The 268,212-nt window shown below is 43.3% G+C and overlaps 3 protein-coding genes across 10 annotated transcripts; 1 reads left to right on the top strand and 2 right to left on the bottom strand.

The window, feature by feature from the left end:
- Nucleotides 1-44,364: 44,364 nt before the first annotated feature.
- Gfi1 (growth factor independent 1 transcriptional repressor) lies at nt 44,365-53,533 on the bottom strand. Its single transcript, XM_038345457.1, has 7 exons — nt 53,479-53,533; nt 51,101-51,270; nt 50,628-50,807; nt 48,774-49,261; nt 48,514-48,651; nt 47,567-47,732; nt 44,365-45,377 (listed from the first exon to the last, which is right to left on the bottom strand). The coding sequence occupies exons 2-7, from the start codon at nt 51,213-51,215 to the stop codon at nt 45,199-45,201; spliced, it is 1,266 nt and encodes a 421-aa protein (XP_038201385.1). The 5' UTR covers nt 51,216-51,270; nt 53,479-53,533; the 3' UTR covers nt 44,365-45,198.
- Nucleotides 53,534-75,194: 21,661 nt separating this feature from the next.
- Evi5 (ecotropic viral integration site 5) lies at nt 75,195-239,330 on the bottom strand. Of its 8 annotated transcripts, none has more exons than XM_038339184.1 (21): nt 239,136-239,330; nt 184,295-184,524; nt 163,532-163,721; nt 162,761-162,985; nt 161,971-162,045; nt 156,565-156,690; nt 154,688-154,831; nt 153,727-153,816; nt 153,542-153,639; nt 151,375-151,435; nt 147,823-147,876; nt 145,256-145,288; nt 144,543-144,689; nt 138,045-138,116; nt 136,647-136,781; nt 135,479-135,619; nt 133,713-133,871; nt 127,005-127,151; nt 124,847-124,942; nt 101,780-101,875; nt 75,195-78,661 (listed from the first exon to the last, which is right to left on the bottom strand). In XM_038339184.1, exons 2-21 carry the CDS (start codon nt 184,441-184,443, stop codon nt 78,344-78,346), a joined length of 2,556 nt encoding a protein of 851 aa, XP_038195112.1. In that variant the 5' UTR covers nt 184,444-184,524; nt 239,136-239,330; the 3' UTR covers nt 75,195-78,343. The 8 variants fall into 8 exon arrangements, with proteins under 8 accessions (XP_038195112.1, XP_038195099.1, XP_038195096.1 ...); XM_038339171.1 differs by lacking the exon at nt 239,136-239,330 and adding an exon at nt 214,786-214,803; XM_038339168.1 differs by lacking the exon at nt 239,136-239,330 and adding an exon at nt 190,783-190,799.
- On the top strand, nt 171,921-172,364 carry LOC119820685 (ubiquitin-conjugating enzyme E2 D2B). The gene has a single exon (XM_038339220.1). The coding sequence runs from the start codon at nt 171,921-171,923 to the stop codon at nt 172,362-172,364; it is 444 nt and encodes a 147-aa protein (XP_038195148.1).
- Nucleotides 239,331-268,212: the final 28,882 nt, after the last annotated feature.

Genomic DNA, 268,212 nt, shown 5'->3' with positions numbered 1-268,212 from the left:
ATAGCCACACTGATGAATATCTCGCATATCACCATAGAACCTTCACCTGGCGATGGATGGAGATAGAGACAGAGACCCACATTGGACTGAGCTCCCAAGGTCCAAATGAGGAGCAGAAGGAGAGAGAACATGAGCAAGGAAGTCAGGGCCATGAGGGGTGCGCCCACCCACTGTGACGGTGGGGCTGATCTAATGGGAACTCACCAAGGCCAGCTGGACTGGGACTGATGGAGCATGTGATCAAACCGGACTCTCTGAACGTGGCTGACAAGGAGGGCTGACTGAGAAGCCAAGGACAATGGCACTGGGTTTTGATTCTACTGCATGTACTGGCTTTGTGGGAACCTAGTCTGTTTGGATGCGCACCTTCCTAGACCTTGATGGAGGGGGGAGGTCCTTGGACTTCCTACAGGGCAGGGAACCCTGACTGCTCTTTGGAGAGGGAGGGAGAAGGGGAATGGGGGGAGGGGGAGGGAAATTGGGAGGAGGTGAGGAGGTGAAAATTTGTAATAATAATAATAATAATAAAATAATAATAATAAAATAAATCTTCCTTTAAACAGAAAAAAAAGAAATGTCCTTGTGAAACATTTCCAATAAAGCTCTTTTTCCAAACAAAGCTAGCAAAACAGGAACTTACGAAAACCCTCCGCGCCTGTCATTCCCACAGGAAAAATGCTTGCTTTGGGAAACTGATTACCAGTTGAACTATGGGTGAAAGCAGAGGCAGGAGACTTCCCATCAATGAGCCAGCCTCATCCTGGGGCCCACTGAGAGAATCCCAATTCAAGGAGGTAACTAGGGTTTAGTTCGCCTCCTGGTACCTTTGCAGTCATAACCAAAGCAGAGAGTACTGCTTGATTTCAGAAGTCAGCCAGCCACCTTACAACACATTCAGGAAATTCTGCTCTCCCTCAGGGCTTGCGAAACCCCCCATATCTTGCAGAGCAAAAGCAAGTTCTCAGTCACCCACCTCTAGTTTGCATAAGGAAAGAAAGTGGAAGCCAGTTATTTTCTGCCTGACCTGAGTCAGCCAACCTCACAAGGCTTTTGCGGGAATAAGATAACAACAAAACGCACTCAACCGCAGTGAGAGGTCTTACTACTTAGATCACCAGGCTGAGCCAGTCTAAGTAACAAAAATGTCTTAAAATCAGCACCCAAACAACCACACAATTTCATGTCTATAAGCTCTTCAGAGCCAACACCTGCTAATCTTGTCTGTAATACCCTTAATCTTCATTTTTTTTAATATGGAAAAATGGTGGCACCCCACACACACACACACACCCTTAGTTGTCCTTTTGTTGCCCTATGAACACAGTGTCTCATTCAGACAGGGTGAAATGACGTGCAGTGTTTTATACAAAGCCTTTATCGCTATGGTCACACGGCCATGGTTATGCAGAATTCTAACCTCCCTTTCCATGGTCAACGTCTACAGAACATCTACTTTGTCCAGCGTCTTGCAGCTAATGACAGAGTGAAAATCACTGAGCCAGTTACATCTTTCCCTGGGAAACAGTGGAAAGCTAAGAGCCAGAGAGGTTTACCTGACACAAGGTCGGCCAGTTCCATGAAGGCAGTTAGTAAAAATCAGTTCTTACACTCCCTGTCTGTGGCTTACCCTAAGTGACATGAATAAAAAATAGCAAAGAGACAGCTACAGAACAGGAGGAATTGTCTACAACTACATCCCTGACAAACCCAGCAAGTTCACACCCAGCACACCAGAGGAACTCTAAGAGCTTGACGACGATTTCTCTTCTCACTCATTAGAAAGGGGGGGGGCAATAGTCACACACACAAATGGCCAACAAGCGCATGAAAGGCCACAATGAAGTACTACCCCACTCTGAAGACAACAGATATTATAAATAAGAAGGGGTAAGGTACAAGGACAACATCACTTTGGAAATATAGTACAGCCAGTATGGACAACAACGTGGACATTCCTCAAGAAAAAAAAAAAAGGAAATAAAAATCGAATGGTCATTTGATCTAAGTCCTTCTACAAGACCTATGTCAAAATGAAAAATACAATGGCTGTCAAGGAGACACCGCACTCCCACCACTGCTAACTCTCACAATAAACCGAGAAGTGGAGAAAACCAAAGTGCCCATAACTGAGGAGTGGACAAAGAAAATGTAGAATTCGTCATTTAAAGTGGAAGAAAATGATGGTATTCAGTCATTTAAAGAATGAACTCCTAGCTGGGGACGTAGCTCCACTGGGAGAACTGCCTGCCTAGCATGCAAGAACCCCCGGGTATGATTCTTAAGACCACATAAACCAAGTGTGACGGCATCACCCGTGATCTCAGCACCTCGGAGGTAGGCACAGCAGGTCAGAAGTTCAAGGTCATTGTGGACTAAGTAGCAAGTTCCAGGAAAGCCTACGCTATCTAGCACACTATCTGAGAAGGGGGGGGAGGGGGGAGGGGGGGGAGAGGGGAGAGGGCAGGGGAGGGGAGGGGAGGGAGGGAAGGAAAACCAATCATGTGATTTGTGAGGGGAATTGAGTACAGAAAGACAAGGGTTGCGTAATCTCATACCCATATATGGCATATTCAAAAATTGATCTCAGATGTTGAGAATAGAATAGTGAGTACCAGAGTCTAGAGAGCCTGGGTAGGGGAAGGTGGGTCAGGAAGTGTAACAATAAGATAGGAATAAGTGTGGCAACTACGAATAAGTTGGCTTCTGTATACCTCAAAAGGCTACACGACAGCCTGTTTTCACTTATAGCAAGAACACTATTTGAAAAGATAGCTATATTAAACCTAATTTAAATATTATGCATCAAACATCACATGGTTCTCCATCAGTATGTACAAATGTTAGGTTCTCATGTATAAGTTTAAAAATAAAAACCCAATGAGACTTGAAAACGAAGAAGCTCAAAACAGGACTCTCTCAATCACAGCCCCGGGGGACCAGGGCAGCCATCCTGTCTGGGTGAGTTAAACTGAGAATACCTCCCTACCTTGGCTCCCCTGCACCAGGAGTGTGGCCACAGGGAAGGCTGAGCTTTTGAGAGAGGTCAGGGTTTGAGTCAGAATGCACAGAGGGTTGCTGAAGCCCAGAGACTCTTGATTTTTGTTTGAAAGCTTTCAGAGTTTGGAAAAATAACTCAATAACTAGAACTTCTCAGAGGAAAGCCTTTCACTATAAAACATGATGCCAGCAGTAAGTTTCAAGTAACTATCTTTTATCCTGCTAAGTGTGGTGTCGCACACCTTTAATCCCAGAATTTAGGAGGCAAAGGGGTTCTCTGTGAGTTCCAGGCAAGTCAGGGCAGCAGAATGAGATTGTCTCAAAAGAAAGCAAGATGGAAGGGAGGGAGAGGAGAAGGGGAAACTTTAAAAACTTGAAGAGCTCCCGGTTTTTATAGTTTGCTGAAGAGATTTTATCTTTAAATCATAGATGGCTATTTATACATGTGCAGCCCTTTTCCTCATGTCCATGTTGAAAACTATTCTCACAGATGCTTTGTGCAATCCTGCATCCTGGAATAACCCGACTGGACACAAGGTGCTTCCCCTCTTTGTGTATGGCTGTGTTCATTCACCATTTGTTTACTAAGAGTTTTTATCGTGTTCATTCGAGGTATCACTGTGTGAATTTTCTCACAAATCTGATCTGGCCTCAAAACTGAGTTGGAAAATGTAGCGTTCAATTCTGTCTTCTAAAGTTTCTGCATGGACAAAGGATTGATACCACCTTTTTAATAGCTGGTAGGATGAGAGAAATTCTCTGTGTCCATTTCTGTGAAAAATATTCTACGCAGGAATTCAGTGCTGACATGGTCAGCCATAAATTCAGAAATATTTATTTTCAATTAGTTTGGAAATCTGTATCATAGATTGATCACCCACCCGAAAACTGTGACTGCAGCTCTAACAGCTGACCCTCCTCTTCTTCATTCTTCCCTTTCTCCTACTGCACTGCCACCTCCCCCCTGTCCCCACCCTGTCCCTCCACTTCCCAATGCCCAAGAATGCTCCACCACATACAAGAGTGCCTGTTAGGTATTAAACAGAAATATGGATTCCTAAATGCCAGACTCTTTGACAGATCCCACTGAAGTGGCCAGGCTTGTATTTTAAGGCCATTCTAAGACATACAAGTACTTTCTCTGCTATGTGATTCCACTTCTGCGGATGGATACAGAATAAACACACTGTCTCATAGTGCTATGCCCAGCAGCAGGTACAGTGAATATTTATAATACATTTATGCAAAAAAATAAATAAATGATTGAACATGATGGGAATCTGGGAGATGAAGCTCAAAAACTACCTAATATTAAAATAGCTTCCCTGATATCAACATGTAAAAGAATGAAAATAGATCCATATCTATTACCATGCATAAAACTCAAGTCCAAATGTATCAAAGACCTCAACATAAAGCCAGTCACACTGAACCTCATAGAAGAGAAAGTGGGAAGTACACTTGAACAATGGCACAGGAGACCACTTCCTAAATATAACCACAGTAGCACGGGCACTGAGAGAAACAATTAATAAATGGGACCTCCTGAAACTGAAAAGCTTCTATAAAGCAAAGGACACAGTCAACAAGACAAAAAAAACGACAGCCTACAGAATGAAAAAGATCTTCACTAACCCCACATCAGGCAGAGGTCTGATCTCCAAAATATACAAAGAACTCAAGAAATTGGTCATCAAAAGAACAAATAATCCAATTAAAAAAATGGAGTACTGACCTAAACAGAGAACTTTCAACAGAGGAATCTAAAATGGCTGAAAGACACTTAAGGAAATGTTCAACATTCTTAGTCATCAGAGAAATGCAAATCAAAACAACTCTGAGATTCCATCTTACACCTGTAAGAATGGCCAAAATCAAAAACGCTGATGACAACTTATGCTGGAGAGGTTGTGAGGAAAAGGGAACACTCCTGCATTGCTACAGGAACAATCCCTTTGAATGTCAGTGTGGCGATTTCTCAGAAAATTAGGAAACAACCTTCCTCAAGACCCAGCAATATCCAAAGGATGTTCAACCGTGCCACAAGGACATATGCTTGACTATGTTCATAGCAACATTCTTTGTCATCGCCAGAACCTGGAAACAACCTAAATGCCTCTCGATCAAAGAATGAAATAAGAAAAATGTGGTACATTTACACAATGGAGTACTACACAGCAGAAAAAAATAATGACATCTTGAAATTTGCAGGCAAATGGATGGAGATAAAAAACATCATTTTGAGTGAGGTAACCCAGACCCAGGAAGACAATTGTCAAATGTTCTCACTCATAAGTGGTTTTTAAACATAAAGCAAGGAAAACCAGCCTACAAATCACAATCCCAGAGAACCTAGACAACAATGAGAGGCATACATGGATCTAATCTACATGGGGTATAGAAAAAGATAAGATCTCCTGAGTAAATTGGGAGCACAGGGACCTTGGGAGAGAGTTGAAGGGGAGGGGAGAGGCAGGAAGGAGAGCAGAGAAAAATGTAGCTCTCAATAAAAATCAATTTAAAGTATATAAAAAATAACTTTTCTGGACATACGCCCACAACACTACAGAAACATTGCCTTTAACTTGGTTCTGTATAATTTCCCACAGTATCTCATCTAATATTCAAAACAACTTATACTTCAGAGTAAATGTTCTTATCCACATTTTAAGTGAAGAAGCTGCTAAACTTCAGATAATTTAAGGTCCCATTGCTAACGAGAAGCAGAGCCAGAACTGCCACCCAGGGCTGACTGACCTCATCCTAGAACACTTTTTGTGTGCAAAGTCACTGAGTCTCCCACTTGCCCCTTGCCAGGGCAACACAACAACACATTTACCGCCCACCACACACATACATTAGCAGGAAGCCGTTTATCAGATTAACAACCTGCTTGCTCCCCTTGCAGAGCGATAGAAGTAAGCTTAGCTGAGCCTTCTGTAGAAGCTAAGGCACAGGAATGTCGCTGAGCTTGGAGTAGTGAAGCCCTCTTGTGTATCAAGGGGAAACCACGTGCCTATTCTTTGATAACAATGTCCTCACCAAATAACAGGAGAATCAGGATTGGGAGCCTGGCAGATATGGGCTGAATCCTAACAGGTTTGTGCCCTAAACACTCAATCTCTCAGGTCTGTAAGGTGGAGTCTGGTTTAAAGTAATCTTCCCATTTATAGAGCTCACCCTAGAGCCAGCACTCAACAGTTCTCTGAAACAAGAGTTCTCCATTCTGTCAACTTGATATGGCAGCCAATACTGACCTACTGATCAGAGGAGTGGTCCAAGCTGAGGTATCCCTGTGTCATTGGCCCCACAGATGTAAAGGTACCAAGGTTTTACAATCCCCTTTTCCCTCTTGTTCCTCAAAAGTAAAGTGAATCTGTGGTCTTCAGAACTGATAGTTTTGCTCTGGTTTAGAAATAGTGGGTCTCACTCCTCTTTTCCTTGCTCCCCTTCCCAAAATTCTTACTTGCCTGTCTCTTTGTACACAAATCACACTGACTGTCGTAAAGAAAGAGGGCGCTTGTAGCCAAACTAGGAGGCAAATCAAACGGGTGGATTCACCTCTCTCCATAAGCAAGACAATCTGGTCAGAACCGTGACGCACCCACCCGTTTATAAGGGCCAGATGCGGAGCATGTCTGAATTGCTTTAAATTGTTACTTCTTCAAGGTATGCCAGTGGCAGGGACGAGAACAGCCAACATCCATATACATTTATACACTTACCAGGAAATAGCTTTATATTGTATTCCAATCAGGATTTACCACACGCCAGAGGCACCACACCTAAGGAGTGGGCCAAACCCAGCCCATTGTCAACAGAGAAAAGTCTATCTCAAACATGAAAGATTTTAAATCAAAATGAATGTTAGAAGAGCAGAATTCTTGGCACTGCTGTGAGACTAGCGTTATCTCCGGTAATGGCGAGGGGGTGGTGGTTGTTCAGGGGTCGGAGCTCCTGGGTGCCTAGGAGAAGGGCAGTGAGGGCTTGTGAGGTGTGAGGAGGAGACTTTTATGGCCTACGACTGCTCCATGTGTAGTTCTCTGGAAATTACTGTAGCCTCTGATCACGGCGCCCATCCCTAAGTTGACACACAATGCAACAGTCTTACCTCACGGTGTGAGTTGTTCCTAGGGCCAAAGCAAAGGTCTTCTCTTAATAAATCTGACCCCAGAGGCCTGAGTGGATCCTCGTACCCAGGGGACACGTCTGTTCCTAGTGCTTAGAGTCCGTGTGGATCCTCATACCCAGGTGACACGTTTGTTCCTAGTGTTTAGAGTCCGTGTGGATCCTCGTACCCAGGTGACACGTTTGTTCCTAGTGTTTAGAGTCCGTGTGGATCCTCGTACCCAGGTGACACGTTTGTTCCTAGTGTTTAGAGTCCGTGTGGATCCTCGTACCCAGGTGACACGTTTGTTCCTAGTGTTTAGAGTCCGTGTGGATCCTCGTACCCAGGTGACACGTTTGTTCCTAGTGTTTAGAGTCCGTGTGGATCCTCGTACCCAGGTGACATGTTTGTTCCTAGTGTTTAGAGTCCGTGTGGATCCTCGTACCCAGGTGACATGTTCCTAGTGTTTAGAGACAGTACCCCTTCAGGGTCCACACTGTTTGAAGATTTAGGTGTCAGTCTGTCACTTACCGTCTTCATGTCAAAAGGCTGAAGGTCATTACGTGACTCTGTTCAGAAATTGCTGGACACAGGCCCTTTCTAGGTGTCCCTGAAGGCTCTACGAGACTCTGGGCAGTGTCCAGATGAGATCTGTCTAACCACCAATGTGTAAGGGACACAAGAGCTTCTAGTGTGTGAACTTATATGGTGCCATATTTGAACGCCCGCTGTAGCGCTCACTACGTGACTGAGCAAGGCAACAAACATCCTAATCCTCAACCTTCTCACCTGCAAAATGGGCAAGGAAATGCGCAAAGTGATAAATGTGTACTCTTCATAAATGTTAGCTCCTTCCCTTCGTGCTATGCCACCAGCCCCGTTTCTTCTGCCGGGTCCTTTATTTTGCCCAGCATACATCTTGTCTTCTGTTGCTGAACTATAAGGAAGCTGCAGAGTCCTGTCTTGCAGAAAGAGCTTGCACTTCAGAGAGGGAGAATCAGGCAGTAATTAGAGCCCTGATCACTCAACCATGCAGTGATTACTCTGTCAGGTCTCCTGCTACATGCAAAGAAAGGAGATGAAGGTGTCTCCTCCGTGGCCAGCATTCTAATGAGAGACACAGTACAAAGGGCTCACAATAGAGTTTAGAGATGGTTCAGGTCATCTCCAAAATCCACATTCACGAGTCGCTGTACTGGTGCACACCTGTTATCCAGCGCTCAGAAGGTAGAGACAAGTGGACCCTGGAGCTCACTGCTCAGTCAGCCAAGCCCTAACCAGTGAACCCCAAGTCTTAGCAAGGCTATTTCAAAAAATAAGATAGAAGACCCCTAAGAAATGACACCTGAAATTGTCCCCTGGCCTTCATACACGGGGAAAATAAAGTCTATGTAGTACTCCATGCCTGTGACCATCTTACGGTTTATAGAAAGCCATGCTGCTACTGATACTGGTGGCTAATTCTAGAAGTATAATTCTGTCTCTAAAACATGTCTATACTTTCTGATGTGTGTATATGTGTGTGTATTCATAATATGTACATGGGTAATCACCTGTGAGGACATTGGTATGTCTTCCTCTGCCTGGTCTGGTTTGTTTTAGACAGGGTCTCACTAAACGTGACACTTACTATTTCAGCTGGGAGGGCCAGACACCAAGGCCCCTGGGATCTGTCTCTGTCCCCAGTACTGTATGTAGTTCCAGGCCTGTGACACCACACCTCGTTTTTTTATGTGGGTGCTGGGGATCTGAACTCGGGTCTCCACCTTACACAGCAAGGTCTTTACTAACTGAGCCATCTCCCTGGGCTCCCTTGAGTTTCCTACTACAAATATGCATTACCTTTATAATGAAAAAAACCTTAAGAGCTTGACAATGAGGAAAGGAAAAATCAGCTTCGAGGAAAACATGGTTGGAGTTTCTACAGGGTGAGGAAGATCTGAGCTTGTTGACAGGGGAAGGGAAGAGAAACACCTGATGGTAAGAATGTGGGGGAATCTGGAGATGAAGGCCCAGGGAAATGAGGTGAGGATGGCAGAGACCCTGAAGGATGGTGGGAATGGGACCTGCTCACCAACACAAACCACCTGCCACTAGTTCTGCCAATAGCAGGGAGAGGGCCAAAGGCTTCCAGTAGCTGCTTTGGGGAATCAGGAAGTCAATTAGCAATAAGACACAGGACAGCAGGAAGGATCCAAGGAGGGGCCCAGCAGCCACTGAGGAGCAGGACCTGAGGCTGTTGCCAGTAAATGTGTTAGCTGCAGTACGTGGCCTAGCTAGGTCCACCCACTCAGTGTTGGTTAAAGGCAGAGCCTGGAGTCTGGATGCCTGGGTTTCAATCTGATTTCTAATTCCAGAAGAATTTGTACAGGTTTTATTGATTTACTTTTGCTAACACGTTTTGAGAATACCCTTCCCTAGCTGGGTGTATAGGTACGTCGTTAAATGTTTTACAGGCTCCACGGTGAACAAAATACGAAATTTACAACAAGGATAGCTAGCGTCTGACTCTACACGTGTACAACCCCACTCACTCATCTCACTTGAGTGCCGCCCTCCAATCCAGTGGAGGTGGAGAAAATTAAAGCAACAGACCGCAAGCCCATCATCGCGGAGCTGACTGTTTAAAATACTGTAACATTTAAATATTCACTTAAAGTATACGCTCAAAGAATGATAGGTCTTGGGCATGCCACACCTAGGCCAGCAGGTTTCCTCACATGAACCTACCCACCTACACAGCAGGAGTATCCGCATGGGCTCCTCCCGTTACTCCTGAAAGACTGGCTACCCTACCACAGAATAAATAAATTTATCTAATATATTTTCAGTCTACTCTGCCTTCTCCTAGGTCCCAAGCTCCTTTTCTTATTCTTCTTAAAAATGTGCCTAAATCTATAGGCAAAGCCTGGCATAAATCTATAAATCTAAATCTATACGAAGTCCTGCCCAGAGCAGCCTGCTCATTGGTGATGCAGCAAACACTCAGGTCTCGGGAGCATCTCAGGCCAGTCTCTCTGGAAGCTTCCTCACCACGCCTACCTGGACGGTCTGTACTAAAAACACAACTGAAAACAAAGGTTCAAACACGAGCTTTCCGAAGAAGGAGCAACCGGGCCACCCACCCGCCTGACCTGGCCACGCGCTGCAGGCAGAAGAGAGGGGGCGGGGCCTGAGGGACGGGGGCGGAGAGGGGGCGGGGCCTCGCGGCAGCTGCGCCTGCCGGCCTTTTGATTGAAAGCTGGTGACCGGCCCCCTCGCTTCGAGCTCGCCTACGTTGCTGCCATCGACCTGGCAAATATTTACCTTGGGATCCGAGCGACTGAAAATATTTAGCCGAAGCCAGATGCGTCGCGTGTCTGTCCCTGAAATATTAGCCAAAGGAGTGATTTAGCAAAATCAAATGGCGGGCGGGGCGCCTTCCTGGCGGAGCTGTTGACTTTGCGCCAGCGCCGGTGGAGCAGCCGGTGCAGCGAACGATCCCGGAGAATGCCGACAGCTGGGAAGCAGGCCAGAGCCGCGGCGGGAAAGGGTTTTACATAAATCAGAGATGTGGAAATATACATCTTCCTTAAAGGCTCTTAGAGACGCTCTCAGAACCCTTAGCCGTGGGGCAGGCACCGCGGGGTGGTTTTGTCTTTCTCCACTGGAGGAAGAATTCTCGCAAACTGACGAGTCCGGGGAAGCCGGGTGGGAGCGACGGCCGAGCTGCAGGCCTGCCGCTGTGCGGTCCTGCCCCGCACTGGCTAGCTGGGCTCACAGCTCTGTTTACGGTGGAGAACCTGCAGGTGAGGGCGGCGGGACTCTGCTACCGCCCATTCTGTTTTGTTTGTCTGCAAAGGTGAGCTTTTCATTGATCGACTGTCATGGGCAGTGCTGAGACAAGCTGCTTGTCAGGGAAGAAGACTAAGAACAAGCACAACTCCATAAACCTTTAACCGAAGAACCCAAAAGGGAAATACACCGTTTGATGACTTTTTTTCGAACATAAAACACAAGGCATGAGCAAAAACAAATAATTCCTCCCTGTAAAAAAGTAAATAAATAAAAGACATATCAGGGGTGTGGTCTCAAGGGAGGGTGCCACTCTGACTAGGACAGAAAGAGACTCACGGGAGGCAAACTGGGCAGCTGATCTCCGCTAGAGAGAATTCCTCAGTCCCAGTTAAAGTTCTTTATAAAACTGTAATCTGTGCCTACTCCAACTGTGAAAACCCCTGACATTTTTATTCTATAGTGTTAGGGATGAAACCCAGGTTCCCGTGCATATCAAATATATATATATATATATATATATATATATATATATATATATATATATATATATATAAACACACACACACACACACCTCAGCTCCTGATTGGTTTATTGGGTTTTGTTGTTGTTTGTTTTGTTTTACTTTTTAAAAACCATTTATATAGTGAGTTATTGTGTACGTGTGTATTATCAGGTGACAACTTTGTTTGCTTGCTTGCTTGCTTGCTTGCTTGTTTGTTTGTTTGTTTTGAGACAGGGTTTCTCTGTGTTACCACCCTGCCTGTCCTGGAACTCACTCTGTAGACCTGGCTGGCCCCGAACTTACAGAGATCCACCAGCCTCTGCTTCCTGAGTGCTGGGATTAAAGGTGTGCGCCACCACCAGAAGACAGCTTTTGGGAGTCAGTTTCTCCTTCCATATTGTGGTTTCTGAGAATAGAACTCAGGAACTTAGGGTGAGGAGCAAGCCTCTTACATCCTGAACCATCTGGCTGACCCCTGTTTTTCTCTTCCCAACACTTGGTTCCTAGCAGTAACAAGCCCTGTAACACAAAATTAGAGTTACCAAAACACACATCCTGTGCAAGACGACCTTTCACTGAGAAGGCTGCCTCACTATTACTGGCTTTCTAGGCTCCAGATCTGTGTCAGTCTTCCTGGAACTCGAGCAAGAGGTAGAGGAGCCCAGGTCTAGGCATCTCCACCCACTGGGGAGCTGAGAAGGCCTCTTCCCTTTGTCTGTAGAATAAGGTTGATGGCCTTTATAGATGGTTATGTTGGTATCCGCAGCTGTAGCTTTCCCTTGTAACACTGCTACAGTCCTAATGGCTGCCACCTGCTGGGGCACCACACATTCCTACCTCTGCCTTCTGCTTTATTCAGAATTCCTCTAAAGACTCAGCTATAGTGCCAACTCCCAGAGGAAGCTTTCCTGGTTTCCTTGGTACTGGCATTTATTCAGCTAAGGAACTGCGTGGCCAACTGGTCTGATCCCCTTTGATCAGTAGGCCATATTTAGATGATACACCTTGAGGTAGTGTGTGTGTGTGTGTGTGTGTGTGTGTGTAAGGGGTGTTTAAGCTCTGTTTTGTTTTGCCATATCACCCAGGCTAGTCTTTTAATCCTCCTGCCTCACCATCCTAAGTCCTGGGGTTACAGGCATGTACCATATGCAACTAGGTATGTCATACGTTAAAAATGAGGTAGGATCAGCAGCTTTGAATGGCTGTCTACACCAGGTTTCTGTCTCCTCACTTGAAATTCTTTGTTCTACCTGCCACAATAAATATCCTCACAACTGAATTCTTTTTAAAAAAGTGATGAAACCCTAAATAGCAAAAAGATGGATTCATTTATCAATTTAAAGTGATGTGTAAATAAATTTAATGTCAGTGATCAAGTATTACCTTGAGCTATCTCGAGCATTTTAATATGTAAATGCCTACAAGATCAACATGCCCTTAGGAACAGAACCATTGAAAATGGCCAACGGGCATTTTGGAGTCAGATCTACAGTCCTGGGAAAGCACTGTCTCTGAAAAAAAATAATTGGCTGTGAATGCAGATTGTATCAAATGCTTACCCTGGCTAGAGAAAAGGCAGCAGCATCAGAAGAGCAGACCCAGAAGGGTTCCTTAAAGGTATGTTTATTTTATATGTATAGGTGTGTGCCTGGCTGTATATCTGCACACCACTTTGTACAGGTGCCCTCAAGGGCCAAAAGAGGGCATCAGATCCCCTGCACCTAAAGTTATAGATGGTTCGGAGCTGCCCATTGTGGGTGCTGGAAGCAGAGCCTGGATCCTCTGCAAGGGCAGCAGTGCCTTTAGCCCCTAAGCCACCTTCCTCCTAGAATGAATGTTTTGAAGCTGCCCTTCTTCCTTCCCTCCTGTTTGATCCAAAAGTAGTGCAGAATCATACAGAATTCAGACATTGTAAAATTCATAATTCATACAGCAAAAATTCCCCCCAGTTCCATTGTGCTTTACCGTATCCTCAGATCAAACGTTTCGGTACACACCATGCATGGTTCTCTGTATGTACCTGTATGTACTAGCATTATTGTTATAATCATTGATTTTTATCAGAATGAGGCCATACTGTCTATGCCACTATTCAGCTTGCTGGATGTCAAATTCCTAGCTTTATACAACTAGAATATTCGTCCAAAAGTCCTGCCTTCAGCAGCCCCAACAGCTAGGTTCTGCCACCCACCCCAGTGCATCAGTTAAATCAAAGAAAGGTAAAACACAGAAGGGGGGAAATTTAATCACCATCCACTGGGAAGAGGGACAGATAAAGGGGCCCAGAACACTCTAGTCTGTCTTTAGGGTATCAATAGGAACGTTCGGTTTAAACAGAAAAACTAGCAGTGGGAAGAAAAGGGATACATGATTAATCAGTCCTGGTGAAGGCATGATTCTGCTCGTCATTGTCCAGACTCTAGTCACGCAAAGCTGCCAGGAAGAAATTGCTAGTGAGCTAGTTGAGGTATATCTATCTCTCCCACAAATAACCGTTCTCATCTTGGGGGCAACCTACCCTGTCTGTGAGGCTTTACTAGTCTGTGCTCCGGGGTGACTATAGGTTGAACTTAATGACTCTTGGGGCATTCAGTCTTAAAGAATGAAGATCTAGATCCGGGATCTCTGGGTTTTTAGACACTCCGCTTTATCACGCTTATGCAGAGTCAGTCAGGAGTCTGACCCACAGTCATGGAAACAGGCACTAAATGAAGCCTTGGGTGTCAGACTTCCTTCTAGCTTCTCCTTGTCTCCGAAGCCCCAGTACAGAGTGCTTTCTTTTGTTTTTTTAATTAGCAAACGCGGCTTCTAAGTGTCTACGTGCTACAGTAGCTTATGTCTGCTGACTCTCCTGAGCTCTTACCTGGACTCCACTGCTCTCTACAACGCTCTTGGGCTGGGGGAAATGGCTCAGCAGTTAAGAACTTGCCATGACTGCATGAGGACCAGAGTATGAATCCTCAGGAACCCACTTAAACTCCAGGTAGCAGACTGGTCTGCCTGCAATTCTAGCCCCAGAAGGCAGAGCTAGAAGACCCCCCAAGCACGCTGGCGAGCGGGCTCGCCCCAGCAGGGTCCCTTGAATTTGGCTGTGATTCCTTCTATTCACTATCTAATCTGGCTCTAAAAGAGTCTCTTCTCACTGACTGTTTTATAGCTGCTGTCTGCTGCGCCTCCTCCGCAGCTTCTGAGGATGAGAGCTAAGCAGCCTCTAGGTTTGCACCAGAGCAGTATTGCCCAGTTTGTTTTTGCATGGGAGGTGTAGTGTGCATGCATGCCTCTGTGTTTTTGCATGTGTATGGGCACACATGTATGGGTGTATGTGCCCTTCTGTGTATGGGCACACATATATGGGTTATGAGCCCTTCTGTGTGTATGTGTGTAGAGGCCTGGGGTTGGTGTTGGAATTTTGTGGATCACTCGTCCACCTTATTCATCAAGGCAGATCTCTCAATCAAACTCAGAACTCACTCAGCAAATTTTCCAAGCGCTTCCCCTTATCCATCCTTAGCCAGAGGCAGATTTCCTCTTCCTTTTGGTTAACAAGCCATAGAAACCATTGAATTTGAACTTTGGCTCTCTCGTTCTCTAGATGAGCTCAGAGCATGATATGTCAAGTTTCAGGTAAAACGTCTTGTAGAAGCAAAGCTTTGCTTGTTTGCATTATTAGGGATTAAGCCCAGGGCCTTACCCACATTTGGTTAGGCCTCTGCCGCTAAGAAATACCCCTGGGTTTGTTTGTTGTGATTTTAATGTACATGAGGGCTTGGCTTGCATGCATGTATATCACAGGAGAGCATGTCAGAACCCTGTAACTGGAGTTACGGAAGGTGGCCAGCCTGCATGTATGTATATCACAGGAGACAGTGTCAGAGCCCTGGAACAGGAGTTACGGAAGGTGGCCAGCCTGCATGTATGTATATCACAGGAGACAGTGTCAGAGCCCTGGAACAGGAGTTACGGAAGGTGGCCAGCCTGCATGTATGTATATCACAGGAGACAGTGTCAGAGCCCTGGAACAGGAGTTACGGAAGGTGGCCAGCCTGCATGTATGTATATCACAGGAGACAGTGTCAGAGCCCTGGAACAGGAGTTACGGAAAGTGGCCAGCCTGCATGTATGTATATGACAGGAGAGAGTGTCAGAGCCCTGGAACTGGAGTTACGGAAGGTGGAGAGCCTGCATGTGGGTTCTGGGAACTGAAGCCCAGTGGTCCACAAGAACTAGTGCTCCTAACCAGTGAGCTGACTCTCCTGTCCTATCGAAATGCCAGATCCTTGGCATTGGTTATCATCAAGCAATATAAGCAGGATAGGTGCTTCTGTCATTTTATTTACCTGAAGATGGTCTCCGTGTGACCTTGTACTTGATATGGTTTCACTGTAGCTGAATGCCAGCTTGACAGTTATTTTCTCTTCTTGCATTAGAAAGTGCGAAACCACCTCTTCTGTTGTTTTTAAGAGGTGGACTAGCCAGGTCTGGTGGCTCCCAACAACTGGGAAGTCAATGCAAGAGGTCTGCCTGTAGACTGAGGTCAGCCTGGACTATAAAGTGAGGTGGCATTGTCCCAGACAGCTTTTTAAAAGTGTGATCGATCAGGTTTTTAAAAATATTCATTTGGTGTTTGTGTGTGTGTGTGTGTGCATGTGTGCGTGAGTGCGCATGTGCATGTGTGTGCATGCGTGTGTGTGTGTGCACGTGTGCATGAGCGCGCGTGTGCTGCATGTTCATGCGTGTGTGTGAGAGCGTGTGCGTGTGCACGTGTGTGTTCAGGTGCACACATGCCACAGCACATGCATGGAGGCCACAGGACAGTGTTTCAAGAATCAGTCCTTTTGTCCACCTTGGCTTTCAGTCATGGTCTCTCCTGTTATTTCTGCTGCTATGCTGCATACGAGACTTCCCACCGGCTTCTCCTGCCTCTGCCTCAGTCCTCACCATAGGGTGCTGGGCATTGCTTACAAATGTGAGTCACTGAACTCCGCGTGCTTTACCTGGACTCCAGCGACCAAACTCAAGTCGTTGGGACGTGCAGCGGTTACCCACTGAGCGATTCTGTCGCCCTATTAGTTTCTGATTTTTAAGTTGGTATTTTCTCTGGTGGTTTTGAAGGTTCTCTTTCATGTAAGTGTGAGTATTCTGCAGTTTCAGTATGATGTGTCTAGGTGAGAATTATATACACACACATATATATCCTGCTTGAGATTCACTGGCTTCCCGCACTTGAGAAATATTGTTCTTTCCCATTCTCAGTTTGCCATCTAGAACTTGCTTTGATGGCCCTTCCTGCAGCTTCAATATGTGTGAAATAAAAATTCATAAGACTGCAAAGAGTAATACAGAAGTCTCACAAATTCAATATTACTTTCTCAATACATGATAGAGCAAACAGACGTAAGGCTACCAACAGTCTTTCTCCAATTAATAAATATAAAACATTCCATCCAACAGTAGCCAAACACATATTGTTGTTAAGTATATACAGAAGGCCAGTGTTGTAACTCAGGGGTTGAGCGTGCGTATGAAGCCCTGAAACTGATCCTACACACACACACACACACACACACAGAGGAGACATGGAGAAGGAGAGATGGTGTCACGGAGGATGAATATGCATTCTTTTCAACGGTGAAGAGAACTATTCCTTAGATAGGTAATATTTTGAATATTAGAAAATTATTACTCTATTTGAAGTGATCTATGAAAAGATGCTCAAATCACCAGTCATGAGGGAAATGCAGATCAAAACCACAGCACTAGCAGCTCACCACAGAGAATGAGGTGGTTATCAATAAACAAAAGATAAGTGTTGCAAGGATGTGGAGGAAAGGGCCTGCTGTGTGCTGCTGGTTGTCTTTCAGCCAAAGTGGGAAGCAGCATGGAGGGTCCTCACAGAGCAAGAAATAGAACTAACATGTGCCCAGAAACCCCACTTCTGGAACTATTTCCAAAGGGATTGAAATTGGGATCTCAAAAAGATTTCTGTAGCCCAATTCATTACAATAATATTCCCAAGAGCTGGAACTGAAACCACTGAGAGATGACCATGTGAAAAAATGTGATACACACACCCAACAGCATTTGCAACAAAGTGAACGAATCAGGAGGACGTAATACTAAGCAAGATATAAATAAGGGCATATGCTATTGTATGTGACTTCCTTCACTGTGACAATAATCAGCTTAAAAGAAGAAAACTCAGGCAGGCATGGTGCTACATGCCGGTAATCCCGGCACCTGAGCGACTCAGAGGCTAAGACAGCAGGAGGATCCTGAGTTTGAGGCAAGACCAGATTGGACTATAAAGTGAGACCAATTCCTAACAAACCCAGAAACAACAAAAGGGACTTGTTTTGGTTCAAAGTTTCAAACGTTTTCATACAAAGTTATTCATCAGTGTTGCTTTGGGCTTATGGTGGGGATGTAGGGCAGAAGAGACCTTCTTGGTTCACAGATGCCAGAAAGCAGAGAGACGGGCAGAGGTCAGGGTTCCAAAAATTTCCTTCAGTGGCACAGTCATGATGACCTCACTTCCCTTCCACTACGCCCCATCTCTCCCATTCCTACCATACAGCCTGGGGAACAAGCCTTCAATATGTGAGCCAGACTATAGCAACACAAAGCCTGAAAGCTGAGTTCCCAAAGCAGAGAGGATGGAGAAGTGGGGAAGCCTTGGTCACGGGATGCAAAGTTTTGTTTATGCCGCATGAGAATGTCCTAGAGATCTAGCCTATTCTATCACGCCACCATTACCAGTGCCATACTGCATTAAAAACACACCAAGGGCTCAGTCAGCTATGTCGAGAGTCTTTTCCCATAGGGACTAAAAGAGAAGGAAGGGAAGGAAAGAGGGAGGGACTTGAAGGTGATGAGAATGTGAATGTCAGATTGTTTTGATGTTTTCAAGGGTGAACACATCTCTAAACTCATTGTGTACATTAAGTATGTATAGCTTTTTCATGATAACCATACTTCAACAAATTGATTAAAACATACTGGGAATTATGAGATTTTTCTTGAGGAATTGTCCTCTATCTCTTTTTTTGTAGATTTATTTTTATCTTTAGTTGTGGTGTGTGTCTGTGCACACATGCATATGCATACATGTGACGTGTGTGCGGTACATGAAAAGGCCAGAAGTAGTGGTTCACCTGGAATTGAAGTTACAGGCTGTTGTGAGCTTCTTAACATGAGTGCTGGGAATTGAGCTCAGGTCCTTCTGAAAGAAAAATACATGCTCTTAACCACTGGGCCCTCTCTCTAGTGCCATATCCCCAGTTATTGTCATAAATGACCCTCTTTATTGCTGGCAAAACTCGACTGTGCAATCTATCTTGTCAGGTATTGATTAAAACAGAGGTTTCTGTCCCATCTGGTCCTACAGTCATTCAGTCCTAAAGAAACACACAGAGGCTTATATTAACTATAAACTGTTGGTCTATTAGCTCAGGCTTATTATTAACTAGCTCCTGCAACCTTAAATTAATCTGTAATTCTAATCTATGTTTAGCCATGTGTCTTGGCACCTTTTCTCAGTGCAGCATTCTCATCCTGCTTCCTCTGTATCTGGGTGGCAACTGCAGACTGAGCCTTTCCTCTTCCCAGAATTCTTAGTCTGGTTGCCCTGCCTATACTTTCTGACTGGCTACTGGCCAATCAGCTTTGGAGCTTGTCCTGGAACTCGCTATGTAGACCAGACTGGCCTCAAATTCACAGAGATCCACCTGCCTCTGCCCCCCCGAGTGTTGGGATTAAAGGCATGTGCCACCACTGCACGGCCTGAGTGACAAATCTTTACATAGTACAAGAGCATTATCCCCTAGCATATTGATACACTCCAACTTGGTTGTAGATGGTGTGAGCACTGAATTATTCTTGTGTGTATGGGGGTGGTGAGAACAACCTGGAGAATTGTAGAAGGAGCTGCGGACCACTTCCTGCCACCCGGCTCCCGGCCGCCTGGCTAGCTTATGCCCCAAAATAACAACACACAAATTGTATTCTTTTAAACACTGCTTGGCCCATTAGCTCTAGCCTCTTACTGGCTAACTCTCACATCTTGATTAACCCATTTCTATTAATGTGTGTAGCACCACTAGGTGGTGGCTCATGGGGGGGGGGAGCGGGGAGATCTTAACCTGCGTCCATCTCGGAGAGGAGAGCTATGACGTTTGCCTCACTGCCTTCTTCCTTCCAACATTCTGTTCTGTCTTCCCCGCCTACCTAGGTTCTGACCTATCAGGCCAAGCAGTTTTCTTTATTAATTAACCAATGAAACAACAGATAGAAGACCCTCCTACAGAGAATCTGTGCTCACCAATCTGTGAAAAGTTTTTTTTTTTCTCTCTCCCCTCCCATATGTGTGGGGGTGTGGCATACATAGATGTGCGTGATTCATTTTTTTACTTTTTATTTTTATAAATTTTATTTAATTACTATTTTATTTGTATGGGTGTTTGCTTGTATGCATGGTGCCCACAGAGGCCAGAAGAGGGCATCAGATCAGAAACTGGAGTTATAGAAGGTTGTGAGATGCCATGTAGGTGCTGGGAACTGTACTGAGGTCTCTGCCAGAGCAAGTGTTCTTAACAGCTGAGCCATCTCTGCAGACCTGACAAGTGGTCTCTTCACGACCAGCTGCTGTGTGTGTCAGTGAGCTGGCCTGCGAGTCCCTAAGGCTGCTCCAGTCTCTGCCTGTCGTCTTGCTGTAAGAGAACTGGGGATAACAGCTCTATGGGGATTCAAACAAGGTTCCTCACATTTGCACAACAAGCAATTTATGCGATGAGCTAGTCTTCTCTCGTCCTTTTACTTTTAACCCTACTCATGCGTTTAAAATGGATTTTTTTTTTTTTGTGGGATCCAGAAAGATGACTCAGTGGGTAAGGTGATTGCAGTCAAATCTGATGAGCTGAGTTCAATCCTCAAGCTCCACATGAGAAAGAAAGAACCGACTCTCATAAATTTCCCTCTAACCTCTACCTGTGCACATGCATGAGCCTGCATGTGTGTGTGCAAACACACACAGACACACATACACACATAAAATGCAATTTTTAAAATATTAACAAAGCCCGCCAGACTACATAGTAGGCAGCCTGGTGTGTGTGTGTGTGTGTGTGTGTGTGTGTGTGTGTGTGTGTGATAGTTTCCTCCAAGATTGAAACTTTCCATCCTGCAGGGAAGCTCCTTAAGGAAAGCAAACAACTCAAGTAGGGTGTCCCTGAAACCGACCAAAGCTAGAATCCCTCGCAGACCAATCAAACACAAAGAGGACACTGAGAACAGAGCAGCTGCTAGAAGAAGCAGAAGCCAGCCCAGCTGCTTCTAGAGGAGGTTTAGACCAACTGAGGCACCTAGAAAGGACGCTCTCCAACCTGTTGATCTGCTGCAGGCTGTGCAGTGAGCTCCCGGTTCCCAGCTTTGAGAGCTGTCACCCATGGAGAGGTGGGCTTCGGTGATGCAGCTGCCCTTGAGTCATTTCTGTTCCTGTGAGTAACCCTTCATTCATATTCCTGCCAGTAACCCCAGTAAAACTCATTGGTTCACCAAGCTGGACGTTGATGGGATCCTTCGTTTGGCCTGCCATGGGTTCCTTAGCTGGAGTGAGCAGACACATCGGTTACATCTCCCCAGGAAAGTCTGATCATACATCTGGCCAGCTAGGATTCACAAGCAAGACCTTTTCTCAAAAATAAATAACTTTAAATTTTTAAAATGATATTTATTTGAAATTTTTAAAGCAGTTCCTTCTTCACCTTGTCATGTTTCAAATGTTCAGTACCCATGTGTATGCAAGATGTGTGTAGCACATATGTTGTGTGTATGAAGAAGGCAGCAGCACCAGGCAGCCCAGGGCTGATTCACTCTGACCCAAGATCAGGACCAGCTGCTGAGCTGCCAAAGCTAAATCTGCAATTTTTTGGGCTGTGTCTCAGGGTTTTTGATAAATCCTAATCACAGACACTGAGGAGAGAAACAAGGTTCTTTCTCTCCAGTTTTATCAAACTCTAAATAAATCCATTTTTAAGGTTCTTTTTCATAATTTCTCTCAGAAAACGGGGGGAAAGAAGTGGCAAACGGTAGACTGGACTCCCTGGAAACCTGACAATTGTATGACATCAGCAGTCAAGGCATTCCCAAAGCTCCCCGTGGTCTCTGCGAGAGACACAAAGCCAATTCCTTCTCCGAGGTCTTCTTGCACCTGTGGCCTAAAGATGTCATTTTCTACATTTTGGCGGGTTGGCAGCTTTCATCCTGAGCTGCTACAGCCTTGCACTTTTATTATCTGCATTTGCAATCAGGAAGCTATGGTACTTCCTGAGACGGTGCCGGGTACAATTTACACAACACGAGATGGCTTTCTTCACCCTGGAGTTGGTCCGACCTCCATCCAGTTTTCTGCAGGTCGAGTCCAACAGTTCCCTGTGGTTTCTAGCTGCTTGCGCTTCCTGAACAAATGCGGCTGGAGAGTTTGGAAAGAAGGCGACGATAGGGATTGGAATCTAGAAAACCGTTGTAGGGGAGGACGTTGCAGGGGAGGGCATTTACCGACTTAGTGGAAGTTGAGTCTCCAAACTGCCCTCCCACCACTAACAGGTGCACACAGGCTTTCTCCTTTCTCGTTGGCAGGACCAATCACCAGGCTGCAAGGGAACTGAGCCCAGAGGAGAAGGAAAGAGAGGGTACGGGAGGCTCATCGTCGTTGGAGATTTGCATCCTTTGACTGATGAAGCAGGCAGGAACGCAGCACGGAGCGGCATGTATGATACAGGACTTTCTTACTGTTACCCACTCCCCAGCCTGGAGCCTGGCCATTAGTTTAAAAGTTATTTCTTTGTGCTAGATGTTGATTCATGCCTACAGCCTCAGCATTCAGAAGGCTGAGGCAGGAGGATTGCTGTGGCTACCAGGTCAGCCTAAGCTACACAGTGAAGCTCTGGGTTTATTTATCTAAATAAAAAAAAACAACATCTAGGCCACGCAAGATGGTGCAGTGTGTAAAGGTACTTGCTGCCAAGTCTGAGGGCCTATGATCTTCAGGACCCACACAGTGCAAAGAAGAAACTGATTTCTACAGATTGTCCTCTGACCTCCGCATCTGTGCCGTGGTGCCTGTGCGTGGTGCCCACCACCCACACCCACAGAAAGAGGGATAGATTGTATAGGTACACACACACGCATACACACACACACACAAAGAGAGGGAGAGAGAATGTATGGGTGCACCCACCCACACATACATACACAGAAAGAGGGATAGAATATATGGGTATACACCCACACCCAGAGAGAGAGAGAGAGAGAGAGAGAGAGAGAGAGAGAGGGAATATATTGGTATACACCCACACACATACACACACACACACAGAGGGGGAGAGAGAGAAATAGATAATTAATTAATTAAAAACAAGTACTTTCTTGCCAGTTATAGCTTACAACTGTCTGATAACTTGTAGTTATTGATATAATGTTCTATCTCCCTTTAAGATATTTTTATGTCATGACATTGTTATTGAGTTTATGTACTGGGAATCTTGTTTCCAGAGTCATGTCTTTTTGTTGTTATTTTGTTTTGTTTTACATTTGAAGGGGTAGGAGAGGGGCAAATATCCAATTCAGAGTGTGTGAGCAGATTTGGAAAATGAAAATACTTGGGAACAAGGCCAGCCTGAGGGTTGGGGTCATGCATGAATTAAGGTTGATGAGCTTTGCTGGTCTTCATAACAAGGGTACAGAGGACCAAGTGTCCACTCACCTCATGGCAACAACATAAATGCGGCTGGAGAGGTGACTCCGTGGATGAGGGGCCTTGCAAGCATGAGGACGGAGTTCAACCTTCAGAACCTAAGTGAGAACGTGAGGCATCATGATGGAGTTCTTTAGTCCCAGTCCTCAGAGGCAAAGACATGGCGTCCCTGGCGCTCACTAGGTCAGCGAGAGACCCTGCCTTGAAGGAGGTGGGCAGCATCTCCGAAGATGACACCGGACATTGTCCTCTGGCTTCCACATGCACACACATGCACCTGCACACACACTAACATATACATGTGCGTGCATTCTGAAATAGGGAATAATACAAATAACACATCAGGTGACTACAGTTGAAGGCTGTCTCCCTAAATCCTACGATTACCATTACCGTGAGTGAATTACCCTTTCTCACCGACTCAGGGTAGGGAGGCAGGGTAGAGAAGGTGGGGGCATCTAGAAGCCTGACAAGGGGAAGGGTTCCACCACTTAGCACCTCTCTGAGTGTCAGTGTCCCATCTACAGTGCACACAGAATGGCAAGTTACTGAACAGGAATACTGGATTGGGAAAAGCACTAGCACCTCACGTGACACACAGCAGGTGTTTGAGAGGTGTGTGTCCTCTTTCTTCAATCAGCCTAAATCATTGCTGTCTATATGTGGAGTAAAAGAGAATTGTCAGAATACCCTGAGGCCAACAGGTGGAGTAAAAGAGAATTGTCAGAATACCCTGAGGCCAACAGGTATCAGCCGTCAAACCATTCTCCTCTGCTAATGAGGGTACTTAAGAAAGTGACTATGTGTGGGGGGGATAATAAAAGAAGCATTTTTAAGGCAACCAAAACAGAAAAATCCAAAAGGAGACACAACGAAAACAGAAACCACAATAATCTCTAAAGAGAGAAGTAACGATGGACTGATATTTCGGTTGTACGAAAGCAAGAGCTCGGGAAGGAGCTGCCTTCCGTGGAAACGGTGCTTTTTATTTCCAAGTTTGGGGTGAGAAACAAAACTGAGTATTTTGTTGTCATTACAAAATATGTCAGGTCTTTCCAGACTTAGCAAAATAAGTAATAATTAATATATATATAATATATATATATTATATATATTTTTTTCTTAAAGAAAGAGCCATGCAACTCAGGCCAGGCATCATAGGCAGAAACCAGGGCATGGATAAAATTCTAGTCATCTTGTTTTCAGATTTTATTTTTAATTATGTGTCTGTGTGTGGGTTTGTGCGCATGACTGCCAGCCCAGGTGCTGGACCCCCTGATGCTGGAGTCGCAGGCAACAATGAGCCGACTGCCAGGTGCCGGGCACAGAACTCGGATGCTCTGGGAGAGCAAGCAGCTCTCTTAACTGTTGAGCCAGCTCTTCAGCCCCAATAAAAGTCTAGTTTTTAAGCTACAGCTGGCAGGGTTGCTCAGTGTTATAAGCATTCTCGTAGACTATGATTTTGTGACACATATTCCTTCAGGCATGGCAAGTGGTGTGGAATAAAATTATCTGCCAGGCATGGTGACACACACCTGTAATCCCAGGACTCCAGAGATGACGGAAACAGGGAGAGCAATAATTCAAAGTCACTCAGCAACACTGGCGAATTCAAGGCCAGACTGAACTACACGAGACTGTGTCTCAAAAAAGAAAAATCTAAGTAAATCTAGAAACCAATATTAAGGGAGTAACACAGTAACACATACACACACAAAAAAATAGAGGAATCGCTATCAAAAGAGCACATTCTGCCGTCTGTGAGGTGCAGAACCACACTCCCCAGAGTCAGTAGGAAACATATTTGCTTTTCTGATTTAAGATTCAGAGCGTCGAGGCTGAGGAGATGTGTCAGTAGGCATGAAGAGCCACGTGGAGTCTAGGCAGGCGCAGTGATTCCTTTGTCATTCTAGATCTCAGGAGGGAGGGACAGGGATCCCAGGGACAAGGTGGCTCTTGAGACATGCTGGCTCTGTGGGCCTTGGGTTGGAGCAAGACACTCTGTTTCAATACATAAGGTGGACATGATTGAGAACAACACACAAAATCCACCTCTAGCCTTTGCATGTATGCACACACAGGTCATGTCAACTACACACCTGCAAACACATGCATACATACATGCATGTCATACAAACCAGCGCAGAGAAGGGATAAGGTCTCGATGAAAAAAGAGAGCTTCCTCTCTGGACAGCAATGCATTGCTGGACCAGGTGTCCCAGGCGGTTGACCTTCTCCAAGGACACAGAGAATCCTACTCCTTGTCTGGCCTCCGCCACACAGGTGGATCACCTTGGGTGATCAAACAGGATGGCTCTGGGCTTCAGCAATGAGCAGCTGGTCTGTAAAATACCCGTGTGAACTGTGTGACAGGAAGAATCAATACACTAGGGCACACTTATTGGAATGTGTGCGATTTATTGCTAAGTTGATCAGTGTAGTGTTTTATTCTTTAGGCTTTCTGGGGGGGGTGACACTCAGCTCCCAAATAAATCACACATGGAGGCTTATTCTTTGTTATGAATGCCAGACCTAAGCTCGGCTTGTTTCTTGCGAGTTTTTCTTAAATTATTCTGACTACCTTTGCCTCTGGGCTTCTGTCTTTCTCTGTTTCCATATATCTTTCTTTCCTTCTTACTCCGTGACTGGGTGGCTGGATGGCTGCCCCTGATGTCCTCCTCTCCTTGTTCTCTCGTTGTTCCTCATTCTCCCTCCTCCCAGATTTCTCCTTCTATTTATTCTGCCTGCCAGCCCCACCTATCCACGCTCCTGCCTTGCTATTGGCCGTTCATCTCTTTATTAGACCATCAGGTGTTTTAGACAGGCAAAGACTCACAGCTTCAGTTAATCAAATGCAATGTAAACAAAGTCACACACCTGAAAATAATTTTCACCAACAGATCAGCTTTAAAATGTATCACAATCTAATTAAGAAATAATATCAACTAATGACATGTGCTAACCTTAAAGGATGAATCCAATAATTTGAGTGAGAGACAAACCCCCAGGGGTCAACGTCTGCCGAGTCACTAGCTGATGTGAGTTTAATAAGTGGAGTAGTTACTGATGTTAGGAGATTTAAACTGAACATTGACACATACCTGTAAACCCGGGTCTCAGGAGGCAGAGAGTCCAGAGGCTCATGAGTCCAAGGTCATTCTCTGTCACATAGGAATTTGATGCCAGCCTGAGACACATGAAAACCTGTCTCAAGTTTTAGAAAGATATCAAAACAAAATTAATAATAGTGGGCCATTCATTGAATGCTACTCTATATCAGAACTCCCCATCTCTCCCTATCTTCCTGCCTTTCTTTCCTCTTCTTTTCTTTTTGTTTTATAATGATCTTACTCTGTAGCCCAAGGCCTCCTAAAATTCACATCTACCCTGCTCAGCCTCCCAAGTGCTGGGTTACAGTGGGAGCCCAGACATGGCTCGCATCAATCAGAGTCTTGACGTGTGTGATGTGGTAATCTTTTTCTTTCTTTCTTTCTTTTTTGCTGCAGATTCAGCTTCTGTATTGTGTTTAATTTTTAAAGTGGGATGGTGGGTAAAGGAAACCAGATGTTTCAAAGAGGCAACAGTCACAGTGAAACTGAAAACACCAGCAAGAGGAGGCCCAGCGCACCATTTGTTTCAGGGACAATAAGCGTCAGGACGTTCAGATCTTTCTTATTTGATAGCGTGAGGTTAATGGCGGGCATGGTAACATATCGGTGCAACCCCAGCACTTGGGGTGAAGGCAGGAGGACCGACTGAGATGCATGAGACCCGAAGGGCGGCAACAAGCAGAGTAGAGTTAATTCCTGCACGAGGTGACAGCCACACTCGCCCGCCTGGCTCTGAAACTACCGTGTGTGCGAGGACAGTCTGGCCCATTTCTGCCGTGGCCATGTGGTGCACACACAGGTCACTCACCACAGAGGTGTTCTGAGTGAGAACCTTTCTGAGATCCTAAGCCGAGGCTAGACCATGAAGTAAGCTTGTTCCTGACCTTTGTTCATCCTTATTCCTACTGTCCACAGGGTAGGCTTAGATTATATCAAAAACGTCAGTGGGGCAGGGAGACACCTCTAACGTGTTTGTTGTGTTTGGAACACCAGCACCCTTTGAAAGCTGGTGTGCAGTGGGCGTGTGTAACACCTGCCAGTGTAGGAACAGAGACGGGGGTCCAGGGAGCTCAGGAGCCAGCCAGTCTAGCAATGATGAGCTCCAGATTTGCTAAGAGACCTTGTCTCAAAAAAGGAGTGGGGACCAAAAAAAAACAAAAGCCGGGCGCACATCTTTAATCCCAGCACTCGGGAGGCAGAGACAGGCAGATCTCTGTAAGTTCAAGGCCAGACTGGTCTACATGAGCTAGTTCCAGGACAGACACCAAAAGCTACAGAAAAACCCTGTCTCGAGGTGGAGAGTGATCAAAGAAGATGCCCAGCACCGTCTCTGACTTTGCACAGGGACCTGCACACACGTTTGTGCATATGTGTAGTATAAACGCATACACCGCTGCAGGTTGGGTTTTCCTGTCCCAACCACCCGCTTCCAAATAATCACTCAGAGACTTAATATAGATTATAAATGCTCAGTCAATAGCTTAGGCTTATTACCAACTAACTGTTACAACTTAAATTAACCCATTTTTATTAATCTACCCTCTGACACATGGCTCGTGGCTTTACCTGTCCTCCAGCATGTCCGGCTCCCTCTGTGACTGGCTGGTGCCTCTCTAACTCTGCCCTCCTTCTTCCCAGCATTCTCAGTTTGGCTTTTTCGCCTAACTTCCTGTCAAGCTATCACCTAGTCAGCTTTTTATTAACCGATGAGAGTAATATATATTCACAGTGTACAGAATGATTATTCCACAACACACCACACACACACACACACAAAATTAATACATACATTATATATATATATATAATATATATATATATATTTCTAACTACCCCAGAAAGCCAGTTACCCCGAACTTTAAATTTTAAAGATAATTTTTGGAGGTGTTGGGAATTGAATCCAGGATCTTACACACAGGAAGCATAAGTTGTACCACTAAGATACACCCCAGCCAGTAATATTTAGTCATGCAAAGTATTTACTTTGGGTCCTGTAGTGATAAAGACCCTGGGATGTAGTAATAAATAGACACCCATGGTCTTGAGTTATAAGTGATCACAGTCAGTCTGGCACAAGTCAACCTACCACAATGCTCTCTCCTGCTCGGTCTGGGGTCAGGATGTACACTACACCCACCCCTCTCTAAAAAGCTTCCTAGGAAGGACCCCAAAGGCTCATCACCTTTCACAACATGAAAAGGGGAAAAAAGGAAATAGAGGAAGTGTCATGGCTATGCTATTATCCACTCACACATGACCAGAAAGGCGAGGACCCTGTGACCTCAGGTAAGGCTACACCCAGGGTCAAGCTGTCAGCATAATCCTGGGAACTTCAGGAGGGCAGAATCAGCCCAGAACCTTCAGGTGTGGCCTGAATAGAATCCTTGGGGTTGAGACAGCCTCTGTTCAATGTTCCTTCCTCTGAGGCAGGGAAAAGTCAATCTCTGTACTGGGTGTTTCCAGGGCCAGTCAGGGTTTTGATAGAATCACAGAACTAGATGGTCAGAGCTGGAAAGTCCCCTTGAGAGCAACTGGTCCATCTTCCTTAGTTTACAAAAAAAGGGAAACTTACCAGAAGGGATGAGCCTGCACTTAGAAGCTGGTTAGGACTCTAGAAAAGTCTAGTTACGTGTTCACCGGTCCGATTTTCTCTTTCTTGGCACAGGAGCGGGTACACTTTATTGCATCCTTTTCAGCGGGGTCAGAATGTTAGTCTGCAGCCCAATCAAGGAATGTGAGCATATGTGAGCCAGGCATCTCCCAGTCTTGACAAGGCCCCACGATACCCTCCACGTGCTCCACAGCCTCATGTACCATCTAGCCAAATGCAGGAAATCCAGCGAAGGACTCCCAGAATTCCCTAGGAGCCCCACAAGAAGGAAGAGGTCAAGATTTCTCAATGGCATGTGAAGGCAGCTGTGTGCACACAACCCAGAGGCACCATGATGTTTGAGAAATAAACTTTTATTGTGTAAGCCTCTGAGATTTGAAGGCATGTCCCACAGCAACTGGAGAGCTGTTTGCTCTGACAGGCTCATTGGCAGTTTGAAGACCAGGATGATGAAACTCTGCGTGCCAGCTTCAGAGCTGGTCAAACATTATTCTGGGTGTGTCTGCGAGGGCCTCTCTGGATGAGAGTAACACTCAAGTCATTACACTGAGTAAATGTCCTCTCTAATGTGGGTAGGTGTCGTGCAGTCAACTAAGGATCAGGATAGAGTGAAACAGAGGAGTCTTGGTCCCACCAATGTACTGAGCTGAGACATCAGCCCTCAGACTGGACTAGCACGACTGGGTACCCTGGGCCTCCAACTACCTCACCACGGATGTTGGCCTAGCCTTCACAATCGTACAAGCCAATTCGATACACAGTTGTTTAAAAGGTGACTATGGAATTCAATGCTGTCTTTATCTTTATATTTTGGTACTAGGAACTGAACCAGGGCCCTCTGGGTGCTAGGCAAGAACTCTGACGCTGACTGACATCCCCAGACATTTTTGATTTTTATTTGAATAAGGATCTTGCCTAAATTACCTACGCCAGCCTTGCACTCACTCTTTAGCCCTGGCATGCCCTGAAATAAGGACCCTCTAACCTTAGACCCTTGGTGGCCAGGATGACAGGCCTATACCACCATACCCAATGGGGATGACAGGCCTATACCACCATACCCAGCACAAGTCAGACAGTTACAGTTCTCCAAGCTAATGGAAAATTTCCTAGAAAATTTCAGATTTACTTCCCAGACCTGAAACTGGCAGAACAGAGCCCTCTAAACACACACACGCATGCACGCACACACACACACACACACACACACACACACACACAAGGGAATTATTCGTGAACACACAGAAAGTGTTTGTGAGTTTCCTGGGCCAGTTAACTGTTTGGGCCTAGTTTGGGGGTTCCTAAGTATTTCACGGTCACTGCTGACTTACCTTCTATGTACCCAATATGAAAATAAGGGCCTAGGTGTCTGCCAGCCAGAACTTGCCCCGACCAGTGCCCAACTTACCTGATGATGAACAGAGACTTGAAACAGACTGTAGCTAATTCCTCCTACTGAAACATCCCCCAGCGCAGGGAAGGGAAAGACTAATAAGACCGGTCTATGAACTCGCGATAAAGCAGCAAGACCCACAGCCTCCTCCCAGTGACCATATAAACAACAAACAATCCGAGGGGGTGGGGGGAAAAAGGACTCTTCCGTGAAGCTGCCCACAAATTGTGCAGGAAATTCCAGGGATCCATCTTTAAAGGGCAGTTGTCTCCCTACGGGGCTTTTCAGGGATGCAGCTGCCCAAGTCACCCACGCACATGTAAGCAGCCAAGACAAGCTCAGGCTCACTAAGCTAGAATTAGTGGGATCCCGCCTTTGGTCTGTTGTTGGTGTCATATTTGGGGTGAACGGATGCTTTCTTCTCTGGAGAAATCACACCATGGACTGAACTATGAATCATCAAATAAATGTTAAGAAAATGTTTAGTGCTGTATGATTTTGCTAACAGCTTATCCTTTAAAAAAATTCAATAAGAAATGTGTGATGCATACACAGAAAATGACAAAGGTCTACCGACTGCAGCTGCTCATTCCTCTTTGAACCACAGGTGGAGAGACAGAGAACAAACAGAATAATCTAAGACTCTTTTCCCACAGATTCTGGAAGGAAAGGATCGACTGGATACATCTTACGCATGCCTTGACAGTTGTCATGTTTAGACAGCACAAAAGGGTAGTTCAGAAAAAAAGGAGGATTTATAGGTAGGAGATCATCTAGTTCTACTTTCATTTTAATTGTATGTATTATTTTATATACTGTATTGTATAACCAAAAAGCAGGCAAAAGTAAGTCATAGACATGCTGTACAAAACCACTATGCTGTGGTGGCTCTCCCTCAGCCAGGTTGAGATTATTATCATCCTATGAATTGTGGTTTCAGTGCAGGGAAAGAGGAAGTCGAGTTTCTGTGAAATCTCAGGGAGGTAAATTCAAGAGGTGAAATATACACAAATCCACTAGCTGTTAAAGAGAGGCTCTCCCTAGAACTCAGAACTGGCTGACCCCAAAGACAACTGAAGAATTGTCTCTGCAGATCTTAGAGAGGCATGCCCGTGGGATCTACTTCTCAGAAAGGGCCACCTAGGAAATGTCTGGTTCAAGTGAAAAAAAAAAAAAAAACAGAATTGAAACTAGGATTCTTAATTTAACCATATAAGAAATTTCTCAATGAAGTTTGTAAAGCTTTAAGAAGTAAATCTGGCTTCCTGTTTTTACTTCTTCTCCACAGTTACAACAAAATCAGGCACTAAAAAGTCTTGTAAATTAGGATCCTTCCAAAAATACCAGAAAACGAACTGTCTAAAAAAACATTGTCTAGTTTGGGATTAGGCAGAATAATTCAGAGTATCAACCTCTCTCTTCCTCTCCTCTCCATTTCTGTCTCTCTCTTTCTCTTTCACATGCATATAAATTTTATTGGTAAATGTTTATTGAAAATTAGAGAACAGCAAACATGTATATAGACAATCTGCCAGAGTTAAAAACAAAAACAAACCAAACCTCTAACATCTCAGTGGGCATTTTAGCACACCCCTAAATCCCAGGCAGCATTTGGATGGCCAAAATGAAGTAAGAATAATTTAATATTTTTTTAATCTGTAAATATCTGTCACACAAATAAATGAAAGGAAAAGAACCATAAAACTTTTCAAGAAAATTAAAAACAATAAAAAACATACAATAAGATAAAATACTCATTAACTATTAGAAGAACTCACATATCTGGCAATTATACACCTGAACCATTTAGGAGACTAAAGCAAATGCATTGAGAGTTCAAGGCCAAACTGAGCTACATTTAAGTAGAGTCCTATCTCATAAGAAAATAATCAGGTAAAGGAAAGGTACACTCCGGGCCTAGTTGTAGCTCAGCAGTGTGGTGCTGCCAACCTAAGGCTGTGGGTGGGGTTCTTATCAGGACAGCCAGCTCCCCAATAAACGTACAGAGACCTAATATTAATTATAAATGCTTAGCTTATAGCTTAGGCTTGTCTCCAGCCAGCTCTCACAACTTAAATTAACCTATCTCTAGTAATCCATGTGCTGCCCCAGGCTTGTTTACCTCATCTATGAACTGCCATGTTGCTTCATCTGCGTCTGGCTTGTGACTCCTCTGACTCCGCCCTTCTTCCCTGCATTCTCTCTGCTTCTAACTATCGACCAATCAGCTTTTTATTAACAATGAGAGCTAAACATTTTCTTTTTTTTTTTTTTTTTTTGGTTTTTCAAGACAGGGTTTCTCTGTGGCTTTGGAGCATGTCCTGGAACTAGCTCTTGTAGACCAGGCTGGTCTCGAACTCACAGAGATCCGCCTGCCTCTGCCTCCCGAGTGCTGGGATTAAAGGCGTGCGCCACCACCGCCCGGCTAGAGCTAAACATTTTCACAGTGTGCAGAAGGATTACTCCACAGCATGAAACCTCATTTTCCAATCCCAGCTCTGACAAAGAAAGGAAATAAAGTTTTTACCCTAACATAAAGAAAACATTTTTGGGGGGACAGGCTTTCACCACGTGACTCTGGCTAGACTAGAACTGGCAAGAGCTCTGATGTGGGAGTCCCCTCCCCTCTGTGTGCTGTGATTGCCATTAATGAATAAAGAAACTGCTTTGGACCTATAGCAGGGAAGAATTTAGGTATTTGGGGAAAACTAAGCTGAATGCTGGGAGAAAGAAGGGTAAAGTCAGAGAGAAGTCATGGAGCCTCCGGAGACAGACGCTGGGATCTTTAGCTGGTAAGCCACAGCCTTGTGGCGATACACAGATTATTAGAAATGGGTTAAGCTAAGATGTAAGAGTTAACCAATAAGAAGTTAGAGCTAATAGGCCAAGTGGTGTTCTAATTAATATGGTTTCTATGTGACTATTTTGGGGCTAAGTGGCCAGGAACCAACAAGCAGCCTCCTTCAACAGAGTTCCACCAGCCTCTGCCTTCCCAGTGCTGAGATTAAGGTGTCTGCTATCATGACTTTCATAAATACAATTTTTTAAACATTTGTTTCTGTTCTGCTTTGATGTTTGTTGCTGTGATATACACCATGACCAAAAGCAACATGGGAAGGAAAGGGCTTATTTTATTGCACAGACTATAATCCACTACTAAGGGAAATCCAGGCTGGAATTTAAGTAGCTAACAAATTGGAGTGCCAATATGGGGCAGCTAAATCCACATAAAACCTGAGAAAACTTAAAAAGAAATTCTAGACACACAAAAAACCCAACTTTTAGCACCGTTTCTTTGTAGCTGCATTTTTTTTTCAGATGGGCTGTGTTTGCTGGCAGCAAGCAAGGGCACTGCAACTCCTTTAAGAAAAGGCTTATTGACCCATCATAAGAAAAGGAAGCTTCCTGGTTTGGGCAGCACAAACTCTGTCTCTTTCAGGAGGCCAAGTGCTTGAATGGGGTTTGTGGGCAGTGTGCTGCAAGTTACTTAGTGGCAGCATGGGCCAACTGGTTGTCAGAGTTGAGGTGGTGAGGACGACTCCCACCCAGCAGTCTCAGAGGCAGTGAACAGACCACCACCATGTTGGACTGGGCAGAGCCAAAAGGCAAAGCAGCCTTAGTCCTAGCCATGCTGCTTAACATTTTAAGAAGTGGTCCTGGTCAGAAAATAATTACAGATACACAATAAAGACATATTCAGATGAAAAAGATCTCAAAATGAGCCATAGTTGGATAAATGTATGTGAGCTGGAGAGAGGGAAGGAGAAGAATATAGAAAAATAAAACCAAGTCTTTAGAGACAGAGTACAGACAGTCAAAGATTAAAGGAGTAAAGAAAATAAGCCACATAAAGAAGGAAAATACACAAAGAGTCTGGATTATGTATATTACTGTGTTTTCTTTGAAATTTTTGACTATAAATGAGCTAAGTACAAAGAGACATTTCATTGTATGGGCTGCTAAGTTAAACCAACATATATATTTAAAGGTGTCTTGACTTCACAATTTGAGTCTAAGGATATGTTGCTTTGAAAAAGAGGTTCTGCTTTTGTTTTCACAGAGGATGAGAACCTGTGGATTCCTTCTAGAATAAGGTGGTTCGATGGAATGAGACCCCCCTGAAAGGTCTCTATAAGCCCCTAAAATTATTTCACCTGACAAAAAACAAGAAGCAGTTTGGAGAGAACTATGCCCAAATTCCCAAAAATGGTTTATAAATGTTTGCTTAAATTTAAAGGGGGATATGAAATAGAGATGAATTCTTTGGGTTCATATGGATCTTGGTCTATTGAAACAAATTTAAGGCCAATTTTGTTATATGTATATTTCTGCTTTTGATTAAGGTATTGTGTTTGTGCAACTCACTTAAAAGCATAATGTATAATTAATAAATACAGGTTAATAGATAATCATCTGTAATAGTCAAACTTGTAGTCATTAGTTAGATTTTCTAGATATATAGAGATATATTTCAGTAAGATAGGTATTCTTTTTTTTTTTTTTTGGTTTTTTGAGACAGGGTTTCCCTGTAGTTTCTAGAGCCTGTCCTGGAACTAGCTCTTGTAGACCAGGCTGGCCTCGAACTCAGAGATCCTCCTGCCTCTGCCTCCCGAGTGCTGGGATTAAAGGTGTGCGCCACCACCGCCCAGCAAGATAGGTATTCTTTAAACCTTTCAAAGACCAACAGAATATGGCATTTAAAATGTTTTAAGAACTTAGGACTTGGGGCTGGAGAGATGGCTCAGAGGTTAAGAGCATTGCCTGCTCTTCCAAAGGTCCTGAGTTCAAATCCCAGCAACCACATGGTGGCTCACAACCATCTGTAATGGGGTCTGGTGCCCTCTTCTGGCATGCAGGCATACACACAGACAGAATATTGTATACTAAATAAATAAATAAATAAATACATAAATATTTTTTAAAAAAAAGAACTTAGGACTTTTCATGACAATGAGACACATCTGTTCCTGGCAGCACCAATTACTTGAAGAGGATGATGGGCATCAAAGAGGCTGCTTATGGAGTTAGTTAACCGTTTGTGCAAGAAACTGCTCTTGCCTGGACTGCTTGATGGTATGCTGTGTGAAGTGGATATGCAGGACCCACAGAGAATGACTGCTGAACTTGCCAAAAGGTGAGATGGTTCTTTGGGATTCCTGCTTCATGAAAGAACTGCCAGGCATTCTACACAGAAGAAGAAAGCAACTGATGAACTTTGCCAGTACAAGGCATAAGAGATCTTCAAATTTCCTGCTTTGTGGAAAAGTCTGCCAGAAACTATGAGCCTGTAGGCTAAATATGGAGGCCAAAACGTTACAAAAGAACTTTGGGTGACTGTCCAGGCAGTGAGATGTCTCTGTCAATTCTAGAGTTTTGGAATGCATTTCCTATTAACTTAGGTAATATTATATCCTTTTGGAGTCTTTGATTGAGTTGAAAAATAGATAGTTATAATTATAGCTTTCCTTAGTTATGATAAAAGATAAAGTAGATATAAATATTTTAACTGTAATTCTTGGCTGATAACTGTTTTATTGTATACAATCTTGCTATGTTAAAGTCAAAACTTTCCTTTTAATTAGACAGGTGATGTGGGAAGTCATTCTGTATATGTGTTTCTTCTATCGGTTAATGAATAAAGAAACTGCTTGGGCCTAGGCAGAGCAGAATAGAGCTAGGTGGGAAAACTAAACTGAATGCTGGGAGAAAGTAAACAGAGTTGAGGAGAAGCCATGTAGCTACCACAGGAAACAGACAACAGATGGAATCTTACCAGTAGGCCACAACCACATGATGGCAGATTAATAGAAATGGGTTAATTTAAGATATAAGAGTTAGCCAATAGGAAGCATGAGCTAATAGGCCAAGCAGTGTTGTAATTATTTTTTTCAAGACAGGGTTTCTTTGTACCTTTGGAGCCTGTCCTGGAACTAGCTCTTGTAAACCAGGCTGGCCTCAAACTCACAGAGATTCACCTGCTTTGCCTCCCAAGTGCTGGGATTAAAGGCGTGCGCCACCACTGCTGGGCAAGCAGTGTTGTAATAATACAGTTTTGGTGTGATTATATTGGGTCTGGGCATCCGTAAATGAGCAAGCAGCCTCTGCCAACAAGAGACCATGGAGGAACACTGCTCATTGGCTGGCTACCTAGTTTGTGTCCAGTTACCTTTCATGTACAACCAGGCCTACCTGCCTAATGATAGTACTGCCTAAGGGGGCTGGGATCTTCTACATCATTACCAACTAAGATATTGCTCCCAAGAAGTGGCCATAGGTTAATCTGATAGAGGTAATTCCTCAGTGAAGATTCTCTCTGGCCAGTTGTGTCAAGTCCACAACCAAGATTAGTCATCACAATTTATTTATTTTGTGTGTGTGTGCATGTGTTATATATGTATGTATGTGCACACACGCATGCCTGAGTATAGAAGCTAGAGGCAATGGCACGTGTCTTCTTCTATTACTCTACATTATTATTATTTTTTTATTAAGAATTTCAAACAGGGTTTGTCAATGATCCTGGAGCTCACCAATTTGACAAGACAAGCTGGCCAGAAAGCCCTAGGGAATCTTCCTGTCTCCGACCCCCAGTATTGTCATTACAGGTTCTCGCCTGGCTTTTCCCATAGACTCTGATGATCTGAATTTAAGTAAGTCCTTAGGCTTGCATAGCAAGTAATTCACCAACTGAGCCATCTTACTACCCCTTAGCTTGATTTCTTAAAAAGCTATTTGCCAAAATCATCACATTAAATGCAAAAGATTAAAAGCATTCCCTATTCCCACTCAACACAGTATTGGCCATTGCTACCACTAAGACAGGAAGAATAGCTTAAAAGGTGGGGAACAGAAGCTATAATCATTTTCATATCTTAGCATTAAACAGAAGACTTAAAATTATATAGAGCAAACTTAAAAAGTTTTAAAAAGTTGTGAGAGCCTTTAATCCCAGCACTCGGGAGGCAGAGGCAGGCGGATCTCTGTGAGTTCGAGACCAGCCTGGTCTACAAGAGCTAGTTCCAGGACAGGCTCCAAAGCCACAGAGAAACCCTGTCTCGAAAAACCAAAAAAAAAAAAAAAAAAAAAAAAAAAGTTGTGAGATCAGCATATCTACATATATGTTTATAAATATATATAAGTATATAAATATATAATATATATTCCCATATATTTGTAGCAGATAGTTAGAAAATACATTTTTTCCTTTGAGACAAGGTTTTTTATGTAACCCTGGCTAGCCTAGAACTCACTAGACCAAGCTGGCCTCAAATTCATAGAGATCTACCTTCCTTTACCTCCCAAGTCCTGGGCTTAATGACCACAACTTCTGATGCAGAAAAATACAATTTTAAAAAGGATTATGAGTGCTAGCAAGACAGCTCAGCCAGTAAAGGCACTTACCTCCAAGCCTGACGTCCTCAATCCCAGGTTCCACATGGTGGAAAACAGTTGTTCTGTCCCCCATGTATGTGACATGGTATACTTGGCCACACACAGTAAATAAGGCATAATAAAAAGTACCATGAGAACCGTGAACAATAAATAAATACAGAATATGATAGAGAAATTTTAAAGAATATTTTTTAAAAACCTGAATAAATGATTGCTATGTCACATTTAGTATCAATGATTTCTATTTTCAAAGTAAACAATTACTTTATATGCTGTTAAATTCCTTCCCAAGGGGAACCATAAACAGCATTTACTGTTCTTCCCAAGGTCCCAACAACAAGCTAACAAATTAAGCACAGTTCTGCCAATGTTCACTCTGGGAAATCTATGAGTTTACTGAACTTCCTTATAGAGCATAGGTGAGGTGGAGTGCTCCTCCCTCAAGACCTCCAAACTGGAAAGTCTGTACCCAGTAGGGTGATGGTTTCCCACAGTCACATAGATGGAGCCCGTGTCCCCTAGCCTCCCCCACCTACATATGCCAGCTCCTCCTATATACTATGGTGCCACAAGCAATTAAAGCAATGTTGCAAATCATAAAAGGCAGCATTGCAAACCATAATAATAGGATTCTCGGTTATGACCCACACACTTCCATGCGGGGATGTAAACTGTCAACAAACCCCGGCGGGATCATCCTTTTGCCAAGGGACACACTGAACCTCCACAGATAGCAGTTGCTTGTCTCAGAGTCATAACAGTGACAGACACCAAAATTCCAGGCAAGGTTTTCATGCACAAGAACAAGTGGCCATGAGTAATCGAGATATTCCTGAAGAGAATAAAGCAGTTGGAGGGAGGCATCTTCTTCTAGTTAGTTATCATCTCATTTATGGTACTGTGGCTTAAACACAGAGGGAGACAGTAGGACCAGGGGCACAGACTGGCAAAACCAGAGATATACCCACCCAGAAACAGAAACTTGGTTTGGTATGTGGCTTAGGTAAGGTGTGATTCAGGAAGGAAGGAAGGAAGGAAATAGAAGCTCATATATCATAAAGGTACCACAACCTGGAGGAAAGGTAACTGAACCCAGGTCCTCTGCAGCACTCAACCATCTCTCAAGCCCCAGAAATTCTTAATTAAGTTACAAAAAGCAGCAGCAACAAGAACAACCACAGAGGAGCTGTCCTATTTTGCTTTGTATTGCTGTATAAACATCATGACCAAAAGCAACTTAGGAAAGCAAGGCTTCCTTTGGCCCACACGTCAGGATCACAGCCATCATAACGAAACCCAAGACCTCCTCAAGCACGTTGGGAGCTCCAGGCAGAGACCTTGAAAGAAATCTGCTCACTGGCTTCCTCCTGTGATTTGAGCAGCTTGCTGCTTTCTTGTACAGTCCAGAGCCACCTGTCCAGAGTGACACCACCCACAGTGGGCTGGGTCCTCCCACGTCAATCATCTGCCCCCAGACTCCTACAGGCCAATCTGATACAGGTGTTTCTTCAGTTGAGGTTCCCTCATCCCAGAGGACCCCAGCTTGTGTCGAGTTGACACTAACCAGCACAGGAACACACCAGTACACACCTATCCAAACACAAAACAAAACCAAACTGACCCTCTCTTCCAGGGAAAAGGCAAAAGGCACTGGGGTCCAGACACAGCACTGTTGACTGGCAGACTCTTTCCAGCTTACGGACTGAGTTCTAACAAGTGAGAGTTTAGTACACACAGAAGGAACAAACTGATAAAAAGCTGGCAACTCGGTAGAGAAGCAGAGTACATGAGCAAACATTTCACAGGAAGGGAGACCGGTTAAGCCAACAAACTAGCGCAGAGATAACCAGGATATACAGATTACAACGGCATTTTACAACTGGGTTTCAAACATTTTTAAATTTTAGAAGACGTGGGCAGGAATTCTCCCATGCTATCTTGGGGAAAGAAGCCAGTTTAATCACCTAAGAAACCCAATATTCCTGTTCCTAGGCATATGACCTAAAGAATCTCTCTCATGGGGGATGTGAAAGGTCACCTGACCACCGACCATGCTGCAGGAAGGCTGTACAATCATGGAGGGAGGACCGACTGATGAAGGGACACGATCCGTGTGTACGGAAAGGTCACCATGAACCTGTCCGAATATATGCCAGCACAGACCAAGAAAAAGAAAAAGTAGGTGTTGCAAAGTTGCAAATTTGAAAAATCAGTATTGATCTAAACTATCCTTCCATAAAACAGTTAAAACACCAAACATTCAAAGGATGGAATTCTACATGAAGCAGCTAAAAATAACAAACAAATTCACAGGCAGCAACACAAAATCTCAAAAACAAAGTATCGAGCTAAAATAAAAACTTAGAAAGATTTGTGTAAACCAAGACGCCATTTCTATGGGGTTAAAATATGCAAATAATAAAGGCTATGGAAACATAAAGAAATTAAAAGCATCACATTATCCCAACAGCTATTATCTCAATCTAGGAATGGTGGATGCCTCTGAGAAGGAAGCAGAGTGATGGGAAGACAGGAGCAGAGTCAGCTGGCATTTGGTCCTCTCTATTCTATGTGGGTGTGTGTGTGTAGATTTATATGTACATATACTTATATGTATATATACATATATAGATCCATCTATACATTCTATTTAAAAAACAAAGTCAGTCACAGTGCTTGTCACCAAGCCTGACGTTGGAATCTACAGAGTTTAAAGATGAACTGATACTACAAGGGTTTCTCTGACCCTAACCTTCCCCCATGTATAAATAAAAATCTAATGAAAGTTTTAAGTAAGTAAAATAAAGCGTGAAGTAAATACAGCAGAACTGTGGGTACCACTGAAATTATTTCTTCTTTGTAGCTTCCAGTGTGCTTTAAATATTTTTGCTTAAAGAATGAATAACTCTACAATTGTAAAACTTCATTTTTCCTAGTAAGTCTTCAAAATGATAGAATTTCTAATGCTAAGATATCTTTAAAATGTAATCACAAGAATTGTTCAAGTGAGGAGTGGTGGTAAGCACCTGTGAATCCAAACCTCAGAAGGCAGGAAGATTGCTAGCTCAGAGCTAATCTTTCTCAGAACAAGCAAAAACAAGGTCCAACTTCTCATTGTGAAATATAATTCAGTTTTAAGTATATGTCCATATGGTAAGAAAATGAATGAAGCACTTAGACATAAATTATAAGTACCCTAACCATATATAAATCTGTGGGGAAAGGATTGAAAAACAATTTAAAAACAAACCCCTGAACTTTAAAGTTACAAAAGGCTTTGGGTGAAGTGTCTCTAAAATTTTTATGTTTTAGATTTGGCTTAATGGATAAAGGAGCTGTTTAAATAAATAAGTGATGAACTTCATAGAAAGATTTGACTTTGGTACTAATTCAGAAGTACAAATTTAACCAAACAGAACTTTTCAGAGGCAGAGGAGGATAGAGTGAAGGGTGTCCCTTCTGTTCACTCTCTTCTGCTCAATGATCAGGCTAAACAAACAGGCAGACAACAAAATGACTTGGGTCAAATCACTATACACTCCCAACTTTCAAGGGCAGCAGCAGCCACAGGTCCTGGAATGGGGGTTGGAGGGAGGCGCCATCCTCTGCTGGTCCTTTAATTAAGGCGGTGCTTAGAGAACTCGGTTGTTCCGTTTGTGTCTCAAATCAATCAGATGAAATTCACCTTTACTGCGCTTGAATCCTGATAGCTCGGCACACTTGATAGGTAATTCAATCGTGTCTGGCGTAGACGCACACAAACTCAAATTAGCTACCGAAAGAACTCAGCTTCTCAGACTTAGCTGTGGTTTTCCACTTTTGTGCAAGAGCTGAGCTTCACCAACTGGCTAGCTGGAGGCATTATTAAAAATTTAGCGACAGAAACAAAGGTGTGCTGGGTGTCTCTCGTTACCCTTTCTACGGTTACCCCGGCAGACAAAAGGCATGGAGCCCACCTCATGAATAATGCGACACGGAATATTCACAATCCATTTTTAATGGAGCCAAGTAATAACATTAAGAGAGATATTTGCAATCTTCAAATTTCACAGGGCAACAGGCACAGTAATTTGTTTTGATTCTAAATTGAGGGATATTGAGATAAATATTTTTCCCAGTTTAAAAAGAAAGCCAAAATTATAGTGTCCAGGTTAAATTGAGGAGCTAAAGCAACGGAATTGCCAGTTCAAGCCCAGCCTGTGCTACTCAGCAAGACCCTATCTCAAAGCAAACGAGAGAGAGAGAGAGAGAGAGAGAGAGAGAGAGAGAGAGAGAGAGAGAGAGAGAGAGAGAGAGAGAGAGAGAGAGAGAGAGAGAGAGAGAGAGAGAGAGAGAGAGAACACAACTCCTAATAACATAAACATGAAAAAATGGAAGTTGAGCAAATATTCCAGATGTCACCAGGCAAGATGGGGAGGAGACAGAACCGGCAGGTTTCAATCAGTTCCACTCCCGTGTTATGCTTTTACTTTCCAATCAGGTTGAACCAACAGACCAGTGTACACACTGACTCGTGAGTAAGGTGTCTTCAGCAAGGGCTTTGTCCCCCACCCTTGGATTCTTCATTACCCACAGTTTCTGAGAAGCCACCTTCTCCAACCTCAACCAGTAGACTCTGACCGAGAGTAAACTGACTTGGAAAGACCTGGTCTTAGAAAGCAAGCAAGGATGACCAAAGGCTGAACGAAGCAGACAGAAGACCTCTGACCCTCCCACTTAGAAAGTCTCGCGTGATTTCTGGCTGCGGGAGGAAGTGGGTGGCTCTCTATCACCTACTGCTGAATGAAGCTCCAGGGGACTTGTCCTCTTTGCTGTGTCTCCAAATGCATGCTGGGTACTGGGATGGCGTGTGGGAAATTGACTTGAATGGAAATGGGCAGTGTTGGTGGTTCCCCTGGGCCACGTGGACTGAAGCTCAGCTCTGACTGGAAGATTCCAGAGCAGAGGAAGTAGGAAAAGCCAGGACCTTATTCTGCTTCCGGTCTTTTAAAGAACCTACTGATGGGAGAGAGACAGAATAACCTTTGCTGGGTAGTTTTATGTCAACTTGACACTGTTGGAGTTACCTCAGAGGAGGGAACCTCAATTGAGAAAATGCTTTCATAGATTGGGCTGTAGGCAAGCCTGTGATGTATTTTCTTAACTGGTGATTGATGGAGAAGGGCCCAGCCCTAGGCTTGTGGTCCTAGGTTCTATAAGAAGGCAGGCTGAACAAGCCATGATGGTCAGGCCAGTAAGCAGCTCTACTCTAAGGCCTCGGCATCAGCTCCTGCCTCTATTTGAGTTCCTGCCTTGACTTCCCTCAATGGAGTACAGCTTGGGATATGTAAGCCAAATAAACAAATAAGCCCTTCCCTCCACAAGCTGCTTTATTCATGGTGTTTTATCGCAGCAATAGTGACCTAAGACAAGCCCAGGTCCCCACTTCATCCTTCCTCACAGTTTAGGCTTGTAATTTGCCTTCAACACAGCAGTCAGCCAATCCATCTCTGTCCGTCCCTCCCTCCTTTCCTCCCCCTCCCTCTCCGTTGCAGTCTCTATGGAATCTGAGTAGTCAGAATTAGATTGGGTGGTCAGACCACAGCCATGTTTCCAAGAAAACTAGGAAGTGAAAACATTTGCCAAGTTACAGGATGCATCAGTGACAGAGCCTACAATGGGCTCAAATCTGGGCTGAAAAGATGGCTCAGAAATGAGACGACCCTTGCAGAGCACCTGAGCTGGGTCCACCACCCATGTCAGACAGTTCATAATGGCCTATAACCAACCTCAAGATCTCCAACACCCTTTTCTGGCCACCTCAGGCACTGCACACTCACGTACATGCATGAATAACACACGCAGAGACACACATACAAATAAAAAACATTTTTAAAACACTCAGATCTCTAAATCAAAGGCCTATGATTTTTCATCTAGGAGCCTATGTCCTATTTTTTAAGTGAAATTCTCAGAGGGAAGAACTGAGGTCCCTATGGGACCATCCAGGACTCTTTAAGGCTAGGAGCTGAGTTTTACACACCTCCTAAGGTTTTATTTAAAACATAATAGCCAGGTATCATGGCACACACCTTTAATTCCAGCACTTAGGAGGCAGACAGATCTCTGCGTTGACTATATAGATATGAGACCTTGTTTTAAAAACAGAAAAGTTGATTGATTGATTGATTGATTGATTGATTGACTGGGGACTAGAGAGCTAGCTCAGCAGGTTTGAATGCTTTCTGCTCTTCTGGATGAACTGAGTTTGGTTCTGAGCACACATGCCTGGCAACTGGCAGCTACTCAATCACTCCAGTACTAGGAGATCCAATGCCCTCTCTAGTCTTAGTGTGTAGGTACGCTCATGTGTGCATATCCATGTGCAAACAATGACACACAGACACATAACCAAAAATAATAAAAATAAATCTTCTTTTTAAAAAGAAATAAGTATCTCTGAGGCATAAAAAAGGGAAAAATATGGATACTTGAGCAATTGGTATCCACTCTGGTATTCCTTGGCGGCCCTCCAGTTCCAGCTTCCCCCACAGGAAAAAAAAAATAAAAACACCAGTGGCCTTCCCCTGAATTTCTGATCTAATGAAAGGCAATTTGTAATAGTCTTAATACTTTATTAATTTAAAACAACATTCTAATAAATATAATCTAACATACATAATGCACTCAAGAAGATTTAGAAACATTTACAAAACCTCACAGTAGAAAGACTTCTCTCCTAGATGGTACACAAGGGGCAGGAGTTGAGAGTCAATGCCTTTGCCCCACATCTACCAGCCCAGGCTGGTAAAGGATCCACTTAACAATAAAAACTGGATTTGCCCATGAATTTTTAAAATGACCCTCCAGTTGCTTTTTGTTTACACTTGCGAAGCCCCAAAAGTGTCAAGTAGGAAGTCTGAATATTTGTGTGGTCTTTCAGAACTCCCTTGGAGGAGGAGAACACGGGCTCTAGCTACTTTGAGATTCAACCGCTAGCATTTGAGGGGCAGGGGCAGCTGACTTCAATCTCTGGCTCCCCAGTTCCTTACTCTGATAAGCTGCGGTCAATAACACTTGCTGAGTAGATGAAGGACATCTTCCCACAGTGCCACCTCCTCGGATGACACCACAGAGGACCTCTGAGTCCCTCTCATCACCAAGTCCACTTTTTTTCCCCTGCTTCTTTCTGACAAGCTTGACGGTGGTGCGTCTGGTGATTTCAAAGGAATGAAGCCCCTTCCCTAAACCAGTGTCTTCAGAAGAGTAATGCTCGTCCTTTCTAAATAATGCATCAGCCAGTGACCAAAGTGAGTTCTTTCCTGCCTGTGAGACAAGAGCAGAAAAGCGAAAGCCTGGGAGGTGCGAGATTTCATCGGATCCGCATCTTCAGACAATTGCTGTGGTTGTGGCTCCCACTCTGAGCTGACCTTTGCAAAGGGAGTTCAGTCCCCAGCAGCTTTGGGAAGGAGGGTGAAGGGGAAAGCCATAGTGAGCTTTGCCAGGGTCTGAGCAGGGCTGGGAGGCAGGCAGTCCTCTACAGTAGTGTTCGCAGCTGCTGTGCAGACGGCCACCGTGCTCATTTGAGTCCATGCTGCGTCTCCCGGTGCCGCCTGAGATCCACCTTCCTCTGGAAGCCCTTCCCACACAGGTCACAGCCGAAGGGCTTGAAACCCGTGTGCTTTCTGCTGTGGGTAATGAGGTTGGAGCTCTGACTGAATGCTTTGCCACACACCTGGCATTTGTGGGGCTTCTCACCTGCAAGGATGGAAGACCAAGGGCAGGAAGTATGAGCCTATGATAAAACTGGCAGGGACCCGTTGCTACCCGCACGCCCTTTCTAGCAGCTGGTTAAGACCTTCAAGACGTTGGAGGGTGATGGGCTGCGACATGAACCAGCTCATGACCTGCAGCTTGGTACCAGTAAAACACGGGTGCACCAGGTGGAAGGAGACTTTTTGAGTGGAGGCTCCCAGCCAAAGGTCTCAAACGGTTTCCTGCTAAACGGAAACTGAGCAAAGGCCACGTGCCCTCCCCAGCTGAATCCACCCCGGAGGACTCGCCTGCCTGACTTTTAGAAGCACAGGGCCCCCAGCAGATGTTCGGCAGGAGGTGGGAGGGGCCGTCCTACAGACCCTATGACTGCTTTCGTCAGAGGAAGTTTTCAAATCTGAGTTTCCAAGTGGGTGTTGTTTTGTGTGGCCAGTGAAGCTGTCTTCTTTTCTCGCTCTTGAAACACACAGGTTTGTCCAATGTCTTAATTTTTTAAAATCCACACGAGGGATTTTAAATCACTTCTTAAGGTTGTCTGTTCTATCTTTTACTTTCTTTCTTCCTCTCTTTGAGGTTTTAAATCACAGGATTCTTAATATGCCAACAACTCTTCACTACAGATTAGCAGATAACAGGCACACACAAGAGGGGAAAATTTTAAAAACAGGTAAAAGGAAGAAAGCCAACAGCTTTTGTCTTTCCCTGTCTTGTGAAAAGGTTAAAATTGGGGCAAACAAACACATTCCCAAATAGTCCCTTCATGACTCTATGGTTGAGAATTGGTCTTGGGGAAATAAAACAAGCAAACAAAAACTGTGTGTGTGTGTGTGTGTGTGTGTGTGTGTCTGCCTGTCTGTCTGCTTGTTCTTAAGGAACCTCCTGTGTGTTCTTTTCTCTCTTCATGCTTAAGATTTCCTGACAAGGACTCACCCAGAGAAACTTGCTCTATTCCTCAGAGTCAAACATATCTGTGGAATGAATTCTAGCCAGAATATAAATGTTTAATAAAGACTTGGATGTGTCATTCAGTCAAGATTCTAGTTGCATTTTGATAAGTGTCTTGAATAACCTATAAAGGAAAATTTTGGGACAAAGGGGCATGACCAAAGTGTTTTTTTTTTTTTTCCTGAGTTTTCTGATACAAATATCTACACTGTTCACAAATGTTTAAAACATGGATTGTGGGCTCCTGGAAGGCACTGTGATTTTTTTTTTTACATATTTACTTACTAATTTTTTTTTTAAATACAGGCTATTACTATACAGCCCTAGCTGGCCTACAATCCACTATGTAGCCAAGGCTAGTCTCCATGCGCAGGGATCTGCCTCCTGTGCGCCACCACATCCAGCTGTGGTTTGATTTAAAGTGATGTTCATGAGCTCCAGTAAGGTCAGAGATTTTGGTCTCATGTAACCGTCATGTTGGCTATTACAGGAAACGCTCTTAGGGGCAGAGAATCACTTAGTTCACACGCTTCCACACTAAGCCCACTCATCTGTGGCTGAAGTGTTGAGGAAGGAGTCCCAGGCTGGAAGCCAGAGCACTAGGATTTACTCAAACTGACTCTGATAAATCGCTCGATGTCTGGACAGTAAAAGAACCTCACTTTACCGTACAGAGCAGCAGGAAAACAGAAGGGAACGGACAATCTGAAATACTTGGGTATTTTTAAAACATTGTAAGAGGTTAGGAATAGTCACGGTCAGGGAACAAAATTGTTAATGTTTTGAAAAGAACAACAAATAAGAGAAGTTTCCAACACTAACCAACTCCACAACTGAAAGTCTAATATAACAAACAGGTGGAGGCCACATACATGTGAGACCTCCGACCAGCACACCTGAAGCTGAGCCCTGTGTGCCTCTATTGCCCATCTCTAGAATGGAGATGGGAACACAGGCTTAGCAGAACACTTGGTAGCATTTGCCTTCCTTTTTCTACTCAGACAAGATAAACTCTTATAAAAACGAAGTGCAGGAGCCACACATGAATTCTGATGGCCGTAGTAAAACCTGGGAGGTCTCTGATGTTAACATAGAGGAAGATACTCCTTCATACCCAATGACAAGGTCTCTCTGGGGGAGAACTCCTGCACCACCCTGGAGCCAGATTATCAGAGGGGAGTCACCTTGGCTCCCAAGCGCCTCCTACAAGCCCGGCCCCTTCCAGTCACCTGTGTGGATGAAGGTGTGTTTCTTCATGTCGGACTTCTGGTGGAATCTCTTGCCACAGTACTGACAGGGGTAGGGCCGGGTGTCCGAGTGAATGAGCAGGTGTGTGGACAGCGTGGACGACCGCTTGAAGCTCTTGCCACAGATCTTACAGTCAAAGCTTCGTTCCTGCAGAGGGGACAGAAAGGGAGAAGGAGAAATGCATCGCTCCTCCATAGGGTGCCGCCCTCAACGCCGTGGACAAACCTCTGGGAACCAGAGTCCTCCTCTTTTCTCCCTTCCTCCGTTAGTTTCAATCCCCACCCATCCTTCAACACCTCCTTATTAACATGCTTTCTGCCAAAACACTTTTCAGCCACAACCCTCCACACCCCAGGGCAAAAGCATAGCTCCACCCTGCATTTTTGACACCCATTGGCAGATTTCTTCACCCTCCTCGAGATGACCCCCCACCCTAGTTACTGTGGGTTTGGAGGAGATGAGCTGTTGTCCTGGCCACTTGTGTAGCATTTCGCTTATAATCACTGTACAGGCGTCCGCCAAGGACCTGCTGTGCTGCGTGAGTCTCAGGTGTCGGAAGCCTTGGACTTAGGCAACAATTATAAACGAATAGCGCAGCGCGTACACTGGATGCTGTAGCTGAGCTGAGTCCCTTTCATGCCAGGCAGGAAGGATGAAGGGAACACAGAAAAGAAAAGGCGGCAGCAGCAAACCTTCCTCCTGTCCAACAGAACTCCACCGCTGGAAGCTGACAGCGGGGCAGGACCACAGTCTAAGATTGCCGCAAACCCCGGCCCTCTCTCACCCACGTTTCTCTACACACCTAAATCAGAGCAAGCAGAAGGGGCACCAGAAGGAGCCCGGAGACAACGGAAACGTGGCCGGCGCTGCATGGACACGCGACTGAAAGGACCCCAGGACAGCGTCAGGCCTCCAGAGCCCAGCTTACCTGCGAGTGCACGGCTTTGTGCTGCTCCAGGCTCACCGCGTGCCCGAAGGTCTTGCCGCACATCTCGCACGCGAATGGTCTCGTGCCGCTGTGGGACCGGCGCACGTGCACCTCCAGCCCGTGCGGTGTGGAGAACACCTGGGGGCAAGTGGGGCCAGGGAGAAGGCCGCTGAGGCGGGTCTCGGTTTGTGGACGCTGGAGGGTCACGGGCTGGGGGCGCAGGCGCAGGGCTGAGAAGGCCAGGTGCGCGGGAACCTCACCTTGCTGCATTTGATGCATTTGTAGGAGCCACCGCCCAGCAGCAGGCGGGTGCACAGCAGTTCTGACTCCACCTTGACGCCCACGCTCTTGTCTGCGTGGATCTCGTGGCCGCGATCTTGGTACAGCCGGCCCGCTGCTGCGTTCGGCCGTTCGTAGAGCCCGGCCGCCGAAGGCCCGAAATCTCCGTAGAGCCCCAGGCCAGAGCCGCCGGTGGCTCCGCCCGCAGCACCGCAGGTCCCTGGTGGCCCCGCACCGGCTCCGCCCGCAGCCGGCTCAGGGCCGTACAACGGGGCCGATTGGCCCGGCTCCCCGCCGCGCTCGCAGAAGAGGCTCAGGCCGGCGCTGCGCTCCAGGGCGGTGCACTGCCGGTAGCTCTGCACCAGGTGCCGCAGGTCGGACCCCGCGAGGCCGCTCCAAGCGTAGGGCTTGAAAGGCAGGGTGTAGGGTTGAACTTCGTCCAGAGACCTGCACAGCGACTTCTCAGAGGCTGTGGAGGCACAGAAGGCCGTCGGGTCAGGTTCGAGGCTGCTGGGCAGAGCAGCGACCAAGGTTTCTAGCTGGTTAGAACGCTCAGAATCCAGGACACCCTGGGGAAAACTCAGTCAGGCCCGCGGGACTTCCCGGGCCTAAGGCAGGGCAGCAAAGTGAGGCTTAAAATGGCATAGAACGAGGAGATCGGAAAATTCGATTGGTTGGTTCTCTGGCTGGACCCCCATTCCCCAACACCTGCCAGTCCTGTTGGGAAAGACGTCTAGAGCTTAGGCCTAGGGTCCTGCTACAAGATCCTGGCCTCTCCTACTCCCTTCAAATTCCCCAATTAATTATTTTCTTTTGTGATAAATTATGAAGAAGGGTCAAACAAACAAACTTTGGATAGAAACTAGCTAGAAACACTAGACCGAACAGACTGAAATGCCTTCAGAGCTCTCGAAACTGTGAAGGTGTTTAATGTGTTCAGCACGGGGCAGCAGGGACGGACTCGAAGCACGCCCATACCTGATACATTTCTGATAAAAATTATTTTTACAGTTAAGAGTTAGCCACCACCTTCGGGAGAACTCCCCTTCCCCCACACACGTCAATTGTGCTGAAACTGGATACTGGATGGGTATTGAGTGAATGTACCGCACACTTCATGGGGGGGGGGGCTGCTCTGTGAGAGGTTGCGGGAGTCACACACACAGCCAGAAAGAACCCTTTGCTTGCAGGAGTAGATGAGCTATCTTTTAAAACCAGTACTATGACCTGGAAATAACCGACCATTGGCAGGATTTGTATTGATCTGCTCCTTCCTTACTTTTGTCAGGACCCGAGATACTCCCGCTCAACCCTAGTCACCTGGTTTGCAGGAAGCTCAGTTGCTCCCTGGAAATGAACCCCTGCATGCTGGCCCCCCCGAGACTGGGTTTTCCTAGCAGAGGAGGGAAATGAAACTTTCAAAGACAGAGTCAAGGAGCTGAGATTTTCCTCGGCAACCTCGCTCTCCAGTGTGGCATCCGGGTCTGTCCGGCGCAGACTGCCAGGTCTCTTGTTTGTGGTATTCGTGTCTGCGTCCTGAATTCTGGGCTCTGACACTTTCTAAACAATGAATTTTGGTCAGAAAAAGAAATGTCAGCCAGATGAAAGGACCGACTCATTTATGGCAACTGCCAGTTCCAGGCAACGAATTAAGGGCCAGCCTGGAGCTAACCGCCTTGGAATGAGGCAAAGGGCACTTAGGGCAAGTCGTCCAGTACGATGAGGCTTGATGCCTCCCCCTGGACCCCGTCCCCTTAGGAACCTGCTTCCCAAACAGGCTCTCTGCTTCCCTCTGTGCTGCGGGGTCCCCGACCTCTGCCAAAACGGGTCCTTACCTGGAGACACCGAGGGAGAAGGGGGCCTCCAGAAGTCCTCGAACTCGGAGCTCTGGTCACAAAAGCTGCTTTCGCAGCTGTCGGGGGTCGCGGAGGCTTTGTCATGAGCCTCGGTTAGCTGAGAGTCGGGGGACAAACGGTCTCGGGGTGCCGTCTTCACGTCGCCTGCATCCACAGGGTCTATGGAGAGGAGTCAGAAGGGAAGTCAACGTAAGCCTGGCTGGAGTGGTTCCACTGTGTCGCCTGCGTCCTCCTCTCTCCACTCAGACCCAGCCGGGAGCCCTCCCAGATTCAAGGGTCTACTACGGGCCGGTAGGGGCATCTCTAGCAAGCTCGGCAGAACCGGAGCACCAGGAAACAAACAAACAAAGCACCCTAGGGGCGTTGGGGTAGTCTCCCCTGGTTCTAGGAAGCGAGGTGGCTTGGAGCAGAGTCGGCGTCCCTGCCCCGCCCTGTCCCTGCGCGCCTCGCACCTGCTCTGCCCGGTGCGGGCACAGTCTCCAGACGGAGAGAGTAGTCTGGCCCCGGGGAACGCGGTTGGTGGTAGCTGTGCGCCTTCTTGCTCTTGACCAGGAAGGAGCGCGGCATGATGGCCAGCCTCTGGATGAATGTTTGGATCCTCAGCTTGAGGTTACTCCAAGTTCTGAGAGGAGTCAAGAACCGGGTGGAAATGCGGGTCAGCACCGATGGCGGCTGTAGACCGCACCCAGGCTAAGGGAGAGTACGGGCTAGGGAGGAGAGAGGGAGGTCCGCGGGAGGAGGGGCTTGGCCCCCAGGCGCCGCGCTCACCAGGTGGCACTCGGACAGGTGGCGCGAGTCCGGGCCTCCGCTGCCACTGCCACGGCTCAGTGGTAAAACCTGTCCCTGAGATCTGGCTCAGGTCCCTTTCCTCGGCCCTGCCCACGCCCTAGCCCCTCCCCTTCCCTAGCAAAGCTCTCCCATCAACTCTCCAGTCCATAACTGGCCCGTTATCCCAACTCAACCTTGCAATGCCCGCCTGGAACCTTCTGGACTGAGGAGAACGAATGGGCCGCGTTGGATTAGATTAGTTTAGGTGGTCAGGGTGCATCAGTTGTTGGGACCCGGAAGGGGCACGGATGGAGTCAAGACCGCCAAGAGTCCCGGGACAAACAGAAGCGAAAGAGGAGCATACTAGGCAGGACTGGTTTGCTCAGGGATTGTGTGCAGCTGAGGCTGGAGCAGAGAGAGGCAGGAAGCCAGAGGGACAGGAAAGTGAGGGGTGGGGGAGGTGGCAAAGGACCAACACTTGCCCCAGGAGAAACGCCCTCTGGAAAAAGTTAGCCTGGAAGCCAGTGGTGGTGCCGGCACTAGCCAGGAGAGTGACCGCTGTGAAATAGCCCAGACCCGACAGGCCTAGCCTCGGCAACTATGTCCCAGGAAGAAGTATTTTTCGATCTGCTCACCAATGATCTTGTCCTAAGGAACTTGAGGCTGAACTGCGTGTGCACAGACTGCCAAACACGCGGCGCCCAAATCCGTGGAGCAGCAACGGTTTAGGGGGCCAGACAGACGAAACCTGAGCGCGTGCGAGCGATCAGTGGCCAGAGGCCGGGGGTCCCCGGAGCCAGCATGGCTGAAAGCTGGCGTCGCTCTCATTAACCCCCAATCAGTTCACCTAATCTCGGGTCGAAACCTGAACCCGGCGGGGAGGCGGGGCTGCTACTGCGTCCCAGCTCCAGGTCGGCGGGGGGGGGGGGGGGGTGTGAAGGGGAGTACGCCGACCCTGAGGAGGCCTATGTTAAACGAATGTGCGCCTGCCTCCGAGGTCCTAGGCGATGGGGTCGGTTCCCAAGCCGGCGGGAACGGCTGCGGCGAGCTCAGGGACCAGGGCTCAGGGAAGTCCAGGCGGACAAACACTTCTGGTCCTTGCTCTTCGGCGGTTTGTTTAGACTGCGGAACCCGAGCTGCTTCCCTCCCAGGGCACAGAGCACACCTGACGTCCCCACTTTAAAGGAGACTAGGGATTCCCAACCCTAGTGTGTGGTCTTTCCCCGGAGGGATGGGAGAAAACTATGCTGGGAATTGCTGCAGGAGAACTAGGCTCCAGAAGGCCTGGGGGCGAGCGTGTCACACTCCTTGGTCAGGGTCGGCTCCCAGGACCCGGGCTCCGCCGCCTTAAAGCCCCTGACTGACTGTACGGCCAGAGGCTCCAACCAAGAAACAGTTCTTAAAGCAAGCATGAAGAGAAGGAAAACAGAGCAAGGGTCCTGGGGACCTTGGTGAGGCTCAGGCCGGCGTTGGCCAGGAGCAAGACCCGTGGGAAGCAGAAGGGCTGCATGATTCCGCGGTGGGTCGGCGCGTCAGCAACCACGCGGGACACGGTAGACACGTCCTCGCTCCAGCCACAAACCTACGCCCCTCTAGCACCCTGGAGGGCTTTGCTGGTTCCGGGTAGGAGGGGGGGGGGATGGCAAGGCCCAAGGCCCGGCGCGTGGGAAGGCAACCTCGTGCTGCAGCTGGCGTCCAGGGGGCGGGGCGGCACGCTCCTGGCACTGCGACCCGCCAGGCTTCCCCTGGTCATCTGAGGCCGGGAATTAGGGACCTGAAGGCAAAGGCGCTCAGGAGCAGTATTCCAGAGCCCAGCTGCCGCCACATGCCCACCAGATGGTTCCTTCCCACGTGGATCCCACTCCCTAGCTAACCTCCAAACCTTGTGCCCCCAACTCCAGATCTATCGCTGCACCAGTTTGGTGCCTTCAGAACCCTGCCCCTGGAGCTCTGCAGCAGGTGGGGACCCGCCAGCGCCCTCGGGACGTCCCCTAAGTGGCAGTGTCCTCCTACCAGTCCACCCCCGCCTGGGCGGGAGGCACAGCAGTTTCAGCAAACCTACCTGCGGGGTCAGGGCGCGGGCACCGAGCTCTGAGAGTGTGCAAACTGAATCTTGCTTTCGGGAGAGACTGATCTGTCTTTCTGACTTTTTTTTTTTTTAATCTCCTTCTGAGCTCAGCCCCCAAAACCGCAAACTTCACTTCCTGAGCGTTAGAGGCGCTTGCTAGCCCTCTCAGACCAATCCCCATCCCCCAGTGGGGCGATGGGCCACGAGCCTCCTTTGCGCAAGGGGTCAGGAGGCGACGGAGGGGGGGCATTCTTGCGGCGAGCTTCATGGGCACCCCTCAGCAGCCCTCCCCAATTTGTTTGTCTGTGAGACCAGGGGCTATCTATGGAGGACCCGGGAGGTCTGAGTACCCAGCACTAGAAATAACTAGAAAGAAAATCGAAGTATTCTTGGCTCCTGGAGACTTCCGCAGCGAGAAGTCACAGATTCAGGACACAGATTGACGGGAGAGGTGGGTGCGGGAGGGGGGGGGGCACTCGGCTCGCACGAGGTCTCTCTGGCCCTCTGGCCGTGGGCACCCCAACCCTGTCGTCTGTTTAGGCAGCGTCGCCCCCGGATCGCGGCCATGAATCACCGGACCCCGGTGCCGCCGGCCTGGAGCCCGGCTGGTGACCACCGCGTCCGCAGAGCGAAACCTGCGCCGCGGCCCCGAAATAGCTTGTTATGGAAACACTTGAGGATAAATACGCCCAACGAAGCTGAAAATACCTTGACACCCAATCCCAGAGGTTTGCTCATTTCCCTTCGGATTTAGGTAACGGTTAAATTTGGAAGAGGTGGGCGAGCGCCGACCCAGCGAAGAAGGGCCGGACTGGCGCGTCCCGCGGGCGCCGGTGGCATCGGTGGGCGCGTCCTTCCCGCCCCGGCCCCCGCCTCGCGCTAGCTTCCGGTGGTCGGAGCTGCGAAATTAAAGGCGCGGGGGCCGAGGTTCGCCTGAACCCGCCCTGCGGGGCCCAGGCCGGGGGCGGGGGGGCTGATTTGGCGCCTGGGGCTGCTGCCAGGTACTGGGCCTGGGGGACACTGTTCTGAAAGGACAACCCCCGAAAGTAATTGCAAAGTGAGGGCTTCGGGAATAATGTCCACCGAGGGCTCGTCCTCAGTGGAGGTGTGGAATTAGCACTTGATAGCAGGGGGGAAATACTCAAACTTCACTCTTCTGCAAGAAAAAAAAAAAAAGAAAGAAAAATGCAGTCACTTGAGACTGTATATTATGCTGTGTGGCAGTGCGTGCACTGTGTACACTCGGTGCCTTCACCCTCTCCTCCCTTGCAGGGGTGAAGCCGCTATCGGCCCTGTGCTCTTCCAAGTGAGCTGGGCTGGGTTTTGAGCGCTATTTCGTGCACTATAATTCTGCAATGAAACACTGGGGGACCAGCGATGACCTGCAGAGCTTGGCGCAGCGGGGGGGGGGGAGGGGGGGGGGAGACACCAAAATATGTTCGAGCGTTTGTCTTGTTAGCTCTTTGAGAATGAAGTCCTGGGATTTGTACTTGCTAAGCACATGGCAATGAACTAAACCTGTATCTATCATATTTTAGATTAATCCAAAATCGTTATAAGGAAAAAGGGCTTTTCCATAGGAAAAATGGCTATTTTTTCACTGTAAAATGTGGGGAATATTTGGTTAACATTGCTTCGCGTGTTTTAACAAACTTAGCATCTTATCTACCCCCTACAGCATAGATCAGTGCTGCCTGCTAGGACACACATCCTGTCTGCTAAGCTGCCCTCAGGTACAGGATGCTCAGCACACCCTTTCTTTATAGATCATGCAGAGGTGTGCAATCTTAAAGGGTCACACATACGGAATTAGCTAAAAGGAAATCAGGCATTTTCTATTAATAATTTATTTATTGTGTGCTTTGTCCTGTCCTCTTATAAATATCTCAGAGTAGTTCCAAAGTAAATGTTTCCCTTGTTATCTTGTATTATTTTTGACGAGGGGAAAAAATCAAAATTTTAGAAGAAAATGACAAATGTGACAAAATTGAATTTGTTATTAACCAAATTACAAAAAAAAAAACGTAATGATGAAACTGTTTTTTCATAGAAGCCAGCTCAGAGTCAAAATTTCCCATCCAGGCTCTCTGACTAGTCAGCAGTTTAGTTAAGTACTGCTGGAGGATCCATGGATCCTCAAGCAACAATAAAACCCTTCCTTAGGCCAGCCTAAATCACCCTGTTTTCATTTTGCTGTCAGCAGCCTCTTGGGATTTCTGACTTGGCAAATAAAACTGGGAGCTGGGGCAGGGGTCCTCTGAAGCAGGTAAGAATCAGATGGCATCAGAAAGGACTTCTGGAGGTGTATGTGTTGTGTGTGTTGAGACAGGATTCCCATCCTTGGGGAGCATAAGAGGAAGGCAGGGAGAAGGGATCCAGAGAGATAAAGAGGCTAACAAGAGAAGGAGGGTGGCAGGAAGCCATACCTGACTAGGACAGTCCAAGGACCTGTCTCTGGCTTAGCACTTCAAATCAGTTCTTTTTATACTGAACTGAAGGTAAAGAGAGTATCAGCCAGCATGCTGCGAGCTTTGCAACACACACACACACACACACACACAGAGAGAGAGAGAGAGAGAGAGAGAGAGAGAGAGAGAGAGAGAGAGAGAAAATCCTCTTCATCTTCCTTTGACAATGGAAATCTGATGAAGACAAAGGTACTTGAAAAAATACATTTACTTTTTTTCCAAGCAATTTACTGATTTTTTAAAAAGTAATATTAACAATATGCCTGTAGATGCTTAATGCCAAATGATTTTGTCTTCCAAACATTTCAGGTATCTGGCCAGTCAGCTGTCTGTTTGAAGGACCATCTCATATATCTATTGAGAAGGACAGTAAGGATCTGGCATGCAAACTCATCTCGGAGCTCAGAAGGCCGTGGCAGGAGAGCCACACGTCAAAATTTAGACTTACTTTCAAACAAAATGCTTAAGACATGAAGCAATGAGATATTACTCCTGGCTTCTTTACCGCTAAAATGCTGTCCTGGAGGGCTTGGGAAGAGTGGAGACCAAGAAACCCCAGAGAGGGCGCTGCTTGTACTCCCAGCATGCATTCTGGTAGCTCAGAAATGTTACAAGAAGGGGAAAAGACTTCATGCCTTTTGAAGGCAGATGAGATTATCGGTCTTTATTTTGCCAAATCAACCCGATACCGTGGGCAAGCTAGCGCAACTTTGCCAGCTGTTTCTCACCAGGAAGGCAGACCATCAGCCTCCACTGTAGAATAGGGGCGGAAAAGTCCTTTGATGTTAGCTCTTCACAGGTTCACGTGGGGAGTGAGAATGAGGGATTGCTATAAGAGCACCTGAGCCTTAAGAAGATGTTTAAAGGCATTATAAAGTGTATTAATTTGATTAGGAAGAGAATAAAATTCAGTCAGAGAACTTCCCAGGTGTTTTTTCTCCATTCTTGGAAAAAGATAGCAATCTCATAGCTATAATTGTGTGGTTTTTTTCCTAGCATATTTATTTTATAGAACACTAAGATTTTATAGTAAAATTTACTTAAGTAAAAATCATGGCATTAAAACATTATATAGTATATTATTAATATGTATAATTGTTTCGTTTTATGTACTGGCAAAAATACATTTTAGACCTTAATAATCTTTTATCATTTTAAATGCTGTAAATGATCTGTTAACTGTAATTTTCCTAACCACTCACCTAAGCATTTAGCTTTCTCTCTCTCTCTCTCTCTCTCTCTCTCTCTCTCTCTCTCTCTCTCTCTCTCTCTCACATAAACATTCAACCTGCATTCCCATCCTATTCCTCATAGGCCCTCAATATTCCTCTCTCTCTATCTCTCTCTCCCCCCTCTCTCTCTTCCCTCCCCCTCTCTTCTTATTTTTAATTAATATGATGTGAGTTTTCTTAACACTGTTCCCCACTTTCTTTGTACGTGGGTACATGGTGCTGGGGATGAACCCAGACTTTGTGTATGCCCTCACTCCAAACTCTTTCTTTAAGATCTATTTTTAAGAGTGGAGTTTCTAAGTTCAACAGTGAATATCTGAGTGGCCCTTGATACATACTAGAAATGTTTTCAGTAAGTCTTGGGTGATACATAAGTCAAAGAATTCATATCAATAAATAGCTAAAACCCTGTGAAAGACCACCATAGAACACTGTAGAATTGGTCTTTACTTTAGCACAAGCGTTTGTTGTAACAGTGGCCACACCCTTCATATATATTGCTGTGGTTGTTCTCCGGTATTAAAAAAGAAGCCCATTTGAGTTTTGTCCTTGGATAAACCGTCTTAGTGCAGTCAGAAAGAAGGTGAAGTGCATACTTTTTCTAAAATATTTAAATTCAAAGAAATTAAATACAAAGTGACAGGTTTATCAGATAAATAATTGCCCCTCAGCAGGTGAGATGGGCAGTGGAGGAGGGGCTGCTGGCTGCTGGCTGCCAAGCCAACACCTGAGTTGAGAGAGAACCGAGTCTCACAAACTATCCTCTTCCACATGCCCCCCAAAATAAACAAATTCGTAATTAAAATAAAAACCCTCCTTTTATGAGAAGCAACATATCAAAATAACATTCAAGATTGACATTAGTCAGAGTATGGTTTGATGGTCACCACTCATGGTCAGTAGGCATGCGAAAGCCGGAAAGTAAGTTTAGCCGAAATCCAGCTGTAAGCAAATGAATATAGCATGTCCACCAAGAGTAAGACCTGCCCCTCTTAAAATGCTTTTCGTGACTATCGCCCCATCCTGAGTGTGTGAGAGACAGACTCACTCACTATCTCAACATGCCCTCCCTTGACCCCGTTGGTCTTTGTAACACAGAATCAACTTTTATTTGCTGATAAGTCTTGGTATTTTTCCATTTAGAAACCTTAAAATTTGTTTTTTTTTTAACAGACATCTTCATGACCCCATTTTTTCTGAGACAAGTTTTTACGATGTGGTCCTGGTGGGGCTGGAACTTGCTCTGCAGACCAGGCTGTCTTCAGAACTGTGACCCCCTCTAGCACCACGCCAACGCTGCTGTTATAGGATGAGCCATGTCTGGGAAAGACCCCTTCATCTATCAACACTACGAATCTTATAAACATGAAGAAAAATGTTACCTTCCTTTAGTAAATATTTCCTGACTGGTATGTTTAAATCTCATTACTTTATAAAACATGATATCACTAAAACGTAAATTCTTACATGACAGATTTCACACATCTAAGGAGGGAGGGGCTGTTAGCTTTGGCGTTCAGGGTTCACACGTGAGGATGGTTCCTGAGAAGAGACTGAGTAAATAACATATCACAGCATGTGTGGGCTGAACAGTGTGACTCTGACAGAGACAGACTCAGTGTGAACTCTGACGGAAAAAATGTCGATTTTATGTAGTGGATGGAAAAAGCAATGAGAAAGAAAAAACCTTTTGTTTTTCTTTTTAGTTTTCATCATTTCCTCCAGGGATGTTTAGCGAAACATTTTATTCTAAATGGAAGAGTCTACGCATCATAATTTTCAAAAAAAAAAAATTACTCACAAAACCTAGTTCCTCTGGAAGGAATGTCTGACCTGGTATCTAGATATGAGGTAGAAGCTGGGTGTTCTGAGGATTTCAAGCCACTGCTGGAGGCTGGGGATCAGCCCTATTGAGCTCTCCTGGCACCAGGCTCACCTTCAGAAGGGAGGACAGGAGTAGAGGACCCAGAGGCCCATGGGTGCAGCCTACTCCCGGCTCCCGCTGTCCTTTGTCTCATGAAGAGAATGCTTAGCTGTCCCCCGAAGCAAGGAATCTAGTGGTTTCTGGTTCATGGATCCTTATCCAAGAAGTGGTCTAATGGTCTAACAAGCCCTGGTTTGTGTATTGACACAGGCGTGTGCATGCACACGCAAACACACACACACCACAGCCCTGTAAACACGTGCACTTTTATGCTTTTTCTAGTTCAGTTAAAAAAATTAAAGTGGCCGGGCGGTGGTGGCGCACGCCTTTAATCCCAGCACTCGGGAGGCAGAGTCAGGCGGATCTCTGTGAGTTCGAGGCCAGCCTGGTCTACAAGAGCTAGTTCCAGGACAGGCACCAAAAGCCACAGAGAAACCCTGTCTCGAAAAACCAAAAAAAAAAAAAAAAAAATTAAAGTGACTTTTTAAAGTCCTGTTGATTCAAAATCTCATCTCTTTGCATCGGAGTGAGAAAGCTGTGCACTCAGAGTCACTCGATCATCGTGGGCTTGAAAGGGGATGAGACGGACATGGGGAGGAGAGAAATGCTTTCCTCCCCTCTCCCAAAGACCCCACCCACCACCCCAGCCACGAAGGCTTTCTGTCTACTCTCAACAGGTCAGAAAATAACCGCATTAAAGTTTCTGGAGCAGCACAGCGGTGTGATAGAACATTCCCCTTGAGTGTCTTGTGAAGCCCAGGCTGGCCCTGGGTGAGCTGTGTGCCTGGGATGACCAAGACTTCTGATCCTCCTGCCTCCACTTCCCTAGTGCTGGGATTGAAGGCACGCACCACCACGCTTGGTTAATTCGATATTGGAGACTAAACCCAGGACTTCATGGGTACTAGGCAAGCATGTTACCAAGAGATCTAATCCTGAACACCAGTAAAACATTCATTTTCAAAGTAGAGAGAAGAGAAACTTTAAAACATACACCCATTTTTCACTATCTTCCTACGAACACCAGGCCCATTTTGGAGTGTTGTCTTTACAAAAGCATCTAGCTGCGTATCTCGTACACTGTGACCGTGTTAAATAGCTGTCCATCTAGATATGCACTTTTATTATTATTGGGGAGTTGTAGTCTCTCTCTCTATTTCCACTATAACTTATACTGTGACTTAAAAAAAAGTGTACTTGGGTTTTTCTGGAAGTAAAATTTTAAAATATTGTGTTTTCATCTTAATGAGTCTCATGATAATTTCGTACATGTATGTAATATATTTAGATCATATTCCTGCTTGTTGCTCTTTCTTAGCCCCCATTGGCCCCCTTCCTCTTTACAAATAATTCCCCTCCACTTCCATGTCCTAATTCCACATATGAAAGATAACACAGAATGTCTTCGGAGTCTAGCTCACTTCGCTTAATGTAATCATCTCCCATTCCCATCTTTCTGCACATGACATGATTTTATTCTTCTTTATGACTGAGTCCATGGTAAAATTATAACACATCTTTAAACTCATTGACGGAAACCTAGGCTGATTCCATATCTTGGTTACTGTAGGTGTTGGATCAGCAACACGCATGTGCTGGCTTCTCTGCTGTGTGACGGCTTCTATTACTTCTGACATGTATGCAGAGGCATGGTGTCACTGGTACTTCCATTTTTAGTGTTTCTTTAGGCACCTCCAGACTGAGTTCCATAATGGTGAGACTAATTCATATTCTGACCAATAGTCTGTAAGTGTCCCAAGCCTCTTGTATTCTTGCCAGCATGTCTGTTTTGTTTTGTGTTTTTGATGAGGGCCATGTGAGTAGATTCCAAGAGACTACGACGTAGTTTTGATGTGCATTGCTCTTGTTATTAAAGGGGTTGGACATTTTCCTGTGTAGTTATTGATCATTCATACTACCAATTCATTTGTCATTTATTGATTGTTGTTCTTTTGCTATTTAATTGTTAGTACTTTATGTGTTCTGGTATTAATCCTGGTCAGATAAAAGGCTGGCAGGATTCCTCTGAGAAATTATATAGGCAGTTTCCTTTCTGTCCAGAGGCTTTTAATTTGATATGGCCCCACCTGTCAGTTCTTCCAATTACTTCCTGAGACAATGGAGTCTTATTCAGCAAGTTGTTGCCAATACCTGCATCTTAAGTTCTTCCCACTATGTCTTGTTGTTTCCAAGTTTGTTAAGGTCTTTAGCCCATTCGGAAATGACTTTTGTTCATAGAGGAAGACAGGGATCTAATATCAGTCATCTACATGTTTGGATAGAGAATTCCTGGCACAATGTGTTAAAGAGACCATCTTTTCCTCCTCCCTTCCTCTCCCTCCCTCCTGTCCTCCTGCCTTCCTTTTTTTTTTTTTGTAGATCTTATGCATATAGTGTTTTGCCTGCATGTGTATATGCACTTCATATGTCCTTAGATGGTTGTGAGTCACCATGTGGGTGCTGGGAACTGAACCTGGGTCTTTGTGAGAACAGCAAATGCTTTTAACCTCTAAGCTTGTTCTCTAGCCGTAGCTGTCTTTCTTACGCATGGTCATCCCTGCTGAAGGTCAGATGCAGTAGAGTGAGAGTCGACGTCCCAACCTCATTTCCAGCCCATCACCTCGTTTCTGTCTATGGCAGTGCCATGCTGGCTTCCGTCATTATGAACTCTGCAGCATTATCCAAAATCGCGTCCTGTGATCGCTCCAGCATCACCTTCTTTGTGCATAATGAATTTCTCGGACGTTTAAGACTGATCACCAGGAAGCAATGTCTTCTATATACGACTAGCCTTGTGCAGGGCAGCTGTGGCTGCCTGCAGGCATCAAGTCAGTCCTAATTCCAGACTGGCTGGGGGAAGGGTGTGTGTGTGTGTGTGTGTGTGTATGAGAGAGAGAGAGAGACAGAGATAGAGAGACAGAGACAGAGAGAGAGAGAGAGAGAGAGAGAGAGAGAGAGAGAGAGAGAGAAGAGAGGAAGTCAGGAGGAGAAGTCAGTAAGGCAGGGATCTGGGAGGAGTTGGCTGGGGAGGGAAGAATAAGGAGTGGATCAGAATATACATGTATCTGCCTTTGATCCCAGCACTTGGGAGACAGAGGCAGGTGCATCTTTGATTCCAGCCTGGTCTACAAAGCAAGTTTCAGGACAGCCAGGGCTACATAGAAAAACTTTGTCTAAATATATATTCATACATATACACACACATATACACATACGTTTGTAAATATACACATACACACACACACACACTCAAAGAATACATTTTAAAATATGTTTTAAGAGCTGCGTCACCAGAGGTGAGTGACTGTTGGATCAAGCCTGAGCCCCCTCCCCCCAGGCCTATGAGCATCACCGCTGAGTCATTTTCCTGAAGGCATGCTCTTCTTGCACTCGTCCGTGGAAGATTATTAATCTCAGGGTAACTGAGAGGCAGCAGCGTATGGCAAAGGATGGGCACTGAGCCAGACTGGTAGATGCTGAAAAGTACGGCTTCGCCTTCTGTGCCTTGGTTTCCTCATATATGAGCAGGGCAACAGCGTAGCACCTACCCCAGGAGTGAACTTGTGTCTTCATAAGGGCCACATTCAAGCCTCTAGATCATCCCTGTCTCACTGACTGGATGGGGCTCCATGATACCGTGGAGGGGTGGAGTACCGTGAATTAGAACGCTAGTGTATGGGACTATATGGTGCCCTTTAACAGCCATTTGCTGTTGGTCTCTGTGTCTAACCTCGCATGTTTGTGTGGCTACTAAACAAAACTCCAAAGTATAGGTCACACTTCAGAGTCTAATCTCTTTTAAAATTTCCCTTTCCACAGGGTTTATTAGGCCCACTGTCACGGTGGGGAAAGCCTACATTTGGTCATGATGTTTTATCACAGCTGCAGAAAGCAAACCAAGACAGCAGCTCTGCTGCCCATTCTGCCTGGCCTTCTTGGTTGTTTTCCTGGGGCCTTGGCACAACCTCCATGGCTCTAGAACTCATGCATTTGGCATGCCTACCAAATCAGCGCCATTTGGATGATGCCAGCTTTTGCGGCCAGTTTGAGATATTCTTAGGCAACAGAGGACCATAGCAGCCTCCCTGTGGGTAAACCAGGCAAGACATGTCCCTATGTATCCCTGTTTCTCCAGGGTGCTCCTTTTGTAAATGAAAGTCTGCCAACGAAAGTTTTCCTTATCAAACTATACATTTTCTACATCTTTCTATTCTGTTTATTGATTTCAAATTTCACCACAAATCTGACTAAAGGCAGTGAGTAACAGCCATGGCACATTCTAGATGCAATGCTATCATGAAATTCTCTTTGGACAAAAAAACATTTTGTCAAAAAATAAGTTGAATTCAGCATTTTGAGCTGAACTCAAAATTGAAGGACATAGGCAGAACACAGCTGGATTCTCCAGAATGTAACCAGAATACATGGCTTGAAGGCCAGTTCTCTGTCAGCATCGTGGTCTTCTGAACTGCCACCAGATCCATGCATTAATCTCTGCCTACTGGGCTCTTACATGTTTGTCCCATAAATGAGTTCTGAAGTCCTATGAATTCACAGTAGCTGTCAAAGTTCTGATGATCAGTTTTCTGTATTAGTTAACAGAGAAACAAACAATTCATTAAATAACTAATCCATTTTCTGGGCCAAAACATCTGAGAGGAAAGAAAGGTCTCACTGTGTAGCCCTGGCTGTCCTGGAACTCACTCTGTAGACCAGGCTGGCTTTGAACTCAACAGAGATCCGCCTGCCTCTGCCTCCCGAGTGTTGGGATTAAAGGCACGCGTCACCATGCCTGGTCCGAGAAAGGGTGTGTTTTGGTTCTGTATTAGCTACTTTTCTGTTGCTGTGATAAAATATCCTGAGAAAATTAGCACTGTAATTCAGAAGTCTTGAAATTCCATTAAGAAAACTAAAGGGAGAAGAGGGAGAAGGGGAGGGGAGGGAGAAGAGAAAGAAGGAGGGGGGAAGCGGAAGGGGGAGGAGAGGAAGAGAGAAAATGGTGTCTGTACTGGCTGGTTTAATGTCAGCTTGACACAAGCTGAAGTCATCTGAGAGGAGGGAACCTCAATTAAGAAAATTGTCTTCATAGGATGGGGCTGTAGGCAGCTCTGTAGGGCATTTTCTTAATTAGTGATGGATGAGGAAGGGCCCAGCCCATGGTGGGTGGGGCCACTCCTGGGCCTGTGTCCTGTGTTTATAAGAAAGGAGGCTGAGTAAGCAAGACACAGGGAGCAAACCAGTAAGCAGCACCCAACCACGGCATTCGCGTCAGCTCCTGCTTCCAGGTCCCTGCCCTGTTTGAGTTCCTGTTCTGACTTCCTTTCCTGATGGACTACAATGTAGAAGTGTAAGCCAAATAAACCCTCTCTTCCCCAAGCTGCTTTTGTTGCCGCACGGGATGAAGCACACACCTGTAGCACTTGGGAGGCAGATGGGAAGGTTCAAGTTGGAGGCTAGCCTGGGCTTCATGGTGAGCACCTGTCTCAAAAAGCCAAAGGGGCTGGGTGGGGGAAAACCACCTATCTAAATACAATGTGTTATTCTAGATTAGAGTCTGAGATAGAAAAAATAAAGTCTGGATCTCTGTTAACACTGGCACACCTAATAGTGGGCTGTGGCTGTGTTAGAGGACAGGGCTCTAGTGAAGGTGGCAAGGGGACTCTGCACTGTGGCTCCAAAGTCCCTGCAAACCTAAAATGATACCAACATAAGTTAGTTCAGTGGGTAAGTGTTTGCCAACAAGACTGACGGCCTAAGTCTGATCCCCATGGTAGAGAGAGAACCAATGCCTGAAAGGTGTCCTCTGCTCTCCACAGATATTTAAAAATATTAATTAAAAACAAATATATGGGGGCTGGAGAGATGGCTCAGAGGTTAAGAGCACTGACTGCTCTTCCAGAGGTCCTGAGTTCAATTCCCAGCAACCACATGGTGGCTCACAACCATCTGTAATGAGAGCTGGTGCCCTCTTTTTGCATGCAAACATATATGGAAGGAATGTTGTATACATAATAAATAAATAAATATTAAAAAAACAAATATATGGATCAGCATGAATTTCATCAGAGTAAAAATTCTGTGGTTCAAAGAACAAATTAGGAAAGTGGGAGAAACTATTAATTAGACTGGAAAGGATATTTGCTAAATTTGAATAAATATATATCTGACAAAGATATCTGTATGCAGAATATATAAATTATCCTTACAATTCAACAATAAGTAAGTGGCACACATATGTAACCCCGGCACATGGGAGGTGGAAGCAGGAGAATTAGGAACTCAGTGTCACCCTCTGCATCATGAAGGCCAGCGTGAGCTACAGGAGATGCTGCATCAAAAAGACAGAAGTCAAAAACGAGACAGACACAAAACCAAACTAACAAAAGCAACCGATTCCAAAGTGGGCAAAAGGCATAAGTACACGTTTTCCAAAGAAGATACACAAAGGGCAATAACACATAGAAGAGGGTTCAACACTTGTTCAACCACAGCCAGAGGGCAAAGCAAAGTCGCCATGAGATGCCACCACAGGACAACAAGACAGACGGTAGCCAACACTGATGGGAAGCTAGAAGCCCTCACGGTAGCTGTGGGATTGTGGAGCATTGTGGACATTTAGATTAGTTTTGAAATTTTCTGAAAATATTACGGAGTTATATACGACCCATTAATTCTACTACTTTTACACACTGGCCTGAAAATATATGTCCTAATAGGAAGTGTGCATGGAAAATTGCATTAACATCACTTACAGCAACAAAGAAACCACGTGTTGATGAACTTATGAGTTGGTAACAGAATGCCCACACAATGGGACAAGGAGAAAAAGCAGTGGAGATGAACATGGACGAGCCTCAAAGACACGGTGCAGTAGCTTGTGGGGTGGCTCAGGGCTTAAGAACTCTGGATGTTCTTGCAAAGGACCTGGGTTAATTCCCAGCACCCACACTGGGCAGTTCCTCACAGCCGGGGTGTGTAACTCCAGGTCCAAGGGATACAACAATCTCTGGTTCCTGGGGGCACCTGAATGCATGTGGTTTGCTCAAGCAGGTGCACACACATACACGTAACAGCTGAGACACACAAGCTGAGTATGCATACACATACACGTAACAGCCGAGACACACAAGCTGAGTATGCACACACATACACGTAACAGCCGAGACACACAAGCTGAGTATGCACACACATACACGTAACAGCCGAGACACACAAGCTGAGTATGCACACACATACACGTAACAGCCGAGACACACAAGCTGAGTATGCACACACATACACGTAACAGCCGAGACACACAAGCTGAGTATGCACACACATACACGTAACAGCCGAGACACACAAGCTGAATACTGCATCACTCATATTACACGGAGCATCCAGCAGGGCCAGATCCATGGAGAAAGCATTACGGGTTGGCGATACGCATGGCAGGTAAGAGCACCCTTTGCTCACCCAGAGGACTCTGGTTTGATTCCCAGCACCCACGTGATGAATCACAGCTGCCTTTAACCACAGTCCCAGTAGATGTGACCCTGTCTTCTGGCCTCTGAGGGCACCAGGTGCAAGTTGCATGCAGACACACATGCAGGCAAACACCCATCTGCATAAAATAAAAATTAAAAAATAATCCTAAAAAAGAAAACAGGTTAGTGGTTGCCAGAGAGAGAGGAAGGAGGAGGGAAGAAGTATGTGTTTTTCCCCCCAGGGTGATGAAATATTTGGAAACTACATAAAGATAGTTATGAAATTCTGTATATAAATTGAAAACTAAGTGCTTGCATGCCTTAAAAACAAATTTAATGATGTGTAAAAATGATCACAATAAAACTATAATTTTTAAACATGCCCACAGTAGTATACAATGGAATACTAGTCAGCAAAGAAAACGGCAACACACTAGGCCCTGGGTTGGATATCCAGGAAAAGCAAACAAACAAAATAATTTAACAGAACAATATTGTAGAAAGTCAAGCCAGATGGGATGTTCAAGTCGGTAACTATTTATTGAGTAGCACATCTCCCTTGGAATTCTTCCCCAGGATTTCCTTCCTGTGGAGCCCTTTGGGGCTACGGTGTATGGTCTATGCGCCTTCTCTCCATTCTAACAGAGAACATTTGGAGAGGAACGGGAAGCTTCTCCAGTTTTGACCCACGAATGAGCAACTCTTATCCTAGAGACATTACTGAAGCAAATAGAAGGTTGTAGGACCCAGTTAAGAGAGCATTAGGGGCTGAGAACCAGACAAGTGGTTCACCTTCACAGACATCCGATTCCTCAAGTTCCTGTAGCGGTGCCACCCCCAGGACATACCTAAAGAAAATAAAACAAACCAAACCCACCCCGACACAAAAGGGAAGGCAGCTTGCCAGAGAAGGGGAGAAAGCAGGACCTGGCTGGAGCCTTGGAATTGACAAAATGAGGACTGGGGCCTGATAAACTTTTCTGTTATAAATTTTATGTTTAATATCACATATGGGAACTGAGTCTAGTTCCCATAACTTCACCTGAAATTCTCAGTTCTGACAACAGCCTGGCCATGCTGGGGTGGGTGGTGATGTAGGAGTAGAGACTGTCACTCAGAGAGTCTAGGGAACACAGCTGGCATAGACAGCGGGGAGAGACTGTGGCTCAGAGGGTCTCGGGGACGCAGCTGGCATAGACAGCGGGGAGAGACTGTGGCTCAGAGGGTCTCGGGACGCAGCTGGCATAGACAGAGGGGAGAGACTGTGGCTCAGAGGGTCTCAGGGATGCAGCTAGCATAGACAGTGGTAAAGGGGCTGCAAGATGAACTCTGTTCATTCATCAAAGATTTCTAAAAACTTCCTTTTTGCTGTTTTTGAGAAAGGGTCTCATGTAGCCCAGGCTGGCCTCAAACTCAGTATGTAGCCACAGATGACCTTAAACTTCTGATCTTTCTGCCTCTACTTCCTAGGTGCTGGAATCACAGGTATGTGCATTCCACTGTGCCTACTTTACTTGTGCTGGGATTAAACTCAGGGTTTGGGGCAAGTATTAGTATCATTGGGCAAGTTTTTAGGCAAATATTCTACCAGCTGAGCTCTGTCTGCAGGTCAAAACTCTTAGCACAGTGCAGTTGGTCCAACCCCACGCTCTACTAACTGCCTCAAAGGGTGGATTCCAGGATGTCAGTGCTGACGGAGATGCTGTCCTTTCTACCCACAAGGAAGACTCAGGCTTGTGTACCTGGAGGTTGACCATTCAGGAAGCACTGGGAAGCAACACCTGGCCCAGATGCACAGTGGAAGGGGAGAGATTACCCAGAGCCCAGCAGACAAGAGGTTCCAGGCACAGTGGTTGACCAGCTGCCTGCTCCAGCCTGACATGCAGGGCTGTGTACATGGTTGACATGCAGGGCTGTGTACATAATTGACATGCAGGGCTGTGTGCAGTGGCTGACATGCAGGGCTGTGTAGTGGTAGAGGAGGAGGCAGTTAAAGCTTCCAGGTACATTTCAACTGCCACTGTTCTTCTCACCCCAGAGCCTCTCACGTGTATGGAATGCACTTCCTGTAAAATAAATCAGAGAAACATCCTTCAAAGCAACCAGCATCTTTCCATTCTCCCCTTGGTGAGGATGGTCTGAAAAATGTGGCTATTCTTGGCAATGTGAAGGTAAGGGCAGTTGTAGCCACAGCAGCTGCTTCTCTGAGGGACATTGAGAAAGGCTTTCTGAACCTAACCCCTCCCTCAGCACAGACTGGACTTAGATACATTTCCAACACAATGGAAATAGAGCTACAGACCCATTTAGGTGATATTAGCATTACATACAAAGTGGATAAGACGCGGTGCGTAGGTACACCTGGGACACACTTCAGAAGAGGGTCCCCCAGAGAGTTGCTGGGTTCTGTTGCTTTTTGAAGTAGTCTCATGTAGCCTAGACTGTTCTCTTGCTATGTAGTGAAAGGTGACTTTGAACCTGTGACCCTCTTTCTCCCAAGTGCTCAGAGTTCAGATTTATACACCACATTTGGTTTATGAGGTGCTGGGAATGTGGCCTAGTTACTTTTCTATTGCCTTAACAAAACATCAAGACCAAGGCAACTTATCAAAGAAAGCATTTAATTTGGGGGCTCACAGTTCCAGAGGGTAAGTCCATGACCTCCACAGTGAGAAACATGGCAGCAGGCAGGCATTGTGCTGGAGTATCACCTAAGAGCTTACATCTGATCCACAGGGTACAAAGCAGATAGAGGAAGAGAACCAACTGGGAGTGCTGTGGGCTTTTGAAACGTCAGAGCCCACCCCCAGTGACACAGCTCCTCCAACAAGGCCACACCTCCTAGTCCTTCCCAAACAGTTCCACCAACTTCAAACCAAGCATTCAAACATATGAGTCATTCAGACCAGCACAGGATGGGACCCAGGACTTCACACACACTTGGCAAGAACTACTGAGTTATACTCTCAGCTGCTGGCAAACCAGATTCAACCTCTGTTGACAGAGGTTTCTGTCCCACCAGGTCCCACAGCCGTTTAGTCCCAAACAAACACACAGAGGTCTACAGTAATCATAAACAGGTTGGCCTAGTAGCTCAGGCTTCTTCTTAACTCTTATATTAGCCCATAATTCTTGTCTCTGTTAGCCACATGGCTTGGTACCTTTTTTAGCAAGGCAGTCACATCTTGCTTGCTCTGTGTCTGGGTGATGACTGCAGACTGACTCTTTCCTCTTCCCAGAATTCTGTTCTCATCATCCTGCCTCTACTTCCTGCCTGCTACTCACCAATCAGCATTCTATTAAACAAGTACAAGAAACAAATCTTCACAGGGTAAAGTCATTGTCCCACAGCAAACCTCTGAAATCCTGTGAAGTTAATCTTACAACCACACCTCCGTTATCTACCACGCCACCTGAGAGACAGGAGACGCTGCCTTCATCATCCCAGCAGCAGTTTGGGCAGCATCCAGAAATCACACAGCCCAGAGGTAGGCCGGGGGCACTGGAATTCCAGGTTCTCCATTTTATTTATGTTATTTCATTTTCCTGGAACCCGAGGTAAAATTGGCTATTCAGGTATTTCTTAATTCACAAAGTACTGATTGGAAGGCTCTGCACCTGTGAGTCTTAAGGGCAGATGGGACAGTCTTTGCATTCGAGTATATGAAGAGTCGATATAAACCAAGAGTAAAAGGCACGGGTCAGGCGGCATTGCAGAGAAAGATAAGGTTGAGGCCCAGTGAGGTTGCTCAGTGGGTTCTGAAGACCTGAGTTCAATTCCCAGGACCCATAAAATGGAAGGTGAGACCCAATTCCTGCAGGCTGCCCTCTGAATGTCACAGGGTACTAAGGCATGTGGGCACCATCCCTCCAAAAAGTAAAGGCTGAGGAAAGTTTCAGAAAGGGTTTCCTGGAGGTGATACTCAAGCAGGGTCCCGAAGGAAATAGGAGCCAGGCCAGCCTTGTGGGATCTGGCAGGAGACATGTCGGGACAGATGGTCTTGGAGGGGCCACAAAATTCTCTTCTGGGATCTGGAGTCATTGGGGGTGAGCTCCAGGTTCAGTGAGAGACTGTGCTTTAAGTAAGGCAGAGAATGGCAGTACAGAAGACACTGTGAACTCCACAGGCATATCAGACGCAAGCATGCAAGCATGCACGCACGCACGCACGCACGCACATACGTATGCATCCTCTGAGATCTGTCCAGGTTCAGTGAGAGACTGTGCTTTAAGTAAGGCAGAGAATGACAGTACAGAAGACGCTGTGAACTCCACAGGCATATCAGACACACGCATGCATGCATGCACGCACATAAGCACACACACACATGCATGCATGCACGCACATAAGCACACACACACATGCATCCTTCTGAGATTTGTCCAAGTTCAACCGACATAAAACCTAAGCACCAGTTTAGTGCCTGAATTCTATGTCAAATTATTACCGTTGTTGCTGAGGCAAGGGCTCGTGGCTGCATTAAACTTGCCAAGTCGCTGAGTATACCCTTGAACTCTTGGTCTGTCTTCACTTCGAGAACGTGAGGATTACTGACGGGTTGCTATACCTGACTTGTTAATCACTTTTAAACTTTTGTGAATGCTGTAAATTTTGTAACTTCAGTGTAAAGGGAGACTGCTCGTTCATTTCCCAGCTGTCCAGATGTAAATAATCACACAGAAACTATATTAATTACAACACTGTTTGGCTAATAGCTTATGCATATTTCTAGCTAACTCTTACATCTTAAATTAACCCATTTCTATTTATCTGTGAATCACCATGAGGCTGTGGCCTGTGGCTGGCGTCTTTCTCCTTCAGCAGCTACATGGCATCTCCTTGACTCAGCCTATTTTCTCTCTATATCTCTGTTCAGATTTCCTGCCTGGCTTTACTCTACTAAGTTATTGTCCAAAACAGCTTCTTTAATAACCAATGGTAATAAAAGATATTCACAGCATACAGAGGGGAATCCCACATCACTTCAGGTTTTATTTTTCCTTCTAAATGTCTTTCGTTTATAAGCTGATTTTACATTCAAAACACACATAGCAGTTGAGTCTTTTTGGCTCAGAGTGTGAGAAGGCACAGCCCATGGTGGGGAAGGCCAGGGCTTAAGGTCAACACCACCAGCTGGGGACCAAGTGTTCAAACATGAGAGCCCATGGGCACATTTTTATACCCAAGCTGTAGTGTTCTGCCTCTGGCCTCCAAAGATTCACGGTCACCTTTTAAAGAAAACACTGAACTCAACTTTTAAGATCCCTACAGTAGTTTTTGTTTCTCTCTCCACCCTGTTCCCCACAGCCTTGGCTGACCTGAGACTTACAACATACACCAGGCTGGTCGTGAACTTTCAGTGGTCCTCCTGCCACTACTGAAATTACAGGTATGTGCCACTACTCATTGGTAAAAGTCCCTGAAGTACTAACTCCAACACTGTTCAAAATCCAAAGTCCGTTCTGAGAGCCCCGCACTCTCCATCCTATGGCCTGAAACACACGTGCTTCTGTCTCTTGAGATAGCTCCATTTGGTGCGTATAGCTTCGCCTGGCATCTCCGCTGTCCTGGCATCTCTGCTGAAGCTTACCCTTCACCCGCACAGCTTCATGAATTGGCACTGCAGAGCCATCCCTGCTACACACCACCCAGCTGCTTCTGTGGAACCAACACACACTCTCCCTTAGCCCATCACTCTAGCAACCTGCATACCTGCAGAACCAGCACCACGCGGATGACAAGCTCTCCTGAGTTTGACAAGGCCTGGCAGTCTTGGGCCACAATTGCAGTGGCCTTTAAGAACCTGTGCAACTGAAGTAGGCAACAGATTTCTCAGTGGCCAGGCTGGAGCAAGGGTATTTTGGAGGCTGTTTTCTCAGGTATTCTTTCTAAATAGAAAATTTAAAAATGGGTTTATATTCTCATACTCTCATACCTTCCATTGGTGAAGCCTCACCCTCAAGACACCATTTCCACAATAACTATTGTTTCTCTAGTAATTACAGCTTTGCCCACAGCTGCCTTGTCTGCTACTGGGTTTGTGCCCCGTTTGAACAAAACTGCATGTTTTCCACATTGTTCTGCTTCTTTCTCCCTTTGTCAATCTGACTAGAACAAGTGAGCAGAGACCACACCACAGCCTAAATGCTATGCTGCCTTGGATGGAAGTTCCCCAGACAACAATTAGCCATTAACTTTAACTCACTGATTCAGGACACGGCAACATGTGGCCATGCTCTTCTCCAGCATGTCACACGAATGGCCTCTGGCTCAGCCCTGGCTAAGAGTCCTTGCTCCCCTGCGAAGCCTGGAGCCTGGCTGACCTTTCCTGTTCATCTTTCCATTTGCATTCCCATCTTGTGTTTTCACGACAGCCAGTGTGGCTCTGCTTACAGTATTCTACCCTGCAGCTCCAACCTGTTCACATTCCCCCCCTGCAAACAGTTCCACGGTCCTAAAAGTCACTAGGTCATGTTCAGCTCAGCAACAACCTCACCTCTTGGTGCCAACTTTCTGTACTTATTACTCGCACACTGTCATGACCAAAATACCCCTCAAGAAGCAACTCAAGGGAAGAAGTGCATATTGGGCTCACGGTAGGAGCAAATTACTCCATGGCGGCAGTTCAAGTGGTGCTGGTGACTCCTTCACATTCTGGTGGATCAGGGAGCAGAGATCTCTGACTCCATAGGACACCATCACACCCTCCAGCCCTGCCTCTCAGTTTCCTCCAGCAAGGCCCCATTACACACAGGTTATACTACTTTCTAAAACACTACCATTACCTGGGGACCATTCATTCAAACACATAAGCCTGGGGAGGGGAAATTCACATCCAAATGCAATCAGGCACAGTTCAAGACTGTACAAACATCAGCAATTTTTCACCATTCCAAATAGCAGCTTTGTAACCAACAGGTAACAACCTCCCCGGCCATCCCACATCCTGGTCAAATGTCTACTCCAAAAGGACCGGGTCTGTCTGGCTACTTCACTACAGTGTTTTCAAGGACCATCTTTTATTGTATAATGTATCAGAACTTCAGTTGTTGGTGTTCCTATGAATACAGCTCCCTTGTAGGCACACATCATGCACACCCAACCTCCATTCAGCTGACGACAGGCAGTTGCTGCCACCTTTTAGCCAATGCTCCTGCTGTGGGCACTGCAGACATAAGTGTGAGTCCCTGCTCCAAGTATTTATTTAGACCTGCTGGGTTACATAGCAACACTGTTTAACTCTTCCCAAAAGTACAGTTCTCCACAGTAGTTACAGGAGTGACTCACAGGTTCGTTTTTTTTTTTTCCCTACACCACTGCCAATCTTTTACTTTCCCTTTCTTTCAAGGTGGGGTTTGCCTAAGTTACCCAGGTTTGTCTCAAATCTCCAATTTCTGGGTTGGAACAATCTTCCTGCCTCAGAACCCTGAGAGCTAGGGCTGGTACATGCCTCCACACCTCCTAACAGATGGGAGGTGGCACCTATTGTGGTAGACACTTTCCACTGACTACTAGAAATAGATGCCAATTTCCCGTGTCTTCAAGGGGTACGTATGTTTTTATACTGGAGTCTACTGACTTTCTTCATATGCTTCTAAATTTCTAAGCATTTCTCGACCACAGAGTGACTTTTATTCTCTGTCCTCTTTGTGACAATGTCTGAAAGCCACATCCTTTGCATGGCTCCAGGACAGACCTGACTGGATGGTGAGGAAATGAAGGGCAAACAGAAGAGCTGGGGTCCAGAGGACTGGTCTCTGGTGGAGAAACCTCAGCACCCTACAAGCTCAGCATGTTTATTATAGACAGCTGAGCAGAGAGGCGGGGTTGTCACATACAGATGAAGGAAGCATGGGCTATGACACACAGATGGATCGGGAACAGTCTCGGTAGGGAAGCCACCTGAGGTCATGAACGACCGGAGGGAGAAGGTCATGGTGGATGTTTTCTGTACACACTATCAGTATCCACATTTGAGTCTGGAGGAGGAGTTTGACACTTCAGTAAGACGCGCACCACAGAGGAAGGAGCTTTGCCTTGTTCTCGTGGGTCTGAAGGTTTGGGGTCCTTGACCCGTTCACGGGGACCTCACTCACTCTGGTCCTCCTGAGCTTCCCATACCTCGAGATATTTTGTCTCCATTGAAGGCATGGGTACTACTGGCATCCAGTGGGTAGAGGCTATGATAGTGCAAACATCTTACAGTATGCAGGATGTCCTGCAACAAAGTCAGAATCCAAATGCTAATAGTTCCGGTAGAGAAGTCCGGATTATAGCTCTTGTAAACTTCATGTATCTTCACGAAGTGCCGGACAGTGCATGGCTGCTTCTGATGCCTTCAATAACCTAATCTACAGTTGTGATGGAAATGCTACCACTGATAATTAAAACAAATACCATGTTCAGGAAGGAAACAAGTCTAGACATCTGGCTGTTTGTGAAACTGAAAACATCTAGTGGATGTCAAACTCATCCAGACTGCGTGGGACTCTGTGCAGAGCAGGTGCTTGTGACCCCCGGAGGAAACACAGCCCTCGGCACCGCCGGTCTTCTCTGTGCCCAGATGCTCTTCATAGTACTTTGACACCCCTTCCCTCTTAATAATTTAAGGAAATAAAGTCTTGAAAAATGAGAAATTTTAATTATTTAAAGCAAAGGCACAAGTAAACATTTAGGTTATCATACAGTGTTACAATAAAACCAACGGTACAGTGAGTACATTATAACTGTGCACGTCAATGTGTTACTGTGTAGTCTCTTCTCTGAAGCGAAGAGCTATGCAGAGCTATGGGTGTGCTGTAAAAATCTGGATTTTAAATAGCATCTACCTTACCTTCAACCACAAATTTTAATTGATTTTAGAATTAAAAAGAAATTAATTTTAAATTATAATTGTTAATCTAGAGCAGCAAAACCTCTCAGGCTAAAACTCATTGTTGAGTAAGGAAATTGATTCTACAAATGTTGGCCATGGATGTCTTGGTGCTATGTAATAGCCACACTTGCCATGAAAAGCTTAACAAAACATAATTGATATCCTTAATTTTTAAAAATTTGAATATTATAGTGCATTATGCAAACAATGAATGAGGAACCAAATGACCTCTTACGATGCCAGGAATAATATTCTTCAAAAGCAGCAGACATTATTTTCAGTCAAAGGCACTGCCTGGAAATTAACAAGCTGCATTGTGCTAGGGCCGGGAAAGGCTGTTTCTTCAACATAAAGAGCCAGTTAGAATATGATGTTTCAATCAGCAAGTGCTGAGTAGCTGCCAACTGGACAAGCAAAATAAAGACGAACCAAAACAAACAATCCAAACAACAAGAACCAGGGCAGAAGTTGTGTCAAACAAAATCTTTGGTCTCATTTTCCATAAAGAAAATGTATATGCTGATTTTGAAGACGTCAGACCTGGCTGTGGTTCAGGGGTGGAGAGCTTGCCCACCGTGTGTAAGGCCTGGGATTCGATCCCCAGCAGTGGGGAAAGTCCTTTCAGTGTGTCACCTGAAGTGGTTAGGGCACCAGGAAGGTCACTGCCCCAAGAGAGCAAGGTTTCCCATCATCTGTCATCCCATTTGTTCCCACAACATGTCTTTCAATTCTTCAAGACATAAAGTTCATCAGTATGGACACAGTCTAATGCTTCAAAGTCTTGAACAATATACTTACATTAATTTGGACGAAATGGAGCCAGTTCAGGGCACAGTATCCTACTGGACACTAAAACCCAGAAGGATTTATATCTAAGGTATATGTGAATTAAAAGATAACATCTTACTGTGTTCCCCAGGCCGGTCCCGAGTAGCGAGGACTACAGATACGCACCACTGTACCTGTCTTGACTCAAAACTCTGGAGAGGATGTTGCTTCTAATTTTCCACTGTACAAATCACAAGAGCATCAATAAATTAAGGTTTAATGACCAGGGTTCTTTTACACCGAGTTCCAAACCAGAGAGTACTAGGAAATTCTCTGAGCTTGTCCATCTTTTGGTGGGGCTTGGAATTGAACACAGGGTCTTGGGCATTTTAGGTAAACACTCTAACTTCCAGCCTACACTTCTAGTCCCACTGAGGTTTCTTGATGAGGGGATCTAGATAAAAAAGCAGGGCTATAACTCCTCTTACATCACTGGGCTATCGACGGCCTCTTGGGGTAACAGTAGTCAAGTCTCTGACAGGTACTCTCACCCAGAGACTTGACTACTGGTGCTGATGAACACCCAACAGGAGATACTAAGGAAACAGGTTGAAATGAAAATTATTGATGTAACATTGCCAGAGAGAAGGGAACTGAAAAACTTGTTAGCTAGACCTCTAGAAGTCCAGAGAGAGATCTTAATTAATATCTTACCTCTGTTAAATAACTAGCTTGTAATTACAGGTAAATTAAATACTAAAATTTAGTGGGTGTTCTGGAAACAGATGGCATGTTTCCACTCCTGTCTGCTGGGGAAGCCTAGCCCACAATGCAGCATAAGGCATTATATAGTTTTAGAAAGTAAACTATTTGTTTCTTCTACTCCGTTTTATAAAATATTTTTCTTTGCATATGCAACACTCTGTGCAAAAATGTACTTCCAAACACACTACATTCTATCTTCCCCTATGGCTCAAGCTACTAAAAACTGAAGGTAGAAAACATCCAGTCAACACAGGCCAGCAGCCTCTCCACAGGTAAGTATCGTTTCTCAATTTACAAATAACAAGCGTTCAGTTTTCTAGAGAAAAAGTCTAAATAATACAAAGAAACGACTAGGAAGAAAGGGTTCTTATGGCTTTACCTGTCAATCAGAAACTAGAGAATTTAAATACTCATAGGTATCCCCCGCCCCCAGATATATCTGTTGTGCATCTTGGAACTTATTCTAGTGCTAAATTACATTAAATAGATTAGCATGAACTAGCATGTGCTATAACCTCTTTGATTGCGAAGTTTATTAGTTACAGATGGAGTCAAGGACTTCACCAGTAGTGTTTGAACAGCGGTCAGTCAGGACCCGCTGAGTTCAGGCTACCACAGCTGCTCCAAGAGTAGTGTCTGGTCCATGTTTAGTTTCTTTACCCTGCTATTTACAGAAGTCCTGTTAGAATGCTGGCAACGGTCACTGTCAACGCTTGCTCCTCGTGAAAGAGGACATCCAATGCTGGGCGATACAGATTTATAAATATGTACAAATAATATATCTGCAGCTAGCCTGCTACTATTCTGACACACAGAAGTATGATACACATAAAATGTAGAAACTGAAACAAAAAACTTTCAGAACAGACGACGATTACTTTGTGTTTAGAAATTATACAGAAAAAAAGTTATGTTTGACAATCTTCAATGACCTACTAACAGAGCTGCAATTTTAGTGAAGAAAAAATATCCTCAAAACACAAGTTAAACCACCTCTATGTTTTGGCTGGATGTCTAGAGGAGCTACCTTGGAAACAGAATGAGGAACACCAATGCGCAGTGTGATCAGTGAGGATAGAATATTGCACAAGAGCAGTTTTGTTTAAAGAAAATCCAATTTCCCACAGTTCTGAATTTTAAAATAGTTCTTACATTTAGACATAGCAGTACTTTCTAAATATGAAAAATTAATATTCTGTAATACTGTTAGAACTCCATTTACCAATTAGCATACTCCAGTCTACTGTGGCAATGGAAATTCAGTGACATTTGGCAGTCATGTGAGGCTGTAAAAGCAGACATATATACACACACAGGACAGAGGGTGGCCCCGATCTCGTCTCAGGCTGTCACAGTGATGTCAGACAGTGGTGGAGTAGGACTCTCTCTGTGGGGGCTGCCCCTCTGGAACCCCGTGGTCACTCGGCCGCGTTCCCAGCGCATGGTCCTCTGCTTCTGCTTCACTCTCGCTGCCGTCTGCCAAAGCCGGATCCGGAGACATGGAGCCAGACTTTCCATGCAGAGGAAACGCAAGGCCACTCTCGTGTAAGGGGCCATCCATGAACTCTTCGTCTGAGGAGGGGAAGGACTCATCCTCTCCTATCAAATGGCTGACGATGTGGATTCCATCAAAAGGTGGTTGGCTGGAGAAGTTCCTCTGGCCTTTTAGGCACCTGAGCTGTTGAAAACAAAATCCAGATTACTGGATATATTCAAACCAAGGCAAACACAACTTTCCCATGAAAAAGCATATAATTGTGTTCAAGAAAGACAATACTTTGATCTATTTACCTAAAGACACAATGATTTTGAATGCTTTCTAACATTCTGACTCTGACAGTCTTATGTACTAGATTTTTTTATTCTTGTTCTACCGATTAGGAAATGGAACCCTGGGAGGAACCTGCTGAGGTTTCACAGTTAATAGCAGAGTTTCAATTCCAACTAAACGTTTACTGCACTGAAGGTACTAGGAACTCCATGTATACATCACCTGATTTCTACACACAGGTAAAGCAGACAGCCTGTCGGTGCACCTGCACACCAGCTGTATGACAGGAGCTACGGACCTCAAGACCACAGTCTTCACTATACACACCCCAGCTTGAAAGCATGTTACCATAATTCTGTAAATGATAAAAGTGAGTCAGAAATCATTAGATTTTCGAGTCTTGGAGCTGGGGCTAACTCAGTTGGCTGAGTGGTTCTCCAGCATACACAAAGCTGTGTGTTCTATCCCCACACCTCATAAACCAGGCTTGGTGGTACCACCTTGTGATCGTAGCGTTGGGAGGTGGGGCAGGAGCAGTAGGGTTTAATGTTATTCTCAGCTACAAGCTTGAGACCAGTCTGGAATGTGAGGTGGTCTCCAATTCCGAAAGCCCAGCCTATGTATCAGCTCTGCTCTCTCCTGCTTCTCTTTAGGAAGGAATGACTGCTTCTCAAGGGGTTAGCTCTTTTCCCTTCCCTTCTTCTTTGGAAGAAGCCAGACCTATGTTCTCTCCCTAGAGATTTTCAGGGCTAAGAAGGTAAAAAGCTGTCTGTAGTTTCTATGGATTGGGTCTAAGTCCTGAGTTTAGTGTCAGGAAATTGTTAGCTCTTCTGACCCTAAACTATACTCTCCAAAAGCACCTGCCTTTATCAGGTCAGAAGCTGAACTGCTTAAATCCCATCAAAGCCCCAAACCCAGCTCCACCCCAGCACAAACACCCTACTGCGCAGACGCCCGTCCTGTCCTTGAGAATTTATGCTGCAGATATAATGCTAATTTTGACATTCTTTCACTTGTCCTGTATACTGTATTTTTTCCCCTATTTAAAAAAAAGCAGAATTAAGAACAGAAAACAACAATTAATTAGCCATCAAATATCTCAAGGGCACGCAACGATACACTCATGCTCCTACTCTCAACACTCCTGCCAGCCTTTATCCTCATTCTCCGTGACAAACTCCTAGTCACTATCTTTCAAATCTTGAGATAAAGGCAACACGAAATGGGCAGGAAATGTTACAAACACTTTCAAAACTAACGGTTCTGAGAGAAAAGCCATGGCAGCCTCGCCACCCTGCCTCCCAGCTTTTCTGACAAGACTTCCAGGAAGAAGTGAAGACACATTAACAGAAACCAGGGATCCCAGGTTTGATGCAGCGATTATCTGGTCCAGGCATTCTTGCAGCTATAAAGAAACGTCCCTGCCCTCAGCAAGAGAAGAAAGTATACAGACGGACAATGAAACTCAAGTAACATGTGGCCCCTTGGCGTAACAGAGGGAACCTAACTAAACTCAGTCCTGAATCTTCAGCAGAAAGGTACAGAATATCACAACTCCTCCGGGTGTGCGACCCAGAGGCTGTATCACAACCCCATGCTCTGATGCAACACCCATCGCCATTTTGCAACACATGATTTATAGCTGAGTGCTGAGTTCAGTCAGTTAATCTCTTCCTTTCCTTCTCCTTCCCCAGATCCTCTGAGGAAATACTACAGAGCACGTGTCTTCCTTCTTCCTGGCTGTTACAGACAAGGGACATGGCAGAACCACAACTTCTCAGTTGTCTGGAAAGCTGTGGTTTCCCTTTGCTCTACAAAAAATTAACTATGGGCTGAGGACTCAGTTTCTCAAAATGAAAGGTGATGCCTGCTGCCTTTTTGGGTGCTGCTGATGTGACAAAGCAGAGCGATGTCTTGGTTGCACAAAGAAACAAAGAACAGTAAGGGACGGCGTCCTAGGACTGAAGCTGCCCTCACCTATCTCTGGACTAAGAAATGGGCACACTGGGTTATTATGAAGAAGGCCCCAGTGGGGAGTGTAAGTGGGCCCCGGAGCAGGGAATTCTGGGGTATTTCAAAAGGGCTGCATATGCACAAATCTACTTGAAGGCTTCCTGTCCAGGGGGAAGGCCAACACTAGGCCTTCTACAGTTCAGAGGCCCTGGTCTTCTGTTGTAAACACAGTACCTGTGACCATCTTCGTCAGACTCTTAGTAGCTAACTATATTTCATAGACCATCAGCCTTCCCAAGAAAATGTCTTTAGTGTTTGATAGAAAGGGAGACCCCTCCCATCTAAGGAATTAAAATCCTGGAATCTTGTGTTTTCCGTGTAAATGTCCCAGGAGAGCCTGACATATTCAAGGTGTGAGAATGGCTGCTGAGTTCTGGAGGTGGGGTTCACTCTTCTTGTCGACTCTAGAGGAGTCCTGGGTGCCTTGCCTTGGCTGACACCTCAGTGGGCGCCACCTTGCAGAGCACAGGCAGGCTGTGGCGAGCTAACCATCCCCTGGAGGTGGGTCCCACAACATTCTGTTTAAAGCAGCTATAGCTGTCTCCTTTGTGGACACAGGCAGGGCTTGGGGATGAATGTCCAAGTGGATAACTGCTGATGTCCACCTTCAGTAAACACTGATGCTTTGGGCAGTAGGTCAACCAGGGAATAGCCACAGTTGATGACAACCACTATGTTCTTCAGGTGGTCCTGAACTTGTGACCTTCCTACCTTTGCAACCAAGTGCTGAGACTCACAGACCGAATCACGGCATCTGGCTCTCTATATCATGAAAAGTACACATAGTTTAAGCAAACTACTTGGAGGCTTGCTGTCTTTATCAATTCTTTAATAAATATAACACAAATAGTCTTATAATATCAAGCAACAAAAAAATGCCTTAATAGTGAGATTCCTGGGTGAAATTAAACACGAGTTCTACAGTTCCTGACCTGCTTTAAGGTACTCTGAAAATCACTAAGAAGTGGAGGAGAAAGAGGGAGTGTGGGAAGTGATGACAGGTTCCTGTCCCACCCAGTCCTACAGCCAGTCAGTCCCAAAGAAACACACAGAGGTCTACATTAATTATAAACTGGTTGGTCTATTAGCTCAGGCTTTCTTAAGTAATTCTTACATCTTAAAATGGCCCATAATTCTCGTCTGTGTTGAACGATAAGACATGGACTATGGTGTGAACTGAGAATGCCTGCCAAGTGTGCGGGCTGGTCTGTGCTGGTCGGAAGCAGCAAGTGGAGAAAGGCGACAATGTTGCAATGACCTGCTCTGTTCACACGCTGTCTGCATGTGAACATTTTCACGGACAGATGGGAGCTCTGTTCCTCTGCCCAGGGAAACCCTACTGAGAGCCTGTGCCAGGCAGCTGCTGAAAGCATTTGGACTATGAAGCACATGCTCTACAAGAAGAATCTCAGAAAGCATGAGTTAACCAGAAATGACTTCTCAGTCCTCGTGGGTGCGAAGGTTCTTCAGAAGGACACAGAGTATGAAATGCTATGCGTTCGCTCACCTCCATGTTCAGGAATTTTTTTTTTTTTTTTTTTTTTGGTTTTTTTCGAGACAGGGTTTCTCTGTAGCTTTGAAGCCTATCCTGGAACTAGCTCTTGTAGACCAGGCTGGCCTCGAACTCACAGAGATCCGCCTGCCTCTGCCTCCCGAGTGCTGGGATTAAAGGCGTGCGCCACCACCGCCCGGCCTCAGGAATTTTTTTTGGAGCTTTGTTCTACTTATTAAGAAAGAATCCAGGAAAAGAAAAAGATTATCCCCTCAAACCTTTCAAAAACTTGTATCTGTTACTTGAAAGCAACCATTCTGAGGACCCTCCTTTGGAACAGATGGAATGCCTTCTGTTCGGTCTACTGAATAAAGAGCAAGCAAGCCAGCTGGAGGAGACGTCCACCTTTACAATACCCACGGACATAAAAGGGGAGTTACTTATGCATCTGGAAGCATTAGAAAAGGACGGCTCCTATCCCTCCCAACTGAGACTTCTGATTGGTTTCACTGTCTGTACGAGACTCAAGATAAAGACTTCATAACTCAGGCACTGAGCTCTTTCCCAGAGAATGCTGTGCAGGCTGAAGAAGAAAGCCAGCTGCTTATATATTCATTCTGCCTGAAGTACCGCTACTCTCTACAAACTGACTGTAACGGCAGAGTTAAGGATAAACTGGACTTAGACCCCACAGATGAAGCCTGCCTCGAGAATGCTGTTGCTGGAATCATTCACTACTGGCAAGATTTGTTCTCTGTGCTTCATACAAATGAATCCTGGGAGAAATGGATCTGTATGAAAGCAGCTTTGATGCATTGATGAATCACTGATGAAGATTATAAACAAAGAATTAAGTCACCCAAAGTGCAAGCTACAAACCTGCTGTTTGGAGCTGCCTGCTTCCTGGATAGCTGTCAGATTTTAGTTTCTGGCTACCTGCCATTCCCTGACACATCTCAACTTGAAACATACTGACTTAGAAGACAATGGGAATAAGGATTTGTTGCTTTGGAAAAGAGGTTCTTCTTTTGTTTCCACAGAAGGATGAGAACCTGTGGATTCCTTCCAGACTAATGTGGTTTGATGGACCAAGATCCCCTGAAAGGTTACCATGAACACCCCTCAAAAAATTAAACCGCCAAACAAAAAGCAAAAAGCAGTTTGGAGAGAACTACACCAAAATTCCTAAATGATTGTTTATAAATGTTTGTTTACATTTAAAGGGGGATATGCTATAGAGATGGATACTTTGCATTGGTATGAATCTTGGCTTACTGATACAAATTTAAGGTCAATTTTGTTATATATATATACTTCTGCTCTTTATTAAGGTATTGTGTTTGTACAGCTCATTTAAAAATGTAACGTATAATTAAGAAATATAGATTAATAGATAGTCATTTATAATAGTCAGGCTTGTAGGTATGTAATTAGGTTTTCTAGATGGACAGAGATGTGTTTCAGATGGGTAGACATTCTTCAGATTTTTCAAAGACTACAGAATCTGGCATTTAAAATGTTTTAAGAACTTAGGACTTTTTCATGACAATGAGACACATCTGCTCTTGGCAACACTAATTACTTCAAGAGGGTGATGGACATTGAAGAGTCTCCTCATGGAGTTTGTTAGCCATTAGGGCAAGAAACTGCTCTTGCCTGGACTGCTTGATGCTATGCTGTATGAACTGGACATGCAGGACCCAAAGAACAATGACTGCTGAAGTTGCCTAAAGAAGGTGAGATAGTCCTTCAGGGTTCCTACTTCATCAAAGAGTCTGCCAGACATTCTGCAGGACACAAAAGAAAGTGACTGACAAACTGCCAATATAGGTGGAACTGTCTTTGAAATTTCCTGCTTCATGGAAAAGTCTCCTGGATACTATGGTCCTCTAGGCTGAATATGGCTGCCCCAGCATTACAGAAGAATGTTGGGTGACTGTCCAGGTAGCGAGATGTCTGTCAATTCTAGAGTTTGGAGTTGCTTACAATGAAACTCCTGTTTACTTAGGTGACATCATATCCTTCTGGAGTCATTGGTGGAGTTGAAGAATAGACAGTTATAGTTTTCCTCAGTTATGATAAAAAGTAGATATAAATATTGCAACTGTAATTCTCACTTGATACCTGTTTTATGTAATTTTACTATGCTAAAGTTAAAACCTTCCTTTTTATTTAAACAGAAAAGGGGAAATGGTGTGGGAAGTCCTTCTGTTATATGTGTTGCTTCTATTGGTTAATAAAGAAGCTGCTTTTGGCCAATGGTTTAACAGAATATAGCCATTCTGGAAAGATTATATATATATATATATATATATATATATATATATATATATAGAGAGAGAGAGAGAGAGAGAGAGAGAGAGAGAGAGAGAGCAGGTGGAGTCAAGGAGATGCCATGTAGCTGCCAGAGGGTAAAGACTCAAGCTGTCAGTTGGAACCTTGCTGGTAGGCCATGAACCTCATAGTGAAATATAAAATAATAGATATGGGGTTAATTCTAGATGTAAGAGCTAGCTAGCAATATGCTTAAGCTAATAGGCCAAGCAGTGATTTAATTAATAAAGTTTCTGTGTCGTTATTTCGGGTCTGAGCTGCAGGAACAAACAAGTGGCTTCCTACTACAGGAGAGTCCAGTGAGATTTGCTATGAAAAGAGGCACCATGACTCAAATTCTAAATGAAGGAACCCTTTCCTGAAGAGTCTTGAGACCCCAGAAGATGAGTCTCGGAAAGATCACCCTACCAAGGTCAGGGTCGACAGGGATGGCTCCACTTCCTCTTGGTTTTTTCACTCCTCTTTTTTTATTAATTGAAAATAATTTTTTTCAAACAGTATTTTCTTTTTTTATTTTGTTTTGATTTTACACAGGGTTCTCTGTGTAACAGTTGTTGCTGTCCTAGAACTCACTCTGTAGACCAGACTGGCCTAGAACTCACAGAGATCCACCTGCCTCTGCCTCAAGACGTGCATAACCACTGCCTGGCTCTCACACAATGCTTTCTGATCATGGTTTCCCTCCCCCAACTTCTCCCAGATGCCCCCCCCAGTTCCAGTCCTTCTTTCTTTCTCTAGAAAACAAACAAGCAGACAAAAAGCAAGCAAACCAGAGTTTTTTTAAAAAATAGAAAGCTTAAGAAACACATACAAACACAAAATCAGAAACCATAATAAACAAGCAAAAGACCACTAGACAAAAAAAAGTCCAAACAAATCAAATGAGACAAGAAGTCTACAAAAATTCCACTGAGTTTATTTTGTGCTGGCCACCGACTGCTGGGCAAGTACCCTTAAGTGTGGTTAATCTACCCAGTGAGAATCCTCTGGAGGTATCGACATCAGGCTGCCTCTTGGGTGGGGTGGGAGCTTATGTCCACGTCCCTCCTCCAAGAGATCCTGTCTGGTTGAACCTGTGTGTATTCCTCAGTCTTAAAAGTGGAACAGTCAAACATTACCAGAGATGTAAAGTCAACATCTAAGAGAAGCAGGACAAAAAAGCAACATGGGGAAGCCCCTATCTGGTGAAAAGACAGCCACACACCTATAGCACACGGAATAGTCACTTCACTCTCGTGAGGACACGATCTACTTATAAAGAAGCTGCCAGGTAACTGCCAAAATGGTCTGTATACACTTTTGGTTTTATTATAAAATTATAAACTTACTATATAAATAAATAAAAGACAAGTTAGAAAAGAAAGCAATTCATGTCCCACAATCCGGAGACAAATGGTACCACTGTACCTTATCTTTCGAACTAAGTCACGGCGTGCAGGACCTGACAGCCTGCTCCCCGCTTGCTAGCAAGCCTTCACACTTGGTGGTTGAGTGGTACCTCATTTAGGAAAGCATCATGATCCCCCTAACCAATCCTCCTACTGGGGAATTTCAAACCTCTCTCCCAACTCTAAGGAGCCACAAGGACTTCTGAGCGCACACCTCTCGGAGCTGCCTGGTTTGTTCTTTAGAACTTATATCGAGAGGTGAGAAATCCAGCACAATGGTTCTATCATTCTTAAGAAGAGTCCACACCCTCAGCACCACCTGAGATTTCCTTCTGGTTGGCCAGGCTGGCAGTCCATGTCTTTCACCTAACTACTGACTGTGGCTGAAGATGATTGTAAACTCCCCTTCTTCCTCCCTCCTTTTCCCAGACCACATCGGGGGCACATCTTAGGCCTTTAAAGGAGATGGTTCAGCAGGTAACGTGCGTGCTGGCCAACAGTGAGGCTCTGATATCACCCCCAGTGCCCACATGGAAGCCGGATGGGGTGGAGCCCATCTACAGTCCAAGTGTAAGTGGGCGGGGGGCAGGATACAGACAGGAGGGTCTTGGAACTCGCTGTCCGGTTAGTCTAACAGAACCACTGAGCTCCAGGCTCCATGAGAGACCCTATCTCAGGAAATAAAGCACAGGAGCCTAGAGAGACGATTTGGTGGTTAAGAACACTTGGTTCCCAGCACCCACACAGTGGCTGACTACCATATGTAACTTCTGTTTCATGGGACCCAACACCCTCTTAGGGGCTCCGTGGGCATGAGGCATGCACATAATGTACATATATGTAGGATAAACACTCATACATTTAAGATAAAAATATACAAAAAATCCTAAATATTTAAATATGCTTCAAAACTGACTTGCATCTTGATCTTCGACAGCACTAAGACAGACTAGCCAGGGAAGCTACTGCTCACAGGAAACCCAACTGAAAAAACAACAAATAAAACCCACTCACTAGCCAAGGACAGTGGCACAATAAAGAGAACCTGTCTCAAACAAAAATTAAAAAGCTTCATTTATCCATCAGCTCCTGGGGACTGAGCCGAGGACCTTGTGCACAGCTGAGAACACATCTATAGGTAAGTCTGATTCTGGGACTCTAGAAAGACAAGCAGTGACAGCTGCTGAACATACATTTCATCTCTATCTTCACTCCTTAGACTGCAGGGATGATTTTAAAAATCAGTTGAGTAACTCAGCTTTCTGATTCAGTACGAGACAGTATACAATGCCCACAAGCCACACTGAAAAGCTGGTCCCCTGACCACATTCATTCATTCATTCACCCTTTTACATGTCAGATGTCAGTCCCAGCACGCACTCATGTGAGCACTGACCGGGGTCACGGGCACTGGTTCTTACCTGCTGTGGACTGCGTCACCATGTTGTGCATTAAGAAACAGAGTAGAACAAAGTAAGACCATGTAGAACGTATGTAAATAGCACTTACGACACTGAATATACTTACCACTTTAAAAATTACCAACACGTTAGCCTTGGATTAACAATAAAGAGATCAGAATTCATGATTTCTCTGTCAGCAGGAAACCCCAACTATTTGGCAATTAGCAAAGGAGAGGGGTAAGATATACAGCCAGCAAATATTATGGCACAAAACACTTATAGTTAATAAGAAAACAGGAAACTGTTATGCTCACAGTCTGATGAATGAAGGCTGTGACAGGAAACAGCGAGTTCCCAGCTGCGTGATGGTGAATTCAAGCACAGACACTATGGGACCTCACTGAAATCACCACCAGGACTTCAGAGTGGGGGGGGGGGGGCTTTAGAGATGGGCGTTTGAAGTCCACAGGACTGTACAGTCATCACGTGTGTAACATGCGAACAGGACTGTACAGTCATCACACATGTGTAACATGCGAAAGGCACCATCCGTTGACTCTAGAAACTAAACCTCTGTATGTCAAGATAAAGTGTCCTAATTTCAGGGTCTTTTTTTTTTCTTTCTTCCATTTTTTCAGACAGGGTTTCTTTGAAGTTTTGGAGTAGACCAGGCTGGCCCCGAACTCACAGAGATCCGCCTGCCCCTGCCTCCCGAGTGCTGGGATTAAAGGCATGCACCACCACTGCCCAGCCTAATTTAGAGTCCTGAAGCCTCTAAATATAGATCACTATTAAACAGCAGAAAAATCTGTGCTGAGAAAATGATCAGCTGGGCAAGTGTCCACAGGTCAGAGGAGACAGCGTGTTCTCCACGTGTTTGTTTTCTTCTAGGCACATTGTAGGATGTCGTTAACTTGTCAAAGGTCGGGTTCATTTTTACACTCGATTTTAAAGAAGCACGAGTGGTAATTTCCCAATTTTGACATCTGAACAAAGGGATTCATACAATTAGAAAGACATTAATAAAAATATATTTACATAGCACATTATAGATAATGATGCATATTACTTCAAGTTAAACTATCTTTTTTCCTGTGTGTGAACAGAGATTGCATGATGCAGACAAGTACCACATTCTAAGATTCAAAAAAGAGGAAAAAGCACCGGGTATTTTGAAAGACAATCCACAACAAAGTGGAAAAAGCCATCCACACACCAAAAAAAAAAAACCCTAACCAAATGAACTTTGATCACTACTAGAGCAGGGCTGCACTGCCGAGGTGAGTCATGTGGCAGAGAGAGCTGCAGCACAGTCCCAGCAAGTTCCCGAGACTGAGTCACATCAGGTCGTGAAGCCGCACCTGACACTTGCGTTTGTGTGTCCATGTCTGTAAAGCACAGGGCTCTATAAGAGGGACACATTGCTGCAGGCAGAACCACCACCAAGAACTAACTGTACGTTATACTTCTTGTTAGAAAAGTGGGTGAGGCCAACAGTCACACGGATTGCTAAATTATAAACATCACCCCCCCCCCCAGTTTGGTCAATAATTTGTTTTGTTTTTCAAGACAGGGTTTCTCTGTGTAACAGCTCTGGCTGTCCTGAATTCACTGTGTAGATCAGGCTGGCCTTGAACTCAGAAACTGGCTTGTCTCTGCCTCCTAAGCAATGCTCAAAGGCCTGCGCCACCACCATCTGGCCTAAATTCTTTATGCTTTTAATAGTTTATCCAGATTTCAGAATTTAAAACAGATGAAAATGGAAAATGACATGCTATATTTTTTTCCTTTCTTTCTTTCTTTTCTTTTCTTTTCTTTTCTTTTTTCTTTTTTTCCAGCAATGCCAAGCTGAGGATGACCCTAACCCTTATCTTCCCACCTCTCCCCAGCTGGCACAGGAATTACAAATGTATGTACCACCAGGCTCGAAATTTTTCTTAATTATTAGTTTCTTTAAAAAGTTGTATTATAGCCAGGTGTTGTGACACACGCCTTTAATCCCAGCACTCAGAAGGCAGAGGCAGGCAGATCTCTGTGAGTTCAAAACCAGCCTGGTCTACAGAATGAGTTCCAAGACAGATAAGACTATACAAAGAAACCCTCTCTCAAGAAAACCAAAGGAAAAAGAAGCTGTATTATAACGAGCAACAAACACCCAAACCAAAAGATTTCCAGAGAACTCAAACAGGAAACCAACAAAAGTGATCATCTTGAGGTCATGACTTCTTAATCATTGAGAACCAAGATCCTAACATGCAGGATTCAGTAGTAAAGTTAGAACACTAAGACATTCAGAAGCAGTGAAGAGTTGTGCACCAACATGTGTAAAGAGAAGAAAATTTGAAATTGGAGAACCCGATCCTGCCTATATGCTTCCAGAACAGGAGGAAGGGGAGCCATCTACAGAGACTCTGACGGCCACACATGGGAAGGTGTACGCAGTCCTGTGGGCAGGAAAGGGAGACTACCTCCGAGCGAAGTCTTCCTGGCAGCTGACGGATCTTGACAAAATTGAAACTATTAGCAATACTGAGACAGCACTCTAAAGCCTGGAATATATGAGGGTCTATGTAAATTATGACCAATCACAGGAAGTAAATCACTTCACACTTGTCTCACTCTGAACTTTAAGGCTAGATCAAAGTACCACGAACATTTCATCTGATTTAACCTTTAGCTGAGGCATTAAAAAACACCCCAACTGTTAGAAGATGCCCTCATGAAGCTTCTCTATTCTATTTGGATCAAACTATGTTAACAGAAATTGCTAAAGCTATATGATGGGTTTTATCAATCAGTCCACCAAATCAAGCCAACGTGCTCCAACAAACACTATAGATGTTTAAGAAGAGAACTAACAAAGCTCCTGCAGCCAGAAATCTCATTTCTGGAGGACGAGCTGCACACCCGACGTCAGGTGTCACATCAGCGTACAACAACCCACAGGAGAAGCCATGCACTGCCTCCAAGAGAGAAAGAAGCTCAAGGAGGAAGCAGGATGATGATGCCTGAGCTGGGTCCTTATGGATGAGCAGGTTAAAGGGGAATCCAGGTACAGGTGGCATGGGAGAGACCAGGAGGCCTGAGAAAGTATTACATACTAAGAAACTAAAAACAGTTTTATGGGGCTGGGTCTAGGTCTTGAGAGATAAAACAAGAGGAGCAGAGACTAAACTAGGAAGAATCTCAATTTAGGATGAAGAATGACCTGATCAAAGTGATGAGGAGCCACGGAAGCAGGCAAAGTTAGGAGCATGGGGGTAGGAATGGGGTGGGGGGAGGGGAGATGGAGAGAGAGAAGAGAGAAGGGGAGGGTTGGGGAGAGCTTGGGGGAGTGGGATGGTTGAGATGGAGGAAGGACGGATATGGGAGCAGTGAAGGAGATATCTTAATTAAGGGAGCCATTTTGGGGCTGGCAAGAGACTTGGCTCTAGAGGGGATCCCAGGTGTCCATGGGGATGTCCCCAGCTAGGGCCCTGGACAGTGGAGGAGAGGGTGCCTGAACTGGCCTTGTCCTGTAGTCAGACTGATGACTATCTTGAATATCACCATAGAACCTTCGTCTGGTGACAGATGGAGATAGAGACACAGACCCACATTGGAGCAGTGGACTGAGCTCCCAAGGTCCAGTTGAAGAGCAGAAGGAGGGAGAAGATGAGCAAGAAAGTCAGGACCACGAGGGGTTGATCTACCCACTGAGACAATGTGCCTGAGCTAATGGGAGCTCACCAAATCCAGCTGGACTGGGACTGAGCGAGTATGGGATCAAACTGGACCCTCTGAATGTGGCTGACAATTGGGGCAGACTGAGGAGCCAATGATAATGGCACTGGGATTTGTCTCTACTGCATGGACTGGCTTTTTGTCATCCTAGTCTATTTGGATGCACACCTTTCTAAGCCTGGATGGAGGGGGGGAGGACCTTGGACTTCCCACAGGGCAGGGTACCCAACCCTCTCTCAGGACTGGAGAAGGAGGGGAGAGGGTGTATGGGGGAGAGGGAGGGAAGTAGGAGAAGGGGAGGAAGTGGAAATTTTGATCGGTATTATTTATAAAGTAATAAAAAATTTAAAAAATAATCTAGAAAGTCAGGTACTGGACAAATTCAACAGAAGACAGCCTAAAAACCATTCTAGAGATAAAGTTGCTCTACTTTAACAAATATGCTTAAAAACACATTTAAAAACCAGAAATCATATATCTGATAATAGTAGTCTATTTAAAACATATAAAACACTGAAAACCCAATTTTGAAAAAAAAAAAACCAAAGAAACAAAAACAACCATCCCCCCCCCCCAACAAACAAAAAATAACAAACCAAAAACAAAAAAGGGGTTCATTTAGGGAAACAGACATTTCCCTAAAGATATAAATGGTCAACTGAGCTTTTTAAAGATGGTCCACTTCTGTAAGTTATGCAAGGAATGTCAACAAGAACCACCATGAATCTCACCACCTGAGAGACCAAGGGAGATTGTGAGTTAAGGCCTGTAGTCTTCATAGTTGGCAGGATGGCCTCACCACAAAGACAGACCAGGTGTTAGCCAGAGATCAGAAGCCTCACAGGCATCCTGCCGGGCGGCAACTGCCACAGCAGCTTTGGAAGACAGCATGGCATTGCCTCAGCTGGGGAATGTGGAACTGACTTATGTATGACCCAACAAATCTATTAAGTATATACTCAAATGTAAAGGCTCATAAGAAGTCTGCATGTGAATATTTACAGTAGCACTATTCATGAAAGTCAGAATGGGAATAAGCCAATGTTTATCAACTAGTTAATGAATAAGTGTGGCATATTCATAGTTTTGGATATTAGAGAATACAAAAGAAGGAAACAGAGACACCTAGTATGATATGAATAACTCCTGGAAACATTACGCTAAGTGGAAGAAGCTAGTTACATAAGGCCAAATATTACATGTTTCTATTTATATTACATGTCCAGGATCAAGGAACCTCTTAGAGACAGAGAGGGGATCAGTGACTGCCCGAGGGGAGGGAAAGCGTTCTGGAGGTACAGCAATGACTGATGATGATGGCAGGGCTTCTTTCTAGCGTGCCAAAAGAATCCCGAACTCACTATAAACCTTACATGGGTAAACCTGAGCACACACGACCACCTTGATAAAATGATTACTTATACAAAACCGGGTAGTCATTCTGTATGTATGATCCAAACAGTTACTGACAGGTTGAAAATAAGTCACTCTACTTGGAAAGTAACTTACAGCTGATAAAAATCACCAACAATGTAAACCTTCTCCATGCAGTTCTGCCCTCCATAAAAAAAACAAAACAATGGCTAGCTAGCTCCTTCAGCTTCACCTTAAAAAGAAAGGAAATGCCACAATAAAAGCTTCATTATTTATTCCTAATACCTCAGCCTAAACCATTAAGTATAAAGTATTTTATTATTATAAAATAACCTCACGAATGACTTGTAGTGCTCACTTCCTCGGGAGCTGTAAGACATCACCATCCTCCCCCTCCTCCCAGCTAGGTCAGCTTGGGCTCCTCTCCACCGAGACTCCGGCTGCTCAGTGAAGATTGGGCACTTACAAACCACATGACCTCATGAGCGCTATCTTATCACAGCACAGGTTCCTCACACTGACCACAACTTAAATCAGACAGGCAGCAGGGCAACATCAAGTCTGTGATGCGGACACTGGTAGACATTTCCAGCTGTTCTGCTCGTGGGGAGAGAAAATCTGATTATCTCACGTCCAACTGCATCTGTGAGATACTGTCCATGAAAAGCACATGATTTACTGCCTTAGAGACCTCAGCCACAGCTGAAAACTCTGTGCTTAGTAAATCTGAGAGCTAGCAGTTCTGCTTTTATCAAAGCTCCTTTAACCGATACTTACTAAATATTTCTAATTTGAAAAAAAAAGCTAGCACTGTGTACTTATTTTTTAAAAGTAATAAATAAAAATTAAGTTACTTGTTGAGCATGGAAGTATATACCTTTAATCTTAGTACTAGAAGGACAAAGGCAGGCAGATCCCCATAAACTCAAAATCTAAAAGAAAACAAAATTTTAAAATGACTAACCATAATCCAAAATCAAAGTTCAAGAAACCAGCCCTCTTAATCTAAGAATATGCAGCACGAAAAGTAAGTGTCAAAATAAAAATACATAAACACTGAAAAAAATTAAGATGGGGGCTGGAGAGAAGGCTCAGTGGTTAAGAGCACTGGCTGCTCTTCCAGAGGACCTGGGTTTAATCCCCAGCACCCACATGGCAGCTCACAACTGTTTGCAACTCCAGTTCCAGGGAATCCAACAAACAGAAATATATGAAGGCAAGATATTAATGAACATAAATAAAAATAAACACTGAATTTTTTTTGAAAAAGAAAAGTGTCAAGTGCTAGGTTATTGGATAATAGCAACAGAACAGCATCTCAATCAAATTTAGAACAAACTGACTCTGAGACTCTGAAACTCACACTATAGACCAAGATCTCAAAAGGAATAAAATTCAAAACTCTTTCAAATCATAACCAAGGAAGTAGGCTGCATCTGCGGATCTCCTTTTGTTTACGGAGGCTTTGCTTGGGCTGGGGATGGAGCTCAGGGCTGGACAGGGCCTAGAACATGCAAGGCCCTGGTGGCCAATTCCAGCTCAGGGGGCGGGGAGATGAAACAGAGAGAAAGAAATGTCTGTCTTTACCCAATCACTTTCTACAAAAGTTCTTTTCATTCCATGTTAAAACCACATGAGCAGTGAGGTCCCTCTCCTGGCTTCAGGAGCTTCACTCTTTGATTTCCCCCACCTTCGTGCTCCTTCCTGGTCTCTTTTGGGAGCTTCTGCCTTAAATTATTTTCACATATATGCCCCTCTATTTGAAATATCCTCTGCTCCCCTTTCTCTGGCTATATTCTACTTTTCTTTAATATATAGCATAGGCAGCCCCAGATTGGAGGGGTATGTGTGTACGTGTGTGTGTGTGTGTGTGAGAGAGAGAGAGAGACAGAAAGAGAGACAAAGAGAGAGACAGAGAGAGAGAGGCAGGCAGGCAGACAGAGCACACACTATGTATGCAAAAAGGCCAGTGTGTGTATGTGTGTGTGTGTGTGAGAAAGAGAGAGAGAGAGAGATGAGAAAGGCACGGAGAGAGAGACAGAGCACAGACCATGTGTGCAGAGGCCAGAGAAGGATGCCGGCTGTCTTACTTTACCTTCCTCTACCTTATTCCTTTAAGAGAGGATTTCTTACTGAACCCGGAGGTTAGCTAGAGGTCACCAAGCAACAGCAATACACCTGTCTTCACCCCCTCACAATCATAACCACAGCTGTTTTCTCACTTGGGTGCTGGGATCTAAACTCAGGTCCTCCGGCTTCTGGAGTGGGGTGCCCCCAAACTCCAAGAGGCTACACTTCCATGGGATTCTACAACACTGCCACACTGCCTTCCTTTCCTACCAGTTCCAAGTGCCTATACCACGACTTTCATATACTTACTTAGTCCAGTCTCATGCTGAGACAATATCTAAGTCGTGCTTGGGAACTAAAGTTGTTCAAATGTTCACTTACAGGGTGGACATAGAGGATGAGCTGGCATTTTAAGGTCGCAGGATCGGTTTCAACGATGGGCCTAGAGTCCAGGCCTCCACATGTCTAAAGATGAGTTTTCCAATCATCTCTAGCACGATGGAGAACAAAGCCATGCAAAATCTGCAACCAAAACTACACTAAAATACCCCCGACGTCGACAACAACAAAATAGATATCTAATATATATTGAGCACAAAACAAAACTGATGTTAAGAATCAAATATGCTGCACGGGAACCAAGTTAACGTCATTCTCTCTGACTCAGGGATCTCCTGGAAGCACTGGTACAACAGTGAAAGGAAAAAGGCAGAAGTTAAACAAAGAGTAGGAATAATCAGCTTTTAAATGGAAGACATCACTTAAAAATGAGCATGAAGCACAGAACTGGAGCCCCTCAAAGAGGCAGGAGATGGCTACCCTGTGGGTTATTTTTACTACTCCTTACCAAGCTGAATGAAGCCCTAAGTGCATCCTGTGAGTGTCACTCAATGCTGGTGCCATAATCATGGAAATGCACATGGAAATGAGACGCTTCCAGACGTCTGGGTTTCACTGTCCTAATCAAGGCAGCCTGTGTAGAATTAATAGTATTCCCTGAATGTGGCAAACTATGCTATTTTTTGAGGTACAGAATGAACAGAAAGATAATACAGCCCTGTACATGGGGAAAAAAATAAAACTACGTAGCAGAAGCTTGGGCTCTTCAGAGAACACAGTCAGCAGGTACGTGTGAGCTGTGGAGACTGCTCCCATCCACTCCTGCTTCTGAAAACAGCAGCGGCCTTGGTCTAGAAGACACTTATCTCTAAGATTTTAGGGTACGCCACCAAAACCTGAGGAGCAGGCAAGGTCAAGGGAATAATTTCCTGGTTTCGGATGAGATGAAAATCCAAACTTCGCAGAAGAAGGGAAGGAATACAAGGTGAAACTACATTTCTACTCTCGGGACATAATGTGCCCCGAGAGAAGTGGCTCATTTTCATTGAAACAGGAACTTTCTGTATGCTAATAACGTTTACAGTCACACGTACCATCAGGGCTGTGGGAGTGGGGTGCTATAGATGAAGCCTTTTGCAGGGACATGAATTTGGTTTCATATCAACAACTGTGTAATTATAAGTAAGTTCCTTAAGTCTTTGACCCTAATTTCTTTACATATCTAGTGAAACTCTACATAAATTTTAAAAACATTTCAGACCTAAAAATACACGACTCTTAAATCTTGGCTGTAAAAGCTGCCATAGTGTGGGTCCGGTGCTAGACTGAGGGTGGAGGTGCCATGGTGCTTACTGAGCACCCATGATGACACACACACACACACACACACCTCTCTCTCTCTCTCTCTCTCTCTCTCTCTCTCTCTCTCTCTCTCTCAGAGGAGGAGGGAGAGGAGAACCAGAAGAGTGAGAGATGGAGAAAGCATATTCAAGCAACTAAGAAGGTCATTGTGGCAGTGTCCCTAATGGCATCCTAAATGTGATACCCTGGCATCCCTGGGCCACAAGATGAGGGATTCTGTCCCACCACACAGTTGCCATGACGTGCTGCCTCAAAAAGGTCCCCAAGAACAGAACCGACCAATTACTGACTGGTACCTACATTAACTGATGAGTTAAAATAATACACTGTTCTGTCTTTATAAGTTCATTACTCTTCGGCATTTCATTAGGGATGGAACGCTAACTAACCTAAGTATTTTAGCATGTAGTACAGTGGCAGAATGTTTACTGCTAGACACGAGATCTGGGTTTGATTCCCAGGTTCAAATAAGTAAGAATGCAAAAACAAGCATTTTATGTACCGATGTTGTTCTAAATAAAATTATACATGATAATTAAACTTAGTTTTAAAAACATAAATAGAAGTTCTAAGATTTATAAACCACACAAAACATTTAAGAATCTTAAGACAATTTTCAGAGGTAGAAATATGATTGATTATTTGCTCTGTTCCTGGAACCCGTCCTTGCCCCAAGGCTGGTATGAGCTTCTATGCTGAGCCAATGAAAGCAAGGCTAATTTTAAGGGTATACTTCTTTGTAGTTAGAAGCTGCTGCTCTGGAAAACTAATCTTTTCCAATGGTTAAAAACAAATGACAACTTATAACTTACATATTAACTTAAATTCAATCATCACCAGCCATCAGAACAAACAGGAAGACTGTTTATTAGAGAGTCCGTATTTTTGTCTCTAGAGCTACACTGATGTGGTCCGTGCAGTTTGCGGGTGAGGACGTCAGTTCTATTCTTGGCTACTTCTTCATAAACAAGGAAACATTCTTGGAGCCCTGCTGTATCTAAAAGGAAATGAAGACGCTCAGAAACAAGCGTGGAGAACAGGCATGCAGCTAAAAGTGTGGCGGCCAGTAAGAAGACTCAGTGGTGAAGGAACTTGCCACACGAGCCAGATCACCTGATTTGATTCCCCAGGACCTGTGTAAAGGTAGATGCAGAGAATCAAGCGGTACAGTCTACTCAAGTATTTATGGGGCTGGTTTATGTGTTGCTTTTCTGCTTTCTGAGGCACAGCCTTATTTAGCTCAGACTGGCCTCAAACTACCTGTCTGCTGATGATTTTGAACTCATAATCCTCTTGTCTCCATATCTAAGTGCTGGGATTAAAGGTGTGCACAGTCATATCAGGCTAAATATTTTGGTTCTAAAGATTACTGTCCAAATCAGTCTTTTGTGGCAGGATCTTTCTGTAGTTCTGAATGGTCCTAAACTCACTCTGTAGCCTAGAGATCCTCATATTGTTGGGATTACAGGCATATGTCATCATGCTCAGCTACCAGTCTTTAAAATGTTTTTATATTGAAAATATTCAAATTCAAATGGCTTTAATATTCACTTAAAATATACATTTTAAAAATTTATTTATTCACACATCCTTGTATTTGTTCATGTGCATACAATACAAATGCCCTTGAAGCCAGGGAGGATGTCAAGACTCCTGGAGCTGGCACAGAAGGTGGTGAGCCATCCAGGTGGGTGCTGGGAATCCCTGCTCACTAAAGAGCAGCAAGTGCTCTCAACAATTAAGTCACTTCTCCAGCCTCTTACTAGTAATTTTTTTAGAAAACGAATACAAGAAAATGGAACTATCGGAAAATGAAAAAAAAATGTAAAAGAACAAAGAGGTACATTGTCATCTGATTATTAGTTTTTAGTTTTAAAAATTCTACTTTAATAACAAAGTGAACATACCAATTAAAATTATATTAAGCATTTTTAGGGCATTAAGAATACTTTTTGGTCATATTTAACCACATCTTTGGCTCAGGTGTACATAAACGTAAGAATTTAAAAATGAGTATTTACCACATATTTTCTAGGTAGATGTCAGCAAAGCTTTGTTCATGGGTTTCCTTTTGTCACTCAAACCTCTCACCGCCTACTTAGTTTGTAGAGACAATAACAGATTCCTGTGACATGTGATGCTCCACCTTAAAGAAAAAAGCTGCCTCTCTGGACATCTACAAAGATGTTCTAGGGAGGATATCAGTGCTCACGTGCTAATGGCCACTCCTAAGGATTCAGATAATAGAGCTAATGTCTGTCTGTATAAATACATTGCATAGAGAAAGCAAGCTGATCTAGATTTGATTGTGGTTCAACCATCTGCTTCTTGTATACTGCTTGGGAAAATACTCAACCATTGTTCAGTCTCAGTGTGCAATCCATGCAGCTGAGAACGATACCACAGGATAACACATTGGGAAGCGATCGTCCAAGGTCAGCGACAGAAAAATGAATCTTCTGACACGGTGAGTGCTCACCAGATATAAACCACCACTGTTTTATAGACCACCGATGTATCCAGACACTTATTAAGAGCAATCTGCTTCACTGAGCTGACTAAGGAAGGGGTCACAGCTATGACATGTACGTGCCATATCTGCAGAAGAAGACAGGTGTTGCCAAGTCTCAGTAAGAGCCAGCATCAGGGCCGGGCGGTGGTGGCGCACGCCTTTAATCCCAGCACTCGGGAGGCAGAGGCAGGCGGATCTCTGAGTTCGAGGCCAGCCTGGTCTACGAGAGCTAGTTCCAGGAAAGGCTCTAGAAACTACAGGGAAACCCTGTCTCGAAAAACCAAAAAAAAAAAAAAAAAAAAAGAGCCAGCATCAGCTAACAAAGTGACTGCTAACAGTCACACGATCAACTATAACACTAATATTTAAGTGGAAATTTTCATATTGAAAGTCAGATTTAGCAAGTTCTAGGATACAAATGAACCACAGTCAGACTGACTTTGGCTACCTTCTTTAAACTATGAAGGGGCACAGTATTTAATCCCCTTAGAGAGAAACCAGAACTGGACAATGGTAATTACACTAGCAATTTTTTTAAAAGGTTTATCTACATATCGTTTGTGTGTAAATATGTGAGCCTATGGTGAATTTATGTACAACATGTATGTGTGAGTGCCCAAGGAGGCCACAGGGCATGGGATGTCTGCTGCAGCCGTGTGAGGCATGTGCTGGGAACGGAACCCCGACCACTACGCACTGTTAACCACCGAGTCTTTGCAGTAGCTATTTTGGTGGTAAGTGTGCACATGTGTCCGTCCGTGTGGGAATGTGCACGCGCAGGTGCTCAGGACGCCAGGAGAGGACACGGACCCATTGGAGAATTACAAGCGGTTGTGCTCTGAAACTCGGGTTCTCTGCAAAGACTCTTAGTCACCAAGCCATCTCAGCCCGTCAGGCAGTCAGTCAATTTCAACCAGTATCTTGGTTTAAATTTCCACTTGTTGTTTAGCCTCTTTTGATAAACTAAAACAGGCAAACAAACTAAAGTCTACTTGGGAAACACAAAGGAAAAGCATCTCCAAGTGATGACCTGAAGGTCCATATCCCTTCCTCCCTTCTACTTGGTCTACTCTGATGACTCAGCCACTGTAACCCTCAGTCAGATTCTGACTCCACTGAGCCCCCACCACGTTCTCAGCCTGCGTCTGTCGTCCTAGGTCCACTGCAGACCTTCCATGGCCATAACCTTCTAGCAGAGGCCTCCCTGTCGTCCCCCATAACCAAGACAGGGTCTCACAGAGATCAGCCTGCCTCTGAAAAGAAGTGTACATCACTGTGCCAGGCTTACCACGACCTTCTTAAAACCAGGATTTTGGCTCTTCTGAACTGAATCTCATCACAAATTTATAATCCTTAATTTGAATCTAGCTTTTTAACAGACCACTATGCTCTGAAAATTAGTTTTCTCTTCAAGTTTATACAAGAAACTGCTTTCAAAGTCATTAATACACAAACACACACACACACACTCTTCTCTCTCACACACGCACACACTCACATGTGCACACTCACACACACACTCACATGCTCTCTCTCTCTCTCTCTCTCTCTCTCTCTCTCACACACACACACACACACACACACACCCACCCCTCTACCTTGCACATGCATACATAGTTACTGGAGCACACCAATAATTCCAATGCTAGAGGCTGAAGCAAGAGATTGGAAGTTTGAAATCAATCTAGATAACAATACAAGCTCCTGCTCTGCAGATTGATCAACGCATTAAAGCTAAACCTCAGGTGAGTACTTTTCTTTCTTGATGAGAAAACTTTTTTTTTTTATTTTTAGTCCAATGTGACAGGCAAAATTAATTCCTGTTGATTGATTTTTAGGCTAGTTTTAGAAATAGAATCAATTTATATATAATTTTCTTAATCCAACAATATTAGTTTTCTTACACTTTATGGGAAATTGCTTTATTTCAGTCAGAATTTCTTAAAAACAAACTCTGGGCACAAGGAGAAGTTCCCAGAGGGAGGATTTGCAGAACACCCATAGTGACAGAGATAAAACAAGTTGTTTGTTAAAAGTTTACTAGTAGTTCAAGGCATATATAAGATCCTGATCACCCTCCAATGCTACCAGTGATAAAATCCTAACGCTGACAGGATTTATCCCTGATGTGCCCAGTTCTTAGCTGTCTCCTCTTCGCTGGGATGGATATTCACTCTAAGACCTGCAGGAAGTTATTTCCAAACACTCAGCCTCAACCGAAGGGTGCAAGGCCAGGAGAGGATGATGTCCACACTTGTTCCTTTGAGGTTTAGATTCATCTCGTGGTCAAGGAGTTTTCTTTTTTCATTTTTAAAAGCAAATCAAGTTTATGCTATCCTTTCAAATCTCATTATGGTGAATAAATATTATTTTACAAATATTCAAAACAAGAAACACAGTTTTATCTGTATTGCCGAATACATAGCATGAGAAAATAGTAAAGACCAGGAAATCGACCTAAGCTGCACTAACAAAAAGATCTTCTCCAGTCACAACAGATTAGGTTAAATAATAAATTAGTTTAAGAGCTAGTCAAATTTTGAGAAATTTCATTGGCTGGATGTTAGAGATTCTAGGTGCCAGTTTAAAAGACTAAGAAATCTGTTGAACTGATATGAGGCAAGTATCCTTTTTTGTAATCTCAGTAAGAGCACCATGAAGGGGGAGAAGACCTTCCTCCACCCAACGGCAACACCACAAATCCAGTCAATTAGGGGTACGGAAATTTTAATATAACTGCAAAATGTTGAAGACATGGGTAACTACCAAGTATTTTCAGATCACAATTAAGAAAATAAGATACATGCCAGGAATTGATCATTTTAAGTTATTAAAGTTTAAGGCAAGTCCTTAATATTTGAACATAAAAATCTTTGCTTAAAGAGGCACTCTTCTAAGCTGCTCATAACTATGTCATATATTCAGACAGCGTCCAGGCTGAAAAGGTCAGGGCTAAGTGTTACATCAAGAGAGGAAGGAAGAAGAAATATGTGAAGACCGACACTTATCACTCACCTCATGAGTCAGCTCTGCTATCTGACCCTTCAGTTCCCGAATGCACTGGCTGGAGTCGGCCCTGCTAAGCTGCCCTTGGAGCTTGCCCTCTTCTTTCTGTTTTGCGACAACAGAAACAAAGCAAAGTCAGAATCAGCAACAATTTTCACATCACGAACTGAAATATTTTAAGCAGAACATGTCCTGGATTGTTCACAGGTCTCCGTCTTTACCTACATTTTTACTGTAATTTCTGCTAACTCTACTGGGGCCTGTGACAGAAAGGAGCTCAAGAAATGTGCTCCAGCCCTTTGTACTACATCCAAGTTAGTGATTTTATTCCTTAATTTTTTTTATTCTTTACTGATTTTTATTGAGCTTTACATTTTCTCTGCTCCCCTCCCTTAAATTCTTATTATAATTTTTAGCTGCATCTGATTTTTGATCATCCCACATTTTATACACAATAAAACTGATTGTTTACAATTTATATTTATCTGTGCATGTCTGTGTGTGAGTCTCTCTCTCTCTCTCTCTCTATATATATATATATATATATATATATATATGTATGTATGTATGTATGTATGTACAAGTGTCCGTCGCGTCCAGAAGAGGGTGTTGGATTCACTGAGCTGGAGTTACAGGTGGTTGTGATCCGCCACGTGGGTGCTGGGAACAGAACTCAGGCCCTCTGCAAGGCTGTATATGAACCAACTCTCTTTGCTCCTAAAGTCTGTTTTTAAACCTGTTTTGGTTTTATATATTTCTCATTGCACAAAATTAAAACAAATTGAAATGAACAATTTATACATAATTCAAAATTCCAAGAACAATATAGTTAAATCATTTTGCTTGCAGCCTTCAAAATGTATCCTTGTGTGCACAGACACATATAAACATTTTCATACTACAGCTACAGATTCATGTATCCTGGTGTGCAGACACATATAAACATTTTCATATATACAGCTAGAGATTCATGTATCCTTGTGTCCAGACACATAAGAACATTTTCATACATACAGCTAGAGATTCATGTATCCTGGTGTGCACAAACACATAAGAACATTTTCATACATACAGCTAGAGATTCGTGTATCCTGGTGTGCACAGACACATAAGAACATTTTCATACATACAGCTAGAGATTCATGTGTCCTGGTGTGCAGACACATATGAACATTTCATACATACAGCTAGAGATTCATGTGTCCTGGTGTGCACAGACACATATGAACATTTTCATACATACAGCTGGAGATTCATGTGTCCTGGTGTGCAGACACATATGAACATTTCATACATACAGCTACAGATTCATGCTTAAAATAGAAATTTAAGACATAGCTCATACTCTACGTTTACTAAACTTATTTAATATTTCAAATAGATTGTGTTATTAAGTATTTTTAAAACATAGTATTTGATTATTTATAAATGTTTAAATTAATCACTTTTTTATTCATTCCACTTTTTAAACATTTTAAAGGCACAGAAGAGGCCAGGCGGTGCTGGCACACGCCTTTAATCCCAGCACTCGGGAGGCAGAGGCAGGCGGATCTCTGTGAGTTCAACACCAGCCTGGTCTACAAGAGCTAGTGAATGCTGCACCGGACTTCAGGGTGCTCAATGGCTGTCCTTCCTCCTTGGATCCATACTAACTCTTCCTCTTCAAAGTAGGAGAGTGGAGCACAGGGGAGCATGCAGGAAGGAAGAGTGCACTGGGGAAGAGGTTGTGGGGCCAGCGCGCACTGAGATGAAGCTGATGACAGACACTGCAGAGGAGGCAATCCCAGCAGCACGGGGGATGACCTTGTAACCACTCAGTAGGTGTCTTAGCAATCCTTTGGTGTGTGGCTAATTTCCTATCCTATCATATCTACAATCTTGATTAAATGAGAAGTGAACTCCCTTGATTAAATAGGAAGATGGGGGCTGTTATAAACTTCAACACAAACAGGATGATTAGCCCAGGATAAGCTCTTACAGTATGAGGAAGACGGCAGAGCAGAGACCTCAGGTTTGGAGGCTGGAGAACGAGCAGAACAGCAGTTTATGCCCCACTCTCGTCTACGGGGTGGGGGGGGGCCTGCAATGCAGACACTACTCTGGTAAGACAGGGACCAGCCTGTTTAAAACAACGGAGTCCAAAGGTGGTTACTAGGGTTTAGCTAAGAATAAATTTCCTAGAGCAGTGGATTTTTCTGGAGGAAAGATGGTCCTGATGAAAAAGGGACATCTGAGAAGCTTTACAATAAAAAGGCAGAGGAATGGAGGCATGCCTCAGTGCAAGAGTACTTCTTCTTGCGGAGGACTGTGGTTCGATTCTCAGTACCCACATGGTGGCTTACAATCACCTGTAACTTCAGTTCCAAGGAATCTGACACCCTTTCTGATCTATGCAGGCACCATGCAAACATGTGATCTACACACATACATAAATAGACGCAAAACATACATACATACATACATACATACGATGCAAAACACTCATAAAATAAAAATAAATCTAAAACAAAATTTAAATAAAAAAAGATTTTTGTGAAAAAAGAGCCATCCAAAATACATTATGAACTCAACTCACAAACAAACCACAAAGCCTGAAGATAAACCTCAGTGGTGGTGTTGCTCGCCTGGCACAAGTGAGGTCCTAGGTTCGGTCCTCAGTACCACAAAACCAAGCACACACGTCCCTTGCACGTGTACTTACTAGACGGGAAAACAAACCTCTATTCAGTTAAGTCTAATGACAGAATGGACTGGGGCTAACATTAGCTTAAATGTGAGTTGTAACGCGAGTGACAGCTGTCAGGAAAACTGGAGTGGGGAAGAAGGCTGAGCAGCTCCAACAGGAGCCCAGAACACTTGTCGCGAGTCAGCAGCACGCCAGTCCTGCACACACACCTGTCAAAGAGCCCTGCCTGAGTATCGGGATCCAATATTCCACTTAAGGAGCTGTCACTGATCTTTTAAAAGTGGAAACAAAGAGTCAGTCAGAAATGCCCCAAATGCTATTTAATGACACATGTGTAAATTTGTCATTAAATAAACAAATCTATAAATTATTGATTTTTTAATGTCCTACAAACAGGCTTTCAGTTAAATATTACTCTAAAGCATCTTTAGTAAAGACCCTCTTTCAGTGTAAGAGCATAATATATATTCACAATATATACTGAAGAACTATAATATATTCTGAGAATTACGTATTAATTAACAACACTGTGAAAACAATTCATTCAATTACCCAATGTTTAAGTTTTTCCCAGTATGCTACGGCTTCCTACGTTCGAGCAGTGTTATATGTTTGTCTCTGATAAGCAGGTGGAAGTGTCAGCTGCACTGATAAATCTGCCAGAGACTTGCATTCTTCAGGTTTTCTTTTGGTCCAGCTGATAACAACAGATTGCCAGTTCACTGGTTTACTAAAGAAAGAGCTCAACACTCCATGAACGCGCTAAGGAGACCTTGCACACACACCTTTTGTCAGATCGCAAGGGTATAAAGTAGTATTTGTTAACAGGCACAGATGCACATCCCGTTAGCTTTGCCATGAGAACGTCTACATCAGGATTTGAGCTAAGCCTTAAATCAAAGAGTCTGTGTATGAAGCTTTAACAAAAGAGTCAACAAGTCACATTGCTAATAATATGAGTGCTTAGGTGTCCAGGAGCAAAAAATAATAAAGCTTACTTTGAAATGCATCAAAAAAAATAAGAAGGCTAGAATGATGGATAAATGAAGATCTGGTAAAGCAACAGAGAAATTAAGTAAACAAAATATTAACAGGATGGAGACAGTGACTTACGTGTGCTAATTACACAATGCCTTCACTGTCCGTCCATGTTAATAACACTTGGAGGACAGAAATCACTCTAGCGCAGAACAATTCACTCCCCTTTTCTCCACACCACTTGCTAAAAAAGCACACATGGTTCACACTATATCTCATTTACATTGGTGAAAAAAATACCTATCCTCCAAAGGTTTGCTGACTTTGCATTAAAATCCACCTTTTGTGCTAAGTACGGTGGCCCACAGCTATAATCCCAGCACTTGGCGGCTGGAAGCAAGGGCATCCTTAGAGTAAGAGCAGCCGGGGTTGAACAGACCCTGCCACAGGGGTGGGGGCTTAATACAGCTTGGTGACACGGTGCGTGGTGAATGTGCACGGGGGGGAGGATGAGATAGATTCCCCAGCACATACACGCAAAATAAATACAAATCTGCATCTTGTTGCAGTAATGAATGGACTTTTATTATATTTCCCTGGGAATTTAAAATGAAAATCAGTAAGATTAAGTTATCCCTTTTCTAAACTGTTTGTTTAGAGAAGTGTTTTATAGTTCAGTTTTTGAAATTTTTGCATATGTATAATGAGAAGTCTTTGAAACAAACCCCAATCCACAACATAAAATGTATTTTTACAACCCTTATACTTTGGTTTATTTCTGTAGAACAGGCGACCGAGCTTGTGCCTCACATGTCAGAGAGGTGGCCTAGCATTAACCTCCTCCTCAGTCACTCATTTTCATTTTGAGACAGGATTTGCTAAGTGATGTGGACTAGACCTGGCTTACTCTGTGGCTCAGGCCTGCAGCTGGTCATCTCCGGCCTCAGTCTCCTCCGAGCTGTGGCTACAGAGTGCACCACCACACCACACTCATGTACACGCTATAACCTCATTGGTCACATATGCAGGAGTACACAGCACATCTCACTCATGTACACGCTAACCTCATTGGTCACATATGCAGGAGTACACAGCACACCTCACTCGTGTACACACTATAAACTTATTATTCACATATGCAGAAAATACTTTTCAATCAAATTACATTTGATTGAGACCTGTCAAGAGGTCTTATGTGGAATTTTCCATTTGCTGCACTGTGTCATCTTCCAAAAAGTTTTAGATTTTCAGATTAGAGACATCCAACCTGTATCACATGCCCAGAACAAGACACAGTATAAAACCTCACCAAAAGTTTTAAAAGTCACACTATTTGAGCAACCACTGAACCAATCTCTGCCAACCAGTGTGAAGGTGTCTGCTAGACTCATCAGCCTAGCTACAAGGCCAGGATGTGATGAGGCCAATCACGCTCACTGCACTCCAAGCTATCACAGAGATGAAGGTGACAGCCTGCTCTGAAACTAGCTTCTGGGGGCTGGGTGTGCAGCACTAGCTCAAGCTTCAGAACTGTGTTTTAAGAAAAAGCAACAAACTCTACACAGTAAGTTTTATTTTCTTAATTTATATAGTTTAGTCATCATCCAGGTTGGGTATTCCTAATTTAAAACCCCAAATGCTCCAAAATTGGCCCCTTTGAACGCTGCCATGATGCTACAGGTGGGAATGCCCCGTGTCGATGCAGTAACTGTGGATGACGGACACTCATTTGTCCATGGACCCAAAGCTCATCTAGAAAAACAAAGAAGGCAGAGCCTACAGAACCATGGTAAACAGCAACTGGGATCCATAATCAAAGATCCCTGAAGTGATGTGGGATTTTCCTCTGTATGCTGGGAATACCATTGGTTAATAAAGAAACTGCCTTGGACCTACAGCAGGGTAGAACAAAGCTACACGAGGAAAACTACTGAATGCTGGGAGAAGGCGGAGCTTAGAGACGCCATGGAGCTGCCGGAGGGGAAAGAAGCCAGCTGCCAGCTAGAACCTTGCCAGATCCACAGCCACGTGGCGATACACAGATTAATAGAGATGGCTTAAATTAGGATGTAAGAGTTAGCCAATAAGAAACTAGAGCTACTAGGCCAAGCAGTGATGTAATTAATACAGTTTCCGAGTGACTATTTCGGGAGTCTGGGTGGCCGAGGATGAACGGGCGGCCTCCCACAACACCTGAAGTAGACTCTACTTCTAGACCAGGAGTAGTAAGGGGAATAAATCTCTATTACTTAAGCCAATTTAGGTTGGATTTTCCTTTAGCTACAATAAAAAATATACACTCTAAATAAATATTCTCAAATTACTGTGAGTAACTGAATGCTCTCTTCCAATTCTGCTGCCAGCTTCATGTCACATTGTTCCATATTGGTCTTAGCTGGTCGATTCCTCTCTCCAAGAGGTTAGATCACTTGTGAACTCAAATCTCTTTCATACTTAACTCAGCTTTTGACAGGGTTTCTCTGTGTAGTACTGACTGGTCTAGAAATTGCTCTGTAGACCAGGCTGGCCTCAAATTCACACAGACCCACCTGTCTCTGCCTCCTGAGTTCTGGGATTAAACGTGTGATCCACCCCGCCCAGTTTAGAAAATATTATTTAAGTTTGATGATATATGAAGAACTAAAAAAATTGTTTATGATCTAAGAAAACTCCACACATATGAATCCTGTGACTAAAAATTAAGAAATACTCTAAAAAATGAAGAAAAATCAAATATTAGATAAAGTAATTCTCTGGACATACAAAAGCGTGTTTGTGTGTACGACAGGAAATAAAGGAGACTGTCGGACAGTACAGCACACCGACATGTCCCAGGTGGTTACTGCTCTCAGGGGTGATACAGCTCATTCAGAGGAAGCACCGGGAAGACACAGACTACGCCAATGATCTATCATTCTCTGGCGGCTTATTAGAAAAAAATCAGCAGATGCTGGTTCCCTAGAGGTGAGAAAACACACATGCAGTTATGTGTCAGGTCAGGCAGAGAGGGAACCTTTACTCAGAAACAGCTTCACCTGTGCCTGTTGTACGCCAACACACCACCAAGATTAAAAACCAAATGTGTGCATCGAGCCATGCTGAAAAGAATGTTTTAAGGTAATATGAGTTTGCACATCAACTAAGAGACAGCATCGAGCTGCTTCGACAGTGGCTGGAAAAAGTGAGTTTAGTGCTTTTAGACATAGCTAAACTCCTGGGAACGCGGGAGAAAGAAAAGACAGGCCTCAGACTTGTTCACGTCTAAAAAGTTAGCCAGACTGATTTTTCATGGGGTATACCTAAAAGGCCATTCTTGTTTGTTTCTTTATCTGTTTCAAAGTTGGTTAAAACTTACCCTATCTTGCCACAGGAAGGGCACTTCCTTAGACAGGAAAATAGCTGATTTTAAAAAGCCAAGTTTCAATCTACAGGTTTTAAAATATTCTACACAATCAGATTGACAAGTTTTGTGTTTGAGATTCTGACCCGTTAGAGCTCATAGCTGACCCACTAGATCCAACAGCCCAGGTACTGAGACCGGGAGGCACCTCGTCTCTCACATCTGCCTGAATTTCCCCCTTTTTCAAACCAACAGAAGAGCTGAGACAACCACACAGTATCTGTGTGTCCTCCAGCCATCGCAATGAACGCTGTCCCAGCTGTTTTCCTCTTTCCCTACCTATATAGTTAGGCACACAGACTGTTGTCACCCACTGGACATAAGGAGTAGATATCACGACATTTACTATTACATACTTGATAATGCACTGTCTGAGGATAAGGAACTGTTCGATATAACTTGGCCTACAAACATTACAAATGTCTAAGTTAACAGTAATTCCATAAACCATCAAACCTGTTCCTATTCAACTCCCTGAAAGGACTGAAAAATGCCTCGTTACCGTCTAGAGTCAAACCCAAGTTTGTGATTACAGCAGGCATTTTACTACTTTTAGCCTTGTTTTATCTACAATAATCCCTCTACATATTTAATAACTTTAAAAAGGTCAAAATGCAAACCTGTGCATTGTTCAGTCAACAACACTCTGAACTCTTTAATAAAACTCCAAATAAAATACTGTTTTAAAATCATCTTTCAACACAAAGAGAAACCATAGTAAACCAAATATAATGTCTATTACATGGCAGGTACTCAAAAAAAAAAAAAAAAGATTGGTACCTGGGCATGGAAGCAAATAGATATAATCTCAGCATTCAAAAGACTGGGTATAGGCATTCAGAATTAAATTGAACAAAATTCTAACTTATGTACCTATGGGCTTTTGTTTTGTTTTTGAGACAGGGTCTTATTATATTATATAGCCCTGGCTATTTTAGAACTTGCTTATGCAGAACAGACTGGACCTCAGATTCACAAAGATCTGCCTGCCTCTGCTTTCTAAGTGCTGGGATTAAAGATATGATCACCATGCTGGACAACAGCTAGTTCTTAAAAAGAAGATAATTCAAATACTGATAAGGGCCTATAGAATATAATATACAGTCCTGAGACAGCAATGGGTATAGGTGTTTGCTGCCAAGCTGAAGACTGATTTCAACCCCAGGAACCCATAAGGAGTAGACAAGGGGTCCTCTGACCTACACATATCAGCACACTCGGGCACACACTTACACACAGAACATAGGTAACTGGGGAGGGAGCAGGCTACTTTACAAAGATGACGGGGAATCTCTGAGTCAGTGGGAGACTCCAGGTTGAAATGTAAACGACGAGACGGAGTCAGCAATGAAAACGTCATGCAGCAAAGAACTGAAAATATAAGAAGCAGCAAGAGCGACAGCCTTTATACGAACACAGGAACAACGACGCACAGTGGTGTGTGCCTTTAACACAGAGAGGAACAAGGCAGGCCCTGCTGGACCCAACTTGTGAAGGTAAATGTGGTAAAAATGTGCCAGAGAAGCAGGCAGAAACCAAACAACCCAGGCTCTCAGATAAGAGAGTGTGGCAGTTTCCTTTGCTGCTTGCTTTTCCTTTCATTTGGAGGTTATAATTCTTGTTTTCTTTCTGGCAATTATTATCTTAAAGTAACTTAAACACACGGCTATTTAAAAGTTACAGCAATTGGATAACTCATAGACAGAGATATCCTAGGCTTGTATCATCAAGCCTTCCATTTTCCTAAGAGGCAATACTGCAACATTTTTAATGAGGTCCAGTATAAACACTTCAAATTAATTTTAAGGCAAATATACTGCCTTTTTAAAATGAACAGTCATATGCTAATTTATTTAAACATGTATATTAATATGCACATACAAATACACCTATTTATTTTTTAAACTATGCTCATGTTCGCATATGCAAAATGTGTGCTATTACCCACAAAAGCCAGAAGAGGGCGCTAGACCTCCTGGCGCTTTAGTTACAGGTATGCAGAACTGCCCACAGGAACCAAACTCCAGGGCTTTGGAAGAGCAGGAAGTGTTTTTTGCTGAGCCATTTCTCCAGTCCCCAAGTGTGTATATTTTAAAACATATCATGTATGTATGTGATATTTAACAAACATGTTCACAATACACATTTATAACATACTTATAACACGCTAAATGGTTAATTAACTGTCTCAATTTTGTTTTTTTTTTTTTCATTTAGTATGTCTTTTACTATTTATTCTTCTTAAAAGATGTGGAAGATTCCGGAGAATACTGAAGTCTAACCATTCTAGTGAAAGGTAAGATTACCAATTGTTAAAAACATGGTAACGTGATTCAAACTCTAACACTAAAACACATACACAAACAAATACACACCATAAAAACAAAATAAAAACACTGTGTTAAAACTAATTTTGTATCTATGCAGCTATCTTAAGAATTCACAAAAAGGGCTGGAGAGATGGCTCAGAGGTTGGGAAGACTGGTTGCTCTTCTAGAAGACCCAGGTTCAGTTCCCAGCAACTACATGGTGACTCACAACCACCTGTAATGAGATCTGGTGCCCTCTTCTGGTGTGCAGGCAGAACTTTGCATAAATAAGAAAGAAAGAAGAGAGAGAGAGAGAGAGAGAGAGAGAGAGAGAGAGAGAGAGAGAGAGAGAGAGAGAGAGAGAGAGAGAGAGAGAGAAAGTTAGTTCACACAAAGCAAGCAAAAGGCCTGCAGACGGCTCAGTGAGAGCCTGGGCCGAGCATGGTGGAGGAAGAGCTGACTCTACAGAGTTATCCCTGCTCTCCATGTGCATGCTGTGGTGTGCACACACCCACACTCACACCTGCCCATGCACAGTAAAAAAAAAAACAAATTTTTGAAAGAACACAAAAGAAATCTAAAATAGAAAGAAAAATATAAGCAGTGGTTAATAATAAGTTTTAAAATGTTTGGAGATTAATCATATGGGGGCAACATGCTAGAATTCAGCACTAAGACAAGGCGGGAGGATCTGAGTTCAAAACCAGCCTGGGCTACACAAGATTCTGTCTCAGAAGGAAAAGAGGGGGCGCTAGTGAGCAGCTCAGCATTGGCTGCTCTTCCCAGCTACCACAGGGCAGCTCACAGCAGTCTATAACCCCAGTTCCCAGGTACCCGACATCCTCATGTAGGCAAAGCAGCAATGCACATTAAAAACAACAACAACAACTTCAGTGTGTAACCTTCAGTGGTTTACGAGTATCATCCAGTTAATGGTTTCTAGATTACACGTATGTACTGGCTGCCCTAAGTCCCACTGGCTTTCCCCTTTTTGAGTTTTCATCAGATGTCTGATATACGATAAATTTTTCACATGAAAACAGTTATTAAAATTTTGTTTTACTTTTAGAATTTGAAATAATTATTTACTAGACCATGACATTTTAGTCCTGTTAAAAGGAAAAACACTGCTTACAAGTAGACATCACAGCCATAAAGGAAATAACAAAAACAATTAGTAATCTCCCCATGTTCTTTTCATAAAGATTTCAAAATAAATCTAAGGTTATACATAGGATGTGGGTTTTCTCTGGGAGTAGTATTACAGAAGGCTGTGGTATTAGCAGGGTCATGACTCAAGGCAGGTTACTGAGTCTCAAATGCAAGTGGAGAGCTTACATTTTACAAGTAATTTGTTACAGCTGCAGATGAAAAACTCAACCAAAGAAGAGGCTGCAGCTCACCAAGACAGGCACGCACTGCTCTCTCTGGTGAAAGCCAAACTCCTCTACAGAACACTTTGAGAGGCCATCTCTTTACTATTTTAAAGGTTAAATAACATGTTAATGGCTGTATTATGAAACTAGGTTCAACGGTCAGAGAGGCCACACAATATTGCTTACAGCACGGTTGGGATTCTTCAGCTCCATTTTGTCATTTAAGGTCTCAGGAGCTGTGACTGCACACGGAATGGCTGAGTCCAAGGTCTCAGGAGCTGTGACTGCACACGGAATGGCTGAGTCCAAGGTCTCAGGAGCTGTGACTGCACACGGAATGGCTGAGTCCAAGGTCTCAGGAGCTGTGACTGCACACGGAATGGCTGTAAGGCAGTTGGCAGGCAGCACCCTGATTAATGGACGGAGTAATACTGAAACATCAAGACTAACCACTAAACTTTAATAAGTGATTACTGATTTATAACTCAGCCTCACGAAGAATTTAATCAGAACAGTAACTGTGGTAAGTGGTAGCCTCTCCATGACTTCGTATGACTCATTTGAAACATCTAAAAACAAATCACACTGATCTGTACAACTGATGAATCCTCAAAACAGTTTCCTGTAACTTAAAGTCATAGGCACAAAGTTTGAATAGTCTTCTTAGTAACCTGAAGAAAATGAAAATACATTTAGATAACTATAAAATAAAGACATATGTTCTGAAATACGCATAGAATAAAGTTCTGAAAAGTATAGAAGGAAGAAATTAGATTCATTTTTTCCTAGCATTTTTTCAGAGACCTACAAAGAGAAATGCACAAGAGATATTTCTGACAAATGTACAAGTGAAGAGATCAGCTTTCACACACAAAAAGGTGGGGAATGTTTCTTATAAGTTGTAATTTAACTGGCAATGAATTAATTTTGTTACGGATATTTAAAACTCTACATAATTCTGAGTTCTTAAAAAGTAGGAAACCAGTCGGTCGGTGGTGGCGCATGCCTTTAATCCCAGCACTCGGGAGGCAGAGGCAGGTGGATCTCTGTGAGTTCGAGACCAGCCTGGTCTACAAGAACTAGCTCCAGGACAGGCTCCAAAGCTACAGAGAAACCCTGTCTCGAAAAACTAAAAACAAACAACAACAACAAAAAGGATGAAACCATATGATTTTTGGAACAGTCTTAGATTTAAAGACAGTTTGGGAAGACAGCTCCATACACCAGACAGTCTCTTCCCATTGGCATCTCACATTCATTAGCTAAGTTGGTTAAGATTCATGAGCCAGTGTGACACGTAACTATGAATTAAATACACGGTGTACTCAGATCTCCTTCCTGTTGTTTCTAGGCCTGCCTTTTCTTCTGTTGCCAGTCTACCAAACACTGTGTGTTTCATGGCTTTGAGCTATCCTAACAAGTGTCTGCAGAATTTGCGCACTGGAATCTGTCTGCAGCAAGAGGGCCCTGAATCATATAACCCTAATAACTAGATGCAAGCAAGAGGAAGTGTCTACACCCAGATCTCTCTGTTGTGATACAGTTACAGAATACCTGTTTCCAAATTTAAAAATGCCTGAAGTAAAAATGTCCTGAAAGACAAAGATCTTTTATTGTTTAATTAAGTTGTTCAAAATAAAAACAATAAATAAATATACTTCGAGAGTAAGATGGAACCTTAGCAAACAGAGCTAAGGCACAGCATTTGAATTATCACCTGCTCTGCAGCTGTTAGTTTATATTAGTTTAGGTGGCTGTAAAGTATAAATCAGTCACAAAGCTTTATGGAGAATTCCATGGTTCAGTAATTTCACACAATTAAAAGCATTAATATTTTTAAGGTGATAGTAAAGACCTTATCACTTCCTTTCCATCTCTGTCAAAAGTGCAGGCTGCTTTGGGCACACTGATTTAAACCTAGATCCCACATTCGCTGTCAGAACAGAATTCTGAGTGGGCGTTTCTAAGCCATCAGTAGTTGGGGTATTGCCCATCTGAGACATCCCTAGAGGTTATCTGCTGGGCAAACCAGCACAAGTGGGTAAACGCTACAAAGTACCAGGAAGAGGACCCATGCTGGATCTGAGCCACCTGTAACAAAGCCAGGCCAACTCAAGGGCTTACTTAGCACAGAGTCTCTAACGTGTTTTTTTTTTTAATAAACCAACATGTTTATTTTTTAATACCCCAAAAAAATTCAGTTCCAGGGCTAAGTATCACATGGATTTAATCCTCATCTATTTTCCTCAACATAACTGAGCGAAAACGAACTTTCCTATGCTTTGTCCACTTCTTGAAAATTAGGGACTGTCCTGTGGAGCCACGTAGAGCAGAGGTCAGGCGACATCTGGGTCAACAGAGCAGTGCAGACTCCACTAACAGGAGAAACGTTGGTTTCTGACCATTCCCACCGATATAAGACAGCACACACTTACAAGCACTATTCTGAATGAGGTTTAGTTCAAGCCTTTTATTAGGCTAAATGTTATCTGACTGATCCCTCAAATACTTGAAAACCTTTAATGACTTTCCGAATTACTCAGAGAAAAACCAAAACCTTTAGGTTCTACTTCTTTCTCATATTTCCTCTTTTCCCCATTCTCCTCCACCCGAGACTATTCACACAAGCTCCTGATTCTGCACAGCCCGTCCTTACAATTAGCAGTTAATCCAGAGACTGTTCACACAAGCTCCTGACTCTGCACAGCCCTTGTCCTTACTCATAACAGTTAACCCAGAGACTGTTCACACAAGCTCCTGACTCTGGACAGCCCCTGTCCTTACTCTTAGCAGTTAATTCTTTGCTCAAATCTGCCTGTCTTGGGTCCTCTGGAAGAGCAGCAAGTGCCCTCAAGCCCTCTGTGCCTCACTTTAAATCCTGTCTCGTGTCCCCTCTAACGAACCTCACCTGGTCACATTAGCGGAGGACCAGGAGTCATACTCTCAATCCCCCGTTTTCACCGAGGCAGACATCATCTTCTAAACTGCACACTGTATGACTCACTTGTTCTGGTCATCTCAATGTTTTCTCTACCACTAAGCTAAATGAGGAGACATTTTTGTATTCTGTTTACTAATCCAGGTAGTGTTTGAATACTGACAGACATATCATAAACACTCCATAAATCTTGGCTGAAGTGAAGTTAATACTCCACCTAAATTCATAATTTTACCTGTTTTTCACGCGTACACTTTATTTATTTATTTATTTATTCATTCATTCATTCATTTATTTATTTATTTTGGTTTTTTGAGACAGGGTTTCCCTGTAGTTTCTAGAGCCAGTCCTAGATCTAGCTCTTGTAGACCAGGCTGGCCTCGAACTCAGAGATCCGCCTGCCTTTGCCTCCCGAGTGCTGGGATTAAAGGTGTGTGAGCCACCACCGCCCGGCTACGTGTACACTTTTTAAGTGGGAACAACATTTAAAATCAAAAACGGTATTTCAAGAAATAAGCTGTTGCACTCTTTCAATAAATAAGAATGCTTTGACTATCACTTTATGATGTTAGAAATAATGAAACCAGTAACAGTTCTTCCCATCAATGAACTTCACACAGTGGGACAGAAAGCTGAAAACCACTTAACAAGTACAGGGAGTGAGACAATGTAGCGGAGCTAAGAACAGAGGAGTCAGGAGAGCAGGCGTCACAGAGAGACAAACAGGGTGACTGAGATGAGAACAGAGGGGCAGTGAAGCGGGAAGATCAGAAAGGCTGGGGCACCGTGGCTTAGTGCAGTGTGTGTGCACCTGGAGGAAGAAGATGGGAATTAGAACAGATGACCTGAGGGGAAAGGAATAGAAAAATTTCAAGTAGCGAACAATTATAATTATTGTTATTACAGGAATTATTACAGGAGACAGTCAATCTATTATGAAAAAAAATTTAAACTACTCTACCAAAATGTTACCATACTAAAGAAAAAATTGTCTTAATTGAAAAGAGCTAAGTGTTCCCTTATAAATATCAATTCACTTTAAAAATCTTCTCTATGCCTCAGTCACTTCAACTCTAAAGATGTTAGCCATTCCTGTCCTGTACGGCGGCTGTGAAGATTAAACTGGAGAGCAAACTAAGATGAGAGCAGAGCTGGACGTGCTGTGTCCAGAAGCACCAGCTGCTCATATCTGCGTTACTGGTAATGCTGGAATATTTAAAGTTGCCAGTATGGAAAGTACATTTCCAAGTACAATAATCCAGAAACAAAATGCTGAACCATGCAGAAATGAGAATGTTTAGCTCAAGGGATCCAACGCCATCCTCTGGTGTCTATTGGCACTGGCATGCACAGACAGATATTTAAATAAAAGCAAAAATATCCACCAGGGAGTGGGCTGCCTGGCATGGTGGAAAATGCCTGCAATCCCAGCCCTTAGAAGGCAAAAGAGGATCAGGACTTCAAGATCATCCTCTAGTAAATTTGAGGCCTCCAGCCAAAGTGGGAAGGGCTGAGGATGTAACAGTGGCAGAATATTCGCCTGGCATGCTGGAGGTCCAAGATCTGACCCTAATACAGATGTGGGAGGGAGAGAGGGAGAGAGGGAGGGAAAGAATGAAAAGGGAAAAAGAAGCTATAGGTAGGAAGAAGTACCAAATCCCTGTGCTATTGCACAGCACAGTTCTTGCGATAATAAAAATTACTGTGCTCTCAAAACCCAGAGGAACAAAACTGAACTTTCTCCGTGAAGAGAAAACATGCATCAGGCGCAGTGAAGCAGGCCTGTAATGCCAACAGTCAGTACCCAGCCATGGGGATTGTGTCAGGCACAGTGAAGTAGGCCTGTAATGCCAACAGTCAGAATACTGAGGCATGGGGATTGTGTCAGGCACAGTGAAGCAGGCCTGTAATGCCAACAGTCAGTACCCAGCCATGGGGATTGTGTCAGGCACAGTGAAGTAGGCCTGTAATGCCAACAGTCAGAATACTGAGGCATGGGGATTGTGTCAGGCACAGTGAAGCAGGCCTGTAATGCCAACAGTCAGTACCCAGCCATGGGGATTATGTCAGGCACAGTGAAGTAGGCCTGTAATGCCAACAGTCAGAATACTGAGGCATGGGGATTGTGTCAGGCACAGTGAAGCAGGCCTGTAATGCCAACAGTCAGAATACTGAGGCTTGGGGATGCTAGTTTTATTTACAATCTGGGGTTTTGAGACCCTATTGCAAATGAACAAATAAATGTCTGAGAAAATAGATGTGTAACCAGATTTAAACAGTACACAAAGCATAAACATATGACATATGACATAGTACTCCATAAATACAAATTTATACAAATTTGTTGGATAAGAACAAATTCAAGACTACAGTAGATGGTTTATAAGACAAAGCAGTTTAAAGCATAGTAACTCAGACTGGACACTGGGGCTGGAGAGATGGCTCAGCAGCTAAGAGCACTTTCTGTTCTACAGACTCCGCTCCACTCATTCCTAGAACTCTAATGGGGGGGGGGGGGGTCCTCAGCCTCACATAACTCCAGTGCCAGGGCATCATCAGGCATGCAGTGCACATCCACACATACAAGCAAAACGCTCATGCACAAAATCCTTACTTTTTAAGATCTGACTGTTATTATGACAGAAGGCTGGGCCCAGGCGTGGTGGTGCTTGGGAGACTGTGGTGGGAGTGTCACAAGTCAGAGGCATAAAGGAAAACTCAGTGCGATGCTGTCCTAAGTTTTAAAAAGAGTTTAGACCAGTTAACTTCATGTTAGACGGACTGCATACAATGCACATGTCACTGAAATCCTTAGCACTGAAAAACAAATAAATAAATGAGCTTTATCTGAGAAAGTAACAGATTTGAATGAAGTGAGATACCTATATAATGACTAATGACTACCCAAAGATTAAAATAACATACTAATTTCTTATACCTGATGCCATTTTGGAATTTAAAAAACTGACTTTTATAGATAGAAAATATACTGTCCCTGAATTAGCACTGTAGCAGAATGGTGACCAGACACCAATTAGTAACAACTGTGTTACTAACAGTTAACATTCTGTGTAACAAGACGTGTAGGTAGCAACACATTTGAAAAACTGTTTCAGGAAGGAGAGAGGTGCACACCTTTAGTCCAGCACTCATGGAGGCAGGCAGCCTGACCTACAGAGTGAGTTCCAGGACAGCCAGAAATACACAGAGAAGCCCTGTCTTGAAAAACAAACAACAACAAAACAGTTCCAGGAAAAAGTTAAGATCACTATAAGACTCTCTGAACTAAAACAGTTCCTTCAAAAGTAGGGGCAGTATTATAAACAATAACAATTACAGATGTCATGATGTCAAATAACATGCAGGTGGACTCAAAACTCCACAGTGACCTAAGAACCTTTAAAAATAAATTTAATAAATTTTAGTCTTGTATGCATATATACATGCATGCGTGTATATATATATATAAATATTTATAGAATATTACAGAACTTATAAAAATTAGTCTTTTTTCCTCTAAGTATATTTACAAAAGTATAGTTTTTATAATTATATTTAAAAGCAGGCTTTAATTATAAGAATAACAGATTATGTATTATATATAACAATGATTTAACACATGAAGACTTTGAGAGAATTTAGTTTGTGAGAAATTAACAAATGCAAACCCTGGAGCTAGAGGCAAGAGGATCTTTGTTGAGTTTCAGGTAGCCAAGGCTACATAACATTAACTGGAATAATTAATCGGGAGAAAGACAAAACACAAAGTCTCAGTCCCCCTCCGGTGGGACTGAAATGATTGGAAATGTTCCCACAACTGCGAATGATCTCAATATTTTATAACTGGAACAGGGGTTTCAGATTTAAACAAAAATAATTTAAGAGGTTGTTTTCCTTTAAGACATATCTCTGTGTTAGCTCATGTTGGCCTTGAACTTTCATCTTCCATCCTCTCTACAAAGTGGGTCCAGAAACCTGCAGGAGCACAAAAGCCTCAGAACAGGACACACTTGAGCACACTGGGCGCAGTGCTGTACGCGGGAGAGGGCGTCATAACGGTGAGAGGTGAGGATGGAAACAGGAGCCTCGAGGATAACCACGCTGAGGAGTTCTGATGTGATTGCTCCGTTTGTTTTAGGAAAGCAGTTCTGGTAACTGCTGGACAGAGGAGTGGAGGCTGGAAAAAGGAAAATGGGTGGAAGAATTCCAACTGCTTCAGACACGACAGCCAGGAGATAGACTAAGGATGGGCAGGAAAAAACAGAAACGCTAGGACAGATTCAAAATGAGGGTTTTCAGTTTTGTTTGCAGGCAAACGTTGGCAGGGAAGTAACATACAGTGTAAAATAATGTTAGCTACTAAAGCTGAAAACTTGAACACCTTACACAGGCACCTCTGGCCCGCATTGCAGAGGGTAGGAAAGAAGGACCTGAAGCTATTCCAGGCTGCAGATGTGCTAACAAACGGTCCAGTCATCAAGACTCAAGATACAAAGACACAGAAGACTTGGGTACAATAGGAAAACATCTGATTTCACAGACGTCAAAATGCTGATGGGCGGATGAGTGGATGAAGAAAATGTCAGTGTATCCACAGGATAAGGATGGGGCTGTGCTAGCTGCGGTGGTGCAGCCTGCAATCTCAGCACTCAGAGCAGAAGCAAGCGGATCATGGGGTAGAGAACAGCCTGGGCCATATAAACTTCTAGTCTGGGAAGCACAGTAAGATTCTGCTTAGAATACAAAAAAATAAATAAATAATAACAAAAAGAAACGCTATCATTTGTGACATGGATAAACCCATGTGCTTACTTATACTGGAAACTGAGAAAGCAGACCTTATAGCAAGCTAACAATATAATGATTAGCAAGGGCTTGGCACAGCAAGTTAGAGAAAAGTTTAAGAATATTCCATACAAGCCGGGCGGTGGTGGCGCACGCCTTTAATCCCAGCACTCGGGAGGCAGAGGCAGGTGGAACTCTGAGTTCGAGGCCAGCCTGGTCTACAAGAGCTAGCTCCAGGACAGGCTCTAGAAACTACAGGGAAACCCCGTCTCGAAAAACCAAAAAAAAAAAAATAAAAAATAAAAAAATAAAAGAATATTCCATACATATTCATTTCATTTTTCATAAATTATGTAATGTGTAGATTTCACTTTTTAAAACATGCAGAATATGAGGTCCTTCATTTTGGTAAGTATTTTAACACAAACAAGAATTGATTTGGGGGCTGGGGAAATGAATCAGTGGGTAAGTTTGCTCTGCATGATTAAGGGCTCAGTTTAAATCTCCAGAATCCACTGAAAAAAGCACATGTCTGTGACCCTAGCATTGAGGGGCAGAGGCAAGCACATCCTAGGAGCTCACTGGCCGTCAATCTACCAAAACAGTGAGTCCTCTGGCTCAGTGTGACACCCTGTCTCAAGGCAATAAATACAAAGAGCAATAAAAAAAGACACCCTATGTTCAGTTCTGGCTTCTGCATGTGTACATGAGTGCACACTCACACATGTACAACACGCAGGCTGCTGAAGTCACAGGCATATGCCACCAAACCTAGCTAAAAGTCATGATTTAAATCTTGCCACTTTGTAATTAAGATGTTTAGAAAGATAGTGTGGTGGTTTGAACGAGAATGGCACCCACAGGCCTCTATGTTTGGTACCCAGCTGGTGGAACTGTATGGGGAAAATCAAGAGGTGTGGCCTTGCTGAGATAGGTGTGACCTTACTGGAGGTACATCTTTGGGGTAGGCTTTGAGGTTTTAAAAGCACCTGCCAGGATCTCTGAGTCTAAATCTCTATCCTCCTCCCCTCCCTCCCTCCCTGATACCACCTGCTGTCTACGGATCAGAATGGGAAGCTCTCGGCTACTACTCTGGCACCGTGTCTACCTGCTTCCCACCACAGTAACCACTGACCAACCCTGCCCCCATTAAATATTTTCTTTTATAAGAGTTATCTTGGTTATGGCGTCTCTTCACAACAATAGAGCAATAACTAAGATAAAAGGCAATTTCTTATAATCTTCATAATGCTGGAAGAGTCGATACAGAATTGTGTATACTATCATGATTTAAGTAACTAAGGCTAGGCACGGCACCTCACAGCTGTAAGCACAGCACTCTGGATGCACAGACATGAGCTCTTATGGGAGTTCTGGACCAGCCAGCTCTACACAGTGGGTTCCAGGACAGCCTGGGCTACATCTGGAGCCTCTCAGAAAGCTAAACTAATACTGTGCTGGCCAGGCTTACGTCAGCTCCACACAAGGTAGACGGTAGAGTCATCCGGGAAAAAGGAACCACAATAGAGAAAATGCGCCCCCTCCTAACACACACACACATACACACACACACATACGCACGCACGCACGCACGCACGCGCACACACACACAGTTTCGCCTGTGGGCAAGCCTGTGGCAAATTTTCTTTTTTTTTTTTTTTTAAGATTTATTTATTTATTATGTACACAGTGTTCAGCCTCCATGTATGCCTGCAGGCCAGAAGAGGGCGCCAGATCTCATTACAGATGGTTGTGAGCCACCATGTGGGTTGCTGGGAATTGAACTCAGGACCTCCGGAAGAGCAGTCAGTGCTCTTAACCTCTGAGCCATCTCTCCAGTCCGGCAAATTTTCTTGATTAATGACTGCAGGTGGTGCCACCCCTGTGCTGGTGGTCCTGGGTGCTATAAGAAAGGGTGAACAAGCCATAGAGAGTAACCCAGTAAGCAATGTTCCCTAATGGCTTCTGCTTCTGTCTCTGCCTTGAGTGTTCTGACCCTGACTCCCCAGAAAAATGAACAAAAAGCGGTAAGGTGAAATAAACTCTTTCCTCTCAGGCTGCTCTGGAACTCAGAGTTTTATCACAGCAACAGAAACCATAACTAAGACACCAAACAAAAAAACAGACGATTCCTGTAATACTTCGTTCATATAGGACATTTACTACTTTATCATATTTTATAGTAAAAACACAGGACATGGGGCCAGGAGCTGGCTCAGCAGTGAGGAACATTATTTACTCTGGTAGAGAACCCAGGTTCAGTTCTCAGCAGCCACATGGTAGTCTAGGTTATCCAATACCCTCTTCTGACTCCACAGGGACAGAGATATATAAGCAGGCAAAATACTCATAAACATAAACAAAACACAACAAAAACAGTACTAAGGAAAGTAGGACATTTAAAATGACGTTGTGGGCGGAAGGTGGGGCAGGACTTTAGCAAGGTGCCCCATCCTGACACCAGACTTGCAAGTGATTAGAATAATAGTTGTCACCACGTCTGGCCCACATCTACTTTTTTAAAAATCTAAATTTTCTTTTTAAACTAGAAGTGACAATGCGGACAGATGGCGAGTGTCACGCAGAATGACTCAGAAGTTCTCTGCTAAGAGTTTAGATTTCAGGGGGAAGCTTTTGTGCATCAAAAGACTATCAACACCTTCAGTGCTGGGATAATCTCTTTGTACACTATGTGAAGATCTGTCTCTGTTTACCTCACCTGCCAAAGGCACCTTCTGACTGGGTTAATAAAGAGCTAAATGGCCAATAGTAGACAAAAGAGAATAGGCGGGACTTCCAGGGAGAGACAGGAACTCTGGGAAAGGTTCTGAGATGGGAAATTCACCAGCCAGATGCAGGGGAAGTTGGATGTATGATACTGAGGAGAGGTAATGGGCCACATGACAAAATGTAGATTAACATAAACAGGTTAATTCAAGCTGTAATTGCTAGTTGGGAACGAGCCTATGCTAAGGCCAAGCTTTTATAATAAAAAGTCTCTGTGTCATTATTCAGGAGCTGACAGTCCAAACAATCACCTGCTACACCTTGGTGCTGGAGAGACAGCTCAGCAGTTAAGAACAAGCATTGCTCTGGCAGAGACTCAAATTCCGTTCCCAGCAGCCACATGGTAGCTAGCAACCATCCATAAGGATTCGACACCTTCTTGTGGCTTCTGTGTGCATTACATGCACATGGTGCAGACATACATGTAGTTCACATATACATAATAAAAAATAAATCATGAAAAGTACCCTGCAGAAGAAAATATTTATAAACCACACCATTTGACATGCTTGCTACTGAGAATGCACAAGTAACTCCCACAACTAATCACCAACAAGATAAACAAATCCTAATGGACAGAGAGTATGAATGGACTTTTCCCCAAAGAAGATAAATAAATGCTAAATATCAAATAAGGGATGCCTGGCACTGGCACTACTGCCCCTGGGAAATCACCAATGTGCATGAGAAGGTAATGCCACCTAAAACACACCAAGATGGCAGGTTTCCTCTCTCCTGAAAATTAGTGGTAAAGATATGAAAAAAATGGAATTCTTGTGCTCTGCAGTTAGGAATGTAAAGTGGTACATTTTACAGAAAATAGCATTTCAACTCCACAAACAATTAAACAGAATTATTTTAAGACCCAGTATTTCTAGATGATACATATACCTCAAAGATTGAGTGCAGGGACTCTAGGAGATATTTACACAGCTCTGACCACAGTAGTGCCGTCACCCAGCAAAGGCAGATGAATGAATGGTGATAAAAATGTAGTCGGCAGAGGCAGGCGATCTCTGTGAGTTCGAGACCAGCCTGGTCTACAAGAGCTAGTTCCAGGACAGGCTCTAAAAGGCTGCAGAGAAACCCTGTCTCGAAAAACCAAAAAAAAAAAAAGAAAAAAGAAAAAAAATGTAGTCAGCACATGCAATTAAAGATGCATGTAACTTTAAAAAGGAAAAAATGACATACACTACATGAATAAACCTAAAGAACTTCACGCTAAGTGAAATCATCCTGTCACGCTTCATGGTTTCCGACAGAATGTGCCTGGAGTGGTGAAATTCACAGAGATGACACCAGACGGTGAACCCAGGGCCTAGGGAGGGAGGGGCATCACGTTACTGTTTAGTGGACACCGAGTTTCATGCAGGAAGAACATGTTCTGGAGGCGGATGGTGCTGGCGGCCATACAACGGCATAAATATTCTTAATGTCACAGAATTGTACATTTTGAAAGTTTTATGCTATGTATAAGTAAAAACGCACCTGAGGGCTGAGATTTCTCAGTGGGTGGAGCACTTCCCTGAGTGGGAAGAGCAGAGTTCAGACCTCTGCACCCACGTGAGTGGCAGCTGCATGTAAGGCCAAGCAGGCAGAGACTCAGGGGCACAAGGCCCCGGAGCAGCTCTAGAAGATGAGCCTCAGTTAGTAAAGTGAGAGTGATGGAGGAAAACATTCAACTTCACCCTCTGGCCTCCAGATGAGCTCCCCCAGCCCTCTGAGACGGATGCAGCAAGGAGAACAGAACCGTAGTCACGGGAAGGCCATACGCACACGCGGTGGTTCTGGTGTGCCGCGGGGCGGCCACGTCGTACCTGGATTTCAAGCTCGGCAATCTGCTGCCTCAGCTCTGCCACGGCGGCTAAGCTGTCAGCTTCCCGGAGCCTCACAGCCATGACTTCCTCCTTGTTCTACAGCACCAAGAAAGCAGAGATAACCCAGCTGAGTTTGGAACTGAGATTTCTTTCAGACTGTACAAACTATCGAGGGCATAAACTGCCTTGATGATGTAGCAGGGTGTGAGATGGTACATGCACTGCAGCCGTCAGGCACAAACAGCCACAGCCAAAGGGACAACACCTTGTTAGAGGCCACCTATCGGTTCAAATCAAATGTTGCCTGCAAGTGAACCTGCGTGAAATTCATGAAAAGTCTTTCGGTATTCAAAGTGTTGGGGACTGAAATGGGGGAATTATAGGCCTGTGCTATTTTAAGTGAGTATATTCAAACTCATTTATACAGTAAAAATGTTGATAATACAGATACTATTCAGATACTTTATATATGAAAAATAAAATGAGCTTTAAAGATTACTGACCAACAAAGTAATATAAGCTTTAATCATATAAAACATAATGAAAATGAATCTAATTTATGTAATAAGGGACCTGCTTCTCTGAGAAGTTATAGTTGTTACTAAATTGTACTCGAAGAGGGAAGTGTGACAGGCTCTAGGAGCCAGAGTAACAATAAGTACACTAATAATAATCACCAGGTTCTGTGAAGGCAGTGAAGAAGGCTGAGTCAGTGCAAGGGGCACTCAGAGTGAGGGTCCTGGGCACACTTCTCAGGGCGCTGCCCCGTCCTCCACTGCTGAGTCCTTACCCATCACTGAGACAAACTCAAAACAAGTATCTTCATGGCCAAGTTTCACAAATACTTCCAAAGAACATTTTATTTTGCTAACAGGTGCCACCATAATATTAAATTCAGAAATACTATTATCAAAATGTCTAGAGAAAGCTGGTGTTGCTATAGAGATTACACTAGTTCTCTATTACAGACAAATCACAAGGGCAGAGTGGCATCAAAACGTCTATCAGCCATCAGGGTGACGAGGCCCGAGACAACTCATTGCGTAAGTACTGCTCATGTAGCCTTTGATACAACTTTGTTGTTAAATTAGTCCAGCTGATCTTTTTAAAGGGTCAGTTCTTGAGCTAACACAACTGTCAGTATTGCCTACAGATTTCTTCAGTCTAAATTCCAGCAGCCATGAATATTTATTAGGATGTAATTTCATCTCTGGATCTCAGTGACACAGACAAACCACTCAAGCTTCACTCCTGGCTTTTAATAACACCAGAACAAGCTGATGGAATTACAGCTTGTGTGCCGCTGAAAGTCTTATTTCTCATAAAATAGTAAGGCTTGGATGCATCAAGGGCATTGTGACTCTTAAAGGAGCTGTGCTGATGGCATGAGTAGTTCCTCTTAAAATGTCACACCTTCTCTCCAGAAATCAGCTCTAAAGCTCAGACGACATGCATCTCTTCAGTTATTCTCATATTTATGCACATATTATATATATATATATATATATCCATCTCTTCTACCTGACGCCCCCAACCCTCTGATGCCCTCATTAGCTAAAGCTGCTATAAGCCCTTTTCATTAAAAATTCAATTTATTTCAAATACTTGTAGTTTTTTTTTTGAACAAAAAGCTTCATATAAACAAAAACTGATTAACAGAATGGAAATTGTATTCATTTTTCTTAATCTACCTGTGCATACCCATTTCTGTTTGTTACCTAGAAAGCACTGCAGCTGACTGCTAGCATGGTGTGAATCAAGTAGGGAGTGTCAGACCCTCCACCACCTGCATTTTCAGGTAAGTCATCACAGCTGGGTTTTAAAGACACACTAGTCAAAAGAAACATGGAAAGTCAAGCTAGTAGACACCAATGTAAGTCATTAACTTAATCAAGCCTATGGTTAGAAGTGAGGTTTCTTCTCTGCAATTTACCCTATGAACAAAATGAGTGAACCTTGTCTGAAAATTTAATCTAGGTGTGGTGCATGCCTTGGATCCCAGCAATGGGAGTGGGAGACAGAGCCAAAAGAATCAATGAGACTTTGAGGCCAGTTTAGTGCACACAACAAGCTCCTCTTTTTGAGAGGCTGTCTTAAAAAGACAGTATATAATCATGATAAATAAATCTATAAAAAGCAGCATTACACTGACACTTACCTTGCATTCGATCTCTGCCTGTCTGCGCTTTGCCTCACTTAACTGGGTAAGCAACCCTTTGTTCTTCGCAGAAAGAGAATGCAACTTCTCCTGCAGACTGGTGACCTCTTGCTCTGCTCTTCGGAGTTGGTTACTATTGATCTGGTTCTAGTGAGAAATATAAATAGACTCACTATAGATAAAAGACTGGAAATTTTTAATTAATTTTTACCTTACAATTCAATTAAATCTTACAATTCAACAATCTTATAAAATGTTTTTTAAAATGTTTATTAAAAAATGGAAAAAGATATGAAACAAATCTTCAGTCAAGTGTGTAGCACCTGTATCCATACTAGGGAGGCTGAGGAAGAAGCACCAGTAAGAGTTTAAGGACAACCTGGGCTATTCTGTGAACCTGACAGCCCACACTACACAGCAAGACCCTGTCTCAAAAAAAAAAAAAAAAAAAAAATTAAAACAAAAACATTGAATTCTCCAAAAGAGTATTAAAAATTCTTAATCAGCACACCAGCAAGGCGTGGTGGCACACATCTGCAGTCTCGGTATCCGGAAGGCAGAGGCAGGAGGATCTGGAGTTCTAGGCTACCTTTGTCCGTGTGATACAGTTTGAGAGTAGCCTGAACTACATGACACCCTGCTTCTAAACACTAGAAATAAATACTTAAATAATAAAAATATAACCTAAATATACCACTTATGCAAAAAATCTGTAAACTATGAGGAGCTTCACAGACAACCGAGAGAAGATTATTTCTGAAACCCTGGGGATAGACACGGGAGACAGAGCACAAACTGAACTGTAAACCCGCTCACATCACCAATGTGTCAGGTGTTCAGGTGTCAAGTTACTTAATGCTAACAAATCTCAGTATTCTGGAAAAACAGGCAGACACCACGGCTTGCCTTTCGGCTGTGTCAGGAAGACTGTGAGGCGGGCACATGCACGGGGGCTGCAGAAAGAAGTTTGCAGGCGCAGTGAATGCTCAGTTGGCACTGTCCTTTGACTCATTCTGCCTCGTAATTCTGCAGGTAATTGAGGAGTTTTGAGGTTAAGGTCAGTCTCACATTCTTGTCTACTAGATGTATGAAGAAATCTTTTAATAAACCCGTTGGAATATTCTAGTAGGAAAAAAAATAGAAAAAATAGTTCTATAAAAAATTTAAAATCTCTGGTTTTAATGGGAAAGTAGATATAGTTTAAGAATTCCTCATAGTAAGAAAATTATATAAGAGCTTTACATAAAATAAATACTTAAAATTATTAAAGATACAAAAAAATGGGAAAAAGAATAAGAGCCAGGCACAGTGGCACACGCCTTTAATCCCAGCACTTGGGAGGCAGAGGCAGGTGGATCTCTGTGAGTTTGAGGCCAGCCTCGTCTAAAAAGCAGGCTCCAGGACAGCCAGGGCTACACAAAGAACCACTATCTTAAAAAATCAAAAAAGGACTAGTTCCGTATGGCTGCTGTAACCCTGACTAGTCAGTGCACTAAGCTCCTGGGTGGCACCGCGATGACTACCGTGGATGTGTGCTCCAGTGCTATAAAACATAAACAAACACGCGGGTGTGAATACACAGCTCAGGGAGCACAGTTAATCCAAGGACGACAGAGACAAATACGTCCTCACCAAGATACGTTATAATAAGACTCAGTGGGCTGAAGAAACAGGCAAGTCAAGGAGAACAGAGTCCATACGAAGGGAAGATAATGAAGGCATTTTACCAGCCAACATATGTAATTCTTTTCAGTCTACAAGAGTTTACTCAATTACGTGCTCATATGAGAGGAACGGCGCTTCTTCAGGAGCCGTGGTTACCGTCCAGCCATGGCCGAGGCCAAGATCCACACCACACACACACCAGTCCCGGAATGGCACAAGAAATGGCATCAAGAAAACCCGGTCACAAAGACACAAATCTCTCTCTCAAGGGGGTCAAACCCCAAATTCCTGAGGAACATACGTTTAACCAAGAAGCACAAGAAAGGCCTGAAGAAGACGCAGGCAAGCAGTGCAAAGGCCATGAGTGTGCGCAGAAACCATCAAGAGCCTGTCAACCCAAGGTGGCCCAGCCCAAGATGCCAAATGTCCCCGGTCGCACACTCGGCCATCTTGCTTTCCTTGCTCACCCCAAGCTTGGGAACTGGATTAGAAGCTACCTGGCCAAGAGTCGTAGGCTCTGCCAGTCAAAGCTCAAGGAGTAAACCAAGGTCCAGGCCTCGGCTCCAGTTGTGCCCAGGCCCTTGTGAAGGCCCCTACGGAAGGTTTCTGTCTGCCAGCATGAAGGCAGATGGGCTGGTGTCACACACCCACATGCTATTTAAGTGATCAGTGCCCTATGTTGTTTTACAAATAAACTTGAGGCAAGATCTGTTTAAAAAAAAAAAGAGCAAAGGCAACCTCAATTTAAAGAGTGAAAGGAAGTCAAGTCCAGTGACATCAGAACTCTAATTCTAGCATCTGGATGGAGCCTGAGTTTGAGACCAGTCTGCGTAATAAAGCAAGACAGAGAAGAAAGAAAGAAAAGGGGAAGGGAGACAAGAGGGCAGGAGGGAAAGGAGGAAGAAGGGCGCGGCAGTTACGGACTGGAGTCAAGCGAGCGCCAGCCCTGTGGCGGCAGCAGGGTCCGACAACCTGGAAGCACAGGCCACGTCCACAGAATAAGGTGGAGTATGGGACAGCACAGCACGTTCTTCCGAGGGCCTGGAGCTTAGAATAGAGATACAGTCACTGCCTTTAGAATTTGTGTAGTCAGGCAAGTGTTTCCAATTTTTCAGAAAACAAACATTAATAATTATAAATAATTAAAAGAAAATAATTATAGGGCTGCAGAGATGGCTTAGCAGGTAAGAGCACTAGCTACTCTTCCAGAGGACCTGGGTTTAATTCCTGGCATCCACATGGCAGCTCAAAACTGTCTATAAGTCTAGGATCCAACACCCTCACACAGACATACATATAGAAAAAACACCAATAAAAAATAAAAAATAAATAAATTAATTTTAAAAAACAATTCTAAAAGTCAAACTAATATAGAGAAAGTGAAAGAAAAAATTAAAAACAGGAAAGAAGGAAAAGATGAATTTGGGACAGAAACGGAAGGTACAAACCAACAAATCACGAGGACTCTTGAGTGGGATCAAAAGAGCTAGAATGCGGCTTCCAACCTTCTGATCAAATAAGGGGCGGACCAAGACTGAACTCTGGGTTCTGCCCAGAAGCCTCCTCGGGAAGAAGGGAGGGGGGGATTTAAGCCCTTCTTACCAAGGCAGAAGCAGCCATGTTGCAAAGAAAACTCAGAATAAACATCAGACTAAAGGAGGCCAAGTGTTCGGCGTAGAAGGAGTCACAAGTTCCTTTATGCATTCTTGTCATAAACCCCAGCAGGCACACACAAAGCTTGGAGAGTCATAAACCCACAGCATGGGCTGGACGGAGAGGGAGAAGCACTGACTCTACCTCTCTTCCAAGGAAGGAAAGCTTTACCTGGCATGGGACCAGCACACACTCTGCCTCTGGGGTCATACAACACAATCTGGGAGAAGAGGCAGTGATGTGTTCTGGACCAAGGACTGCAGCCATTGGCGGGCAGAAGCATTAGAAGGCCAAACACCTCTGATACAAAAGCAAACTGGAGGCTAAGGCTTTATTGGAAAATGGGAGCATCAGCAACAGAACGGCACGGCTGGAAACTCCCAATTCCAGGCAGAGTGAAGACACCAGGTTTCTGCGAACAGCCCTCCGGGAAACCCACCCTCACTCTGAAAACGAGGCATGGCCACAGGGATTTAAGCCCGGTGGCACAGTGTATATAACCACAGAGCAAACCTCAACTCAGCACGTCTGACTGTATAAACTCAAATCTGCCACACAAAAGGCCTGGCAGGAGGAAATGTGTCCCCATTTCTAGGCACAAAAACTGTTAACCTTAGGTACTGCCTATACAAGACCCTCCCCTGTGCTACGGAGAACTTTTTCTAGTGTGCATTTGCTGGGGCACGTGATGAAAACGGGTGTGTCTGACGGCTCAGCTGTCCATTGCTTCAGATTTCAAAGGCTCTCCAAACCATGTCTGGAATTTGACTCACCCCCCCCATATACATGCACACATACAAATGTACATATATAGGTACATAAATTTTATCATAAAAATAAAACTTCCCACTATAAAATCTGATTTTTACTTTTAATAATTTTAGCCTTTTCCTTATTTTTTAATTTCAATGAAACTTTTTGAGGAAGTAATTGAGTGTTATGAAACAAGGTACGTCCACCCTGAAGACACTGCATGTTCCCAGCAGCCTGCCTGACACGGGCTGGCCACATCTGTTCACTAGAACACAGAACGAGGCATGAGTTAACTACACCCCCTACTGGCTGAACAAAACTCTGAAAATCAGCAGAATGCATTGTTCCCCTTCCCTATGCATCCACAAATTCAAACTGATAATGACTGAAAAAATTTTAAATTGTATCTGTACCACACATGTGCACACCTTTCTTGTTATTGTTGCCTAAGTGGCACAGTGTAGCCATCACTTCTGTTGCTTCTGTGCTACAGTAGGCATCGACCCTAGGGATGGTCTGAAGTATGCTGGAGAATGCACATGGGTTACACACAATAATAAACCATTTTATTTTAAGTAACATGGGCATCTGAAGATTTCATATCAGCAGAGACTCTACAGTCTGCAGCATGGATCCACAGGACAACTTCACATGAAATACAACTCTGACAAATGTCATTCATAAAAGCCAAATTCACCTTTACAGAGCAAACAAGCGTTATTAGGGAAACAATCTGCACATCTCAGGCCCAATACATCTAAGACGGAGACGTGACACAGAAGAGAGATCTGAGGAGATGGGTTTAGACTTAAACTTTACACTTATTACTCAGGATCACATTATATAACTTGAAAAGGTAAAATGCACATTATAGTTGACACCTGCGATTCTCTATTGGAAATGTATGGACACAGCTTTAGTTGTTAAAGAGAAGACCACCTGCAGGGCAGAGGCCAGGGTGCTAAACACCCCATGATGCACAGACTAGCTACAAAAAACAAAATTTCTGTAAAGAGAGACTGTGCTAGCATTTCCCAGCTACCCAAACCCAAATAATCACAGAAAAACTGAATTAATTATAACACTGTTTGGCCAAAGGCTCAGGCATATTCCTAGCTAGCTCTAATATCTTAAATTAACGCATTTCTACTATTTTATATTTTACCACAAGGTTTTTGGTTTGTTACTTCACATCTTGCTTCTAGGGAGGCTATGTGGTGTCTGCCCGACTCTGCCTTTTCTCTCTCTCTCTGCATTCGGTTTAGTTTTTCCACCTAGCTATATTCTGCCCCGCCATAGGCCAAAGCAGCTTCTTTGTTAACCAATGGTAATAAAACATAGTCACAGCATATAGAGGGGAATTCCACATCAAATTTCTAGCCCAAAAATTACATATTATGGTTGAGGAACTTTGCTCTACATAAATTTCCCTTCTTAATTTGTGCAGGAAGACAACCCTAATAAAACCAAATGCAGTCTGGCTTGCTTAAATTTTGTTGAAGGGTCAAGCAGAGATTAGATTTCTTGGGGAAAAAGGTGTTTATGCCTATAATCCTAGTACTGGCCACTAGTTTGAAGCTAATCCAGGCTACAGAGTGAGTAACAAGCCAACTGTAGCACAAATTCTAATTGTTCTTGATTAAAAAAAAAAATCCCGGAGTCAGCTATTAGGGGGTGAAAGCTGAGAGGTCAGAGAAGCAGTGCAGCCAGTCACTAGAGAGACCTTTTACCTCTACCAAATCCTCAGACCAAAAGGGCAAGCCTGTCCTCAGACCACCTCCCCAGACTGCACCTGCATCTGCGCTCCTGCCTCCTCCTGCCTTGTGATCCTCTCTCCGTCGGTCGCCCCCTCTCCAGGGCTGGGGTTGCCTTTGTGTGAGCTCTGTTTCTCTTTCAGACTGGATCAATTTCTCATAGCCCAGGGTGGCCTTGAACTAACAGAGATACATCTGTCCTTTTCTCCAGAGCCCTGGGATTAAAGGTGTGTGTCACCACTGCCTGGCCTCTAGTGACTTAGCTCCGTACTCTATCTTCGGGCAAGCTTTATTTGTTAAAACACAAAATATCATTACAGCCCACCAGCAATATTGCACACCCTGTCTCAAAAAACAAAGCTAAAACAAAACAGGGTTGGGGCAAAGGCTGTCCGCAAGAGTGCGTGATGTACCAGCATGAAGACCTGAGTTCAGATCATCAGCTCTCGTGTGAAAGGCAGGCTCACATTTGCAACCCTAGACCTGGGGTGGACACAGGCAGGAAGATTCCTGGAGCTTGCTTAATGGTAAAAAATGGTAAGCTGCCGGTGTTCCAGGGCCAATGACAGACCCTATCTCAAGGGAATAAGGACAGGGAGCAGCAGTGACTTTCAGCTCGTTACACGAGAACAAGAAAACTGCTGTCTGGGCTTCATCTTTTACCGCAATTCTAAGGATGAGACAATGTTAAATTTTTTTGCTCATTTGCCACCCTCTAAACACAACGGCATAAAATTTAAATTTCCCATTTAAAGCCTAGATCTTCACTCTTCATAACTTTATGGTATCTCTTCAATGTTATTTTTAGTTACATAAAAATTTTGAACAAACAACTGTCAGACTCTGATCTAGTGCTGCTTCTACCTGGGCCGGCCCGTCATACCTGCGTTTCCATTTCCATCATCCTCTGCTTCATTTCTCTTATTTCCGCCTGGGTTTCCGCTTCTCTGAGGCGGATGCTCATCAGCTCATCCTGTAACTCATTCACAGTGTTCTTCTTGGGCGGGTCTTTCCATCTCCCAGAAGTCCGGGCTAAATGACGCTAAAGCATACAACATTATACTTTATCAAAACAAGACTTAACTTTACAGAGCACATATTTAAGCATTGCCCCAAATCATTTTACTTGTTTGAGAGAAGCTTTTGGTTTGTATTCCTGGCAGACTCTGAGCTTAGGGTTTCCCCGCCTCAGCCTAAGTGTTGGGATCACCATGCCCAGCTTAACTGACACTTTGTTGCAGCTGGGTACTTGTCAAATACATTTTTAAAAGCCATGACAATATCAAGGAATAACTTCTTTTGTTCTTTTAAAACTACATTATATTCATTCACTGGCTCCATGGCACTCAGAGGACAGCCGGCAAGAGTCAGCTCTCTCCCACCTTGTGAGTGCAGGAGACCCAATTCAGATTCGCAGCCTTGGCTATGAGGCCTTGCAGCAGGTGTCCCCTCCATTGACTGATCTCAGTCTTTACTAGATGTCTCTTCCCACCCTCAAGATCACCACTCAGAAACTCCATGGTTTTAAAGACCCATTCTCTTCTGTCTTTCAGGTTGTTACATTCTGTTCTTTATTAAATTTCCCTCACAAGAAGGTACATTTGTGAGAAGACACTAAAGTGCCATTTATTTTTGTGACAGGCATTTTCAAAGAAGTCAGAAATTTACAAATATACACTGGTGTCCTCCTTCAGCTGTTTGCGTCTTCCCAACAATGTACCTGATAGCAAAGCAAACTCTGTGTGCTAAATGAACAGAATACCAAACTGACCTCTGAGCTCCACCTCTACACCACAGGTTGTGTCTCTGTGCAGTGGGCAACAACTGACACTGACAACCGGTCAAAGTGACGGGGTGCGCAGTCATAAAAGAGACACCTCTGTGTCAAGCCCCTCTCACCCAGGCTCACGGAGCTGGGGGGTGGGGAAGCCCAGGACTGAACAGTTTCCTCTGGACATGACAGGACCACTGGACTCATAACCCTCAGCTGGGGTCGCCTGCACAAACCCTGTATAAAATCAAGCCAGTCCACATTCCAGCATGAAGGGGCAGGCCCCCAGCTTCCACCACAGCTAAGAGCCACTGACAGTTGTTCCTGGATAAGGGAGAATCACTTTTCTCTAACAATGTAGCCCTTGGTAGATCAATCGTGCTCAAACGGATGACCCCACACCATGAGTATATGGCAGCACGAACCAGACAAGTGAGTTTAAAAGAAACAACAAATGAGGATCTGAGGGTGGAAGCGAAGGTAAATTTTATATCTTGGAGGATCTGGAGGAGGCACCAAAATGAATATGGTCAAAATACATTGCATACATGTATGACATTCTCAAAGAATAAAAATATTATTCTTAATAAAAAAAGAGAAGTTTTATACTGTGTAAGTTTTGTACTATTTATAGTTCTCTAGGAAACTTGAACAACGCAAAAGTTCAATATGCTCTTGTTTATAGTTTATCTTTGTTTTCATTTTAAGAATTATATAAAGTACATCTTAGATGTTCTTTCAAGTTGTAAATGTTCTCAACTGTGACACTAAGCAAGATTTCTTTTCATCGCCTACTGTTGGTCACCAGGTATTTCAAAGTCACACAACTAAGTCCTTGGTTTTAGTTCTGTTTGGAAAGCATGGCCAGCCTGACATACTTGCCAGTGTTCTTCTAGATCTCTGACTTGCTGTCGAAGTTCCTTCAAACCCATGATGGCTTCCGCCTCTCTCAGCTTCACAGCAATGAGCTCTTCCTGAAGCCTCGCGATGTTGTTCTCGTCAGGAAACGAGTTGTTCTTCTAAAGAAGTCACAGAAGTTTTAAAACTTAGTTTTGTATGGCTGTGTGTGCCCACGCACACATCCGAGGAGGTTGTAGTAACCTGCAGGGGTCAGTTTTCTCCTCCCACCATCTGGGTTCTGGGGACAGAATTCATCTCTATTTGCATTCTTTTTTTTTTTTCTTTTTTTTTTTTTGGTTTTTCGAGACAGGGTTTCTCTGCAGCTTTAGAGCCTGTCCTGGAACTAGCTCTTGTAGACCAGGCTGGTCTCGAACTCACAGAGATCCGCCTGCCTCTGCCTCCCGAGTGCTGGGATTAAAGGCGTGCGCCACCACCGCCTGGCTCTATTTGCATTCTTAAACATGAAAATATGTATGGATTTGTACGAAAGGAACCAGGAAGAACTGGCACTCTGAACTGAAGAAGAAGAAGATGAAAAGATCTCCCATGCTCATGGGTTGATAGGATTAACATAATAAAAATGGCCATCCTAGCAAAAGCAATCGATGCAATGCAAGCTCATAAAAAATTCAACACAGTTCTTCAAAGAAATTGAAAAATAAATCTTCAATTTTATACAGAAACACAAAATCCCAGAGTAACTAAACAATCCTGAAGGATAATGAACTGTAGCATCACGCCCCATCTTTAAGTTGTAGCACAGACCTGTGACAACAACCTGATGAAGAGGAAGCAAAACGAGTCTTGAGCCCACTGATACAGAAAAGGATTTTCTGAATTGGCAGCCTTAGAGTTATTTTTATTTTCTGCCTTTCCACTCTCCCTGCAGACTGGGTCTCATTTACACACTAGACTGACCTCCAACTCACCATCTAACCAAGGCTGACGTCATATGAGTCTGGAGCTGGGCCTGGCGCCAGGATCTCACACATTCTAGGCAAGTGCTCTACCATCTACCAACTAGCACATCTAGTGCACAGCTCCTCGAGTGTGAAAAACATCAGGTCTAACTCAGTTTAGCAAGTACTGCACAAGTATCTGGCTCCGGCCAGAGTAGGAAGAGGAGGTGCTTGCAAAGCTTCCCACCTTCTCTATGTCAAGCACTTTGTCCTGCATCTCCTTCAGGGCGCACTGAGACTCGGCCTCGCTCAGCCTGGCTTGGACCAACTCCTTCTCCAGCTGCAGCACGAAGTCTTCGCTGTAGGAGGAGCTGCATCTGTGCTAAAGGTTACAGACACAGACCGAAGCTTTAGGGAAACACAAGCATGGAAATACACACATTCAGAAAAACAATACAATTATATAATGTGGGTATTATGGGCAACTAAAAAGTAAGTCTGATCTACCCAGTATTCCAAATTATTTCCCTTTTCCCAACAAATGAGTTTAAAATGAAAAGAAAAAAGAAAGGCTGAGTTCTGGTGTCTTTGAGGATGACCATGTAAATCAATTTGGTAATAAGTTATTACACTCCTCAACCCTGCTCTTATGAAGTATCTGCCTTCTTTCTGTCCACTCTCAAGAGCTTGTTCTGACTCTGCAGACAACAGGGTACCCGTCAGCCTCACATGGTCACTTAGTACTTGAGATCCTTGCTGAGTATGGTGATAAACAAAAGACAAACTGGTTTTCAGTGCAGGTCCCTTGTGTTCAACCCCCAGCACCATGACCAAAAGTATAAAATTGAATAAGCACAGAAAATAAATCAAAATAATTCAAATGATTTATTTTTATGGTGATGGCATGTTGAAATATTATTTAAAATTGAGGTGATTATTTAAAATTGAAGTAAACAAAAAACATTAACTTCCCCTTTACTCTTTTCAGAATGGATAATACAGTATCTTAAGACTGCTTAGTTAGTGCACATTAAAGACTACAGAAGCATATAAAGCCTAAAAATCCTATTTCCTTGCACTGAAAGTAAAGATTAAGGTGAAATACCTTAAACCCTAAGAAAGAAAATTTTTATTTGTTTTAGAAATGTCAATTTCTTTAAAATATTTGCATGGATTATGTAAGAAGAGAAACAAGCAATTGCTGCACAAAGAGACAAACCCCAGAGGCAGGCCGTCCCCCACCCCTCTCTCTCCACTGGTGCTCACACACACCAGTGAGGTCACCGCAGCTTCTCAAAGCCCATTCCATACAAAAGCTGTAGCACAAAAGCAAAGCATCAGTGGATAAACAAGGCTGAGGGTGCCGCCAACTCCCTCATTTTAATGTTCAATTGTATTCAAATGTCCACCTAGGAATTTAGAGCTACTTTTTAAAATGATATAATGTTTTTACTTATTCCCAAGACAAAATATGGTATAATACATGTAAATAAAAAATAAAATAGTAAGACAGTACATGTGACAGCCACACTCATGAGCATCAGGAAGAAAAGGCAGAGCATCCAGAACAGATTTCTGTAACAAAAATACACTTTCTGATCTCCTCCAGTACATGGCCCCAAAACTGTTCCCAAACCATCCCTACCATTATGCCTGAAACAGCTGTGTTTTCATTTTTGCTTTTGCTTTTAAATCCATCAGGCAAAGTGGCTCCTGCCTGTAAATGAAGCAGTTGGGAAGCTTGAGAGAAGAGAATTAAAAATTCAAAGCTACTCTGGGCTACAGAATGAATTTGGTCACTACGTGCAACTCAGGTATCAAGACAAACACTAAAACACAGGCTGGGACGTAGCTATCTGTTAGACCGCATGTCCAGCACGTGTGAGATTTACATTCAAATCCCAGTACTATCAAAAAATACCTATCATTTAAATGATTTCTTTCTAATACCTACAAAAATTACATAAATCCTTTAAAATGGAAATTTATCTTGTTATTTTTAATTTCTGCTAATGATAAAGAAATGTGAAGAAAACAATATTTTCACTACAGTGGCCTTTATTTCTTATTTAAAATGAAAGGCAAACACTATATATAAATATAATACATTTACCCTTTAGATCAAAGCCAAAATTACTTTATTTAAAACATTTTTTTAAGTTTACATGTTTGTATGTGTTTGTGTGTCTTTAAGAATATATGACACGTGTGTGCATGCCATCACAGACCACAAGAGGGCATCAATTTTATGACAGGGATGAGAAACTCATATGTGCTACTGAACATACTTTCTCAAATAAATTATTTAGGAAAATCTGCAATTTCCAATGATAAGTAAAAGACAAGCCTTACACTTTTTAAATTTAAATGAGTATGACATAATCATTGTACCAACTGCATTAAACCATTAAAGATCATATGAAATATTGAATAAACAAAATCTATGAACCCAGAGTGATACAAAACAGGCTCCAGTGAGGGGCTGGGAGGGACAAAAGAGGTAAAGGAAGAGAGACAGAAATATCTCTCAGAAGAACACCACTAAGTGCAGCACAAGTGAGAAGAAACGGACACCCCCACTCTGGAAAATTGATGCAATAACCAACTCTACACAAATCCATGGATGTCCAAACACTGAGATAAAAGATAGATGGAGCCCCCATACAACCCAAGTAAGGAAAGTTTTACAAATCTGTAACTATATTAAACATATCTTCTTTTTTCTTGGTATTATTTTCTAAGCCCTATATAACAACTATTTCTTTATGTTAACTATGCTGAATTGGGCACAAGTAACCTAGAAATTATTTAAAGTATACAGAAGGATGTGTGGAGGGTGTATGCTAATATAATGCCACGTGAGAACCTGGAGCAGCCACACGAACTAAAGTGTTCTTCCTCGAACTAATCACCCTAGAGATACCGAGAGACAGGCTGTAGTTGGCTGGTACAAAAGTATTCCCAATAGACTGCTTAACAGCTGCAAAGATGGAGTCACATCTGTACTGCACACATATGTTCAGACCTACATACACAGTGCACACAACTAAGAACAAACTCTTGGACTACAACCGTGAGTCTGTTCACAGCACCTGTGCTATCAGTTGAGTCACCTCTGTTGGTAGGAACACTGAATCTATATATCCCTACACACAGCCTTAAGTGAGAGTTACACCCTAGAGAGAGCTGACATTGCTACTGTGGATAATCCTGATACTACTGATTCTGAAATCTTTGACACAGATGCTCTAAACTTTCCATTCTTAATTTTTCCCATCTCAGTTACTGTTCTATTGCTGTGAAGAGACACCATGACCAAGGTGACTTGAAGAAAGCATTTAGCTGGGGGCTGCTCACAGTTTTAGAGAGGGAAGCACAGGGCAGGTAGGCAGACGTGGCTCTGGAGCAGTAACAGAGACAGAGACTGGGCCAGACTGAGGCTTAAATTCTCAAAACCCACACCCCTAGCCTTTCCTCCTCCAACAAGGCCAACCTCCTAAATACTTCCTAAACAGGGATTAAGTGTTCAAATATCTGAGCCTATGGGGGTTATTCTCATTCAAACCACCACACCATTTCAATCAGCACATTGTGCCTAAAACTGTGGGCTGACTGGCTCCATTCTTAACTCCTGAAACTTCCCAGAGGGCAAGAGTCACTCTCAGCTGTCAAGTTACACAAACTTTCAGGGGCCACACAGCAGCCTATTAGCCTGTTCCTTCCAGATCTCTGCAACTGAACCCACCATGCTCACCAAAGAGCCCAACTGCTGTACTTGAGATCCTGGATGTCCCTCAGAAAAAAGGAAATATTCATGAAACCTTTAGGAAACAGGGGTGTGTTGTGGAATTATTATTTGAAGATCTGTTACATTTGTTTATGCTGTGGAACATTTGTTTTAATGACACAAAGATGTCTGCATTCTTTTATGCTGCATTTGTTTTATTCTGCAAAGCTGTGTTACTTTGGCTGTCTAAAACACCTAACTGGTCTAAATAAAGAGCTGAACAGCCAATAGTAAGGCAGGAGAAAGGATAGGCGGGGCTGGCAGGCAGAGAGAATAAATAGGAGGAGAAATCCGGGAGGAGGTTGAGGAGAGAGAAAAGAAGGGGTCAGTCACCCAGTCACATAGCCAGACACCAAATAAGAAGGAAAGAAAAGAAACACAGAAATAAAGAAAGGTTAAAGCCCAGAGGCAAAAGGAAGACAAGGAATTTAAGAAAAGCTGGCAAGAAACAAATCAAGCTAAGGCCAGGCGGTCATAAGAAAGAATAAAATTCCATGTGAGTTTATTTGGGAGCTGGGTGGTGGGCCTCCAAAAGAACAAAGAGTAAAAACAACCAACAAGAAGGATATAGTGGGGGTGGGGGGGAGGACATAGGAGTATGCCCTGGAAAGAGACACTGAGTCTCTTTTCTTCCTGGCTGCTATGAGGAGCAAGCTTCCTACACCATCTCATCAGGATGTGAAAGCTGCCACTGGTCCAGGAAACAGGTCCAATGAACAAACCATGACCCAAATAAATTCCTCTCTGAGAGCTGGGAACCTCCACCTCCTGTCACAGGAGCCTGAAATCTGGACAGTACATCCACTGATGTAGGATTCCCTCTGTATGCTATAAATATGCTTTACTGCTATTGGTTAATAAAGAATCTGCTTTCGGCCAATGGCTTAGCAGAGTAAAGCCAAGCAGGAAATCCAGAGACATAGAGAGTAGAAGGAGTCAGGGAGAGCCATGTAGCCACGGCAGAAGACCAAGTCGAAACTTTACCAGTAGGCCACAACCTTACAGTAAAATATAAAATAAATGTGTTAATTTATGTTGTAAGAGCTAGCTAGACATATGCTTAAGCTATTGGCCAAACAGTATTGCAATTAATATAGTTTCTATGTGATTATTTCGGGTCTGGGCGGCCGGGGACGAACAAGCACTCTCTGCCTACACATCCACCATATTACTAAGTAGGGAAACATAAAATTTCTCCTCTTGCACAACAAATAGAATTGGCCTACTCAAATACCATATCCTGAAATTACATAAAAGTTTGGCTGTGAATAATAACCCCTATAATCACCAGATGCCAAAGACGCTCTCCCCTCATCAATCAGTGAAAATCCAGGTACTACAGGTTCTTACTGTCCCATCTGTCAAATGCTTGGGGGCTACAGTCCCACAGACGTGGACTGCTACCTGCTGCCGCCCACTCCTCTAGCCCCAGCCCTCCCACCTAGTCTGAAGGGAGCACACCCTCACCAAGACACATCCACGCCCAGTCTTGAGGGAGCTCCACTTGCTTCCTTCTGATCCCACCCTGCTGCTCCAGCACAGGAACTCTGCATGCTCCTGTGAGCAATCTTGTTCTGTGTTCTAAATACTAAGTGTTTGTGTGCATGGATGTACGCACACCACGTGCATGCCACATGTCCACAGAAACTAGAAGAAGGAAACTGGAACCACAGGCAGTTGTGAGCTGCTATGTGGGCACTGGGAAGCTAATCTGGATCCTCTATAAAAGCAACAGTGTTTCAACCACTGAGCCAAGCTCTCAAATCCTGTCAGTAAATATGCATTATAACCACACTGACTAAATATGTCACTTTTTAAAGCCTTTTCACTACAGTAAGCTTATTTGTTTCTTATTGAATACGTACAGAATAAACCATAAGAAATGTTTAAAAACAGTGGTAATGTTAATAACAACGGAAACAGACTCAATGCCACTGAACCACACTTATTTAAATGGTAAATTTGTATTTGTATATGTTTTATCACAACTAAAAAAACCACAAAATATATAAATAAAAGTAAAATGATATGCTAACTAAAAGAAACTAGTTCCACTTATAGAAAAGGCAACAATTCCACTTAGAGAAAATTGTAGAAACATTCAAAGTATTCAGACGCAGGCTGACGGGATGAGCAAGGAGAATGAACTGTCACACAGGACGTGGTGGTGGAAATGGCCACTGTTATGTGGGGGTCACACACCCTCGACATTTAAAACATATCAAATTACATTTAAATTTCACAAATTATGTGGGGAAAAAAAAGAGAAACCTGAAATGGTCCGGCTCTGCTTAAATCATTTCTGAAATCAAACAGAAGTTCACTGAATATCAAAGATCACAGTTATCAAAACTGTGAACAGGACTAACCCTAGTTCCACATATGAGCCTAAAGTTCCTCACATATGAAAGGCTGACGTGGAGGTAGCAGAGGGTAGTGGTAGGAAGTTGTATCAGAAACTCATTATCTCCTGCTGGACTATGGGCTCTAAACAGTAACTGTGAGCATCCAGACATCTGTAAAGGTGTATTTAAGGAGACGCTAACCAATTGTCCAGCCACACTGTTCTCACTTCCCGCCTCTAGCGTGTCTTCTCTTTACAATCTGCTTCTTTTGTCAAAACTGCTATGGATAAGATTATGATTCTCTCAGTTCAAATTTCCTATACTTTTGTACATTGATAAGATAAATGTCTGAATCTTAATTCTGAGGGCAGGGTTATCGATTTTGTGAAATAAACTTTCACCTTCTTGTTCCAAACAGAAATTGTTTGTAATATTTAACATTAGAATTAATCTTGTTTATCATCTAAAACATTGGCTCCATTTTAATAACCCACATATAAAGTTCTTGCACATACTATGCATATGTGTGGTCTGACATGAAGCACCGTGGACAGTCTAACACAACAAAGTCTTCAATACCTTCGCACAAGAACGTGAGTGGTCTCTTGATATATCGAACCATTTATATTTACTATTTTCACCTTCGTTTCTGTCTTGACTAGAAAAAGGTACATTAATAACTTACCAAATAACTTATAAAACTTCAGCTATAGCTACAGAAATAACATTTTCTGTCTTGACACATAATATTAGCTTTTACTAAGGCATAAAATAAGATTTTTTAGAATTCTCAATGAAGCATACAAGCAAGGCCACATTAACAAGCCTAGCATTCAGTCACTGCTTTCTGTAAGAAATGCATGTGTCCACATAAAACCCACTGTAGCTCTCATTTTCTGGAAATGCAATTTCTGCTATTTCTACAATCATTTTAATATCTCGGATACACAACATCCAAGGCTATGCTATAAACTTCACCTATTCTGTGCACCCTCATCGCTTTATCTCTGTGACCTACAGCTTCCTGCAATGTCAGAGACCATACTCCTTGTGCAGGAAGGGAAACTCTGAAGTTAAGAATCTGCTTTCTCGCTGGTAATGTTAGCTCCACAATGCAGGTCTATAGGAAAGTGAGTGTGGAGATTCTCTGCTACATTTAGTCTGCAAAGGCCACTCTCCTGCTGTAAACCTGCAGTTCTGTCGACTTGGTTCTCTCCCACAGGTTTCAGCGTTAGCTGTCTTTGAGGTCCTGTGGCTTCAGGGCATCAAAGCTTCAGCCGGTGCAAGCATGGTAACTTACTTTCCTTCCAAACAGACAGCACTGCACTGACAAGTCACCTCCACCTCACTGAGAAGACTGTTTTCCTGTTCCATGCCTTGTGATTAAAGCAGAACAAACTATTGAAGATGTGGCCATTTCAATATTATTTTAACACATCCATTTTTCTTAACTGCCTTCACTGAAAAAAATACAAGTTTACGGCTTTTGTTGCTCTTTTCACTTCTAGTCTTCTAACTTTTGAATACAGATGGTAATGTTTCTAAACCTGGCCGAGTAAAAGTAATGCCCATTCGTGCACCACTACCTCCCAGCAGTAACTTTTATTTTTTAAGAATTACTCCCCATCTTTGACAACTTTTCTCCTCTCCAAGTAAATGTAAACATGTACTTTAACTCATAATTCAGTGTTCTGATATAGGAAGTCTAAGCTAGACTATCTCACAAAATATAGGCTGACAACATTATGAAAGCTTTAAGTGCACACATTCTAAATGTTGAGTAATAACCACTTTACAAGAATCAAAAACTAGTTGACGTCAGGATTACCTCCTACAAAAGAGATCCCTAGCAGCTGCATACTGCTTATTTTCTATGACTTAGAATATAGTATAATTATCTAACAAAACCACAGACAAAAAAGAAAAGCCAGGAATCTTGGTGGTCAGGGGAGTCTTACTGCTTCCTGCAGATCTGAGCTGGGGGAGGTGAGGAAGGCTACCAAGTCCTTACCCAGTGGTGCCGGTGCCGGAGCTCCCTGATGGTGCTTTCAGCCCGCTCCAGCTTAGCGCTGGCCTCATCGCTCCGCTGCCTGATGCTGGCCAACTCCCGCTTTATGAGGTAGTTTTCCTCAGCCTCCTGGGCTCTTGTCACTTGTCCCTTAGGACATAATGTTTTGTGTGTGTATAAAGCAATTTAGAATAGATTTAAGAAAGACTGCCTTTGTGAGGTTTAGTTATTTTTTGACATGTTAAAAAAAAGACACCTCAGAGAACAGAATAGCCAACGTAATTATTAGCTAGAAGCTTGTTATTTTGCTCTAGCAAATTTGAGGAAACAAAATGAAATTTTCAATTGACAGTCTTAAGAACAATTCTCTTAGTTGATAAAAAATGCAATTCATGCAATATTACGGAGTTGTACATGCAGGGCTAAAATGTTCAATGAACAGTGGTTAATGTCACAGAATCCACTGCTTACCATTTGAAATAAATACTTTAAAAATAAGGTTAGGTTAAAACGTGCAGAGAGGTAGGCATTCAATTAAAAATACTACATTTATCAAAATATTACATATACATTCATATGCCAGCCCAACGAATTATTTTTTTTGGGAAAATGCATGTAAAATTGCATGCATTAAGTATGAATTTCTAAGTTTAGGATTTTCTTTAGAGGTTAGTAAAAATACTAAAAATAAAAAAGATAAAATAAAAAAACTATACCTGTATCAATCTATCTGCCAAGGAAGCACTTTCCTACAAAAGGAAAAATTTAGATAGAAATATAAAAAGACAGGAAATCAAAGTAATAAAATAGGAATAAGAAGAAACACCCACACTCAAATTCCATTTACTTTTCATTGCTAATTAAAATGGATACTTAAACTATTTTTTTTTTGGTTTTTTTGTTTTTTTTTTAAAAAAGATTTATTTATTATGTACACAATGTTCAGCCTTCATGTATGCCTGCAGGCCAGAAGAGGGTGCCAGATCTCATTACAGATGTTTGTGAGCCACCATGTGGGTTGCTGGGAATTGAACTCAGGACCTCTGGAAGAACAGTTAGTGATCTTAACCTCTGAGCCATCTCTCCAGCCCTTTTTTTTTTTTTTTTTTTTTTTTTTTTTTTTTTTTTTTTTTTGGTTTTCTCGAGACAGGGTTTCCCTGTAGTTTCTAGAGCCTGTCCTGGAACTAGCTCTTGTAGACCAGGCTGGCCTCGAACTCAGAGATCCGCCTGCCTCTGCCTCCTGAGTGCTGGGATTAAAGGCGTGCGCCACCGCCGCCCGGCTACTTAAACTATTTTTAAATGTATTTTTATTTTTAAATCTTAAAAAACAAATAAATCAAAATAGGGAAAGCTTATAGATAATCATGTCTCTAAAAGAGATAAATCTTTCATTACTTAGGACAAAAAAGTATTTTTTTTCTTGAAAATGTACCTTTAAATATTTATTTCTAGGCCTAGTCACATCATCAAATCACTTCCAGGCGGGAGGAAGGGATTCAGCTCAACAACACACCACTCACGAACACAGCAGCCATTGGTGCAACAGCAGCATCCGAGAAACGAGGCAACAAAGGTAACAGGAATTCTTAAGTTCAAATTAAACTCTTAACAATAATCCAGGAAGTACACTTTTGGTTCAAGAATTCAACGAGATCTAAGTTCTTAAGAACTCTAAATGCTGTCAAAACTAAGGCCCCATGCCATGAGAACGGGTACTTACCCTTCTAGACACAAAACTACACCTTCCTAGGTCTTCATTATTAGTCTGAAGATTCGATGAAATAATGCTCTCTGTCAAAGTATCTAACTCTAATAATGAAAATGATTTAAGTTGCATGTTTTACTGCAAGCTGGGCATCTGGTGAAAGCAGGCATAACACAAAGTACAAGGACTTGAGACGTTCAACACGTGTGGAATCACCGGAAAGTCGAATGGCTTTCCCAGCTGCTGCATCCAGTCGCACCAGAGGCCTGTCCGACTTATTAGCATGGCGGTCAGTGCAGCATCAATGGGGCTGTAATGATGCCCTGTCCTGTGCACGACCACTTAATATAAAACCATGGGACATTCTTGGATATTAATCTATAAACGTTTAGAGAAGATTTTAAATATAATTGGTATCTTGAGGAGCAGATACACACCAACTTACTCTCAACCTTTAGCTTTAAAAAACACTTTCTGAATTCAACTGTTTTCAATTAAGAAAAATTGTTGGGCTGGCTGGTTTTTTGTTTATTTGTTTGTTTGTTTTGAGACAGTTTCATGTAGCATAGGCTGGCCTGAAACTTACACTATAGCCAAATGACTTTGAACTTCTGACCCTCCCTCCTCCACCTCCCAAGGGCTGGGATTATGAACATGCATCACCATGCCCAGTTTATATGGTGCTGGGATTGAACTCAGGACTTAGTGCATGCTACATGCCTAGCCAAGAAGACTTTTTTTAAAAGTTTTAGATTGCCTCTTTTTTTAAAAAAAATATTTATTTGTTTGTTTGTTTATTTATTTATTTATTTATTTATTATGTATACAATATTCTGTGTGTATGCCTGCAGGCCAGAAGAAGGCACCAGACCCCATTACAGATGGTTGTGAGCCACCATGTGGTTGCTGGGAATTGAACTCAGGACTTTTGGAAGAGCAGGCAATGCTCTTAACCACTGAGCCATCTCTCCAGCCCCCCAAGAAGACTCTTAAACTATATTAGTCAATTCATTCCTAAAAACACAACTACAAAATACATTCTATCAAAAGCATAACAAGAAAAATAGAAAATTTTCTTGCTGGCTAGTTATTTTACATGAAACAGAAAGGAAAAGCTAATGAGTAGATATGAGACAAATCTAACAACCAAAGAGTTATAAGACTACTTAGTGTTGAAAATGAACATAAAAGCAGATTTTATCATCACTTTGACTAAATATAAAGCTTTGGTGTGGTAGGCCTTAAAAGAGCCCCTGCCATGTCCAATGTGTGGCTCAAAATCCAGGAACCACTTAAAATTCATCTTTAAAACATCTGTCAGAATGTATTCCCACCCAAGTCATATGTTTTAGAGGACCTATGAGAAAAAAAGCAAATGGTATCAATATGTAATCCTATTATTAGGTTTGGTTAAGCCTTACCAAGGGTACTTCATTATCAGTACACAGCAAGAACAGTAAGCAAGGGAAGCTGAGGTGGGCACCACACTTAGGTAATATACATACCAAATTCTGTTTAGATTTGCTGTATTTAAACAGTAAGCATTGAACAGAAACTTGCAGTAGTCATTTTACTTACTTTTTCTAATGTTTCAATGCGTTGTTTTAAAAGCCTATTTTCTGTGCGTAACCTCTGTGAAGAAAAGAAAAAAAAAAACGTTTGTTTGCAAACATTCTCGCAAGGATTCCTAAGTCACAGTGTTGATAATGTGCCACCTTTTTATAAGAAATGACGGGCTGGAGAGGTGGCTCAGAGGTTAAGAGCACTAGTTGCTCTTCCAGAGGACCCAGGCCTACATAACAGCTCACAACTGTCTCTAACTCCAGTTCCAGGGGATCCAACACCTTCACACAGACATACATGCAGACCAAACACCAATGCACATACAAAATAAAAAGGAATAATGAGAAATGACTGTAAGGAACTGTCACATTATCATAAGAATGCACAGCAAAGGAAACAATCCCATTTGTCATGCCACCTGTGACTAAACTTTAAACATTAAATGCAATGCATAAACAGCCTTTGTTTTCTCCATTTATAATGGCTTATACTTTACAAAGATTAATTTATCTTAATTTTATGTGTATGAGTTTTTTGCCTGAATGTGTTATCTGCGCACCCAATGTGTGCAGTGCCCAAGAAGTCCAGAAGAGGGTGCTAGGCCTTCTTGGAAAAGGAGTTACAGACGGGGGAGCCAAGCCACCTTGCGGGTGCTGGAATTTAAGCCTGGTCCTCTGGAAGAGCACTTAGTGCACTTAATGGCTAAGCCATCTTTACAGCTTGCCTTAGAATCTTATTCTAACATCCCTTGTCTCCTCCACAGCCTAGCAATATAATTAGTATTCAAATACTAGTTGAACAAAAATTTTAATCCCTGCACTCGGGAGGCAGAGGCAGGCGGATCTCTGTGAGTTCGAGGCCAGCCTGATCTACAAGAGATAGTTCCAGAACAGGTTCCAAAGCTACAGAGAAACCCTGTCTCGAAAAAACAAAGCAAAACAAAAAACAAACAAAAAAACAAATGAACAAAAAAAAAAGAAAAGAAAAAGATTAAAAACTAGTTACTAGTATTTTCTTGCATAAAGAGTCAAATCAGATTTCTTCAAAAGTGCACATTTATGGCCAGGCGGTGGTGGCGCACACCTTTAATCCCAGCACTCGGGAGGCAGAAGCAGGTGGGTCTCTGAGTTCGAGGCCAGCCTGGTCTACAAGAGCTAGTTCCAGGACAGGCTCTAGAAACTACAGGGAAACCCTATCTCGAAAAACCAAAAAAGTGTACATTTATGTAATTATTCAATGCTAGACTTCCCGATACTTATCAAGTTACTATCAAGCCTTAAATCTGAATAATTCCACTTTGACAACTAATCTCTTTATATATTTAATCAATATAACATATTAATCACATAAATTATTCCTGAGTGGTGTGTGTGTGTGTGTGGTGCATTTCCAAATGGGCACACCCATGTGCACATGCAGGACACATGGTGCTCTGTTCACTGGACCCGAAGAGAAGCTGACAGTCAGCGAGACCCAGGCTCCTCCTGACTTTCCCCTCCACAGCACTGGGGTTGGGTTGTAGATGCACACAGCCTTGTCTAATTTTTTAGCATCTAATGAGATGATCATATGTTTTTTTTCTTTCAGTTTGTTTATATGGTGGATTACATTGACAGATTTTCCTATGTTGAACCACCCCTACATCTCTGGGATCTGTGGATGATTGTTCTGATATGTTCTTGGATTCAGTTTGCCAAAATCTTATTGAGTATTTTTGCATCAATGTTCATGAGGGAGACTGGTCTATAATTTTCTTTCTTAGTTACATCTTTGCATGGTTTGGGTATCAGGATAACTGTAGTCTCTTAAAAAGTGTTTGGCAATGTCCCTTATGCTTCTATTAGATGCAGGAGGAAGGATGAAAAGGGAGGGAGAAGGGAGAGAGGAAAGAGAAGGGAGAGAGAACATGAGGGATCTGGAGGGTGGAGCTGGGGAAAGAGCAGAGAGGGAGGTAAGGAAAGAGATATCTTGATAGAGGGAGGCATTATGGGGTTAGTGAGAGACTTGGCATTAGGGAAATTCCCAGGAATCCACAAGGAATGACCCCAGCTAAGAAACTAAGCAATAGTGGAAAGGGTGCCTGAACTGCCCTTCCCCTGCAGTCAGATTGATGACTATCTTAATTGTTATCATAGAACCTTCATCCAATAAATGGTGGAAGCAGAAGCAGAGATCCACAGCTAAGAACTGGGCCAAGCTCCTGGAGTCTATTTGAAGAGAGAGAGGAGCAATAATATGAGCAAAGGAGTCAAGACCATGTTGGGGAAACCCACAGAAACAGCTGACCCCAGCTAGGGGGAGCTCACTGGCTCTGGACTGACAGCTGGGGAACCTGCATAGGACTAAACTAGGCCCTCTGAATGTGGGTGACAATTGTGTGGCTTGGACAGTTGGTGAGACACTGGCAGTGGGACAGTATTCATCCCTAATGCATGAACTGGCTTTCTAGAGCCCATTCCCTATGGAAGGAGACCTTGTTCAGTCTAGTCACGGGGGGAGGGCCTTGGTCCTGCCCCAATGTGATGTCTGACCCCCCAATTTGGGAGACCTCACCCTCTCTGAGGAGTGGATGGGGGGTGGGTAGGGGGAAGGTGGGGGGGGGCAGAAGGGAAGGATTGGTATGTAAAATTTAAAAAAAAAGATTGTTTTAAAAAATAAAAAGAAAGAAGGGGAGGGAGAGTAAGCAAGAACAGGAGGGAGGGAGGGAGGGAGGGAGGGAGGGAGGGAGGGAGGGAGGGAGGGAGGGAGGGGAGAAGGGGAAGGAAAGGGAAGGGAGGGAGGGAAAGGAGGGATCAGGGACCGCCCCCAGCCCCCCAAAAAAGAGCTCTTTGGCTTGACCCAGAGGAATGGGCTCTGCAGTGAAGCACTTGCCAGCATGCCTGATGACCCGAGGTTAATCCCTAGGGCAGGCATGGTAGAAAGACAACCAACTGCAAGTTACCCCTAGTGCACCATGATGTGTGACACATGCCCACACACACACACACAGTCACACACAAATAACTCACACGAGCTGTCAGCAGGAGGACTGTCCATCCTTCCCAGGCCACATGGCAGACGCCTACAGCCCCAACACTTGGGAGATGGAGGCACTAGGGTCTGAGGCAGTCAAGGCCACAAGTCTTAGGCTTTTTTGAAACTTTGGGACACGTGTCTGAGTTTACTTAGTTTTTCTACTGATACAGGTTAACCCATTATACTAGATATGTATGATCTTATCTACATTATTATAGAAACTAGTATTTTCTAAATTAAAAAGGATTTTTGGCTTACAGGAGGTACAAATAAGAATATCAGACTACATAAAATATATTTATTCGTCCTTCAAATTGAAAATCTACCTGCTTCCTGACAGTAATTCAAAGCACAATATTTGCTTAAAAAAAATTCTGCACTGGCCAAGGGATCCTGCCATAGCACAACAGATAAATTAGTTCACCAATGACATCTCCTACACAGTCGGCCTCAGATGACTCCGCTCTAGACAAATTTCACCCTAACATCTACTATCAAATTCCTGCCTTAAAGACGCGCATCTGCAGTGATCGTAGACCCTGGAGAGCTTACTTTAACTTCGACTTGCTCTTCCATCTCTTTAGTTTTTATCGTAGTGTATTCTTTTTCAAGTCTAGAAAGAAAAGAGAAAGTTAAAGCTATGCTTTCATTCAAAAGCAATTAAATTATTTAATTTAAAAGGACATATTAACATAAAATACATTACTTTTCCTCGAGATATAATTTGAAATGATTTATATGGGAAAAATAGCACAGTAGTCAAATGGGCAGAGGAGGAAAGGTCAGATCCACTGTAGGTGACCCGACCCACGGAGAAAACATTCTGGCACACGCTGCACACATGACATCACTGCTAAGCTGTGGAAGTCATGCGGCAAGGGAAGCAGACGACTTTATTTTATTCCCATGGACATGAGATATCAGGGAATATGGCATCACGGTTATTGTACTTTGTTTTATAATTTCTAAAAAGGAAAATAAATATGGCAAAGTATTAACAATTGCTAAAGTTAGATAGGAAATATGGATATTTATCGTAATAATCTATTTTTCGGTATATTTGAGTATTTTCCTGGTTGAAAAATAAAATATGGTGTGAAGCTAAGCTAATGACTACAAACTATTCATTTCTTAAGAATTAAACTTCATAAAAACTCTATTGGGTTTGCTTTGGTACTCAGTGAAATTGACCTTAGAGCAAAGAGAATAAAACATATTAAAAAGGCCAGGCCTGGTGCACACCTGTGACCCCAGCACCCAAGAGGGACAAACGGGGCAGTGACCTGGAGATTAGTCTGGGCTACCCAGAAAGACCACGACACAAATAACACAGAGAAAGGGCTGGTAAGGTGGCTTTGCAGACAGAGGCACTACCAAGCCGAATGACCTGTCTGTGAGTGCAGACATACAGAACACATAAATGTAATTTAAAAAACAAACAAATAGAGCTTAAAGATAAAATACAGAAGCAATAATTTATAGAGTGGGGACCTGCAGGAGACAGAAATATCTTGTATTTGGAATATTAAATTAATTAGTTTAATTAACTATATCAAGTAATATAAAGGAACAAAATACTTTATTTTGAAAAAGGGAGGAGACCAGACAAGGTGGCCATACTTTTAATCCTATTACGTGGGAGGTTAAATAGGACTGTCAGAGTTCAAGGCAGCCTGAGCTACAAAGTGAGATACTGTCTCAAAAGAACAACAAACTGTGCTATTACACAGTTTAGAAACATGTTATACCGCAGAAGCCCCATTGATGTGAATTTTAACTATCACCTTAGGCTAAGGACCATTTAAGTACTGGAAGCTAGAAAAGAATTCTAATAGCTGTAATTCTTAATACACTAACCTTATTTTTAAGAGAAAAAAATAAGCCAGGAACTGCGACTGATCTTGAACTTGTTTGTTTACTGAAACCTGTGCCACACAAAGCTCCTCCAGGAAATAAGAATAAAAAGATGAAAATCTCAACCTCTCCTCAGGGCTGCACTCAAGCATCCCTGGGATGGGGCTGAGAGGAAACCTATGTCGGGGGAACGACTAACTTTGTTTTTAAGTAAGAAGGCTTGGTGTACAACCTGGTGGTAGAGTGTGTACTTAGCATGTACAATGCCTAGAGCCAAGAGTGATAATCGTAAATATTAGAGATAGCAGCACACTTACACACATACCCAACTACCATCAGGAAGGGAAGGAAGGGGTTTAAAAGCAGCGTGCAGTGGTCCTGTGTGTCACTGCTGAAAGCAGGATGATAGTCTAACGCTACCCTTGCTGTACTGAAGCCAATACTACCAAATACGGTGAAAATTTTGCAGCCTAAGGAGGGAAAATGTGGGGCTTTTCACAAGGACACCCCATGTCCACTGACCTGCCAAACGCCTCAATAAGCCCCATAACTACGAGATTATACAAAATACTCAAGAGATCATACAAAATACTCAAGAGATCATACAAAATACTCTAGAGATCATACAAAATACTCGAGAGGTCATACAAAGTACTCGAGAGACCACACAAAATACTCGAGAGACCACACAAAATGCTCAAAAGATCACGCAAAATACTCAAGAGATCACACAAAATACTCGAGAGGTCACACAAAATACTCAAGAGGTCATACAAAATACTCGAGAGATCATACAAAATATGAGAGATCATACAAAGTACTCGAGAGATTATACAAAATACGAGAGATCATACAAAATACTTACTTTTTCATTTTTTTTGAGTTGTATTTGACTTGGTAAGCTAACTGGATCAATTTGTCTGGGCCACCATCAAACTGATGTGGAACGACCTTCTGAAAATGCTAAACAATAACAAATGAAAGCAGAATTATTACCATAATGATTTACTAATGGCAAATCTGGAAACATACAAGAAGTCATGAACTTACCTGCAACATCCCTTCCATGTCAAGCTGCATTAATTCTGTCTGATTCATTTGAAGAAGTGCTACTCCGACTCGAAACACTATTTCTAAACCCTGGTGAAACAAATAAAACCTCATTTGTTTATGCTTCCACCGACAAAATTAATCATTCAAAGTAATACCAAGGTAAGCATTTAAGGATCTAAACTAAGAACTGGCAAACACTCTCTGCCAAGGGCCCGAGAACAAGTATGGTCCACTTGGGCTTCACAGCTGCTCTTCCGACCATGCAGCCCACAGCAGACACACACACAAATAGGCAGGGCCGTGTTCCAAGAAAACAAATGGAGGACAGCTTTGATATGGAAACCACAGAGCTGAGTAAGTAATGAACTGTTGTTTGCCAACGTCAGTCCTAACTAATTAGATAAGTCACATAAACCGATCCCTCCAAGAAGGAACCACGTTCCAACAGCAGAGGACAAAGACGGCTCACCACCACGCCACTGACAACTGAAGTGCCGCGGGAAAGCCTTCACTAAACTAGTTAGACGCAGTTGAACTACAGGAATCCTGTCTCACTACATCGGAAACAGAAGCACTGTGACAGCATCAACCGCGTGGGAGAACCCACTTCTCATTTACTCTCCCTGTATCTTTAAGGTGATGAAGAGGATGAATTTGGAGAGAAGATCAGAAACCTAAGTATATATCTGAGTCCTGGACACAGTCCCAGGTCATGTAACATCTACAGTCAGGCTGCGCACACTCCCTGTAAGCCTCAGCTCCCATCTATTCCTAACAAATGGGGCGTGGTCACAACCTAACCAGGAAGGTTGTTATGAAGGCTGAGTGAGATTAACTCATGGAAGAATTGCCGTGGAGACACAAAGGCAGCTCTCTTGTTCCTCCTTGTACTGCCCTGCTCTAATTAACCCAATGACTCCTTTATTCTGTCTTTATTCCTAATCTGTTCATAGCTTACCTCAGACATAAAGATATCAAATATCCTTGTTGCGATTGGTAATGGGAAAGTTGTAAGAAAGATAGTCAGAAACCAGGACGACGCGTACATTGATGTGTGGAAACTCTGTGACTGAAAATGTACAAAGAGCTCTGGAAGATGCTCCTGGAAGAGAAAGAATTAGTTACAACAAAACAAACTGAGGACTTCAAGCCAGATTATCTGTAGGTAAGCCTATAGCAAACACAAAGAAGAGCAAGAATAACAGAAAAATGCAAATACAGAAATGAAACTTTGTCATTAGCAGCAAAGGACAAAGCAACAACCTAGAGCTGGAACATCAGGTACATCTAACATTTGATTCACTAATAAGAAAAACTACATCATAGCCAAGTTAAAGCTAAACCAAGCATCATCCATCCAACCACTGGTTGAGCAGCAAATAATAAAATGTTCATTTCTTTTCATCTTGTTGGTGAGTACAGCTGTCCAATATCTTCTATATTTTTGCTAACTATAATATTTCTTAGAAATATTATAAATATTATAAATAAATGCCATGCTAAAACTTTTAAGTACAATATACTACCAGCCATCCATCTTAGTAGCAAAAATACAGAGTAGGAAAAATACAAGGTCTTCAACAATGTCTTAACTCCTAGCACATCAAGAGTTTGAGGTTTGTATCAACAAACAAAATTACTATTTCAGAAAAAACAATTATCACATGATGTATTCTGGTTTTCTTAAAATGTAAAAACAATTTCATATCCCATTCTTCATACAACACAACACAGGATTTTGTAATTCCAGAAGAAGGGGACTGAGAACTGCTTCCCGTGCCGAAATGATGACCACACCCTAGAACTCTTCCCTCCAACTGCAGCGCAGATAAAGGAGACCACTCCTACCTTCCTATGATGACCCACACCCTAGAACTCTTTCCATCCAACCAGAGTGCAAATAAAGTAGAGTACTCCTACCTTCCTATTTACAGGATAGTAAAGTAAGGTTATTTATTTTAAATGAAATTTAGAATTAAAGAAATAAAAATTAAATCCAGAAAAGTAAAAATTTCCAAAGATGTTTTCGGTGGGTATGGAGGCACACACTTTTAATCTCAACACTCAGAAGGTAAAAGCAGGCAGATCTCTGGGAGTTTACGGCCAGTGTGGGCTACATAGCAAGTTCTAGGCCAGCCAAGGCTACACAATGAGGCCTTGTCTTTAAAAAACACTAATCGATTTGCACTTGACTGATCCCAGTCTTCCTTTTCTCTTCATCTTGGTGCGTTGGTTTCTAGACAATCTCAACCTGAGGCTGGTCACATCAAATTATGGAAACATGCAAAAAAATCATTAGATTGAGGGCCAAGATGCAAAGAGAAAGGAGGGAATGAACAAGACAGTGCGGAGTCTCAACAGTAAGTGAGCTGGCTTCCCACACAAGAACTCAGATCACGCAACAGAACAGCACACAGTAGGAGCAGAAGCACAGCACCTACACATGGCACATTTGAGGCCAATGCTTAACGTTTCTAAGAGTCCCAGAGCATGACCAACAAGTCACCATGGGATGAAATCACTGACTACGTTCTCAACTGATGCTATGCTTTTTTAAATGTGTTTAAGAATTTTGCTTGCATTTACCTATGTGTACTGTGTGTGCCTAGTGCCCACACAGATCAGAAGGTGGCACCAGATCCCCTAGAACAGGAATTACAAACGGTTGGAAGCCACCACATGGGTGTTGGCAATCGATTCAGGTTCTCTGCAAGAGCAGCAAAGGTGCTTTTAACCACTGACCCATCTCTCCAGCACTTGTTTCTATGATTCTGACACAGAATTTGCTAAGATCACATTGAGAAAGGGGGGTAAAAAGGTGAAGTGAACGTTTACCTGTATCATGCATTCAAACTGGTACATACAAAGGCCCAATTCTGCCATGCTTGGTTTAAAGAGTTCACGAAGTCTGTAGTCTTGCATTAATTTAACAAACACACAAAAAGCTTCTTCTTCTGGCATCTATTTTAAGAAGAAAAATAGTAAGACAGTTCAACATTTCACAATACACAAGTAAGCCAAATCAAATTATAAACAAAGTACCACTCAATAACAAAGTTTCTTTTCATTTCTTTAATGTGTATGTGTTTGCGTGTACAAGTGTTCACAGAGACCAGAGGTCATCCCTCAGTGCCATTCCTTGGGCTCCATACATCCTGTTGTCTTGAGACAAGCTCTCTCCGGTCCTGGCTCATGGAGCAAACCTTCCTAGCACTGTGAGTGCACGCATCACCACACTAGGCTTCTTTATGAGGACTCTGGACGCTGAATTAAGCCCACAGTGCTTTCAGTGGTCAGAGTGAGGTATAAAGAGCAATGGGTAAGAATCAGGAGGTTCCAGGCTTCCATTCTGAGAATCAGACAATGACTCTTGCAAACTCTGAGACTAATTGCCTCAACTTGTCTAATTCATTAACTTAATCAAATGTGTGTATGTGAATATATACATGTATGTGTATATGTGCATACATACACACACACATGTCTACGGCCATGCTAACCTGAATAGGACCTATGTCATCTAACCAACAAGTATTCACTTATGGCTACACACTGTTCTCTTTCTAAATATAAGAACAACAGCAAGGAAAAACACATAAGCTTCACTCTAGAGGGGCTTTCTAAGATAAACAGGCTGTGCACAGAATCAGTGGTGACGAATACTACGGAAATAAACTGGAATAAGAGAGTGCGCTGGGGAGACAAACTGCTCTCTATGTAAGTCGGGAGTGGACCTTAATAAAGCAAATTTTAAGCAAATGAGGAAAGAAAATTCAAGACCATCTGAGAAAAACAGTCCTGGAAGACAGAGAGTACAAAGGCCCTAGATGGAACAAGATCCCTGTGGTGGTCTGAATGAGAATGGTCCCACAGGCTCATATATTTGAATGCTTGGTCCCAGTTACTAGATCTATAAAGAACCAGGAGATGTGGCCTTGCTGGGAAGAGGTGTGGCTTTGTTGGCAGGTGTGTCACTGATGGTGAGCTTTTAGGATTCAACAGCCCACACCACTTTCTCTCTCTCCCCACTTTCCACCCCCCCTCCTCCCTCCTCAGAGCCATGGCTGTCTGCCTGCCTGTTCCCACACTCCCCACCATGATGGTCACGGACTCACTCTCTGAAACTGCAAGCCCCATTTAAATGCCTTCTTCTATAAATTACCTTGGTCACGGTGTCTCCTGACAGCAACAGAAAAGTAACTAACACAGCCCTTAAGATGCTGGCATGCTTGGTTAGCAAGCAGGAGACAACTAAAGTCAAGTTACCCTCTTGTATGAAGTAAAACCTACACACGAAGTACTTGTGTAGTAGCAGATGTCAAGCAGAGAATATAAATTAATGAGATTAAACTTATATTGCTTTTAAAAGTTCATGAGTAAAGGAGTTTAAAGAAGGAAAAAAATGAAACCAAACACACAGGCTCTGGAAGCCACATTGTAATTTTTTACTTTTACCTTAAGACAACTGGAAAGCTTTGGGGATTCTGCACAGAAAAGACACATGATGTAATTACCAAAAGAACTTCTATGCTTTAAAATTATCTGTAATTGGGTTTTAAAAGTATAAATCACTAGGAAATATCCAATAAGAAAATAACTCAAAAGACATTCAAAACTCAGGCAAAGCACCCATAAGGCTAGATAACTTTCTCAAAATAATACAGTTTTCTAATCTTCATTTATAGTCTGCGAATGAATTTCAAAAGAGGATGTCCCCCAAAGATCTCTCAGTACCTCTTACTGAAGACAGCTGTGAATGACAAAATACATTTTCCCCAAGCTCAAAAAGCCACGGGCAGAAGGCAAACCTGCATGTCCTTCCTCTGTCCAAAGACAGTCACAGTTCTGCTATGGAAACCATCCCTAGTAATTCAAGTCCTAAAGCCCCACTGACTCATCAATCACTGTAAGAGGCACGAAATCCCAGATCTCCAGACTACACAGTTCTCGTAGTCCCTCTTCTGACTGGATTTCTGAACTCCCACTCTGATCCTCAAAGGCACTCTCCAGGATTCTCATCTTTCAGAAGGGCCTCCACAGACTTCTGGGTCTCTGCGCTACTGACTCCTTAGTCATCTGCACTGAGATAAACTCTCTAGCTTTTGACTTCCTTTCCTCCAGGGAGCATGGCAGGCAGTTACTATCTCAGCCTCCACAGCCACTCCAAAGGCTAAAATCGGTTTTCTACTTCTTGTGTGGCCATTTCTCCAAGACTGAAATATTCTCTTGTGGAGGAGCAGGAGTCTCCTGAAACAAGAAACTCAGAAGACTCAAGGCCACTTACGTAACCTCCTGATGTTATACAATCAGGGACCAACAGGAGCAAATAAGACTTTGGTGGTATAGCCACTTCACAGGAAACTCCAGTAATGCAGCACTACAAGCTGCAGCAACGCTCATTCTTCAGGGAGGAAAACATTCTTCTCTAGAATCTAGAGTCTAGACACTCAGCAGAGATGAATACTGTTATTTCGAAGTTAATATAAAAAAAAGGAACAGATTTGTGGTAAAAAAAAAATCACTAGATTGATAATAATTGTATTTGACTTTAATAGTAAAAAGATCTACTACTGACAACCACTTATAAATCAGGACAATCAGGACTTTGTGGAAGCTCTAAATACATCACTATTAACATAGCTACTTTTATGCCATATAAATTATAGCCCAGATTTAGTTAACATGGAAAAACATCCAATAATCACCACTGGGGTTCTTACAACACACAGTGAGTAGTAGCCAGCGTATTCACACGGTGCCCTGAACGGAGGGATGGAGACCAACACACAGTAAGTAAGTAGTAGCCAGCATATTCACACAGTGCCCTGAACCGGGGGGGGAGGAGGGGGGAGGAGAAGAAGACCAGGGATGGAGTAAGAGAAGAGCAGGTGCTCAGTGCGTATGAGGCCCAACAAACTAAAGAGAACAGGGATGGGGGCTGGAGAGATGGCTCAGAGGTTAAGAGCATTGCCTGCTCTTCCAAAGGTCCTGAATTTAATTCCCAGCAACCACATGGTGGCTCACAACCATCTATAATGGGGTCTGGTGCCCTCTTCTGGCCTGCAGCCATACACACAGACAGAATGTTGTATACATAATAAATAAATAAATATTTTGGAAAAAAAATTTAAAAAAAAAAAAAAAGAGAACAGGGATGAAGGAGGGAGTCCTGACACGGAACTTTTAAAGTCAGATAGTAAGGAAGTAAATACCAGGAGATTTTGGTTCCTACTCTGCTTTCATCTACTCAAGATGGACAAAAGCCACTGAAGTTTTACTGCGCGCCTTATGCGTGCCAAACACCACGCAGACTCCACCTACAGAACTCTCGCAAAGCATCCAGACGAAGACAAGGCCATCTGAAACGGGAGTCTAAGCTCACAGGCTGAGTGCAGAACTGAGATACAAACCGCGGCCCACACACTTCAAATCAAGCCACTTTCAGGACTAAGTTCTGAGACTACATAAAAAGTTAAACAAGGAAATTTTCATCAAGGCTAAGGAGATGAATGTATACGCCATTTCCCTTTCCAATTTTAATTGCTGTACCCCTAAATTCTAGGACCATTCTACCCAAACCACTCCCAAATCAGTCAATGCCAATGTTGTACCCTTGGGACAGTAAAGGCAGCTGAGTATCATAAGTTTAGTATATCAAGATATAAATAACAAGCTGATGGGAAAAGCCTTGTTAACCAATAATCTATAGAGGTGGAACCTAGTTTAGGCGTGGCTTTCTGGGACCAGGAGATAAAAACCTGTGAGCCACCCAGGTGTGCTCTGTGTAGTTTCCCCCGTGGTCAAGCAGGGCCTGGATCTTCCGTGCCTGTGGCGTGAGTTTCCCCCTTTATAATAAATAAAATATATTTGTCTATTTTTAAGCTAGCCTGGTTATTTCCATATCAAGGTAACAGTGACAACAAGCCTATAGCTAAATGATATATAACACTCCTAAGTATATTTCCAAACATGTTCATAACTAAATAAGATTTTGTAAGAAACTTTTATTCTTATTTTTGGTTGGAAAAAGATTACTCCCAATGAAATGTTGACAAGTAAAATTTTAAAAAATGTAACAAGTTCTTGTAGAATATCTTGGTACAATTGTATATATTAAGAAATGAGCCAGGTGGTGGTGGCAGGCGTCTTTAATCCCAGCACTTAGGAGACAGAGGCAGGTGGATCTCTGTGAGTTCAAGGACAGCCTGGTCTACAGAGCTAGTTCCAGGACAGGCTCCAAAGCCACAGAGAAGCCCTGTCTCAAAAACCCAAAGGGAAGAGAGAGGAAGGGAAGAGAGAGGGAGAGGGAGAGGGGGAGGGGGACGGGGACGGGGAGGGGGAGAAGGAGAGGGAGAGAAAAAGTAAGTGGGGTTGGAAAGACTGTTTAGCCATTAGATCTCATCCTAGTTCGAGCCACAGCACCATGTCGGGCAGCTCAGAAGTGCCTGTAACTCCACCTCCAGGAAATTCAGTGCCCACTTCCAGCCTCCACAGGCACTACAGGCATGTGCACAACTCCCCCCACCCCACATACACATAATTAAAAATACAAATAAAATACTGAAAAACATAAGAAGAGGCAGAAGCTGGGGGAGCTGGCAAGATGGCAGCAGGTAAAGGCACCTGCCGAAACCAATGGCCTGAGCTTCATTCCTGGTCCATATGGTGAATAAGAACCAGCCCCTGCAAGTTGTGTCTGATCTGCATACACATGGCCACACACACAGTGTATGTAAAAAGTACTTGTAATTATTTTTCTTTTATTCGAGACAGGGTTTCTCTGTGTGGCTTTGGTGACCTCCTGGAAGTAGCTCTTTGTAGACCAGGCTGTCCTTGAACTCACAGAGATCTGCCTGCCTCTGCCTCCCAAGTGCTGGGATTAAAGGTGTGCACCACCACTGCCCAACATAATTATTTTTTTCAAGTTCGAGGGCTGGGCCTGCAGCTCAGTGATATAGCATACAAAGCCTGGGTTCAGTTTCCAAAGAAGAAGGAAGTAGGAGGAAGGAAAAAGAACAGAGAGAGGAGGAGGAGTGCAGGAGCTGAAATCTCATTTGGTAGCAAGAGTATTACTGTCCGTCATTTTACTTTGAAAGTGCAAAAGTAAATCACTATGTACACTCTATGTTTAGGGCGATGACACAAATCTGCTTAACTCAGGAAAACCGGAGACGGTTTTTTAATTCTCCAGTTGACTTTAAGAAATGTAGACACAGTTGCTGCTTGCAGGCGTGAACTCACCTGCATAAGCAACAATCCCACTATGAAAGCACTGCCTTGACAGTAGCCAACCTCACGATCCACCAAGGAGTAGGCCTAGAAAGTAAAACATGGTGTTCAAAACACTTCAACGTGCATATTCTATCTTCCTTCTCCAAAACCTAAAATTGGTGAGACAGTTAAATTAAAAGTCCATTTATTTGTATAGAAAAGCTCTTGCTTACTTGTTACAGATGTTATTCTATAAATATTTAAAAAGCAAACGGTTTGTTACATAAAATTTCTCTGGACAATTTCTCAATTAGAAAGTGGCAGCTCCTAAGAGCAAAGGAAATAAAGCAATCGTACTCAGAAAAGTGACAGCTATCGGACAGAGATAAACACAGTACAGTGACAGCAAACAACAAAATTCAAATAACTTAAGAAACTGGTATTGCACAGAGGAAAATGGGGGGGGGGACTATGAAAATGCAATATTAAAAAGGCAACAGTAAATTTTTAAAGGGCTGAGCACGCTTAACAAGTAAAGCCACTATCGCAGACCATGAGGTTGATGTATATGAAGTCTCTACTCTCACACTGCAAAGGCCAGTGAGAGGAGGTTAGTTTTTGTCAACTAATGCCAAATAATGTGATGAATTTTTCAATTAGTTCTCCAAACTACTGATGATGAAGCATCAGAATTAAAGCAGAAAGTATACTAAAACTAAGTATACCGACCAAGACCCTGATTGTTATCACGGGAGTTCATGCTCCATTATGGAAACGTGCACTGTCAGCCTCCTCCAAAACACGAGTAACCAGCACTCACCTTCATCACGTTAAATAAAACCTCCTGTCCGAGGCTGTCTTTTTCCTTAAAAAAGTTGTGTTCTGGGTAAGTTCTAGCAATGTCTCTTCGGATCAGTTTTTCACAAGGTGAAGTCATTTTCAGGAGTTCTGAATACTGGTCCTTAATTGGCATACTCTGTGCGTTACATAGAAGCTGCCAAACTATTGCTCTAAAGTGGTGGGGTATCCCTTTACGAACAAGCTCCTGCAGATGAAAGGAAAGCAAAACGTAAATGTCTCACACCTTGCTATCCAACCGTTCTGGGGCGGAGTGTTGGAATGGAAAAATGTATCACGTTTATAATTTACAAAGCTTGTTTACTAGTAAATATGAAGTCTAAGATGTGACCCTTAGGTACGTTCTGATCAGGAGGCGCTACAGAGCCATGGATAAACCGTCGTCTGACTGGGAATGTGGGGTCTTAAGGATCTGTCAGTCCACAGAGCTACATATCAAAGGGCTGCTGGGGGAAAATGGCAAATACTGATACAGAATGTCATGACTTCATTTCTGAATTAACAACATGGGAGTTTAACTGATTTCTAAAAATAATATTTAATTGTGAATGTCTGCATTTTCAGGATCCCTACAACAGCCCACAAGCACAGATGATAAATACATATAAAGCAAACCTGTTCACAACATAGCTCAGAAATTCCTAGAATCCTTCTGTTTTTCCTAATTTCCTACTAATCCACACCTGACACTCTCCAGGGTAAAGAAGAGAACTGCAGTGAAGAATGCAAATACCTTCACTTGCTTCTCTTTCTTCTTGCGTGCATCATCCCATTCATTCACTACTCTTCCCCAGAGAATCCAAGAGTCTTCTTCCAGGTGACTGAGGTTGCTGGAGGCAGAGGAACTCGACACAAGAGAAGAGCCACTGTTTCTTCTTGACCCATTCACAGATCTTAAAGACTTGCTATCAGTCTCTATCAAGCTAAACAGAATTAAAATTGTTTAAGTGTCATCTCACATGAAACTAGATGAAGTAGGAATTGCATTTAAAGCTTCACTAAATAATTCGTCTTTAAAACATGGGTTTTAAAACATATTTGGTTAGTTGGTTAGTTTTCTGAGAAAGGGTTTCTCTGTGTAGTCTTGACTGTCCTGGAACTCACTTTGTAGACCAGGCTAGCCTCGAATTTAGAGCTCCTCCTGCCTCTGCCTCCCGAGTAGATTAAAAGCATGCAGAACCAAGCTGGCTTTCAGATACAGTTTTAACAATTTTTGTTTGGTTGAAATCAGCATTGCTGTATGTTTTTACTATATACAACAGTTTCAAAAACTGAACTGGAAAGTTGTACTACAAGCATTCTAGTACTATAAGCCCCGTTATAATTCATATTCATTTCCACTGAGTTCAATGGGAGGCTCCTCACTCCACACGTGAGTACACACACAGCAGGAGAACAGACTCCCCGCACTCTCCTGACTTGCTGTTGACCCGAGTCCAACCCCTGGGACTCACATAGTAGAAGTAGAGAGCCAATTCCCACAAGTTTTCTTCTGATCTCCACACGTATGCCCACTCTGATCAATCGATCGATCAACAGATAGATGTAGTTTTAAAATGTTTTAAATTCTGATTAGTAAATGGGGGTGGGAGGAGGTGGCCCCAAGAGAGAAAGGACATATATTTGTAAAAGATTCAACAGAATATATGGATTTACTAATCCTTAAATCCTACCAAGTATACTGTGTGACCAGACCTAAAAAGTAATGATCAACCAAATCCCTTCTTTTTTTCCTGTTTCACACATGTATAACTCATCTATCCTATATATACATACACACACACACACACAAATATACATTGTAAAGATACGGTCAAACCAGGCCCGATTCCCCGTCAGTAGCAAGAGGATCACAGCAGGCACCACTCTCAGGACTCCCTTGGCCCGCAGTCCAGGTTGACTGATAGCTTTGACCATCACTAGCTTGCTGTAAAGCTGGAGTTTTTCTCTTAAGATTCCTGTTGATGCCGGGCGGTGGTGGCGCACGCCTTTAATCCCAGCACTCGGGAGGCAGAGGCAGGCGGATCTCTGAGTTCGAGGCCAGCCTGGTCTACAAGAGCTAGTTCCAGGACAGGCTCTAGAAACTACAGGGAAACCCTGTCTCGAAAAAACCAAAAAAAAAAAAGATTCCTGTTGACTTCTGAGTTTGCAGCCCTGTCTTAGGCTCCTCTCTAGAGAAAGGTGATTAAGGGAATATAAACCATCTATTCCATAACTCATTACAATGGTAAGTCCCTAATTTCAATTGCATACTCATAGGTTATAAATGAAGTCTAGGAAATGTGCTATAAAAATAAAAAATATAAATGGTTCAGATAGGAAGAATCCTAAAATGTTTATTTGTTTATTTAATGTCACTTCAGTAAATTCTCAAGAACAATATCTGTGTGGAGTATACAAATATTCTCAGTACTATTTTAAGAAATATGAAAAGTGAGGCTGAAAAAGAAACATGAGTCGCCTCCTATACTTTCTGGGAGTCAGACAGATTTATAACACATGCTACAGCCCTTATAGTATTTAGCCCACTGAAAGCACATTAAGCCAAAAGAATGTTATAATCTCAGAGTTTTGAAAACCCTGTACATTCTAGATATGCCACAATGTATGAAACCATATTATAAATTATAAAAACAATTTTTGTCCTTATTTGGAGAAAAATACATATTCCCATAGCAACAATAATTTAAATAACTTTAAAATTTCTCAAATATTGTTATAAATGAAGCAGAAGGGAAGATAATGAAGTGGGCAATATGCACCTGAAGAAGAGTCGATGTCTTCAAACAATACAGAAATATAATTTAAACCACACCAACTACACATTAACACAGCTACAACTCTCAAGACTCAACATACAAAATGTCAACCAGCACGGAGCTAATGTGACTCCCACAAACCAGTATCAGAAGTATAAAATGGACATGAACCTCCATTTCCTGGGACCCCACCAAACACTGCAGCAGACACAGCTCTCCCTTTGTGTGGGACCACAACCAGCCTGCAGGATATCCGCTTACAACTACACCCCAACTGCCTTAGCACCCCACCTTTCTGTGTGCACAGGATCCCTTGGATCTTTCCTGAAGCGGCTCTCAGCCTTTGCTCCTAGCCCACCTCTCTTCCTCTCTGCCACCCACTGACCTAAGAAGCGCTCCCTCAATACCAGGGAACCCACAGCTCCCACACTCTCCTAAGACCCAGAGAAGGCAGCAGAAACCAAGGAATGGAACAACACTCATTCAACAAAGACAAGACCAGACATCAACATCTACAGGCAACTCAACCACCCTAACCCCAGATGCCTAGACACAAACACAAACGGCCAAGACAATATGCCTCCAGCAGAACCCAGTAACCCTACTCCAGCAGGACATGAGAAAGGCAATACAGCTGAAGTACAAAACAAGGACTTCAAAATAGCAATTATGAACCCCAAAGAGGATATGAGTGAATCCCTTAGTGAAGTCCATGAAGACACAAACAATAGAAGGGAACGAATAAAACAGGTCAACACCTGAAAGTGCAAACAGAAGCATAAAGAAAACTCAAGTGGAAAAACACCTGGATCTCCATGGAAATTCTAAAAGCCAGAAGGGCCTGAGGGATGGACGTTCTAAAAATTCTAAGAGATCACAGATGGCAGCCCATGACTATATCTAGCAAAACTATCAATCACAATATATGGAGAAAGAAAATTTTCATAATAAAACCAAATTTAAACAGTACCTATCTATCTTACCATTTCAGCTCTATGGAAGGTGTCACAAGAAAAGCTTCAACCTGAAGAGGTTACTCACACCCAAGAAAACACAAAGAATACATAATCCCAAACCAGAACACCAAATGGAGGATGAAAATGCCACACTATAGCAACAAAATAAACACTGCTCACTGAAAACCCTCAATATTAATAACTTTCAATTTTCCCCAATAAAAAGACATAGACTAATAAAATTAATTAGAAAGCATTCAAGAATCACACATTAATATCAAGGATAGATATTGCTTAGGGGAAAAGATAGAAAAACATACTTTAAGCAAATAGAACCAATAGGTAAGCAGGTATAGCCATTTTAATATCTGACACAGTAAGCCTTCAAAACAAAACTAATCAGAAGAGATAGAAAAGGAAGGACACAACATTCTCAAGGAAAAATCCACCAAGGGGATACTGCAATTCTAAACATGCATGCACCAAACACAAGGGCATAAAAGAAACAAAAGAAACACTACTGTAGTGGCATTTTGTTCGTATTAATAAAACTTGCCTGAAGATCAGAAAAGTAAAAGAGCCACACTGGCCAGCCTTACAGACTAGGCAATGGAGGCACACATCTTTAATCCCAGTAGCCACAATGACACACACCTTTAATCTGAGTAGACACACTAATTTGCCATACAAACTAGGAGTGGTGGTGCATGCCCTTAATCCCAGCCCTAGAGAAGACTATAAAACAGGAGAAGACAGCTCTCAGACACAGTCTCATCTGAGATTCCTAGGGGCAGGATCGCTATTTTGGAATGAGGTAGAGGTAAGAGCCAGTGGCTGGCTGTTTTACTTTTCTGACCTTCAGGCTAAACTCCAATTTTTGTCTCTGAGATTTTATTAATCGTGCTTCGCACTATTACAGTTAAAATCACACAATGATAGCGAGTAACTTCAATATCCAACTCTCAGTAATACCAGATCACCACAGACTAAAGCTGGATATCAACAACAGAAAGTGTATAAAGTCATGGAAACTGAACAACTCCCTACTGAAAAATGGACCAAGACAGAAATCAAGAAGGAAATTAAAAACTTTTAAGAACTGATTGAAGTTGGGAGGTGGAGCAGGTTTAATCCCAGCACTCGGGAGGCAGAGGCAGGCAAACTATGGGTTCGAGGACAGCCTGGTCTACAAAGCTAGTTCAGAACAGCTAGGGCTGTTACACAGAGAAACTCTACCTGGGGAGTGGGCGGCATGAATAAAAATGAAAACACAACATACACAAAACCATGGGAAGTAATCAAGGTGGTCGGTCCTAAGAGGCAAGTCTCATAACACTAAGTGCCTTCCTAAAAACCACTGGAAAGATCTCATCTAAGCAAATCAGTAGCAACTTAGAAAGCTGTACAACAGAAAGAAGAGAAACACACAAAAAAGAATAGACAGCAAGGAATAATCAAACTCAGAGTTGAAATCATCCAATTAAAAACAAACAAATACAAAGTTTCAATGAAAGAAAGAATTGGTTTGTGAAAATACTCAGTAAGATAAACCCTTTGCCAAATTAACTAAAATGTGAAGGAGATCCAAATTAACAAAATTAAAGACCAAGAGGGACATAGTAACAGACACTGTGGAAATCCAGAGAATTTTAAGTACTTAATTTAAAAACCTGAACTCCACCAAATTGTAAAACAGGCCATCTACTAAAGTTAAATCAAGATCAGATAAGCAATTTAAACAGATCTATAACCCCTGGTGAAATAGAATCAGTCATTAAATGTCTATCAACCAAAAACGCCCAGGGCCAGATGGTTTTAGGGCAGAATTTACCAGACTTTCAAAGAGTAAACCCCAATATATTCTTTAAATTATTACACACAAGAGAAACAGAAGGAATACTGCCCAATTCTTTTTATGAGGCAAGTTACTCAGATACCTAAACCACATAAAGACCAATGAAAGGGGGCTGGAGAGATGGCTCAGTGGTTAAGAGCATTGCCTGCTCTTCCAAAGGTCCTGAGTTCAATTCCCAGAAACCACATGGTGGCTCACAACCATCTGAAATGAGGTTTGGTGCCCTCTTCTGGCCTGCAGACTTACACACAGATAGAATACTGTATACATAATTAATAAATAAAATAAATATTTTTTAAAAAAGACCAATGAAAGAGATAATCTATGTTCAATTACCCTTATGAACATAATGCAAAAATTCTCAATAAAGTACTTGCAAACTAAATCCAAGAACATATCAAAAAGATTATTCACAATTATCAAGTAGGCCTCATCCCAGAGATTCAGGGATGATTCAACACATGTAAATTGATAGGTGAAATCTACCATAAAACAGACTAAAAAGCAAAAACCACATGATCATCTCATTAGATGGAAAGGCCTTTGACAAAAACCCAACATTCCTTCATGGTAAAAATATTGGAGAGAGTAGGGAAATACATCAACACGATAGAGGCAGTTCACAGTAAGCCCACAGTCTTCGTCAATTTAAATGGAGAGAAACTCAAAGTATTTCTACTAAAATCTGCAACAAGATAAGGCTGTCCACTTTCTCCATACTTCTTCAAGACAGTACTTGGAAGTGTGAGCTAGAGCAATTAGACAATGGAAGGAGATCAAGGAGACAGAAATATGAAAAAGTCAAAGTATCTTTATTTGCAGATGATATGATTTTATAAGCAAATGACCCTAAAAACTACCAGGAAACTTCTACAGCTGGTAAACACTTTCAGCAGAAACAGGATACAAAATGAACATACAAAAATCAGAAGCCTTCCCATACACAAATAACAGACTGAGAAAGAAATCAGGGAAACAGTACCCTTACAACAGCCTCAGAAAATAAATACATACACAAACTTGCAATAACTCTAACCACTCAAGCGAAACCCTTGCATAATAAAAATTTTGAGACACTAAATAAACAAATCAAAGAAGATATAAGACAATTGAGAGATTTCCCCCATTCATTGATCGGCAGGATTCATGTGGTGAACATGGTCAGTCCTGAATGACAGAACTACTACTGAGGTGTCACCATCCCAGATTTCTAGCTGTACTACAAACTGAGAGCAATAAACACAGCATGGTACTGCGTTAAAAACAAGCACAGTGATCAATGGAATCAAACTGAAGACCCAGACACAAATCCACACACCTATGGACACCCAATTCTTGACAAAGAAGCAAAAAATACACACTGAAAAAAGATAGCATCTTCAACAAATGGTGCTGGTCAAACTGGATGGCTGTATATAGAAGAAAGCAACTAAAACTATAGCTAGTTCCTTGCACAAGACTCTACTCCAAATAGAACCAGAACATATAGTTACAGAGAGACAGCTGGGGGGGGGGGGCTGAAACAAATGGATGGAATGTCAAGGAAGGACACATAACATTAAGGGTCATTTGAAGGGTCCTACAGAAACCTATTCCTATAGAAACTACTTAAATTTATACACACACACACATGTGTGTGTGTGTGTGTGTGTGTGTGTGTGTGTGTGTGTGTGTGGAAATCTAAATGGAGTGCCCTAGCTAAACATCTCTCATCACCAAATCAAACATCCAGTGCCAGAGATGGGTTCCATTCCCATGGGAATAGTGCCCTGCCTGCATACAATGCTAGTGCAGTAATAGTACAAACGTTGTGGACACAACCAGCCACTGTTGGATTGGATTTCAGACCAACTCCATGAGATGGAACCCAAGCCTGACACTGCTCTAACAGTAGATAGGCCATGGGCCCACAGGAAAACCAAACACTTGTTCTGCTAAAGTAACATAGCAACAGAATGAGCCCTCACAGCATTCTGCTGTGCACACAGTGTCCAGTCAGTCAGTATCTGAGAGGCTTCCTGCAGTAGACGGAACTAATCTGGACAATGTACAAAGAGCGGAAGACCCTGGACACTCGGTCCTGAATGGGATGTCTTCAGCGCTACATGGAAAAGGAGGCAGAAAGACCCACAGGGCTCGTGCAATGTCAGCAAGCAGCGAAGTCTGCACTGTCCAGGTCAGATAGGGTCCCCGTGCCAAGAGGTAGGGTGAGCACGATCTCCAACCCCTAGCCTAGAAGTTATCTCCTACTGACAGCACCTGCAAAGGGAAAATTAAGTTTCCTACCACGGGCTCTCACTAGTTAGATGACCCACACTTAGGGGAGCATCCATGCTCAGCACTAGGTGGCCAATAATAACTAACTAAATGGTGTTTTATGATTTTTTTTTTTGTCTCATGCTGCTTTGAGCATTTTTTTTTTATCTACCTGGTCTTTTTCTTCTGTATTATGGCTTCCAATTTTGTGTTATTATGGGTTTTGTTTTTATATCTGTGTTTCTTGTGCTTTTTAGTTTTTGCTGTTTATTCTGATTTGGTTTTTTACTCGCCTGTTTGTTTCCTAAAGAAAGCGAGAAGGCATAGAGTTGACACTGAAAATGTAAATGTAAATGCCTTTTATTACTGCAAACTTTCCAAAATGTTTAAAATAATGTGAATTACTTAGTGAAAGATTATCTTGGTACCCTCTGTAAAGAGAAGAGGTGTGAACACTTATCTGCACTTGGAATTCTCTTAAAAATTCTTAAAAAAATAAAATAAAATTCTTTTGTTAAAAAATGAAAAAAAGTCCTTTAATCCCAGCACTTGGGAGGCAGAGGCAGGAGGATCTCTGTGAGTTCGAGGCCAGCCTGGTCTACAAGAGCTAGTTCCAGGACAGGCTCTAAAAAAACTGCAGAGAAACCCTGTCTCGAAAAACCAGAAAAAAAAATGAAAAAAGTCCTCCGTCTGAGATCTGAAACATTTGTGGAATAGGTGATACATCAAGTCTCTTCTCAGAGAACTGCATTCGTCCACGATTTGTTCAAAGAAAACCAAAGGTAATTTGGTAACCTGGTGACAGCTGCATCACGACATCACAGCACATTACATTATGACTTTATGATGATGGTGATGTTACAAAAGAAAAACCCTACTACGCTACCAATCACATCATCCCCGACCAACTGTCACCCTCCCAGGCTGTCCCGTCCGCGTCGGTCTGTGGCACCAGGCTGCGGCCAGGCTGTCGGCACGAGCCCAGGCAAGGGCTCTGGCGGAGGGATCCGCGGAGGCGAAGCTGCGGTCTCTTCTCTTCGGTCTCGGAAGAAGAGACCGCTTCTGCGGCAGCACACAGGGGGCGGCTGCAGGGTGATGTGCCAACCGATGTGAAGCAGACACTGCGTCCAGTGTGGCTGGACCGGAAGCTGAGCGGGCCTCGGCCCTCTGCACATCCTGCCAGGGCCAGGCCACAACTGCCCACCTCCTCTTCGGCAGCTGATCCACAGCCGACAAGGCAACCGCGGGCCCTGCCTCGTCCCACCAGGGGCCCACCAAGACAGCCTTCCGCCCACCATGGCTCTGAAGAGAATCCACAAGGAACTGAACGACCTGGCGCAGGATCCCCCAGCACAGTGTTCCGCAGGTCCTGTCGGGGAAGACATGTTCCACTGGCAAGCTACCATCCTGGGGCCGAATGACAGTCCCTATCAGGGCGGAGCATTTTTCCTGACGATTGATTTCCCAACAGAGTACCCCTTCAAGCCACCTAAGGTCGAATTTACGACAAGAATTTATCATCCGAACGTGAACAGTAACGGCAGCATCTGTCTTGATATTCTCCGCTCACAGTGGTCTCCAGCACTGACGATCTCAAAAGTGCTTCTGTCCATCAGCTCCCTGCTGTGTGACCCCAACCCAGATGATCCCCTCGTGCCTGAGATTGCTCAGATCTACAAGACAGACAGGGAAAAGTACAACAGAACAGCTCGGGAATGGACTCAGAAGTACGCCATGTGACTAAAGAGATTATTAGATATCCTCTACAAGTCAAGGCTAGGGGAACTCTGAACGAGAACGGCCTTCTGATTCCCACCGGACTTCATCATTCCTGGTGCAGGTTCTTCACCTGACACACTACTGCCGCAAGCTGTGCTCTGTACCAACACTGTCTCCTAGCACAGTAACCAAGATGTGAGATTAAAAGTTTTCCTCACTGACTTAATCTGAATAGCCACGGTGTGAGGGGTGGTGGCGCACCACACTGCTTAGAAGGGGTAAAGCTCCGTCAGCAGGCAGGAGATGGTGAGACTGCTTTTAAGTGGAAGCCACTTAAATTTTAAAAAGTTATGAAAAGCTGGGTGAAGAATGTGAAAGTTTCTGTATTCGTTTTAATCCATAACACCTAGAATTAGATGCACACTAAAACCAACCAGATTAAATCCAACCCACCTCCTGTATTTTAAGGTCTAATTGGTCAAGAAAAATAGATTGGTGCTATTGGTCTATAAAGTGTAATTGGCTTTGTTCCCAAATTCTTTATACCCCGACTCAACCTCCTTTCTTCCAGTCTTTCTCTCCATGTTCCTTGGTGTATTTGTGGTTTCTCAGTAGATACATACAGATCACTAATAGTACTTATTTTTCTTATGTTAACTGCTTAATCCATTTGGATTTAAGGGTAAAAATTCCATTTGATGAAAAAAAAAAAACCTGTATAAAGACCCAATTGCTCCTTTGTAGCTTGTACATTCAAGAATGATTAATCTATGTAATAAACCAACTCCTCCATCATTACATAAATGTTATCTGTGTAATAACCAACTGTTCCAGCCACTGCATAAATGTTAATCTGTGTAGTAAACCAACTATTCCAGACATTACATGTTAATCTGTGTAATAAATTCTATTCCAGCCACTGCATAAATGTTAATCTGTGTAATAAAACAATAGTTCCAGACACTGCATGAATGATGATCTGTGTGATAACTGCTCCAGCCCCTGCATAAACACTAACCCGAACAGCTCCAGCCCCGGCATAAATGCTAACCCGAACAGCTCTAGCCCCGGCATAAACGCTAACCTGAACAGCTCCAGCCCCGGCATAAACGCTAACCTGAACAGCTCCAGCCACTGCATAGATTTTGTGAGTAGGTATTTTTGCTTTAAGAACCTTATTTGGTTGAAATTAGTAGATTTTTCATTCAGTCTTTACATGTTTTTATTTAGATTGATCACATTTTAAAATCATGAAACAACTTCAGTTTATAGCTAAAAAGACACCTTAAAAGTAATTTTAGCCAGGTATTGTGGCACATGCCTTTAATCCCAGCACTCAGGAGGTAGAAGCAGGTGGATCTCTGTGAGTTCAAGGGCAGCCTGGTCTACAGAGTGAGTTCCAGGACAGCCAAGGCTACACAGAAATACCATCTCAAAAATAGGGGAAAAAAGGTAATTTTATTAAATATGATAGAGGCATAAGTTTAAAGGCTTATGAAATAATATAGCCTCTGAGGAAAAAAGCTTAAATAAGAAACTAGCTTTGTTAATGAAACTAAGTTGCATTATACCCAAACCTCATGGTATTCTTTGGTACATATATAAAACACAAAAACAATACTGGTACTGAGTTAAAAAAAACTTTGACTAAACTTAGAAAACAACACCATCATACAGTTAGGATGTCTTCATAATTACTTTGCACTAACTTTTACTGGATGTCCACCCAATTTTAAATTGTGCTGTGTATGTAGCTTTCGGTGTGTGCACGTACGTGCTATATGTAGCTTGTGTGTGTGTGTGTGTGCGTGTGTGTGCACGTGTGCACATGAGCATGCTGTGTGTAGATTGTGTGTGTGTGTGCGTGTGTGTGCACGTGTGCACATGAGCATGCTGTGTGTAGATTGTGTGTGTGTGCGTGTGTGTGCACGTGTGCACATGAGCATGCTGTGTGTAGATTGTGTGTGTGTGTGCGCGTGTGTGCACGTGTGCACATGAGCATGCTGTGTGTAGATTGTGTGTGTGTGTGCGCGTGTGTGCACGTGTGCACATGAGCATGCTGTGCGTAGATTGTGTGTGTGTGCGCGTGTGTGCACGTGTGCACATGAGCATGCTGTGTGTAGATTGTGTGTGTGGCTTTTTGAAGTCTTCCCCATCCATACTCTAGTAAAACCTTGAAATATGTCAACTGCATGTCTGAAACATGATTCTCTTCCTAATGTAACTGAAAACAAAGCCAGTCTTCAGTCGTGTTGACGTTCTCTAGACATCAGGTTCTTAAAAATGAATCTTTATACTGCTCCCCCGAAAAAAATAGCTGAATAAATTCCAGTTTTTAATTGCCATGAATAAAGAGACAAAATAGAAACTACGTTGCTGGCTTATATATTGACTACACTAAACCCTTTTATCATTATTTTAAAGTATACTACTATCTTTGTAAAAGGGGGAAAAAGTAATTAATTATAAAACAGCCTCAGGGCAGATTCCAGAAGAAAAGCATTGCTTGAGTTTTGTTTGATTTTGGTTTTGGTGTGTGAGTGTGGAGAGGACATTGGCACAATTTAACTGCCTCTGCAGACCTTCCAGTGGGACAGGACAATGATAAATCCTGACTTGATCTAGGCTAATGGATGTATGTATGTATGCCTGTATGTCTGTGATTATGTGCACATGTCTTTTTAACCAAATTTTTTAAGTTTAAAATTTATATGATAATAAAAAGGTATTTTTGTACACTTGCACGTTGTTTTAAGCCAATTTTTATATGCGTAAGAGCCAACAACTAAGCTGAGTGGTGGTGGTGCACTCCTTTAATTCCAGCACTCGGGAGGCAGAGGCAGACAGATCTCTGTGAGTTCGAGGTCATTCTGGTCTACAGAGCTACTTCCAGGACAGTCTCCAAAGCTACAGAGAAACCCTGTCTCAAAGAAAAAAAAAGGGAAGGGGGCAAAAATATCAAGTTTCCAGTATGGCAAAATACACCTGCAATCCCAGTATTTGGGAGGCTGACAGAGGAGGTGACAAGGTTAAGACCAGCTTGAACCATGCAATGAGACTGTCTCAATGTTCATCCTCCAACAAAAAAAAAAAAAAAGTTTAAAGAAAAGAAAATGTAGATCTAATGTAGCATAGCCAGGCACTGTGGCACACATTTGTAATCCCAACACACCAGGGGGTCAGCCTGGTCTGCGTGTGAGCACTAGGCCAGACAGGGCTCTGTGTGAGACTGCCCACGAATGAATGACTAAGCAAACAGTCATGTGCCTTAAATATACAGTGTATTATGTGTATAAAGCCTATGGCAGTGTAGCATCCTGGGCCTTCCTGCCCACCACTTCACTGGTGACTACAAAGTCTACGCTTTGTAAACCTGGCCTTCAGACTCACTCAGCTCTCACGAAATGTGTATAAATCCCGCAGTGCAGCATATAGGAGCCTGCAACATGTGTGTGGTAAATGTAATACACAAGCAGGCCATTGTTAACTCTGATGCTGCATTTGTCTGTGCGCCTGTTCTGTTTAGATACACAAATGCCACTGTCTCATAATTAACTACATTATTTATACAATGTGTAGGTTTAGAGCCAAGAAGTAACTAGCAAGGTTGCATATGCACACTTTAGAGCTCACACATTAGGAGACCGTCCAACAGTGCCTTCCCTAGGCCTGTCATCTAATGACACAGAACTCTATTAGACATGGCATTCAAGAAAAGCATTCATAAAAGCCTTAATATGTAGACTTTATAAAAAATATATAATTAGAATCAAGTATTCTTATTTATTACTGTTAAATGGGTTACAAACTTAAAAATGCCCCCAAAACAGATGACCATGTAATTTCAACACAGTTAAGGAGCTACAGCAGTGACAGAGGACAAACTTCATGAGCCTGGGAACCAGGATGCAGCCTCACTGGAGTCTGGCCACTGAGACGGTCGTCTAAAACTTACTCACTTACTTTGTTTACCTCACATCCTACATGAAGTAGAGAACCGGGAAATACTATAAGAGGGAGAGTAGTTTGGGTTTTATCTCTAACAGATGAACTTTGTATCTTGGGTTCTGAGAACTGAACAGCACCAAGACTTCACCTCTGTCAGGGAAGTGGATCAGCACAGGCTTCATGGGACGTATAAGAACAGCAGTTTTTGTTTGGGGCTTGTATTAGGTTTGTTTTGAAAGTAGAGGTTGTTTACTTTGTATATGGACACCTTCATGCAAAAAGACATTAAAAACAAAACCGCTGTGTAACCCTGTAACTGAGAAGTACGAAGGAGCCCTGGCCACCACTCTCACCCACCCTGCCCTGCAGCTGGCAACCAGGCTGCCCTGAGATTACTGCTGCCTCAGCCCTAGAGGAACTCCTTTCTGCTGTGTGTGTGCGCACACGTAAAATGCAGAAACATATGTTCAAGTGTTGGCCTAAGTGACTACTAAATGCTCAGTCATACATGGAATATCTCTAGGACCTTCCCTAAGGCCCAGGGAACATCACAGAAGAGATAGCAGAAAAGACTACAAACAGGAGGGGCGAGTGTTGTAAAACAGCTCTGAAAGTAACACAGCAGCAACCGTGGTCGCCTTCACGAGACCGGACCTGTCAACGTTCCATCACAAGTGAGGAGGTGTTCGTGAGGTCCCACTCCTCCTGGGGAGCCCTTGGTAGCACAGGGCTACAAGGGCAAGGGCAGTCACTTTCCTCAGGGGTCAGTTGCCCATTTGCCAGGGAATAAGCCACATTCACCCTCATGCGAGAAACCCTGGTAGATAAAGAAACTGTCTGGGGAAAAGGATTTTAGGCATGAGAGAGCTAGTAAAGGAGGAGGTACATAGGCATGGTCGAGCTATACCACATACATGGATGAAACTCTCAAGAAATCAAAACAGTATCAACAGAGGAAAAGTTTTCAGGAATCAATATCTGTGCCTTGGTTACTTGGAAGACGTCCTTGTAGGCGGTACCAACAGCAGTTTTAAACACAAGCCTAAAGTTAAGGGATAAAAAGGTAAAGACTACAGAAATTTGGCAACTGTGAACAGCACTTCAAATATCAGATGAGATCTGGCTCGCTGCTCTCCTGTGGTAGAGAACTGGTCAGCGGGCCAACCGCCTGGCGATCTGCAAACCGCTAAGCGTTGATGAAGAGCTAAGGTGGGAAAGCACTGTACTGGAGAGACGTACGCAAAGTTTTCTAACTATTCTGGCAGTAACAGCAGAGAGTCTTATCACAAGGTCTCTAATATTACAACAAAACAGGATGTGAAACATTCTGGGAGAAATAAAATAATCTGCCAACTAAATGGTTAGCAAATCAGTAAAATCTGGCTCATTAAAGTCTACCTGGGTCTGCTCTAACAAAATAGAATTTATTTTGAAAAAAGGGTAATTCATAAACAACGGGTATTTATTGTTCACAGTTCTGAAGTTGGCAAGTCCAAAATCCAGGCACTAATATTCAAGTCTGACAAGGACATTTCTAACTAACAGTGCCTTCTTTTAACGTGTTCACATGACAGACGCTGCCAAAACTCCCTAAAGTCTCTTTTTTAAAAAGCATTAATTCCATCCATGAGAACAGAGCTTTCCAAAGGTCTGACTTTATTATATTTCAAATTAAGTTCAACATAGGAAGGAGTTTTGCAGTCACAAACATTCAGATCACAGCAAAACTACATGCCTGACTCACAGGGGTCACATGCTTTCCTGGTGACACATACAAATTCCTCTCTAATCAATAGAAAAAAAATAATAGAATTACACAAAAGTGGTGTAAAAATGATAGATCTGAAAAACCAATTTCTTTGCTTTGTTTCTTTAAAATGACAGCTCCAGTCCAAGATTCCTTTACAGAAAGAACTGAGGAGTAAACCAGCCATCCTCAGCCAGGCATGACAGCTGATACCTGTAACCCCAGCACTAGGAGGTTTGAAGCACAGTTAATGAAAACTCAGAGACAGATATTGGGGTTCAACCCGAAGACCAGAAAAGCAAAGCAGCCAGCCTCTGGCTCTTACCTCGACCTCAGCCCAAAAAATGGCGACCCTGCCTCCAGGAATCTCAGGTGAGGCTGAGCCTAAGAGCTGTCTCCTCCCATCTTATATTCCTCTCTAGTTCTGAATCGGGGCGTGCGCCACTATAGCCTGGTTTCTATGGCAAGCTTAGTGTGGCTACTGGGATTAAACGTGTGTGTCACTGATGCCTGGTCTGTAAGGCTGGCCAGTGTGGCTGTTTTACTTTTCTGATCCTCAGGCAAGCTTTATTTATTAAACATAAATATAAAATATAAGATGCCACTACAGAGGCTGAGGCCTGAGTTGTTACCATGACTTTATGACCAGCCTCTTATACTACACAGTAAGTTCTAGAAAATTCTGAGCTACAGTGTGAGACTCTAAATAAAATCCTGCCTTCACAATAGAGAGAAAAACAAAAAAGCTTAAAAACCAAACCAATTCAGTGTTTTTCCTGTTATATATGTGTGTGTATACACATACACAATGTATTGTTATTTACATACATGTGTGTATATATATACACGTATGTGTATACACACACACAGCTAGAGAGATGGCTGAAGCAATTAAAAGCACCTGCTGCTCTTACAGTGGACAGGTTCAGTTTCAGCACACACATGTTGGCTGTTTTGAGGCAGGGTTTCTCTGTAGCTCTCATGCCTGTCCTGGAACTCGCTCTTGTAGACCAAGCTAGCCTTGAGCTCACAGAGATCCACCTGCTTCTGGCTCCCGAGTGCTGGGATTAAAGGCATGCACCATCATCACCCAGCTAAAAAAATTTTTTAAGGATATATTCTTGCCATAGACATGAAAGTATCTGTTTTACTTGAAACCTTTTCATTTATTAATGAATTTTGCTGGATATTTTATAGAGAGTATCCTTAGGGAAACTGAGGTAATGCCGTTTTTTTAGTTCTTAAGTATTTAATGAACATTAGACCATGGAGACCAGACCATACAGAAATATAATGCAAGTCACTTACACAATTCTTAATGTTCCAGGCAGCAGCTACATCTTGAAAGTTCAAAAAGTGACTAATTTTTATAATATTTTATTTATTTAGATTTGTTTATTTTGAGATTGGTCCCACTTTATATTTATAGCCCAAGCTGACCTAGAACTTGTGGTGATCCTTCTGCCTTCAAAGTGCTAGGGTTACAAGCATGGTCCAGCACATAGAGCTATCTTATCCAATTTAAACAAAAGTCATTTCAAAAAAGAAAACATCATTTTAACACATTTCAAAACAAGCCTTCAAAATCTGTTATAGTTTACAGTTTACACCTAACAGCAAGTCTAAGTCAGACGAGGCACACCACAGTGCCCAGCAGCCGTGGGTCAGTGCTAAAGCACTAAGCAGCGTAGCTCTAATGTGGACATTTGAACTGGGGTAACAAAGACTCATGGTAATTATATTTAAAATCACAACTATACCTAGTATAAAAATGGTTATCACTGTAGTCTCTCCCCTTGAAGGATGTGCTGGACAGGAAAACTGAAGGAAGTAAAAGGAGAAATAAGATGCTAAAACAGAATTTTAAACCAAACAGGGAGTTCAAACTTTAAAACAGTACTATCTCCCCTGAACTAAATGCACCATCACACTTGAGACTCACCTCCTCAAATTCATCTCTGCCAAGGCCTTTGTGTTCTTAATAGGAAAAACACTTTTTAACACAAACCAAAAAAAAGCTGACCTATTTTAACTTAAGTCTATCAATTATTAACTTTCTTCAAACAAATCTTTGATATTGGACTGAACCATTTCTTCACATTTTTCTGAGGTTGCCACGTACATTTACTTTTTAAAAGAAATAGTTGCAATAAAACCATGTAAAGGAAAATAATTTTCTATTCTCATGTTTCTTACATTTTAATTTTCTAAAACATTGCCCCCATTTTTGTGTCTCTTAAATCAGACAGTTAAAGACACAATTAGAGTAGAATCTCCACGTGGGAAACAGTGTCTACTGTGGTATCACAGGCAGCAACTGTGTCGATTATTTTTACTGTAGACTTGTAAAACACACAACTTACTCACCAACTCCTGCAGAGGTCAGAGAAATAATAGGGTGGCCAGCAAAACAGGGGGAGGAATGTTAGGTCTTTAGGTATGACACTTCATTTGGGTTGTTGTTGTTGGTATTAATAAAATTAAATATATCTTCCCTCTGGGCCTTTTGAAAAGTCAAAGTCACTCACAGTGACACATCTCCTAATCTTTTCCAAGACAGTCCCACCAATTAGGGACCAGCACTGAAATACATGCTCTTGTAGGGCATTCTCAACTACCACAGGAGACTATATCTAATTTCCAAACCTATTACAAAACTATAATAAATAAGGCAATTCAGTACAACCTTAAGACCAAACAATAATGGATGAACAGAACAAAATGGAGTGCAGACACAGACCCAACATCTGAGTAGTCATGGAAGAGTAGCTGATCAGGCAAAGAAAGAGCTGGGTGTGGCCCACGCCTTTAACCCCGGCACTGGGGAGGCAGAGGATCTCTGGCACTTGGAGGCCAACTTGGCCCACATAGGGAGTTTCTGGACAGCCAGAGCTACACAACAGAGGGGCCCTGTCTCAAAGAAATAAAACAAAAATAAAAGAGAGTTATTTTAACCAATGCTACAGAACAACCAAACATGCACACAGCTATCTGAACCTCCAGTTCCAGGAGATCCAAAGCCCTCTCTGGCCTCAATGAACATCAGGCATGTATGTGGTATATATACATACATACATACATACATACATACATACATACACACACACATACATGTAGGCAAAACATTCATACACATCAAATAAAATAAATTTAAAAAAAAAATTTCTCAAAATCTGGTCTTGTACCACATACAAGTAAATTCAGTATCACCTGAACCCAAGAGTTTGAGGGGAACCACAAATATCATGAGGAGTCATCTCTCTTAACAACAACAACAAAGTAAAACTAGAAGAAAATACAGAAGACAGTTTACATGAACTTGGGTTACCAAATGCACAATCCACAGAAGTACAACTATAAGCTAGTCCTTCATCAAAATTTAAAACTAGGTGATGAGAAGGCAGTCGGTCAGGAAAGCCTTTGCGATGCACACATGAGGATCTGAGTCTGCATCCATCTATTACCAGGTCAAAGCTTGGCATGGGGCCGATGCCTGCAACCCCAGTGGAGGGTGGGAAAGGGAGGGCACTGACAGGCAGATCCCTGAACTTCCTAGCCAGATAATCGATAAACTTGAGGTTCAGTAGACTGTGACCCAAAAAAATAAAAGTGGAAATTACCAGAGAAGTCAACATCAGTCTCTGGCCTCCACCTCCAAACACGCAACCCCATAAATGTGTACCCACAACATACACACATCACAAATACACAAACTTAACTTCTGTTCTTCAAAAGATATTTTTAAACATTTTTAAAATTATTTTTATTTGGGCTGGAGAAACAGCTCGGAGGTTAAGAGTACTGGTTACTCTTCTAGAGGTCCTGAGTTCAACTCCCAGCAACCACATGGTAGCTCATAGCCATTCATAATGAGATGTGGTGCCCTCTTCTGGCCTGCAGACATACATGCAGGCAGAACACTGTATACATAATAATAAATCAATCTTTAAAAAAATTATTTTCATTTTATGTGCATTGGTGTTTTGCCTGCATGTGTATCTGTGTGAGGGTGTCAGGAAGTCCTGGAACAGGAGTTACAGACAGGTATGAGCTGCCATGTGGGTGCTGGGAGTTGAACCCAGATCCTCTGGAAGAGCAGTAAGTGTTCTTAACCACTGAGCCATCTCTCCAGCTCCAAAAGATATTTTAAGAGAATGATAAGCCACCAATAGGAAAGTAAGATTTGAGAATCAACCTCTTGAGAAAGGATTTGCAACTTAAAGAACTCTGAAAACAGGAGTTTGAGGATGCCTCAGGAGTTAAGAGCACTGACTGATCTTAACCATCTCTAACTCAAGTTCCTGGGGACCCAGTGCCCTCTTCTGGCCTCCATGGACACCAGGCACGTATATGGTGCACATACATACATGAATGAAGACAAAGCACCTATACACACAAGATAAAAATAAACTTTAAAAAATTTAACTCTCGAGATATAATAAAGCAAACAACAAAAATCTGTAAAATCAAAGGTAAGGGGCTAGAGAGTTGGCTCAGTGGTTATAAGCAGTGTTTGTTTTTCCAGAGGATCCAAGTTCAATTCCTAGCACCCACATGGCAGCTCACAACCATTTCCAGTTGCAAGAGATACAAAACCCTGGTCTGGTTTCCTCTCCTGGCCTCCTCAGCCAACAGGCAGGTGTTTCCCAGACACACACCCAGGTGAAACACCCCAACACAGAGAACAAACAATAATAACAGAAATCAAAGGTAAGGTGACACCTGCCTTTACTTCTAACACTGGTGAGGCAGAGGCAGGCAGATCTCTCATTTCAAGCCCAGCCTGGTCTACATAGTAAGTTCCAGGTCATCCCAGGCTACCTAGTGAGACCCTGTCTCCAAAAATCAAACACAAAAGATATATGCAGACAAAAAAATAAACAAGTAATAAGATTACACTAACATTAGTAGGAAAATACAAATTAATTTGCATGCACTATTGGAACCGGAGAGAGGGCTCAAAAGCTAAAAGCACTGGCTGCTCTTCAGGTTAAGTTCCTAGCACCCACTTGACAACTTACAACCTCTGTAACTCCAGTTCCAGGCAATCCGACACCTTTCCTGACTTCTGAAGGTACATGATGATCAGACATACATGCCAGCAAAATTCATACACATAAAAGTAAATGAATCTTTTTTTAAAAATGCACTATTGCTAGACATGGTGGCAGGTACCTATAATCTCTGAACCTGGGAGATGGAGGTGTCCTCAGATACATAGAGAGTTTGAAAATTTTTAAGTGAAATTAATAAAATAAAACCATACACTATCAATGCCTATTAAAATGGCTAAAATTCAAAGCCACGATCATTGTCTGGGCATGTAGTTCAGCCTGCAGAGTGCTTGCCTTGCATGCATGAAGCCCTTGGTTCAGTCTCCTGCACCACATAAACTGTGGTAGCACACACCTGTAGCACAGCACTCAGGAGATAAAGGCAGGAGATCAGAAGCTCGAGATCCTCCTTATCCTGGGCTCCATGAGACCCCGTCTCAGGAAAAATGTCTGATCACACCTGAAATGACTAAGGCACAGCCATCTTGTCCTGACTCCATTTTGTCTGCTCAGACAGTGCTCAGCCCTCTACTCACAACAGTGACATCTGTCCTGGCAACACATTTGTGATTTCTGTGACCCTGACCATTACTCAGCTCTACTGACAAAAATAAGGTTTATATGAAAATGAACTAAAATAACTGAAGAATGTATGTCAAGAGTAATTGTCAGTCAGGCGGAGGTGGCGCACACCTTTAATCCCAGCACTCGGGAGGCAGAGGCAGGTGGATCTCTGTGAGTTTGAGGCCAGCCTGGTCTACAAAGTTGAGTTCCAGGACAGCTAGAGCTGTTAAACAGAGAGACCCTGTCTTGAAAAACAAAAACAAAAACAAAAAAAAGTAGGGATGGGAGCATAGGCCAATGGGGAGTGTCTAATATATCAAGGTCTGGGGACTCAATCCCCAGCCCTTAAAAATAAATAAAACAAAAATGATAGTTTTGCCTTAATAATTCATAAAATTCAAGAAGGATTTAGAGTCTGCTATACTAAGAAACTGAATCTCAAGTGCTATTAGTTGAAGGTAAATCTTAGTCTTAGACTAACCTCCCAAAGAAATTCCTGAATGTCTGTTTAGTAATTCTGGAAAACAAGGGGTCAGAAACTAAGAAACAAATATTCTCAGTAGGAAAGAATATTTAAAATTGACTGTAGTTTGGTTTCTATGGTAACCAAGAAGAGAGATGTCCAGGATCTCACTCACCGATTTTGTTCCTCCAGCTTAGCCAGGAGTTCTAAGTCGTCTGGACTCAACTTTGATGGGGAGGCTGGCGAAAGCGCTGGTGTTGACAGAGTGGTGGCTGAGGGTGTCGTGGGGAACGACGCAGATGGACTGGCCACCTGACTGGCCATCTGACTGACTGTGTGCGAGACTGTGTTCTTCACCCATGAGAGAGTAGAGCTCAGCTTTTCCGCCACCTTGTCTGTCGCCACCTGAGGACAGAAAGCACATTTTAGTTGTCTTGCAATCAATGTGGGATGGCCCTCTGTATGCTGTGAATATGGTTTGTAATCACTGGTTAATAAAGAAGCTGATGTAGCCAACAGCCAGAAAGAAGGCGAAGTCTAGGAGACACCAGCCGTCGCTAGGGAAGCTGGCTGTGAGGTGACAGTCACGAGACGGATTGAGTTGTAAGAACTAGTTAATAATAAGACTAAGCTAACAGACCAAACAGCTTGTAATTAATATTACGCCTCTGAGTGGTTATTTTAAAAGCGGCTGCGGGAAAGGGCAGGACGAGAAACCTCCAGATACATACAATCATTTCCACAAACTTGGTGACCCGCTAAATTTTACTCAAAACTCACTGAGGTGATGGGGGTTAAGCCTGTCTTTGCTACCATTATTCTAACATCCAGACTTTGCAACTTTCTTCATCTTTTTTAAGATCTACTCATTTCTATGTTATGTGTTTGCCTGCATATATGTATATACACCACATGCATGCCTGTTGCCCTCAGAAGCCAGAAAAGGGTGTCAGGTCCCCTGGAACTGGAGTTAAACATGGCTGTGAGCTGCCATGCCAGAACTAGGAACCAAACTCATGTTCTTTACAAGAGCAGCAACTGCTCTGTGGACCAGGCTGGCCTCGAACTCAGAGAGATCCGCCTGCTTCTGCCTCCCGAGTGCTGGGATTAAAGGCGTGCGCCACCACCGCCCGGCACAAACAATGTTCTTATGAAGAGCTTCTGAGCTGGCAGAATGGCTCAGCTGTCAATGTACTTGCCAAGAAAGCCGAGCACCTGCATTTGATCTTCAGAACTCACATAGAAAGTAGAAGCTGAGGACAAACTAACTCCACAGCTGTTCTCCGTCCTCCACACTATGGCACACATGGCCATGAGTGTAAGCACATACACAGACACAAACAATAATTTTTTAAAGTCTTAGCTGTGACATATGTAGCCATAAAGATTACAAGCCATGCAGTACTTGTATGATCTTCAAGATCTCAACTCTTATGTGACAGGGGAAAAAAAGGTTAAACCACTATAAACCATCTTCTGAATAACTTAATGCCAGCCACCCTTAAGTTTATGTACAGTAATTCATTCACAGACACTAAGACACAACGCATGCACAAACATATGCTCCAACTTCTGACAGTAAACAGTGCTCTCATGGATTGTCCAAAGCTATAAAATGGTGCTCTCTCCCCACATCCTAGACTTCTACCTAGGATGATAACTCTAAGCAGGGAAAGGATAATATGAAAAAATAATTCTAAGACATATTAAGTCATTCAACATAGCAGTGAAGCATCTAATACAAGAAAGATTCAGCTTCAAGAACTGAGGGGGCAAGGATTTTACCCCAAGCTACCTCTAGAATTTCTTTCCTTCTGGAATAGTATTACAAAAGAGGCCATATCGCATGGTTACTGAGGAGAACGCTCACAAGAATAAGAAGAAGGATGGACCCATAAGAAAGAAGCAGATTATTTATTCAGTTTGTGTCCTTCCAGATATCTCACCCTGATGGAGGAGAGTTATCTGTCTATGTTTCTTTCATTGGTTAATTAATAAAGAAAACTGCCTTGGCCCTTTAAGAACAGAAAATTAGGTAGGTGGAGTAGACAGAACAGAATTGTGGGAACAAGGAAGTAGAGTTAGGGAGAGACGCTTCAGGAATTCGCCATAGTGAGTCTCCATGCTGCTCCTCTCCGAGATGGACGCAGGTTAAGATCTCTCCTGGTAAGCCACACCTCGTGGTGCTACCCAGATTACTAAATATGGGTTAAAGGAAGATGTGAGAATTAACCAATAAGAGGCTGAAACTATGGGCCAGGCAGTGTTTTAAAAGAATACAGTTTCCGTGTAATTATTTTGGGTAAAGCTAGCCGGCGGCGGGTGGCGGGACGCAGCCCCGCCGCTTCTCACTACAGATTGGCGCTCCAACGTGGTGACTAAATCCACTTAAAAACCTTGCCCGCTTGGGATCGGAAAGAAAGTTCTCTGAGACCATGCCAATGGCTCACTGCTCCCTTCCTGCACCTGGGCAGATGGCGGAATCAGGCTTAGGCGAGCGGGACAGCATTTGCGGATTCCTGCCGCCATAGAGAGAGAGGTGTTTTCAGACTGCTCTGCGCGTCAGATTCGACTGTGACTTGGATTAAAAGAGTTTCTGTGCTGCACGCTCAGTATCAAAATTAAACTGCTGAGTGCAGCTCCAATGTGGACTGCTGTGTACCTGTACCTGTGTGCAGCTCAGGGACACCAAATGACTGAGGCAGTAGCAGCTCTGGCTCTGCTCCGCGATGCTGAATTGTGCTGAGCTCAGACCGGTCTATCGCAATTACCATAATAACAGCGCAGTTAAGGTTTAGACTTGGCTGTAAACAGGCAGTACCGTATTATTTTAAGAAGTGGTTAACCTTTTAAGAAATGCTCCTGGATAGTAAAAAATTACAGATTCACAATAGAAAAGATTCAGACATAAAAGACTTTTAAATGAGTCACAGTGTTGGATGAATGTATGTAGGCTTGAGAGAGAGAGAAGAAGAAAATATAAAAAATAAAGTTAATGCCTAAAAAAAAAGGCTAAAGTCTTTAAAGAGACAGAATAAAGTAAAGTGATAGAATGAAAATAAGCCGCATAAAAATGGAAAATTCACAGAGAGTCTGGATTATGTATTTTGTTGTGTTTTCTTTGATTTTTTTGACTGTAAAGGAGCTAAGTACAGAGAGACATTTCATTATATGGGCTGCCAGGCTAGACCAGAATGGACATCTTAACGGTATGACTTCAGGATTTGGATCTAAGAACATGATGCTTTGGAAAAGAGTTTCTTCTTTTGTTTTCACAGAGGACGAGACTCTGTGGATTGCTTCTATCCCAATATGGTATGATAGACCACGCCCTCCTGAAAGGTTGCTGTGAACATCTTCAAAAAATTACTTCACTCAACTGCCAACTGAGAGGAACCTAGCACACAGGTTACACCATGAAAGACCTAAATAACAGCGCCCCCATTCAGCAGGAAGCAGTTTGGAGAGAAAAACTGCGCCCATTTTCCCAAATATTGTTTATAAATGTTCTTTTACATTTAAAGGGGGAGATGATATAGATATGAATTTGCATTGGTATAGATTTTAAGGTCAATTTTGTTATATGTATATGTATTTCTGATCTTGATTAAGCTATTGTGATTGTAGTTCATTTTAAAAATTGTAATGTATAATTAGGAAATATAGGTTGTTAATGGATAATCATTGATAATAGTTAAGCTTATAGTCATGTTATTAGATTTTCTAGATATGTAGAGACATATTTCAGTTAGATAGACATTCTTCATATCTTTCAAAGACTGCAGAATATGGCATTTAATGTTTTAATAACTTAGGGTTTTTCATGACAATGAGACACGTCTGCTCCTGGCAGCACCAATCTACTTCGAGAGGAAGATGGGCATCGAAGAGGCTACTTATGGAGTTTGTTAGCCATTTGGGCAAGAAAATGCTCTTGCCTGGACTGTTGCATAAACTGGACACAAGGAACCCACAGAAAGAGGACTGCTGAACTTGCCTAAAGGTGAGATGGTCTTTCGGGGTTCCTGATTCATGAAAGAGTCTGCGAGACGTTCTGCAGGACACAGCAGAAAGTGACTGAACTGTCTTTGGAATTTCCTGCTTCATGAAAAAGTCTGCTGGACACTATGGGCCTGAAGGCTGAAGATGGATGCCTCAACGGTACAGAGGAACTTTGGGTGACTGTCCAGGCAGCGAGTTGTCTCTGTCATTTCTAGAGTTTTATAAGTTACTTATTTCTTATTTACTTAGGTAGCATTATATCCTTCTGGAGTCTTTGATGGAGTTGAAGAATAAATAGATAGTTATAGCTTTCCTTAGTTATGATAAAAGATAAAATAGATTTAAATATTGTAACTGTAATACTTGCTTGATAACTGTTTTGTTATATGTAATTTTGCTATGTTAAAGTTGAAGCCTTTCTTTTTTGTTTAAACAGAAAAAGGGGAAATGATGGAGGAGAGTTATCTGTCTATGTTTCTTTCATTGGTTAATTAATAAAGAAAACTGCCTTGGCCCTTTAAGAACAGAAAATTAGGTAGGTGGAGTAGACAGAACAGAATTGTGGGAACAAGGAAGTAGAGTTAGGGAGAGACGCTTCAGGAATTCGCCATAGTGAGTCTCCATGCTGCTCCTCTCCGAGATGGACGCAGGTTAAGATCTCTCCTGGTAAGCCACACCTCGTGGTGCTACCCAGATTACTAAATATGGGTTAAAGGAAGATGTGAGAATTAACCAATAAGAGGCTGAAACTATGGGCCAGGCAGTGTTTTAAAAGAATACAGTTTCCGTGTAATTATTTTGGGTAAAGCTAGCCGGCGGCGGGTGGCGGGACGCAGCCCCGCCGCTTCCCACTACATCACCCAAGCTCCAAACAATTGCTGCCAACTCACAGATCAGCACAGTTCACTACAGGAATCAAAGAATACTAGAGCCACCTGGGCATTGGTGGCACACACCCTTAATCCCAGCACTTGGAAGGCAGAGGCAGACGGATCTCTGAGTTCGAGGTCAGCTTGGTCTGCATAGTGAGATCCAAAACAGACAGGATCTCAGAGAAACCATCTTGGGGAAAAAAAAGAAAAGAAAAAAAAAACTAAAGCCAAGTAGAAATTCAACTAAGCAACAAGAAAGTGATGTTACTCTAGTGACCCTTCCTATAAAGAAAAACTTACAAATTACTACAAACTGTGAGATGTGCATTCCAAAGGCAATAATAATATTTAAAGCCAGAAAACTTAGCATATGGTCAGAGATGACAAAACTATAGGTTACGTCATCACTCTTGATTGCCCACCAGAACTAACCTGTAAGAACCTACTGCTGAAGACGCCACAGACAGACAGACAGACGGGCAGCAGGACGGAGAAATGAGCTGGGAATGAGCTGGCAGCGTCTCCCTGTGGCTCACCTGCAGAGTGTTGGAAGGTGTTGTGTATGCTACTGTGAGGTGGAGACAATGTCACCAATAGTTTCACCCAGTGGTGGACCTGTCTGCTACAATACCAACCTGCCAAGGACAGTCTGCCCACTGGAGCAGCCATGAATGGCCGCTATGAGGACAGCTAACCACTCTCTAATTAGTGCTCCACAGGGAAGAGCTCACGCCTAGCACTGTAAATCTGGTCACCAGCCCATGGCTGGAAAGGCCCTAGCAAAGAACCTACTGTTGTTATCTTGCTAAATGGACACAGTATGAACTGCCTTCTAAGTAGGAGTGTTTACACCACAGGGAGTGCTGACCTGTGGGACAGAACCTCACATCAGTCAAAGTGCTGGGAATACTGAAGTGTGCTGTGCCTGACCCTAAACTGCACATCTACACAAGCCCCTCTGAAGTTCAGGGGACATACGGAAGGTGTAAGAGGCAGGAGGGGAGTTGAGAAGAACGATGTTTTCTGGGGTTAATGAGAGAGCTTGGCAGGTCAAGTCGCTAGTTACCAATTCTAACAACCTGAGCTCAAGGTCTAAAATCCATACAAGGCCAAGTGTCAAGTGTGTACCCAAATATACAAAAACACATTTAAGAAAAAAACCCTAGTGTGAAAAAGTGTCATCTAGACATGACGGTCATTGTCCTCATGAACTCATGGCAGCTGTGATCACTACAAAGGCCAAGGCCTGTCCACGACTGGAGCCATCACTAGTTTATCATGGGGGGGGGGGGGGGGCGCTCGAGAAGCTGATCCACCACTCAGGGTTCAGCTAATGGTGGAAGGATGAAGAAGGATCGCTTTCATTTGTATAGCCTGATAAGTTGTCCATGTTCCAAAAAAAATAACCTAACACTCATGCAGGCAACAATATTTAAACTCTCAATTATTATTAAATTATTAAATAATAAGTTAAATATTAAACTAACCTCTCTCTCCCACTCACACGCAAGATGAAAAAGTGTGGGGAGGGGACTTGTTGGAAGGAGAGCTTAAGCAGGGGAGGTAAGAAAGAAGGATACAAAGAAAATTCATCATACACATGTATGAGATTGCCATAAACATACCATTTCCTAATGCCAACCGTTAACTTAGAATATACTCAGTGAATTCCAAGCAGTCATCTTTATATTCCTGTTAGAGAAAAGTCCCTCACGGAAGTGAATTATTGCAAAGGCAAAAGCAATCTACTATTTGCTCTAATTTATTAAAATGAATGACTTTACCATACCTCTTCTGTATACTGTAGCAACAGGCCTCCATTTAGAGAGTTTGGAACAACCAAAGACATAATTCTGACATCCACTCAACCTTAAAGAAATGAGATTTGGCCTCAGTACTAAATAACGCATTAATACGGTTTACTAATTTCATGATTTCACACATTCCATGTGATTTAATTATCTTTCATATTGACCGTGCCCTAATCTCCCTTTAGCTCTAATTGTCCAAATTCCCAACTGGGAACCTCTTTTCTTAAGCCTCCCTAGATCATGAACCTCACAATGCAAACATGTTGCAAAGTTCTTGTCCATATCACAGACATGCTACATATTTATTCTGAAAAGTGAACACTCAAAAATGTTAAAAATTTCATCAAAAAGGACAATTATACATTAAAGAGATACGTAGTACGATTTAATCTTTATAAAACTTCCAGAATGGGCAGATCCAGAGACCTTGATGGCTTACTGCTCTGTGTCACCTCCCACCCCCTGGCCTCCCAAGGCACCAGTGCTGTCAGCGGGGATGAGGGCCAGAAAGGATGCGGGTTTATAATCTTTACACACCATGGATTCACTGACTCCCACCACACAACAGGCCAGGAAGGGTGTGGGTTTAGTCTTTACACACCATGGACCCACTGACTCCCACCACACAACAGCCCAGTGTTCTGGTCTAGGGATCTGAACTTCCGCACTGAGATCTACAAACTGTACTGTCAAGTCTGCCACCAACAGAAACTAGCTCTATCAACTCTGGAAGAACTAATTCAACACATCTAACACCTAGCCCATCTTAAAGGCTTTCAAGGGACCTTAACCTCACACCCTCTTTCAAGTCCAATAAGGATATCAACAATTACAGTGCCAGCAACAAAAAGAGGAAGCCAGCCAGAACAGACAAGAGACCAACAGGCTCTAGACGACCCAGCACAGCTATCACATGGAGTAACAGTCAAGGATTGCAAACCTGCGACTGCCTCGTTTGTCCTAATACTACTATCAGGGTGGCAGACAGCTAAGTCCCAAGAAGTTAGGAGAGACCTGAATGTTTGTCCCAGTCAACATGACCTCTGAAAACAACATACAAGCAATTCTGACTCTATAGATGTGACTGTCAGCTGTGCAGACACTGCAGTGGCCATTGAGACGTATAACCAAAGTCAGGCATTGTCACACATCCCTTTAATCCCTGTACTCGAGAGGCAGAGGCAGGTAAGATCTCTGAGTTCCAGGCCAGCCTGGTGTGAAACAAAACAAAAGTCATACAACCAAAAGAAAAGGGTCCACACGTTGAAGAACTTCCAGCAGGCTCTCAATGTGATCCACCTGGTTGCTGGTTGCTGGTTGCTGGTTGCTGGGGAGATGACCAGGGAGGCCAACATGGAGTTACCCTAACAAGGCCAGTGTGGCTGCCTTTGAGGGGCAGGTTGCACAAGCCGGATGCTCTGCATCCAAAGAGGCATGGTGGGTATGGCACTGCCCACTGCTCAAGACCTGGCCCTGTAGGTATCACCTGACAGCTGTTCCTGGTCTGCTTACCCAGAGGTCAAAGTGCTTACCTCACAAACCTGACGACCTGAGTTCAAGCCCAGGAGTCCAACCTCAGCTACAGGAAACTGTCTTAAAAAAATAAACAAAACTCTACAATGCTTTTGGTCTTGACATTTACATCTTCGAATCAACTTTATAGTGTCTCTCACCCTTTTCTGCCACTGCTTTAGGCTACACTGCGGCCTTTTCTCATTCTCGGAACTACAAGTACGGCCCAGTGACATTATACTCTTCTTTCTGACACACACGTTCAATTCTTCATGCTCACCTCTTTGTCTGCTTTCACTGCTTTTAACTTTCCTTCAAAACACTTTTAGTTTCTCTTGTAATTTCTTTATCCAATATTATTTTAGAAAAATACTGTTTAATCTCCAGAAATTTTTATATTTTCCAACTATTTTTCTAACTTTACAACACAGGTTATACAATGATAGAGCTACCGGTTTCTAACTTAATTCTACTATGGCCTGTAAGCACAAGTAAAAGACCCTGTCACATCCCAGAATGTGGTCTGAATGGGTTTGTCCTCAACCTTAGTAGATGTGTTTTCTTTACTCAGTCACCCATTGCTGGTACTGCTCAGTGACAGCCACACTGAAACGTGCTGGAGTCTACAGTTCCAACAGTGGATCCACTCAAGGTCCAGGCTCTGCTTGTTGTTGGCTTTGTATTGAGACGGGATCACATGTAGTCTGGGCTGGCCTCTAACTCACTGCTTTGCTTTGCCTCGCTAACTGTAATGTCTTTTTGAAGAAATGGCTGTACTCTGTTAGGTAAGGACTATCTTTATTCCTGGTAACTCCCTCTCAAGCCTTCTTTGTCTGAAATCAATATAGCTACTTCAAATTTCTTTTGATTACTTAACAAAGTCCAAAAGGCAAACAAAGAATTATGTAAGGTATGGTGGCTTCCATTTGCAATCCCAGCACTCTTGAGGCAGGAAGATCCCAAATTGAAGGCCAACCTGAGTTAAATAGTGAGATCTCACACCTCCAAGGAAAAAATGAAAATCTCAGCACTTAGGAGGATATCTGTGAACTCAAGACCAACCTGATCTACAGTGAGTTCCAGGAGACACCCTGTCTCAAAAAAAAAAAAAAAAAAAAAAGGAAAAAAAGAAAAAAAAAGAAATACAACTTTGTATATAAAATCCCTTCTGAACAAGAGTTTTTCCAATAACTACTGTACTGAGTTAAAATCCTAACAACACAATAAATTTTTAAATGTTTTTTAGTTAGTATAGGTTTTTTTGCCTGCACACAGCACAGACACTAAGAAACAATTAATGGGATCTCTCTGCACAACACCACCATTCAGTAAAGTGGCAGGGTACAGAATGAAAAAGGAGCTTGACCAATTATATATCCAATAGAAAGCTAGTATCTAAAATATATTAAAAAAAAACTTTTGAAAAAAAAGGGTGGATATCAAGAAAATAACCCAGCTGAAAACATGCAGAGAGAGAGTTCTCAGAACATGGAGTACAGACAGAAGCATGCAGCTGAAAACATGCAGAGAGAGAGTTCTCAGAACATGGAGTACAGACAGAAGCATGCAGAGAGAGAGTTCTCAGAACATGGAGTACAGAGGCATGTAGAGTTCTCAGAACATGGAGTAAAGAACCATGCAGAGAGTTCTCAGAACATGGAGTAAAGAACCATGCAGAGTTCTCAGAATATGGAGTACAGAAGCATGCAGAGTTCTCAGAACATGGGGCACAGAACCATGCAGAGTTCTCCGAACATGGAATACAGAAGCATGCAGAGTTCTCAGAACATGGAGCACAGAAGCATGCAGAGTTCTAAGAACATGGAGTACAGAAACATGCAGAGTTCTCAGAACATGGAGCACAGAACCATGCAGAGAGTTCTTAGAACACGGAGTACAGAAGTGTGGCGGCCGCACTTACATTCGCCATTACAAGATGGCGCCGAGGGCTAAAGTAAACAAGTATGTGGCGCGAACTTTTCGCGCCACATCTGCCTGGCAACAGGTTTCCACCAATCCTTTTCTGCCACGTCACCTAATCAGTAGACACGCCCCGTCCTCCTCTATATAAGCCGCCACCCAGCCCGGCTCGGGGCCCCCTGCTTCCAGCTCTCCCTCAACCAAGCAGCGCTTCATTAAAGTGTGATCAGAGAAGAATCCTGTGTCGGTGGTGATCTTTCCCTGCTGGTCAGGGTTCGCTCGCCGCAGCTGGTGCCGAAACCCGGGAACTTCGGCGGACACACGCGGGGGGTCGAAGAGGATTCAGAACTCTACACACAAAGCGGTCGGCGCCGGTAAGTATCCTCAGGTATGCTTCTTGGAGGAATTAGTCCTTTGTGGTTTGCACTAGCAGTGGTTGTTTTTGCTGTAGTGGTTTATGCCTTTTGCATTTTTATCCGTTGTCATAGACCAGGAGAGGAGTGTCTCTGCTGCAACATCTAAAGCGAAAGTAAGTCCGTGGCAGATAAGGCGATTTTTCTGCCCTTTTGTAAGCCTCTTGTAGAAAAGTAAGCAAAGATGGGAAACGATCAGTCTGTCTCCAGTGTATGCGATTTTGTAGATCCCATACAGCGGTTACTCCAGGAGAGAGGATTGAAAATTTCGAAATCCACCATAAAGGTGATTGTCGGGGATATTGATCGCATGGCGCCGTGGTTTGCGGTGTCTGGGGATCTAAATCTGCATTGCTGGAGAAAGCTAGGCAAAGATTTGGAGGCAGCAAAGGAACAGGGGCAATTAAAGAAGGGGACTTATCCTTTTTGGAGATTAGTACACTCCTGTTTGAAAGACGGAAAAAATGTAGAGGAGTTAAGAGAAGGAAGGAAAATGTTGGCAAGACACCAGGACAGCCTTTCAGAAGCAGGTTCAAAGACAGAGGAGGATACAGAAGAAAAGTGCACGGTAATAAGGAACAAAAAAGGAGAAAAGAAAGATATAAAAGAAAAAGAGGATCCTAAGATAAATAAACCTTCAGCACCTCCCCTATATCCGGTGCTGGATGAATTCGCAGCCTTGCGGCTGGCTGAAGAGGAGCTGGTAGAGGCAGAGGAGGAGAGCTTAGAGGAGGAAGATGCACGTTATGAGGAGGAGAGATATGGGCCAGCTCTAAAAGTGCCTACTAGAGAGTTTCCCCCTCCTTACGTGCAGCCCAGGAGTAGCTGCCATTTCATCGACAGGGGCACTCTTGCGCAGTTAGCTGTGCATTATCCACCTTCAGTGGTGGTATTTCCTGTTTTTGAGGATCAAAATCAACAAAGATATCATGAGCCAGTCCCTTATAAAGAGTTAAAAGATTTAGTGGAAGCGGCAAAGACTTATGGAGCTAATGCGCAGTATACCCGCACATTACTGACTCGGTTGACCACCAGAGCTATGACACCAACAGATTGGTGGGAAATTGCTAGAGCATGCCTTTCTACAGGTCAATATCTAGATTATAGATCTATAGTGGTAGAAGCTGCTCACACTCAGGCTCGAGTAAATGCGCAAACGCCAAATCGAGCTCCCTGGAATGCAGACATGTTATTAGGGCAAGGGCAATGGACGGCTAATCAAACAGCCTATCCAGTGGAGGTTTATCAACAGATTAATGAAATTTACACAAGAGCATGGAAAATGATACCAAAAAGAGGTGAAGTGACAGGCAACCTTACTAAAATTATTCAAGGCCCTACTGAACCTTTTTCGGAGTTTGTGGCTCGCATGATGGAAGCCGCAGGGAAGGTGTTTGGTGAAGCCGAAGAAGCTATGCCTTTGGTTCAGCAGTTAGTGTTTGAACAGGCTACTAAAGAATGTAAGAGAGCCATCATGCCATGGAAAAATAAAGGACTGGATGCTTGGCTTAAGGCCTGCCGAGAGATAGGCGGCCCTCTAACTAATGCTGGCCTAGCGGCTGCTATGCTAGCAGTCTCCAGGGGGCAGGGAAGATCAGGTACCTGCTTTAATTGCGGGAAGCCGGGGCATGTACGAAAAAATTGCCCCCAAGGCACACATAAAAAGAGCCAAGGTCAGAGACAGCCGGGCACATGCCCGCGGTGCAAAAAGGGAAAACACTGGGCAAATGAGTGTCGATCCGTAAAGGATATCAATGGACAGCCCATACCTAATGCAACATCAGCCATGTCAAAAAACGGGCAGAAGGGCCCACTACCCCAGGGCCCGAGAATTTATGGGGCAATTCAGGAGCCAAACATGAGACCACCCCAGTCATCAGAAGGGCCACCACAGGCTCCGCAGGGTTGGACCTCCGTGCCACCACCGGATTGGTACTGACTCAGAGTATGGGTGTTCAAGCTATAGACACAGATATGTCAGGACCTCTAGAGGAAGGAACAGTGGGATTAGTTTTAGGAAGATCCTCTAGTACTCTTAGAGGGTTATTAGTGCTACCTGGAGTGATCGACCCTGACTACAAAGGCATTATTAAGGTAATGTGTCATTCTCCGTTTGGCATCATTTCGATTGCACCCGGAGATCGTATTGCACAATTGTTAATTCTTCGATCAGACCATGAAAAATTTCCCTCTTATGAGAAAGAGAGGGGCAAGCGAGGGTTCGGCTCCTCTGGGGTTGAACTAGCATGCTTGTCTATAGGACTTGATGATCGCCCCATGTGTACCCTAGAAATAGAAGGAAAGCTCTTTACGGGCCTATTGGATACCGGAGCGGACAGAAGTGTGATGCGTAAACAGGATTGGCCGAAGAGGTGGCCGTTACAGACGGCTGCACAAACCTTACAGGGTCTAGGATATCAAAATACTCCAGATATGAGTGCTAAGCAATTGCATTGGAGGATGGAACACAGTCAAGGCATTTTTCAGCCTTTTGTCATAGACCTTCCTTTAAATTTATGGGGAAGGGATGTACAACAACAATTAAAATTGATAATTACCAATGATTATTCTCAAGTGAGTAAAGATGTCATGAAGGCACAAGGCTTTGTACCAGGAAAAGGGCTGGGGGCTCGCCTTCAAGGACGAAGTGATCCCGTGTTGCCCACTCCCAAATCTGATCGGAAGGGCTTGGGTTTTTCCTAGGGGCCACTGATGATGCGTTACGCATCCCCTGGGGCACAGATACACCCGTTTGGGTGCCTCAGTGGCCCCTGTCTATGGAAAAGCTCCAGGCCGCACACATATTAGTTAAAGAACAACTTCAGCTTGGTCATATTGAACCTTCTGTGTCTCCTTGGAATTCTCCTATTTTCATCATAAAAAAGAAGTCAGGAAAATGGAGGCTGCTGCATGACCTTAGAGCAGTTAATGCACAAATGCAACTCATGGGATCTGTCCAAAGAGGGTTGCCTCTTTTAAGTGCTTTACCAAGAGATTGGCCTGTTTTTGCCATAGATGTTAAGGATTGCTTCTTTTCTATACCCTTGCATGTTTTAGATAAACATCGTTTTGCATTTACTGTTCCTTCTATAAATCATGAACAGCCTGATGAACGCTATCAATGGAAGGTTTTACCACAGGGTATGGCCAACAGTCCCACCATGTGCCAGCTATACGTGAATCAGGCGTTACAACCAGTGAGACGTAGTTTTCCAAAAGTTAGGCTGATCCATTACATGGATGATATCCTATTGGCAGCAAAACAAGAGCATATGCTAGAACGGGCATTAGTTGCCCTGGAGGCATCCTTAAAACAAAAGGGGCTGATTATTGCCGCCGATAAGATTCAAAAGACAAGTATTATAGAGTTTTTAGGAGCCCATGTTACCCCAAAACAGATTTTTCCACAAAAAATTTGCATTCGCACATCACATTTACGCACTTTAAATGATTTTCAAAAATTGCTCGGAGATATAAATTGGCTGAGAGGATATCTCCCCATTACCCGTGAAGCTTTGCAGCCGTTGTTCTCAATATTAGAAGGAAATCCTGATGTAACGTCACCTAGAGAGCTTACACCCAAGGGAAAAGAAGCATTAAAGATAGTGGAAAAAGCCATAGAACAAGCGCAGGTTCTTCGGTTTGATCCAGAACAACCATTATTGCTTTGCATTCTGCGCACTGTTGGTCATCCTACTGGAGTATTGTGGCAGACAGGCCCGATTTGGTGGATACATGGTCATACACTTGGTTCGCGCACGTTAAGCTATTATCCTGATTTAGTGGCACAACAGGCATTATTGGGAGTGAAGTTCAGCTTGACCACCTTTGGCAAAATGCCAGAGAAGTTAATATTGCCCTATACCAAAGATCAAATTGAGGTTTTGACAGGGACTACGGATGATTGGGCCGTATTGATTTCCTCATATTCAGGCGTTATTGATAATCATTATCCGTCTGATAAATTGCTGTCCTTTATGGCACAGAATGTTGTATATTTTCCAAAGATTACCAGTGCTTCTCCTTTGAATAATGGCTTGACTATTTTTACTGATGGGTCCAAAACTGGAATTGGAGCCTATATGGTATATGGCTCCCCGCCTGTTACTCTGAAATTTCGCTCTGGAGCACCCCAAGTCGTGGAGTGTCAAGTAGTGTTGGAGGTCTTTAAGGCCTTTCCCCATCAGCCTTTTAATTTGTATTCTGATTCATGCTATGTAGTTAATGCTGTAAAACATCTGGAAGTGGCTGCATATGTTAAACCTAGTAGCATGGTTGCATCTTTGTTATTACAAATTCAGAATTGTATAATTCAACGTGCTAAACCATTTTTTATCGGTCATATTAGAGCTCATTCCGGTCTTCCTGGACCTATGACTAAAGCTAATGATATGGTTGATAGGGCTACCAGGGAAATGGCTTTAGTTGCCCTGGATCCTATGCAATCGGCTGAACAATTTCATAGAAAGTTTCATGTGCCTGCAAATACCCTTCGCCTTAAGTTTAATATTACTCGCGACCAAGCGCGTGAGATAGTTAAACAATGTTCCTCCTGTGTGATCTTTCATCATCCGCCTCATATTGGGGTTAATCCACGTGGGTTAAAGCCACTTACCCTTTGGCAGATGGATGTTACTCATGTTTCAGAATTTGGCAAACAAAAATATTTGCATGTTTCTGTGGACACTTGTTCAGGTGTTATACATGCCACCCCGTTATGTGGTGAAAAGGTCCTTAACGTAAGGACCCATTGCCTAGAAGCCTGGGCTGCTTGGGGCAAGCCTTATTCTTTAAAAACTGATAATGGCCCGGCATATGCCTCTAAAAGTTTTCAACAGTTCTGCTCTATTTTCGAAATTAATCATACTACTGGTTTGCCCTATAATCCACAAGGACAAGGCATCGTGGAAAGGGCTAACCGCACCATTAAGGAATTGCTTCAAAAACAAAAAGGGGGAATAGCCGAGGGCGCATCCCCGCGAGATAGAATATCTCTCGCTCTCTTTACATTTAATTTTTTGACCTTGGATTCCAATGGCTGTTCAGCCGCGGAAAGACATATGGACCACAGACACAGAAATACAGAATTAGTAAAATGGAAGGATGTAATTGATAACAAATGGTATGGACCGGACCCTGTGATACAGAGGTCCAGGGGAGCTGTTTGTGTCTTTCCTCAGAATCGGCCAGATCCGGTGTGGATCCCTACCAGACTGACAAGGATCGTGACAACACTGGAACAGCCTGACGAAGAGCAAGGAGATGTTGCTGCTCCTGATCCTGTTGGTGAACCTGCCGGTTCCAGTTGAATCTGAAGAATCTTATTTCTGGGCTGTGGCCCGTACATGGCCCATTCCAATTCCTGTTCACAATGAGTCCACAATATTGCCACAATTTTTTGTTGATAGTTGCCAATTGAACTTAGTTTGCAAAAGGGTGGATGCTCAGGAACAGAAATTTAATCAAACTGTAGTGCCCCTAGCAGGAACTTTATGTTTTACCACAAATCAGAGCACTTCTATCTCAGACTGCATCTTGCTAGATGCTATGAATCTTACTGTAGCTAGAGATCCATTTTTAGAAGATACCCCTAATTTTTTGAGAAAGGCCATTAGCGTAGCCCTGCCTCAGGTCAGATCTGGAGCTAAATCTGGATCTGGCTCCTATTTCGGTTCCAATGATACTGTTAATGTTACCACTTATGGGATCAGTTGCAACCTTACAACGCCCAATTGGGTACAGGTTAGCAAGGTTAATAATAGTGATTCACAGGTTGGCAATAGTAATCATACTAGTAATAATATTTTTTCTTGGTCTGTCCCTAGATGCTCTGGTAATGATTTGAGCTATCCCCCTGAATTTGTGGATTGCAGAGGACGATATGATAAGTTTTACAATAATTCTGGATGGGTTCTTAGGAATCTTAACCATTTTAAGGTTAAAAGAAAACTTATGATAAAGGTTGGATCACCCTTTACACCATGGATACTTATGAATTCCAGAGGAGCTATAACTGAGTTGTCTCCATTTGCTACATTTGTTCGCTCTGGAATAATTATGTTAAATAATTATACAGGGATTATGAATCACACTTCTAAAGAAATTAATATAACTAGTGTAGAGAAAAAACATAATACTACTCTACGGCAAACCAGAGTTTGCCTGGATCCTCCCTTTGTCTGGCTTTTGTTTAATACTACAGGGAGTTCAAATAATACTGCAGTTGATTGCAAGAAGGATAATTGCTCTCTGTCACAATGTTGGAATTTCTACCATTCAGGTGCGATTGTTATGCGCATCCCTACCTTTGTGTTTTTGCCTGTAAAAGCCAATCCTAAGAACTTCCCATTAGCCACCCTGGTTCGCCGGAAAAGGGATTTTGGCATTACAGCAACTATTGTGACGGCTATTGCAGTGTCTGCTGCTGCAGCTGTTACTGCAGGAGTAGCTATGGCCAATCAAGTTCAGACAGTTACTTTTATCAATTCCGTGGTTCAAAAAACCTCGGACGCTATGTATATACAAGAAAAGATTAACCATCAATTAATGTCAGGTATTTTATTGTTAAATAAGAGAGTTGATTTGGTGGAAAGAAATATGTTAAAAATGTTTGATATAGTTACCTTTGGTTGTGTAGATCGTACTAAGCATTTGTGTGTTACCCCCTATACTGCTACCCTTAATGAATCCCGAGCGATTTCTCAATATCTAAATGGCAATTGGACAAGGGAATTGGAACAATTGCAAGCAAATTTTAGTTTGAAGATTTTGGCTTTGAATCAAACCCAGGCGACGATGGTTTCGCTGGGGGAATTTACAGATTGGCTGGTAGATACCTTTTCATATATTAAGGAATGGGCAGGGGTTGGCGTGCTAGGATTAATATTAACTTCGGGAGTGATATTGGCGTTGTTTCTGATTCTAAGGCTGATTCGGGTAAGGAAACGGGAAAAGGTGGCCATTGCTCGTGCCCTCGCAGCCTTGGAGGCCGGTAACTCCCCCCAAGCTTGGATCAGCATCTTACAGGACTCCTGACCCTAATCCCTGCTTTTGCACCCGAAGGCCATTGAGCCATTGCACTCGGAAAGAGGGATCGATGAGGTTCCCCTGAATCTGGGGATGTGTTGTCCTGGACAGGAGGTTTTGCACCTAAGAGTGCACTGAGTAGATCCACTCAGGAGATCATGACCTTATGCATATGGGTAGTCCCGCTTATTTTTCCCATCCCTGAGAAAAACGGGACATGTCTACATTTTCAGGGTAAGGTCCTCTGACCTCAGCCTTGACTGTCTTTTAAATTTCATAAAATTAAAAGGGGGGAACTGTGGCGGCCGCACTTACATTCGCCATTACAAGATGGCGCCGAGGGCTAAAGTAAACAAGTATGTGGCGCGAACTTTTCGCGCCACATCTGCCTGGCAACAGGTTTCCACCAATCCTTTTCTGCCACGTCACCTAATCAGTAGACACGCCCCGTCCTCCTCTATATAAGCCGCCACCCAGCCCGGCTCGGGGGCCCCCTGCTTCCAGCTCTCCCTCAACCAAGCAGCGCTTCATTAAAGTGTGATCAGAGAAGAATCCTGTGTCGGTGGTGATCTTTCCCTGCTGGTCAGGGTTCGCTCGCCGCACAGAAGCATGAAGAGTTCTCAGAACATGGAATACAGAACCATGCAGAGTTCTCAGAACATGGAGTACAGAAGCATGCAGAGTTCTCAGAACATGGAGTACAGAAGCATGCAGAGTTCTCAGAACATGGAATACAGAACCATGCAGAGAGAGAGTTCTCAGAACATGGAATACAGAACCATGCAGAGTTCTCAGAACAGATGAAACACAAATGGCTGAGAAACATTTAAAGGAACGCTCACCATTGTTAGTTATCAGGGACATGCAAATTGTAACTACTTTGAGATTTCATCTTATACCAGTCAGAATGGCCAAGATCAGTAAAACAAAGGATAGCCCATGCTGGTGAGGATCTAGAGTAAAGAGAACCCTTATTCATTACTGGTAGGGTGCAAACTTGTACAGCCATCATGCACATCAGTGTGCTCATCCATAATCATTGCTGCTCTATTTACAATAGCCAGAAATTGGAAACAGTCTAGATGTTCATCAGTTGATGACAGGATAATGAAAATGTGGTACATTTATACAATAGAATATTACTCATTAATTGTTAAAAAGAATGAAATTTGCAGATAAATGGATGGAGCTAGGGGGAAAAAAATCATCCAAGTGAGGTCACCCAAACCCAAAAGGAGAAATCAGTGTGTTTTCTCTTATATGTGGATATTGACTTTTAAGCCTTTGATATGCATGCTACAATCCACATAACAGAGGTTAGGTACCTATTAAAGGACAAAGGGAGAGAAGAGGATCTCCCTAGGAAGGAGAAATTAAAAGATATATAGTTATGGGAGGGAGGAAGGGAGAAGGAAGAGCGGGGTGACAGAGGATATGGAGATAAGGGCATTTGGAAGCTGTCGGGAAACTCACTACCATAGAAGTTTCCTAAAATACATACATAAATGAAAGAAATCAAAATGGCACCATCAAACAATGGGGTGACAATGTCACAACTAGATTATCGTCCACCAAGAGGTGAAACCTTAAGTACCAAAAATGGGTAACATCTAGTTGAGTGCTCACCCAGAGGGGCACCAAGGAAACCCCAAATACCTGTGGCTATTACCAAGGTTACTGGTTGCTCTCAACAAACTGATGAGAAGGCCTTTCACTGAAGATAACATAGTTCATCAAAAACAAACTCAAGCTGGTGCCTAACTAGAGGCTTCACCCCTGCTGGCTAGTGTTCATGGTATGGGAAGGTACCCTGTATGCTACCTGAAGAGAAAGGCAACCATTAACTCAGCTACAAACCCTGCAATCTACAGTGGTGACCAGCCTGCAAGATATGCTGGTGCAATAGTGACACAAATGTTGTGGGAGTTGTCAACTACGCTATGATTGGATAGAAGGCCCACTGCATGAGATGGAACTCAAGTCTGACACTGCAAGGATTATTAAGAACCTGAGACTGGATAAGCCATGGGCCTACAGGAAAACCACCACTCTGTTAAAAGTTAACAGCAATAAAATGATTTCTAAAGACATTCTACTACACACAGAGATCAGCGTCTGAGTCATCATCCAAGAAGCTTCTTCCTAAGTAGATGGGAACTAACACAGAGACTCACAACTGAACAACGTGCAGAGGATGAGAGACTCTAGAGCACTCGGTCCTCAATGGATGCCTCCATCAAACCCTCCCCACAGGGCTCAGGGAGCTATGTGGGAGAGGAGGTGGAAAGGGTTAAAGAGCCAGAAGGGATGGATAACTCCAAGGAGGCAGTGTCTTCCAGACGCAGAACTAATGCACATTCTAATGCGCAGGGCTGTGGCAACACATAGGTCTGCATGGGTTCAAACCAGACAGGATTCCACTGGTCAGAGGGAGAAATGGACATAAGCTCCCACCCTAAACAAAAAACTACCTGCAACCCCTCCCCCTGCCTCATCCTCCCGTCTTTGGGGCCACAAAATCCCACAGCTCAGCCTGTTTGGGCTCTGGGGACCTGGAATTGAGTGCACCCAGGCCGGTGGGAGGTCCCCTCCTTCATTTGACTGCCCGGAGCAAGGAGGATCCATCATTCTTTGGGGACACCAAACACCTCCGCGCTCCTTTTGAAGGAAGAGATGGGCAGGCGCCAATGCAGGAGCTCCTCCAACAACATGAAAGGCAACATGACATCACCACAAGCCAGACATCCCGAAACAACAAGAATTGAACACCCTACCCCAGAAGATATAGAAGAAACCGACATTAAACAGTACTTTATAAAAATAATAGAGGACCTTAAACAGGAGGTAAAAAACTGCCATAAAGAAATGGAGATGACAAACAAAAAGGTAGACGAAATAAATAAATCTCTCAAAGATACCCAAGAAAAACAAGAAAAACAAGAAAAAGCAATCAAACAGGTAAGGGAAACAGTACAAGACCTGATAAATGAAATGGAGGTATTGAAGAAAACACAATCTGAGGGACGACTGGAAATGGAAACTCTGAGTAAACGAACAGAAACTTCAGAGACAAGTATTTCCAACCGAATACAAGAGATGGAAGAAAGAATCTCGGACTCTGAAGATACTATAGAGGAAATAAACTCACAGATTAAAGAACTAAACAAATCTAACAAATTCTTAACACAAAACATTCAGGAAATCTGGGACACCATGAAAAGACCAAACCTAAGAATAATTGGGGTAGAAGAAGGAGAAGAATTACAACTCAAAGGCCCAGAAAACATATTCAACAAAATTATAGAAGAAAACTTCCCCAACCTAAAGAAGGATGTTCCTATGAAGGTACAAGAAGCCTACAGAACACCAAATAGACTGGATCAAAAGAAAGCATCCCCACGCCATATAATAATCAAAACACAAAACATACAGAATAAAGAACAGATATTAAGAGCTGCAAAGGAAAAAGGTCAAGTAACATATAAAGGGAAACCTATCAGAATTACACCTGATTTCTCAATGGAAACCATGAAAGCCAGAAGAGCTTGGATAGATGTGCTACAGACACTTAGGGAACATGGATGCAAGCCTAGACTATTATACCCAGCAAAGCTTGCATTCACCATTGATGGAGAAAACAAGATATTCCAGGACAAAAACAGATTTAAACAATACGCAGCCACAAATCCAGCCTTGCAGAAAGTAATAGAAGGAAAATCACAAACCAAGGAGTCCAACAACGCCGACAATAACTCAGGCATCTAGCGACCCTTCACCAGCACAACTAGAAGAAGGGAAACACACAAACTCTACTACTAAAAATGACTGAAGTTAACAACCACTGGTCATTAATATCACTTAATATCAATGGACTCAATTCACCTATAAAAAGGCACAGGCTAAGAGACTGGATACGAAAACAGAATCCAACATTTTGCTGTTTACAAGAAACACACCTCAACCACAAAGACAGGCACCTACTCAGAGTAAAGGGTTGGGAAAAGGTTTATCAAGCAAATGGCCCTAAGAAACAAGCGGGTGTGGCCATACTAATTTCCAACAACGTTGACTTCAAACTAAAATCAATCAGAAGAGATGGAAAGGGACACTTTATACTCATAACAGGAAAAATCCATCAGAAGGAAGTCTCAATCCTGAATATCTATGCCCCTAATATAAAAGCTCCCACTTATGTAAAAGAAACACTTCTAGAACTCAAGGCAGCCATCAAACCACACACACTAATAGTTGGAGACTTCAACACTCCTCTCTCACCAATGGACAGGTCAATCAGACAGAAACCTAACAGAGAATTGAAAGACTTAATGGAGGTAATGAACCAAATGGACTTAACAGACATCTATAGAACATTCCACCCAAATAGGAAAGAATATACCTTCTTCTCTGCGGCTCATGGAACCTTTTCGAAAATTGACCATATACTTGGTAACAAAGCAAACTTCCACAGTTACAAAAAATATTAGTAACCACCTGTGTCTTATCGGATCACCATGGATTAAAATTAGAATTCAACAACAATGCTACCCCCAGAAGGCCCACAAACTCATGGAAACTGAACAGTCAACTACTGACCCACACCTGGGTCAAGGAAGAAATAAAGAAAGAAATTAAAGTCTTTCTTGAATTTAATGAAAACAAAGACACAACATACTCAAACCTATGGGACACAATGAAAGCAGTGCTAAGAGGAAAGTTCATAGCACTAAGTGCCCACTTAAAGAAAACGGAGAAAGCACTCATTGGTGACTTAACAGCACACCTGAAAGCTCTGGAAAAAAAAGAAGCAGACTCACCTAGGAGAAGTAGAAGACTGGAAATAATCAAACTGAGGGCAGAAATCAACAAAATAGAAACACAGAAAACAATCCAAAGAATCAATGAAACAAGAAGCTGGTTCTTGGAGAAAATCAACAAGATTGACAAACCCTTAGCCAAACTAATCAAACGGCAGAGGGAGAACACGCAAATTAACAAGATCAGAAATGAAAAGGGGGACATAACCACAGACACAGAGGAAATTCAGAAAATCATTAGATCTTACTACAAAAGCCTGTATGCCACAAAATTGGAAAATGTAAAAGAAATGGACAGTTTTTTAGATAAATACCATATACCAAAGTTAAACCAGGACCAGGTAAATGCTCTAAATCGTCCTGTTAGTCGCGAAGAATTAGAAACTGTTATCAGAAACCTCCCTACCAAAAAGAGCCCAGGACCAGATGGTTTCAATGCGGAATTCTACCAGAACTTCCAAGAAGACCTAATACCTATACTCCTTAAGGTATTTCATAATATAGAAACACAAGAGTCACTGCCAAATTCCTTCTATGAAGCTACAGTTACCCTGATACCTAAACCACACAAAGACTCAACCAAGAAAGAGAATTACAGGCCAATCTCACTCATGAACATGGACGCAAAAATTCTCAATAAAATACTGGCAAACCGAATCCAAGAACACATTAGAAAAATTATCCATTACGATCAAGTAGGCTTCATCCCAGAGATGCAGGGCTGGTTCAACATACGAAAATCTATTAATGTAATCCATCATATAAACAAACTGAAGGAAAAAAAACCATATGGTCATCTCATTAGATGCTGAAAAAGCATTTGACAAAATTCAGCACCCTTTTATGATAAAGGTCTTGGAGAGATTAGGGATACAAGGGTCATTCCTAAATATAATAAAAGCTATTTACAGCAAGCCGACAGCTAACATCAAATTAAACGGAGAGAAACTCAAGGCTATCCCACTAAATTCAGGAACACGACAAGGCTGTCCACTCTCTCCTTATCTCTTCAATATAGTGCTTGAAGTTCTAGCAATAGCAATAAGACAACATAAGGGAATCAAGGGGATTCAATTTGGAAAGGAAGAAGTTAAACTTTCATTATTTGCAGATGATATGATAGTATACATAAGCGACCCCAAAAACTCCACCAAAGAACTCCTACAGCTGATAAACTCCTTCAGTAACGTGGCAGGATACAAGATCAACTCCAAAAAATCAGTCGCCCTCCTATACACAAAGGATAAGGAAGCAGAGAGGGAAATCAGAGAAGTATCACCTTTCACAATAGCCACAAATAGCATAAGATATCTGGGAGTATCGCTAACCAAGGAAGTGAAGGATTTATTTGACAAGAACTTTAAGTCTTTGAAGAAAGAAATTGAAGAGGATACCAGAAAATGGAAGGATCTCCCCTGCTCGTGGATTGGGAGGATCAACATAGTAAAAATGGCAATTCTACCAAAAGCAATCTATAGATTCAATGCAATCCCAATCAAGGTCCCATTAAAATTCTTCACAGAGATTGAGAGGACAATAATCAACTTTATATGGAAAAACAAGAAACCCAGGATAGCCAAAAAAATCTTATACAATAAAGGTACTTCTGGAGGCATTACCATCCCTGACTTCAAACTCTATTACAGAGCTACAGTATTGAAAACGGCTTGGTATTGGCATAAGAACAGAGAAGTTGACCAATGGAATCGTATAGAAGACCCGGATCTTAAACCACAAACCTATGAACACCTGATTTTTGATAAAGGAGCCAAAAGTACACAATGGAAAAAAGAGGGCATCTTCAACAAATGGTGCTGGCATAACTGGATGTCAACCTGTAGAAGAATGAAAGTAGATCCATATCTATCACCATGCACAAAACTCAAGTCCAAATGGATTAAAGACCTCAATATTAATTTGAACACATTGAGATTGATAGAGGAGAAAGTGGGAAGTACTCTACAACAAATGGGCACAGGGAACCGTTTCCTATGCATAACCCCAGCTGCACAGACTTTAAGGGCAACATTGAATAAATGGGACCTCCTGAAGTTGAGCAGCTTCTGTAAAGCAAAGGACATTGTCACTAAGACACAAAGGCAGCCTACTGACTGGGAAAAGATCTTCACCAACCCTGCAACTGACAAAGGTCTGATCTCTAAAATATATAAGGAACTCAAGAGACTAGACGGTAAAATGCCAATTAACCCAATTAAAAAATGGGGGCGATGAACTGAACAGAGAATTCTCAACAGAAGAAGTTCGAATGGCCAAAAGACACTTAAGGTCATGCTCAACCTCCCTAGCTATCAGGGAAATGCAAATCAAAACAACTTTGAGATATCATCTTACACCTGTCAGATTGGCTAAAATCCAAAACACCAATAATAACCTTTGCTGGAGAGGTTGTGGGGTAAGGGGCACACTCATCCATTGCTGGTGGGAATGCAAACTTGTGCAACCACTTTGGAAAGCAGTGTGGCGGTTTCTCAGGAAATTCGGGATCAACCTACCCCAGGACCCAGCAATTCCACTATTGGGAATCTACCCAAGAGATGCCCAATCATACAACAAAAGCATATGCTCATCTATGTTCATAGCAGCATTATTTGTAATAGCCAGATCCTGGAGACAGCCTAGATGCCCTTCAGTGGAAGAATGGATGAAGAAACTGTGGAATATATACATGCTAGAATACTACTCAGCGGTAAAAAACAATGACATCTTGAATTTTGCAGGCAAATGGATGGAAATAGAAAACACTATTCTGAGTGAGGTAACCCAGACCCATAAAGATGAACATGGGATGTACTCACTCATATTCGGTTTCTAGCCATGATTAAAGGACATCGAGCCTATAAGTTTGGGATCCTTGAGAAGATAATAAGAAGAACCTCCACCTGACCATAGATGAAGAAAATGACAGAGCCCCACCTTGGAGCACCGGACTGAGCTCCCAAGGTCCTGATGAGGAGCAGAAGGAGAGAGAACATGAGAAAGAAAGTCAGGACCGTGAGGGAACCTCCAGCTGGCGACAGATGGGGAAGGTGACTGAGCCCCACATTGGAGCACTGGACTGAGCTCCCAAGGTCCCGATGAGGAGCAGAAGGAGCGAGAACATGAGGGAGAAAGTCAGGAACGAGAGGGGTGCGTTCACTCATGGAGACGGTGGGACAGAACTAATGGGAGATCACCAACTCCAGTTGGAATGGGACTGATGGATCATGCGACCAAACCCGTCTCTCTGAGTGTGGCCAACAGCGGGGGCTGACTGAGAAGCAAAGGACAATGGCTCTGGGCTCTGATTGTTCTTCATGGACGGGCTCTGTGGGAGCCTTCTCAGCTTGGTCGATCACCTTCCTGGACCTGGGGGGAGTTGGGAGGACCTTGGTCTTAGCATAGAGTGGGGAACCCTGATGGCTCCTTGGCCTTGAGAGGGAGGGAGGGGAGGTATGGGTGGAGGGGAGGGGAGGGAAGGGGGAGAAGGAGGGGAGAGAAAGGGGAGAAGGAGGGGAGGGAGGGGGGAGGAGGAGGGAAGGAGATGGAAATTTTTAAATATAAAAAAAAATAAACCATGAGGAAAAAAAAAAATAAAATGGACATATTTAATCATAAAAAAAAAAAAGAATTGAGCTTTTACCATTAACCAATCTCTATAATGTTCAGTAATATCTAATATATTGTTCATTTGTTAGTGTTCCTTAGGTTTTTTTTGTTCGTTTGTTTTTGTTTTTTTCAGCATCCTGATTTAAACATTTTTTGTGTACCACAAAATTTATTTTTTCTCATTTTTTATTAAAAATTTCCATCTCCTCCCCTTTTTCAAATGTATGAAAGCAAACTTGACACGTGTACCATGATGATGTAGTAACAGAGAGCAGTATGAAGGAATGCCATCCCTGGGATGGTTCAAATGTGTTTATTATGATGGGAATCCTAATTCATACAATGAAAGTATGGATTTCATGTGTTATAAATTTCATTATATTATCATATTTAAAGGGACTTACATAAGATCTATCAATGCATGTAATTTTTACTTTTAAAATGACTAGTGAATATGAATATACAAAATTTTGATTTTGAAAAGTATTGCTTGTTCAAAAGACAAATTCTTGAGAGAAATTAAAACTGCATGAACAACCTGTGAAAAAAAAAAAAAAAAAAAAAAAACTACCTGCAGTCGACATCTGCTTGCAAAGGAAAAGTTCGTTTTCTCCAGTGGAGTCTCACTGGGTGTATCCATCCCACTTAAGGGTAGCTCCCACGCCCTTCCATAGATGACCAACACAAAATAAATTGAAGGAGATTTTTGTAGACATTTTGTCCCAAAATGCTTTGCTTGGGCATTTTTTTTCTTATTGGTCCTGTGTTTGTATATTTGGGGTCCACTTTTTGTTGTTTTTCCAGTATGTGTCTGTGTCTGAAAATTTATTTTTCTCCCCAACCCCACCTTATTTGGTTTGTTTGGGGTTTCCTTGGGGGGGGGGGTTGGTTTTCAGACACATAATATAACTCTTGTGGACCAGGCTGGCCTTGAACTCACAGAGATCTCCCTGCCTCTACCTCCCGAGTACCAGGAACCCTTTTCATCCTCTGCTGCTGTCCAGCAGCAGTGTTCTGTGTGCTGTCTGCGCCTGCCACACTTCCTCCCCATCTGAAGACACTTCTTGGCTGTTGGGAGCAGTGAGACCCCAGATCTTGAATTTCTTGTAATCCCCTGATCTGAGTGCCTACAGCTGCTCTAAGCACGAGACCTTCAGGAGTTCCTGATGGCAGAGTGGTTTCTGGTGGGTTTGGCTGGGGCTATCTCTATATAATCTGCCCCTGAACACAATAAAGGGGGCATTCTTGGGGAATTTAAGGATAACCCGTGTCGCTGTCTCTCTGTCTGTGTGTGTCTGTGTATTTTAACCTCCAGCCCCTTGCCCAAAGCTCGGTAACTGGGTAATAGCGCACAGAGCGCAGACACGGGGGGCGGGGGGGGGGGGAAGGAGGGGGAAGAGGGGGGCAGTGCGCGGCACTTGGCTATACTCAATATTCTCAATTCAAGTACGATAAAAACACAAATGAGTGCTTTTTCGTTGCTACTTGGTATTGTCCCCTAATTTAATCCCCACAATGCACTATGTCTCATTATACCATTATATTAGTTATTATTCCTTACAAAATAAACATATCTCCTGAGAAATCACCATACTGACATCCAAAGGGGTTGTACCAGCTTGCATTCCCACCAGCAATGCAGAAGTGTTCCCTTTTCCCCACAATCTCTCCAGCATAAATTGTCATCAGTGTTTTTGATCTTGGCCATTCTTTCAGATGTAAGATGGAATCTCAGAGTTGTTTTGATTTGCATTTCTCTGATGACTAAAGATGTTGAACATTTCCTTAAGTGTTTTTCAGCCATTTTAGAAACAACCTTCCTCAAGACCCAGCAATACCATTTTTGGGTATATACACAAAGGATGCTCAATCATACCACAAGGACATAGGCTCAACTATGTTCATAGCAGCTTTGTTTGTCATAGCCAAAACCTGGAAACAACCTAAATGCCCCTCGACCGAGGAATGGATAAGGAAAATGTGGTACATTTACACAATGGAGTACTACACAGCAGAAAAAAATAACGACATCTTGAATTTTGCAGGAAAATGGATGAAGCTAGAAAACATTATTTTGAGTGAGGTAACCCAGACACAGAAAGACAATTATCACATGTACTCACTCATAGGTGGTTTTTAAACATAAAGCCAAGAAAACCAGCCTACAAATCACAATCCCAGAGAACTTAGACAACAATGAGGACCCTAAGAGAGACTTACATAGATATAATCTACATGGGAAGTAGAAAAAGACAAGATCTCCTGAGTAAATTGGGAACATGGGGACCTTGGGTGAGGGTTAAAGGGAAGAGGGAAGAGGCAGAGAGGGGAACAGAGAAAAATGTAGAGCTCAATAAATATCAATACAAAAAAAGAAATAAGCATATTACTCAGAGAACAAAAATATTGTCATCTAAAAGAGGCCTCCTTGGGACTGGTGAGCTGGCTCAGCAGGTCAAAGTGCCGCATGCAATCCTGGCTGCCTGAGTTCCATCCGCCAAGAGCCAGATCTTGAATCTTTAATCCCGGCATTCCGAAAACAAGATTTGCAAACAGAACACTGGGAAGCTCTGTGCCAGCCACCCTGGAGTGTGGAGAACGGCATAAACAAGAAAGACCCTGCTTCTCAAGGTGGGAGGAGAGGAATAACTCCTGAAATTACATTTGGATCCCAAACATGTATGCATTCACACACCAGTACTCACACACGTGTCACACACTTTCAAACATAACTAAATTAATTAGCACATTTAAAGCTGGGTGGGTACAGCTCAGTGAGCAAACACTTGCCTAGTGTGTGTGAGGCTCTGGTCCAACCCCAACAAAGGGGAAAACACAGTGAGCTAGAGAGAAACTTCATACTCTCCATAAACCCTCTTGCTATAAAGACAAAATTAAAGAAGGCATTCAATACCTTCTTGAAAATTAATTATGAAGTAACAGACTTTAATGAATGAACTTCTAACAACAACCCCGTATGGCTATCACATTTAACAATCTCTAAAGTACTGTTTTCATTGTTAACGTATACACTTTGGTCAGAGCTGACAAGCAGCCGGTCTTCTCCTGCTTTAAGTAGAAGAATGTTAGCCAAGTGTGGTGCATGCCTATAACCCAGCACTCAGGAAGCTGAGGCAGGAGGATTCCAAGTTCAAAACCTGAACTATGTACATAGCAAAATGCCTTCAAAAACAAAGATAAAGACGATCATAATCAGGCAAACTGAGCATGTCCTGCTACCACACACAAAAGGGGGGTCCATCTTAACAGTCTGACTTGTGTTTTCTAAAGATGGTCTGTGTTAGTTCCCCAGGACTGCCGTAACAAAGTACAGCCAACCAGACGGTTTAAAACATCCAAAATGGTGTCTCTCGGTTGTGGAGGGTAACATCCCAATGGGGCTGGGGTGAAGCTCCAGGGCACAGCGCCGTCCAGCTGTGTGAAGCCTAAGTTCCACAGCTAGCATTGGGGGGTGGGTGATTTAGGCTACTAAAATTGGTCCACACAGAGACTGTGAAGAAAAACTAAGTGAAGATACTCTGGCTGACAGCATTCACTCCCAAACATGCGTCTGAACACACTTTAAATGACCCTGGGCTGAAATGCAGACTGGAAGGGAACCAGCTCCTGGGTGTTCTATCCAAAGCCCTGACTGGCAGGGGACACTCACACACATACAGCTGTATGGTCACTAAGTGTGACAGGGATTTGTTACACAGCTCTAGCAATTGAAATACTGTCATACTGCTATTAGAATTAACGATGCTTAAAGCAGAACCAGAAAATTAAATTTTTAAGTTAAAAGTAAAGATTAATATGGAACTTGTTTTTAAGGGAACAGCAGATTCAAATATACAAAGTAGAAAAATCTTTTTGACTTGCCTCAAGAGTGCTATGATAGGGTACAAGAACCACCTACTAAGAAAACAGGAATCAGTATCTCAGACGTAAAAAAACTATATTGATGTCTAGAGGCCTAAAAATAACATTTAATTAAAATAGGAAAAACTTGGGCTGGAAAGATGGCTCAGCAGTTAAGAGCACTGTCTGCTCTTCCAGAGAACTCAAGTTCAATTCCCAGAGCCTGCATGGTAGCTCACAATGTCTGCGACTCCAGTTCCAGGGGCTCTAACAGCCTCTTCTGGCCTCCCTGAGCACCAGGTCACATGTGATGCATAGACATACATGCAGTCTAAACACTTACATACATAAAATAATCTTGTTTAAAAATTTAGAAACAGGAAAAACTGGTTTCTGGAACTCAAAGCCCGAATGCACACAAACCTTCAACATGAAGTTAAACTGCATTGTTACATCACTGTTATTAAAACGGTATTAGTTATCATGCTGACGCAGTGCCGAGAAGCAAACCTTTGGTTTAATAAGTAGGGTACTTCCTTGAAATTACAAATCACTAAGTCACACTAAGTCACTGGGTTATATTCTCGATCAGTGGTCCTCAACCTGTGGGTCACAAGCCCTTCACAGGGGTCGCCTAAGGCCATCGGAAAATACAGATATTTACATTATGATTCATAACAGTAGTAAAATTAGCTATAAAGTAGCAATGAAAATAATTGTATTTTGTAGTTGGGGTCACCACAGCATAAGGAACTGTACTGAAGGGGTCGCAGCAGAGGAAGGCTGAGAACCACTGCTGTAGGTGAGTCACAGGGAAGAGTAAACTCACTATTTCCATGTGAGACTTTTCCTGGAGACTCAAAACAAACATCCATTCACCTCAGGAGGGAACCACACCAGGACCAAAAGAATGACGCCACCGGCGTCCAATCCGTGAGCCAGGGAGTTTATTCGGATTGTTCACAGGACTACGGGTGAGAAGGCAGGGGCGGGGGCAAGGCAAAGGCAGCTACATCACTAAGCAGGACCCTCGGGTTCATTGCACCCAGCTCAACAGGTCAGACAGTATCTCCTTCAGGCAGGTCTGGGCCTCTTCCAGGCAGCAGGCTAGTCTGTTCTCCTCAGCAATTCTTACTGTTTATGTACCCTTGGGGGAAAGGGAGAGACAGACAGACCATTTGAATCTAGTAAGTGTCAGGGACATCCTAAGACCTCTGGGCTGCCTGAAGTTCTACACTTAAGACCAAGGCCCCTGCAAACTTGTACAACCAATCTGGAAATCAGTATGGTGGTTTCTCAGAAAACTGAGAATCAACCTACCTTAGGACCCAGCAATACCACTCTTGGGCATATACCAAAAGATGCTCAATCATACTACAAGAACATTTGTTCATAGCAGCATTAATTGTCATAGCCAGAAACTGTAAACCTAAATGCCCCTCAACCAAAGAATGAATAAAGAAAATGTGGCACATTTACACATTGGAGTACTACTCAGCAGTAAAAACCAACATCTTGAAATTTGCATGCAAATGGATGAAACTAGAAAAAACCATCCTGAGTGATATTAACACAGACCCAGAAAGATGAACATCTTATGTACTCACTCATAAGTGGATACTAGTTGTAAAGCAAAGGATATTGAGCCTATAGTTCATGATCATAGAGAAGATAAGTAACAAAATGAACTCTTAAAAAAAACATATATAGACCCACCTGGAAAGGGGAAACAGACAAGATCATCTGACAAAACCAGGAGCATAGTGGTGAGGGGAGAAGAGGAAGAGGAGGAGAGAAGGGGAGGGGCAAGGAGAACTTGAGGGAACAGGATAGTCAAGATGGAGAAGAATAGATGAGAGCAAGGAGAGAGATATTTTTATTGAGGGAACCATTGTGGGGCTAGCAAAAAACATGGCACGAGAGAAAGTCCCAGGAATTCACAAGGATGACCCCAGCTAAGATCCTAAGCAATAGAGGAGAGGGTGCCCGAACTGGCCTTGCCTGTAGTCAGATTGATGAATATCTTAAATATCACCATAGAGACTTCATCCAGCAACTGATGGAAACAGAGGCATAGACCCACGATGGAGCACTGGACTGAGCTCCCAAAGTCCAGTTGAAGAGTGGGAGGAATGAAAATATGAGCAAAGAGGTCAAGAAAATGATGGGGACAGCCACTGAAACAGTCTACCTGCACTAATGGGAGCTCATGAACTCCAGCTGGACAGGGAAGGAACCAGAAGGGTCTGAACTAGTTCCTCTGAATGTGGGTGACAGTTGCATGGCTGGGGCAGACTGAGTGGCACCAGGATTCATCTTTACTACATGTACTGGCTTTTTTGGGAACCTGTTCTCTTTGGATGATACCTTGCTCAGCCTAGATATAGTAGGAAGGGCCTTGGAATTTCCACAAAGCAATGTGCCTCACCCTCTCTGAGGAGTGGATGGGGGGGAGTAGGTAGACAGAAAGGGAGGAGGGAGGGAGTGGGAACTGGGATTGGTATGTAAAATGAAAAAAGATAGTTTGTTTTCTTTTTAAAAAAAAATAAAAGAAATTTTAAAAAAGACTAAGGCTTACTTAAGATTTCCGTTTGTCGTGTTAGTATACCTGCTAGTGTCGTTCTTGTTCAGACCTTCAGGCAGCCATATTGCTGAGACTCTGGCATTTCTAGGAAATGAGATCTGACAGCAAATTCCCTGTTCCTCTGGCTCTTAAAATCTTTTTGCTCCTTTCCACTATGATCCGTTAGCCTTAGGCACAGGAGCTGTGTTCTATCAGTTGGGGCTGGGCACTAATCAGAGAGGTAAGCCCTGAAGTCATATGATAGATAACTTTATATGGACTGAGCAGGTTGTACTGATTTATTTAGAAATACATAACAGACACATAACAATTAAAGAAATTGAGGCCATAAATTTGAGAGTGAACAAGGGTAGTACATGGGAAAGATCAAAGGGTGAAAATAAAGCAATTATGTTTTAATTTCAAAAACTAAAAAAATTAACTTAAAAATAAACATGAGTAAAACAAACCCCCCAAAACCGGCAAACACTGCCAAGCGCTGCCCTCAGTTTTTCTTACAATACTGCTCTGTAGTCTTAGAACCTATAACTGTGTGTGTACGTAGTACACTGTTCACATAAATACAGGTGTGTGTACATACAATGTGCATGCACGTTGGGACCAGAGCTGGAGATGGTCTCTCCTGTCGCTCCCCACGTTGTTTTCTGAGGCAGGAGCTATCACTGACCGCAGAGCTCACTTAATACTGGCTCACTCCATACTGGCAACTCAGCAAGCTCCAGGAAGCCGTCTGCTTCCCACCCCGCCCTCCCCCCCCAGCTAGAGTCACAGATGAACACCTCCATCCTCAGCTTTCTGTGAGGACAGTGGGATCTGAGCTCTGACCCTTATGGATGTGAGGCAGGCACTGCACCACTGAGCAATCACGTCGCGATCTGGGATCTGTTTTAGTCAGTGTGGTGCTTAGTCTTATATGAACTAGACACGCAAACCAGGATCGTCTAAAAGGAGGGAACCTCAATTGAGATCCAGCTGTAAGGCATTTTCTTAATTACTTATGGAGGGGGACCAGAGTGGGTGGGGCCATCACAGTTCTGCAAGAAAACAGGCTGAGGATAGTTTGGAAGCACGCCAGGAAGCAGCAATGCTCCATGGCCTCTGCATCAGCTCCTGCCTCCAGTTCCTGCCCTGTTTAGTTCCTACCCTGTCTTTGAGGATGAACAGTGATATGAAACTGTAAGCCAAACAAACCCTTTCCTCCCCAATGGTTTGCTTTGTGTTGTGTTTGTTTCACGGTGTTTCACTGCAGCAATAGAAACCCTAAGACAGTTAGGGTCTCACTGTGTAGCCCATTATGGCCTAAAATGCGCAATCCTCCTACCTCTGCCTCTAAGGGATTACAGGCACACAGAACTAGACAAGGTTTTTTTTTTAGCTTTAGACTTTACAATCCCATGTATCATAAAATTACTCTGTGTTATAATTATCCTGTTAAAATTTTTGCTAGCTCATTTTTAAATTTTCAGCTTTTTTCCTCTCCCTATCCTGTTTTCTAGCATGTAGTCTCTAACATGAAGCTGTGTAATACAACTGTTTTTAGTTAGCAAAGACTAACTGCATAGCAGGTTTACTGCAACAAACATGTATGTATTTATTTGTACAGTGATTATACACCCCCTCTAAGATCCTCTTTAAATGTTTTAACATTTGCCGGGCAATTGTGGCACACACCTTTAATCCCAGAACTCGGGAAGCAGAGGCAGATGGATCCCTGTGAGCTCGAGGCCAGCCTGGTCTACAGAGCAAATTCTAGGACAGCCAGGGCTACACAGAGAAACTGTCTTAGGAATAAAAAGAATTTTCTAACATTTAATTTTATGTGTATGAGTGTTTTGTCTCCATGTATATATACCACGTGTATGTCTTGTGTCCAGAGGTCAGAAAAGGGGGGTGTCAGATCCCCTAGAACTGGAGTGACATAATTGTAAGCCATGATGTGGGTGCTGAGATCTAAACCCAGGTCCTCTACAGGAGCAACAAGTGCTCTTAACTGCCCCCATAGCCCCTTTTTTATCCTTTCTCCCCATTGGCCCCTTCCATTTTAGTTTGTCTTCCTCCTCAAATTCCAAATGAGAAAATACATTTGGGGTTCTGAGGGGGTAGAAATTTTTTGTTTTGCTTTTTGTTTAAGACAGTCTCTCTGTGTAGCTCTGGCTGTCCTGGAACTATGCAATCAGAGTGGCTTCAAAGCACAGAGATCTGCCTATCTCTGCCTCCCAAGTGCTGTGTCAGATTAAGGCATACACCACCATGCCTAGGTCTGTTTGAGACTGGTCTCTGTAACTAACAAGACCTCCAGGTTCTAACCACTTTCCTGGAGACAATATGACTGCATTTTTCCTTATGGCTGAATAAAACCCTGTTGTTTATATGTGACATATTTTTGTTATCCAGTTGTCTTCGTTACTGTTCTATAGCTGTGAAGAGACACCATGACCAAGGCGACTTATAAAATAAAGCATTTAACTGGGGACTGCTTAAGAGTCTGTGACCATCATGGTAGGAGCACAGGTATCTGACAGGAAGGCTGGCACTGGAGCAGGAGCTGAGAGCTTGCCTCAGCTACAAAGGAGGAAAAGGACAAGGTGGAGGTGGGGGAGGAAGGGAAGGAAAGGGAGCAGTGAGACACTCGTGTTTGAATACTTGGTTTCCAGTTTGTAGACTACTGAGATGGTCTCAGAAGTGTGTCCTTCTTAGAGCAGCTGTGTCCTTTTTGGAGGAGGTGTGTCAATGGGCTTTGAAGTTTCTAAAGCCTACTCCAGGCTCAGTCTCTACCTGATGCTTGAGGATCAGAAAGTTAAGTATATTTCAATACTTTCTATTCCACTGCTCTGCCTTCCTGTTTCTGTGCCAATAACCATGCTAGTTGTTACTATAGTTACATGTTACTATAGTTACAAAGCCCATTACTGTGATACCTCCAGCACCGCTCTTTTTGCTCAGGACTATTTTCCCTATTCGGTTCATTTCCATACAGATATTGGGATTGTTTTTTCCATTTCAGTATCAAATGCCATTGGGATTTTGATGGGCACTGCACTGAGTTTATGTGTCATTTTCTGTAATGCAGTCGATTTCAGCATATTAATTCTGCCGAGCCATGAACAAGTCATCTTTCACCTTCCTTTCCCCAGTGCCTTATGTTTTCATTGCGGAGTTCTCTAACAACTTTGACTGAGTTTATACCTATGCTTTGAAACTTCAGTATCTAGAATTTTCATAATGCTTTCAGGGAGTTCTCGCTGTTGTAAAAGTGTAATGGAAGTTACTGATATTCATGGTAATTTTGTATCCTGTTACACTGCTGAAAGTGTTTATCAATCTACAGTCTTCCAGCAGAGTAGTCTTTTAATTATAGGATTAATCAGATCTACAAACAAGAATAATTTAACTTTCTTTCCATATTTGTATCACTTTTATTTCTTTCTCTTGCCTTATTACTCTGGCAAAGATCTAAATGCTGTATTAAAGAACAGCAGTGACAACAGATGTTCTTGTTTCGTTCCTAGTTACAGAAGAAATACTTTGTTTTCCTTCCTTACTCATCCTTCTGGGCATAACTAATCTGTCCTTGATAGTGGGGTGAAGCAACAGAAGCAAAATGCTGAGGGCTGACCTCTCACACAGCAAGCACAAAGCAGAGAAAGCACTGGAAACAGTACAGAATGCTTTGAAACCTTAAGAGCCCACCCCCAGGTACAGAATTCCTCCAACAAGGTCACATCTCCTAAGCTCACCAAACAATGTCATTAATAATTGTAGACCAAGTTTAAACACCTGAGAGCGTTGAACATTTCATTTAATCTACCACACACATCCAAACTACTGTAATCTTGCTTGCTCCTTCAGCCCATTTTAAGCTGTTTGCAAAGACTGTGCTTCTACATACCTCTCCTAATTAAAAACTTATATTAGAAATCGTAATTTTTCCCTGTTGTGGTGGTTTAATAAAAATGGCTCCCCAAGCCGGGCGGTGGTGGCGCACGCCTTTAATCCCAGCACTCGGGAGGCAGAGGCAGGCGGATCTCTGTGAGTTCGAGACCAGCCTGGTCTACAAGAGCTAGTTCCAGGACAGGCTCTAAAAAAAAGCTGCAGAGAAACCCTGTCCCGAAAAACCAAAAAAAAAAAAATGGCTCCCCAAAAGTTCGTAGGGAGTGGCGTTATTTAAAAGAATTAGGACACGTGACCTTACTGAAGGAGATGTAGCGTTTTTGGAGAAAGTGTGTCACTGGGAGTGGGTTTTGAAGTTTCAGAAGCGCAAACTAGGCTTAGTGTTTCTCTCTCTTCCCACCACCTGTCTATCCAGATGTAGAATTCTTGGCTCCTCCTCCAGCACCATATCTGCCTGCATGCCACCATGCTTCCTTCCCATCATGAAGACAATGAACTGAACTCTGAACCGTCAAGACAGCTTCATTATAAGAGTTGTGCGTCTCTTCACAGCAATAAAACCCTAAGACATGCTTTGCTTTGATTTAGTGCACAATAGAAAATCAAAGTCACACTAATATCCTCAGATTCCCCATTCCAATTTTTATAACTATAAATAATTATAAACACACATATGATGAGGGGGAAGCACAAAAGCCAATGTATGGTGTGTGTGTGTGTGTGTGTGTGTGTGTGTGTGTGTGATCAGATGACAACTTTGTGGGGAACCCTTCTATTTTTCACCTTTTAATTTCTGAGTTCCAGGATCAAACTCAAGTGGTGAGGGTTTCACAGCAAGGAGCCTTTTTCCTGTTCCCACTGACACATACAGACGAACAGACAGACAAACACACACACACACACACATACATACATGTGATATGTGAAACTACAGAAGAAAAAAAATCAAACTAAACTGGCAGGCACCCTTCCTGCAAGGCATTATTTCAGATTTGATTTAAGCAAGAGGGATACCTGGTACTGACTTGGATGCTGAATTATAACGATCCCCTCAGAACATCAACAATGAATGAGAAAAGAGCCAACCTGAGGCAGTGAAACACTCCTGCAGGAGGACCTGCCACCTCGAAGGCCTAGCGGGGTGTAAAGGAAGTGCCCTGGCCATCAACCCTCAAAAGCACAGGTAAAGACCCACGTAAACACTCCAGCACGGCTTGCAGAACAGTGAACTGAACCATACCTACAGCATACGGCCAGTGTCTTCTCTCCACACACATTAACACGGATGTGAAAAGCATGGTCTTTGCAGTATGTGTTTTTATATATGAGTCTTCTAGTTCCTTCAGTCAGTCAATAAAGCAGACTAATAGTGAACACACACACAAGGGAAATACAGCATGAAGGCAACAAGTCTGAGGACCTGAGGGACTGGTTAGGACCACCCTCCTTTTGAAGAGGAAAAAAAGTAAGATCTATAAAATGAGAAGGAGAAGGCAAAAGTGCAAAGTGCCTCACAAGGGAAAAATAAGAAAGAATCAGTACGTGCGAAGGATTTGAGGAAATAAAAAAAAAATCTGATGGGTTGAAGAGCAGCCCTAGAGTCAGGAATGGTAGTGCACACCTGTAATTCCAGCAAATGGGAAGCAGGCAAGGAGGCTCCCAAGTCCCAGGATTACAGAGACTATCTTAAAAACTAAGGGGGATGAAAGAAAAGAGGGAGAGGAGGGGAGGAAGAGCACTAATACAAGATGAGGCACGGATGCAAAAGCTGCAACTATTAAAAACTGTACATTGTTATAACTATTATAAACATAATAATTATATTATTATTATAAATACTTAAATTTTTACATTAGCTACAATTTTTATAAAGTAAAAGCAGGTTGCATTTATCTTAATATATCCAAATGTTATTTTGATAGATAAATGGGTGATGTGTAACATTCTTTAATACTAAATCTGGAAGTCAACATGTATGTTACACTTGTACAACATCTCAACCCAAACTAATCACAGATTAAGCACACAATAGTTTGCAGGCTACGTCAGGCTATTGGCCTTGGTATTAAAGAGACTGGATTACAAGGAGATTAGTAAGGCTAAAGCATACTAGCTTGACGGAAAATGTAGGAGGAACTGAAAATGTTATCAGGGTTCAAATCATAAAGAAGATATACAAAGGAATTTGAGATCTATCTAGACTGTAATTGGAAAAAGATTTAAACATGGGAATATCATGATCTTAATCTGCTTTATAAAAAGAATAATCTATATAAAAGCTTATGTATAGGGAGGCAAGATCAGACAGTAAAGAGATTGAGCAGATGACTATTAAATCTAAGTAAAAATAATTATGCTTTATTTATAGGCTGTTGAGTGGACAACAGAGATAAACAGAAGCAAAGTGACTTTCTTTTTTTAATCTATTTAATTTTATTTTTATGCACATTGGTGTGAAGGTGTCAGGTCCCCTGGAACTGCATTACAAACAGTTGTGAGCTGCATGTGGGTGCTGGAAACTGAACTTGGGTCCTCTGGAAAAGCAGCTGCTGCTTTAACCAATGAGCCAATCTCCAGTCTGCAAAGTGACTTCCTAATGAAACAGATGGAGAACAAGGAAGGACAATTCAAAGGTAAAATCTGACTTCAGCAACTGATGGTACTATTTCCTGAAACTGGAAAAAGGTACCAAGCCACGTGGCTAATAGTCAAGAATAATGGGCTAATATAAATTATAAGAGTTAATAAGAAGCCTGAGCTACTAGGCCAATCAGTTTATGATTAATGTAGATCTCTGTGGGTTTATTTGGGACTAAACGGGTACGGGACCTGGTGGAACAGAAACCTCAGTCAACAATATAGAGAACTCATGAGATCCTATCCCAAAGAGGAGGGAGAAGGAAAGACACAGAGATAGAGATGTTTCCCAACTTGGTCCCAGAGACTAATAGCAAATCATAAACTGAATGATTCCAAGTCAGTGTCGTGCTCCACAGCTGTCTGTGGTTTCGAGTTAATCTTTCCCTACAGGACAACAGGGTCATCTGCATAGCTAGCTATCTAACAACTCAAACACCAAGCTATGTAGCAGCTTCTGAGATTTAATTACTAACCCTTTTACAATTGTTTTGTCTTTAAAATTTTAAAGTACATTTATTGGGAGGGCAGGGGACACACATGTGCCACTGTGGGCACGCAGAAGTCAGAGGACAACTTGGCGTAGATGGAACTCGGGCCTCCACGTCAGGCAGCAAACACTTTACTCACTGCCCCCTTCTAAATTCTTAACATCCACTACGCGTATTTAACCAGGTGTGGTGGTCTGAACAGAAATGGCCCCCATGGACTCATGTTTGAATGCTTGCTCATAGGAGGTGGCACTATGAGGAGGTGAGGCCTTGTTAGAGGAGGTGCAGCCTTGTTGGAGGAAGTGTGTCACTGGAGGGGTGAGCTTTGAGGTCTCACACGCTCAAGCTACACAGTGTGGGACAAGGCTCACTTCCAGCTGTCTGCGGATAGAGATGTATAACCTCAACCACCTCTCCAGCACCATTTCTGCAGCAATGACGATAATGGACTAAACCTCTGAAACTGTAAACCAGCCCCAATTAAATGTTTTCCTCTATAAGAGTCACCATGGTCGCTGGGCAGTGGTGGCGCACGCCTTTAATCCCAGCACTCTGGAGGCAGAGTTTGTGGCCAGCCTAGACTACAGAACTAGTTCCAGGAGAAGCTCCGAAGCTACAGAGAAACCCTGCCTCAAAAAACAAAGCAAACAAAAAGAAAGTCACCATGGTCACAGTGTCTCTTTGCAGCAATAAAAATCCTAAGACACTAAGCACAGGTATAAAGTTTGACAACATCTGAGAAACTTAAGATTCCTTCTCAAGGAACTCACTAGTAATGAAGTGTAGAAACAAACACTAAATTGTTCAATGACTTTGACAACCATTTTCATTCCTTCCCTATTGATGGCCTATGTTTGCTTTCAAATAAGGACAGGAGCTGGTGGTGTAACTTAGTGGTGGACATCTGCCTAGTACTCCAGAGGTACTGAGTTCCAGTCCTCCAGCAGTGAAAAGGGGAGAGAGATTATGATGTGGGAAACCATGCTGCGGAGTGTGGTTCAGCGGAGTGCTTGCTTTGGAGTTTCCCAGTCTGAGAGGTCTGAAAAACGCCACACACTATCCTAGCCACCTGTGAAGGTGACCTGCGAGCCAAGGTCAAAGGCTCTGTGGGTATGCGCTCCCAAACCTACTATTTTAATGCACCGCACATCTATTGCCTTACATTTTCTCTGAGGAATCTGGGGTGCCGTCTACCTGAGCGTTCTTGGTTTAGAGTCTTTCACAGAGACACAGTGACTGGAACTGGAAGATCTGCTTTTTTCTTAAGAGGGCTCCTTCAAAGGCTTCTGGCAAAGACCCCTCCCTAAGACTGTTCAAGAGCCTCAGGGTCAACTAGCCTTTCCCAGAGAAAAGGAGAAAGACAGAGGATGCTGTAAGTTATATGATCTGGCTTCACAAGACACACTGTTATTTTGTCAGTATTCTATTGGTTACACAACTTGGTCCTGCTCAATGTATAAAGAAACTAAATATGGGCATAAATATCAGGAGACAGGAACTACTGGGACCCACCTTGGAGGCTTGACTGACACATGATGACTTATAGGTTAAATGAACGGAAGAAAGGAAGGAGGGAGGGAAGAAGGAAAAACTGATTTAAACGGGGCTGGAGAGAGAGCTCAGATGTTAAGAGCCCTTGCCATTCTTCCAGAGGACTCAAGTTGAATTCCAGAACCCACGAGGGCAGCTCTCAACTGTCTGTAACTCCTTCTCCAGAGTCTGGACTGTAGGAAAGCACCACCACCCACGGCTCTGAGGATTTCATTAGAAAAACAAATGATGCTCTAAAGTAAATGAGTACTTTCAAAGACATCATTTCTTAATTAAAGTAGATATGCTAATATAACTATTTAAAATGACTATCTAGATGAATCAATTACACACACACACACACACACACACACACACACACACACCCTTAGGTTAACTCAGAAATTGCTCACAATGAAATGTTTACCCAGGAAAGCAGTAATTTATTATCGTCTTTCACAGAGGGGAATGGCAATGGGAGAGAGGGTAAATTATAACAAAATACTCAAAAAAAAAAAAAATACTTAACCCAGGAGAGACAGGCATAGATCTAATCTAAATGGGAAGTAGAAAAAGACAAGATCTCCTGAGTAAATTGGGAGCACAGGGACCATGGGAGAGGGCTGAAGGGGAAGGGAAAGGAAGGGAGGGGAGCAGAAAAAAATGTATAGCTCAATAAAACCAATAAAAAAGAATTCTGAAGAAAAAAATTCTTAAAAGCACAGAATTTTAAGGCATTGTGATGGTTAATTCTGTCAGCCTGACAGGATATAGAATCACTCAGGTGATAAGCATCTGCAAGGATTATCTATGATCCAGTAAGCCCTGGGCATTCCTTCAAAACACTGTCTAGGGTAGGACAACAGAGCTGGACGTCCACCTTAGCTGTGAATGACACCATCCACAGGCAGCAGCATTTGTAATCTCCACTCTATGAAATGTGACCGAAATAAACTCTTAAGTTGCTTTAGTCAAGTATTTTATCATAGCAATGAGAAAATAAACTCTTTTTAGACTTTTATAGACTTTTAGCCTCAGTCAAAAGTAAAATCATAAACTAGTCTACTAGTCTCAAGTCCTTAAAGGACAGAGAATTTATCCTTTAATTCTCTCTCTCTCTCTCTCTCTCTCTCTCTCTCTCTCTCTCTCTCTCTCTCTCTCTCTCTCTCTCTCTCTCTCGTGTGTGTGTGTGTGTGTGTGTGTGTGCGTGCGCGCGCGCGCGCTTGTGCACACGTGTTAAAACATTTATGTGGGCCGGGCAGTGGTGGCGCACCCCTTTAACCCCAGCACTCGGGAAGCAGAGGCATCTCTGTGAGTTCGAGGCCAGCCTGGTTACAGAGTGAGTTCCAGGACAGGATCCAAAGCTACTGAGAAACCCTGTCTCAAAAAAACAAATAGATAGCTGGATAGATGGATAGATAAATAAATTGAATGACAATGAAACAGCTCAGCAGGTAAAGGCATTTACCTAATAAACCTAGTGGTATACATCTTTGACCCCAGTACTGCAGAGGCACAAGCAGGAAGACAGTGTCTCCAAGATTTACCCTCCAGACGGAAACTCTATCTCCTGGATCTTTCCCCTCATCCCTGGGTAATCAATCTATTAACCCATTTCCTAGGAACGTCTAATCTAGGTATTTCATATACATAAAATCATACAATCTCTTCCCTGTATATCAGCTCTCCATACAGCACGCTGTTTTGAAGGTTCACTCATGTACTAGGGCTCCATTCCCTTCTGGGGCAGGATAATAGACTCATGCACACCCCATATTTTATGTGTCTATCCATCTGCTGGTGGTACAGGCAGGCTCTTCCTACCTTTTGGTTCTTATGAACAACGACACACTAGATACCAAACTCACTCTTACTGCTCTAACAGAAGCTGCTAAGCATAATTACAACAGCTCGATAGAATTTGAGGTTCAATATTATTTACACTATCAATGTCTCCATATTTGTTTGAACAAATAAATACATTATTTTTGTAGAATTCATCATGTCAAGATAAGTTTATTTCTAACCTGAAAATATATATATATATATATATATATATATATATATATATATATATATATATATTTAGGGCTGGGAGAGATGGTTAGGAGTAGCGGCAGCTCTTCCACAGGACCCAGCTTTGGTTCTTAGCACCAGCATGGCAGCTCACAACCTGATGTGGGAAACCCCTCTGTGTGCTGTGATTATCATTAGTGAATAAAAAAAAAAACTGCTTTGGACCTATACCAGGGTAGATTGGCAGGGAAAACTAAACTGAATGCTGGGAGAAAGAAGGGCAGAGTCAGAGAGAAGCCATGGAATCACTGGAGACAGACACTGAGAACTTTACCCAGTAAGCCACAGCCTTGTGGCGATACAGATTAATAGAGATTAAATTAATATGTAAGAGTTAGCCAATAAGAATCTAGAGCTAATGGGCCAAGCAGTGATTTAATTAATACAGTTTCTGTGTGGTTATTTCGGGGCTGAGCAGCCGGGAACGAACAAGCAGCCCTCCTCCTACAACAACCAGTAACTCCAGTTCCAGGGGATCCAATGCATTCGTTTGGACTTCACAGGCACCAGGCACAAAGGTGGTACACAGACATACACACAGGTAAAACACCTATCCCTAAAGAGGAAAGTTTAAAGACATGTACTTAAAAAATAAAAGAGAGGGGGCTGGAGAGATGGCACAGAGGTTAAGAGAACTGTCTGCTCTTCCAGAGGTCCTGAGTTCAATTCCCAGCAACCACATGGTGGCTCACAAGCATCTATGATAAAAAATCTGGTACCCTCTTCTGATGTGCAGGCATACATGCAGGCAAAATGCTGTATACATAATAAATAAATCTTTAAAAAATAAAAGAGAAAAATACCATAACATCGTATGACAAAATCATAACCTCAGGGCAGCAGGGCCTGAAGAAGGAGTAGAGCTGATAAAGGACCCGCTGTGGTTTCTGTTTTGGCCAAGAGAAGATCTTACCTTGTCCTCCCCAAAACCTTCCACAATACCTGGTACACACTAGGCAACAATAAAAGTTCACAGGCAAAGCCGGGCGGTGGTGGCGCACGCCTTTAATCCCAGCACTCGGGAGGCAGAGGCAGGCGGATCTCTGTGAGTTCGAGACCAGCCTGGTCTACAAGAGATAGTTCCAGGACAGGCTCCAAAGCTACAGAGAAACCCTGTCTCGAAAAACAATAAAAAAAAAAAAAAAAAAAAAAAAAAAGTTCACAGGCAAGAAGAACAAACGGGTAATTCTGAACTATCCACCACATTACATTTCTAAAATGTTGATATTTAAAGTCTAAAATTGACTATTTTTGTGTCTCAGGCTTCTCGGCTTTTCAGGACTCACAAACCTATGCAGAAGCTGGCAGGTGAGAGAATGTATGTAAGAAACCGAGAGGAACTACATCCTCTTGACAAATGCACAGGTTACACAGCACAGAACCCCAGAGTACAAATGTTCTGTGTTAACACGGACATTAACTTCTACCTGTACGCACTGTTATGTCTCCTCACGGTGCTAAGACTGAAAAGACTTGATATTCACTGGGCGGCGGTGGCGCACGCCCGCCTTTAAACCCAGCACTAGGGAGGCAGAGGCAGGCAGATCTGGGAGTTAGAGATCAGCCTGGTCTACATAGTGAATTCCAGGACAGCTAAGGCTAGAGAAATTCTGTCTCAAAATACACACACCAAGTGATATTCAAGTGAACAGAGTACATATAAGCATGCATGCATGCACACATAAACACTCAACATTGGATTTCAGTTTGGTACAAAAGTGTTACCTACCTTCATTCAATCTTTTGTTTTTCTTGACACAGTGTCTTGCTCTTAGCCCAGGCTACCCAGGGACTTCCAATGCTGCTTAGACTTGCCTCAAACTTGTAGCAATCCTTCTGCCTCAGTTCTCAGATACTATGGTTACAATCACTGCCCACCATTCCTGGCTTCATTCAGTTTTTCTCAGATGATTCTAATAATATGTGCTAACCTGCAATATGTGTCAGCAAGTAAAGTCCTCCAGCCTCCAACACATGTGGTGTGGCACACTCAGAATGAACACATGTAACTCAAAATTTTACAAAGAATTAGTGTGGTAATTCTATAAGTGGAAACATACTTTTTATATAAATGAGCAGCACTGTATTGCATGTTACAAGCATTATCAATACACGGAATGGAAGAGTTTGCAGTAATAAAAATTGGAAATGTAAGTTTTAAAACACAGTCTGTAAATATGCACAAAGAATTTAAAACTAAGTTTCTCAAGGGCCAAAGGGTATAGTCCAGGTAGACCACACACATCTAGCGAATAAAACACCGACTGGAAACACCCGCTTGTTCAATCCCAAGAACAAAAACAAAAGAAATTAAGTTTTACAAGATTTCAATGTTGTTACTGGGACTAGCCAGCAGAGCCCTGGGGTGAAACATAAGTTAACAGTTGTCTGAGAAATGGAAGGTGAAAATACAACAAGCACTGGATTTAGTCTTTAAAAACTCATAGGAATTATGGAGAAAGAGAAAAACAAGAAATAAGGACAACAGTCCTGAAATTCTCTTTCCTTAGATGTCATGTGACAGCTGAATTTCAGAAAAGCAAAACCTGAACAAGACACAAGACTGGGCATTCCTATCTTATTTAATGCTCACTGAGAGAGATTTTTCTAAAGCATCTGAAATTCAACAACTTTCCCCAAGTGCCTTAGCTAGTAAGTGCTGGAGTCATACTACATCAGCCCTAAAACAGATCTCAACTCTAAGTCTCTGTAAGAAGTATGGTGCTTTTAACAGGAATGCCCCCCATTTCAGTGTCTGAATGCTTGCCCATATTAGGAGATGTGGCCTTATTGGAGTAGGTGTGGCCTTGTTGGAGGAAGAGTGTCACTGTGGGGGCGGGCTTTGAGGTCTCATATGCTCAAGCTACAGCCAGCATGGGACACAGTTCATTTCCTGCTGCCTGCACAGTCATGCTTCTCACCATGGTGAAAATGGACTAAGCCTCTGAAGCTGAAGGCCAGCCCCAACTAAATGTTTTCCTTTATAAAACTTGTCACGCGGGCTGGAGAGATGGCTCAGAGGTTAAGAGCATTGCCTGCTCTTCCAAAGGTCCTGAGTTCAATTCCCAGCACCACATGGTGGCTCACAACCATCTGTAATGAGGTCTGGTGCCCTCTTCTGGCCTGCAGGCATACAGACAGAATATTGTATACATAATAAATAAATAAATATTTTTAAAAAAACTTGTCACGCATGGTCATGGTGTCTCTTCACAGCAATAGAAATCCTAAGTAAGCTAAAATTATAAGACATACGACCGCTATGAAGATGTAGTGATTCCATGCCCTGACAGTTTCTCTCTACCAATTATTTGGAACATCACACACCAACTTTCAAAAGTGTCATTTTGTTCTATGCTTCCTATTCAACTCCTGTACCAGACTGTCATTTTTGACTTGTCACTCTGACAGACTTCAGGGCAGAATGTGAAAACGCTGTTATCACTTGGACAAGTTGTCTAGCACTTATCCATCCAGCAAACATGGCTGTAAGATGCCTGTAAGAATTCTAGGACTCTGGGGGCTGGAGACATGGCTCAGTGGTTAAGAGCATTGCCTGCTATTCCAAAGGTCCTGAGTTCAATTCCCGGCAACCACATGGTGGCTCACAACCATCTATAAATGAGGTCTGCTGCCCTCTTCTGGTCTGCAGACATACACACAGACAGAATATTGTATGCATAATAAATAAATAAATATTTTTTTAAAAAAGAATTCTAGGACTCAAGCAGCTGAGGCAAGAAGATCTCTATTTAAAGTCAACCTGGGCTACATTACAGGGGGAGGTACTCTCAAAAAATAAAATTAAAATTAAAAATTAAGAGCAAAAATATACTTTAGAGCTGTCCTATGACTCAGTAAATCCATGCCTAGTTATTTAACAGATAAAAATATATGTTTACAAAGTAATCTGTAATCAAATGGTCACTGTAACTTGACTCATAATAGCCAAATAAGAGAATGGACAAATTGTGGTATGCTATACTGATACAACACATACCCCAGAAAAAAATAACACACACACTCTATTGTCTATGTGAAGTCATAAAGTTCAAGAACAGCAGCAGCCAACAAAAAACCTAACTGATGATAAAAAAAAAAAGACAGACATAACAGTAGGGTTAATCACTGGCACACATAATACCTGCTGTACAGAAAAAGTATGTGCATTTCATAACATAAATTTTGTCTCAAAAAAATTTAGTTGCCAGCACACACCTTTAACCTCAGCCCTTGGGAGGCAGAGGAAAGCAGATCTCTGTGAGTTCAAGGCCAGCCGGGTTTTCAAAGCTAGTTCCAGGATAACTAAAGCTAAAGAAACCCTGTCTTGAAAAGCAAACAGTTAAGAGCACAGGTTACTCTTGCACAACACCTCACACGGCAGTTCACAATGATCTGTAACTTCAATTTCTGGGATGCTGCTTTCTGGCCTCTGAAAACTCAGGCACACATATGGTGCACAGACATATATGCAGGTCAAGCACCCATATACATAAAATACAATAATAAATTTAATTCAGCCTAACATTGTTCTGTGCATCAGCCTCAGCTACTATGGAGTCTAAGGGGGACTGTTATTCTTAGACCCAGCAGTTGGGAAGAGCCTGAACAACACAATGCTGTCTAGCAGTTCCCTCTAAGACTGAAACTTTCTATCCTGCAAGGAAGTTTCTTAAGACACAACAATTAGCTTCAGGAAGTCCCTGAAACTGACCAGATTCACTAGGCCCCTCCCTCCCCAAGGTAATGATGAAGACTGCTGAGACTCTGGGGTGGGTTTTGGTAATGCAACTATCTTTGAGTCATTTCTGCTCTTCTAAGTGACCTCTCACCCACATTCCCGCAAGGAACCCCAATTAAAACTCATTGGTTCACTGTCTGACTGTCCCAGGTTCCCTAACCGGACTGAGAATAAATGTGTGTCTCCCCAGGAAAATACATGCCACACAACAACACATAAAGAGACTCATTTTCCCCTTTTTTTTAAGGGGGGGGGGGGGGAGGATGGAGTTACATGTGATGGCTCACATCTGTGATCCCAGCACTCCAGAGACAAAAGCAGGTAAATTTAAGGGTAGTTTTTTCTATATCCAAGCCAACCAGGGTTACATACCAAGGCCCTGTCTCAAACAAATTCAACAAATCAATCATTCGATCACTATAAAGGACATTATGGCTCAGGTACAAATCAATGAGAGTGTACATATTTAGCATTCTCAAGGCTCTGGGTCTGAGCCCAAGTACTGACCAAAAAAGAAAAAAAAAGGAAAACATTAAGACATAAAACTTTTCCCAGTACTCAGGAGACAAAGGTGGGGAGATCTTTTGTGAGTTCAAGGCCAGGCAGGGCTATGTAGAGGCCTTGTCTCAAAATAGTAATAATAATAATAATAAAATAAATAGAAATTTTAAAAAATAAAGATGTAAAACTTTTAGTTCACTGGATTTTTTTCTTTGACTAGTTGCAGAAAGCCTTGATAAAAATCAAACACTAAATCACACTTTGAAAAGTCATGCCCCTGCTTAGAACCAAGGATACATAAATCTGTGACTACCCTCAGTTTATGTCTTGTGAACGAGGACTTCTGTCCATGCACAGAGGCCCCTCCTCCCCATGCTTGGCTTTCCTGGACCTGACACAGTTCCTGCACACTAATCTGCCTATGTGTGACAACAAACGGACCAGACTACTCACAACCCCTATAAACTTTATCCATCAGTGTGACAGACCCTTCTTACTTTCAAAAAAGCAATCAAGTTGATTCTTTAATTTTGTTCTCATCTATTACGGGAATGCCAGATAAATATCCAAGACTATTTCTCATAGATCTGTTCTCTCAAAACCATCCTCTGGGGCTGGTGGCCTGGCTCAAGGAGCAGAGGTGCTCGCTGCACAAGCATGGCAGCCCGAGTCCACCCATGAAGGAGAGCACAGAATCCACACAGCTCTTCACCTCCATACATGTGCCATGAAACACACGTGCCCGCATACATCATACACATACAACAAATAAAATTTTAAATATTTTTAATTTAAATCATCCTTAATTAAGCTGTCGTCTTACCATCAAATTATAGGTTGAGTCTTCTAAACTACTATTCTTTACCTGAAGATACATTTTTATTTTCTTTCACAAGATGTCATGTTACATAATTGTTTATTAAAGCTACAATTTTATCCAGTTCCAATAAATTCATCTGTAAAAACCCTTGAGTTTATCTTTGATATGACAAAATATCTATACCACCAAGCCAAAGACAGCAATTCATCTTTTCTGCACCAGTGCTTTATAAACCAGGCAGTGGTGGCTCACACCTTTCATCCCAGCACTCGAGAGGGAAAGGCAGGCAGATCTCTGTGAGTTCAAGGCCAGCCTGTCCTACATAATGAATTCTAGACAGCCAAGGCTAAACAAAGAAACCCTGTCTCAAAAAAGAAAAAAAAAAAAACTTCCCCATGAATAAAAGCCAGAAAGCACTGTCCACAAGAAAGTCAGTTCAGGAGCTGGAAAGATGTGAGAGCCTCGGCAGTTCCAAAGGACGCAGGTTCAAGCCCCAGCACCCACAGAGCAGCCCACAACTGTCTGTAACTCCAAGATTGATGCCCTCACATAGACATACATGCAGGCAAAACACCAATGCACATAAAATAAAAGCAAATAAATTATTTTAAAAAAAGTCGGTTCAATCCTATTCTCATCAGTGATGGATAACACAGAGAACTAGCTGGTCCTTCTGGAATCCTAATAATGAGCTTGCAAGACAATCAAGAGCAAACCAACAAAGAAAGCCCAGATTGGGGCCAGTTCACCCAGCTTCTAGGAACATTTCAGAACACAGCTGAGTGCTGGATGAGCACAAAGAACAATGAACGAGTTCTGAACCTGCATTGTCTTTGCCCACTTGAAGGGTAAATGAACTGAATGACAGAAAGCCGAGCTACCATGTGCCGAGCAACAGAAGACTGTAGACGGCACAAGCAGGGAAAGATCAGTCACAACAGACGGCTGGAAATGCAGCCATCAGGATGCAGCAATGAGAGACGGGACAGTCCTTCCTGAGAAAACTGGAGACCACAGAATTAACTGGCATGTCTCTAATGAAAGGTTCTCATACCATCATGACAAACTGTTTCCCAAGGTTATTTCTGACCGACACCCTGCACGCTATCTGTAAATGCAAAGGAGAACAGCGGTGCTGGAGCAGGGCAGTAAGGACTCTGTGCAGTGGGACACACTTGTCTTATTAACGCTTGTTAAAGCTCCATGAAGAGCAGAATGGCTCGCGGGTTCTGTGGCTAAACATTCCCCAAAATCTATTTAGCACCACAGATCTCATAAGGATATTTGAATACAGAAAATGGCAATACATAATTTAAAGGCACTGGACAGGGGAGCTCAGTGGGTACAAAGCTACAAGAGAGAGGACTGCAGTTTGGATCCCCCAAGAGGCCTGCCTGAAATGTCAGTTCTCTTTACAGAAACAGGAGGCTCCCCCAGGCTAGACTAGCCATTACCAGTAATCTCTGTGTTGAGTTGCGACACTGCCTCACTGAATAAGGTGCAAAGTGAACCCCCTAAAGCTACATACATATACAAGTGCACCCACATATGCAAAACATGCATACACATACCCACATACTACATATACACAGACGGTGTATACTTTAAATTATATAAACTAAACCTTAAAGAAGCATACATATTATTTCTATTTTATTGAGAACTATAGAGAACTCTGATTCAAAAATCTATTATTTGGCCAGGCATGGTGATGCACACTTTTAATCCTAGCACAGAAACAGGCAGGAACTGAGTTCAAGACCAGCCTGATATACATAGCATGTTCCAGGCCAACCAAGGCTCTACAGGGAGACCCTATCTTAAAATTGAAAAAAGGGTGGTGGGGCGGGGGGACCGGACCCAGGCTAGAGTGGGTTCTGAAAAAAAAAAATAAATGTTAGATGTATTCTTTTAGTGTATGTCAATACAGATACCACATGCACCTATCAGGGTAAGCATGTGGAAGTCAGACAACTATCAAGAGAACTATCATTCTCTCCTTCTACCATGCGGGTTCCTAGGAAGGAACTCTGTCATCAAGAGAGCAAGCACCTGCTGAGCCATCGCACCTTATGTGTTTTAAAGTAAAAGCTGGCCAGGTGTCATGCCGCAAGTGTTAATCCCAGCACTTGGGAGGCAGGAATATCTCTGAGCTCCAGACCAGCCTGGTCTACACAGTGAGCTCAGGACAGCCAAGACTACATAGACAGACAGAGAGAAAACTGGACACAACGGTGCCCAATCATAATCCAATCCTACCACTTGGGAGGTAGAGGCAAGAAAAACAGGCCAGTCTTGGCTACATAGCAAATCTGAACTACACAAAAACCCATATTAAAAATTAAAACATTGGCTGGAGAGATGGCTTGCTGATTAAGCTCTTTCTGAGGATCTGGGTTTAGTTCTTAGCACCTACAAGGTGGCTTACAACTCTGTACAAGCTCCTATTCCTGAGTATCCAACACCCTCTTCCAGCTTCTGAAGGCACTGCACATACACTGTACAAAGACATGCATTCATACATGCAGGCAAAACACCCACCCATACAGATAAAAATAAACATATCTTAGGAGGGATAAAAAACTCAAAACATGAAAAGAAATATGAGGGGTTGGGAGAGGAAGGGGGCAAAGAACAGCCAAGCTATTCAATTCTTAACACAGAAGCCATCTAATGGATGGTTTTACTTCGCCTATAAGTCTGTTAGTAAACAGCATTAACATTATTTGGCTTTAGCAACGGTTTCCTACTTTTTCTGGTGTGAGACTTTAGAAACAGGTCTGGAGCTATAGCTGTATAAGAGTATCAGCACACGTAAGGCCCAGTGGGGGAGGGGCCTTTTCTAAGTAAAACATTTTAAGTACTACTACCTCATCCTGTTACAGTACTTTCATTCAAGTATAATTACTGAAATGGCAAAATCATCCTAACTTTTCAATAAGTTTTAATATTATATATCACAAACAGGCAAAAATCTCTTACTCAACGGTTAATGAACACAGATTTATAGGCTTCCAAATAACCAAATACATTTCCCATTCCCTTACCTAATTTTCCACATTTAGGATTAACAAGGGCTTTAGAGAAAGTATCAAATAGTTCATTAGGCTGAATTATCTTTAAAAATAATTTCCATGGCCATCTTTAAAAATAATTTCCATGGCCGGGCAGTGGTGGCGCACGCCTTTAATCCCAGCACTCGGGAGGCAGAGGCAGGTGGATCTCTGAGTTCGAGGCCAGCCTGGTCTACAAGAGCTAGTTCCAGGACAGGCTCTAGAAACTACAGGAAAACTCTGTCTCGAAAAACCAAAAATAATAATAATAATAATAATAATAGTAATAATAATAATAATAATAATTTCCAATTCTGACACTGTAAGATTCTGGAACAACGAGCCCTTCTAAAATGAACAGGATTAAGAGTTGGTCTTGGTAACAAAAGCCTGTAATCTCAATAGAAAAGAGGATCAAGAGTTCAAGGTCAGCCTGGGCAGTGTGGGTCCCTCCCAAACAAAACAAGACAAAGAAGGGTTGGAGAAATGGCTGAGCAGTTAAGAGTGCTGGCTACTCTCCCAGAGGACCTGAGTTCAATTCCCAGCACCCACAACTGTCTGTGACTGCAGTTCCTGTCTCTGCCTCCCAAGTGCTGGGATTAAAGAGACAGCTGAATTAGTGACTCCGAGGAGGTGCTGAACCTCCTGAAAGCTTACAAATGGGGATATGGACAAGAAGAAACTGATGTGGGCCACTCACAAAAGCCCCAAAAGACAAAGGATCTGCATGACTCAAGGTCAATGGGGAAGAGGTGAAGACAGTCAGTCTGTGTAAGGGTACACTTACACTTTCTAGGTTCCCACTCCTATCCTCTCATAATTTATTCCTGGAAACACTGACCTGGAGCAACTCCAGGCTCAAGGAGCGAGAGCTTGAAGGCTGAAAGCCAAGGGATTAGGCAGAAGTGTTTTCAGCAAATAGCCACCCACTGCCCGTTTCCTCTGCCCAGCTTTCAGAACACTGGCAGCCAGATAGATGGATCAGGTCCCCTCAGCCACAGGGGACACATTCCAAGGCATCCCGTGGATACCCAGAAGTTCCCTCTCACCCATCACAGTGTCTGTGCTGTGCAGGAAGAAGGCTACGGCAAACCCTATCACAACTCCTTTATCCTTCCTGGGATTTACAGACTGCGGATTGTTCTTAAACGGATCTCAGCAGCAACGCTACACTGTATTATTAAGTCAAGGCCATTCACGTTTTTACTTCAAAGAAGCATTATACAGTTCCACTTTCGGCACATTCAACAGTGAAGTACGCTGGCACTTGGGGCCATTACTAAGTAAAATAAGAGATACTCGAACACAGGCGGCGGAACACCAAGGCAGCTGACCTGACGACCCCAAGAGTTACTGACTAACGTCTGTGTACAGCCTAGATAGCCTAGACAACGGAGTAATTGACATCCCACTAGGAGAGAGAGTGCTCAGCTACTCAAAAGTGGCATGTAATTTAAAACTTAAAAACTCAGAGAGCTAATGTGTATTAAGCGCTAAGAACGGTGACTGCCAAGAGTACCTAAATAAATTCAAGAAAAAAAGTTCAAGACTTCTAAGTTGTTTATTTCTAGAATTCTGCAGATATTTTCAGACCACTGAAAAAGAAACCCTGGAAAGTAACACAGTTGCTCATACAAGGACGTAGGTTCTGTCCCCAGCACTGCAAAAAAAAAAAAAAAAAAAAAAAAAAAAAAAAAAGTAGGGAAATAAAAAGATAATGAAAAACTAAGCATATTATGTAAAAGAGGCACTTCACAAAATATGGAAATGGCTAATACAGTAATTTTCACCTCAGTCACCACAAAAATGCAAATTAAACCCACACACTGATAAAGTACTGTACCGCCACCCAATTCGCAGACTTTAAAAAAAAAAATAAGCATTGTCAATAAGTACTGGAGTTTCACTGAGAACTCATCGGTATAACAGCCTTGGGAAAGGCCCGACAGTACCTAAAGTCAGAAAGCTAAAAACAAAACAGTATCTACCAGAAATAGTGGCATTATCCTCGAAGAAGGTAGGAGGCAGGAGTCTGTCAACAGCCTAGTCCACACAGCAAGAACCAAACCAAACAAACAACTTCAGTTCTCAAAGGGCATACATCCCAACCGAAAAATGTCTATTTCTTTCTTGACACAAACTTGTCAAAGAAGGAGAGCATGTTCTGTTCTACAGAAACCAAATTCCTGAAACACTAAGGAATTTTAACTATTAAAATGTAAAAAAAACAAAACAAAACAAAACAAAACACCAGGCAAAGATTAAAAACTACCAACAGATCAGGTTTCCCTAAAAACTCCATTCAGGAAGCTCCGGAATTCGTTCTCGCAGCGGAGAAAAGAGATTATTATCCTCCACCGTAGCTCAAAGGAACCCGCTTGCTGCTCTTTAAAAATCCCCTCCAGCAAAAACCGGAGGAGAGCGAGGGAACCGGCCCGAAAGTTTTGCCTAACTCCGGGCGAGGCGACGCCCCCCGGGATGACCCGAGGTCGGGGAAACCAGCGAAGCCTCCGCCACCGCAACCTCCGGAAACCGCGCGGTTAACTCCGAGGCCAGCGGGGCGTTCACTCGGCGCACCTGGCGGACCCGTCACCTGCCTGCGGCCGCCGCCGCGCACGAAACCCGGAGGCCAAAGGGGGAAAAAAAGACGCCAACTTTCCAAGTCCGGAGACGACTCCCGGGCCGGGGAGTCCTCGAGGGAGCGGGCGCCCCCGAGGCCGCCCGAGGCACGCAGGCCCCGGCTGGCTCGCGCCGCAAGCCCGGGAGCGGCCCAGGTCGGCGGCGCGGGCCTCGGCGCCGCACGGCGCTCGCCCGCCTCCCTCGCCGCAGGCCCGGCCTGGCGCGGCGCCGCTCACCTTGGAAACCTGGGGTGGTGGACGTCGCCGTCACCATGAACTTCCCATCCAGCCCGCGGCCGCTCGGGAGCTCGGGAGCTCGGGAGCTCGGGACCCTCCGCCGGCCGCCGGCCGCTCGCCGCTCGCCGCTCCGCCCGCGACTCAGGCGAACCCCGCGCAGCCCCGCGCCCGCGTCCGCTCCCGCCCCAGCTCCGCCCGGCTCCGGCCGGGCCGCTTCAGAGAAAGCCCAGGGCGCAGGCGCGGCGAGGCCCTTAAAGAGCCCCGGCCGGCCGGCCTCTACGGCATAATGGGTTCGAGCGAGCAGGTTAGGGCCGCGGCCCGGGTTGGCGAAGCAAAAGCAGAAACCGAAGGGATTGGACCGCGGGGAGCGGAGGCGGGGAGATCCCACTCCGTCCTCCGCCCCTCTCTCCAAGCACCCTGCCCTGGCCCTGCAAAGTGCTGACTTCCCAGTCTCCGGGACCGCCCGGTGCGAGTCGGGGCCGCGGAAGACACACACCCCCTCTCGGGGCCCCCCGGGGCGAGCACCCGCACCCGGCTGCGGCTTCCAGGCCTGGGGCGCGCAGAGCGGACGCGCGGCAGCCTTGGGACTTTCTGTGGTTAAACTGGTCTCCCAGCGGTCGTCTGGACACCCTGGGTTTATTCGGAGTCCGACAGAGGGCAGAAGGTGGGCAGTTTTCCAACACCAAGGAAGAAATTCTTAGAAGGAAAGTACTTAGTTCGGGACAAAAACAGCCTATTCATTCGGGTCCTGTCTCAGGAAGAGCAAGCAAGAAAAATAATTTATATTTTTATAATATTATAAATTATTTTCGTTATACACTTAGAAGTGACCAAAATTGTAGAAATTACCATCGTGCAATCAAAAAAAAAAAGCTCCAAAAGTGTTTACTAATCTGATATCCCTGTTTTTTGAATTTGTATTTGTGAGAACTGTCCAGAAGAGTTTCCACTAACATAAGCACTTCTAGAAAAGAGTATTTTTCAACAAGACTAGGAAATAAGAAATGGGAAGTAAAACCATGTCCTCCACCCAGCTAAAACCTTTGAAAATTTCAAAACAGTCTGAGGCAATTTTTTTGCATAACTTTAGATCATGTTATTAAAGTCAATTTAACAACTTCATTATAACTTAATGCATCTTGCATAACAAAATGAAACATTTTTTATCATCTACTTCTCCAATTTATTTGCTGACCCTGTTGCTTTTATCTGCTAAAGTTTCCTTGTACCTGTCCTATGTCCCCCAGCACCAACCACCCTTAATCAAACTTACTCTCGCCTGCAGGTAGATTGGCAGGACAGTGACCTAATTTATCCACGGTCCTCCTGCCCTTCTCTAAATCTCACAGCACAGGAAGAATGCTTGTTCAGAATATTGTGTCATGTGACCTTGTCCCTGCCCAGCGTCCCATTCCCTTAGACCAAACCTCCTAACCAAGTCCTTCAGGGCCAAACATCTTGCCTGCCCCTCCTCTCTCCTCTCTGGCCCTCATCTCACCTAAACCCTGGTCTCTGAGTCGGAGATGCACCCTTTGATTGACCCCCCCATGTTAGTCCTGTCAATCACCTTCCAGGAAACTGTAATTACAGGACTCCTTTGGGAATGTTTAGAGTCTCCTACTAAACATCTAGCTCCATAAGGCCAGCAGGGTTTGTTTTATGTGATTTGTTGTCATATTTTCATATTTGTTCAATGGATTCTAGAATCATAGGTTCAAGAACTTGAACTAGATATGGCTTAAAGGTTACTGACATCATTAAGTAAATGTCACGTTTTGAGGTCTGGAGTCAGAACCTAAAAAGAACGCTAGGTATTATAGAAATAAATGGGGTGCCCTAAGGTTCTTTGGATAATATTTAAAACAGTGCTCAAACCTCCTAGTTAAGAAGGATATGTCAGGTGATGGTGGTGCACATCTTTGATCCCAATACTTAGGAAGCAGAAGCAAGAGGATCTCTGTGAGTTCCAGGCCAGCCTGGTCTATGGAGCAAGTTCCAGGACAGCCAAGGCTACACACGGAGAAACCCTGCCTTGGGTGGAAGGGGGAGATAGCTATAGCTGAGGAAACCATGAAACTATTAACACTGGTGGTTTCAAAAGTGGAAGATGGGGTAACTGAGAGCGAAGCATTTCCAGAGATGGGAAGAGGACTTTTTTGTGAATACCCAAAAGGCTTAAAATAGTACTTTTCCATTTTAAAAGTATGTGAATGAATTACCAATTTTAAAAAGAATGACAACAGGATATATAATATACAATTCCATGTATGCAGAATTCCAGAAAAGACAGAACAGAATGCAGTGAAAACAGTTGTAACAGGGCTAGAGGAGCAGCTTATTGTGCTCAGCATGTTACAATATAATCATTTTGAAATATTGATCTCAGAATACTAGCCCTGAGGGGGGCCATTAGCTCCGACCCTCCAGCATTATCCCTGGTTCACACCTTTCTTTCTCTTGCCCCAAGTGCGTCAATGTATTTGGTAAGAGAGCTTACACGTTGATGCCACACTTGGATTGTTAATTCTAACACTCGCAGGTGCCCAGGCACTTTCGTAAGTGATATTCCCCTGTGCGAATTCTCTGACACCACCCCTGCCCCTGCCTCTCTGCTGCTTACACTCTACAGAGTCTAGATCCTAGTGTAGACTCTCACACGGAGGAGACAGTAAATGTGGCAGTGGGCAGCAGCAAGATTCACAGTTCCCTGCGCCCCACACTGCATACTCGTAGCGTGGATTTAGGTCACTATCCAGGAAGGAAACTCCTCTAACCTGCCAAGGGTTAAGTCACAGAAAACCACGATGCTGACTGCCAAAGGTGTTCAGGCCAGCCACATGAACCCCATTGGTCACCAAAAGAAAACAAGGGAGGCATTCTTCAGAGAGGTCAAGTCACCCCAGGTAAAGAGGCAGAATTCACAGCCAGGTCAAATCCGTGGCGTTGTCACCCTGGGGGTGGACGCCACCACCGTCACCCTGGGGGCGGATGCAGCTAGCATCTGCGCTTCGGAAAAGCAGGGCACTCACTTCTATTCGGGGTCCGCGAGAGCCACTGGCCACGTGAGACCGCTTGTGTCTCGACAGTTTCAGCTTTCCAGTCACACTCACACATTCCAAGTGCAGTAGCAGCGCCCGCGGTCAGGAGCCCACGGACACAGAAGTTAGATGGGCGGTGTTATTGCAGGAAGAAGAGGAAGGCACTCCCTCCACCCAGAGTCCCAGATAATGCTCAGAAGGTTTTGCTCTGGGAAAAATGAAGCTCCTACTGAAACAGTTGCCTCATTAGGCTCTTTGTTTACCTCAACAGGAATGTAAGATACTCATGGCACAAAGTTGGGGCCTCTCCGTTTACTGGGGTTCTAACAATTGCTGCACAGCACACGCTCTTGTCACCTCTTGACCCTTGTGTGGAGGTAGATGCAGAATACTGATTGAAACTGAGCTTGTGGCTCCAGAGTTTGTCTGTATGTCTGTCTGTCTCTCTGTCTGCTCTCTCTCCTTCTCTACATGTGTTTGTCTAGGTGATTTGTGTGCCTGTGGACATACCTGTTCACATGGGTGTGGGCCTGTGAGTGTGCATGTGTGTGGATGTATGTGTGTGGAGGCGTGAGACTGATTATTGGGACATTTCTTCAGTCACCCTCTTCCTTATTCATTGAGGCAAAGCCTCCCGATTGAAACCGGAGCACTCTGATCTGGTTCATCTAGCTAGCCAGCTTGCTTCTAGGATCCTGTCTGGACCTTCTGAGTGCTGGGATTACAGGCAAGCTGCAGAGCCACGCGGTTCTAAGGATCTGGACAGCAGTCTTCACATTTGAGGATTCAGAGCAGAGCTTGCTGGGTTATAGCCACTTTACCTCCATCTTTAAATTCCATCAAACGAAACAACAGCCCTTGAAAGCATACCACCGAAACAGACAACAGTACCGTGCCATTTCTCCATCACCTTATAAAAGGGGAAGTATGTTCGTTTCTTGACTTTAAGTATGTTTTAAAGCAAGATAAAATTTGATGCAACTAGCATTAGTAATTTCGCTTCAACTGCCGAATTTCTGAGAACTAGTAAATTCCAGGTTTTATACATTCAATGACTGGAGGTTATCATCTAAAAGTTTAAGCGTACTTGGCAAAACAATGTTTAACCTCCTCATACCCCAATTTTCTATCCCATAAAACATTTAGTAATATCTACTTAAGCACTGAACTGATCATTACGTGGAATGAATATGAAAGGTATGTAAACACCCACTAAGTGGTAATTATTGCAATTGCTATTTTCCAAAGTCACAGAGTAGTGCAAATATCTAAAAGACTCTGAATTAAAAATAAAAAAAAAAAAAATCCTGACTCTCCCACCTGCTAGTTGTTTGGGTTTTAACCTCGTGCAGTTCTGTTTCTTCATCGGCTAGTTAAAGCTGAGCCTGCAGCCAGGGAGATGGCTCAATGCATAAAAGCATTAGCCATACAAGTCTGACAGCCTGCATTCAGCCCCTGGGACCCACACACAAAGGCGGAAGCTGTGGCATGCATCCATAATCCTTGCACTTCTGCTCTGGGAGATGGAAAGCAGAGACGGAGAATCACCCAGAAGGTTCACCTACCACAGTCTGGCATGCACGGTGACACAAACAGGACTGATCCTGCCCCAACACGGTGGAAGCTGAGAACGCAGCTGTCCTTTGACCCCCAGATGTGCACGGCGGCACTCATACACCTGCATTTACACACTCATGCACACACCGTACACAAAGTAAGTAAGGAAGCTTGAGAAAATAAAAACTTAAGTCCCCAGTGGCAGATATGTTAAATGTGTTTCTACTTCACATGAAATGGTCTGTGAAGTAAAGCCAGAGACAAAATTTATTCTATGTAAATTAGCCCTGTCCTCATTTCCACCAAAACAAAAACCACTGTTGCTTTATAGCATTTTTTGGATAGAACCATATGTAACCCAGATTGGAAAGAAACACCTGCCAACACTGCCACCAGCTAGAACTTGTGAATAGATAGTATGGTAACGATTTTCCTGGGCTAATCTTTATCACCATGTGAGAAATTAGAAGCCTAAACAGACAAAGTAGGCCTCTGTCCATTGAATAGATAAAATAAGTACCAGCAACCAGTAACAGCAGGCGAAGAAATATTGAAGTGCAGAAGCTAATTATTAAAACACCTCGCTTGAAGGTGTGGAATTAAACCTACCACTTTATATAACTCCTGGTTGCTTACGTGAATGGCCACAGTACAGTGAGATAATATTCTTAAAATAAAACTGAAGACAGTCAGCAACGGCTCTGTGCTTTAAAAGATGAAGCGAGGCTCACAAATCCAAATTCAGTAAAAATTGAAATTCCCTGCTACAGTAATTGCATCTTCATAAGCACTATAGTAAAAAGAAAAACCAAACCCCGTTTTACCTGTCTCCTATTAGGGTTTCTAAAAGCAGCCGTCATTTTGGTGGTAACCATGATGAGCCAGGAAGACAAGGAGACTGGGGATTTGAATTGAATTTACAGCTGACTCATAGGGAGTGTTTACATCCCTATTGCCACCGGCTCCACCCATTTGACACCCTTTCAGTTCCAGCCTGGACTCCGTAGGTAGTAACCTTAGGGGAAGCTGGGAGTGTGGGGGCCTAGGAAAACTGAACGCCAAGCTTTTTAAGGATCTAGACATGCTAACAGATGCTGGGTGTTTTTCTCTTCCCTTCCTCCACCCCCCACTTCTTCCTTCTTTGACTTGAGTCAGAATGATCAAGTATGAGATGCTGATTTTGAGGCTTGAGGTGTCAGACAAAATAACTATCTTACCTCTCCGTGTGCCTCTCTATCTCTGTGTGACTCTGTCTCTGTGTACTTCTGTCTCTGTGTGCCTCTGTCTCTGTGTGCCTCTGTCTCTGTGTGACTCTGTCTCTGTGTGCCTCTGTCTCTGTGTGACTCTGTCTCTGTGTGCCTCTGTCTCTGTGTGACTCTCTCTGTGTGTCTCTCTGTCTCTGTGTGTCTCTCTGTCTCTGTGTGCCTCTCTGTTATTTCTGTGTGCCTCTGTCTGTATTTCTCTGTCTCTCTCTAACACCCCCCACCCCCAGAAGGAGGAGCAGGCTTGAGAGGCTCACCATCCTCCGGCAGTGCCCATGTGACCCCTCCTGAAATGACATGATACATAAAGTATTTACTGAGGTGGGGCTTTTTGATGTGGAAGATGCCTGTAAGGGTCTGTGTGTGTGTGTGGAGGGAAGTTTGATGTTTTAGTTACCTGCAAGTCACCCTTGCTCTCTGTAAATAACACCGATAAACTCACTGGAGATGTAGTGTGTGTGTGTGTGTGTGTGTGTGTGTGTGTGTGTGTGTGTGTGTGTGTATGGGGTTCACCTATGCCAAACACTTTCCTAAAAGGAAGGACAGTAAATGAGTACATTTTCAGCTCTACAATGATATTATAAGCATTCATACGAATGGCCATTATTAGGCCTACTGAAGAGGTTTGCTGTAGGGGTGGATGGCTCAGTGGCTGATTCAATTCCCAGCAACATGGCAACTCACAGCCTCCTGTAACTTCAGTCCCAGGGGACACCCGACATTCTCTCTTAGCCTCCTCTGGCAACAGGCGTGCACATGATGTATACATAAAATAAATAGTTTTTTCTAAAAGTAAGAAAACTGTGCTGACCCATAGTCACAAGTGATAGTGAAAGAAATGCCAACGAAAGTTTAGATCTCCCTTAACTATAAAAGCTGTGTCATTGGTGTTACCAACATAGGGTGCCTGTGTTCACACTCTGATCTAAGAAATACAAGTGTATGTTTCTGCAGTGGATCCAGGGTACACTTCCCAGCATGCATATGGTGTCTTACAACCGCCTGTAACCCCAGTTCCAGGGACTCTGACACCTTTTCTGGCCTCCACAGGCTCCTGTACTCAATACACAGACATACACTCAAGCAAAACACAAATCTCATACAAATAAATATTTTTTAAAAAAAGACAAATGTAAGAAATAAATGGATAAAAGTGTGTGTGTGTTCTCTAATATGGAGATGAATATGGGGGGGAACAGAAGAGGACACCTCGCCTGGAAGAGAGAGCTGCACTTGTTCACCTGCCTACATCCCGTCAGGGAATAAGCCTGGGAAATTTTTACGCTGAAGGTTTGTGAACCACAGCTAGAAATGTAAAATTCATTGTCCTCTCATTAGGAAAAGCTAAGGATGTGAACCCAGAGGTCCCAGCTATTCTTTGAGAAGCAAAATGAGACAGGAAACAGCACAAGATTCCTGGTTCCAGCCAGTTGTGTCCTTCCTTAGCTCCCATTGCTTTTCCTTCTGTTCAATGCCAGAAACTTCCCAACAACCTTTGAAAGGCTCATAAGCTCATCCTTTATCTTATTTATTTTTAATTTTGTTTTGGTTTTTGGTTTATTGCTTTTTCATTTTTTAAGACATGGTTTCTCTGTGTAGCCCTGGCTGTCTTGGAACTTACTTTGTCGACCAGGCTGGCCTTGAATTCAGAGATTAACCTGCTTCCTAAGTGCTGGGAGTAAAGACACGTGCCACCACCACCCAGCTTACATTTTTGTTGTTTTGGGGGTTTTTTTGGTTTTTTTTTTTTTTTTCGAGACAGGGTTTCCCTGTAGTTTCTAGAGCCTGTCCTGGAACTAGCTCTTGTAGACCAGGCTGGCCTCGAACTCAGAGATTCGCCTGCCTCTGCCTCCCGAGTGCTGGGATTAAAGGCGTGCGCCATCACCGCCCGGCTGTTGTTTTTGTTTTATGATGGGGTCTCACTGTGGACTTTTTTGTTTGTTTCTTTCTTTTCTTCAAGACAGAGTTTCTCTGTAGTAGCTTTGGAGCCTTTCCTGGAACTAGCTTTTGTAGACCAGGCTGGCCTCAAACTCACAGAGATACGCCTCCCAAGTGCTGGGATAAAAGGCGTGCGTCAACACCACTCAACAACTTTTTTGTTTGTTTGGCTGGTTGGTTCGTTTGGTTTATGTAGGGTTAAGAAAATCCAAGATCACTTCTGAATTTTGAAAACCCACCAACCTGAACTTGAAATCCCACCAATCCCTGGCTTGTCCCACCCTGGAAAATTCCACCCCGAAGAAACCCTGTCTCCTGTTCAGTTCTTTGACGCTTCTCACCCAAGCAGAGGCATCCACCCTCTTGTGTCTTTTCTAATAGGTCTTGGGAGAGGTTTGTTGTACAACGTGACTGTGGTATTTCTTGGCTCCCAATTACCAGGGTATCTTTCCCCTCAGAGCTGCAACACTTGTACTGGGAAACCTTTCCCTCCGACCTTTCCATTCAGAGCTGCAACACTTACAGTTTTGATTCTTGAAACAAAGTCTCACGTAGCTTCGCTGGTCTTGACCCATATGTAGCTAAGGATGGTGGTAACCTTCTGCTCCTCCTGCCTCCACTTCTCCAATGCTGGAATCACAGGTCTGGGCTACCACACCTAGTTGATGCAGTTCTGGGGATCAAACTCAGGGCACTGTACATGCTAAACAAGCATGCTACAAACTGAGCCGCTTCCCCAGCCAATATTTTTTTTTCATTTTTTAAAGACAGGGTTTCTCTCTGGCTGTCCTTGAACTTGTTTTAAAACTGCCAGGTGGTGGTGGTGCACACCTGTAAAGGCAGAGGCAGGTGGATCTCTGTGAGTTTGAGGCCAGCCTGGTCTACAGAGTAATTCCAGTATAGGCTCCAAAACTATACAGAGAAACCCTGTCTCGAAAAAAAAAAAAAAAAAACAAACAAACAAAAAAACAACATAAACCCAGTCTGGCCTCGAACTTACAGAGACCCACTTGCCTCTGCCTCCCAAGTGCTGGCATTAAAGGTGTGCACCACACCACCTAGCTCAAGTACTGGCATTAATGGCATGTGCCTCCACTGCCCAACCATTATTTTTAATACGTTACACTAGGCATTTTTTTTAGTCACCAGGGATAGATACATATGACATACATCCTCTAATCCAGCCTTCGGTGGTCCTTGCTGTCTGTTAGTCATCCTTGTACAGTGACTCTCGCATGGAATAAAACCTAGTCTTTCTGGCAAGTAAAACATGGCAGAAATGCTGCAGTAATTTGGGATCAGGGTTATTGCACCCTTATCTTGTTCTTTTAGGTTTACCACATGTGACCCGCTCTGTGAGAAAAGAAGACGCAGAATCCCGTCAGATTTCAGAATCGGGCCTGCAAGACAGCTCAGCAGGTGAAGGTGATGCTGGGACATCCTGAGAACCCCAATCCTCTCCAGATCCCCCTGTGGAAGGAGAAAACTGACTCCCAGAGTTGTCCTATGACCTTCCCATGTACACACCGCAGCATGTGTACCCCACATGCACAGATGTTGAATACACTCTTGTCTTCACTCAAAATCTGGGCTAGAGAGATGACTCAATAATTTAGAGCATTTAGGTTTTGTTTTGTTTTGTTTTGTCTTTGGCAGAGAATCTGGTTCAATTCAACATCCACATGATGGCTCACAACTAACCATACCTCCAACTTCAAGAGATCCTTCTCCCTCTTTTGACTTCCTTGGGACACACATGTGATGCACAGACATACATGCAAGCACAACATTCATACACAGAAAATAAAATAAATCAATCTAAAAAAGAATCAAGGGCTGGAGAGATGGCTCAGAGGTTAAGAGCATTGCCTGCTCTTCCAAAGGTCCTGAGTTCAAATCCCAGCAACCACATGGTGGCTCACAACCATCTGTAATGGGGTCTGGTGCCCTCTTCTGGCCTGCAGGCATACACACAGACAGAATATTGTATAATATATATATATATATATATATATATATATATATATATATATATATATATAACCAGAACCCACTTAGCAGCTGTGTCAATGAGTCACTATGGAACCAGATCCTTCATCCCAGGCATGGTTTTAGTGACTACAGCACTGGCCCCAACTGACAGCATCTCATGAAGAAGAAGGAATCAGAAAGCTGAGTCTGAATCCCTGTCGCTTAGAAACCTTAAGGGGAACTACATGTTTCTTGTTGTTTTAATACATTAAATGCTGGGATGACTTGCTATCCTAATAGCGAGTAACTGACCTAACACGACAGTGACAGAAACTGTTTACTCTTGCTTCGAGGAAGCTCAAGTTCCAGTGCGAGACAAGAAAAAAATACATATGTTTAAAACACAATTAGAAAATTAAATACATATGAAAGAATGAAGGTGGACCATTCGTTACCTTACACCACATACAAAGTTAAAAGTCAAAATTATAGGGCTTTTATAAGACTTTATAGGACTTTTATAAGTCATGGTTTGACTATGAAACATCATCCAAAGAGGTGGGGACCAAATCACTGAGCAGTACCATTCATGATGGCTCTGACTCAATCAGGGGTTTAAACCTCCCGTTGGATTCATGATACGATAGCCTTACTGGGCAGTGGTTCTAGTCGGTCACTGGGGCAATTCCTTAGCCTTCTCCTGTCTCTCGACTTCTGCTCTACCTTGTCCTCCTGACAGTAGCACCAGATAACTGTGTAATGAAATCACGAGCCGAAACAAACCCTTTCCCTTTAAAGTCATTTAGATATTTGTAACAGATAGATACACACATACAAACATATATGTGTATGTAAGTGTATATATATATATATACATAAGTGTATATATAATATATATATTTAGATATTTGTAACAGATAGATACACACATACAAACATATATGTGTATGTAAGTGTATATATACACACACACACACACACACACACACACACATATATATATATATATAGAGAGAGAGAGAGAGAGTGTCAAACAAAACATAGGAGAAAATTATTTGGGGCATAATTTGTCAAAAAAAACACACAACACAAGCTAAATAAATGCATAAATTAAGTATCCATATATTTTGCATATCTGCATGTATTTGTCCATGCACTGGCAGTCATGTGTGTGTGTGAGTCAAAGGACAATTTGTGGACAACAGAGCCAGGACACTATCAAGAGAATGAAAAGGCAACCCATGGAATGGGATAAAATACTTGCAAGTCATATATTTAACAAGAAAATAATATTTAGAATATATAAATAATTCCATAAATACACAAACAACTTAATCTAAAAAATGGCAATGGGGGGGGTTTAAGGCAGGGTTTCTCTGTATAACAGCCCTAGCTGTCTTGGAACAAGCTCTTGTAGACCAGGCTGGCCACCAACTCACAGGGATCTGCCTGCCTCTGGAGTGCTGAGACTAAAGGCAAGTGCCACCATGCCCAACTGGCAAATGGCTTTTAAGTTACATTTTGTGTGTGTGTATGAGTGTGTGTGTGTGTGTGTGTGTGTGTGTAAGAGGGCACACATGCTACCGTGTGCATGTGGAGGTCGGATGACAGCTTGCAGGAGCTGGCTCTCTCCTCCCACCATGAGGGACCCAAGGAATACTCAGATCATCAGGCTTTGAAGCATCTGACAAAGGATTTGAACACACCTTTAATCCCAGCATTCAGGAGGCAGAGGCAAGCAGATCTCTGTGAATTCCAGGACAGCCAGGGCTACATAGAGAGACCCCGTCTCAAAAATAAAAATAAAGGGCTGGAGAGATGGCTCAGTGGTTAAGAGCATTAACTATTCTTCCAGAGGACCTGAGTTCAATTCCCAGCAACCACATGATGGCTCACAACCATCTGTAATGAGATCTGGCGCCCTCTTCTGGCCTGCAGGCATACATGGAGGCAGAATGTTGTATACATAATAAATAAATAAAATCTTAAAAAAAATAAATAAAAATAAAAATAAATAAAAATAAACACACATTTCTTCAAGAAGATATACAACAAGCATATCAAAAGATCCACATTATTAGGGAAACAAAAACAATACTTTACACTCATTAGGGTAATTATTCGAAAGTGAAAAATGTTGTAGAATGTTATTTTAAGGTGTGTTACTGATGTGGGACTCCCCTCCGTATGCTGTGAATATCATTGGTTAATAAACGAACTGCTTTGGGCCTATAGCAGAGCTACAGGGGATAGGGGAACAGAGCTTGGCGGGGAAAACTAAACCAAATGGTGGGAGAAAGGCAGCAGAATCAGAGAGAAGCCATGGAGTCATAGCTGGAGACAGACACACTGAAATTTTGCTGGTAGGCCATGACCTCATGACGATACACAGATTAATAGAAATGGCTTAAATTAATATGTAAGAGTTAGCCAATAAGAAGCTAGAGCTAATGGGCCAACCAGTGATTTAAGTAATATAGTTTTGTGTGATTATTTCGGGGCTGAGCAGCCGAAACCAACAAGCAGGGTTCTTCCAACATGTTACGTTTTTTTTTATGCTGTGAAATGTTTGTTTAACGATGTGAAGATATGTTGCTTTTGTTTATGCTGCATTTGTTTAACTCTGTGAAGCTGTGATTCTTTCCCTGTCTAAAACACCTGATGGGCTAATGAAGCACTGAACCGCCAATAGCAAGGCAGGAGAAAGGATAGGGAGGGCTGGCAGGCAGAGAGTATAAATATGAGAATTCTAAGGGACGAACAAGACAGAAAGCAGGAGAGGAGGATGCTAGGGGCCAGTAACCCAGCCACACAGCCAGTCATGGAGTAAAGAGAAAGATCACAAAAGTAAAACGGGGGGGGGGGGGCATAGTGGTGCAAGCCTTTAATCCCAGGATGAGGCCGGCGAATCTGTGAGTTCAAGGCCAGCCTGGTCTACAGAGCAAGTTCCAGAACAGCCAGGGCTGTTACTCAGAGAAACCCTGTCTTTAAAAAAAAAAAAAACGAAAAAGAAGAAAAAAGTACGAGAAAGATAAAAACCCAGAGGCAAAAGGTACATGGGATAATTTAAGATAAGAAAAGCTGGCAAGCAACAAGCCAAGATAAGACCAGACATTTATCAGTAATAATCAGCTGCCATGTCATGATTTGGGAGCTGGGTGGCAGGGCCCCCAAAACAGTAAAGAGTAAAGAAACAACAACATTTTTGGAGTTCCACTGTGAGACCAGAGTAAAAGAAAATCTAACAACAGAAAAATTCCACGCCTGGGGAGACGGTTCATCACATAAAGGCCATTGTTGCCAATCCTGATGACCTGAGTTCAGTCCCCGGAACACACATGGTACATAGGAGGAGAGAACTGACTCCCTAAAGTTCTCTTCTGACCTCCCCACATATACTGTGGCATAACCCCCCTATAAACAAGATGTGAGACATTCGTATAACCTTACTGAATCATTAAAATAAGTGAAGTTCTGATATACACTACAACATGGATGAACCTTGAAAGCATTACATTAAGTGAAATAAGCCAATAATAAAAGAAACACTAGATGACTGGGCCTTGCAGCATACTGAAGAAATGAGACCAAGCCATACATTGCAAATAAAATAGGCAAGACCCCTTCCTGTGACCTCAGCTGAAGCTGGCCAGTTTGAGCTGAAAAGAGCTAGCGTGCACCAGAAACACCAGGCTTGCTTGAACAAAGCAAACAGTAGCTTTTACTGTTCTCCTGGGAGGGCTAAAGTTTGGTTACTTGTCCGTTTGTCATGAGCAGTTCTAAGAGATGTTCTGTGTGCAAGCATTCTGGCTTACACTGGGGCTAGCAGTTAGCTACATCTGGGAAATGCTAAATTATAGATATTGTCACCTTGCAACAACGTCCTGGGCCTTACAATAGAGCTAAAGAGACAAAGGCCGTGCATGAGAAACACACAATCCACTGGGCCAAATTAATCCTGGATTAGCATTTTAGGCAAAACATTTCTCAGTTGGTAACTGGTTAGTGTACATGCGCAGCTGGGTATAACTGGCTCAAAATCTGAAACAGAAGAGGATTAGGTAGCATACAAACGCGAAGATGCCAGTCGAATGTGGTGGAGCCTGTCTGCAATCCCAGCATTCTAGAGGACCAGAAGTTCAAGGTCAGCTTGGGCTACACAAGACCCTGGAAAGAAAATAGAGACGCTTTGCCTTAAACCCTCTTTAGTTGTGAGTCAGATATTTTTAGGTTCTAGGAAAGAGTCAATATTTTAAGCAAAAATGGCCTTCAAGTTTCTGTAAAGTAACGCAGTCGGTGGGCATCTCCCCCTCTCCAGAGCTCTTGCCTGCAGGGAAGGTCATGAGATACTTACTGATAGCTCAGCTACATGCCTTCCAAAATGTGTGACTTTTAAATAGTTTTACTTTTAGATTTATTTATCTTATGTATATTAATGTTTCACCTGCATGTGCGTCTATGTACCTCGTGCCTCCCTGATGCCTGAGGAGTTTAGAAGTGAAGCGCTGGATCACCTAGGACCAGGGTCTGGATGTCATCTTTGTATTCATTAGCTGCCATATATGTAGTAGCCAGGACTGAACCCAGGTCCTCTGCAAGAGCAAGGAGTGCTCCTAACCACTGGGATACCTCTCCAGCCCCCAAACTTGTGGTTTTAAAGTTAACTAAGAGTTGGTAAAACTAAAGGGCTTATGTACATTTGGTCTGGTTTGAACTGGTTTTCTGGTAATAATTCTTCCTCTGTTTTGTTTGTTATCTCTGTTTAACCATCTCCACCCCTAGTTTTATCTTGGTTTGGTCATAAGGGGCTCTTAGTCAGTAAACACTCAGACCTCATGACTTACTCAGAAAACAGGCAGAGGAAAATACATAGTGCTTTTCATCCGAAACAGGTTAAGGACCCAGAGTTTGCCTTTTGCCCCCTATTTCAGAAGGACAAATACCACTGGTCAAGCTCAGAGACACAGGAAGTGGACTAGAAGGTACTAGGGTAGAGAGGAAGGGAGAGAGCTGTTACGGCTTGATGGCATAGTTTCTGGTTGACGTGATAATGAAACGGTTTTGGAATTAGGTGGTAGTGAGAGTTACACAAAACAGTGTGTGCAGTCAGTGCCACTGAATTATAACTTAAGATGATAAAAATGGTAAACCTCAGAGTATGTATATTTTCCCACCATAGGAGAAAGAAAGAAGGCAATTAATGTTGTAGCTAAGAGATAAAGCACTTGCCTAACATACGCGAGGTCCTGGGTTTGATCCCAGAAGGGAGGAGGACCCAGAAAGATGGCTCAGCACTTATACATAGTTGATGCTCTTTCAGAGGATTCAGGGTTGGTTTCCACACCCACATCAGGCAGCCGCAGCAGCCTGCAACTGCGATTCAATGGGATCTGACATCTTCACGTGGCCTCTTAGGGCACCCACACGCACGGAATACACTTACACAGATTCACACCTATACACGAGTGGAAATGTGTTTTTTTTTTTTTTTAGAAGAAAAGGATTAATGTAGAGAAGAGCAAATGGATAGATGGTCTTAACTGGACTTGGTTGAAATAGTAATTTGAACATAAGTTAAATATACACGTGTATATTTATGCATATATAGAGAGGGGGTAGATTCTCTGTCTACACATACACACACACACACACACACACACACACACACACACACACACACACATGAGTAAAGGATATTACAAGCAGAGAGAACAGCACAAAGGCTTAGAAGAGCAAATGTACCTGATGTATTCAAGGACCAAGGAGACAAGTGTTTGGTGAGTACCTGATAAGCAGGATTAGAAACATTATTAATATACAAAGTCAGAGAGAAAACAGAATCACATTACACAGAGACGCTATAGGTCATTTTAGGACTTTGGCTTTTATTCTGAGCAGAGAGACCTGATTTCATAAAGATTAAAAGCAACAACTAGTTGCTCTGCAGGGAACCCACTCTAAGTGGCAAAGAAACAAACATAGAAACCAGCTTCAAGCCACCGAGAACAGCTGACAACTCAGGACCAGGGCTGAGAAATTACCAAATTTGAATAGAACTTCAGCCAGCAAGACTTTCCTTCGGATGGGTTATTGGATAAAAGGTAACAGAAATTTGTGGCACTGCGGGACGGTTCGTGAGCCGGGCAAGGGGCTGGAGATTGAAACACATACACACACAGACAGAGACACGGGTCATCCTTGAAACAAGAATGCCAACTTTATTACGCACCAGGGAAGTTGATGTAGGGATCCTTAACTGATAGTCACGTCCCAGCTCTTGGGATTTTCAGCTGTAAAACCCACCAGAAACCACTCCCCTACCATCAGGAACTCATGAGGGTCTCGTGCTCTGAGCAGCTGCAGACACAGGAAAACAAGTTGTTTACTTCATTCACTCTGGCAGGCAAAGGGTCACAGAAAATCAAGGGTCCCAGGGTCTGCAGCCCCAACAGCTCCCCTTTTCTATATAATTAGACCAGACCTGTCTTGGGTTGCAAAAGCGCAAATTCACATCTTACCCGTCATCAAGAACACTTGCCTCAGCACGCAAGGTCTTTGTCTTAGGTTGATTGTGACAGGATCCTGTCTTACCCGTCTCTGACTCACTGTTCTTTTGATAGCCTGCTGACCCACCCTGTGCTCCGAGGAAGTCCACTCACTTGGGCAAATAGTGATTTTACATCGCTGTAGAGGCAGAGCAACAGAAACCTCCAGCCACAGGAGTTCCTAGCTGTTCCGCAAGCCTAGGCCGTAGGAGTGGCTGGACTGGCGTGGGCGTGTCACAAACGTGAGGAAAGGAAAGGGAGCAGCCAGCCGTACTCCAACTGCTCTTATGAAAGGAGGTCTGTAGGTCAAACCAGAAAATGCCCTGGCGAAAATTCTATAGGGAATTCTGGATCTCTAAGGCAGTGGCAACCTGTCTGGCTGGGGATCAACAGTGACTGGTGGCAATTCCGGCTGTCTAGCGGCCACCACAGCCTTGGTGATCCCAAAGTCTCAGCAGGGACAGCTCAGCACCAGTTGACTCACTGGGACGGGCACCGAGCCCGGAACCTGGGCCACAGCGGCCGTCATCTCGTTAGCCCAACAACTGTTCAAAAGACACAAAACTTGAGAACAGTTAGGGTAGAATCATTCAAGGTATAATTAGCCACAGACAGCCGCATCAGAAGCCCTATTTTGGCTCTGGTTTTAAACAGGCATGAAGTCCACAGACATACCATTCCATGAAGATAAACACTACCACACTGGGCTGGATTCTAGAAATGAAACTCCTGAGAATTCTTGTTAACATTCTCGTAAGATGATCACAGTCCCCATCACCACAATGAATAATGTGCTCTAGCCATAAAATCATAGTACCAGACCAACATTAAACACAATGAGAAAGAAAATTCAGCAAAAATAAAACACAAACTGCCAGATAGTTTCCACATACCAATAACATTATTATGTCTCAAATCAATGGTAATGACAGGCTGTTCTATAGCCCAATCAGTGGAAAGGAAGTATGGCCACACAGGACTATCCAGGTCCACCGGCATCAGCACCAGCGATTCCTAGCTGGGGCCCTTCGTACCTGTTGGCCATGGCTGATGGTCAGGAGAACCGTTCATAGGACACACAAGCTATTCAGAAATCCGAATGGGGCTTTCAGTATCCTTCAGAAACACACATGAACTTCCACGCCCCCAAATGAGGACTGGATCAGGCCCCTTCCACTGTACCATTGAATAAGTAGAGCCACGGGGCTGCCAGTGCCTCTGAGCAGCTAATGTTTGAGTATGTGATTCAATTGTTAGAAAATTTAGTATAGAGAGAATTATTAGAAAGGATATCCCGGGGAGCACTACACTCTCCCTTTTTTGTGTTGTGAATATAACCATTGAGAGTTCGGTGAGCCCATTCCACTACGGCCTGTCCCTGGGGATCGTAAGGAATTCCTGTCTTATGAAGGATGTCATAACTGTCACAGAATAATTGAAAGCCCTCACTGATATAAGCTGGTCCACTGTCCACTTTAATCAATTTTGGGGCCCCCCATGTAGGCAAAAGCTTGGAGGCAATGGCTTTTTACATCCTTCACCTTTTCCCCTGAGAGGGCAGAGACAAAGAGGATACCTGAATAAGTATCCACAGAAACATGTACAGATCCCAGTTTGCCAAAGGATGTCACATGAGTAGCATCCATTTGCCAGATATGATTGGGCAAAAGACCCGGAGGATTAACTCCTAGATGAGGAACAGGAGCAAGTTCTGTACATAAAGGGTATGCTTTGACAATCTTAAGAGTTGTTCCTTAGAAATTTTATACATGAGCCTCAAAGAAGTGACATTAAGATGGAATTTATCATGAGCCCACTGGGCAGAGGCCAAGGAATCCTGGCACAGAGAGATTAAGAGAACACAGGTCACCTGGTCAGGCTTCACTGAGTGTTGCCTTCACTGAGAGGGCCAGGTAAGCCAGAATGTGCCCGAAGGTGACCAATATAAATCTTATGAGATCTTTTCCATAAAAGTAATTGAATGGCCGGGCGGTGGTGGTGCACGCCTTTAATCCCAGCACTCGGGAGGCAGAGGCGGGCGGATCTCTGAGTTCGAGGCCAGCCTGGTCTACAAGCGCTAGCTCCAGGACAGGCTCTAGAAACTACAGGGAAACCCTCTCTCGAAAAACCAAAAAAAAAAAAAAAAAGTAATTGAATGTTAGTCAACAATTTATGAACTGCAGAGGTAGTGGCTATATTTCTTGCTGTTTCCAAAGGGGGGGAAGAACCTTATAATATATATGCTATCAGTAAAAAGATTAATAGGTTCAGCTGGAAAAGTAACTAGAGCTAAATGAATGGCAGCCAACTCTACTATTTGTGTGGACGTGTAGGGCACTTTTAATAGTCTTCTGGGCTGTGACTACAGCAGCTGTGCCATTGGAGGATCCATCTGTAAATACATTAAGGGCGCAATCTAGGGGAGCAAGTGAAATAATTTTAGGAAAGCAAACCAGATGTTCCTCAAAAGTTTTACTAATTTATTAGGGGGTAATGGTTGTCAAATTCAGCAGACTGAGTGGTTAAAAAGATGGTCCGTTCGGGACTAAATAACTGGAGCCAGTTAAGCTGCTCCTTATTGTACGGAACAATCACTGTATTAGGGATTTTGTCAAACATCCTAAGACTTTCCAGGTTGGCAGTGTGCAACACCTCCAGGACAGCCACATGATAGGGCTGCACAACCTTTTTGGGAGAGGCTCATCCGTGCACACAGAGAATAGGTCCCTCCTGCCAAAAGACTGCAGTGGGCTACAAGGCTGTGCCAAAGACCAGCAGAAGCAAAGGCTGGCAATAATCAATATAATTCAGGTGGCTTCTGCTAACCACTATCAACTAAGACATTCACGGTGTCAGTAGCCTGGGAGATGTGGGGTTTGAGTCACCTCTTAAGATTTCAAATAAGGGGGCTGGAGAGATGACTCAGTGGTTAAGAGCACTGGCTGCTCTTCCAGAGGTCATGAGTTCAATTCCCAGCAACCACATGGTGGCTTACAACCATCTGTAATGAGATCTGGTGTCCTCTTCTGGCGTGCGGGCATACATGGAGGCAGAATGTTGTATACATAATAAATAAATAAAAATCTTTTTAAAAAAAGATTTCAAATAAGGGTTTTAATTCTCCTGTTGTTAATTCTATTAATATTAATATTAATGCAATTAATATCTCCCAAAATCTATTAAAAGTCATTAAGAGTGTGAAGCTGATCTATTCTAAGAGTGATCTTTGTGGTCGAACTCCAGTCTGAAGGAGCTGATGACCCAAATACTGAAAAGGAAACATGTCTTGGAAGTCACTATGTAGCCCAGGTCTCTCACTGAACCTGGAACGTGTACGTATATGTGCAGCCATGCCTGGCTTTTCACATGGGTGCTGGGGATCTGAACTCAGGTGTTCAGCCGTGCTGAACAAGCACTTAATCCACTGAGCATCTCCTCAGTCCTGTATGGACTGTTTTCTGTGAGACTACAGTGTAATTAAATTAGAACTGAAAAAATAAAAGGCTGTCTCTTTATATCTTGTTGTTGTTGTTGTTTGTTTTTCAAGACAGGGTTTCTCTATGTAGCCCTGGCTGTCCTGGAATTGCTCTGTAGACCATGCTGGCCTCAGACTCACAGAGATCTGCCTGCATCTGCCTCCAGAGTGCTGGGATTAAAGGTGAGCATCACCACATTTTCCACCACCACCCGGATGTTGTTCTATCTTTAAGATAGTGATAATGTGGGATTCCCCTCTGTGTGCTATGAATATGTTTTATTACCATTGGTTATTAAAGAAGCTGTTTCAGCCAATGGCTTAATAGAGTAAAGCCAGGTGGGAAATCCGAACAGAGCTATAGAGAGTAAGTAGGCAGAGTCAGGGAAACGGCAGCGGAGGAGAAAGATGCCAGCCGCCAGTCAGAACCTTACCAGTAGGCCACATCCTCAGGGCTATACACAGATGAATAGAAATGGGTTAATTTAAGACGTAAGAGTTACCTAAAAATATGCCTAAGCTATTGGTCAAACAGTATTGTAATTAATATAGTTTCTGTGTCATTCATCATTCAGGTCTGGGCCGCCAGGAAACAAACAAGCAGTCTCTGCCTACAGAGAGTACTAGTGACTTGGAGTCATTGTAACAGGACGCTGACCACACAACAAAAGGGAGGGAATGTTGAGCTCATGGTTTCAGAGTGATTTTAGTACATCACAACAGGGAAGACCTGGCGACTGGAACAGTTTCATTGGTGTCTGCAAGGAGCGGGAAGAAGCAGAAAGAGTTCAGTCAGAACCAGGTAGGGTTTAATAGTGACTGACTTCTATCAACCATGCTCTACATCCTAAAGGCTCCCCACAAGCTGGGGTCTGAGCCTTGAAAACATGAACCATGAGAACATTTCAGAGTCAAACTCTGAAACACATGGAAACACTACCAGTTCAATCTCTAGACATCTTGACATTTGAAAGCAAACTAAATAATTACCGATTTTAGTAGTAAACTTTGAAGCATGGAAGGGTATGATCGCTAGCTGCCTACGTTGTGAAATCCTTGGAATAAGACTTAGCGATCACTGGGGTTGTAGTGGGAACTGCATAAAAACAATTGCTTTGGAAAAGTTCTTTCCTGTGTTTTAGGAGATAGGCTCAAGAATATTCACAGCAGCAACAATTCAAATGCTCACTGATGAGTGACTGCAACATTCACACGATACTATGTAACAGGGAAAACAAATCTCCTGCTCCACCCAAATCATGTATCATGACCTTAGAAATGTAGCAGTGAACTGCAAGCTAGTGGCAGAAAGGTTCCCAAGATCTGAAAACTAACCCGTGATGGTGGCTCAAGTATCTTCCAGGTTATTCTGTGGACTGAGGCTGGGAGATCACTTGAACCCAGGACTCAGAGGCAGCCTGGGCAACCGAGTGTGGTCACTGTGCTGGTCAGTTTTTGTCAACAAACCTAGACACCCCTGGGATGAGAGAATCAGTTAAGGAACTGCCTTTCTGGCCTGCAGGCATGACTTTGAGGCATTTGCTTTTCTTCCTCTTCATATATATATTTTAATCACACTTCATTCTTTCATTCAGACTATTTAGGTGATTTCTGTACTTGAAGATTATCATACACATTTTTGAGATAATATAATTATATAATTTCACCTTCCCTTTCCTTTCTTCGGACCCTCCTATAGCTCCTTCTTTCAAATTCATGGCCTCTTTTTTTATTAATTGTTGTAACACATGTGTATATGTGTGTGTTTGTGTTTCTAAATACATAAATAAGTATGAGAAATTTATTTATCTATTTGTTTTTGGTTTTTTTCAAGACAAGGTTTCCCTATGTAGCCTTGGTTGTCCTGTAACTCACTCTGTAGACCAGGCTGGCCTGGAACTCACAGAGATCTGCCTGCCTCTGCCTCCCAAGTGCTTGGGTCAAAGGCATGTATCAGCATTGTCCCAGCATGGGACATTTTCTTAATTACTGATTTATGCAGGAGGATTGCTGCAGAAAGTGATCCTTTGCAAGCCAGGGGAAGCAAGCTAGTAAGGAGGGTTTTTTTTTTAAATTTTTTTTAAAAGATTTATTTATTTATTATGTATACAACATTCTGCCTACATGTATGCCTGCACACCAGAAGAGGGCACCAGATTTCATCATAGATGGTTGTGAGCCACCATGTGGTTGCTGGGAATTGAACTCAGGACCTCTGGAAGAGCAGCCAGTGCTCTTAACCTCTGAGCCATCTCTCCTTTTTGCGTGGTCCCTGCCTCAGTTACTGCCTGGGGCTCCTACTCTAGCTTCCTTCAGATAGACTATAACCATCTGTGAGCTGAAATGAAACGTTTACTCTCTCAAATTGCTTGTAATCCTTGTTGTATGGCAGCAACAGAAAGCAAATTGGACAGACAGATGGTTTTAAAGATAGGAGACAATTTTGGGAAATTTTAGAAAGAACTAAATAATACATTAGGAAAGACACTACCAAGCCAAACTGCTAAAAGGGATACGGAGCAAGATACAGTGGTACATTATGTCTGCAATCTCAGCAATTAGGAGGTGGAAACAAGGGGATCAGGATGCCACGGCCAGCCTGTGCGACATAGTGAACTGTAGACCTGAACTTCATGAGACTTCAGCTCAGAAAAGAAAGAAATGAAAGAAAGATGAAGAAAGGAAGGAAAGAAATTCAACCCATCTCCATTGATCTGTGCATCACCATGAGGTTGTGGCCCTACTAGCAAAGTTTCAGCACATCATCTCCAGCAGGAGCTCCATGGCTTCTCTTCTACTCCACCTTCCTTCTCCCAGCAATCAGTTTAGTTTTCCCCGTCTACCTAAGTTCTGCCCTATCAACAGGCCAAGGCAGTTTTCTTTATTAATTAACCAGTCGTATTCACAGCACACAGAGGGGAATCCCACATCACCAGGGAAAGAAAATAAGTTGAGAAAAGAATGTCCTAGGTAAGTGCTATAATGGTGGCCATGCTGAGGGACTAAGTCAGTTCTAGACTCAAGACCACAGGCTGAGAGCCACTGCCTCAGGGAAAGCCCTGACTCTCGACTCCATCCTAGACCACGCAGGCAAAGTGAAACTGTTTCTGTCGACCAAGGTCTTTTCCCTCCCACCTGAAGACTAGCTCTGCAATCTTCACACGCATTTCTATTGTGCTCTGACATTTTGGTTGGGAAGGGAACACTGCACAGTTTATTGGGTTAGTCCCCCCCACATGCACCTTTCAAGCCTTATAGACTTCTCTGTTAAAAAATCCAATTATAGGGACTGGAGAGATGGCTCAGAAGTTAAGAGCATTGTCTGCTCTTCTAAAGGTCCTGAGTTCAATTCCCAGCAACTACGCCGTGGCTCATAACCATCTGTAATGGGGTCTGGTGCCCTCTTCTGGCCTGCAGGCATATACACAGACAGAATATTGTATACATAATAAATAAATAAATATTTTTTAAAAAATAAAAGTCCAATTATAGGACCACACCATATTAATTATATAAAATACATGTACAAAGCTGAGCAGTGATGTTGCATGCCTTTAATCTCAGCACTGGGAAGGCAGAGGCAGGCAATTTGAATCTGCTAATTCGAGGCCAACCTGGTCTACAAAGAGAATTCCAGGACAGCCAGAACGACACAGAGAAACCCTGTCTTAAAACAAACAAATAAGCAAACTAAAAGGAACACTGAATTGATTTCTATTCACAAGTCAAGAGAAATGACCATAGATATCCAGGACATTAATATCCCCCATACCATGGTGAGAGAGAGCTATCTATCGCCCTCGGTGGAAGTGGAGGTTGTCCACAGAAACAGGAAAGAGCAGCCGGGAGACCAGAATAAGAGCACAATTCTCCCGCTCCAATTTCAGGAATTTAACACCCTGTTCTGGATCCTTCGTGCCGTGTGACAAGCAAAATACTTCCTGGGGGAAGATGCAACACAGTCTACTCACCCCAGACAGGAAGCCTATGAAAGACCAGGGTACAGATATCACCAAAGTCAAATTTGGTGAACCAGTGAGTTTACTGGGGTTACTTCCAGGAATATGGGAACTGACTCAAAGATAGCTGTGTCACCCCAGCATAAGTGGCAGTTCACAAAGCTGGGGTACCTGGAGCACACTGCACAGCCTGCAGGCAGATCAGCAGGCTGGAGAGTGTCCTTTCCAGGTGACTCAGTTGGTCAAACCTCTTTCAGGTAGCTTGGCTGGTTTCTGCTTCTTCCAGGCAGCTGTTCTGGTCTCAGAGTTTTCCTCTTTGCAACTTTTTCTCCTCTGAGAGTCTTCTTTGCAGCTCAGCCTGGAACTGAGTTTGAAAAGGACTCAGTTTTTATTGTTACTCTGGCAGAGAGGAGCCTGGTGAATATGGTAGGTTTCAGGGACTTCCTGAAATTATTTTGGGCTGTTTACCCTCCTGCTTAAGGAGCTCCCCTGCATGATGGGTTGGTTCAGTGTCAGAGGAAACTGGATTCCCATCACCCACATGGTAGCTCACAGCCACTTGTAACTCCAGTCCCAGGGGATCCAATGCTCTCTTCTGAACTCCCCAGCAGTGGGGCATACATGTGGTGCATATTCATACACGCAGGCAAAATACTCATATACATATACATGAAAGAAAAATATGTATTTTTTTTTTTTATTTTTCAAGATAGGGTTTTCTGTATATCCCTGGGTGTTCTGGAACTCACTCTATAGTCCAGGCTGACCTCAAACTCAGAGATCCACCTGCCTCTGCCTCCCAAGTGCTGGGATTAAAGGCATGTACCACCACAACCAGCTTATAAATCTTAAGGAAAAAAAAGTTATACGCCTCCACTTGGGAGGCTAAGGTGGAACTGTCTCAAATTCAAGTCCCCCCTGAGGTATGAAATGAGTGAGGGATGCTAGCCCACTAGAACCTGTGGCTCTCAGGCCTTGGCCTTCTCCTCTATTCCTCCTGCCTTGCTAACAAACCCTTAGATTACATTCCTAGACCTAGCCACCAAGGTCTATTCCCTTGCTTGGCCATTTCCTCCTGAAGTTAATGGCCAAAGTCGAGCAATCAGAAGGCCCCTTTGGTTCACCTAATTAACATGCCCAGTTAAAATTAAACACCTCATCCTAACGCGGGGTTTGCCCCCTTACTTTTATAAATCGTCTTTTACCTAGGCATCACACTGTCTCCCCTCTATCCAGAGACAGACCTTTGTCCCTCCAGGACAAATACGCCTTGTCCCCCTCCCCCTCTCCCTCCCCTTCCCCCTTTTCCACTGCATCCTAGCATCCTAGCCGGTTCTAACACAGACCTCCCCTTTTCCTCCTCTTAAAAATTACACCTGCAAGGTCATTTGCTGCTGTTTTTCTGCCTGAGTCAGAAAGTAGCAACTTTAACTTTTCTTCCCCGCTTAATAATGTATCTCTCTGTGAAAACAGGTGCTTGGATGTGTTCTGTGCCTAATCGGGGGTCTGGAAGGGAGCCCATTCCCTGAGGTTCAGACCAACCTGGTCTAGAGTATGAATCTTTAAAAAGGCAGAGGCGTGTCGGGGAGGGCTGGTGTCCCGGTGAGGTTGGGAAGGCGGCGAAGAGTCAGACTAGCGCACGTGAGACACTGGGTTCAATCTCTGTGTTGACGTTTCCTCCTAACTGAAATATTTCCTCCAGGAGAGAGGGAGAGGCTTATTGAGATTCCGATGAACAAACGCCACACTTCTGAGAAAGCAGAAAGTTGCAAGGTTGTCTGTTGAAGGCCCCTCCTCTAGCATTACCGCAAAGCTTAAACAGTCGGGGGGTGGGGGTGGGGGGAGGAGCCTCTGACGGACAGAGCTGCCCAGAGAAAGCCTGCTGAGCACATTTTCAGAGAACTCGTGGGATGCAGTGTTCTTGGGTCGTAAGGCGTTCTGGGTGAGCTTTTTGGAGAAACTGTCGCTTCGGTCATCTCTGGGCCTGAAGCGATCCCTTCCCCATAATCATGTTAGTGACTCCAAGTTGGACTTTGGTGCATGTCCTTTTTCAGGGCTACCTTTATGCTGTGAGGAAATGCCACAGCCAAAGCAAAATGCAAAGGATCTGACAGGCTTACCATTCCACATCACAGTTCATCGTCTGGAAAGCCAGGGCAGGAATTCAAACAGGGCAGGAACCTGGAGACAGGAGCAGATACAGAGGCCAGGAATGGGTGGTGCTTGCTGGCTTGCTCAATCTGCCTTCTGATAGAACCCAGGACGGCCCAGGGTGGTACCACCCACAATGGGAAGGGTGTCGGGAGGGCCCTCCGACATCAATCACTAATTAAGAAAATGCTTTGCAGTGTTGTTTTTGCAGTTCAATCTTAAGGCGGCATTTTCTCAGCTGAGGCTCCCTTCTCTTGATGACTCTAGCTTGTGTCAAGTTGAGGTAAAACTATCCAGCACAAGGCAGTTCTGTGGTAGGTTCCCTTTTGTGTGTGTGCTGTCTCTGAAGGGAGTCTCTCACACAACACCTCAGCCCCTCTTAAAACAGAGATGCCTATAATCCTGGCATTTAGGAGGCAGAAGCAGGGGGATCAGAAGTTCAAGGTCTTCCATCCTCCATCACAAAGGGCAATCAAGACCTTGTCTTGAATTACAACAGTGCCCTGTAGCTGGAACTTAGGGAGGCATCTTCTCCATTGAGGACCCCTCCTGATGACTCTTGCCTGTGCCATGTTGACATAAAACTCGCCAGGACAGAGGGTAGTGGTGTAGATCAAGCCCAGGGCTCCACACACGCTAGGGAAGTGCCCTAACACCGAGTTGTACATTTGCTTATGCTATTTTGAATATACAAAAAACCAAGAGACCCATTTTCTTTCTTCCACTCAAGTGTGAGTCACTGAGATCAATAGAAGTCAGTGAAAGTCCAGAGGACATGGGACAGCACAGATGTTTTACAGCTTGGAATCTTTGGCGTTTGTAAAAGTTTCCAAGAAGAACCTCCTTTGACCCAGGTAGGAGGAAAGCATCTTGCTCCAGCCCCAAACTTTACAAAGCCATACGCAAAACAAATATAAAGAAAAAAGTCCATTATTAAATAATGTATGGTTATGAAACAAAAGCAACCCATAGTTATGGCCACGCCTAACCCTGAACACACTGTGATCCAGAAACTCTAAGCATCTCCTCTGGAGTTGACACCTTCTAGGCCCCAGGAAAATGCTAACACAGATTTCTTGTGCTGTGGCCTCAAAACAGAAGGCGATTGTTTCTGAAGGTCATTAAGACTTTGGTTTCTGATGTTGTTGACATTTGAAAACTGCTTTTGCATGTAGCAGGACTTGAGTAATACTTTTATTCTTTTTTGAACAAGAGAAAAAATTCTGGAATTCTTTCTTTCTGACAATGAATACAGAAGATTCTTTTTTTTTTTTTTTTTTTTTTTTTTTTTTTTTTGGTTTTTCGAGACAGGGTTTCTCTGTGGCTTTAGAGCCTGTCCTGGAACTAGCTCTTGTAGACCAGGCTGGTCTCGAACTCACAGAGATCCGCCTGCCTCTGCCTCCCGAGTGCTGGGATTAAAGGCGTGCGCCACCATCGCCCGGCAGAAGATTCTTTTTTTAAAAAAAATTACTTTTGTTTTGCCTGTATGTATGACTGTGCACTTCATGCATGCATGACCTCAGTGGCCTGTCAGGAGAGGGTGTTGTGAGCCACTGTGTGGGTACTGGGAATCGTACCAGTGAGTACTCTTAACTTTGAATCATTTTTCCATCCCTGTGGGAAAGATTCTTTTTTGGGGGGAGGGGTTGATTCTTAAAAAACAAAGTGTCATATCTAATTAGCACAACACACTTTTTTTGTTTTGTTTTGTCTCTCTTCCAGAATGGCTTTTAATTCCCAGTGTAGCCAGAGGTCTCCCTGAATGACCTGCCTGCCTCCACTCCCCAGTGCTGCTGGGATTAGGGATGACTACCATGACCAGTTTATTTGTTACTAGCAGGGGAACCTAGGTCCTCAAATTTCATTTTTATGAAAAGACTAATTTGCTATTTATTTGGGCACCTTCACTGCCTTGCTAGTTTGTGTAAGCGTAAGTGTTTCTTATGTATGTGGTGTGCACACACAGAGGCTATCAGGGTGCTGGACGTCTTCCTGTATTACTCTCTACCTTATCCTTTTGAGTTAGTCTCTTACTGAACCTGAACCTGGAACCAGGTATGGTCTCAGGCATTCCTGTAACCTCAGCACTGTGGGGACAGAGACAAGAAGAAAACTGGCCTTCGCTGTCAGCCCAGGCACACACACACAAAAGTTTGATCAGCAAGACACTCTGCCCCAAAAGAATGAGGTAGAGGCTGGGCAGTGGTGGCACACACTTTTAGTCCCAGTACTCAGGAGGCAGAGGCAGAGGCAGGTGGGTCTCTGAGTTCATGGTCAGCCTGGTCTAAGGTAGAGAGTAACAGAGGAAGACACCCAGCATCCTCTTAAAGCCTTGCGTGTGCACACCCCCACACATATGTCACAGTTGAGATTACACTCATATACATACACACAGAGAGACAATAAAGGTGCTCAAATCAGGAGCACACCAGTCTCTTCAGACAAATGAATTTTGAATTAATGATATCTACTTATGTAGCATTTCTTGCTCTGAATTATGTCAATGCAAGTGTTCAAAACCTAAACAGATCTGACTTTTAAAAGTAATTAAATTTAGTTGGGTATGGTTTGACCTCTGACCTCAGGACTCAGGGAGAGGCAAAGGATTATTATAAGTTTGAAGCCAGCCTGAGCTACACACTGAGCACCTGACTCAACACAGGGACAAGAAGGAGATGGCTCAGCAGATAAACACCCTTGTCACTGGGCCTGATGCCCCAAATCTGATCAGCAGAGCTGTGTGGAAGGAGATGATTGGTTATTGCTTGAAAGTTGTCTTCTGACTTCCACATGTTGGCTACGGCATACATGGCCCACCCCCAACAAAATAAATATATGTTAAAAAAAAAAAAAAGAAGAAAAGGAGGGAGAGAAGGAGGGGGAGAGGGAGAGGGAGAGGGAGAGGGAAAAGGAGAGGGAGAGAGAGAGAGAGAGAATATCATTTTGTAGCCCAGGCTGGCCTTGAACTCACAGAGATCCACCTGCCTCTGCCTCCCAAGTGCTGGGACTAAAGGTGTACACCACCACCGCCAGCAAGATAAAAATATTTTTAGATTGCCCTCCACCCCCTGAAAAATCAGGGCAGTAGAGTCAGACAATGCTATTGCTATGCTGGACAGTGGTGACCCATGACTTTAATCCCAGCACTTGGGAAGCAGGGACAGGTGGATCTGCTATAAAG

Source organism: Arvicola amphibius, chromosome 1, assembly GCF_903992535.2.
Source record: "Arvicola amphibius chromosome 1, mArvAmp1.2, whole genome shotgun sequence".
Classification (NCBI taxonomy): domain Eukaryota; kingdom Metazoa; phylum Chordata; class Mammalia; order Rodentia; family Cricetidae; genus Arvicola; species Arvicola amphibius.
The sequence above is the reverse complement of the archived record's forward strand: the minus strand, read 5'-3'. Positions and strand labels throughout refer to the sequence as shown.

Excerpts from the sequence above, each read along its gene's own strand:
- Gfi1 (XM_038345457.1), bottom strand. The coding sequence starts at position 51,215 with ATGCCGCGCTCCTTCCTGGTCAAGAGCAAGAAGGCGCACAGCTACCAC. Across the intron at positions 49,262-50,627 it reads TTCTCCCTCGGTGTCTCCAG|CCTCTGAGAAGTCGCTGTGC; the intron begins GTAAGGACCCGT and ends GTGCCTCCACAG. Across the intron at positions 47,733-48,513 it reads ACAAAGCCGTGCACTCGCAG|GAACGAAGCTTTGACTGTAA; the intron begins GTAAGCTGGGCT and ends TCCCCTCTGCAG.
- LOC119820685 (XM_038339220.1), top strand. The coding sequence starts at position 171,921 with ATGGCTCTGAAGAGAATCCACAAGGAACTGAACGACCTGGCGCAGGAT.
- Evi5 (XM_038339171.1), bottom strand. Across the intron at positions 153,817-154,687 it reads TTGATATCTTTATGTCTGAG|GGTTTAGAAATAGTGTTTCG; the intron begins GTAAGCTATGAA and ends TTGTTTCACCAG. Across the intron at positions 127,152-133,712 it reads TGATGGAAATGGAAACGCAG|AACCAGATCAATAGTAACCA; the intron begins GTATGACGGGCC and ends ATTTCTCACTAG.